This window comes from Pleurodeles waltl, chromosome 4_2 (genome assembly GCF_031143425.1).
Source record: "Pleurodeles waltl isolate 20211129_DDA chromosome 4_2, aPleWal1.hap1.20221129, whole genome shotgun sequence".
NCBI classification, from domain to species: Eukaryota; Metazoa; Chordata; class Amphibia; order Caudata; family Salamandridae; genus Pleurodeles; species Pleurodeles waltl.
The window spans coordinates 316,595,108-316,883,465 of NC_090443.1; the positions used below are offsets into that span (position 1 = coordinate 316,595,108).

The window sequence follows — 288,358 nt, forward strand, 5'->3', positions numbered from 1 at the left end:
CCCTTGCCCAAGGCCCCCCCCATCCACTAACACACACACACACACACTATCCCTGGTGTCTAAGTGGTTTCTGCCCCCCTTGGGGGCAGGTGGGCCTACAAAAATAGGCCCATCTGCCCCCAGGGGGGGCAGAAATGGCCAACAGGTCAATGCCCCCCTTGGGGGGGCACCCCGTGCCCAAGGGAACGCCCCCCCACAAAAATAAACACATACAAAAAAATCCCTGCCGTTCTAGTGGTTTCTGCCCCCCTTGGGGCAGATCAGCCTAAAAATAATAGGCTGATCTGCCCTCAAGGGGGGCAGAAAGGGCCCTAAAAGACAGGCCCCCCAAAGGGGAGCGACCCTTGCCCAAGGGGGCGCCCCCCCATCCACTACACACACAATCCCTGGTTCCTAAGTGGCTTCTGCCCCCAGATGGACCTAAAAAAAATAGGCCGATTTGCCCCCAAAGGGGGCAGAAAAGGCCAACAGTTCTCTGCCCCCTTGGGGGGGGCGCCCCTTGCCCAAGGGGGCACCCCCCCACATAAATACACATAAAAATAAAAAACCCTGGTGATCTAGTGTTTTCTGCCCCCCTTGGGGGCAGATCTGGCTAAAAAGTAGCCAATCTGCCCTCAAGGGGGGCAGAAATGGCCCTAAAAGACATGCCCCCCAAAGGGGAGCGACCCTTGCCCAAGGGGGCGCCCCCCCATCCACTACACACACAATCCCTGGTGCCTAAGTGGCTTCTGCCCCCCTTGGGGGCAGATGGACCTAAAAAAAATAGGCCGATCTGCCCCCAAGGGGGGCAGAAAAGGCCAACAGTTCTCTGCCCCCTTGGGGGGGGTGCCCCTTGCCCAAGGGGGCACCCCCCCCCCACATAAATGCACATAAAAATACAAAACCCTGGTGATCTAGTGTTTTCTGCCCCCCTTGGGGGCAGATCCGCCTAAAAAGTAGGCCAATCTGCCCCCAATGGGGGGGCAGAAATGGCCGTAACTAATTGCCCCCAAAAGGGGAGCGACCCTTGCCCAAGGGGCCGCTCCCCGCAAACAAGAAACAGGAAAGAAACACAAAAAAACCAAATCCCTGGTGTCTAGTGGGCATTCCTGCTGCCCGATCGCAATGCGATCGGGCAGCAGGAATGCTCAAAGAGACACCGGGGGAAAGGAAAAGCCTTTCCTTTCCCCCGGTGCCTCTTTAGCCCAAACCCCCCACCCACCGGGAAGAGGAACTCACCTCTTCTCTCAACGCCGCACAGGAAGCAAATGGCTTCCTGTGCGGCGATATCCCCATAATTAAGTCATCGCGCGATCGCGCGCTGACGTCATTATGGGGGGGTCGGGGTGGAAGGGGAAGGGCTTCCCCTTCCATCCCTGACTTTGGGGGGTGGGGGGAAGCACACAGAGGGAGCGAGAGCGCTCCCTCTGGGCTGTGTGCCGAGGACGTAGTGGTTACGTCCTCGGCACAGCAGCACTGTGCCGAAGGACGTAACCAGTACGTCCTCGGCACAGAAGGGGTTAAAGATGGAGTGCCACTTTAAAACTGTGTGTAGGAATAGATATAAGGCCCGTTCAAATGCCACATTTTTTTATAAAGTATTTGTTATTGTTTTTTTCATGGATATGATCAGAACACAAACAACAAAACAGGCTAAATGAAAGCAACTGCCAAACTTCCGTAATCACAAGTCAACCAAAGGATATTCAGAGCACCTCTCGAAGCTCAAAATAGTCCCACCAAATGTTCCATATCTTGTGGTGTTTGTGAGAACAACCGCAAGTTAAGTATACTGGCTCTTCCATCTTGAGACATCAGTCCATGGCCTGCTGCAATGCATGCAAGTCTGGGGCAGTGGCCACTGACCCGTTCCAAGCTATATTTCTTTTGTCAACCCTACAAGATAGTTCTCAGAGCGCTTCATATCTAGGTCCCAGGAGGCCTCTCAGGGTGAACAACCCAGTGGCCTGCCCAGAACCTTCGACAGAATGTCTAAGATCTGGGACCAATACTGAACTATAGTGAGGCACAACCACACAACATGATAATAGTCTGCCTGATCAGCTCCACAGAGTTGGCATGCAGGGGTTGTGAGTTTGCCCGCCCTCCTAAGCCTCAGTGGTGTTAGAAAAGTGGTGTTCAGAGCATTTATCTGAATCAGCCGGAGCCCAGAGGATTTGGCAAGGTCTCTTGGAGCCATAAGCACCTCCCTCCATCCCTGCCCTCCATCGCACCCACCCTGGATTTCCAACGGGCAGAGTATGGCAAATAATTCCAGGGAACTAATAACCAATGAGCGATAAATTTGTGCGACCCTCTCCCAGTCCAGGTGAGTCATGAGGCTACATTCCAGGACATGCCCGGGCAAGGCTTGGTGGGTCGAGAGGGCATGGTGGAGTTGCAGGAATCTAAAAAATTGAGAGAGATGCAGTTGAGAGTCAGTCTGCAAGTCTGAAAAAGACTGCATATTCGATCATTCCCATACATCACCCAAACATGAAATTCCAATCAGGTCCCACTTCCCAAAGCACACTCACTTGATGGAGCTGTGTGCTCTCCGGGGAGAGGTCTGAAGAATGATTCTTTCTCCCACACGGTTCAATTAGTGGCAGATTTACTCACCCCAAATAAAACATTTCATCAGGTCGGGGAGGGAACGGGAAACCTGTATAAGTGAGCTATAATTGTGCCCCAGGTCATAAGTGACAACTCCACGTGATGCGCCTAGTCCTCTTGATTCTTGCAGAGTCAATCATTTAGGACCACAAGCTGAGAAGCCCAATAATAGAGCTACAGGTCTGCCGCCAGACCGCCGTCAAAGGTGGACTGTGTATATTTGCCAAATTTGATGCGTGGAACCTAATGGGCCCACAGGAAGGGCCGCACCAAAGTCCAATTGGAGCAGAACCTGGATCTGGGGATGGCATAAGGGAAGTTTTGAAACACATATAGAAAACGTGGGAACACCATAATTTTAAAGAGGGCAATTCTCCCCAAAATATTAACAGATACGGTAGACCATCACTCCTGATCCTTATGCTTACGCAAAACAAGGGGCGTCAGATTCAGAGACTGGCAAGTTCTGTGAGAAGGAAAAAATAGAATGCAAGGTACAGGAGGTATACAACCCTGCCAGTCATGGTTCTGCTGAGCTCCCTTAAGTGGGATCAGCAGGGAATTTGAATGATTAACCAATAATCTGGATGCCTGGCTGTAAAGATCAAGCATGTAGAGCATCCTGGGGCCTGTATCCTCCGAATCTCTCAGAAAGAGCAATACATCGTCGACATTGTTATAGGATCTTCTTCCACCTCCTCTTCTCAGTGAAGTTCCCTCAATTGTGCATTGCAGCGCAGTCATGTAGCTGAAGGTTCGACTGCAAGGGTGAAGAGAAGGAGGGACAGCAGACATCCCTGAATAGTGCTCTGCTGTATTGGAAATGCCAGTGTCAGGGCCCCGTTGACACGGATCCAAGCCGTGGGTCCAGCATGGAGGATGTGCATATAAGAAATAAAGCAAGGGCCAACGCCCATCCTTGTGAGCATGTCCCACAGAAAATCCCACTCAAACGAATCAAAAGCCTTCTCAAAGTCTATGAGGAGAAAGGCATTAGATCCGAGCAGCAAGTATCAGTATGCCACCGGCACCTGTACCCTATGGATACAGTGGTGGGTGCTGCGCTGTGGCATAAACCCACACTGATTTGGGTGAACCAGTGTGTGTGTATAACACAAAGGAGACAATTAGCCAGGACTTTAGCAAAGACTTTAAGCTCAGAAGTGATGAGCGAGATATGGCGGTAGGAGACAAAGTATACGGGGATCCGCCTGCCTTGTGTATGACCACTATGTTTGCCTTGTTCAACTCCGCTGGGAAGAGGCCCTTGGCTATGGCCTCATTGTAAAACGCCAGTAAGTAGCGTAGCAATAACTCTCAAAGGTAATTGGAATGTTCAATGGGGAAGCCATCTAGGCCCAGAGTCTTGCCAGAGTTCATGTTGGAAAGGACCTTGTCAGCTTCAGCAAGAATAATGGGATCCTCTAGGTCTGCGCTGTCCGCTGCCACAAGCATACGCAGTGGCAGGTCCGCAATCAGCAGGGAAGAGCATTTGCGGGGAGATTGTGGATGATATACAGATAGGTTACAATAATATTTAGCAAACTCTGAGGCAATATCAAGGGCATCAGTGGCTAGTCTCTGTTTAGGAACCCGGACACTAGCGACCACTCTGTCTGCTAGGTTGTTATTTGCAAGCCTATACAAAAGCCTGCTTGATTTATCTCCCCAGTCATAGGCCTTGCTTTCAGAGGCCATCCAGCATACTTTTGCTTCATCAAGACAAGGTTACCACAGGGACAGCCTGTCCAACGTCAATTGATGTGGTTTGGCTGCTTCTTCAGCCGAGCGTTTCTCAGCCATCGCTATGAAGGCTTTGAGGTCCTCTACCTGTAACATTTTCTTGCAGTCTCGGGCAGGGAAGTGAGTGCGAGTGGCCCCATGCATAAATGCCTTGCCACTGGTACAAAGAACGCCAGGGGATTCTACTGACACCACATAAATTCCTATATAGGCTTGTGATGCTATTAATTGTGTTTGACCAATGACTTTGTGTTTCACCACTGCGCATATTAGTTGCTCAATGTTCACCAGTAGCACATTATGGGGGTCATTCCAACCTCGGCGGTAAAAGGCGCTTACCGCCGGTCAGAAGACCGCCATAACACCGCCGCGGTCACGGTAAACCGCCACGGTCATTCTGACCCGCAACTGGCAAACCGCCAAAAACCCGACATCCACAAAAGTCCGCCACACCAACGGCCAGCGAAAAACTGGCGATGACCAAACCTCCACCGTCACGCCAACAGAAATACGCCCATGCCATTCCGACCCACGAATCCACGTGGCGGTCTTTCAACCGCGGTATTCCATTGGCGGTACACACCGCCGCGGTCAAAATACACACACCTTTACAAAACACAACCACATTGGACAATTTGAAATACACACACCTGAGACACATACACACAACACTCCCACACACCCAATCTAATATAAAACACACACCCACATCACCCACAAACCCCTACGACCACAAATCAGAGACGAAGCCCAGAGAGAGACAGCACGGAATAGAGAACACCATCACACAGAGGCACACTACACCATCACCCACACAATATCCATGCACAAAACACCACACACCACCACACTCACCACACTCATCAACACATACACCACCCAACACCTCATCCACACCACCCCATGGCACCCCAAAGACACCCCAGGTTTTCAGACGCTGAACTCAGGGTCATGGTGGAGGAAATAGTTTGTGTAGAGCCCCAGCTCTTCGGGACACAGGTGCAGCACACCAGCATTGCCAGGAAGATGGAGCTATGGCAAAGAATAGTGGACAGGGTCAACGCTGTGGGACAGCATCCAGGAAATCGGGACGACATCAGGAAGCGGTGGAACGACCTACGGGGGAAGGTGCGTTCCATGGTATCAAGGCACAACATCGCAGTGCAGAAGACTGGCGGCGGACCCCCACCTCAACCCCCAGAATTTACAGCATGGGAGGAGCAAGTCTTGAACATCCTGCATCCTGAGGGCCTCGCAGGAGTAGCTGGAGGAATGGACTCTGGTAAGTCTCATCTTCACTACTTCATCCCCCCACCCCACCTGCATGCCAACTCATACCCCCACCCCCATCACACCTACTCCTTGCAAATGTCTCACCATCACAACCCACCCATCCCAACACCAAACCCTGCATGCCACCACAAACCATGGACACCCATCACCTAAGCATGCCCACTGCACATACCCATCTCCCCCACAAGCCACCGTCACAACAGCCCCCACAAGGGAATGCCAGCACTGGGGTACACGGGCACCCACCCATTGCACGATATGGCACACACAGAAGCAATAATCATACTCTTAATCCACCACCCCAACAACAACAGGGACCTGGGGGCAGTGGTAATGGGCACACGGTGCAGGGGACGGAGGCACAGGAACACAGGGGAACTGGGAGGGCTGCTGTGCGACAGGGGAGGACAGGCCCTGGGAACCCACTCTCCATGAGGCCCTATCCTCCATCATGGGAGCATACCACCACTCCCAGGAGACGATGGCAATGGTCCTGGCCAGGTTCCAGGAGATCCAGGTACTGCAGGAGGAACAGTTTATGGGGTTCAGGGAAGAACTCAGAAACATTACTTCCGCAATGGGGACCATCGTCGTGGCTCTCAACCAGATTGTCACCACATTGCGGGACCATGTGGCACCACAAAGGGCCCCTGTCACTAGCATGGACCAAGAACAGGCTACCACCTCCGCCGGCGCTAGTGGACAGGAGGCCCCCACACAAGAACAACAGGCCACCAGAACCCCACCCCCTGCAGAAGGAGAACCACCCCGCAAGCGGGACTGAGATCTAGGAAGAAGACAGAGTAGGATGCCAAGACCCCCGCCAGGAAATGATACCCCCTAATGTCATCCCACTGTCCCACATTGTCACCCTGTTCAACCTTAAACTGCCCCTGCTCCACCTTCCACAGGCATATGGACAATGCACCTGTGAGACTGAAAATCTGGACTCTGCCATGGACATTCCTCCACCATCACCCATCACCGATTTTCAACCATGTCCCTAAATTGAGCACTTTAATAAAAACACTTATTGCACAAAAATAATCTGGAGTCTGCCTGTATTTTGAACAAATGTATTAGACATAACCGTACCAAAATGTCTAGTTACATTGTGATAACAACATACCACTGTCACACAGCTGTAGTCCATGGGCAAACAAAGCAGAGGTCACGCAGTGGGGCCCACATCTCTGAAATTGGAAGGGAAAGTCACAACTCAGTTAACATACACTGGGGGGAAACTCAGACAGTAGAGAGGCAGGAGACTGTAAGTAAATGTAAAATGCCGGTGTTGATTCTTACCTGTGTGTTATTGAAAATACTGCTGTATCACTGTGTCCCTGTTGTCAGTGTTGTCCTCGTCGTCTTCCTCCTCTTCACTCTCCACAGGCTCCACAGCTGCCACAACACCACCATCTGGACCATCCTCCTGCAAGAAAGGCACCTGGCGTCGCAAAGCCAGGTTGTGAAGCATACAGCAGGCCACGATGATATGACACACCTTCTTTGGTGAGTACATTAGGGACCCACCTGTCATATGCAGGCACCTAAACCTGGCCTTCAGGAGGCCGAAGGTGCGTTCGATCACCCTCCTAGTCCGCCCATGGGCCTCATTGTAGCGTTCCTCTGCCCTGGTCCTGGGATTCCTCACTGGGGTCAGTAGCCATGACAGGTTGGGGTAACCAGAGTCACCAATTAGCCACACACGGTGTCTCTGTAGTTGTTCCATCACATAAGGGATGCTGCTATTTCGCATGATGTACGCGTCATGCACTGACCCAGGGAACTTGGCATTTACATGGGAGATGTACTGGTCAGCCAAACAGACCACCTGGACATTCATCGAATGATAACTTTTTCTGTTCCTGTACACCTGTTCACTCCTGCTGGGGGGTACCAAAGCCACATGTGTCCCATCAATGGCACCAATGATGTTGGGAATATGTTCAAGGGCATAGAAATCAGCCTTCACTGTAGCCAAATCGCCCACCTCAGGGAAAACAATGTAGCTCCGCATGTATTTCATCAGGGCAGACAACACTCTGGACAACACCTTGGAAAACATAGGCTGAGACATCCCTGATGACATGGCCACTGTTGATTGAAATGACCCACTTGCCAAAAAATGGAGTACTGACAGAACCTGCACTAGAGGGGGAATCCCTGTGGGTTGGCGGATGGGTGACATCAGGTCTGGCTCCAGCTGGGCACACAGTTCCTGTATAGTGGCTCGGTCAAGTCTGTATGTCAATATGACATGTCTTTCTTCCATTGTCGACAGGTCCACCAGCGGTCTGTACACAGGAAGATTCCTCCATCTCCTCGCAGAGTCAATCAACCCACAGGTACGTTCCCACAGCTTGTACAGTACACGATTCTCTATGCAGTGAATGGCTTGTATGAGTGTCGATGCAAGGCCTAGGTATGTGTGACGCAGTAGAAATTAAGCCATGTGGGTCCTTGAAATGGCGGCTGCCTGACCTGTGAAGTGCGACAATGGGATGTGAGGTCAATGCGCTGGTGTGGCACACGGTGGCGGTAGGCGGTCGAAGACTGCGGTGCAAAGCCGCATTGGTTAACATTGAACCCTATGGGTTTCAGGAGCCAATGACGATGTGCGCCGGCGGTCGCAGTACGCACCGCCGCGGGCGTGACCGCCATTTTCTATCTGCTTAATCACTCGAGACCTGATCATCCACAGGAGAGGACCTATACTGCAAGTGCTGCTGTGACCTCGGTCTGGAACAGACAATGGCTGCTGCGACTGGGGAAAGGGCCCCTGCCTTCACTTCAGAAGAATTGGAGAAACTCGTGGATGGGGTCCTCCCCCAGTATGCGCTACTCTACGGTCCTCCAGACCAACAGGTAAGTACACTGGGACCATGCTTTGTGGCCAATGCCTGGGTTGAGTGGGGTGAATGAACGATGGTGGGGAGGGAAGCGAATGAGGCATGCATCAAACGACAGATGAGAGCATGTGCCACATGGCAAGGGTGGGGATGGGGGGCCACTTACATCGAGCATGCAGAAAATGATGAGATTCTATTTTCTCCCCTTGTACATGTCACATAGGTCAGCGCCCATCAGAAAATCGACATTTGGCGTGCCATCGCCAAGGACGTCCGGACCCTGGGGGTCCACAACAGACGGGGCACCCACTGCCGCAAGAGGTGGGAGGACATCCGCCGCGGGAGCAGGAAGACCGCGGAGGCTCTGCTGGGGATGGCCTCCCAACGTAGGAGGGGTGCCACTCGTCAATTGACCCCCCTGATGTCCCGGATCCTGGCGGTGGCCTACCCCGATTTGGATGGGCGCGTGAGGACAACACAGCAGACACAAGGGGGTGAGTACAAGCACATTCTGCTATCTTAGCGCGCAATGGAGGTGTCTGGGTGGGGGAGGAGGGCTGTGGGTATCCCTAGGCCAGGGCTGTAGGCTAGTCCCCTCCGTAAGGCATGGCCCTGTGCCCCCGCCCCCCACCTCTGTAGGGTGCCAAGTACAGCTATTCATGGCCCTGTGTCACCTATGTGTGCAGTTGTCGTCCATAGGCTTGTAGGCCAAGTCCCACTGATTGAGTAGTGTACCCCAAGTGCGCAGCGTAGTGCAGGGGGCTTCTGTGTCTGTCCTCTCCGCCAACTGTGTCGCCAATGCATGCACTCAACATGTCTTTATTTACCACCCCCCCCTTTTTTGTTGGTCTTCCTGTTCATGTGTGTATTAGCATCATCAGGCGGAGGAGAAGTGGCATCGGAGCACGAGGGAGCTGCATCTCACATGGCCCTGGAGGGCCATGCAACCGACTCGGAGTTCACCAGTGAGACGGAGGGCGAGGGGAGCTCCACAACGGGGACACGTGGAGACACCAGCGACACAGACACGTCCTCGGAAGGGAGCTCCCTTGTGGTGGCGGCAACATCCGTGCCCACCGCAACAACAGGTACAGCCGCCACCCAGTGCACCAGCTCTGCCCTCCAAGCAGCCCCTCAGCGTTCGCCCCGTGCCCACTGACACAGGCAGGTGGGCGTCTCCTTCGCCCCAGGCACCTCAGGCCCTGCCCCAGTTACCCCTGCTGCCCTCAGTGCTCCTGAGGACGGTCATTGTTGGGCAGTCTACCCTTTTGAATGCCATCCAGGGTGTAGAAAGGGAGGTGCACCGGAGCAATGCATACCTGGAGGGCATTCATTCGGGTCAGGCTGCCCATCAACGATCGTTCAGTGCTCTGGCCTCAGCACTGACGGCAGCCATTGTCCCTGTCTCCTGCCTCCCTCCTCCAACTTCCTCAACCCAGTCCCACTCCCCTGTTTCTCTGCCTATCCCAGACACACCTACAGACCAGCCTGCACACACCTCAACACCCAAGGGCAGCTCATCCAGACATAAGCACCACACATCACACAAGCATTCACACAAGCAACAGCCACATGCAGACATGCCAACAGCCACTGCCTCCTCTGTGTCCCCCTCCTCCTCGTCTCCCTCCTCCCTCCCTATGACGTCTCCACTCACACTTGCATGCACAACATCATCAGCCACTACGTCCATCACCAGCACACCCACCAGAACACTCCGCACACGTGCAGTCACCACCCCCACTGCCATTTACACGTCCCCTGTGTCCTCTCCCAGTGTGTCTGTCACCCCCTCTTCCAAACCACACAAACGCAGGCAGCCACCCACCCAACAGCCATCCACCTCACGACAGCCTCCAGCACAAGCACCCAAAGACACCAGACTTGACTCTCCTACAACCACATCCTCTTCCTCCACTCCCATACCCACTACACCTACCCTTCCCACTGCTCCTAAAAAGTTTTTCCTGTCCAAAATTAACCTCTTTGCATCACCTGACCCACCCCCTCCATCTCGTAAGAGTCCAATCAGCACCTCAGCCACCACAACCCCTGGACCTACAAGGACCATAGTCCAAGGATATTGGAGTCCACCACCTTCAATGGCAGCTACTTCGGCTAGCAGTAAAGGGACAGCCAGCCCAACCCCTGGGAAAAAATCAAAGAAAGGCAAGGCCCGGCGCGAGAGGCCAGAGACGGCAGCCTCCAAAGGCACTACCCTGGCACCGTCAGGAAGTGGGGTGCCACCTGGCACATCGACAAAGGGAGGCAAGGGCCACAGAGGAGCAGGGAAGGATGGCAAGGGCAGCACGCCCGACAAGTCCGGCAGCAGGCGAGCTGCCCAGGAGGGCCCCACCAGCCCCATTCCAGGTGTGAAGGAGGACACCCACGGGCCCGGGACACCAGCACAGGAGGGCCCCGCAAGTGAGAAGACAGATGTGTACGAAGGGCCCGGCAGCCACATGCCGGGTGGCAAGTGAACTCCATATAATGGCCGGATCTGGTGCCCTGGAGACACATGTCAAGAACCGCTGAACAGGGCCCTTCAAGTCAAGCACCGCTGAACAGGGCCCTTCAAGTCAAGCACCACTGAACAGGGCACCGCCGTCTCAAGAACCGCTGAACAGGGCCCTTCAAGTCAAGAACCGCTGTACAGGGCCCTTCAAGTCAAGCACTGCTGAACAGGGCACCGCCGTCTCAAGCACAGCTGAACAGGGCCCTTCAAGTCAAGGACCGATGAACAGGGCACCGCCGTCTCTGCACCGCTCCGCTGGGCCCTTCATCTCAAGCACTGCTCCGCTGGGCCCTTCATCTCGAGCACCGCTCCGCTGGGCCCTTCATCTCGAGCACCACTCCGCTGGGCCCTTCATCTCAAGCACCGCTCCGCTGGGCCCTTCATCTCAAGCACCGCTCCGCTGGGCACCGCCGTCTCTGCACCGCTCTGCTGGGCCCTTCATCTCAAGCACCGCTCCGCTGGGCCCTTCATCTCAAGCAGCACTCCGCTGGGCCCTTCATCTCGAGCACCGCTCCGCTGGGCCCTTCATCTCAAGCACCGCTCCGCTGGGCCCTTCATCTCGAGCACCGCTCCGCTGGGCCCTTCATCTCAAGCACCGCTGGCCCATTGGCAGAAGGGGCAGGCCCGGATCTGCGTCGGGCAGGGCTGCATGATGCACTCTGGGCACCATGCCTCCTCCAGTACCAGTGGAGTCTGTAATCCAGTTGAGAGACTGTGGCTTTGCACTCCCCAGGATGGTACAGTGGGCAACCCACCCACTGTATAGACTTGAGAGACTGTGGCTTTGCACTCCCCAGGATGGCACAGTGGGCAACCCACCCACTGTAGAGACATGAGAGACTGTGGCTTTGCACTCCCCAGCATGGCACATTGGGCAACCCACCCACTGTAGAGACATGAGAGACTGTGGCTTTGCACTCCCCAGGATGGCACAGTGGGCAACCCACCCACTGTAGAGACATGAGAGACTGTGGCTTTGCACTCCCCAGGATGGCACAGTGGGCAACCCACCCACTGTAGAGACATGAGAGACTGTGGCTTTGCACTCCCCAGGATGGGACAGTGGCCATGGAGGCCCCTCGTGGATCTGGCGTTGTGGACTCATGTGGCTGAGGTGCCCCCCCTTTCCTTCCCCCTGAGGTGCCTGTAGTTTTGCTATCTGATGCCCCTGCAGTGTTCTCTCCAATGGATTTGGGTCTCCTGTGTGGGCTTTGCCCATGTGTTTAGGCCCATTGGCCCACGTACAATGGCTGAAACCCAATTTGGACAGGACAATTTACATATGTATATAAAGTTATAGATGTTCGAAATAATTTTTTACTTAGCCGTACAATATATTTGAATTTCATGATCATTTTATTTTGTCTTTGCATTCTTCCGGGGGGTTTGGGGGTGTCACTCTGAGTTGTTGCTCTGCATTGATGTGTATGTAGTTGTGGGTGAGGGTGAGGGTGGGTGTGTCGCGTATGTGTGTGCCCGTAATTTTTTGCCTCCCCCCTCCCCTGTTTCGTAGGTGCAGTACTCACTGTTGTCTTCTGCGCCGGCGTTCGTGCTCCTGGTAGAGGAGCAGAAAGACAATAGCTGGTAGGATGTGTAGTTCTGGTTCCATGCTGTCCAGATTCCTCGTGGAGTGTGTAGAGGTGAGTGTTTTCCGTTCGTAATGTCTGTTTCCGCCGTGTTTTTATCGGCGGGGCTCCCGCCCCGGGAAAAGGTGGCGGATTGGTGAGTTGTGATAGGGTGGGCGGTACATTGTCTCCCGCCTGTCTGTTGGCGGTGACCGCCGCGCTGTTTGTTTGTCCCGCCGTGGCGGTCGGAGTGTTAAAGTGGCGGTCTCTGTTGGCGGTTTCCGCCAGGGTCAGAATTCCATTTTTTTTACCGCCTGCCTGTTGGCGGTTTGGCCGCCGCTTTAACACCGACCGCCAGGGTTGGAATGACCCCCTATATGTTTTGTTCAGTTTAGCCGCCAATTGGCTTTGACATTGCATTAGCCATTACATTCTGTATTCTGCCTATTGGCTTTGACATACTGTATTCAGTTTAGCTGCCTATTGGCTTTGACATGATATTATACATTACACTCTGTATTCAGCTTAGCTGCCTATTGGCTTTGACATGATATTAGACACTACATTCTGTATTCAGCTTAGCTGCCTATTGGCTTTGACATGATATTAGACATTACATTTTGTATTCAGCTCAGCTGCCTATTGGCTTTGACATGATATTAGACATTACATTTGATATTTAGGTTAGCTGCCTATTGCCTTTAACGTGGAGTTAGACATTGCAGTTGAGAATCCAAGCTGTATTTTTCCAAGCTATATTTTTCCACAAGATGAACCAAGCTGTTTTCTTCACACCAGACTAGACCTGATAAGAGAGAGTACATTTGGTGTTTTCCTTTCTGCTCAGGCTTGGGAAGAGGAGAAGTCTAGGAGATCTGGCCAGTCTCCAAAGGCTTGTGTAGTTTTCCCAAGTCTGAGAGGAGGGGGCACGCTTTTGTAAGGATGACTCGGGGCTTCAGAGATTTAGATTCGAATCTGCTTGACTTCAGGCTGGAACTAGGCGCCAGTTGCCAGTCTCCCGTTTGGGTAGATAATCTCCTTCTCGCAGTTGACCGGAATCATCAACTTGCAGACCCCAGAAAGATGAAGCTGAGTAAGGCCCTGCCGCCTTGCTCAAACGGTGATGCATTTTGATTTATATGCTTTGCTTTGAATATATAATCTGCTGTGTACATTGCAACTGAGAAGTACTGTGATATATTTTGTTTTCATTGCTGCGACTACTTTTACTCATTTGAACGTGTGCTTGAAGTCTATTAATTCGTCTCTCAAGAACTTGTAGGTGGGGAAGAATTAACAACAATAAAGGTCTTCTTTGAACTCAGAAGTGCATTCCGGAGAGGTTCTGTAAGCTCTGATACGAGATAAGTAGGAAGGCAGAACATTTTGGTACCAGAAGTGGGGTCGCATTATAGATTTCTATGTGCGCAATTTAAAAGTGTAATTGTTTTTTGTTGTTTGGAGAATTACAGAAGCACGGCAGACCATGTTTGAAAATGCATGTGTAGTTAAACTGCCTGATGGTGCTGTGAGAAATATGTTTTCTTTTTGTGATAAAGCGTATTTAGAAAATATGCCTTTTGGAAGCAATGATGATCCTTTTGTTTTTGACAGAAGGGTTTGGATACTTTTATCTGCTTACAGAAAAATGCAGGAGAAATGTAGGCAGTTGGAACATGAAAATAAGAATTTACGTGAGCAAATTAGCCAGAACACGTTAATGCAAGATAATGATGAAATGTATAAAAATACTGTTTTAGAAGAATCTGTCTTTTCCCATTCCAGTAATGAGGGGGTTAAGACAGCTGTGAGCCCGTCTGAGCCTCCGTGTGAGCCAGGTTTTTTGACAGTCGAAGTGCATTCCTTAATTGATAACACAGAGGACAGAGCACAGAATGTGATTTACGAGGTACCGTCGCAAAATGCACAAGTAAAACGAAAGATTTTAGAGTTTCTTACTGTTTGCACTATGCAAGAGACACCGAGTTTCATTTGTTTGTTTGATTTTTGGAAACAGAATAGCCCTCATCTGAGTGAAATCCTAACACTTTGGTATATGGTCACTAGAAAAAATTATATGCAGCTGCGCGCTTGTGATTTGGCAAATGAAATAATGCAGACTTTAGGTTTCTGCGCAGTGCAAGAGGGAAACACTGATTTACATGTAAATCAGGAACAGGGGAAGAATGAACAGGTGCCACAGCCCCTTTTCAGGGTGTGGAGAGGGTGCAGGGAGTACCACAGGTAAAAGAGTCACCAGTGAAATTGAGTGCACCATTTGAATTCGTGTCCACTGAGGATAAAAAGCATGTTTGTTTGACTGATGATTCATTGACTGAAATGTTGTCTTCTGGCACAGGAGAAGGAACAGTGTTGTACAATGTGTGTCAGATTTTAAAGCAAGAGCTGCTTGAGATGTGTCATTTTTACACTGATTCTTGGTTTACTTCCAATAGTTTAGCCGTTTGGTTTTCCACATGGCTTGTACCTAACTGGTTCAATTCCCTTGCGGATGTTAAAGAGAAAAATTCAGAGAGAGAAGTGTTCACCCAGAATTCTGACTTAGTGGGGATGGCTAAGTGGGTGCACCAGAAATGTGAACAGCTGGGAGAAAAAGCCACTTACAGGTGGGCAGAGATGAGAGAGATGTACATTCCCCTAGATTTGATAAAAACTGTGCAGCACGCACAAGCGCAATCTGTCCCACAAGCAGTCACAGAGCAGTTGGGGAGAGGAAAGTTACCAGGACAGATATGGCAAATTGATCAGGTTTTAGGGCGAGTGATTGCTGCAGATTACCTAGAAGAAATCAAAATGATGCTGATAACTAGAAAATAATCTGATTTATTCATACAAATTGGAGACAGAATGGCCCAACTTGTCAAAAATGCAGTGAATGGAGGTTTGGTAAAGAATGAGTCTGCCCCAGCCCTTCTGACAGTGCAAGAAAAGGGAAGCTGTGGTGCAGCAGATAAAACCCTCAGTGCTGAGGTGTGGGTTGAAGCCCCAAGTGACCCTCCAGAATCTGCAAAGATTATAACAAAGGGCCCCAAAAACGTCCTGCTGATTATAAAACAGGGAAAAGAGAAAGGGTACATTTCAAATGACAAATGTTATTTGCAAGAAAAGTCATACTTTTTTCTTTTGCAGATCCTACGACGTTTCGCCACTGACCCTGAGTGTGCTGTGTGGTCCCCCTTCGGGTGTGTGTGTGTGGGGTCGCGGAAGAGACCGAACCCCCAACCTGAACCTGACTGAGTAAAGTACAAGCACCATGGATCCATTTTGCGCAAATGGCGCCTTCAGTTCAAGTTCAACTTGTTTGATTGCATTCTTCTACTGGAACTAAGCAACCTTAACAGTTAACTGTCTGTGTTTTTTTTCGTGTGGAACTCTGACTTTCACTTACCTTCCAGCAAACCTTTCAGGTGGACCGTGCCCCTTTACATGAGTAGAACTCATGCTACATCAAATTGCTATTTTAGAGACACTATAATCTCATTCAGAGTATAAAAGTTTCAGTCTTTTCTGTGTAGATGTATCTGATGTGAAAGGTTATGAGATCAATATGTTAATCCACTTCCATTGCTTTACAGTGATTGCTTTGATCATTCAAATCTGATTTGCTGATAATGATTTTTGTGTTGATGTTTTTTTTTTTTTGAAACAAGAGATATGTGAAACAAAAATTCATTGGTCATAGGGTGGAATGTGATGCTATTAATTGTGTTTGACCAATGACTTTGTGTTTCACCACTGCGCATATTAGTTGCTCAATGTTCACCAGTAGCACATTATGGGGGTCATTCCTACCCTGGCGGTCATAGACCGCCAGGGTAGGTGACGGAGGAAGCACCGCCATCAGGCTGGCGGTGCTTCCGGGGGCATTCTGACCGCGGCGGTAAAGCCACGGTCAGAAACGGGAAACCGGCGGTGTCCCGCCGGTTTCCCGCTGCCCCAGGGAATCCTCCATGGCGGCGCTGCTTGCAGCGCTGCCATGGGGATTCCGACCCCCTTACCGCCATCCTGTTCCTGGCGGTTTTCACCATTCGGAGCCGGAATCCTCGTGGAAGGGGGTTTCCCGCTGGGCGGGCGGGCCGCCTTCTGGCGGTCGCCCGCCAGCCCAGCGGGAAACTCAGAATGACCGCCGCGGTCTTTTGACCGCGGTACGGACTTCTGGCGGGGGAACTTTGGCGGGCGGCCTCCGCCGCCCGCCAAAGTTGGAATGACCCCCTATATGTTTTGTTCAGTTTAGCCGCCTATTGGCTTTGACATTGCATTAGCCATTACATTCTGTATTCTGCCTATTGTCTTTGACATGCTGTATTCAGTTTAGCTGCCTATTGGCTTTGACATGATATTATACATTACACTCTGTATTCAGCTTAGCTGCCTATTGGCTTTGACATGATATTAGACACTACGTTCTGTATTCAGCTTAGCTGCCTATTGGCTTTGACATGATATTAGACATTACATTTTGTATTCAGCTCAACTGCCTATTGGCTTTAACATGATATTAGACATTACATTTGATATTTAGGTTAGCTGCCTATTGCCTTTAATGTGGAGTTAGACATTGCAGTTGAGAATCCAAGCTGTATTTTTCCAAGCTATATTTTTCCACAAGATGAACCAAGCTGTTTTCTTCACACCAGACTAGACCTGATAAGAGAGAGTACATTTGGTGTTTTCCTTTCTGCTCAGGCTTGGGAAGAGGAGAAGTCTAGGAGATCTGGCCAGTCTCCAAAGGCTTGTGTAGTTTTCCCAAGTCTGAGAGGAGGGGGCACGCTTTTGTAAGGATGACTCGGGGCTTCAGAGATTTAGATTCGAATCTGCTTGACTTCAGGCTGGAACTAGGCACCAGTTGCCAGTCTCCCGTTTGGGTAGATAATCTCTTTCTCGCAGTTGACCGGAGTCATCAACTTGCAGACCCCAGAAAGATGAAGCTGAGTTAGGCCCTGCCGCCTTGCTCAAACGGTGATGCATTTTGATTTATATGCTTTGCATTGAATATATAGAGGGTCATTCTGACCCTGGCGGCCGGTGGCCGCCAGGGCCACCGACCACGGGAGCACCGCCGACAGGCTGGCGGTGCTCCAATGAGCATTCTGACCGCGGCGGTTCAGCCGCGGTCAGAAGCGGAAAGTCAGCGGTCTCCCGCTGACTTTCCGCTGCTCTTTGGAATCCTCCATGGCTGCGGAGCGCGCTCCGCAGCCATGAGGATTCTGACCCCCCCTACCGCCATCCAGTTCATGGCGGGAAAGCCGCCATGAACAGGATGGCGGTAGGGGGGGTCGCGGGGCCCCTGGGGCCAATGGCATGGGCACGGCAGGGGCCCCCGTAAGAGGGCCCCAAAATGTATTTCACTGTCTGCCTTGCAGACAGTGAAATACGCGACGGGTGCAGTAGCACCCGTCGCACCTTCCCACTCCGCCGGCTCGATTACGAGCCGGCATCCTCGTGGGAAGGTCGTTTTCCCCTGGGCTGGCGGGCGGTTTAACTGGAACCGCCCGCCAGCCCAGGGGAAAACTCGTAATACCCGCCGCGGTCTTTTGACCGCGGCGCGGTAATTTGGAGGGCGGGATCCTGGCGGGCGGCCTCCGCCGCCCGCCAGGGTCATAATGAGGCCCATAATCTGCTGTGTACATTGCAACTGAGAAGTACTGTGATATATTTTGTTTTCATTGCTGCGACTACTTTTACTCATTTGAATGTGTGCTTGAAGTCTATTAATTCGTCTCTCAAGAACTTGTGGGTGGGGAAGAATTAACAACAATAAAGGTCTTCTTTGAACTCAGAAGTGCATTCCAGAGAGGTTCTGTAAGCTCTGATACGAGATAAGTAGGAAGGCAGAACAAGGCTTCAAGCTGCTGTCACAGGAATGCTGCATCATCCCTATCCATGAGCCACCAAGCACTAAGGCACCACATCAGACACTCTCTCTGGGCAACCCCACCCAGGTAAGGCGATAACTGGAGCATCGTCTGATATACCCCTAGGGAGGATCGCCAATCCCGTAGTGAGAAGAGGTTGGTGGCAGGCATAAAGACATAATCGATGCATGACCTAGTCTTGTGCGCTGCAGAAGTGTGGGTATAAGCGCATGTGATAGGGTTCTAGGTGCACCAAACATCATAAAGGCCTAGTTAGAGGTCAAATCTGCAAGGGGGGAAGCGGCTAGCCAAGGAGCCTTCAAAGCTTTCGAGCCATCTATATCAAGGGGCATCATCATGGCAAAGTCTCCGCCCACTATGGTGACACCCCTGGGGAGGCCCGCCAACACATACCTCATTGTGTGTAAGGTGGGGCACACTCAACAAATTGTATGCCTTTCCATTATCTGCCCCCTCCACTCCACTGCCCTGGGGATCTACTACACTAAGTACAACCACCACAGCCATACACTTATGGAGTAGGATTGCCACTCCATGGGACCCCCTAGTGTAGCCAGTGTGGTATGCCTGATCATAGCCATAGTGGGCTGGGAAGGAGCAGCGGGTACCAAGGAGATGCATCTACTGCAGTATGAGAACATCAGGGGACTGGCGTTTTGCAAAGTCCAACACAGGGCTCCACTTAATGCGGTCATTTGGGCCATTGACATTCCACATCATTATTATTATACATATTAATGTAAGAGCTATCTAATGTGAGGTTTTGATACATGGGTCTGGGCAACATCCATTCGGGTAATCATAGAATATGGCAACCTCTGGATCGCAACATGCTGAAAACAGGAACAAACATCTGGCCAATTGGGTCAAACAACTCCAACCCAACCCACCAACAATGCCCCCATGCCACACTTTCACCCCAGAAGCATCTGTTGCCCTAACAATACAACTCCCAATATCTATATAGTGTTAACTTGGATGTTTGATATTATTATCCAGAGGATTTTATTCTTGTCCCTTTTTATCCTTATATTTATCAAAGTGTTTTGTAAATTGTGCTTTTATGTTATTTTGTACTGAAATAAAGCTGAACTTGATGATGATGAAGATGAACTCACAATATCTGAACCCCCCCCCCCCAGAAGTACCCATTGAGACGGATACAGTGCTGCTGGCAAAGTGTTACAGTTAGATCCAAGTGGTAACTTGAAGGGCCAACTCATGTCCATTCTCCTCCACCCCCCCTCTCCCGAGAAGCAGAGGTCAAGACCGCCGAGTCTGTCAGGAGAGATGGACGGTCAGCAGCCCCACCATCGGTGTCCTGGGGAGGGCTGGGGGTGTCGGCTGCGTAGGTTGGAGATCCACCAGCCCCCAGCTGGCGGTCAGGGGAGTCTCCACAGCCGTGACGGTGGGCCCCACCTTCAGTGCTCTCCCCACACAGGTGTTCCACCCAAGGGGGGGGTGGCTGCGCAGAGAAAGACCTGGCGGCATGGACCACATGAAGGTGGGCTGAAAGGAGGAGCATATAATGCAGGTTTAGCACTCGCAGCTTCTGTTTAAATGCTTCAACCATATAATGCAGGTTTAGCACTCGCAGCTTCTGTTTAAATGCTTCAGAGGATTTGCTCTGATGTTGCACCAAACGTTTATAGTCTGGGAGGATTAGTATCCTAGTGGACTGAAAGGTTGTGGGGTTCAGCTTGCACACTTGTCGGAGCACAACATCCCTGTATTTGTAGTTGAGGATTTTTGCAATATTCAGTCGCAGAGGAGCCCTCAGTGGAGGAGCGGTCTCCAAAGATCGTTGGGCGCGTTTCACAATGAAGCAAAAAGCTAAGAGGCCCTCGGGGACCCAGGAACGAATCCATTACTCCAGGGAGCTCCCAGTAGTCACTCCCCTTACCCCTCCACCCCCAAGGAAGCCCACAAATCAGGGGCTATTTTGCCAGACCTAATTCTGTGAGTCTTTGGCTCGGCTCTCCAGTATACGGGACGCCACAGTCCAGTGAACCACTTGTGACAAAGAGTCTTCCAGATCTGAAATACACCGCTTAGTACCAGCTACACTCTCTGTGACATTGCGGAAATCATGGCACAGGTGCACGATATCTACTCTAGCCTAACCAATCCTGATCTCCAAGGTTGACCGGGAGGACTGGATAGACTGAAGGATGTCCGCAGGGTTGTGTTAAGCGGTGAAAGAGGGGGTGCCCAGCCGTGTCCTGTTTCGATGCAGGGGTCTGTGGTGCTGTGCAGAGTAAGGGCCTCCACACCCCATATTGGAGCCAAGGCACACTTCAGTGCAGTCAGAAGCAAAGAATGGGGGTGGGGGCTCACAAACCCTCTTGCATAGGGCCCTGGGCACCACAGTCGAGCAGTCGAGCGTTGCTATGTGTCCAGAAATGGAGGCAGCTGTTCAGTGTATCCAAGGATGACCCCTTGCACTGACCACAGGGGCAGAGAAAGAATCATGTGCACCCTCAGTCCTGCGCAGCTGCCAGACCCCTCTGATCGATGCTGAGAGAGAGAACAGTAGTAGGGCGGTGGCCGCCCTGGACCAAATCTTATGCTTGCTGCCCTGGTGCATCGACCAGATCAGCAGGCCCCAATCGAGTCCACCGGCACCGACTCCAAGGCGAGCAGAGTGCGTGCATGAGGCAGCTGCTGGGCCCACACGCAGCATCAGCAGGGCACCCCTGGGCCACAAGGCTGGGCCCCCTGCCTTGGGGCCTCCATAATAGCCCGACAACCCTTTCTGGAGCAGCAGTCCCCCCCACAGGGGTTGCAAAGTACCTTTCTGGGTCACTGAGTGGGTGGACGATCCCGCACCATGGCTGATGGGTCTGTGCTTCCCCAGGCAACGTAGTCCTAGTTCACATCTAGTCACCACCCGAGTCCCCCACGAGGCAAGCGGTCTCCACAGGGTCCAGGATCTCAGGCAAGGTGATTGACCCCTTCAACTGGGGCAAAAAGCGGTGCAAGGAGCAGGAGTCTCATCTGGAGAGTAGAAGCTGACAGAGGGATGTCAGCCACCTTGGCATCTCAGGCCTCAAATGCCACAAAAAGTGATAAAACAGTGGTACTTTCAGTCAAATGTACCATTTGTTCAATTTGGCTCTTCGGGGACACTTTTAAGACAAAATGATGGAAAATTATTGTAGGAAAATGCCACTGTTGGCATGGTCACCTCTACTTTTTGCCTAAATGTTGATTTGATTCGAAGTGTGCTGGGACCCTGCTAACCAGGCCCAGCACCAGTGTTCCTTCCATAAACTGTACCTTTGTTTCCACAGTTGGCACATCCCTGGCACACAGTTAAGTCCCTTGTAAAAGGTACCCCTGGTACCAAGGGCCCTGTAGTCAGGGGAGGTCCGTAAGGGCTGCAGCATGTTATATGCAATCCTCAGGAACCCCTCACTCAGTACATGCACACTGCGTTACAGCTTGTGTATGCTAGTGGGGAGAAAATACAAAGTCGATATGGCACTCCCCTCAGAGTACCATGCCCACAAACCACTGCCTGTGGCATTGGTAAGTCACCCCTCTAGCAGGCCTTATAGCCCTAAGGCAGGGTGCACTATCCCACAGGTGAGGGCATAGTTGCATGAGCACTATCCCCCTACAGTGTCTAAGTCAATGCTTAGACATTGTAAGTGCAGGGTAGCCATACTGAGTATATGGTCTGGGAGTTTGTCATTACCAACTCCACAGCACCATAATGGCTACACTGAATACTGGGAAGTTTGGTATCAAATCTCTCAGCACAATAAACCCACACTGTAGCCAGTGTGGGATTTAATGAAAAATGAGCCCCACTCCTAGTGCAAGGCTGACCAGTCTGGGCCAGCCTGCCACTTCCAGATGAGTTTCTGATCACATGGGGTGAGTGCGGCAGGTCCGGATGGATAATGAGAAAAACAAGGAGGAGTCACCCCCTCAGCCAGGACCACCCCTAAAGTGACCAGATCTGAAGTGACCCCATCCTTGAGAAATCCTCCATCTTGCTATGGAGGTTTAGGACCAATAGGCATAGAGATGTGCCCTCTCCCCTGAAGGAGTGGGCACAAGAAGGGTGTAGCCACCCTCAGGCACAGTAGCCATTGGCTACTGCCTTCTGACCCTAACACACCCCTAAATTTAGTATTTAGGGGCAACCCTGAACCCAGCTCTTCAGATTTCCTGATGACCTCAAGAAAGAAGAAGGACTGCTGAGCTGAAAACCCAGCAGAGAAGAGAAGGAGACACCAACTGACTCGCCCCAGCTCTACCGGCCTGTCTCCTGCTTGGAAAAGCTGCAAGTAAAGAAGCAACCTTTTTTTATGAAAGTCCAATAATGTATGGATGCGTACAGATCATTTTGACATCCAGGGAGGTGCTCCACTGCGATGTCCATGTGGTGAGAAACAGTCTAGCCCAGGGGACTGCCTGCATCACCGAGGACCAAGAAACTCCCGTGGACAGCAGACCTGCCCAAAGAAAAGACCAAGAAACCAACTTTAGAGGGACTTTCACCTCACTCCAGAAGTGTAAGTCCAACTACTCTGCACCGACGCCCTCTGTCCGTGTCCAGACAAACCAACTACCCAGAGAGGACCCCCAGGCGACTCCAACGATGTGTCCCTCCTGGGCTGACCTCTCTGCACCCCCACGACGACGCCTGCAGATGGAATTCCGAGGACCCCCCCTGACCGCGACTGCCTGGGACAAAGGTATCCGATGCCTGGAAAAGGACTGCATCCGCAGCCCCCGTGAGAAACCGACCACTGGTGCAGCAATGATCAGCAGGCGGCCCTCACTCTTGCCCAGTCAGTGGCTTGCCCGGGAGGCCCCCCTGTGCCCTGCATGCAGCGCCTAAGTGACCCCCGGGTCCCTCCATAGAGTTCTATTGAGGACCCGATGCCCTGTTGGCACATTGCACCCGGCTTCCCCCATGCCACTGAGGGTGTGGTTTTTGTGCCTACTTGGGGCCCCTCCAGTACTCCTCCAAACCCCCCTGGTCTGCCCTCTGACAAAACGGGTACTTACCTGCAAGCAGTCTCCGTAGGCACCCATGTTATTTTGGCTCTTGTTTGACCTCTGCACCTGACTGGCCCTGTGTTGCTAGTGCTGGGTGCTTGGGGTTGTCTTGAACCCCCAATGGTGAGCTACCTATGTCCCTGAGACTGAACCCGCAAGTGTGGTACGTACCTCAGGAACTCTATGTTACTTACCTCCCTCAGGAACTGTTGAAAATTGCAATGTGTCCATTTTTAAAATAGCTTTTTGCCATTTTAATGAAAACTGTGTCCAATATTGATTTGATTCAAGGTCTTAACTATTACTATGCAAAGGCCCTTTCATTTAATGCACTTACCTGCTAAATGAATCTTGTGGTTCTAAAACTAAATGAACAAAAGAATATTTGTCTATATAAAACCTATTGGCCTGGAGTTAAGTCATTGAGTGTGTGTTTTCACTTATTGCTTGTGTGTGTACAACAAATGCTGAACACTACCCTCTGATAAGCCTACCTACTCGACCACACTACCACAAATAGAGCATTAGTATTATCTATTATTGCCTCTGTCAAGCCTCTTGGGGAACCCCTGGACTCTGGGCACACTATAGGCCATATGTACGAACACTTTTTCCCATAGACACAGAGGGGGTTATTCTAACTTTGGAGGAGTGTTAATCCGTCCCAAAAGTGACGGTAAAGTGACGGATATACCACCAGCCGTATTACGAGTTCCATAGGATATAATGGACTCGTAATACGGCTGGTGGTAAATCCGTCACTTTTCCGTCACTTTTGGGACGGATTAACACCTCCTCCAAAGTTAGAATAACCCCCAGAATGGGTAAAAACCTTTGCTACATCTGGCCCTATATTTCATTTTGATATAGTATATACAGAGCGAGCTTCCTACAATTATGCCTCGTAATGAGCATATTTTCTTGGTTTTAATTGTTTTTTGGAATAGAAAAGCATTCTATAAAAAGTGTTCCAATTATCTTGCATGTGCAATTGAGATATTCTACTGTTTATGAATGAGAGAAAAAATCCTGCGACTGAGAAAAGCAAAAAATCCTCCCGCTTCCACAAGGTGAGCCAGAGAGGGTCTGGTTATGCCAAGAGGCGGTGGGTAATTCTCACTTAGGGGCATATTTATACTTGTTTTGCGCCGCATTTAGGTCATTTTTTTAATGCAAATTTGGTGCAAAACTAACTCCATATTTATACTTTGGTGCTAGAACCATTTAGCGCCAAAGTTATAGAGTTAAAGTCATTTTTTGGACGTAGAAACCTACCTTGCATCACTGAGATGCAAGGTAGGCGCTCCAGTGCAATAAATGACTCTATGGCCTTAGCGCCATATTTATCCCCCATGCAAAAATCAGGTACAGGGGAGGAGGGATCAAATGATGGTGCAAAGCTTGCTTTGCATCATTCTTTAATGCCTAGGTCAGGGCAGGTGTTAGGGGACCTGTGGGCATGTTTCCAGGGTCAGAGACCATGGAAAGAGCCCACAGGTGCCCTTCCCTGGCCCTAGTGACACCGCAGGATGAGGGACCCATCCCAGGTAGGTCCCGGTAAGTATATATATATTTTTTTCCCTCTTGGGGGCCCTAATCTGGCGCCCCATGCATGGCACTGGCCCCAATGGCCATGCCCAGGGGACATTTGTCCCTTGGGCATGGCCATTGGGGTGGGGGCATGACTCCTGTCGTTACTAAGACAGGAGCCATGTCCATTGGGATTGTGCACCAGGAAATGGTGTTACTCTGCCTAGAGGCAATTTTTTTGGGCACACAACCTCCGGCTCCCCTCTACGCCTCCCCCACCCGGTTAGCGTCATTTACAATGACGGTAATCCGGCATTACTGCCGGCTAGCGCCATTCCTTAAATATGGTGCCCGGCCGGCGTCCAGGAACAGCTCTAGCCAGCGCTATACTTTCACACGCAAAACTGCAATAAAGCAGTTTTGCGTGTAAAAGCATCAACCAGGGTCTTAGGCTCCTCGCCCGTCTGGCACCCAGCTTTCAGAGAAAGCTCACTTCTCTCTTCTTCAAAACCACCTCTGAAGCGGACTCTTTCCTTGGCCCTGTGCGTCATGTTACGATAGTTTGATGCAAAACGGGCTCTCCTTAACAAAGTCTACAAAACACACTATTCATAGGTCATAAAGATCTTTTGCCAATTTCTTACTGCCACATGAAAGACAACTTACAAAGAGATGGGGCCTTGCTGTTCTGATAGGAAATGGGTGAGTCTGTCTCATTCTCGTTGAAACCCGGAGTGCTGATCTTATAACACAAAGTCTAAGAATGCGTCAGACAGAAAAAAGTTATGTTAGTGCCCAGTAAGGGCTATACTGGCATAGCTGATACAGCTGCCAAGTGCCACGCATCACACATAAAAATAACGCATTTTCGGTAATTTCCCTGCGTTACCGCAATACCTGAGATTGTCACACAAAAGAACCGTGTCTTGAAATGTGATAAACCCGTTACTTCCAGTTTCTCACTTGGCTGGGACACAAAAGCTAAACTCCGAGTACTGTTACCAAAGGCCACAAGGTGGTGCTAGTGTACAGGGGAGGTGTAGGATTCTCAATACTTGGTACTATCCCACTATCATAGAAACTCATTTCCAGACCAAGCAAACTACAGAGATTTGAAGACTTAAACACAAAACCACACACCAACTTAATTAATGTCCAAAAGCAGCTCAGCTCAAATCATTTTTGTCAAAGTGATGTGGGTGCCCAGCCCCAAAACAAAGCTTCTAAATATAAGCCAAAAAACTTGGTCCATGGACACTGCAGTAAGAGAGGGGGAACTGCATAGGGATAGGACAGGAGGAGGTGGGACAAGATGTGGCCTAGGGCCCAGAAATGTCTACTTTAGAACCGTAGAAGAGGCCTCGAATCCCGCCCTCAGCTCAACATTCTGCGACTCTGAGCAAACCATCTCATTTACTCCTGCTAAATAAAGACGTGTACGATTATCATGTAAAGCGCCCCTGTGTCAATTCACACATTAAGTACCTTCATATATGAGAAAATGTCGCATTCCGAAAAATGATCTCTTGACAGGGATGCAATTGCCTTATTTCACTCACAATAAAGTGTCACTCAGACGGCTTGAAATGTCACAAATAAATGCACTACACATATGGGAATGTCACTCATAAACCAAACTGAACACTTGCCACCTATGCTGATAGTGGTTCTCATTGGCTCTCTTAAAGGGGCAGTGCATGTATTCTTTCTTATAGAAATGTGCTGCCTATCAGCTTTATTTTATTCCTACTGTTTTTTTTCTGAACTGTAACGTCACACTATATTAAGCAGCCTTTATTTTATTTATTGAACATAATAATTCAGAGAAACAAAAGAAAAGGTTCTACTCAATATGCATTATAAAAAGAAGAGCTGATCTCTCTTACAGAAGTGTAACAGGGGCGGAGATAGACTTTATGAATCTCAAAGAAGATCCCATGATGAAAGGATTGTTTTACCCTTGAACTTTGGATGTGAGTAAATCCAGTCCAGTGCAGTGGCTTCTCTTCAACGCAATGCCCTGCACCCTGACTTGTGAGAGTTTAGAGTTCAAAGACTGCTGTGTTATCGCAGGATGTGACTTACTAGAAATTAAGTGGCCTAAAGGAATATTGGAAAACGTCACAACAGGCCAGTGCCTGTGAGAGGCAGTCGCTGCTGCAGAAAAGTAAATTTGAGGTCAGTGTTGTGTCTTACTGGGAAGGGGAATCCATTAATAACACTGTCCCTGCTGAGGAAGTCAGGTACAGCTATTACAGTGACACCTACTGGAGAGGCTGAGAGCTACTGAAGTAACACAGCTATTGGGACTGGTCTTAAAACAACACGTGCTAGCTGGGGCTAAAGGTTATGCTGAAGTAATTTAATTGAAACAGCTAACCTAATTCATGTGGGTGTTGCAGGTATTTTTTTTTTAATGTAATGAACTATTTCGACTTTTTTTTAAATAAAACACATTTCATGGGCATGTTATTTTCCGTACAACAAACACCTTTGGTGAGCTTTTCCGGAAAATGTTTTTTTTTTAGAAAAAGTCATCAATTTCCTTCAATTTTAGCAACACGAAGATTGAAGTGTTAAAAGATCAATGTCTTTCGAAGTTATACCTTCTAATGTATAAGATTTTGTGCAGTAGAAAAGTATTAGTTGAATGGTGTTGAAAACAAAACAAATACATGTTTTTTTATTCATCTTGCACAGTGCTTTTATGAAATGATGGATTAAACAAGTGTAAACGTGGGGACTGATTTAAAATGTGGCTAGTGGAAGTAAGTCAATTGGTATGGCGAAGCACTTTACTCCTGCCATACCGAGGGTCCTCCGCCTGCTAAAATTAGACTTGTCGGCCAGACCTGCGGACGCTAAACATTGTCAGGAACTGCCATCACAGTGGTTCCTATTAATGTATAGGTTTGAGCGAAGGCTCCATCAAACATCATGGCCGTCGTTCAAACTTTTGCAATTCTTTACCTTTTCCAAAAACAAACTCTCAAAATGGGAGTTGGTTTTTGGAAAAAAGTCAAACAAATGGCTCCCATACCAAGGGAGTTGTCTTCCTTGGTGTAAGGGTCTGTATATTTATTCTTACTGTCCCTTAGCCAGGTTTTAACTGCTGGTGTAGAGGAGCTAAAAGGAAAAAAAAATGAGAACTTCGTCCACCTAAATCAGGTGGATGGTGATATATGTGAACGTCTGAGAGCCTATACTTCGTCGACGTAGAAAAGGTAGGTAGGCTTTGTCATTGGCAGAGTTCAGTATGGCTGAGGGCACTTTGCCACCAACCTGACAGATTCGCCTCTCCCCCAAACACTAATTCAACCTCTCAGAAATGCTTTGCTCTTGAATCTCAGGAACCTCAATGTTGCTAAAACTGTAGAGAATTTATGATATTTCGAAATAAGAGACTTGGGCAGAAACATTTCAATGGTATAAGTTGTGTACAGCATGAGAGGGTGACATTTTTGTTATTAAAACTAGACTGAAATGATTTTAGTTAACTCGCAATAAGTACCTGAGCTGCCCAGGGGAAACTAGATTGCTTTCTTGAATTTTACAAAGGCATAAATGGCAGGGAAATCGAAATAGAAGATACAGCGAGGGAGCATGTTTCAACAGAGTGCTGCTGAGCTAACCCAACCCAAAGAGAAGGAAAGTCACCGACTGCCCTTACAGTGACACCTGCTGGCCAGGGCTAGAAGAGATACTGAAGTAACACAGCTCCTGAGGATGCTGGGGAAAAGCCAGCACTGCTCTTACAGTGAAAGCTGCTGGTGGGGCTGGGGCAGCTGCCGGATTACCACACTCTCACTGGACCGAGGGACAAGTATTGTTCTTACATAAATCCTGCTGGTCAAGGGTGGAACTCTAACATCAGAAAGCGGTAGCCTGAAAAAGAGATATGTAAATCGCCTGCTTATAAATAATGTTCAATTTGTATATGGTAATTTCCTTAAAGTCAGTAGGAAGGTCGGTGTACTTTGTGTCCGTTTAGCACCCTTCTTCTTGTTTGGGTCAGAGTGCATCACTTTTGTGCATTCACACATCACCGATTGATAATGTCCACATAGTTGACAGGGAAGAGACCTTCACGCCCACGGAAGCGACCATGCCACCAGGAAGGATCTGAGCTGTTCAGCACCTCAATGATATCATCACAGTGGAAGCCCAGTTCGTCGTCCTCCAGTGCTTCAAAGTCGTAGAGAGCACGAACCAGACGCTAGAAAGAAAGTGGGGAGATAAGTCATGTTAGGTTATCTAATGGTGGGAAGTGGAACAGCAGCAACATATCTCATTCTTCTCCTGTAGTGGAAGAGGGAGCTGCAAGTGTAGATGGAATTGTTGCCTGTCTGCACTGGGAACAATCTCCTGATCTGCCTGTGTTGTGGGTGTGAAGTGCAGCCTTCAGCAGCCCGGGGTGGATTAAGAGGGGCGCGGGATTGAATGTAACATTGTTCCTAATAGTGTGGTAGTGAAATGCAGCCATGGGTAATCTCACTCCCCCTCCTGTACTAGGAACGATCTAGCGCCCTGTTTCATGGTGGCAAAGAGAGCAAATACAGCACTAGAGCATTTTACAGCTTTCCCTGTAGAGAGGCCCTGCCAACTGGTGGCATGAACTGGAACTGCAGGCCCGAAGGGATAACATCCACCTTCAGAAGTGGGAGATTTGGGATGGTGCCCACAAGTAGTTGAACTGCAACTATAGAGGATTTCCCTGCTGCCACTGTATGGAGGAAAGAAATCCTAATTTGCACTCTGGTGGTGTATAGAGGGTCACATCCCTTCCTGGAGCTGGAGAAATGTCATGCACTGCCACTGTCCTCGACCAGTGAATAGTTGAACTGCAGCTACAAAGGTGCCCACTCTTTTACCTACAAAGGGAGAGGGATCATGTCCTAAACTCTGGTGGTGAGAAAAGAAACAGCAAGTACAGAGCGGATCACGTCTCCTTTAGCAATAGCAGACGGAGAGTGCGCCCTGTAGGAGTGAAGGTGGTGCTGAGTTGCACTTAATAACACCACACAAGCCTCGGTGAGCCTCATTGCTTCTTCCGCAGCAGCCGAGTCATTGTGACTGGCCCTCTTGTGGTGAGATGTGGAGTTGCAGTCACTAGTTGAATCCCAACTCCTCCTGTAGCAGAAGTGTTGCTACAATCGAGTGGTGAAAATCTGAACTGCGAGTACAGATTACAGCCCCCGCTGCAATGGGAGCAGTGCACCGGTGCTCGCTAGGAAGTGAGTGTGATGAGCAATGCTCTATAAAACGACACAAGCTTTTGAGAGTCTGAAACAGCTGAGTCGCAGTGACTGCCCTCTTGTGGTAAGGACAGGTTACATACATGTGGAGCTAGTTCTGCAGAGGAGGCATCTTCATTGAAGTCATAAGCGTTGAACAATTCACCGCAAGCACCTAGGAATTATTCACCATTTATGACTATTAATTAAGATCCCACGATGTACAGGAAGTCATATTACAGCTTTAGAGGGCCTCACGGTTCCACTGCGGCACCAGAGTTGTGAATCTCTTGTGGTCAGGATTGGAGCTGCAGTACAGGGAGTCTTACAACTAGTCCATCAGTGGCAGGAGAACGAATTACACACAATCGCACTACACACTGCTATGAAGAAGTGGGAGGTAGGCCGACGTCCTGGCAGTACCTGGGGTTGGTTGTGTGCGGGTGAGTCGGTCGGCCTCCGGTACCCAGATGCCATGCTGCTCTCATCCCCGACAGAGAAACAAGGGCTGCCCGATACCTTTAGTTCCGGAATCCCGAGTCGCCTGTCCTGCAGGAGAGGGGAGAGAAGAGTTAAACTGATGAGAAACCCAGAATCGGCGAAGGACCGCAATGGAGAGAAGCATGTCAGACTTGTAATGCACTGGCAGAGCTTTGTTCTTGCCCCGTACTGGTGCCAAGAGTGGGTGCTGTGCATGAGGAATGAAGGGCACTGGCAAAGGTGAAGACAGGGGTGCATTGGCAGAGGTGCTATGGGTGTCAGTACTGGAATAGCAAGAATGCCATGTCTTGATAGCGGTGAACTGGGAAAGTTGTGTGTGGCATCCAGCGTGGCAGGAGTAGCGGTGGATTTTACAGGTCAGGACTGACTGCACTGTCAGAGCCACGTGTGAGCTTCAGCAGTAAATGACAAATGAAAGATGTGCTGCAGTGATGAGGTACGCAGGCAGAAATGTATGCGGGTCCCTGGACCTGAAAAGCAGGGGTTGCAGGGCAGGACTGGGGTGCACAGGCAGGACTGTGTGTATGATCCTGTGCAGAAAAGCTGTAGAAAAAGGATTATAGTAGAATGAAAGAACTGTGTATTAGTCTCCGAATTAGATTGCAGGACATCAATATATGTAGGCCACATTTCTGGAATAAGACCGATATGAACGTCAGAATTCAGATGAAATTGCAGAGCTGTGTGCAGGTCTCAGTGCTGGAGTAACAAGGATGCTGAAGGCAGAACTGAGGCGCAATGTCAAAGATGTGTGTGGATCTCAGTAGTAAAACTGCAAGTGAAATCGAAGGTGTGTGCCAGGTACCGCTTGAGCTTCGACATATCCAATATCCTCCTTGTTCGTTCGTTTCCAAGATGTGCCCGGTGGCATCCTATCCAGGCTGACCACACGCCTATCCTGAAAGACAAGAATACTAGCTCAAAATGCAATCATGTCTAAATTATTCACAATAAAAAAATCTTAAAATGGTGAGGAGAGTTTGGGTTTTGCAGTAAGGGTTACCTGTCTGTAATTCTAGTTCTCCAGCGGGGGTATTTTACCTAAATGTAAATGCTTTGTACGTCAGGGGAGGAACTTCTTACCAAATCCCATCACCAACTAATGTTCATGTTTGTCACCTAGGCATGTCACTTTAAGAAAGTAGTGATGTTGCTGAAGCTGCAAGGGAGGGTGGCCGGCAGCCATTTTAGTTTCCCTCAAACAAAGGCAAATGCAGTTAATACAAGAAGTATTAACTAACAAGTGAACACATCACCACATCTGGGAGGCTATGAAAGATGCCAAGACAAGAGGAGCAGCATTACATCTAGATATCTTTCTTCTGCATGTTCGTTTTTGTAGAATCGCAGCCTTTAAATAGAGTATCAATGAGTAATAACTTGGGGAGGGACAGAAGGGACAACTGGCCCCGCTCGAGTCTTCACAGCAATTTGTTTAGTGAGTGAAATTTTCTTAGATTTTTCATCACAGAAACCAGACTTTGACTTTTTGTAGCATGAACATTCCAGAAACAGATCCACGTGCTTTCCGTGTCCCGTCATTCCTGACAGTCACATTCTTCAGGTGTGCCCAATGTGAGATTTAGCACCACCCTCAGCAATAAGAGGCTTCCTTATTACCACCCCCTTAAATCGAGCCTTTGGCTCCTGTTCAACGACCCGAGAAGATGGATTGCAGTTTGGGCTCAATCTGGAATTTCAAATCCTAAACCCTTGGCAGATTCGGGTTCCTTGGACTCTCCTTATTTTGCCTCTCGTTATTTTATATTCATATGGCCCAGATTGTAGTTGGTATTTAAAGATTTCACCATGCTGAAGTTGGCTGGTGGTCCTCAGCCTCGAGAGGTGCTGTTTCTTACAAGGGGATCTTTTGAGGTTTCTTACCAAGTTCAGATATGACTTTATACACCTAGCACAACAACACAGCGGTGAATCCCAGGGCAAACAGACCCATACCGCACAATACCCTACAATATTGACATGCAAGTAGCATGTATCAAGTGTCAACAAACAGCTTTTCTGCCCCTTCAGTCTTCTCAAAAGGTGCATTTGTAGAAACACTTCAAACTATTGCATGGATGCAAAATGTTGAGAGCCCGAGCAGTTGAGGAAGGGGTCCTGTCTGGTATTTAAGGTGGCTGAACATCTCAAGCAAAAATAACTAATTTGCTTTTTGGGGGACCTCTATGGTGGCAGGGAACACTGTCCCATAAATGTGATGGTTTGAGGTGCAAATAGGCCAGATAGGTAGCCATCTTTAACATTCCTTTGTTTCTGCTTGTCTAACTCCCCTTGCAACTAAGTAGATAAAGAGGAAATACTCCAACCTGGGCACTGCGACCAGACAAGCATGAAGGATATTTTGAAAGATACAAATCAGCACAAGTAAAATATTACTCACCTATATCATTAGTCCTCCGTCAAGAGCATTTTAATTAAATTAATAAACAGTAGAATATCTGTGAACATATGGGCGATCCAGGGATCCCATATGCGCATGGATGCTGAGTGACTCCAGTGAAGGAGAAAAACATGTTACTTGTCCTCATTCCTAGTTCCCCATCATTGGTATGCTCTCTTAAACCACAGACAGCAGACTTTCTCCAAACACAAAACGGGAAATTGGATGCCACATATGTGCAGAGATATTCTAATGTTTTTGGGACAAAAGACAGTAGAATGATAGGTTTATTCAGGTAAATATGAATAGGATCCTTAGGTATAAACTTAGGATCGGTCCATAAAATGACTTTGTTCTTAGTAAAGCGGAGGTTTCTATCACTGTAAATGTATGCATTTCATCTACTCTGCGAGATGATGTAAGCACTGTTTTCTAGAAAATACATTTTAGATGCGATCTGTGGATTGGCTCGAATGGAAGCAGCATTAGCTGACTTAGGATAATATAAAGCTCCCAGGGTACTGGTGGACGCTATATAGGAGAAAATGCTCTGAAAAGCCTCGTCATACATTTTTTTATTATTCTCGTGAGAGAAGAGTGGTTGAATTATCCTCCGTCGTTCAAAATCATGAGATTTCTGCTATATGGACTCGTACTGACAAGAATTTACAGCCACTCTTGGCTAGCCTCAGTGAATATGTAAGTATCTGGTGAGGTGTTGTGGTCAATGGGTGGAATCCTTTGATTCGACACCAAGCACAGAAAAAAATCCATCTGGTGTTACAGATGATGTGGTAGCTGGCACCCTAACTTGTGCCAGGAAGTTTCTACATTCTGGTCCGAGATCTAAATAACCAAACTCTAGGTCGGTCAGGTACCATGGCATTAGGTTTAACTATAGGATGTCGTGGTGCAGAATTTCTCTTTTATGTCTGAAGAGGAGATTTGGGTGCATCTTCAGTGGTTCTGATGGGTGTACAGATATGTTCAGGGGCTCAATGAACCAGTACTGGTGAGGCCAGGCTGGGGCAATGAGAATAAGTACAATCCTTAGAACCCTGGGGATACGGGAAAATGTCAGAAAGGTATATGCAAACATATTGGACCATTCGATTGAAAAGGCATTGCACTGGGACCTGCTGGTGTAACACTGGAAATTTTTGTTGCTCTGGGTGACAAACAAGTTTAGTTTAGGGAGGCCCCTTTTGTGGAAGAGGTAGTCCTCTTTGATCTTGGGAAAGCTCAGTTCATGACATTCCAATAATGTATGGATGCGTGTAGATCATTTTGACATCCCGGGAGGTGCCCCACAGTGATATCCAGGTGGTGAGAAACACTCCAGCCCCAAAGCTGTTAGGACTCCCATGAGAGAGGCTGAGACCTTCTTCCTTCGCACTGTGAGCCATTGACGTTGTACTGTCCATCCCAATGAGGACCTCTTGACCTGCCAGTTTTGGGAGAAACACTTTTTGCCCAAGTCACTGGGTCCAAGGCTCCATGACATTGAAATGGAGCATCTTCTTTATGTCTGAACAGAGGACTCTGGGGTGGACAACTCTTGAGTATGAGCTCCCCAGCCATCCACAGACACATTAGTTGTGAACACCACTCAGTCTAATGGATGATGGAAAGAGAGGCCTGCATTGACATTTGTAGGGGATCTCCATGGTAGCAGTGCCTAATTCAGTCGCCTTATTACTACTACTGTGCTATCCATAAGGCATTTATTTGTTTCCATTAATTGTCCAGTTCTTGTTAGATGGGTCTTATTTGGAACCTGCAAAAGAGTAGAATGCCTGGGCAAGATGACATCAGGCCCAGCAGAGACTTGTACTGCCTGCCTGTGACTGTCTGTCTGGTGGAGAAATCTTTTTCCATGATTTGGAGCTTCAATGCTTTGTCCTATGAGGGGAAAGCGTTTCCTAATTGCATGTCTAGTATAGCTCCTAGGAACTGAAGTTTCAGTCTGGTTCTATGAAGTATTTGTTAATATTTAGTGTCAGCCCCAATCTGTGAAGCAGGCTGATGCATGTGCTCATAGTAGTTTTTGCCTCTTCCTTTGATGGAGCCTTGACAAGGCATTGATACAATTATGGGTACACCTGGTGACCCTGTCATCTGAGGAAAGCAGCAAACAGCGCTAGGCATTTGGTAAATATCGGAGGCGGTGATATGAGCCCAAAGGGAAGGGCCTTTGAATTGATAGTGCTGCCTGCAACTGAAAATCAGAGGAATTTCCAGTGCTTTCGATGTAGAGGGATAGGGATACACACATCTTAAAGATCCAGGGAGGCCAGGTTCCCTCCTTCCTTACTCATCAGGCGGACCTTTTGGATAACACCCATGCGAAAATAATGTTTTTTTTGGAACTTGCTCAGTTCTCTGAGGTCTAGAATCAGCCTCCATTGTCCAGTTCTTTATCAAAAAGAATCTGGAGTAACATCCCTGGTTTCTCTAGCATCTTGGGACCGTCTCTATTGCTTGCTTTCAGAGGAGAATTTTCTGTTGTAGCTCCGTCAAGTGAAGATGATGTTCTTTCTTGGGCAGGCAGACAGGTGGTTTCTGTAAAAATTCCAATGTATGTCCTGAGTGTATAATTTGCTGCACCTATCGGTCCAATGTTATGGACTCCCATGAGGGGATAAAAGGGAAATTCTTCTTCCCAGCTGCTGAGTTTTGGATGGGTGCTGGGCAGCTGCTGGAAGTCAAGCTCTCTTTTGGTTGTTGTTGGAATACGTTTGAAAGGGGCTCCTTTTACATTTGGATGATCTGCCATATCCTCGCCTTGGATCCGGCTAATTGGTCATATTTGGTTTATCAAGGGTGTTACTAGGGCCTGTCTTGACCCGCACACTGACTGAAGGCTCCTCTGAAAACCTGGGATCTGCGTGAGCCACGGAAAGTGGATGGACTGGGAAATTGTTACATTATCCGTATCTATATGAATATTCTCTATGGACTCACCCACAGGATGAGACCATCAAAGGGCATATCAAAGATCTTTGCTTGGATTGCTGGACAGAAAGCTGTAGATCTCACCCAACCCTACTGTCTTAAACACCACTGATACTGCCAGCTGACAGAAGCCTGCATTGGAAACGTTCACTGCTGCATCAATGAATGCTGCATAAGTTAATGCTCCTTCATTGATTACTGCTTTTGCAGCTTACTTCTTGTCCTCAGGAATGAGCTAGTGGTTAGATGACAGGCCACAGCTGTCGATCCTAACAGTCCAATATTGCTAAAGCATTAGCAACTTTGACTGATGTTGCCACCATTGAACTAACTCTCTGGCCAGAACTATCAATTCGGCGACCATCCCAGTCTGAATTTAACTTCTTAGCAGCTCTCTCCATTAGAGCATAAAACAGGATAAGTTGTCCAGATTGGAATCTGTCTAGGGGGGCAATTTATCGCCTTCCTTGTGTAACATATAGTCATTCTATTCTGGATCACTTCCATCATCTCCCTATTGGAGTTCACCTTCTTCCTACGCAGCTGAATACACAGAATCAATCAATCAATCAGGGTTCTTACAGAGCGTGGCTAATCACTTGTTTGGGTCTCAAGGCGCTTGGGGGGGGGGGAGGTTCTGCAGCTCAGTCGAAGCGCCAGATGGCCGGTTCAGTCGAAGAGCCATGTCTTGAGGTCCTTCCTGAATTGAGGCAGAGAAGGAGATTGCCTGAGATGGAGAGAAAGAGAGTTCCAGGTCTTAGCAGTGAGGTAGGAGAAGGATCTTCCTCCGGCTGTGGTCTTGCAGATCCGTGGGATGGTGGACAGGGCCAGGTGAGCAGAATGGAGTTGTCTAATAGGTGTGTGGAAGGTGAGGTGGTAGTTGAGGTTTGCAGGTCCAATGTTGTGGAGGGCCTTGTAGGCCTGTGTGAGGAGCTAGAAGGTGATTCTCTTGTGGATCAGGAGCCAGTGTAGGTCTCTCAGGTGCCCGGAGATGTGGCTGCGGCGAGGGATGTGCAGGGTAATTTTAGCAGCGGTGTTCTAGATTTTTCACATCTTTTGAAGCTTTTGGGTGGTGCCTACGTGGAGTGCATTGCCATAGTCAAGCTTGCTGCTGACTAGCGTCTGGGCAACTTGTTCTTCTGGATTCAATGTGGATCCGCTTGAAGATCTTTCAGAGCAGGTGGAGCGTGTGGAAGCAGGAGGACGAGACGGCGTTGACTTGGTAGTTCATAGAGAGTGAGGAGTAGAGAATAATGCCAAGGTTATGTGCATGGTCGGTCGGTGTGGGTGGGGGCTTGGAGCGCTGCGGGCCACCAGGAGTCATCCCAGGAAGAGGGGGTGGTGCCCAAAACGAGGACTTCTGTCTTGTCGGAGTTGAACTTGAAGGAGTTGTCTTTCATCCAGGCGGCGACTCCTTTCAGCCCGTTGTGGAAGTTGGTCTTCTCAACTGTAGGTTTGTCAGTCAGGAACAGGATGAGCTGAGTGTCATCAGCGTAGGAGACGATGTTGAGTCTGTGGTTTCTGATGACGTCTGCTTGCGGGACCATTTAGATGTTGAAGAGGGTGGGGCTCAGGGAGGAGCCTTGGGGGATGCCGCAGCGGTTCTCTATAGAATCGGATGTGAACGGTGGGAGCCTGACTCTCTGAGTTCGGCCGGTGAAGAAGGAGAGGATCCATTTCAGGGCTTTGCCGCAGATGCCAGCCTTGTGGAGTCTTGCACAGCGAGTGGGGTGGGAGACGGTGTCGAAGGCTGCCGAGATGTCAAGGAGGATGAGGGCTGCAGTTTCACCTTGGTCCAGGAGATTGGGGAATCTGATGAGTCTTCATTCCTCAAGTCTTTATGAGTCAGTGGGACCAGTGGTTGTTTAAGATATAGGTAGTGGAGCTAGGAGCAAAGGTAGAATAGGTGCAGTAGGTACTAAGGTTGGGGCAGCGGTAGGTTGCCCTGTAGATTGCAAAAGAAATAATCTTCAAAAAATGTTCATCATTTGTTGTAATTTTGCCAAAAATATGACAAGCACCTCCATGCCCTTTGGTTGTCTCCTATAACATAGATGCCCATAAGAGAGAGGAGAGTTGTCAACTAAGAAGATCTGGGGGTAACACTCATAGTCCTGATAATTGTCCTCTAGGCTATGTTTTTTTTCTTTAATTGTGGGAGATGAATTTGAGACAGGACATCATAGGAACCGAATAATAGCACTATTTGTTGCAGAGGTTGGAGCTCATCCTTCCTGGAGTGTTTTATAGAGGATACTCCAGTTTTTTTCCTGTGAGGTGGTGGCAGTAAGAAATTTAGATAGTAAGTCCAATTCTGTAAACTCTCTGTTTCCTTTTTTGTGCTGCCTTTGGGGAAGTGCTTGGGGAGCACTTTTCACTGAATCATCCCCAAATGAGAGGGCCTTCCTCTTGGCTGGAGGGTATGTTTTCTTCTTTTCCAAAACATACAGTGCCAACCTCCTTTCCCAGAGCTTCATAGTCCTAGATGGAAAAGTCTGACAAACGTCACAAACAATAATTAATTGCTCATGTGGAGCATCAGTATAGATCTTGTTCTCTGTGTCAGTCATGATAAGTTAGTAAAACAGGGATTATCCAGAACATTTTTATCCTAAAACGACTTACAGTACTCTGGAAGCTGAAGTTAGGGCTGGTTCAGTTCTAGGGTATACCTGAATGGTACCAAGATATAGTCACTGAGAGGTTAGAACAAAGTTCTCCTTGGGGACTCCATCACACACAATGTGCAAAAAAAATCTGAGCTGTGGTGGCCTCTAGGGGATGTAGGAGAGCTAGCACTTCAGTCTCATTGGCTGAAGTTCGAGTTACTTCAAATGATGTGGATGTGCTAATAAACAAATGTTGTTATTGAGGCCTATGGCAATTTTAACACTGTGTGCTGTTATTTAAGATTACCAGGGATTCCCATCCTAATGACGAGGATGATTCAAGCATATAAATATATAATATTTATATAAATGCATAAAAGATCAATTGCAAGAGAAGTGTGATAGTACCGTTTCATGATATGATATGAGGTATGGTAATGTTTATAAAGAAAAAGCCCACTTGTTCCTTGTCAAATCGATGACCTCCATGTGATTACTGTCTAAGGTATGACATCTCCTCTGGAAAGATATCAAAAAGAGGGGCATGTCTACCCCCATGCCTATTGTATCTGCACAATACAGTCCTAGACTTTGCAGATCTGAGTAAATTTGCAGTCATGGTACTGGCCTGCGTCATCAAGTTATCCATATTTCTCCCTTCATGGGCAGGAGGTACAGTACACAGAGAGGCATGGTTGTTGGAGCATCATTGTGATGCCATAAAAATCACTGAGGCAATCTTTTTGTACTCTGTGTGGCAAATATGAATATTCTCTGTGGCAATCTGTTTAATCTCAAAATGAGGAATGACCACATAAATGGAGGCTGGAGTTTGCATGTGGCTCTTTCCTGCTACACATATGTGGTGAAATATAAGCATTATGTTGGTTGACCTAATGGATTGTTCAAAGATGTAAAAATAGGAAGATGGGAGAGCCTAGATTTTATAAGCCTTAATGGCTTTATTTTAGGTGTCCCCAACCTACAATTGTCCCTGCTTCAACATAAATCAGTTGGGAAAATACATTCCCCCTGATTGTTCTCAAAATCTTCCACTTCACATTTTCAAATGCTGGCATGTGTGACGAAGTTCTCTGTGTCTTTAGTGGTTATAGATAGATTGAATCTTTTAGAGGCTCTTTTGACCAGACTATAAAACTTTGCAGTGTCATCTGGTGACAAGACTGATAGGGGAGGGATGTGAGGAAAAGGTTTCATGCCTCCTCCTGAAGCAATGCAGTATCCCATTTAGAGCAATGTAGTGCATCCATTTGCTTCCTGGGGTGCTCTTGGGTGGTACACAGTCCTCATCCTCTACATCATCCTAAGCTTCACTATCCTCTGTGGTGTCAGTCTCCGCCTCCAAAGAGACTGTGATGGGCTATGGAGGCGCATCCTGTGCTAGTGCTGTTTCTGTGGTGGTGCTGATGTTGAAGGAGACCACGGCAATGGATAAGGTTATTAAGGATCTGGGAAAGAGGTTCTGAAGTCTTACATCATAGCTTGCAGGTCCTTTAGGATGTCCAGCAAGAGTTGGGAAGTGTCATCATGTTAAGGGCCAAGGGAATTCTTTTTGTGGATTGTAAGAGATAAGAAGTTGATTTAACTTCATAAACTGTTTAGTTCGGTCAAGATAGAATCTGAGACACCTTCTGAAGTCTAGTGGATGTAAAGCTCTTTCTGTCACATCTGCGTTCATCTGTAGCAGCATGAGTGATACCTTGAGCACTTTAGAAGGTATGTAAGCCTGTACTGTGGTGGCCAGGTGACAGTTACGAGGATCAACATGCAGGGTTCCCTTTTCATCTTGGCGATTATTTTTGGCAGCAGAGAAATTCGTAAGAAGGGTAGGCAAACATCTTGCACCATTTGATCAAAGGGCATTCCTCCATGAGTTTGGTTGTGGATGCCTGCTTGCATTGAGTGGTAATGTTTGTTATCTATCATGACAAAGAGGCACATCCTTGGTTTCCACCAGGTACTGAATACTTTTATCAGAATAATGCCCTTTAACTCCTACTCTAGTCATTCTGCAGCTCTCTGCAAAGATGGGTTGCTTGTTCGTTCTTTTCCCCCGGGAGATGTTCTGCTGTTACTGCGATTCAGTAGTAAGTTGCCCAACAGCATAAGCTCTGAGATTCCAATGGCAGAATCTGATAGTGTGGTCATACCTGTTTGATTATAACTTCTCTGAGTTCTGGATACAAGGGAGAAAAGACCTGAGCGCTCTGCTGACAACTCCTGGCTTGTGCACACTTATGTGCTGATTTATTTCCTGTTGCGACCAGAAGCAGGTGGCCAACAGCTCCTGCAGGTTTGTTCCCCAACCATTCATCGAGGTGTCTGAGGTGGCCATGAACTGAGAGTGAAGGTGAAGAAATGTGAGGCTTTACTTGTATTCTCTGGCATTGTACCAACAAGGAAACGTTTGTTTCATTTTTAGTATTATGATTACCTTGTCTTTGAAAGATCCTGATGCCTGAGCTCTCTGTTTGTCCAATTCTACCTGGATTGGCCTCATGGGTAGTGGGCAGAATGAGACACTATGCTTATTGGCATCACGCCTAGTAGTCGCTTCAGGAGTAATACTTTCACTTTGGATTGTTTTAGTAGTTATCTTGCTGTGAGAGCTAATTCTCTTTCTGTTGATGGATATGCCTTTGCCTTCTTAGTGTCTGTTATGGCTCCTAAGCAGGGAAACTTTCAAGAAGGTATTCAAGAAGATGTGCTGCTACTGAGCTTGAGAGCTAATAATTTGAAAAGCTGATACAGGCTGCTATTGAGTTGTTTGTAGAGGTCATTTCATCCCTGTTATTGAAGAATCTTGGATGACCTCATCGGTGGTCACACCCACATTGTCTGCCCATTCTACGTGCGCTGTAGACTGGTCACAGTGATCTGTATCTCCTCTGTCACTTTCTGCCTCATCCTTCTTTATATTAAAGAACATTGCCAAAGGTTTACCCATGACTCTGCTGAGCGATTTACCATTGGCAAAATTAGTATGGTGCAGGTAACCTGTTTCCTTGGAATCTGTGATACTTTACTGGGTCCTAAATGGGGTGATCATCGTTGAACAGGTCAGCAATAGAAATGCAGCCATTGATGTAAGAGCAGTTAATGAAAGGATCTGAACTGAGGATGTAGCCACACATTGGATGATCCACTGGGTAAGCACTGATGATGCCAAAGCAAAGAAGACAAGCATAGGGGCAGATCTGCGGATATTTGGTCAACGATGATGCCGGTTACTGATCAGGAAGAAAATGTCTTAACAGTCGTAAAAGAAAAGAATGTTTTCCTGGCTCAACAATCTAAAAACATTTCTCCTCAGCTAAAAGTCTTCTAGAGGGTTTGGTGACCCCTGTACCAGGTTAAAGTAAAAGGACATGTAGGTTGATAAAAGACTTCAGAATCTGTGGTACTGCTACAGTGGCCTCCAGGGGGAGTGAAGTTCAGAGCACATTCACATCACTAGGTAAAGTCTTTGTCAATGTGCTACTAAACATAAACAAAACACTGTTCCATAGCTTTTTGAGCATGTTCACAGCTGTTGTCAAGGACCAGAGGACTTCCAACATAAGAACAGGGAATGATTCAAGCATGTTAATCTATGAAAGATTCAATGCTGGAAAAGGAAATAAGTTACTTACATGTAGCTGTACTTCATGTAACTGTACTTCTCCAGGACTGCCATCTTTCATAGATTCACATGCTTGAATCATTCCCTGTCATCGAAGTGGGAGTTCTACAGTACCATAATAAAGCAGTACATGACATCACAATAGGAAATCATGGCAATGAAAAATTCACTTTAATATCTTATCCATGTCTTTAAAAAATAAAGGAACTCCAGCCAATCAAGTGACAGCACCCTCTAGAATACTCCCTGCAGAGGCTGGTTACCTCAGATTTTCAAGCACTAGTGGGAATGTAACCCGGTAACAATAAGAGGAACCTCTACGGGAAGAAAGGTGGGTCACGTGTGAATCTATGAAAGATGCTAATACTGGAGAACTATAGTTACATGTAAGACTTGAATCAGAATAGCAAGCAATTACTGCATTTATATCTATAAATATATATATGCAATAAAGATTAGAAAACTCTGGGTAGTTCCAAAGTTTAGGTGGAGAGCAGCTCTAGTAAGGAGCACCCTGCAACACCAGCGACACTGTGTTCTCTATTGTTTTTTGCATAATTTGACACTGTGTCTAACCTATGCTTTAAGACTTTGCAGTATAAATTGCAAAATACTTTATCACTATCTAGCTCGGCGTGGATAGCACTGTGCTGATCCTATGCTTAAAAACTTTGCTAGATAAACATACATTTGAGGTGAGCAAATCTAGAGTGTCACCGGTGTTGCAGGGTGCTCCTTACTAGAGCTGCTCTCCACCTAAACTTGGGAACTACCCAGAGTTCTCTATTCTTTTTTGCATAATTTATATGTCACTCTAACCCTTAAAGGGATTTGTTTTCACTTATACTGGGTGCTCCCTTGTGTCTGGACAAAGCTAAATCTCTCTGATGAGCTCTAATGAGAGCGAAACATGTGTCAGGGGTTGCTTTTACTCATTCCAGGTTGGCTTTGAAGGTATTTTACCAGTCCAAAACTATAATACTGTGCCTGGAGTGGTAAATGCTTTTTGTCATTTTACAGCTTGGCATGGTAGACACTGTTTCAAGCCTATGCTTAAAGACTGCTGTATAAATGGCAAAAGACTTTGTCACTATCTAGCTTGGTGTGGATAGCACCGTGTTGATCCTATGCCTAAACACTTTGCTAGATAAACAGATATTTGAGGTGAGCAAATCTAAAGTGTTGCAGGGTGCTCCTTACTACAGCTGCTCGCCACCTAAACTTGAGAACTACCCATAGTTTTCTATTCTTTTTTGCATAATATATGTGTCACTCTAACCCTGAAAGGGATTTGTTTTGACTTATACTGGGTGCTCCCTTGTGTCTGGACAAAGCTAAACCTCTCTGATGATCGGATGAGAGCAAAACACGTGTCAGGGGTTGCTTTTACTCATTCCAGGTTGGCTTGGACAGTATTTTACCAGTCCAAAGCTACAATACTGTGCCTGGAGTGGTAAATGGCTTCTGTCATTTTACAGCTCAGCAAGGTTGACACTGTATCAAACCTATGCTTAAAGACTTTGCTGTATAAATGGCAAAAGACTTTGTCACTATCTAGCTCGGCGTGGATAGCACTGTGCTGATCCTATGCTTAAAAACTTTGCTAGATAAACAGACATTTGAGGTGAGCAAATCTAGAGTGTTTCTGGTGTTGCAGGGTGCTCCTTACTGGAGCTGCTCTCCACCTAAACTTGGAAACTTCCCTGAGTTCTCTATTTTTTTTTGCATAATTTATGTGTCACTCTAACCCTGAAAGGGATTTGTTTTGATATTTATTTATATATATATATATATATATATATATATATATATATATATATATATATATATATATTACCTAATGGTGGTCACCACTAGGTAGTTGTAGTAAGGACCTAGTTTCTATAGAAATAGTGTTTTCTGTTTTGCTAATAACTTTGATGCCGTTTGATTAATCTTCACAAAAAGTTTCACTAAAATATGATGCTTACTTCAGCTGCTGTCTGGAAAGTTTTGGGATGATCTGTCAAGTGGGGGCTGAGAAAAATGGAAGAGGGGGGGCTCCCAAAAAACAGTTTTGCCCATTCATTTTTCCCAAAGGGATTTTGAACAGCGATACCACCCAAACTACTGGACAGAATTACACCAAATTTGGCAGAAAAGTAGTGCTTGATCTAGAAAGAGCCCTTTTTCTTATTTGGTGTAAATCTGTTCAATAGTTGTTGAGAAATTAAAGAAAATCCAGATTTGTATATATATGGACGCAAAGGCTTTGCAAACTCTCCCCACTTCGTACCGAGATTTGTTTCAACAAGGAAGTGTTGGCAGCCGTCTTGGGACTTGCCTTGAGGTGAGTCTCAGAAAAAACAGAATAAAAAAAACAACAGGGGCCAGGGTAGGGAAACCCTGAACCCTTAGCTCTGTTTCTGGGGACCGCAATTTGCAGCAGATCTGGCAAAAATAATTTAAAAAAAATTAGTGCGGGCTCCTGCACTTGTTTTTTAGTAAGCCCCAGGCGGGCCAGGTCCTGGGGGCATTGCCATTTTAATGCAGGGGGGCTACCGGGTCCCCCTGCAGCCATAAGGACCACAACCTCTTTGGGGCTTTCACCTAATATGATGCAGGGGGGCCACGCAGCCTCCACAGCAGCCCCCGGGACCACCACCTCTTCAGGGCTATCACCTAATACGACGCGGAGGCTACAAGTGTAAAGGGGGGCCATTTCAGACCACCACCTCCCTAGGACAATAGTTGTTGGAGGGGTGCTGCGCAGCCTTGTGGAGCCAATGATGGCCCGGGGGACTGCCACCTCCAAGGGTCGGCTCCTGCTATGTCCCGGGGTGCCCACCCCGGAACATAGCTGTTTGCTTTTGCTTGGTGGGAGCTGACATCCCCCACCAAGCAAAAGCAAAGAAAGTCCGCTTTCTAACAGTGGGAGCTGTCAAACTCCCACTGCAGGAAACCAGAGTTTTCATCTGTTTCCCTGCACACATATTTAAAGCAGCTCCTTGCTTGTGGGACAAATGCCAGCTGTAACTCGTGCCCTAAGGTAACTATAACTCGCACCCTCTCCATACACTGCTAATTACCCCACAAATTACGGCACTCATGACTTCTTTGATAACATCATTAATAACATCAATGTAATATTTGCAGTCAAACTTTAGACGAAAAAACTGCACGGTGGGGGCACGAGTTATAGTTATCTTAGGGCACAAGTTACAGTTACTTGAGATAACTCTAACTGTAACAGGTGAATTTCTATGGTTTGGCACGCTTAAAATGTGAGCCTTTCTATAATGTCCATGTAACCTTTGTTTTTTAAAGTGATTCATCGAGCAATGCTTACCTTTGTAACTGGGGCACACTTACGGTTATTCCCATAAGTTACCAGCAGTTGTTCTGTCTTCCTGAAGAGTGCAGATAACAGTTTAGACATCTTTTGACATCCAACATATGCAAAGATCTTTCCACTGTTGACTGAGGGTTTGTAAAGAGAATCCTTAGGCCCATATTTATACTTTTTTAGTGCCGCATTTGCGCCGCCTTTTGACGCAAAAGCGGCGCAAACTTACAAAATACAATTGTATTTTGTACGTTTGCGCTGCTTTTACGTCAAAAAACGACGCAAATGCGGCGCTAAAAAAGTATAAATATGGGCCTTAGTATCACAGACTCATTCAAAAGAAAATCCGAAAGGACTTTGGGGATACATTTCAGACTAGTTCTGAGCATCACATGGTTTTCTGTAAAACGTAAAAAAGCCTCTTGAATGGTAAAGGCTTGTTTCTCACTAACCCCTCTGGCTGATGTTAAAGGTAGCAGTAATGCTACTTTCCATGACAGAAATTTGAGGTCCACTTTTTTATTGGCTCAAATGGACTTTTCATTAATTGTGCCAGCTGCCACACAGGAGGAGGAGACTGTACTGGTGGAAACACCCTGAATAGTCCTTAAAATAATTGCTTAATGAGCCTGTTAGACCAAAGTGATAGAGAGTTTGAAGAGCGTCTATATCTTGACATTGCAGCAAGGTGTACTTAAATAGACGCATAGACCAATCCTGATGTTGCCAGAGACAAGAGATAAGGCAATATTTGTTCAGGAGAAGCCGGAATAGGGTGAATGTGAGACTACTGGCACCATAGACAGAAACGTTTTCACTTTATTCTACACATTTTTGTAGTAGTGTCCATTCTAGCTTTAGCTATAATGTCCCTGGAGTCTTGAGAGATATTTAGGTCTGTGAACTCATGGAATTCAGGAGCAATGCGGATAAGTGTAGAGAAGTCGGGTCTGGATGAAGGACCTGGCCTTGGCTCATCGTCAAGAGTGTCTTGAATGGTTTCAGCTGAATTTGGTTGGTTTCTCAGAGCAGGAGCAGCTCTTTGAATCAATGCTGTCTGGGCCATTTCTGAGCTGTCAGCATTATACAACACTGCTCTGGCTTCATCTTGTTGAGAAGCCTGGGTATGAGAGGTATGGGGGAAAAAGTGTTTGCAAAGATCCCTGACCACTCAATCAAAAAGGCATTCATCCACAATACTGGATGGGGATGCCAGCGGGCATAAAACTGGCCTTTCCAGTTCTTTTTAGTGGCAAAGAGACCTAGAGCTGGTGTGCCCCACAGGGAGCAGATCTAGTTCAGGGTCAGCTGATCAAGTTCCCATTCGTGGTAGCTGGTTCTTGTTCTGGTTAGCATGTGCACTCAGAGGTTGCTTTTACCAGGAACATGCTACCCTCAAAGGGTTGTACTGTGTTGTATGGTCTAGTTCCAGATCTGCTGAGCTTCCATAGAAAGGGCTAGCAATCTTGTGCCCCCGTACTTGTTTAGACAGTGCATACTGGTGGTATTGTCAGTGCAAATTAACACTGACAAACCTGCTATCCTTGGCAGGAAGGCTTAAATACTTAAATGAATCGGTTTGAGCAATAGCTGATTGATGTGCATGCTCTTCTAGTCTGGACTCCACTTTCCACTTATTTGGAGGTCTTGAAGATTGCCTCCCAGCCCTCTAAGGCGGCATCTGTGGTAATCACATAGGGGGTCATTATGACCTTGGGGGTAGGTGGTAATGTGGCGGTAGTACCGCAAACAGGCTGGCGGTACATACTGCCACATTATGAAATTGGCGGGTTTGCTGCAGCCAATTTACCATTCCTACCGCCATGGCGGTAGCAGCCGCTGGGCCGGTGATAACAATCTCCAGCCCGGCAGCCGCCATGGTACCGCCGGCGGCATTTTGAGCCTGCCTACCGCCATGGTTTTTGTGGTGTTAGCAACGGCACAAAAACCATGGCGGTAGGCCCTACCAGTGATAGGAAATTCCTTCCCTGTCACTGGTAGGAGGCTCACCCACTCCCCCAAACACTCCCCAGATGATCCCCACTACCCTCCATCCACGCTCCCCCCCTTCCAATTCCTCCCCCATACACGCAGACACGTACCATGCATGCACCCACCCACTCACACTGGCATACACGCATTCATACACACATACATCCATTCATGCTCGCACACATCCGTACACACATTCACACTGACATGCAAATACGCATTCACATTTCCATTCTTACACCCATTCACACACATGCATACACCCATGCAAACAACACTACACACAGACGCATTCATGCACACACTCACACATTCATGCACACTACCCCACACACACACACACACAACATCCCCCTCCCCTGTCAGAAGCCCAACTTACCTGCATCCAGGTGGTCTTCCGGCAGGGAACGGGACGAGGTGCTGCTACCGCCAGCAGCGCCTGCCAGCAGAACACTGCCAGGCCGTATCATGTGTCATGACACGGCTGGCGGCGGTCTACTGGCGTGGCGGTGCTGGTGGTAGCAGCGCCACCTTACCACCATCCGTCAGTATGGCCACGGCCGGATTTCCGCCTTTCTTGTGGCGGAAGTCCGGCTGTGGTCATAATCTGGTGAACGGATGGTAGCCGCAGTGATGGTCTTTTGGCGGCCGTCACCGCAGCGGTAGGCGGTTTATACTGCCAATGGGGGTCATTCTGACTTTGACGGGCGGCAGAGGCCGCCCGCCAAAGTCCCGCCGGCAGAATACCGCTGCGCGGTCAAAAGACCGCCGCGGGAATTCTGAGTTTCCCGCTGGGCTGGCGGACGACCGCCAGAAGGCCGCCCGCCAGCCCAGCGGGAAACCCCCTTCCATGAGGATGCCGGCTCCGAATGGAGCCGGCGGAGTGGAAGGGGTGCGACGGGTGCAGTTGCACCCGTCGCGATTTTCAGTGTCTGCTTGGCAGACACTGAAAATCTTGGTGGGGCCCTGTTAGGGGGCCCCTGCAGTGCCCATGCTATTGGCATGGGCACTGCAGGGGCCCCCAGGGGCCCCACGACACCCGTTACCGCCAGCCAGGTTCTGGCAGTCAAAACCGCCAGAACCAGGCTGGCGGTAAGGGGGTCGGAATCCCCATGGGGGCGCTGCTTGCAGCGCCGCCATGTAGGATTCCCTTGGGCAGCGGGAAACCGGCGGGACACCGCCGGTTTCCCGTTTCTGACCGCGGCTGTACCGCCGCGGTCAGAATGCCCATGGGAGCACCGCCAGCCTGTTGGCGGTGCTCTCGCGGTCGTTGGCCCTGGCGGTCCATGACCGCCAGGGTCAGAATGACCCCCAATGTCTTAATGTGGGCCATAATCGGGTATCTGAGGCAAGAATGTTAAGCCTTTGGAGAGATTGTTAGCTCTTGTCCACCAGGTTTCAGCTTCTTTCATGCTTGGTGTGATCTCTACCAAATGATCATTCTGTCCAGGCCTATTGCTTGCCTAGTACCTCCTGTAAAGGTCTCATTTCAGACAGGAGAACGGGAGTAGAGATATGGCAGATGACATCATGCCTTGTAGCGATCTGAACAGATGTACTGAAATAGACTTCCTTCTCAACGATTTGAGGGCTAACTGCTGGAGCTTTTGCTGTCTGTACCAAGATAAGAATGTTTTGTCTTGGGTGGTATCCAAAGCAGCTCCCAGGAATATTATTCTGTTTGATGGCAGAATCAATGATTTCTGTTGACTGACAGATCTAAATTGTTGAAGAATGTTAGGCAAGCTTCCATGGCTCCTGGTGCTTGACAGGCCGTTGGTACTTTTATCAGACAATTGTTGAGGTATGGGAATAACTGATAGCCCTTCCATAGGGAAGCTTCCACAGGAGCAATTTTTATAAAGATGCAGGGAACTTATCTGAGGCAGAATGGGATGACTTTGAATTGATAGTGAGTGCCGGCTACAGTGAATCTTAAAAATTTGTGATGTTTGGGATGAATGGGGATTTGAATATATGCCTTCTGTAAAGCCAGTGTTGTCATGTAGTCTCTGTGGTTGAGAAGATGCAAAATATCTGGAAGGGTTACCATGCGAGAGGATTGGTTCCGTAGACTTTTGTTCAACTTTCGAAGATCCAGAATGGATTGCCATTCACCTGATTTCTTTTTTATGAGAAAAAACTGGAGAAGAAACCCATTTCCTTTTGAGAGCAGGGAACTTTTTCTATTGCTTCTTTGCTAAACATGGTGAGGGCTTCCTTCCAGAGTAAGTGAAGATGAGGCGGGTGCACTCCCTTTGGTGGAATAATCAGCAGTCTTTTGATGAATTCTACAGTATGCTGATAAGTGACGAGGCATAATACCCATCTGTTGGATGTTATCTGCCGCCACTGATGGAAGAAGTTGGAGATTTTTTGCACCAACAACTTCAGACGTATAGGGCGTAACTGGCATTTCCAGGAGATCATTGCTTTCTGTTAGTTTCTCTTCCTTGGGGGGTTTGCTACTGTCTAGGCATTTGCTTACTATAACCTGCCGCAGGTGGTGGTAGAAAGGACTGCTGCTGGTAGGATAGCCTTTGTTGCTGCTGGAAGGGTTGAAATTGTTGAAACTGCTGGTAACCTGCTCTGTAGGATGCAAAACCCCTTGCTTTTGCTCCTCGAAAGGCCACTTTGCAAAATTGTACGGTGCCCAGCGATCTTGAAGTGTGAGAATCTGCCTTAATGGCCTATAAGGTGTCATCCATGTGTTTCCAAAATAGGGCTTCACCAACATAAGCCATGTCTAGAATCTTACTCTGTACCTCAGGCCGAAAAGACATTGCTTTCAATCATCTCTGCTGCCTTAAGATGCCGCAGCATCTGCTAGCTGCCAAAACCGAATTGATGCAATGTATACCGCACAGTAAATGATCTCAGAAGATGCTCTTTCTCCCTCTTGTAATATTGTCTTTATCTCTGTTCTTTTGTCTTCGGACACGAGTTCTATGACAACACTAATGTCAGACCACATTTGCCAGTCGTACTGGTCCAATATGGCCAAGGAGTTGGCAGCATGTACTGTGATTTCTGACATTTGGAAAATCTTTTGCCAATATTATCTAGGCATCTGCCCTCTCTGGTGGAGTTGAGAGAGGTGTGGAAGGATTTTTCGGCCTGCGCTGAGCTGCCTGGGGTATTACCGAATCCAGCTTTGGGTGCCGTGTTAGTCAGGCAGGCGAATTCTCTGGTGCCTTATATTTTTTGTCTATTCACGGTAAGACACCCATGACCGTTGCTGGATTATTCATTATTTTTGTGCCCTCCTCCCAGATGTAATCCACTATGCGGTTTGCTCGCACAGATCTCTTGGCAGGCTCTTTGAAATCATAAAGAAACAGTTCGTTTAACTGTCACTGGCAGTTTAAATCTTTTCATGTCGTGGAAACCCACAATGCTGTCCGGAGGAGCGTCCACTGGTTGTTGCGCAAGTGGAGATTGAGTGGGAATTGAGTAATCACCCCATTCATTGGAAGTGAATTGAATGTCTGCTATCTCTCCCTCTTCTCTGCATCGTCGGATGAGGAAAGGTCATCCCTAGGAGATGCAACAATGTTGCCATGCGGGGTGTCAGGCTGGAGGAATAGGCCTAGGCATTCTAAGAAACAGAAATGGGGCCGAGCACTAGGCTGTTTTGGGGATGGAGATTTAGTGGGCTCTGGAAACCTCTGATACTAATCTTGCAGCATCCCTTGTAAGTCTTGAAACAGGGTCAAAGGATTCTGTACCATACTTTCTTGGGAAGTAGAGTGGCCATAATGCTGGACATGTTGCCCCTGGTGCTTAGGCCTCTCAGCGTAACTCGTCTGCTGAGATCCATAGTATTCCTCGTAGTTCTGTTCCTCATCCTCATCCTGAAACTTGACATGGAGCTCAGAAGGGCAAGGAGGCTGTTCCAAATGGGCTATGATCATCTTCCACATCAAGAAGGTGACATGTAAGGCAGGGAGGAACCCTACTAGGCGAAGTGTGTTCAGAAAGCAGAATTTGTACTTTTTACACTTGTCAATGGTGTCATCAACAAGGTCATGATTGCAGTATCATGGACGTTTTATTTTTACATCTTCAACATTGACAAAGCCATCAATGTTATTGTTGTCCACTGCTGTCCTGGTGCCGCCGCCGAAGTCTTCAGTGACGATACTTTCACCAACGGGATTGGCTCGAGGATGTAATGAATAGCGTTGTTGATGTAGTCATCATCAATGCGGATGTCGACATCACTGTAGTCACTTTTGTCATCTTCGACGATGGTGTTTTTGATGGCGAGGTCATCGACATCAAGGTTTGTAAAGCAATTTTTGGCTTTGTCGTTGCAGTTCTGAGGGGGACTTCTCTGAGCACACTCCATACTTGGAAGAAGGAGCGGTAGGTTCAGACCCTGCAATTTCTGAGGAGAATTTTCCTCTTTTCTCCTTTTTGGTAACTGTCTCTGACAGACTTGTGAGTCTTTTTTAAGTTTAAGGCCTTTCTAAACTTCTCTGATGTCCCCTGGTCATGCTACCTTTTCCTTTTGTGTAACCTTTTCTGAGAGGTTGAAGAGGTTACTGTCTTCCTCCTCTAAATAAGGGGATCTTTTAGATTTTCATGTTTGTAGCCAAAGAAGAAGCCTCTCTATCTTTCAGGGTCTTAGTTGAAAAGGTGCAACACATTTTGCAGTCCTTTCCCTTAAGTTGAGGGTAGAGGCAGCAGATACAGAACTTGTGGTGGTCTTCAGATTGAAGTTGCTTCTTCCCAAAGGTACCACAGGGTCTGAAAAGCTTTTTCTTTCAAGAGTATGGCATGGTAATAGGTAGTAGGTATGTTCTTTCTACACTGGTTAAAGAAAACTGAGCAGGGCTCAGAGAGACTTCCTTCCCATGACGTACTGTAGAAAATATGGGGGATCCAGACTAAGTAGGGAGGTTTTTAGAGGGTGCTGTCACCTGATTGGCTGGAGTTTTTTTTAAAATGACATGGATAAGTTATTAAAATGAATGTTTCATTGCCATTATATCCTATAGTAATATCATGTACTGCATTATTATGGTACGTGGGACTCCCACTTCAATGACGGGGAATGATTCAAGCATGTGAATCTATGAAAGATCCAATACTGGAGAAACTGTTTTCTATCTACAAAATGTCCCCTTCCATCTGCAAAATGCATGACTTCAGAAACAAAATGTGCCCTTGTCATTTACAAAACAACTCCTCAAGCTTCAAAACATGCACCTCCAAGCTACACAACGTGGAGGTTTGGAGAGGTCTGACATTAGGATGGTATTTCTTAACTACTTGCACAATTTATCTATCAGAAAGCTATTTGCAGAAATAGAGATCTTAGAGTATTTTCTGCATCCCTCTGAAACCCAGTGCTGATAAGGGGGCAAAGGGAACAGCAAAGGTGTCACAGGTGAATACTGGGGCGCAGTGATACAGATATTTATTAGCAACCCTTGATCCATACAGGTGTTGTTGGTGTTTACAATATAGTATTTTTCTGAAGTTACCTGCAGGGGTGCTGGCACATATCGACTAATCTCTGCTTCAGTGTGCCGTCGACTTGGGGTAGGTTGCGGGGGTCTATCGGCCATGGCACTGAAACCCCGGGTTGTAGGCGGCCGGTCGAGGCTCCCCACACGTCTTTCCTGGAAGATGTTACAAATGTTAAATATTTACCAGTTGTGTCAAATAATGCCATTTCATCAATTCGAATATTTTAATATTTACATCTCCCTCTCCAGGGGCTGTGACACTCCCAGCTTTGTGCAGCGGGTACTGCACTTGGTGCTTCCTCCCCCGGGGCTATGTTATTTCCGTAGACTCACCTAGCCCACCACCACGGTGTCACTGTAAGAGTGGGACTTATCTTTCCTGTCAGAGAACAAGTCACTTTATACAGCTCTCCCCTCCTCTCCAAGTAAGGACAGTACTTTACTTTATCTGCCCAGTAGCTGTTTTACCTCAGCAGAATTCAGAGTTTCTTCAAACAAGCTTTGTGCAAAAACGATTACATAGCTTTAAATCCTTCAACGTGCTGTGTTGCTTCAGCATCACTCCAAACCTTGACCATGTAACGCTGCTAAGTGTAACATTTTGTATCACATTTGGTATACACTTTATTATGGTCAATTTGATTGTCTGATCATGCTTCTATCACGTTGACACCTTAATTAGATTTTACCAATGTGCTGTGCATATCAAAAACAGAGAACGTCAGCATCTCACTCAAAGATTATGTTTACATAATTAAACAAGATAAACTACTACAGGGAAAGTAAGTTACACCAAGGCATGAGAGCTTGAACTGCTGGTGTGGAAGACATGCCCATCAAAGGTGAAAATTACTCTATGGATAGAAGACAAAGGAAAAGGGTAAGGACAATAAGGGGTCCTTGGAGGAGCCTGGAGAAAGTATTATAGAAGCAGGAAGGAGCAAAGTGGAAAGATGAAGACTGAGAGATTGACAGGAAGGCAAGCAAAGGACATTACTTGGTGCAAGTGTACCGTCAATGGTGGCACAAATGAACCATTTCAGTCTAAACAAAATCTAAACATGTTTGTAGCTTGCTTTTAAAGGACAATAGAGTCTCAGCACAAATCTGATCAACTGAGAGTGAGTTCTACAGAGACACTACTGAACAAAAGAAATATTACATTTCTGCTTTATGACTTCTATATTTTGTGATTTCCACAAAGGGGCTGTATAAATGTCATATGTGTTTTTCCGACCCAGACAGACTAACAAAGACTGTCTGGCTGTTGTAGTCCAAATGATTTAAATGTGCTGCATGCTAGCCAGAACTTTATTCTGGTTTGCAAGCAGAGCCAATGAAGATCTTTAGTGGCAGAAGAAATATGTTCATATTTTCTTGAGCCAGAAACTGAGGTAAGTAGAGAGTTACGTGTACTCACCAATATGGAGTTCACAAAATTGATCCTCGATTCACAAGTGCTTGTACAACCTGGCAAAAATCACTGGGCTGAAGGAATTGTTTAATCAATTTTCATGACATGAGGCATGTCCCTGGAATTCAAGACAGTGTGGTCAATATGTGCAGACATGAACAAATTGAAGGCCAGCCTCATATGTGGAGATTTGTCATCCTTGGATAATGAAAGTGTGATGCTGCCGGTATGAAGTTCTTTAAGCAACTCTTTGTAAGGATTAGCTTCTTGAGGTCTTCTGATAAATATAAATTCTGTTTTCTCTAGGTTACGCTTTAGGCGATTAGAAGACATCCAGATGTAGATACTTGAAACCATTTTTTCAGTGTAATAATGTCTTGAATAGAGGAGATCCTCAGGTAGACCTCTGTATGATCTACAGATTGGTGAATGACCACACATGCCTCCTATGTTATAATTCATAACAGCTTCATATACATGACTGCATTGCCAATTAAGCCTCTATAGGCGAGATGCACTGACTCATTCACATGCATTATGTGCTTTTTTAACTGGGTATGGAAAAAGGTAATAGCTAGATGGACTAGGCAAGGCTTCATTGCGCCAGAAACGAATGAAAGTTCAAGGAAAATGTAATACATGTTGGGGAGTGAGTGTTATGGTGTAGAACCACCTGTCTACTGTTTGTTCCAAGCAATAATGCAGAGTATGTGTGTGCCTGTTCTTGCAGATTGCTGCATGGCAAATGTCATCTAATAATACACCAGCGAACAAAGCTGTTGATGTAGACACACTTCTCATTGAGTTCTTCCTTGCAAAGGGTGACCAGCTTTATTGTGACAGTATACAGTTGCAGCAGACCCCCAGAGAGCTGTACTTTGTTTTGAGATAGATTGCCCTCTTCTATGATCATCTTAAGCTATAAGCAGTTGGCCAGATTTTCTGAATTTGTTTGTCCTGTCTAGATAAAATATCAGACATTGTCTAACATCCATTGAATGAAGCGCCCTTTCTGCCAAAATGCTGGTATCTTTAAGGAAGTTGTAAGCGTTATAGGCTAATTTAAACTGAAATCAAATGGTACTACAGGTATAAAGTGTTAATTAGTTCTTAAAATGATTCTTTTGTCACAGAAGTGCAGGTAAGGTTCTCCCCTTGTAAAGGCTTGACTTTCACCTACTTATCTAACAGATGTTAAAGCCAGTAGAAGCAGGAGAGCAGAGTGCATGTGTGAGTGCAGGGAAAGTGGTGTGCCTGTATGAACTCATGGTGAGAGGAGTGAGTGCAGGATGAGCGGTGTGAGTGCAGGGTGAATGATGTGCTCATTTAAGCATGATTGTAGGGTGAGCTGTGTGACCGCGTGAATTCCAGAAGCCGATTGTGCCCGTGAGAGTGTAGGGTGAGCAGTGTAATGGATGGTTGAGTGGAGTGCCCGTGTTAGAGCAGATTGAGCAGTCTGCCTGTGTAAGAAAAGGGTGAGAGGAGTGAGTGCGGAATGAGTGATTTGAGGACAGAGTGAGTGGTGTGCCCGTGTCTCGACAGACGATTGTGCCTGTGTGAGTGCAGATTGAGCAGTGAGAATGAAGAGTGAGCTGTGTGAGTAGTGCTGAGGGGACTGCCTGTGTTAGTGCAGGGAGAGCAGTATGCCTATGTGAGTGGAGGGAGAAAGTAGTGACTGCAGAGTGAGTGCTGTGAATGCTGGGTGAGCTGTGTCTCTGAATTCCGGCAGATGGTTGTGCCCATGTAAGTGCAGGATGAGCGGTAGAATGAAGGTTGATCTGTGCGAGTTAAGGGTGAGTGGAGTGCCTGTGTGAGTGCAGGATGAACAGTAGGTCTGCATGAGTCCCGAGTGAGCAACATGCCCATTTGAGAGCAGGCTGAGACTGAAGGGTGAGCTATGTGAGTGATGGGTGGGATGTTGGAATGCAGGGTTTTCTATTTCACTTTGAGTAAGTCACTATGTCGTTGCTGGCTGGCATCAATCAGATTTTGATGATGCAGCAAATAAACCATCAGCTAATCCTGCAACAAACTGTCGGTCTCTTGGACATGTCTAAAGTTAAGTTTCTCGAAATAGATTCTCCCACTGCAAAGTGCAAAATCTGCAGTGGAAAGTGCTCTCTACAAAACAAAATTATATATTTGCTAACTAAATAAACAAACGTACAAACTTAAGTTTATATATTTGACAACTAAATAAACAAATGTACAAATTAATGTCAAGTTTCAAAGAGGTATAAAATGCAGCACTGAAAAAAGGTCTCAACAGTACGACGGCGCAACAGTTAAGGTAATTTTATTAATAAAAAATCACACCACAATAACTCCTTCCTAAATAATTCATAATGCACAATGTACTGTGGAGCACTATAGGTGACTAGTCAAAATTAAAGATTTTGGGCCTCATTCTGAGGCCGGCGGGCGGCGGTCGCCGCCCGCCTGGCGGGAACCGCCATATGGCCGCTCCGCGGTCGAGAGACCGCGGAGGCCATTCTGGCTTTCCCGCTGGGCTGGCGGGCGACCGCCAGAAGGCCGCCCGCCAGCCCAGCGGGAAACCCCTTCCCACGAGGAAGCCGGCTCCGAATGGAGCCGGCGGAGTGGGAAGGGTGTGACGGGTGCAGTAGCACCCGTCGCGAATTTCAGTGTCTGCTAAGCAGACACTGAAATTCAAAGTGGGGCCCTCTTACGGGGGCCCCTGCAGTGCCCATGCCATTGGGCCCCAGGGGCCCCACGACACCCCTCACTGCCATCCTGTTCCTGGCGGTCGGAACCGCCAGGAACAGGATGGCGGTGAGGGGGTCGGAATGCCCCATGGCGGCGCAGCAAGCTGCGCCGCCATGGGGGATTCCTCAGGGCAGCGGGACACCGCCGGTTTTCCTGTTCTGACTGCGGCCATACCTCTTGAATTTATTTTTCACTATTGCATGGCCTATCTCTCCCATATAATAAAATTGGCGTTGCCTCATTACATCTCATATGTGTAACTTCCAAATGGACCTAGAAGACCCCTTTGTGTTCGGTGTTGCTGGAATCACAATTTAAAATCCTAACTTATGGTGAAGTCAGATTTTAAGTTGTAATTCTGACAATGCCACTTTTAGAAAGTTGGCGTCTTCTTGCCTTAGCCATTTGGTGCTTACAGCCTGTCTCTGGTCACATGACTGGGTGTAGATGGCACTTGGGCTTTGTGTATTCCTTGTAGACAGCCACACACAATGGGAACTTAGGTGTGACTTAGTGAGTCATTTGGGGCAGGATGGGAGGGAGCAGCTGGACACAACCTCGCTTACACCTGAATAGGCTGTGTCCTGTCCACATTCAAAGGGCATAACAATCCTATATCGTCACTCCAGCCAGCTTTGAGCCAGGGCAGCGGAGGAAGGGAATTCTTTGCACTTCACAGCCACTGTTTAGAATCTTCTCCCACTTTCCAGAACCTGGGTACCGAAAATAAAAACACAGGACCTCAGACACCACCAGTTCAGTACACTTCTGGACTTGTGGATGCTCTGCCAGGAAGGACTGCTGAAAGCCTGCCACTCTGCTGAACTGCCGTTTTGCTGGACTCCTACTTTGCCGTGCAGACCCGTGTCTGCTGCCCTCTTGCTTGGGAGTGAGAAGGACTTGACCTGCATCTCTTCACATCGGAACCAAGAGTGAATCCAAGGGCTAGTTGGCCACTTTGCTTCTACACCTGGACTCTGCCATTTGTGAGTGTGTCCTGTCAAGTGGTACCACCCAAGTCCTGGACCCTTGGAAGTGGACCTTAATATTTCAATTTAGCACAATAGATATTCTTAGGTTACGGCTGCTAAAGCCCACAGTGCGTTTCTCAAGCAGTCTGCTCCCCTACAATAGATGATCTTGTTTGCCACTCAATTTGGTGTGTTACTGAGAAAATAAATTCCTACTCTTACCTCTCGTTTCAGTTTGTGTTGGGAACGCTTATTTTGAATCGAGAAAACAAACCCCCAGGAGTTTATTTTCTCAATAAAAAGGTTTTTCGAGCCAGTGTTTTAAACATAGAGCCCACTTGACACATTTTGTTCTATGAATAGACCAGCTATGGCAGTGGCTTCCTTCACAACATAGAAATCCCTTAATAGGGAGGACAATCCACCATCAGCATCATGGAGGCCATGACCTTCACCATCCTGGTAGGCCGTACACCAGGGCCTACATGACTCTTTTAGTGTTATCTCACATTGTGGTAACAGCCAGTGTGGCCTGACCCCTTCTTAATATGTGGTGGGTTCACAAATATGATGTTCAAATCTTGTGACAGAAGAAATTGCCTACACGTTACTCCAGTTGTTCAGAGTTAGCATCTTTCAATGTCACATACTTGAATCATACCTCTTCACTAGGCTAAGAAAATCGGGTATTTTCATTTTTGCAATAAACAGTATTAACATACCAACGAACAAAACAATGGTGGTGGCTTAGCGCATTAACTCATTTGAAACGGCCCAACCTTCAACCAATTAGGTGAATATGCTGAGTATTGCACTTCCTGTAGAAGACCAACGACCCACAGATTTCCATTGTGTTTCAGGTGTGAGGGGGTCCCTGGAAATATCTTTGTATTTTTCTGTCTGTACTTGGAATTTCTTTAGGAGTTAACTATTTTGACTCCTCCAGATTAAAGATCAGGCTCAGATTCAGCAACACCATGGTGATTTGTTCTGAGGTTTTTGCTCTGGCCCACTAGAGAGATTTGTCTCTGAATTCCAGAGATGAACAGATGAAAAAAGGGGAAAAAACATTTTCTAGCCTGTGGAACCTGTGGCTAACGAAAAATATTCGTTGACTACCGGCACAAACAATGCTTACAGTGCATACACCCTTAATACAAAGCAGCACATCATGGCATTTGTAAAACTTTTGCTTCAAAAACCTAATATGTTAGGGAAAGGTAAAGTGATTTTGTTTCTCAAGGAGAAATTCTTTTTATCCTTATCTAAGGTGGATGCCCTCTCATCAGGCGATGATTGGGCGCAGTGTCTCACGGAACAATTTCATTAAAAAAACTGCAGAAAAGAAAGCATCTGGGCTTTCCTGAATTGGACTTTTCGAAAAAAGTGCCTACCAAAATGCAAGTCAGAAAAAACTACATCCAAGTCTCCACATGACGGCAAGCCATGGGAAAAAACCTTTAGAGTATTCTTCGCATTAAATGGCGCAGACATCTTGCTCGTCTGACTTCCAGCCATCTTTGCTACGAAAACTGTTTTCAAAGACTGGCCTCCCCATCAGCTTGCAAGAAGCAGAGGCCATCAAGCGAGTCTGTCATTTGTTTTGATAACAACACATACGTCAGCTGAGCCAGCTGCATTGCCTGGACCTGAGGCCGCGGTTCCTCCTCTAGGCACCGTCCGCTCAGCACCCTCCCCAACGTCAGTCACACAAGTGTCGAATCTTGCAGCGCCCGTTATTGCACACACCGTACTGGCTATTTCACCACCGTTCACATTGGCCCCAGTCATCATGTCATCAAACACATCAATGACTGCTCGGTCACAGCAGCGCACCCTGTCTGTATCCCGTCTGCCTTCTCATCAGCAGTGTACGCCGGCAGCACCTTGTTGGCTTTCCTGTCAGTTGTGGGACAGCAGTAACTTTCATCATGGGCTATGTTGACAGCACCATCAACAACTACAGAAAAAACATTTCAGCAGAGACAGAGTGGGAATAGCTGATGCATAAGAAAACTTCAGTGAGACTACAGTCCTTCCCATCTGAATGTGGAGTATAAATTGGACTATGATCCAGGTGAAGAAGAGGATGTGCCACCAAATGATTACCACCCTCAACTGAGGGGTCAGCCAATGGAAGTGGGAGATCCTAGGCACTACACAAATTATTGCCCAGAGGGATACCACCACCCATGTTAGGAATCTCCTACAAACCGTTACGACTAGGATTACCAAAGGGGCTATCCATTAGTCTACGATGCTAGACTGTACCAAGGCATATAGGATCATAGAAAAGGCCATGATACATGTCTCTGTAGAATTCTTACCGTCTGTGCAAAACATTGCAGACAACTGTCATTCAAGATCAAAATCAGGGTAGCATAAACTACAATTGGTGCTTCCTTGGAAGTCGCTGACCCTACCTCTGCAATCACGATAACCTCTGCAACCTCCACTACCACCAGCATCACACCCAATCCCACATCACTTCATGCCCAAGGAAGGAGAGGTCCACAGCAATGAGGAACAAAAAGAGGCAAAAACATGCTGCCTCTGGCAGATATATCCCTCAATAACATGGAGCACTTCACTGCGTCCTTCAAATAGCAGCTAATCTCTATAACTTACTGATGACTTCTGTGGAGAAACAGTGCTTTCTGTATGAATTTGAGAAGTATCCAAGGCAATCAGGAAAGCCAATTCTTATTTTTAAATACATTTGGGAGGGACTGAAGCTAACAAAAGCATCTGATATGGTCCAGGTTATGGACATCTGCCTAGAAAACCAAAACAGATCTCCGACTTGTTGCTGCCATGCTTCAAGGTCCACCTCAAGGTTGATTCTGTTATCAATGTAGTAGCTCAAAGAAGACCAAGGACCCCGTTAGCCCTACCTTGGCTACTCCGGACAGAGACTGCAGGTGTTTAACAACAAGGAGAGAAGGGGGAGTTCTATAGTGGCTACATCTATAAAGATGGCCAATGCTTGGGCTATTGTAGGCTGCTATGACTGCCAAATGACGAATGAGGTCTCACACATGATCAACCCTATACCTGACAAAATGAGCACAGAAGCTAAGGAAATTGTAATGGACAGAGTCAATGTTCAATAGCAGTCATAGATGCAGTGGTAGAAGTTTCCAATGTTGGATTCCATCAAGTAGACGAGCAGCGGTCCTGCAGAGGAAACAGTGGCTAAAGAGGACGTAATTCCAGCCTTCAGTCCAAAGAATGATTCTTAGTTTGACTGTCAATTGCAAAACACTCTTTGGGAAGCAAGTGTACGAGGCCATGCAGAACACTAAGATGTGATCAGACACTACTTGTTCATTGGGAGTATTTCAGTTACAGGGCCCAGGCACTTTTTGAGTCTCCTGGTGGTACTAGTCCTAAAAAGAAGGTTTTTCTCACTACCATGTGGACGCTTTGTAGTACTACTGTCTCCCACAGTTGTTATGACCAGGCTTACTCTGCAAATGAGGTCACCAACAACAAATAGCTTTACATCAGGCCTGTGGGCAAAAAGATGGGAACATAGCAATTTTGCTCCCAAAACACCAATAATAGAACCTTACTTCTTAATGCTGACCACTCCATCTACCTCTTGTTGGGAAGGAGCTCCAATTTTGTCTCTGAATAGAAGATTATTACATTCCAACGTTGGGTGCTCTCAATAGTGGAGTCCATTAAAGCACAAACCTCCCTGCTTCCCACCTTTGCCTGGCGCCCAAGTAGATCCCTAGCAAATGTCCAGGACATGCACCCTGCATACCAATGCAGTGGTAGCAGCCTTGGCTCTAGAAGAATGAGCTCACAAGCCTTCAGGAGGCTGGTTCTTTGCAGTTGTGTAGCAGAGCATAATCCAATGAGAGATGGTCCTATTCTGTACAGCCTTGCCTTTCTTTGCTCAAATGAATCTGATAAAGAGCTGATCATCCACATGGTGTTCGCTGCTACAGTCAATATAGAAAATGAGATCCCTTTTCAGATCCGGTCTATGGAGTCTCCCTCCTCTTTAAAAGGGTGAAGAGGAGCAAAGAATGGCAGGCGAATTATATTTTGATTGACATGTTATTGAGTCACAACCTTCGGAAGGAAGGAGGCTTGAGTTAGCAAGTCCTGCTTGTCTGGGTTGAAAGTGGTGTAAGACGGGTTGACAGACAGTAGCTTTAACTCACTACCCTCACTAATTTTATAGCAACAAGGAAAATTGTCTTGAGAGTAAGGAGCTGAACGGAACTACTGTGTAAAGGCTCAAAGGACGCACACATGAAGAATGTGAAGCCCAAATTTAGATTTCAATGGAGCATAAGAAATAGAGAAGGGAGTAACATATGTTGTAATCCTTTATAAAAGTACTTCACCACAGGTAACTTAAACAATGAGGGCTTATCCAGGAACCGTAAAAAGGCCAAAAGAGTCAACAGGTACCCTTTAGCAGTGACCAAAGCAAAGCCTTGCTGGGCTAGGGGCAATACACAAAGCAAAACTTCGTACAGCTTGGCATGAAGTTGGCCAATCTGTTTAGTAGTGCACCAGGTCATATACCTATCACAACAGCAGATGTATACAGATTTTGCTGAGGGATTCCTGGCTACCAAGATGACATCGACAACTTCAGGAGCAAGGTCAAAGGCACTCAACAGTCATTGCTCAATCTTCAAACATGGAGGCGTAGCGTACAGGTTCAGGTGCAGAACTCTTCCTGAAGGGGCAGCCTGATCTGAGGATAGATGCCCAGGAGTATTGGATACCATACTCTCTGTGCCCAAACTACAGACACTAGGATGACTTGGACTCAGTTGTTCTTGATCTTCGTCAGAATTTAGGGCAGGATTAGTTTCAGTAGGAAGCCGTGAAGGAGTCCAAATTCCACTCTAAGCAGAACGTGTCTCAGAGCTAGAGCCGCTGTGAAAACTCCAATGCACAGAAATGTTGAGATCACTCATTCTCAGAGGCAGCAAACAGATTGAGCCAAAGTTCTCTTATTCACAGAAAAAAACTTGAACCACCTCTGGCTGCATTTGTGATCCTTTACACATTAACAGTTGAGTTGGTCAACCCTGGCATACAAATGTCCCCTCAGGTGCTGCACCACCAGGAGAGGTGCAGGGGCTTGTGGCAGACGGTAGTCACCCCCAACCCGTCCTGCCTGTTGCAGTACCACATTGTGGTGATGTTATCTGTGAACACCTAAACCAGCCTTCCTTGGTTGAACTGCACAAATGCTTTCAATGCCAGCCAGATATCCCTCAACTCCAACATGATGATGTGGAGCCAAGCTTCTGCCAGAGACCAGAGGCATTTGATCTCCACCACTCTGAAACAGCCACCGATTCAGAAGCAAAGCATCAGTCACCACTGTCAACTCTGGTTGGGGTAGGGAGAGATGTCTGCCACTGACCAATTGGAGTCCTGGAACCACCACTGCGGATCTTTTGCAGTCTCCTCCAAAATCTGGACTTTGTTGGAGGGTCCCCTAGTGCATTTGCCACTGGGACTTAAGATCTCACTGCAGAGTCCACATATGCCAGAAGGATGCAGGAGGCCATCATTGTCAGCGGCTTCAGAGTTGCCCTAACTGATATCCAGGACAGAAGGGATCACAGCATGGGCTCTCTGCTCTGGAGGATAGACGTGAAACGGCACTGTGTCCATAAAGGCTCTGAGGAAGGGGAGCAACTATGAAGGAGTCAGTTGTGACCTTGGGTATGTTGATGGTGAACCCCAATGATGTGAGGTGGGTTAGCTGTAGTTGGGAGGTAGCTGAAAACTGCCTGGGGCGAGACGGCCTTAAACAGTTGGTCATCGAGGAAGGGGAAGATTGGAACTCCCAACATCGAAAGGTGTTCTGCAAGCACCGCCATCACTTTTATGAACACCCGAAGGGTGCTGGTGAGGCCATGGTGAAGCCCAGGTAGGGCCTACAGAATGGGGATATTTCAATAAGCATCCAGCAGTAACAACACCACCATCCAGTACTCAGGGTCGAAGCCAGACAAAACCTGGGACACAGCGAGCATCTTTGATTTGTCCTTCCGTAGAAAGGCATTGAGAGGGCAGAGATCAAACATTGGATGATGGCTGGCATCCTTATTCCACACCAGAAAGTAGAGTGAATATCGACTAAAAGCCAGCTTCTGGCGCCTGCACCCTCTCTACAGTTCCTTTGTCCAAAAGAGCCTGCACTTCCTGCCGCAACAAGGACAGGTGGTCCTCCATCAGCTGTTCAGGGGATGAAGGATGATGTGGCAGGGGTTTCGAAGAATGGTAGGGAATTACCCCAATAAACAATTGACAGAACCTACTGGACCAAAGTTATTGCCTGCCACCCTGGCAGAAAATGTTGGATCCAGCTCTGACAGGATGGCTGTGTATTGACAAGGGCTCGCTAAAGAGGTTTGCTGCAACTGGAGAGGCGGAAGACTGGGCTGCAAATCTGCCCCTGTTGCCCACATGGTCAGTGGGTGCCCCGGCCGTAGCCACACAAAAAACTGTGGAGAGTGGCCACTTACTGCAGTTGCTGACAATATTGAAAGCCTCTACTGTGCCACAGAGTGGGTGAAACTGATGTAGCATCTGTTGTGGGGGAGCAGAAAGGCCAGTGAGTGTGCCATGGCCCTGCTATCTTTGAAGCACTCCAGGGTCAAATCTGCTAAGTTCCCGAAAAGATGGGAACAGTCACATTGGCATGTCAATAAGACTCACCTGAATGCCCCTGGAACAACCAGTGGAACACAGCTAGGACTACAACAGAGCTTATGGCTCCCCCAAGACAATCAGCTGTGTCCAACCCACAGCAAATTAAGAAAATGGCTGCATCATGGTTATCCTGCATAGCCTGTGAAAGGATAGCATAGGCTTTCTCTAGGACCATGGGTAGAACTTGGGCCATTGAGTCCAATTAAGCATGAGAGTAGTGGCCTTATAAGACAGCCAGCATTTACAGAACTAGGAGCTAAGCTTGTGGAAGAAGTCTCTGTTTGTTTCGACTCCTTGTCAGCAGGAGTACTGGGGAATTAATTTGGTTGGACTTTTGCAGCTGAGGCCTGTACCACTAGGCTCTCATATTAGTGGTGAACTGTGGAAATCCGGATCACTCAGAGCACACTGATGGTGCCTTGCAACAGCCAATTGACAGGGGTCCTGAGCAGGATTTGGCTCATGCCCCCTACAGCGCATCTGTAAGGGCCCCATTAAAGGGAAGAAGGGACTTAGAGCTTGTGTGGCCCAGAATGAAGCACCTCTGTTTAAACATTGATCTTTACTTCCTGGGTAGGAAGCTTAAGATCTAAGACTTCTGTCACCCTCCTCATGACCATGGAGAAGGAAGCACTTTCCTTCGTGGCAGGGCCTGGAGGCAAATCCAGTCCCGTGTCTGGGGAGGTATCCAGACCACTTGCATCTGAAGGTTCTCATACCTGGTGTCCTCCTCAACCGTTTGGGCAAGTTCATCTCCAACATATAGGGCCTCATTATGACCCTGGTGGCCGGCGGTGTTCCGCCAGCTATTATGACCGTGGCGCAATAGCCACGCCCATACCGTCGGCCCCTCCACTATACCGCCATTCTTCCGCCTGGTGGTTATAATCCCCAGGGCAGTGGTGCAAGCACCGCTGCCCTGGGAATTATGAGTCCCCGACCGCCAGCCTGGCCACAGCGGTAAACACTGCCATGGAAAGGCTGGCAGTAAGGGGGACTTGGGGTGCCCCGGGGGGCCCCTGCACTGCCCATGCACTTGGCATGGGCAGTGCAGGGGCCCCAGGCATAGCCCCGTCACTCATTTCACTGCCCGAAATCCACAATGGGTGCTACTGCACCCGCTGCACATCAGCATTGCCGCCGGCTCTATTACGAGCTGGCAGCAATGTTGATGTGACTTTTCCACTGGGCCAGCGGAAAAGCCGTAATCAGGAGCCAGAAATACCGCCATCACTGGCGGTATTCTGGCTCCTGCAGCGTTGGTGGTCTTTTGAAAAGACCGCCGAGGTTGTAATGAGGGCCATAGTCTCCATTGTCTGAGTCTGTGACGTACAATATGTGTAGGATCTGAACTCTGCTAGAGGACAAAGGCACCATAACAAAGTCAGAAGGTTGACTAAACAGCTGCAGCACAGTCAAGTCCATGAGCTGCCTTGGTCAAGGTCAGGGAAGAGCTGTCTCAGTGTTGGACAGCACTATAGGTAGGTCTTTGTCATTGGAGTAAATGGAGTCTGCATCGGCGGGTTGTGTTCCAGTGTTGGTCATGTCGCAGGAGAAGGACCAGTTACTGAGGTTGGTCCAGGTCCTGAAATGGCCCAGAGGACATAGCTGGCGGCGATGGCAAACGAGTTGGTGGTATCGAAGTTGGGAGGCCTTGCAGCTAGAGTAAGCTGGTAATGTGCCAAAGAGCCACAGCATGGCTTTGCAGACCTCCTCAATCAGCCGATGCATTGCTGACAGCCCTTGGAATTCCGGTTGTCATGGAACAAAGGTCATAATCAACCCCAAAGTGGACCGGCTTCAGGAGCCAGACCTTGAGGCACAATGATGTCCTTGTGCCTTTTCAGGAGATTAAGAATGACGGGATGAAATAGAGTTCTGTTTGGACTTCTTACAGAGTTTTTTTTAACAGAGAGTTTAGATTGTGAAGGCAGTCTGTTGAGGGACCTTGACCGGTCACAACATGAAATAGCGCGCTGTTTCATGAGGAAGAGTTTTGCTTCTAAATCTCAGATGGCCTTTGAGTGCATCAAGGTGCAGTCATTGCAGGCCTTGGAGTTGTGGTCCGGCCTCCGGCACACAAAATGCTGGCCAGTCACAGACATCTGTTTGCAACATTACCCACATGGTTTGAACCCTGTAGATTTTCGAGGTGGCATAGTCCCTTGCACACTGACAATGTTTTTGAAAGCCAAAATAACGGCCTCAAAAGAGACAAGGAGTAACTTTGGACCCACGTTTGTTGGCACACAAAGAAAGGAACTAATGTCAGTGGGCATGGGTGGCACCTATAAAGGCCCATGCACGTTATATCTGGTTTGAAATGATGTTGACACTGAGCTGCTGGCGCCACCTACCAGGAACCAGTCTGATGACGGGGCAATATTCAAAAGGCCTCTATCAGAAAATTGGCTTTTGAAAGAAATAGCAGCACAGGAAGCAAACACTTCCAAGGAAGACTTCCTCTACCACCTTCATTGGCTGTGCCTTACCTTAAACACAGAAAATCCAACACTTCTTTCTTCCATAAAATCTGTTCTAGAAACCCTTCATAGGACTGCATTGTCAAGCAACTGATGATGGTCATAGACCTTTGCTACTGCGCCCTTCATTGGCCAAATTCAAGTCAAAGTGTTCCTCCACTATTTAGAAATATGATGAAAATGTAAATGCTATTGTATGTGGTGCACAAGAAGTGCCTTGCACCCTCTCGTATTGCAACCTCACCAAATTCTACCATATCTGCTGTACCTCATCAAAGGAGTCAGATATTCATCAATTAGGGGTCAATGGACATACTTCTCTTAGTACATGAGATCTTCCAATCAGTCTTTGTTCTCACAAAGGATTGTCACAAAGTTAATGAAAAGTCTTTTTGGGACATGTTTACTAGTACGTTGACTTCTCTTGCAACAGAAGATGAATATAGTGGTTAGCCAGCTCAACGGCAGTGCTGCTTGAGCCGATTCATAAGTTAGACTTCTAATAACATTTATGGAAGATGACTCTCCTCCTGGTAGGGATGCTTCAGTGCCCTCTTTACAAGCCAGGAATAATAGGAGGAGGTATTTACCACAACTGGTAAATACCATTACCTCGGGATGAGGCATTTAGCACGCCTGGCAAATACGTACTAGTCACAGTTTTCAACTTAAAAATGAGACATAACATGTGGAATTGGTATTTAACACACCAAATTCAACATGTCTTACCTTAATACAGGTCTTTTACCCATATTCGTTTTGGCAGAGCTTACATGCTGGAATGTATTAGGTGAAAACAGCAAGGGTGTGATAATTATCAGACAACTTTTAATTCCAATCCCTGTGTGTCTGCAGAAGGTTAGGAATTTACCCCTTAACTTGTAATGACGGCAAAAGTGTTTACAATTAAAGAACCATTTCTGCGTTTCATCAAGGGCAAAATCATATGTAGTAATCCAACATTTTTTGTCTGAGGTACACTTACACGTTCATCTCAATGAACATGTAGTACTGCTATTGTCCTTTCCCAAGTGCATCTTTCTACAAGGAAAATCATTACACTTTCCTGTTGTCCTTTGATTCCCCCAGTATTAGAATGTAAGACTCTGGGATTTCAGGTCAGCTCTTTTTCAGTTCCCTCATCAAACAGAGCAAAGTAAGGTAGATATCTGCCTGCATCACCTTTCCCCTAAGGGAGTCAAGCCCTCTAGATAGGAAAGTGACCGCACCTCCACAAGAAACAAATCAAATGCAGCACAGTTCGATCCTGGGGTCCTGTGGTGCCCCTACACAAAATCTGTCATGCTGAAACTGAAAAAATACATACACGTTTACCAGTCAATACTACCTGAATCTCAGTGCAGAAGGAGATTCTACAGTATGAAAGCAGTACTGTATAAACTGCTTCCAGCGTTTACGCTTCACTGAAAATGCAATGATTACAGGATTAGGCAGTCAGATTACGTCTGAACCTCCAGACGTTTAAGCACATAAAACCAGCATTGAAGCACTTCACTGGCTGCCAGTACAAGAGAATAAAGCTGAAACTAATCTGTACTGTACTTTAAGCTTATTGGACGAAAAGCCTAGGGTGCACGCATATGGTTACCACTCATTTCACCTCAGTCGGGATTCTACGATCTACTAGATCGTACTGGATTACCATTAAATTCTCCAAGGGCCTAAAACACAGAGCCAGCTCTGTAGCAGAGTAAGCCAAATGTGCTGAAAGCACCCCTGATTGCAGGACCCAATTAGCTGTTTTTGAGGAACCATTTAAAAATGGCGTTCTTCAGTGTGCCTTTTAAGTATACCACGGAAGTTGTGCTGAAGAGAGAGGGATATTGATTAGGGATCCTAACCCTTGCCCTTACACGATGGAAGGCAAATCCACATGCTCATACCTCACTTGAGTTTATTCTGCTTAAGGTACAATTCCAGAAAAACAAGGACTGAGTTCCACTATACATCATGCATGAGACCAAAACACCTCCCCAACAGGCCATGGTTACAACTCAACTTTTTCAACCAGACAGAGCTATACTGTACTTTACTGTACTGCTACAAATCTTTGAACATACTTCCACTGTAACTAGATCCACTAACATCACTGACTAGATCTCTCACTACCTACCAGAGGTAGATATGCATTCTACTCTCCTTCTAACCATAGCTTAGTATTTTATTAGGTTACTTGTCTGGCATTCTGAATACATAGAAACTAGTAAATCTGGCTATTTCCTACTTTCATCACAGAAGACCCTCTGACATCTTAACTTTAGTCGTCCGTGCACTTTCAGAGTGTAAAAACGTGTGTTTGTTGTTGCCACTTACCTGTCAATGAGAACAAAGAACTTAGGGGGTCATTCTGACCCTGGCGGCCGGTGACCGCCAGGGTCACCGACCACGGGAGCACCGCCAACAGGCTGGCGGTGCTCCCAAGGGCATTCTGACCGCGGCGGTTCAGCCGCGGTCAGAAAGGGTAAACCGGCGGTCTCCCGCCGGTTTACCGCTGCCCCATTGAATCCTCCATCAGACACCCCCTACCGCCATCCTGTTCATGGCGGGAAACCCGCCATGAACAGGATGGCGGTAGGGGGTGCCGCGGGGCCCCTGGGGGCCCCTGCAGTGCCCATGCCAATGGCATGGGCACTGCAGGGGCCCCCGTAAGAGGGCCCCACAAAGTATTTCAGTGTCTGCTTTGCAGACACTGAAATACGCAAAGGGTGCAACTGCACCCGTCGCACCCCTGCAACTACACCGGCTCAATTCTGAGCCGGCGTCCTCGTTGCAGGGGCATTTCCGCTGGGCCGGCGGGCGCTCTTGTGGAGAGCGCCCGCCGGCCCAGCGGAAATGTTTGAATGGCCGCCGCGGTCTTTTGACCGCGGTGCGGTCATTTGTCGGCGGGACCTTGGCGGACGGCCTCCGCCGTCCGCCAAGGTCTGAATCAGGCCCTTAATGTATCATAAGAAGAAACTAAATTGCGATAAGAAGACAACCACAGTCAATTGATGAATGATCCTTTATTTTCTTACTGTTCATAATACTAAAAAGTGAATACACTGTTAATTTTAGGCTGTCAGTATTCCTTATATGTATGTGTTAGAAACTGGTTTGTTGGTTGACTGGGGACAGACAAACCCTAATTTTACATGTGCTCACCCTTTGGTAGCTTGGCATAGAGCAGTCAGGCATAATGTAGAGGCAATATATAAAGTATTTGTGAAACCCTCCACACAGTAAACAGTGAAAACACCACAGAAAAAGATTCCACACCAGGCTAGAAAAATAGAACCTAGTTTAGGAAATAAAACAAGATCAAAACAAGAAAAATCCAATAAGTAGAACTTGAGTTATGAATTTTTAAAGATTAAACTGAAAAATGGCACTTAGAAGCAAGATGCGCCAACCGGTGATATCTGGTCATGCTATACTGGGACAAAGTCAAAAGTTTAGGCCGACTGCAATGGAGCACGGGCCGGCTACAGTAACCTAGTTGGGCCTGCTGAACCAAAGTACCTTAACTTCTAGTTGTGGAATAATGCGTCGATTCTGAGCCACACAGTAGAGGTGTTGCATTGATTTTCTGCATGCAACAGTATCAATGCGTCAGTTCTGAGATGTAGTGGAGTTAGGGTGCAAGTTCAAGCTGCATTGACATTGAGGATCCAGATGTTGGGGCTTGCGGTTTGAATGCTGGTATCAAGGATGTGTTGTACAGTCTAGGTGATGCATTGGTTCTGATGAGCCCAGAGGCTGCAAAGCAGAGATTGGTCATCATCGTCGAGGCTGCCGTCGACCGGGATGCGAGTACCTTGTGCCGGGAAAACCATTTCAGTGGCGGTTCCAAAGGTGATGTGTCAGTTCTGTTGCATGCAAAAAGCGGCAATGTATTGATTCTGCTCTCGCAGAAGAGGATGTATGGGTTCTGCTGAAGCAAACACTGTAGGTCCACTTCATTGGTTCAAGGCCTTCTGTGGCACCACTTGGCTGGGTATAATCACAGATGACAGAGTCCAAGTGCAGGAACAGGGTGGTTGGAAGTCTTCTATGTCCCTGAGACTTTAGATCAGGAAGCCAGCCAGCAAACCCTTGGAATCACTCTAGTTTCAAGTGATGCAGGTCGAGTCCTTCTCACTCAGGCAAGGGAACAGCAAGGCCACACAGGGAGGTTTTGGTCCTGGCAAAAGGGGTTATCCTACCAGGTTAACAGGGCAGTGTAAAACTGCACACACGGGCTCTGTAATGGCAGGCTTGAGAGACGGTTAAAGGGCTACTTAAGTGGGAGGCACAATCAGTGCTGCAGGCCCACAAGTAACATTTAATTTGCAGGCCGTGGGCACATGTGGTGCACTTTACTAGGGACGTACAAGTAAATTAAGCATGCTAATTAGGTATAAGCCAACCTTACCATGTTTAGGGGGGAGAGCACAAGCACTTTAGCACTGGTTGGTAGTGGTAAAGTGCACAGAGTCCTAGTACCAGTAAAATCAAGGTAAAAAAAGTGGAGGGAGTAGGAAAAAAGACCACTCTAAGGCTGTCATGTCTAACAGTACCTGTATTTCAGTTTGGGTCAGGGGTCCTCCACATGGTCTATAGAAAGCATGCACAAGTTAAAAAATGTAATCATACAGAAATAGGCATTATGATAGGCTATCACCACTTTGGGGCCCACTTCTTACCCATTACAACTGTAAAGTAGTGTGCACTTTATCCCTCACTCATCTTCTCTTTACTGCACACTTAGGTGGTGCTGGCTAAGTCAGGATAAAAGCGCCACCATGGTCAGTCAAGCACAACGCCAAAACACTGCCCACAAAGGTCCCAATGCAATTCAAAGCTGTTTCAAACAAGCACTCCCACACCGTGGAACGTGCTACTTGTCTGCCACTGTGCTTTGGTGTCCCAGCAGGGATGCGCAGCACTATGTATATAACATTATAATGCAATAGAATACATTAAACCACCGAGTCATCTCACTGGCTTTCGACACCTTCCTCAAAACGGGACTAAACCGCAGCACATGCTATACCTGGCTAAAGGGGGACGGGATTTTTTTGCGTGTGTGTGTATGTGTGTGGTGAAGTGCTGCTGAATATCCTATATCTTTTCTCTCTGTGAGTAGGGTTGATAAGTGGAACTGCTTATGTGGCATACACCTGCACTGCTGAACAGTACCTGTTCTATCTATAAGGGACGTTTGAACAACATTTGCCACTATTGTTCCTGGAGTTGTTATAAACAATGTTTTAATCAGTTAGGTTACATAAGTAAAAAGAGTGTTTCATAAAATCTGAATATTCTCTTAAAACTGGAAGAAGAGAGCGAAAGAAGGAACAATCTCATGAACGTCCACTGAAGATTTCCATGAACAGGAAAAATACAGAGTACTCATTTTAACTTTGTTCTGCCCTGGATGTGACAGCTGCATAGAAGTGCTACTCCTGTGCTTTGACATCAGTTTTTTTCTTGACTCCGCTCCCTCAGACACACAGCCCAACAACATCAGGGGAGCCAGTGTGCAGATCTGAAAACTGGGAGCATTTTAGATGGAAAAAGAAACCATTCTGCCGTGCTGGAAGGAGGAGGAGCTGTGAGGAATCTGACGTTAGATAGAGGTTTCACCGGTGGGGGCATGGCCAAGATGAGGGCCAGGGCGGATGCCTAAATCGGAGCTCCGCACTCGGCTCAACAAATATCCCTCTGTATCCATCCGATCCAGCTCCCCTGTGATATCATTTAATGCCCTAACTATTCCTCAGCCACCCTAAACCCCTCCTAACTCCCCCATAGCTGATCTTGAAAAACAAGGCACTGTACAACAGAACGCCATGCCACCGCAACTGGAGACGGGCCGGCGAGCAGAAGCGCAGAATCGACCGGAAGGGTCATGCAGAAAAAACTGTGCCGCCTGCCCTCTACGCAGCGGGAGAAGAACCACTGGGCGCAACAAGCCAGCTGGCGCCCAAGAGCGGATCTGGCAGCTGCTGACATGCGAGGTAAGAGAAGGCAGGCCGGGGGGCCCAAATGGAGTACGGTGTGCCACCCATGGAAAAGGCCTAGAAGTGCGTCCTCCACAGAACTCGTCATAACTACGGGGGTAAGCATGGAAATTCCAGCCCCCCTCCACATAATCGCACGCGCAGCAAGAAGCCATAAATCACTACCACAGACTTGATTAGAGCCCTGAGTTACCATGCACTGCGCGGGGCTCTGGTTCCTCTCGCACTGGCTGCTTTGGTGCTCCAGGCCCCCCCCACCACTGCCATCGCTGAGACTGCATTGGAATCAATAGCAACGTGAATTGTCGGTCAACTTCCACTGGTTAGTGAACAATAATCTACCTATTCAACATGTGCACTGCCTGGGCCTTGTAGCCACATGGTTCTTTGTCACTAATCTAGTCGAGGGACTGCCCTGGACACGTACCATCCTTGCTGCATGGAGACCACACCACTAATAACCCGCCTTCTCAGTTATCGTGATCGCAACCTAGTGCTTCAACGCTTTCGAACAGGCCATGGAACTTCGAGGATGCATCCATCACATCTTATCCTGACTTCACAGCAGAGGTCCAGACAAAGCGGAATTCACATGTGGTGGTCAGACAATGCCTTTGTGACCACAACATCAAGTGTGCCCTATTAATCTCAGCTAAACTCCGGGTGGAAGATGGCGCGAAGATTCATGTTTTTGCAACACCAGAAGCTGTCTGGACATGGCTCCATGCCAAAGGCCTAGCCCAACTGCAACGTGAGAAGGACACAACAGGGGAATGTCTGACCCCTCTGTCTCAGGTGCAAACGCCACACCAGATCTAGCGCAAGACCCAGTAAGGCCCAAGTAGCTTAGGAGCAAGCCAAACTTCTGGTCGAAACAACACCACACACGGCAAAGTCCTTCACAGCGCTTGAAGTAGACCGCATATCGGACATAGACTCAGATGCAGAGAAATCCAGCATTTTAATCATTGACTCCTCCAAAGGCGCTTTAATCACACCTTGCATGGCCGACAATCTTTAGGTCTGCTCACAGTCACCTGCATCACATGTAATTGCCTAATACAATTGGACTTACTCAAGACCATCGATCTGTAGTAGCAATGCTTATTACCACGGCTGTACCAACCGGTAAACAAACCAGAGCACAGGAAGAAGCTAGTGACTGAAGAGATAAATGCCCCATTACGTATGCACTGATTTCGACCCCAATGGAGGCAGTGCATGGATGCTTGCACTCCCTGTTCCTACAGCATGAGCAGACATCACACCAGCATAAGGAATCTCAAATCCTTGCAAGGAACTGGATGTGGGAAAGACACATAACCCGTGAGCCGAATTCACATTCCGTGAAACTCTAACTGCCCCACCACAAACACTTCAGAATGGACAAGTTTAACCCTGATAGTGGGTATAGCCACTATATCCACTACTTCCTAATTTCTGGAACGAGACATATCACCCTACATATTGACACGTTGTCAATTAAGATTGTTTTTCTTTTATTCAATGTTTGTTGTTGCATCTGGGAAGGGGCCTGAAGGTGGGGACCAAGGAGGATACAAGATGCAATATCTCACATTAAATCACATGCATGTGTCGCGTGGGCTCTCATTATCCTAAATGAGACTACTGGATTTCTAGGCAGCAGGATCGATAACGGTGTGGGGGATTGAGTCTGACCCACGTGTAAGGAACTCTGTCACCCTAAATCCGGTTTTTGCTCCGGCTAACTAGCAGTGCCTCATTTCTCCCACGGGGAAGAGATGATTGGGCAGCCGAGCGCATGACATCTTTGGAACTTCTCAGGGAAGTCGTGGTCACTCAGATCCAAACCAACTCTCTCTTTTACAATATGATCTCATATACAAATGACAAAGACAGTATAAGTTTTATATAATGTTTTAATAAAACAACTGTATTTTAGATAATAAGGCGTGAGCCGCAATAACCAGAACAATACAACACAGTAGGATTGAAATAGTCACCAGGAGAGTAAAACATAAGAACAAAGCTATCATAGTGCCTAACAGTTTCTACTCTCCCTCTGCTTGTTCTATTTAGAGCACAGCATGTTAAGCTTCTAGCTTGCCTTTCCGAATCACTGGGGAGACATCAGCCCTCATACCTGAGCAAAAGGCCTGTGATCTGGTTCAGCATCTGCAACGAGGCAGTCAGCATCTAGTTGTGGTTCCCTGGTCGTAATCTCCCTCTTGCGTGTATTGGGACAAGGAAGTGATTTTATAACTAACATGTCAGCGTGATCACAAAATGTCCCTACGCAGGAATGCCAAGTCTAAACTCCTACCACGTCTATCGGCAATGTACCAGACTGTATCCTTGACTGAAGCACAGAGTGAATGTGTTATGGAGAACTCCAGTGCTGAAGTAGGCAAAACAGTGTGATATGAATAAAAAACAAAACCGTAGAACTGGCTATTTGAAAAATAACAGTACAAAGCCTAATAAAAAGCATTTAGAGCAAAGTGCACAGAGGCTCTAAGCTGCCAGCAAATCAATAAAATACATCCAGGGCAAAGTGCACAAAGGCCTAAAGCCTGAAGCTAACAACGCGCAAAGGATACGTAAAACTAACCACACTACACATGAACATGCCATGGGAGATGGCACTGGAAATGGGGCTCTCTACACTGCCTAGTATTAAATCACAATACAATATGTGTGCCAAGACTACCTCACCCATGACACACTACAACATCCTAACGTGGAATGTAAGGGGTGTGGCAACACCCATTAAGCATCACTGAGTGCATGGCTACCTCAAGCGACACCACGCACACACAGCCTTCCTACAAGAAACCCATCTCGCAGAACAAGAACTTCATAAACTTAGGTCTAGTTGGAGAGGTCACGTATATGGCACCAGGACATCGACATATGCCCGGGGGGTACTGATATGGGTGGCACCAGGAGTTCCATACACAATGAAAGGCCTTCGTATTGACGACGGAGGGTGATACATGGTCATAGAGGGCCTAGATGGCTCACCACTAACACTAGTGGGAGTATATGCAGCCTATGTGAGACACAGGGACTTCTTAAATACGCTCAAAGCTGATTATTTCATGACCCAACTGCTGATTGTGTTTGGGGAGGTGACTTCAATTGCTCGCCTGACATTGCTGTGGACAGATCCCATCCACCATTACCAGGGTCGCTTAGTCAAAAAACTTCCCAGGGGTTTGTCTCCTGGAGGGCAAATAGAGGCCTCCTTGATTTATGGCGCATCGGACATCCACTACCACAAGAATACTCCTTTTACTCTCCAATACATGATCTACACACCAGGATAGATTTGATCATGGGATCGATGAGACTGCCACAGAGAGTATCAGGATAGGAATACCTAGCCCGCACCCTATCCGATCACTGCCCACTTCGGGTGGTCCTTCAATGGGGAAGGCCACACCCGTGTGTACCAACATGGCACCTACAAATTGATGCACTTTCCAACCCTTGCTATCATCAGAATCTAGCTGCGTACATATCCCAATATTTTGAAAATAATAAAAACACTACCCCCCTCTGTACCACAGAGTGAAATGTCCATTAGGCAGTGGTACAAGGGCATTGCATATCAGTGACATAGGGAGCTCGGCACACTCTATGTTGAGAACTAGCTACACTGGAGGTTGAGCTCCGTACAATAGAAAAAGAGGTTGCAACTAGGACGGCCAACTCTGAGATCCTCTGGGCACTCCAAACAAAACACAAAGACGCAGGCACTAGGCTTTGCAGACATGATTATAGGCACCACTTGACTCAGCAATACGCTGAAGGCGATTATTCAGATCGACTCCTAGCGTGGCTGGTCCATTACAACCCACACCGTACCCCAATTGGGTTGATCAGACTGGATACAGGTGAGGTGATCAACACACAAGTAGCTATGAATACAACATTCAAAGACTACTACCAGACACTGTACCCAGCAAACCCAGACCCCACACCTGAACAGTTATCCGCTTTCATGGGTACCCTCCCCTTGTCTCAACTTAACCCTATGCAGAGAATTGAAAAAGAGGAGCCTATCCACTTGAAGTGATTTGCACGGCATTAGGACAAATGGCCCACAGCAAAACTCCAGGCATTGATGGCCTTCCAGCACAATACTACTCTACATATACAGCGTATCTTACCCAACCTTTACTGGAGATGTTCAATGAAGCAAGAGAATGTGGCCAACTCCACGATTCCCAGCGTGAGGCGCTTATAGTCTAAACCCGGTCGAGACCCCCTTGATGTGTACTCATACAGACCATCATCATTACTGAACTGAGATTGCAAGGTGCTAGGTAAGATACTGACGAATAGATTCCTCCCTTTGGTTACCCAGCTGATACATGAAGATCAGTCAGGTTTCATTCCTGGTCGCAGCACATTCCTAAACATCAGGCCCATCCTAAGGCTCCTTCATGACAATCCCCACAAAGATCACGGCAAGGTGTCAGTCTCTCTTGATATCGAAAAAGCTTTTGATACCCTTAGCTGGACATTTCTCACAGAAACGCTGACCCACATGGGTTTCGGAACTGGATACACACCCTGTATTCTAACCCAGTGGCTAGAGTGAAGACAGGGCACATATTCTCGGGACATTTCCCCAAACACAGGGGTATAAGACAGGGGTGTCCACTCTGACTATTGTTATTAATTATCGTGATGGAACCATTAGCTTCTCGCCTACGTCTGCACGCATGGCAATGGGGGATCCCAGAGTTACAAATGCATCATATCGTATCTCTCTTTGCCAATGATGCGCTAATATATCTACGTGACTACACAGTCTCTATCCCAGAGGTAATGACCCTACTGGACTCCTTTGGCGAGATTTCAGGGCTGAGGGTGAATTGGTCGAAATCCTGCCTCTTTCCCTTGACTCAAACCCCAACACATGAACAACCTACCCTTCCTAATTTCCATCTGCAATGGTGCCACACCCCATCTAAGTATTTTGGAATACAAATATATCTTTCCATGACAGACCTCAAGGAGGGCAACCTGGACCGAGTGGTTCACTCTATCCGGGGCTTGCTCCCTTTTTGGGGCTCTCTGCCGCTTTCCCCTATGGGACGTGTAGCAATAGCCAAAATGTTGATACTTCCCAGATTGTTATACTTTTTTGCGGCAATGCCAAATGTTCTCCCCTGGACCTTTTTTAGTACTTCACACAGCCTACTGGCAGACTTACTCTGGGGGAAGGACAGACGCCACATTGCCTTGGCTGTGACGCAGTGCACACAGGAGAGGGGTGGGTTGGGCATGCTTAACCTAGAGTTATACTATGCTGCTGCCCAACTGCAATAGCCCTTTCACTGGTTAAAGGACTCCCTGCATGCAGACAAAACAACTTTATAAAATTGTCTAGGCTTGACTCCAGCACTCACTTGGCTAATAGACTATACATGCCCCCGATCAAAGGAAACCAATTCAATGGACACAGCCCTTATCTGGAGGTGTAGATTTGTACATGGTAAATCTCCCAAATCGCCCTACTCTCCACTAATTCCTATAACACATACTGGGCACCCGACCCCCGATCAAACACCATGACATGACTCCATGGACAGCGGGCGAACCTGATAACAATGGGAAGCCTCTTTAATGAAGGACCGCTACTGACTTTCGACGAAATCAAGACATCCAGCGACATAAACACAGGTCAGTTCTTAACATACTGCTCAAGACGTCAATTAATACACAATACCTGGCATAATGGTGATACTGAACTGCCCCCAACAAATATACTCACCTTGTTGCTATCAGACGTGGAACCTAGGAAAGGGATTTCCATGGTATATGACGTCCTGAATGCTAATACCTGCACCTGACTGGCGACTGCACTCACCCGCTGGAATGCAGTGCTTCTCACCACCTTGTCTCAAAAATCCTGGTTGAAAGCCCTCCACAGCATCATAGGGATATCCCGTAACCCTAGGTTTCGCTTCACCCAATTCATTTATCTGCACCAAGCCTACCTCTCACCCTACCGCATAAAACACATTTTCCCAAGACTACACCAGAGTGCCCACACTGTGGATCACCTGAAGCAAGTTTTTACCACATGGTATGGGAATGCCACCCTTCCTGCCCACCTGGCAACAGGTAACTGAAATAACAGCAGAACTAGCAGATGTCAGGTTGTGCGCTGAAAGAGCTTGGGGTTTACTCGGGTGATAAGCCGAAGTTACAGTGGGCAGAAACACAGTCTTCATAGTCAGGTGAAGTAGTCGACAGCTGCGCTCTGGTTTGAATGAACGCACATGAGGAAAGTAAGGACCAAATTAAGGTACCACTGTGGCATCACAAAAGGGTTGGGAGGAAACCTCGTCTTAACAGGTGATTTTAACAAAAACAGTTGGCCCAATAAACATATTAAGGCAAAATAGCAGACAAATAACCTTTAACTGGGTCAACTGAAAGTCCTTGCTTGGCAAGAGTTAAAACAAAAGACATCGTACAGTTTAGCCTTTTACAGGTCAGTATTGGGGGTGTCACACTAGGCTAAAAACTCATCCCAACAACCCTGCATAGACTTTGTAGAGGGACACCCAGCAGGTAGGATGACATACACAACTTCGGGAGGAAGATCAAATTCAGACAACTGCCGCCAATCAGTCTCCATACATGGAGGTGCAGACTGTGCAGGTTGGGGTTCAAGACTCTGCCCTGCTGCTGCAACAGGAGATCCTCAAGAAGCTATAGTCTGATTGGAGGACAGATGCTCATGCCCAGAAGTTCTGGGTACCATACTCTCCATGCTCTGTCCAGAGCAACTAGTATGACTTGAGCCCAGTCGTTCCTAAGTTTCTTCAGAACTTGGGGCAGGAAACGCAGTGTGGGAAAGGCACACAGGATTCCCATGCTCCATTCTACCCAGAACACATCTCTGGCAGACAGCCTTCATGAAAGCTCCAGTACCAAACATTTGACACTGAGTTCTCAGCGAAGGCAAAACGATCTTGCCAGGTCTCTTCCCACTGGGTTTAACTGCCATTCATAATCTGCCAGGTGTCGCATGCTGAGTTTGCCCACCGTGATGATTAAAGATCTCGGCCAGGTGGTTCACGACCAAGGAAATGCCTTGAGGCTCTAGTCACCTCCAGAGGAAAGTGCCTCCTACACATGACTCAGGAATCCTCTCCTTGTTGCAGTACCACATGGTGGCGCTACTGTTTGTGAGAACTTGAAACAGCCTTCCTTTGATAGACAGTGGGAAGGCTTTCCGAGCTAGATGAATAGCCTGCAACTCCTACAGGCTGATGTGGAGATGACTCTCTGCTTGACGCTAGAGTTCTCTGTTCTACACCTCTCTCGGATGACCTCCTCATCCCATCAATGACACGTCCATCATCACCATCAGCTCTGGGTGGGGCAGGGTGACGGATCTGCCGATGGTCTAATTGTGCACAAGCAGCCACTACTGCAGATCTTTTGTAGCCTCCTGTGAAACCTGGATGGAATCCAACCAGTTTCCATGGTGCAGGGCTCACTGAGATGTCGGATTCCAGTGAAGAGTACAACTATGCTACCTGGCATAGTCAACATAGTCCAATGAAGGAGGCCAAAACGTCCAGAAGCCTCAAAGCCACTCTCACAGAGACCCAGGATGATGCTGACACATCAGAATCATAGCCCGATTGTTCTGGACTCGTTGTTATGGAAGGAAGGGCCAAAACTGCGCCATAAATCTTTCTTTATTATTTTTCTCAAATATATGTTTGACAATAGGCACATGCAGGTGCTGCAGCAATACTGTGACAATGTATGCATATTTACAATTGACATTACATAATGTTGACATTCAAAGGTGCTGCATGCTAAGTCAGGACAAACAACTATAAATATAGAGATGGATTGTCACAGTGTGTTAAATAAGTAGGTGGGGATGAGATAACAATGGCTCACCGCAAAAACTAGCAATAGTTAAACTACTCACATTGGGACAACACCATTATACTCTGTAAAGTTACCCAATGAGTCAGGGAGCAGTTGAAATCTTGGCAACCTCCTACACATTGTGCATGCAATTAACAACCTGCCCGATACCCACAGTGGTCTCCTCACATGCAACAGAGGCACCCTAGTCATCTCCCCTGCCCCTAGCATCCAAACACCCCTTCCGCCAGTGAGCCTCAAATGAGAAGACGAAGAAATATATGGTACGACTTTCGTTTCACCACGGTCGTTCATCTTCCTTCGCTTTCTATTTTGACCAATATGTATCCCATATTATATCCGCTGGTCCTCTGGAACCTTGTTTAGAAAGTAGAGTTAGTGTCTCTGCCTGGATCAGTACCCATTTATATAGATCTTTGAGCCTGCATTTGATGTTTGGGCAGCTGGGGACTTCCAGGACATCCTGATTTGGTGTTTGAACAGTACCAGTGCTAAATCCACAATACGAAGTGCATATTTTTCTTTTTTTCCCATGGGAATTAAGCACAGTAACGAAAGCTTTGGGTCTTGCAGAAGAGTATGGTATGCCAGCTTGATATCACCTCCGTTACCGTCCCACATGTCCATTATAGCACCAGGTGAGACCATACCATGTGTAAAAAGTCAACATTGGTCTGCCTGTGACGCGGCAGTTTGACAATGCTCTCTAGAACACATGATTTATTCACCTCAGTTTTGATAAGACTGGTGGAGGTAATAGTAATAGCATAGTCCACTGTTTGTCAGGTATCGCATGTCCTAGACACTGCTCCCACTTATTTCTCACACTCAGGTGATGAGGCTGATGCTGTGTATGTAATAACTGTTTAGACAACAAGGGCTGCCCTGCCGAATTTGTTGGGGTTAACAAATACTATTATTAACAACAGTAGTTCCAGGAATAAAGAAGGCAAAATTATTCAATAACAAATGGTGCCACAACACACAGTGATAGAAAAAGATTAATTATTCAATAATAACTTTTACACATTAAATAATGGCTCCACATATTACACTAACATACTTTACTCAAACAATATACAGTGTAAAACAGAAAAAGAAAATGATGGGACAAAAAAGATAAAACACAAAGACTACAATAAGTTACAAAAAAACAACAACAATCCATGCTTGTGTCCATTCGTTCGGTCAAGTGTCAACAGCCGTAAAGACGTAAAGATCCTGCATTTCTTGGAATATGTGTAGTCCTACTCCATGCAGGTGCTCCACAGTACGTACCCTAGTGTTCACCCACAGCTGTCAATCGTGCACAGTTGCAATTCTCTTGATCCTGTGCAGTTCCCAGAATGGCAGTCCCGGGGCATATGGGAACACTATTCCGCAGACTTGAACATAGTTCTGCCAGTAGGCTTCAGCTGTTTCCCCAGATCTGTCCAGCTCTAGGGAAGATTGACTGGGTTCTAACAGCCACTCACCTATCGAGATTTCACTCAGAGCAGGAAGTAAAGTTCCCCCTCTCCTGACTTAACTCGCCAACTAGCCATTGCATTTTCCATTGTACATGGGCCGCCGCATAATATAGTTTATAATTAGGGGTGCCTAAACCACCTACAACCAATCCCTGTTGTGTTTTGCTAAGTGCCATATGTTTCCGACCACTGCCTCATATCAAATCTGATAAAAAGCTGCACAGTTTTGCAAAAAAAGTTTGCTTAGGTACCACTGGCAAGGCTGCAAATAGATACAGAAAATGGGGGAGCATCAGCATTTTGGCTACTGCCACTTGACCTATGGATGACAGAAGTAGACTAATCCAAAAGGGGTCAGACTGGCTAGATGCCACAAGCATCCATCGCAGACTCTCTTATTAGACACTTTAAGAAGGGCGAACAAGCAGGACTAGGTCCATTTTACTTTAAGACCAGACATTTCCACAATAGCATCCAGCGTCTTCACTAAGGATGGTAAGACCACACCTCTGTTGTGAATATACACAAGGTCATTGTCTGCGTACAGCCACTCTACATGGCAATTGTCCCAAATAGGGATTTCTGCACTCCACCCCCCCATCATTTTCAGCATACAGGCCAATGGCTCCATGGCGAGAGCAAAGATAATGAGAGATGGGGACAACCCTGCCTCCTACCTCTATGTATGGAAAAGCGGTCCAAATGTACCTTTTTCGTCTTTACCCTGAGCACAGGGTCAGTGTCTAATAGTCTTATCCAGCTAAGTATTTCTGTACCTAGACCTATTCTTTCCAAGACTGTAATGAGGAAGGCCCACCGCAGTTTGTCAAAGTCAAGTGAAATGGCTAGATATATGTCTTCAATGGATGCGACTTCCTCCATTAAGAAAAAGACAACGGATACTGAGGAACGTATTCCTGCCACATATGAACCTGTTCTGATCCGGATGAATCAATTTCATCACCATGGGCAGCAGGCAATTAGCCAGCGTCTTGCCCATTATCTTGAAATCCAAGTTTCGTAATGAGGGTGGGTGTTACAGTCGCATATCTAAGGGATCTTTCCCCAGGTTTGGGAGCACAACTGTGAGAGGCTCTATATGTGACACTGAAAGCACCCCCTTAGGTTCAGCCGCCTGATACATGGCCAATAATTTCTGTGCTCTGTTGGTGGTACAGAATTCAAGGAGTAGACCATCTATCCCTTGTGTCTTATTGCGTGCCATCTGAGACATGGCTGCATGTTTTTCCTTGAGTTGCGTGGGTTGCTCAAGCTTGTAAAAAAAAATTAAACTGTAAACTTCGCACTTGTATAGTGCACTACTCACCCGTTAGGGTCTCAAGGCACTGCACGCATACCGTTGTGGAACCCCTCCTGGCTTTTCCCTGTGAGGCACCCACTCCTGGGCACCCCCAGGGTGAAGCCAGACATCCAAGCGCTGTCAGAGCCGTTGTGGAGATTAAGCAAGCTATTGCCCAGAGTTACAGACTGGGACCCATTAATTAGATTAGACACAGAGGCAAGAATTATATGGTCCAAGGGAATTGAGCCCAAGACCCACCAAGGTGGGAATTGAACCCTGGTCCCGGGGCAGATCTCTGCATCAGAGTCTGTCACTCTAACCATTGTGCCACACTTCTCAAAGCTTGTGGAACTGTAGTGGGCCACCTGGAGCAGAGGAATCGCCTGAACCCACTCATGCAGTTAGTTAGGGTCATAACTTTGTTGTGCAGTGTACAGGGCCCGATAAAAGTCCACAAACGTTCAATTGATTTCCGCCTGGGTATATTGTACCTCCCTGTCTCCTATGTGTGTGGCCCCATATAATCTGTTTTACGCACCTTCGGTATCCTGTACGAGGATTCTGATGACTGCCCTCTCATGCATGACTGGGTGTCTAGGTCTGCCCTGCACCTCTTTACAAGAGATAATCACATCTGACTTCCTGGGCATCAAGTTGGAGCCCCTCAGTTGTTCTGATTCTGAGTCACTAGAGCTCCAGACATCCAAACCCTTATCCATTTTGTGGTCCTAAGCCTGCACCCTAAATGGATCTTGCTGTGCTGCAGGGCATCTACAACTTTTGTTCTCTCTTTGTTCATATGTGCATCTGTGGGGCGAACCCTGGACCTACTACCCCCACCTCCTCCTCATGCGTCTTATCTTCCAGCCTGCATCAGGTGCTTTACCCTTCAGTGGAAATGTTGACTGCAACCAGGAGCATGCTTCCTCTCGGGACTGAAAGAAGTGTGTTTTTCTGGCCTCCACCACCCTGACTTTCACGAGCAACTAAAGGGCATATTTCATACTCATCTAGCACAGTTGTTGTTTGACTGCCATATAGGAACTACATTTCTGCTGTACCACTATGGTGTAATCCGGGTGGGCACGGATAGTGCTTCCATCATAGAGCCAGAGGTCCGTAGTTCTGGAGAGATGAATGATGGAATCCCTCTCCCTGTAGTTTAGTAGTGGAACAACCACAAGGAGGTCCATCACCGCCAGTGGGGGGGGGGGAGGCTTGGCAAGCAGTGAGCCCTCTCAATGGAGAAACATTTTGGAACCTTACCAGCTATGACAGTGGTCGACAACCATTCCTCCAAGAACAGCTCCATGTTCTGGCTTTCTGCGTGCTCTGGGAGTCCAACAAAATGAATGTTATTGCGCCGGGAAGGAATCCTCCGTCCTGAGATCTTTCACTTCTGATTGTAGGGTGTGTAACTGGGACCGTACCTGTTGTAACTTGGGACATATTGAAGTCAGTACCAACTCATTATCATCAACACACTCAGCCTTCCTATGATCTGCTCTAAGGAAAGTCACCTCAAACATCAGTCTTGGACTCCATGGCTCTCTTTGTGTCAAGTATTGCTTGTGTCAAGTATTTGCTCATAGCAAACATTCCAGTGTGTTTTTCATTCAAGTTGATTCCATTTGCCACCAAGAATCAGATGCAGCCAATGTCTTAGACAGTGCCCCCATTATGTCCTTGGATAGGGAGACTTATTAAGCTTTGCTTTCCCCATCGTCCATACCAGTGATTAGCCCAACAGGTCCCAGTGACTACAAAATGTAAAACAACAGACCCTCAACAGTACACAGAAGAAATCAAAGGTATCAAGCAGGCAGCCCTGTCCGCATTTACCAGACCGGTCCTAATCAGGGGACTTCTCACAGCCTCAGGTCCCCAAGAAGGGCCAGTGTAGCACTCCAGTGTGTTCTCAGGGACACCACCAGCAGCACCAACTTCAGGTGTAAAGGGTGTATTTCATCCCTGAAAAATGCACGCTCTCAGTTCAGTTGCTGCATACGTCAGTGGAAAAAGGCTCACTGTGAAAGGGAGTCATTTGCAAAGTTGGTACTGTCACATATTAGCAGGTGGGAGCGCAAGGACGGGCTCAGTCAAGTCACTAAGAGGCCTCTGGTGAGTGAGCGCCCCAAAATACACAACCAGGTTAGGGGAACGACATGGCCCATGTTCACCACTCAGGGCCTTGCAAGGGTCTCACAGCAAGGGACCCACAATTACATCGAGAAGATTCACTGCACCATTCGCATCCCACAGCTATGGCAACAGCAATCATCTGACATCTGGAGCGGGCATACTCAAATGCCCTTTCAGGAGCAGCCACTGAATTCTTTGTTCATAGGAGTCAGGCCCACTTCAACACCACCAGGGCCGCACATCTCAGGATGTGTCTCCCATCCGGCCTAGGGTGCGGCTGCTTGGGTCCAGGCCCATGCCGTGCCGGTGCCACAGGTCTCGTCCAGATGCATGGTCCATACAACCAGTTGCCCGCACTCCTTCCAGGCATGGCAGTCATCTGCAGATCCGATGACCTGCAGGCTCTTCCATGCCGCTCGCTTCGGTCTGCTGCTGTGGCGCTTGGTATGCCGCTGCCACCAGCTCTCCCCTGTCTTTAGGTAGAAATTGGGGGGGAGGGGGGGGCAGTTAAAAGAGTAGTGGCACCTAGGCTAGAGGACAGGATACATGCCAGGTAAATTCAGAGCCTCAAGCAGAGCTTAAAAAGTGCATCCAGCACAGCCTCCATCTTGGCCACACCCCTCATGACTTTGACAAGTTGATAGTGAACCCCAACAATGTGAAGAGGTTCACCATCATCTGAAGGTGGTCTATAACTAACCATGGGGAGTACAGCTTCAACAAGTTATTGTCAAGGTGGAGGGAAACTGGAATCCCCAAGTTCTGAAAGTGTGCTGAGACCACTGTCATCACTTTTGTAAACAACCAAGGGGCAATGGTGAGGCCAAAGGGGGGAACAGCAAATTAAAAATGCTCCTGGCCAATCATGAACCACAAGTATGATCTATGAGGCTGCTTCCTGCTTCCCAGTGTGGTCCTGTGCCACTAAGGGCAAACTAAAGCAGCTTTGAGGCTGATGCCATAGATGGGTGGAAGACTGGGAAGTACACTGCCCCTGGTGACCTGTTCATTGTCTGCTTGATCCCTGACCCCGAAAAGACTGGGGTGGCTGATGCTAGGGCAGTGGGCCTTAGCGTTGCAGTATGCTATCCCTCTGGAGTCCCCTTGAAAGTGGCAAAACTGTTGAGGATACTTTGTCGCAGGGGTAGAAAGAGTTAAGGATTGTGCCATGGCCTAGCATTATTTAAAGAGTTTGAACTGCCAAATAGGCAGGTACCATCAAATGGCATGTTCATCAGAGAGACTTGTACATCACCAGAGAAGCCCGTGGTTCTCATCCAAGCATGCAGCCGAAGCACCACGTTAGTGCCAACTGCTCTGCCCAAGTAATCGGTAGTGTCCTGCTCAGATGGATAATATATTTTGCAGCATCCTCACCATTTTGGATGGTTTGAGCCATGTTGGCCAAAAATTCCTAGGGGACTGCTAGCAAGATCTTAATAATCTTGTCCCATAAAGTGTGGCAATGTTTCCCTAGAAAACAGCTGGCACTGACTGACCAGAGGGCAGCCCTGCCATGGAAAATGTATGTTTCCGGAATGCTTCAATTTGTTTTGACGCTGTCTGGGGGAATCGTAGGGAATGAATTGGGGGTTCATCCTACTGGTGGAAGCCTGAAGCACCAAACCTTCTGCTGTAAGGTGCTGTGTTAGGATGTCAGGGTCAACTGGCAACCTGCCTGTTCGATAGTGAACAGGAAAAAGGCTTAGACCAGGTGCTCATGCAGGTGTCAGTCAGAGCTCATTTTAATGGAAGTAGGGGTTGGGAGAAGTTTGTCCTGGTTGCAAAACTACGGTCAGTATGTTTGTTTTGACTTACATAGTTGGCAGTTGTAAATCCAATACCTCTGCTGAACATCTAATTTCTGTGGTACCATGGCAAAGGAAGCACTCTCTCATAGTAATGACCCGGTGTAGAACACAACCCAGTTTTCAGGGAAGTGTTCAAACCAATGGCCTCCTGCAAGTCCATGTATAAATTGCCATCATACTATAGGGGAAAATAATACCCTCATCTCCATTGGCTGGTTGACTCTGATCAGAGTCTAAACCGAAAAGTCAGTGAAGCTCTGCAGCTCTAAAGCAAAGGCATAGTCAGATTGAACTGGGACCAGGTGCATTAGTATGACATCAGGACAAGCTTGGTTAGGGTTGAATTGAGTTTGGTTTAGGATCGGAAAGGATAACATGGTGGAGGGTCATCCTCCAGCACCAGCAACACTGGGATAGTGTAGATTTTGGTGCCAGATTGGAAGTCAGCTGCAGCAATGGGGTGGAACCCAAGATGTGTTCAGGAGGCGCAGATAGCGACACTGGGAGACTCACCAGTGGTAACCCGACTGGTGTGCCAAATGGAGCCAGTAAAGTGCCAAAGATGTGCAACATGGCTTCTTTAAAAGCCTAAACCTGAGGAAACATTGCCTATAAACCTGAAAACTCAGAGAGCATCAGGACGAGCTGTGGAATCAGCTCCTCTGTAGGGTACTAGGAACATGACTGAGAGGCCCCCATGTAACCTTGCAACTTCTCAGGCTGAGATTGGTGAGACTGGGATGAATCCCGCTAAGCCATCTTGTGTTTTTATTTCAACTTACTGGAAGACTTGTTGTGGGACCAGCCCTGAGAGTGGCAACAAGTGCAGGACACTGACTTCGAGTGGGACTGCTGTGACTTATTTTGGCTTCGGCTACATATTGCTTTGCTCCACATTACAGAACTACCTTCAGATTAATAACGGCACACTCCTCACAGGACATGGAGTCGTACCCAGAACCCACATGGACAAAAACTGTTTTTTGAGCAAAAAACTTGTCAAGTGATGAGAATAAACTTGGGAGTGAGCTCCGGATCTGCATACGATGGTGTAGAAAGAAAGGACCTGATGTTGATAAGCAGTGGTGGTGCTTATATACTGCTCCATCGCCACACAGAGCCTCACAGAGCCACTTACCAGCATGAGGGAGCAATGCTGTCTCAATCTTCCGAATTTAGTTTGCCACTGGGTGACATTCTAAAGGTGAGGAATCTGCGATTAGAAGTATCCTTCAGAAGTACTGTTATTCCATTTTTTTTTAAATAGTTGCAAATTGTGCACCAAAGTTTTGCAAATGGAGTCAGACTTGTGCCCTAATTGCTACTTTTACAAAACAACACATCACAGGGGATCAAAGAATGACCTCCGTAGTTAATATGTATTAGGCAGTTCACAATGTGTGGCCCACTGTGATTGGCTGCACTCACAGGGATGATGCCCTGCAAAGGACACAGACCAGCATCCTTGTGATTGCATTTCAAAACGTAAAACCTTTTTTTTCCAAAGAAACCTGTATTGCTCAAGGAACTGTAACGCTGCAAAAAAGGTTTTCGGTTTTGGAAAACTGCCTGTCACCCCAAATCAGTTACCACCTCCCTTGAGGAGTCTGTCAATAGCACCTGGATACCCTAGAGGGTGATAAGCCACGCTCTATAAATCCTGTTTGATTTGATTTGTTAATGGTCAAATGATACATTTGATACAGCCTCAAAATTTGGAAGGAGTCCCTTTCACATCCCTTCCAAACTGCAATTTGGTATGGTCGCAGAATCCATTGTATGAGTTGGGTAAACTTTTCTGACTTGCAAAATGGGTTTGTACATAACAAATGGCCCTTTTGTAGTTACAACCCCTGTGATTTTGTGGATATCAGGGTTTGCAACTGCAAACATGCTTAGTACACGTCGTCCATAGCTACAGAGGATGAAGAAAGGGCATTGACTCTTCCTTAAAAGCCCAAATGAGAAAAGTACAATGGGCTTATGAAACAAAGTATCATGCAAATATTCAGCACTATCACATTTACTGGTGGCGACTCAATGTTACATACAATCCCGGATGCAGTTTTGTTGCCTCGCACGCATAATTCATTAATTCTTGAGTGGGAATGAAACATGGGTGCGTGTCCCCTGAGTCATTACCCCTTTTTGTCATGTAGGTACGTTTTCCTTCAAATATCTCATTCCTTTTAGTCAACCCTGTTGCCACATGGGAGGGAAGGTTTAGTAAATGGTCTAGCTTAGAGAAACACATTTCACCCTGGGGCAACGGTAGCTTGCCAATGGTCAAAACCCTATACACAATAGATGAAAGTGTTATACTGATACATGGTGAAGGAAACAGAAGAGAATATGATGGAACTGGAAATGTGGAGACAATGAATAAAAAAAGTGACATAGAGAAATGCAGGGCCTAAAGAAAAAGGCTAAATATTCAGTGACTGTTCAATGGTCAAAAACATAAATGGATATACCTAACACAGTTTGTGACAACTAACATTACGGAGAGAAAAAAAATCCTTCTGAAAAGGTAAGACATCTTTCTAATCATCTTCACGATACATCTAAATAGCTTTGTCCAGAGAGCACCCTGGATATGACTTCTACTCTTGTACTGGACAAGATTCCTTCTGAATCTTCAGTATAGTGTAGTATTCTAATTCCTCATGATCAGGTGTGATCGCTCCCTCCCACTACAACTTTAGTTGAAGGGAAAGGCATCAACGGGGCTGCATCCACTTTGCAACGTCTGCTTCTAAAAACAATGACAATCTTTTGACTTTTGCTCATGGAAGCTGCAAACCAATGGTGATAGGTAGGAGGCATACCTGCTCGTCCCGGCTTCCGTCCCTCAGAAAGATCTGCTTTTGTCGTGAGATAGAGACGGTTTTGTAGTTTTCCACGAGGGCATTGACGGACTGGAACTTCTCCGACCACAGGTAGTAGTTGCCTCTAGTGTCACGCATGACCTTAAAGTGCTGGACGTCATCTTCATGCCTGATAACATTAAGGGGCAACCATCAAACACTGATTATATGTGCTGAATAAGATTCACTAAGCATGAAAAGACCCAAGAATATGACCACCATGAGTACATGGGCTACTTCTCTGTGCCATGGGACAGACCCCATTTACCTTAAGCTCTTATTCTATAATTCCAAGGCTAAGATTCGGATCTTTGGCTATTACTGTCTGACTGTAGGTAGCCACTATAATGGTTCACAATTCAGAACTTATACAACCATTAATCTGCACTCCTCTCAAACCTCAAGTCCATCCTTGGCCAATAAATTGCAGGACATCACGATGTAATCATACCCAAAGATTGACAACACTGGATGTTTCTTAGAAGTCTATTAATCCGTTTAATATTTCAAGTATTTTTTAAATGAGAGGCAATTATTCCTTGATTCAAACATTGCCTCCTCCCACCTGCAACATTCCCAACTCCAGAAAGACTCTTCACCGGGATGTCTGCTTCAGATAACCCGATGCGGTGGAGGCGTGAGAACATATCTCTTGAGATACCCACTCAGTGAAGAGATATGAGCTCCATAAACTGTGCACCAAGGGAACTGGCCAGAGGAATCCACCCGGTAATCGTGTGCCCTGTCTGAAACACTGGAGATGCCTTCCCCAGCCATGAGCTTTTTTCACTGCCGCAAGTGTCCTTAACCAAAGGCTCCTGCCAAGCAGATCCGAAGCTTGGCACCAACAAAGCTGTGGAACCTTCCTTGGCTGAGGCTTCCAACTAACTCCAGCTTGGTGGTCTTTACAAGAATTTAAAAGTGCAAATGTAACTTTTATCACCAGTTCATGCTCTATACCCATGTACCCCTGGCATGCCCACTGATCCCTAAAAAGCTGCTATGTGCACTTTGAATATTTCTGCACACTTTTTGAACTTTGTAATTATTAACTGGCCTTGATTGATATTTTAATGTAACAAACTTCCTACTGACTTTAATAGAAAGTGCCTACGTTTATTTTTTATCATCCTTTTACTCTTTAGAGCTCCATGTCGATTAGAGCTCAGTGTTTCTTTTCAGTAAACTCATTACTGGTAGTTCCATAGCCAGGCAGCAGGGGTCAGCATTGCACCACATAACCTACAATCTCAGTCGAGAAGTATTCAGAGCACAAGCAATCGGCAAGGATTAAAATAACGGTTTTATGAGCCACCAGTTCATTTACTGACCAGCACAAGGGTAGTACCACCTGCTGTGCTGCTGTCCCACATTTCTCTTGAATGTTAGAGGAGTTTTTGTAGTTCCCATATTTCTCTTTCATGTTAGAGGAGTTTTAAAAACGTATGGACGCCTCTGAGACTGAAGCTTTGCGCCCCTATAAAAAAAACTACCTATCAGATATACTTGAGCGTCGGTTCTAGTCACCTAGGCCCATATTTATACTTTTTGACGCTAAACTGCGCTAACGCAGTTTAGCGTCAAAAAGTTTTGCGCCGTCTAACGCCATTCTGAAGCGCCATGCGGGCGCCGTATTTATGGAATGGCGTTAGACGGCGCAATCAGACCGGCGCTGCCTGGTTTGCGTGGGAAAAAACCACGTAGACCAGACAGCGCCGGCGTAGGGGGAAAATGGCGTATGGGCGTCTTAAAATGGGGCAAGTCAGGTTACGTCGAAAAAATCGTCTTAACCCGACTTGCGCCATTTATTTTCGACGCCCATCCCCCATCAACATGACTCCTATCATTGTAAAGATAGGAGTCATGCCCCCTTGCCCAATGGCCATGCCCAGGGGACTTCTGTCCCCTGGGCATGGTCATTGGGCATAGTGGCATGTAGGGGGGCACAAATCAGGCCCCCCTATGCCAAAAAAAATTATAAAAAAAAAAAAAATAATACTTACCTGAACTTACCTGAATGTCCCTGGGGTGGGTCCCTCCAGCCTTGGGTGTCCTCCTGGGGTGGGCAAGGGTGGCAGGGGGGGTCCCTGGGGGCAGGGGAGGGCACTGTGGGCTCATTTTGAGCCCACTTGTCCCTTAACGCCATGCCTGACCCAGGCGTTAAAAAGCGGCGCAAATGCGCCGTTTTTAGCCACGCCCACTCCCGGGCGTCTCTTTTGCCCGGGAGTATAAATACCACGTAAAGGCCTGGGAGTCATTTTTTAGACGGGAACGCCTCCCTTGCATATCATTAACGCAAGGAAGGGGTTCACGCTAAAAAATGACGCACATTCCGGGAACTTTGGCGCTATTCGCCTCTAACGCCATAGTATAAATATGGCGTTAGTTTGCGTTAGTTTAGCGTCGAATTTGCGTCGAAAAAAACGACGCAAATTCGGCGCAAACGGAGTATAAATACGGCCCCTAGAGCTCTGTCTTTTTCCTCATTTTAATACCATGACAGGACCTGTATACCTCTGTGACCGAGAACAGTCTGCTCTTCCCACCTTTCATATATTAGAAATGTACAAATATGTATTTTTAATGGGTTTTGGGTCAGTCCCTTGCTCATGATTAGATGGCTTTTTTGTCAACCACAGTTGTCTGCTCCTGATTTGGTGACTTTCCTCCCTGTTTTTCTGTTTGTCCCACACAGGAGCATTTTGATTTCATGGTGTTCTGTCTGTCTTCCACAGAATACTTGAGGAACTTGGGCCCATATTTATACTTTTTTAGCGCCGCATTTGCACCACTTTTTGACGCAAAAACGGCTCAAACGTACAAAATACAGTTGTATTTTGCAAGTTTGCACCGCTTTTGCGTAAAGAAATGACGCAAATGCGGCACTAAAAAAGTATAAATATGGGCCTTGATTTATTTGTTTAGGCACTCCATAGAAGTGCATGTGTTTCCCTGCTCTCAGTTCCTTTTTAGGCCCAGTGTGCAAGCGCTTTGACCTGTTGTAAGTATTGTGGGCTTTTAACCACACCCACCTCACGCCCATCACTTTCACTCGTCTGTGGGCTTGGCTTTCAAAAATCATCTGATGTCATTGGTAAATGATTTACGTTTGTCTCATATACTTCAGCATGGGTGAACTATTTATTTTGTCTTGCCCTTCGTGCTGCATGACAGCCATGGCCCTCACAGCGCTGATAGGCACAACACCACAAACTTGATCAGCGGTATTGGAGAGCTGGTCACATTGTTCAGTTACTTAATCAGAGTCATTTCTGGTGGTTTTCCCCTTAAAACACATGAAATTGGTAAATGTGTTACATAAAACAGAAATCCACAAAGCAAAATCTGCTCTCTCTGCACATCGGAAGAGCTGGTACTACAATAGTCCCTGCACTTGGGAGAACTCAACCCATAATGCTTTGCAAGCATTCTTTTTCACAACATTTTTGATCATTAGTCCACCTGTGGTGGTCCCAGGACAATGGGACCACCACCAAAACGTTCAGCACAACATTCTCTTTCTGTCTAAGTTATATTTGGGCCCCCACACTAGGTTATTGGGGACCCCAAATTAATAACCCCTCCCACCAGTCATTTTTTTTTTTTGGTTGTTTGTTTTGTTTTTGTTTTCCATCTGGAAATAGCTTCTGTTTTAAGGCCCTTGTTTGTAATATCAATGCTATAGGTCTGCTACTCCTGAAAGTATGTAATGCACTATGTTCTCTAGAAGCTACATACATGGTTATTCTGCATTGTTTGTTGCCACTTATTTGTGTGGTTATCTCCTCCAGAGTCTAGCTATATAGTTAGATGACCATGTTTCTCACAAATGCTATTTTGTGGTGGCCTCTAGGGGCTGTTCTAAGCATTACAGTAAGATCAATATATTAAAATATTTGTGGCACTGAAACTTGCCCCATAATGCTTTGCAGGGCATTACTTTTACAAAACATTTTTGCAAATAACTCAGCCTATGGTGGTCCTAGGACTATGGGACCACCTTCAAAACACTGGCCACAATGCTCTCTTTCTATCTACATCACCTCTGGGTCCCCACCCTATATGAGGGAGGAACTCCAAAATAATAACCCCCTACCACTAGTCAATGTGAGGGGAGTTTATTTAAGTTTTCTTATGGCTGGAACTTTTGTTTTAGATCTAAGAAATATTTTGGTTTAAAGACTCTGTTTATCATTGCAGTAGATCTGCTATCTCTACAGTCTTTCTCTGGGTTATATTGCATTATTTTCTCTTGTTTTTTTATGTGGCTATGCTTTTTAGGAGCTACCAATATTGCTTTGTGACCCGGAAATAAATGGGCTGGTGTCATATAGATGGCTCTCCCAAAGTCACACCAAGTATGTAGACATATAGGTGGTCATTTTGATATTGGTGGTAAAAAACATCTACCGCTGTGGTGATGGCTGCCAAGATACCGCCACCATGGCTACCATCTGTCTGCTATATTATAAGCACTGCCTGACTTCCGCCACAAGAAGGGTGGAAATCCGGCAGTGCTCATGGTGGCGGACGGTGGTAAGGTGGCGCTGCTACCACCAGCACTGCCACGCCAGTAGAACACCGCCAGCCATATCATGACCTGTGATACGGTCTGGCGGTGTTCTCCTGGCGGGGCACTGCTGGCGGTAGCAGTGCCCCTTCCCATTCTCTGCAGAAGACCTTCTCGACAAAGGTAAGTCGGGCTTCCGACAGGGGCGGGGGTGTTCTGTGTGTGTGTGCATGAATGTCTGAGTGAGTGTGTGAATGCGTCTGTGTGTGTTGTGTAGTTTGACTGGTTGTATGTGTGTGAGTGAATGCGTGTAAGAATGGTGAAGGGATTGAGTGTCTGCATGTCAGTGTGATTCTGTGTAAGAATGTGTGCGAGCATGTCTGGAAGTACGCGTGTATGAATGCCTGTTTGCAAGTGTAAGTGATTGGGTGTATGCGTGGTGCGTGTCTGCGGGTGTGTGCATGTATAGGGGGAGTGAGAGGATCGGAGGGGGTAGAGGTGTGTGTTTGGATCGGGGTGGGGGTGTATTTGAATGTCGGGGGTGGCAGGGTTAGTGTGTGTCTAGGGAGGTGGGGACTTTGGATGGAGGGGGGTGAGGGGCATCTGGTGTGTGTTGCGGGGTGGGGGAGCCGCCTACCAGTGACAGGGAAGGAATTCCCTGTCACCGGTAGGGCCTACCGCCATGGTTTTCGTGGCGTTGCTATCGCCACGAAAACCATGGTGGGAGGCAGGCCCATAATGCTGCTGGCAGTACTTTGCCGGCCGCTGGGCTGGAGATTGATATCACTGGCCCGGCAGCTGATACTGCCATTGCGTTCTACGTGGAGAAGTGGCAGGTTGGTTGCAGCCAACCCGCCATTCTCATAATGTGGCAGTATGTACCGCCAGCCTGTTGGCAGTATTACCGCCACATTAACACTCACCGCCGGGATCATAATGACCCCCAAACTGTACAATAACTTTATAAAAGTCCAAGGCACACACAATTCCATCAAAGTCTATGTCAATCTTTGCTGTGTTCTCCAATTTTATCTTGCTTTATTTCATGCTGCTTCATTTCATGCTTGTAGAGTTCTTTTCCGATCAATAAAATAAAGTTCCTCACAATTTCAGCCACCTTTTCAGCCAACAAGTGTTTCGTCAAGTGAGAATAATTTTTAAGACTTCATCAGGGCTATAATGCATGTCCTCAAAACCACCAATCACAATTCATTGGAGACCACAAGTGTAACCTTGAATTTCCTAAATAACTTAGGCCCATATTTATACTTTTTTAGCGCCGCATTTGCGCCGCTTTTTGACTCAAAAGCGGCGCAAACTTACAAAATACAATGGTATTTTGTAAGTCTGCGCCTCTTTTGCGTCAAAAAGCGGTGCAAATGCGGCGCTAAAAAAGTATAAATACGGGCCTTAATGTACATGTGTATTCTCCCGTGGTCTCCATTTGAGCATGTGCACTAATCTATCATCTGGCTTCATGACCATGTTTCTTATAAATAATATATTTGTTATGGTGTTTCTAGGGGCTGTTTTAAGCCTTACAGTCTAATGCCAAAAGTTTATTTCTGATAAAGGTTTAAATCATAATTGTATATGTTTTAATAAACTCTTCCTATTACAATTATGCTCATAATTCAGACCAACTTAACGTCCTTATTACACTATGACTGTTTGAACACTCTTGATATGTTTGGGTGACCCTTCTAGTTTATTTTTCCTCTTTGGCTGTCTTGTGTCTTTTCTTTTTGGGGGGAATTGTGTTAGCCAGCCAGCAACTCTGATGGTGGGGTGGTGAAAATGGTATTCTATTGGAATTAGCATTGCAGATTTAAATTAGGATGCTAAACGGCAACATATTCATTTTTGCTGCAAATAGAGGAAGAAGGTAAATGGAAGTGCTTTAGTTATATACAGGGCCACTGGAATTATATGGCAGGAAAAGTCAACAACATGAGGCAAGGTTGGCCAAATTATGTGGCAAGAAAAGTCCAGTCATGAATTTCCAATGCCAATAGCTCTAACTCAAGCACATGCGAGACCTATTGCATTGCAAATGCTTGTTCTCTGTAGGAATAGCTCGGCCATTTACACGCGAGACCTTTTCGCTTTACTAATGCTTGTTAATGAGTGGGATAAAAGGAGAGAAGAGAAACAGCGAGGCGGAAGAGAGAGGTGAGACAGAGGGGGTTCGAGAGAGAGAGTAGCTTTAGACAAGAATGTGGAGAGATGGTAGCTAAAGATGATGTATATGCAATGGAAAGAAAGAGTGGGACGAGATGGGAAAGAGTAAAGGGAAAAGTTGTGGGTTAGAGACAGGAGTGAAAGAAAGACGTGGAAGAGAGTGTCATGAAGAGTAAAGTGTAGGGGGCATATTTAAGAACTCATAGCACTACTGGAGCATCACTTTTCATGTCGCTCCAGTGGCGCAAAGCTGCTCCATATTTACAAGGAGGTGTAACGCCACTTTTTTGTGGTGTTACGCCTCTCTGTAAACATGGGCCCCTCTGACACAGTTTTCTATGTCAGAGGGGCGTGCAATGGGTGTTGCGATGGGCATTCCACTGCAACACCCATTGCTTTTGATGTTGCCTCAGATTTACATGTTGTCGTAAACCTGAGGCAGTGCCAAAAATTAACAGGGGTGGCGTTAGCATGGCAAAACGAGGAGGAATGCATTTATTATTCCTTGTTTTTTGCATTCTGCAGCACACATAGAAGAAGCAAAATGCCAAGGACGATTGTTTATGTCCAGGAAGGGACGCCTTCCTGCACGTAAGCAATCATTCAAAATGACATTTGTGGTGCATTTTGCAGCACACATAGAAGTGCCAAATCACCATTATAGATTATGTGCAGGAAGGGACACCTTCCTGGACATAAAAAATCTATTCCCTCAATGCAGATAGCCTTGCACTATGGTGCAAGGATGCCTGCGTTAGCACTAGACAGCTTAATTCAGCGCCAGTGCAGGGGGAAACATAGGGGTGCCCTGTATTCCTCTAAATACGGCGCACCTCTGCATTTCTAAAGGGGTGCAGCACAGCACTACTATTTTTGGTGTAGCGCTGCAGAACAGATATCAAGTAGTGAAAGAGGCAGGGAGGTGTGTAGGAGGGGAAGGAGAAAGTTGGCAAGACAGAGGCACCAAGATAACTTGATGAGGTAACAGACCAAGTAGAACCGTAGGTAAAGGATGCAGGAAATGGCTGCCAGTCTCCTCAGCGATGGGCAAAGACACTACCAACCGGGCAGAGCAAAATACACTTCAGATCTTGGGTATAACTGAAGAGTAAGAATTCAGAAGTGAAGAACGCAACAGTACATCTGGTTCGAGGCTGGTTCGAGGGTGGCAAAGACATTCCTATCATTGCATTGCTGATGGCATCCTCAGGATCCCACTGTGTGGCACTAGCCTTGCTTTCAACAATAAGGGCCTCGCTCCCTCTTCCTCGTAATTCAATGTACCACAGAAAGAGGAAAAACAGAAACAGTGCCAGGGCGGTGAAGTAGTATGAACACAAAACAGAACATTGCTGCAGTTTAATATGCCTAGGAGCTCTGCAACCTTCTTTGGCCGCCTAAGTGTATTATAAAACATTAAATTAGAAACAAAATAAATAAAGTATACAGTTCTCCTTTGGTTCACTGCATCACAATGCATGGTCATGCAATGTTCACGTTCACAAATGACAGAATTACCTCCCTCTTTTTGTGTCCATGATTACCTTAATAAAATATATTTCCCTGTCTGATAGAGCACCCACTGGCATAAATGCCTGTGGCATTAGCATCTGGGTGTTAAGCAGCATTCAAGAAGGTGCAAAGGGTCACTAGTGGACCTGCAACCATAATACCATTACCAGAGCATCTTTTTAAAAATATCGCCATGTTGGATTTAATGGAAAACCAGAAATTAGGACAATGTTTCATAAACAACATTTAAGGCCTGATTTATACTTTTTTAGCGCTGCATTTGCGGCATTTTTTGACGCAAAAGCAGCGCAAACTTACAAAATATAATTGAGGGGCATATTTACACTCCGTTTGCGCCGAATTTGCGTCGTTTTTTTCGACGCAAATTCGACGCAAAACTAACTCCATATTTATACTTTGGCGTTAGACGCGTCTAGCGCCAAAGTTCATGGAGTTAGCGTCATTTTTTTGCGTGAACACCTTCCTTGCGTTAATGAGATGCAAGGTAGGCGTTCCCGTCTTAAAAAATGACTCGGGGCAAAAAACCCCGCATTTGCGCCTCTTTTTAACGCCTGGGTCAGGGCAGGCGTTAAGGGACCTGTGGGCTCAGAATGAGCCCAGAGGTGCCCTCCCAAGCCCCCAGGGACACCCCCTGCCACCCTTGCCCACCCCAGGAGGACACCCAAGGATGGAGGGACCCACCCCAGGGAAGAAAAGGTAAGTTGTGGTAAGTATTTTTTTTTTTTTTTTTTTGTGGCATAGGGGGGCCTGATTTGTGCCCCCCTACATGCCATTATGCCCAATGACCATGCCCAGGGGACAGAAGTCCCCTGGGCATGGCCATTGGGCAAGGGGGCATGACTCCTGTCTTGCTAAGACAGGAGTCATGTTAATGGCGTCTGGGCGCCCAAAAAAAATGGCGCAATTCGGGTTAAGATGATTTTTTTGCCTCAGCCTGACTTGCCCCATTTTTGGACGCCCAAACGCCATTTTTCCCTACGCCGGCGCTGCCTGGTGTAAGTGGTTTTTTTTCACGCACACCAGGCAGCGCCGGTCGGCTAACGCCGGCTAACGCCATTCAATAAATACGGCGCCCGCATGGCGCTTCAGAATGGCGTTAGCCGGCGCTAATTTTTTTGGCGCAAAACTGCGTTAGCGCAGTTTTGCGTCAAAAAGTATAAATATGGCCCTGAATTTTGTATGTATGACGCAAATGCAGCGCTAAGAAAGTATAAATCAGGCCCTTAGTACACAATAATTGTCAGAAGATATTTCTTTATGAGATATTCTAGCATACCTGGTGCTACCAAGCCTTGTGTAAATTGAAGTGTGCAGGAAAGGACTCACCTGACAGAGATGGAGAAGTCTCCGGGTGAGCTCTGGCTGTCACGGATGATAAAAAACCCCAGCCCCTTCCTCATGAGGATGTCCTCTGCTTCGTGTCGGGAGAGACCCTTGTGATACCACCTTGGGAGGAAAACCGAGATTGGACATAGATTTCAGCAGTTCATAAAATTAAAATGTCAAATTTCTCATAGGGAGCTCAGCAATTGCGGTCGCCATGATGAGCATGCAAGTGCAAACCAGCCCCTGAGGAAAATCAAGGGTTACAGCAAAGTAGCTTAGGAACTTACAGCTCGGTGCAAATGCTATAATATCTTGTCCACGCTGTAAAAACTGCTGCCATGTCCGTTTTTGGGAGCTACATTTTGGCTATTCCAAAACTCTATCACATATTACCGCACATATACTCGTGGTCAGAGCTTATCAACGGTGTCTCAAAAGCCCGGGGCAATTAATCTAATTAAATCACAGATTCAAATATGTCTATCTATCTGCTGTGTTGATACGCCCCTGCTACAGTTTTCTGCACAAAAAGGATAAGTTTGTTTCAATAAACAATATTTATGGCAGAAGTTCCAATGCACTTCATTTAGTTGCGGTTATGTTGTAGAATGAATTCGCAGAACCTCTAAGGCTGGGAGAGAAACAGAGTCTCATTTAAAGTTTGGCGGACAGCCCAGCATCTGGGAGGGTATGGAGGCCGTTAGGGAATGCCGTCCGCCATAATTAGAGATACCCGCTGGCTTGTGCTTTCAAAGGAGGCTTCGCCATGGCGGCTCCTCTGAAAGCACTGAAAATCTGCTGCCCTGCCCCCATGTTTCATGCAACAACTCACTGAACTTTTTTTTTTTACTGAAACAAACTCCCAAAGAGGGAGATTATTTTGGTAAAACAAAAAACCTAGGCCCTTATTTATACTTTTTTGTGCCGCATTTGTGTAATTATTTTTACACAAAAGCGGTGCACACTTACAAAATACAATGGGCCATATTTATACTTTTTGACGCAAAACTGCGCTAATGCAGTTTTGCGCCCAAAAAATTAGCGCCGGCTAACGCCATTCTGAAGCGCCATGCGGGCGCCGTATTTATTGAATGGCGTTAGCCGGCGTTAGCCGACCGGCGCTGCCTGGTGTGCGTGAAAAAAAACCACGTACACCAGGCCCACAGGTGCCCTTCCCTGGCCCCAGGGACACCCCCGCCCACACCAGAGGGACACCTCAGGATGGGGGATCCATCCCAGGTAAGTCCCGGTAAGTATTTTTTATGTTTTTACCTGCTTGGGGGCCCTGAATTGGGGTCTCCTGCATGGCCCTGGCCGCAATGGCCATGCCCAGGGGACATTTTTCCCCTGGGCAAGGCCATTGGGGTGGTGGGCATGACTCCTGTCTTTACTAAGACAGGAGCCATGTCCATAGGGGTTTGCGCCAGGAAATGGCGTTACTCTGCTTAGAGGCATTTTTTTGCCTCTAAACAGTGTAGCTCCATAATCTGGTGCACAACCTCCGGTTTCCCCTACGCCTCCCCCACCTGGTTAGCGTCATCTACAATGACGCTAACCGGGCATTACCGCCGGCTAGCGCCATTTCACAGATATGGCGCCCGCCCGGTGTCCAGGAATGGTGCTAGCCGGCGGTATACATTTACACGCAAAACTGCGCTAACGCAGTTTTGCGTGCCAAAGTATAAATATGGGCCAACATTTTGTAAGTCTGTGCCGCTTTTGCATAAAAAAATGATGCAAATGGGGCGCAAAAAAAGTATAAATAAGGGCCCTGATGATCTCTGGCACTCTGGAAGTTTACTCCAAGGATGTGTGTGTGGGAGGGGAGGGGTGTCATTGTTTTATTTTTAGGGTCGAGCGCACAAGCCCTCCGTCCCTTTTGTATTCTCTCTTTGAGCTTTTAACCACACCCATGTCACGCCTGTCACGTTCATTGGTTCGTGGGCTTGCCTTTTAAAATTTGATTTATTTCATTAGTGAAAGGCATACATACCTCATGCCTTTTCCAGGGTTTAGCCCTCCTCGAGCGCACTGACCAACTACTGAAAACATACGAGGCTCCATGTTTTCAGCATAGTTTCCAGACTACTTTATCTTTTTACTTTTCACGCAGCGCGATCACGCTGGGTTTTACATAGCGCGATCGCACTTGCTTTTTTCGTTTGAAATTTCAGTGCGGTCGCGCTGTGTTTTACATAGCGTGATCGCGCTAGTTTTTTTTCTTTTAATTTGTATGGCAAGAAAAGTCCAGTTAGGAGTTTACAACGCTAATAGCTCTAAGTCGAGAAAATTTGAGACCAGCTGCATTGCAAATGCTTGTTTATGTTTGGGAACTTCAGGCTTTTCCTGACGGTCCCAAACAGAAATAAAAGTACATTGGGCCGTCAGCTGTGAGTAGGACGGACCATCAGATATACTTACTCTGACAGCCTCAAGTCCATCTGGTCATTGGAGTAAGGTTTCCTCCAGCAGAACCAGCTGGGATACTGCTGCCAGAAACATGATGGCCCGCCCGACTGTGAATAGAGTGGGCTGATCATCAGCTTGGCAGGCTGGGTACTGTGTCACGCGCATGCATGTATCCTGTCCGTTAAACTCTACATTTAGGTCCCCAGTCCTTAATTAAGAAGGTATAAGGAAATCATTCTTTGGACTCTGAGTGAGGACTTCTAGTAGATATATTCAAAGATGAAGGAAAGCCATATTTATCTCTGCCTAAGAAAATGATGACTTCAGCATGTTTGTGAAGTAGCAATGCTTGAAAGACTGATAGCTACTTTGGTTTGTGAATATTCCCCTCCTCAGAGAGCCCTTCATATTGACTGCATCCGTATCAAAAGATATATTTTAAATAGTTTCTCAGAAAAAGTCACGTTGTCACTCTTAGAGCTTCCAATATTCTGAAGATGACTTCAATTGCCAGTTTCACCACTGTTTAGGAGTAAAAAAAAGAGCCAGGTCCTGACGAAATTGACACTACCTCTGTTGCTAATTTAACTGACAGGCAAAACTGTCCTTGAATGATCCAAACTCCGTGCTCACCTATTTATAACACCTTGAACTAGACAGCATATCTCTAATGACAAACCACTCCGCCATGCATAAAATGTAAAAACAACAAAAAAGAAATCATAGGTGCAGAGGCTCAAAGTTTTTCTTAGGAGCACACAGCTGTTGCTTAAGAATGCCAAAGATGCTGAATATCACGGCAAGGTCTTGATTCACCTCATGCCACTTTCGTTCATCACCTTATACTCAGTGTTCCTTTAACGCTTTCAGTTTTTTTTTATCTCTACCACCTGCAACCACTGGCACAGGATAAGCCCTTCTAGACCCTCCGTTAAGGCCAGGCAGAGACCAGCCGGTCTCCAGTGACAAAGAACCCTGATAGCCCCCCTTGCTATTGGAGGGGATACAACTATCCCTTGTGACCAGGAACACTGTGCCCCCCCCCCCCCTTGATTAAGAAGCCCATGAATATGTGAGCCATTTCGGAGTGAACAGCACAGTTATTTTCTTCATTAGGAATATTTCTACCACCCTAGGAGGAAAGTCAGTAGGAAACTGGATGTACTCACGTAGGCATGTGTATATCGATGTATGTCTTAGGGGCACTGCCGTAACTTCCCCGTAGCTCGACTTGACACCAGTCCTCTTCAGTGCTTAAGATCTGCAAGGAAACAGTAGAAAGAAACATGAGATAAAGCAAAAAGAATAATAAAATAGCTAGCAGGGCTTCAATTTTCTTTCAGTTCTCCTGAATAGGCAAAGTATACCATGTTTTACAGTGGTGGACACTGAGAATACTTTATCTACAGAGTGGTGGTGAGTCACTGGAATGCAGTCACAAAATGGAAGACTGTGAGACCAGTAAGATCAGGAATCTAGCAAATTCGCTGAAGATAACCCTCACTGAGGTCTCTCAGATTAGGTGGATCTGCAACAAGCTAACTGCAGTGGAGGCCGAGCTCCATGGATCTGGAATACAGTCACCATTTTAGGAACCTGTGGCTTTCAGGTTGAAGCAACAGAGCTACTCCTACTGGTCCCTGCTACCAGTCTGCCTGCAAAGTTTTGAATCATATGGGTACAAAGATTTGATGTTCTGGTAGTCTGAGCTGTAATAAGGTAGTGAAGTCAAGCTGGAAGTCAAGATGGGACTCAATATGGTAAAAGGAGTATTCCATGGAGGTGGAAGGAGGGAAGGGAAAGTGTCTAAAGCACGCCACGGATCTGATCTTGGAATTTCCAATTTGTTGCTTGAGCATTAAGCAGTGGTTGACTCACAGGCTTCTGATTTCAGCAGAAGGATTACTTGGATTGATCTTGTTTGAATGAGGGTGTTGGATGGTGGGGTGTTTCAGAAGCACTGAGCGCTGAAAACACAACTTCAGTATTGACTGGAGCTAATAGGTGCCAGGAAGCTCTTCATCAACCAAGAATCATTGTGGGCAAGCAGGGAGCCAGCAGAATTATCTCTAATGTTGTGTAGTTGTTATGTAACCAGTTTCATGGCTTTAATGGAAGGCTGGCACAAATGTAACTTCCACCCCCTCTCCAAAGAGAAGTGGATATTTATGAAATCTGTATGAGTTAGGCCCTAAAACCTTTGTCACCACTGAATAAGGTCACCTTCTAAATCTTACAAACAAGTAGCTAATAACTTCGAGGTAATCACCTATGGAAATCTCAGCCATATTGACTTGGCGTGCTTCCACCCTACCTAGTGTTTGTGTGATGCGGTTTGGTAGGGTAACCCACTAATCCATTAAATCTCATGAACTAGGGGCGCATGAAGAACAACCTATTCACAGAAGGAATATAGTATAAACAAACATACTTTTGCAGTAATGCCATACAGGTGAACTCTGGTTAACACTATATACAAGGGAATAAATTCACTTCAGGGACCCTCGGAATAATATGCATGAGGAAAATTATGAGCTTCAGTAATGAGCAATACAAGCAAAACAGACAACGGATTTTAACAAATGAGTGAATGTAACATCTTGGTCTCTATGGTGAAAACATGAAATCACTGGAATGCAGGTAACTCCTACATCAACAGTCTATGGTTAGGAAAATCTCATTTTCTTGGTCTTTATGTGCATACATTATACAGCCTTTGGACTTGAAGAACAAGTTACTTTCCTTTGGTAACACTCTTTCTGGTGGATACTCCAACCTCATATTCCTCACCTTTAGAATATGCCCCTAGGTGCCGGACACGATCTGAAGAGTTTTCCCGCAGTTCTTCTGCATGCACTGATAGGTGGTGTTGTGAGTCTCCAAACTGACTATATATTGCCCGAGACTAGACAGAGTGGAGCCAGATAGAGGCACCGCCCCTGCATGCTGATGATGTTGTTTCCTTGTTTTATCCGTTCAACTGCCCTCAGACGCAGAGTGTAAAACTACTGTTAGCGACAGTGCTAATCTCTAACCTAGGGCCTGATTACAATTTTGGAGGAGGTGTTAATCCGTCCCAAATGTGACGGATATACCACCAGCCGTATTACGAGTTCCATAGGATATAATAGACTCGTAACACGGCTGGTGGTATATCCGTCACTTTACTGTCACTTTTGGGACGGATTAACACCTCCTCCAAAGTTGTAATCAGGCCCTTAATATCTTTTTAAATGTTGAATAAAGGCCTCTCCTCAAAATTGGGCATCCACCAGAAAGAGTGTTTCCGAAGATATGTGACTTGTTCTTCTGATGGATACTTCTCAGTGCAGGTAGATTCCTCAACTTTAGGACACTAAAGCAGTATCTGCCAAACGTGGATGGTTTCTAGAGTGGAATCACATCAAAAAAACATCCTGCAGAACTGACCGAATAAAGTATCCTTCATGAATATAGCATTGACACCCACATTGCAGCCTTGGCTCTGATGAAATGGGATCTCAGGGCTCTGTTTCTAAGCTGGTGTGTAGCAAAATGTGATTTAGATCTTGATCCTCTTATGGATAGAATTCCCCTTCTTTGCTTCACACAATTCCACAAAGAGTTGTTTGCCCACTCCCAGAAACTCCAGGATATTGCAGGATGGACTAGCAAACTATGTGGCTTTTTGTGGCATTACTTTAGAATCCATCCCCCAATATTATAAGCAGGAGGAGTCTATTTGTCTGGAAAAGATTGGCACAAGTATTTGGTTCAGTTAACCAAATGTGGTAAAGGAAGGATTCTGTTTGCACTAGTCTGCAAGTGGCACAGAAAGGTATCTACTTGTAGTACCCATTTGTAATGGATTGTACAGCTCTAGTAGTTTTGTTTTTGCCCTCTGTAATATTATCGCCACTCATTTTAGGTCATGTGTATCCGCACCTGAGCTGTTTCTTGTAAGACCTTTTAATTTTCTAACACTGGGCTTAGAGAGCCCCCGATTGCTTAAAATTGGTTGGCTTCATTATCACTCATATGATTGCTTCTTATTAGTCCGCTGGTGTGGGTTTGCTTCCTCTTCATGTGTTTGTACCTCTCCTGGAGCACTAATGCATGACTTGTGCCCTTTCTATGCACATTGTTTTAAGCACAACATTTTCCTTTGTGTTTACACACTCTACAGTAGAGCTGTGTCTCACAGCACCAATACAACTGGTCATCAGGGTCCTCTCTCAGTTAAAATGGTGATTCTTGGGGCCATATTTATACTTTTTGATGCAAAACTGCGCTAACGCAGTTTTGCGTAAAAAAAAAAGCGCCGGCTAACGCCATTTCGATGCGCCGTGCGGGCGTCAAATTTATACTTTGACGCACGGCGGCGCAACTAACAGGTGGGAGTCATTATTTCGTGACGCACACAGCGGCGTCAAGTCGTAAAGGAAACCAACGTTAACGCGACGCAAATGACTGTGGGTCGATTTACGACAGCGCAACCCGGAAAGCGCTGTTTATTTTGACGCAATAGCGTCAAATTTACCCACGAAAACCGGCCTTTCAGCAGAGGAGAGCCAAAATGGATCCCAGATGCCACAACAGACCCCAGGAAGATGACAGCAGACCAGGAACCAGCCAGGATGATCCATACAGGAACCAGGACATTTTCAGAAAAAAAAGAAAGTGTCGCTTCAGTGCAGAGGAGCAGGAAATCCTGGTTAAAGAGGTGACGGAACACCAGCACCAATTGTTCATCACCTCTAAATTGCCTATCAGTAGGAGAGAGGCCATATGGAAACAAATTGTGGACAAGATCAACAGTGTGGCTGAAGAACGCAGAACAGTCACCGAGTGTAAGAAACGCTGGCATGACTGCAAACGTAGGACAAAAGAAAAAATGGCCAGGAACAGGAAGGCAGCACTGCAGACTGGAGGGGGGAGTCCAGCACACCAGGAGGCCCTGGACCACATGGAGGAGATGGTCGCAGCCGTCATCCCTGAGGAGATTGTCACAGGGATTCAAGGACAGGACAGAGCAGACTACCACGACACAACGCACATGCAGGGTAAGTCGCATGAGGAATCATAATACAATAATGATAACTGCAACCGGGGGGGGGGAATACCTACTACACAATGCATGTAACTCAGCATATATATGAAGTGGCATGGGTAAAGGGGCACAGCAGGGGGGCATGGCCAGCAAAGACTGAAGCTGGGGCATGACAAAATACAGCACCAACAACAGTCCCATGGGGCCATCCTGTAATTACAACAATGGAGCCAAGGGAAGGCAGCGACAGGTGGGAAGGCCACTACGTTAAACTTAGATCCAGGCACTCGTCAGTCAAAATGTATCCTACATAAACTAGGTCCCCATCTGTAATCCAGTAGCCAAAACAACAACTGCAATGTAACTGCGACAACAGTTGTCAATAACACCTCTGATCTCTGTGCAGCTATAGTAGCAAATGGCAGGAACCTCCCCATGGAACATACATACCTAAATTAGGGGGTGAGGATGACATCTACAACTATTTATAGAAATAAGACAAAGGCACCAGTACACTCAAATGCCAATGTCCATACTTGACACATACATCAGCCAAATTAAATAGCAATAGGAGCCACACAGCACTAAGGACACACACATGCTACATACGTCAGGGTCCCTCACGTGCCTGGATAACAAGGCAACATCACTAATGTCATACTGCTCAGACAACAACATTGAGGAGGGGACACATGCAACTGGTCACTGAAACACACCTGCACAGTCTGAGAACCAAATAGGACCTTGATACGATAAACAGGGCAATCCAATTAAACACACATTACCCAACATCATCTCGAAACATCAACAATGTTCACATCCATACCACATCCTAACATTGCCATGCATAGGATATGCCACATAACATGTACATTTAGGTCAATGTGAATAAAAGTTGTTTGGGGCAGGTCCTGAGAGGCAAGTGTGCTGCCAGGGCATTCACAACACCCACAGCCAGTCAAAGTGTAGTGTGGTAAGTTTTACGTATACTTTGCGCATTAGCTTCAGGCTTTATGCCTTTGTGCACCTTGCCCTGAATGTACTTTTACTCATTTGCTAACAGCTTAGAGCCTCTGTGCACTTTGCACTAAATGCTATTTATTAGGCTTCGTATCAGTAATTTTGTAAATAGCCAGTTCTACGGTGTTGTTTTTTAGTCATATCACACTGTTTTGCCTACTTCAGCACTGCAGTTCTCCAGAACATATTCACTCTGTGCTCCAGTCAAGGATACAGTCTGGTACATTGCCGATAGACGTGGTAGGAGTTCAGATTTGACGTTCCTGCGTAGGGACACTTTGTCATCACGATGACATGTTAGTTATAAAATCACTTCCTTGTCCCAATACACGCAAGAGGGAGTTTCCGAACAGAGAACCACAACTAGACGCTGCCTGCCTTGCTGCAGATGCTGAACCAGATCACAGGCCATTGCTCAGATATGAGGGCTGATGTCTCCCCAGTGATTCAGACAGGCAAGCTCGAAGCTTAACATGCTGTGCTCTAAATAGAACAAGCAGAGGGAGAGTAGAAACAGTTAGGCACCATGATAGCTTTGTTCAAATGTTTTACACTCCTGGTGACTATTTCAATTCTACCATGTTGTATTGTTTGGGTTATTGTGGCTCACACCTAATTATCTAATTATCTAATAGTCAGTTGTTTTATGAAAACATCATATAAAACCAATATGGTCTTTGTCATTTGTATATGAGATCATACTGGAAAAGAGAGAATTGTTTTGGATCTGAGTGACCACGACTTCCCGGAGAAGTTCCAAAGATGTCATGCGCTCGGCTGTCTAATCATTTGTTTGCCGTGGGAGACATGAGGCACTGCTAGTTAGCCAGAGCAAAAAGAAAGAATTAGGGTGACAGAGTTATTTACAAGTGGGTCAGACTCAGTCCCCCACACCATTAGCTATCCTGCTGCCTAGAAATCCAGTAATCTCATGTAGGATAATGAGAGCCCATGCAACAAAATGTCTCTCCATAAGAATAGATATACACGGAGGGACGAGTAGGACAAAAAGATGGCTATTCCCAAATTTGGACAAAGCAACACCTAGAGGCAATTAGGCAGACAAGTCTGATAACTCAATATCATACATGTGACACACAGGTGGGCCATAGGCCTATAACAATGCCCATATGAAGGACAGCAGATACCAATACCAAACCAGAGCACAAAGTTAAGTCATCCAAAGGCTTGCATCTTATGGCAAAATTGTCACAACACAGACACACTAATTGTACCCTGTTTCATTGCAGAGGAACATGGATCTCCTGCCGATATGCCTGTCCCTGATTTCCCTGATGACATGGATGACGAGCCCATAAATATTTCCCAGGAGACCATCCAAAAGGTCCTTGAAAGCCTCCAGACCCCACCTTCAGTCATAAGGAGGAGCACAGAAGAAGCAGCCATCACAGAAGAACCACCCACCACCCCAATTGTGAGACCTGCCAGCTCCAACACAGCTGAGGACTCTGACGACACTGGCACCAGCTTTGAAAGAACTGTAGTTGGTGTCCAGCGGGAGCTGGTCAAGGAGGTGCGGGTGGGGATGCAAAACATGGCAGCCAGCCTTGAGGGGGTGCGTTCGTGCATGACGTCATTTGCAGATCAGGCAGCTGCTACGGAAGCCCGAACATCTCTCTTGCAGGAACTTGCCAAAACACTGAAGGAAATCAGCACAGCTGTCATCCAGTTGACACAACACGTACAACTGCAATCCAGTCAACGTGTGCACGAATGCAACATTGAACCCCTCAGGGCCGACCTGGCTGCCTACCATCATGATGTGGCTGCCATTCTCAAAAACCAGCAGGCCCTCCTTGCTGCAGTACTGCCCTTAATAACTCCACAGGGAGCAGCCCCCGGGATGTCTGCCTAACACTGAGGTGTGTGTTGCCCCTTCACAACCAACAACAACAAGGACAAACCAGGCAACACACACATCAGAAGAAGAAGACATGGAACAGATCACATTCTCACGGAAGAGTACCCGGAAGCACTAGTCCCTGCACCATGGCCTACTTTGACCAAGGTCCTACGTTTTGACAAATGCCAGTCTCACTACAACTACACTCAATGACTGTTCTGCAATCCACTGTATGACTTGTCAGCATTGCCAGTGAATGTCTCTCTCCTACTATTTGCCAATTCCTGTCCCTCTGCACTGTCTGTGACATCACCCCAGCATGTCAGGAGCATCATCCACACCCCTTCTGTAGGATCACTATGTAAGAATGCACCAGAACGGACCCAGCAATCATGGACAATGGACATTTTGCACTACAGCACCTATAAATAAATAGCACTTGCACACCTAATATGTCTCTGTGTTATTTCACACTTCAACTGTGCAGTACATAACTCCAAAGTGCCTGTGTGGCAACCATGTAGCTTGTCAATACAACTATCCTGACATCATGTAGTCTGATACATCTGTGCAGTGGCCAGGATTGCATCATAGCCTTACCATACTGAGGAGAATAACTGATGAAGGGACTAACCACACACAATCATGCTGTGTTGGACAGAATGATGCACCATCTATAGCAATTCTTGTCAACTAATGGTGGCTGAGATATGTAGGCACCATGCAATACTAAAACATGAAATTATGCTGCAAAATGTAAGCAAACATAAACAAATAACACTGCATCAATCACCCTTTCTGAGTATACTTCCATGAAGGAAAGTCATGCAGAATTAGCACACACATGATGTAGGTCAGCAATGAAGGCAACAAGACAAGAGTGTTAACAACACCTCATCTACAACGATCTCCCTGAACATCACACTGCAGTCCGACCTATGAAATTACCCACAATAACAAGTCTGGAAGCACACTTTGTGAAGTAGAATACATACTCACCAACACAAAACCTTGGTGATCAATGCAAACTACCAATGGTGGGTCTCCCAAATGGTGGATACTTACCAAGTTATCACACGGGTAGCTGGCATGTTAAACCTCCATTTTCTGTGTATGGCTAACATAGGACACTAATGTCATACAAAAACATTCACCTACACTGATGTCAAGGCCATGATAAAGTAGCATCTAACTCATCATGTAAAGGGTTAACTATATATTTATTACTATTTATTCACACAAGAGGCAACTAAGGGAAAAGTAATACCTACACTAATCTAACCTGACTACTACTAACCCACAACTGTCCCTAACTAACCTAAGCTAAACTTACTCTACACATATAACGAAACGATCTAAACATCAACCCCCCACCCACCATTATGAGACAGGACACATGCAGGACAACACTTACTAACCTACACACATACTATACTATCCTAAACAATCATATATTTTTTTGTATTTTTTTTTTTTTTTTTTTTTTTTGGTTTTTGTATTTTTTTTTTTTAAACAAACAGGAATCCCAACATTGACCCCCACCCACCCACCCACCCACCAAAAAAATAAAGATAGAAAGAATAAGGACCCCCCACCCTCTTCCCTAACACTAACTAAGCTAATTACCTATACTAACCTAATACTAATCCCCCAAACCCAACTATCAGTACAAAATAGGAAAAAGTCAAACAAGGCAAATGTCCTAGAGGGTTGCCCTCCGTAGGGTCCGCCTGATGGAGCGAACCCTTTTTTTTATATACGCCACATCCTGGCTCAGCTTGTCCACCTTATTAAACACCTTGTCCAATTTACGGCTCAATGCCAGGAATGCGGCTGGGTCCACAGGAGGGGCTGATGCTGTCTGTGTGCCGGCCGAGGTGGATCTTGTGCCAGCAGTTGAATGCCCACTGGACTGTCCTGGTTTTTGAACATCGCTGGGTCCAGGTCTGGATGAGGAGCCAGGGTCAACTGTGCCTGACGTTGCTGGGGCCACTTGGGGAGACCTGGTGGATGTGGTGTTGTTGGCTGTTGTGGGCAATGTAGGCCCACCCTGTGGTGAGGCCCACCATGCCCCGGAGGCCCGATCTGATTGATATTTTCGGGCCATCCTCCGGTACCCCGACTGCACCTGCAGGATGTGCCTGTATCGCATGGCACGCCTCTCAAATTGGTGTCTATCTGCGGCACTCATGTTTGCAGCTGTGAAGAGAAATGGCAAATATTTACCTTTGGAATTGCATTGGGTGGAATAGCACAATGGGTTATTTGTACATTACTTGTAATGTATTTGTTGCAGCAATTGTCACAACATAGTTCACTTAAAGTCTCAGAGGAAGTACATGTGAAGTCTGCATACAAAAGGGCATCTCACACCTAGCATATCCATGTCTCTACATGATGGATGACATCAGCCTAAACTACTCATCCAAATAATGCCTAATGCATCTGACATTATGGCTGAACCTCTTCCGCATACTGACTTCACTACATATGTCACTCTATGTGCTAACTATCACAACCCTCACTCAATGCCATTTGTAATTTGTTGTTTGCTAATATTGAACCCATGGGCCATAACCGAATGTGTACACTAGGGGCCAGATGTAGGAAGACGGAAAATTGCGACTTGCAATTTGCTATGCAGAACGGTGTCTCCGACACCGTCTGCGAGTCGCTATGGGGTCGCAAAGACTCACCTCATTAATATCAATGAGGTGGGTCCCAATTTGCGCCCCCTTAGCGACTATGGGCACTCACGGGGATGGAGGCCTGCAGGGAACAGCAGACCTCCATGTCCGTGACTGCTTTTAAATAAAGCAGTTTTTTTTTCCCCAAGTGTAGCCCGTTTTCCTTAAAGGAAAACGAGCTGCACTTAGAAAAAAAAAAAAAAACCTTTAGTTTCGGATTTTTTCAGGGCAGGTAGTGGTCCCTTGGACCACTGCCTGCTCTGCAAAAATATTTTTGGGTCCACTCACAAAGGGGAAGGGGTCCTATGGGGACCCCTTCCAGTTTGCGAGTGGGTTACCATCCACTTCAAGTGGATGGTAACTGCGACTCCCTTTGCGACCACGAACTCGGTCGCAAATGGAATTGCATACCACTGCGAGTCGCAATTAGGAAGGGAACACCCCTTCCTATTTGCGAGTCGGAAATGCATTTTGCGAGTCGGTTCCGACTCACAAAATGCATTTCTGCATAGCAAACAGACGTTTGCGACTTGCAAAGGGCGATTTTTGGCATTTGCAACTTGAAAACTGTTTGCTACATCTTGCCCTAGGTTCTAAACAAAGCTGCAAAAGGTCACAAGTACGTGTAACATACTGGTTGCTACAGTCCTAGGTACCCTATTCCCAATCACATGGCAGTCTTTGAGGGTGGGGTGGGAAGAACAACCAACAATCCCAGGTTCAATGCACACCCAGGAGTGTATAGAAAGGTCAACAAGTATGTGCCTTCACACACAACACCAATGAAGGGCTATCAACACGTTGGAGTCAGCCAAACATTGTCATATCCAAGGTCCACACATGTCAAAATGCTCTGACTCAGGCCAACATCACATACTATCATTGAGGCATGTTTTACAACACACACAGAGGAGCAAGAACACCCATGATCATGAGTCGACTGAACACCTAGGCCATTGCACTCTAGTCACACACACTTCTAGTTCAACTAGTGGAAGTACATGCCCCCGAAAGATCCAACCGACAGTGTACACAGTGCATCCTCAACTAGGAAGCTGCACATTTCATACAAGCCATTTGCCAAAGCTATCTGGGAGAATGTCAGTCTGATATGCAGACTCAGTTCAAGCCAAGTCCCAGAGCAACTCTTACATTAACCAGTGTATTCCACATGACTCATCCCATTCCCCATAGCGGCCCAACTGGAATGACCTACAGCCCCTAAATCTGAGAGATGGCTAAGTATTGGTCTACAGAAACAGAAGTGATATTTGAAATCCCACTAAAGCAACAATGCCAATGAACGGCCAGCGCATCAAATCATGAATTCTGTTGAACACACAGTAGTCCATCATGCATCACTCGTAAACAATAAATATAGCACTCAGGCCACACTCACTGTAGGTATCGGGGTCCTCAAAATGTGCCACCTCTCCCACGGTGTACGGTGCTGGTCCACCTGTAAAGCCTGAAAGGAAGAATATACTCAGACTCGGTGCACTGACAAATAATTGCAGTTACTATGACACTGTGTGAATATGACATGGTAATGATACACTTTCCCACATGCTCATACTGCATGGATGAATTTTTATTCAACATTAACATTGGATGAGTCTCCTGCTACAGTTACACACCCTACTACACACATGCAGTGGCCAGGACAGTCAGGTGTTGTCAAAGATACCCCTCCATTAGTATGCCCCAACAATAATGGCTTGCATACATCTCATCATGTGCATCCCAGAGAGACATCCAAAAGCTGGTTACTTGAGGACTGCATGACCCCTCACAATCAAACAGGCTAGGTGGACATTTTCAACACACAGCAACCAGACACACATGTGACATATGTGTGGACAACATAGCTAACTTCATGTGACGTGAAGGCACCACACATTTATAGCATCATCATGGGTTTACAATTTTCTGTCTAGCTATGGCGTCAACATATGTAGGTATGTTGTTTCTACATGACTTTCTCAATATGACCTGTAGAGTTCAAATAGAGGCATTAACGTGTCGCTTGTCTGACACAAAGGCAACACTACATCACATACAGCTACAGGCATCCGGTATGTGTTGAAAACATGAGCCATCTGACTGCTAGCATTGGTCTTCCTACACATTGTGCAACAAATACACATTAGGGCCCATATTTATATTTTTTTTGCGCCGCATTTGCGTCACTTTTTGACGCAGAAACGGCGCAAACTTGCAAAATACAATTGTATTTCGTAAGTTAGCGCCGTTTTTGCGTCAAAAAGCGGCGCAAATTCGGTGCTAAAAAAGTATAAATATGGGCCTAGGTTTCCCTAGCATTACACACAGTCAGCTACTTATCTAGCAGATTGGGTAACAATCATCACATGTCCCCACACAGATTTCTTTTATTCACATGTAATTGATTTGTACTCACCAACATGGCCACCAATCCTGATTCCCAGGTGGTCCAGCAGGTCCTGCTCCCTGGATATGAAATCAGCCCAGCGGTGCTTTAGTTGATGCTCATTCCTCATGCTCCCGTACACCCGGACCAGGTGATGGCGCACCTTCCCCCACCGGACTTTACGTGCCTCCGTGTGATACCCCTGTATCACACGGCCCCCAGCCTCCAGCATGAGTGGGAGGAAATGGCAAACGAGCCAAATGAATCCCCCCAATTCCTCCTCACCCATCCTGGCAAGCCGAGGCCTACCTGACATATTAACTAATTTAAAGGAGAAAAATGAGATAAACAAGTAAAAGTGGGAAATGGGGAAAGGTAGAGTAGTGAAGGAAAAAGAAAACTTAAGAAAAATAGCCCAACTAACCCCAAAGTTAAACTACCCAGAACAGACTCCCACAGACAATACAAACAAAAACAGGATTGGACAAAAGTACACTAAACAGACTAAGACAATATTAGACAACAAGACTAGGATCACAAAAAGACAAAATACAAGGTACACAGGACACAAAAGCAGTTAAACACAGGACTACACTTTTCACACAACCACACAGTCTAGATAAATCTGAGACTGCAAAGTGAAAGTGAAAGTTAACTCCCAGTACAGATTTTGTAAACAGGATATCCTATTACATCACTTCCTGCATAAAATGGCCGCCGTTTTTAATTTCCCGTTATGCGTCATATTTTCACGCATACACATTGTGCGTCATATTTTTTGACGCATAACATTGCACATAATGCAGAGTCAAAATTAATTTCTTCATTGTTCCCTTACATTATTGTGAGGCTGAGTTTACAGTTCTAGTGTAGAATTAATAAATTAATAAGGTACATGACATGTCCACCATATTGTCCATGTTGCGTCAAATTTCCACGCATACAGCATGGGCGTCATAATTTTTTCACGTACAGGAGTGCACAGAATGCAGAGTCAAAAAATATGATATGAAAATTAATAAATTAATAAGGTACATGAAATGTCCACCATATTGTCCATGTTGCTTCACATTTCCACGCATACAGCATGGGCGTCATAATTTTTCCACGTACAGGAGTGCACAGGATGCAGAGTCACTTACAGTTTTTATGGGGCTAACCATGTCCTATTATGATTTTGTGTATCTGATTGTGTTTGACTTTTGACATGTAGGCCACACATGCGCCTTATGCATGTGTTCAGTTCACAAGTACATGATTCTTGTATATTTGGGGGGCGGTAGAGGTGGACTTAGGCCCCCAGCACCCTAGGGTTTGCCCATCCAGATTTGCTAATTTATCCATGGCTTTCATTTATTCTGTTATGCAAAACCTGCAGCAGCAGGCTAATGTAAGGCCATTGGGTATGAATCACTGTTAGCCATTCATTCATCTCATGTGCCCATTTGACGTTTGCACTATTGATGATTTGGAGCAATCTGACATACCATTTTGCAATGACTATGTTTGCAAAATCTCAGCGTTCCTCATGTGCTGATGACAAATAGATTGTTGATGTATGTGGCCCTTTATGCATTACCTGGTTTAGTGGCATGTTACATTCTTTCCTGCTAGGTTCGAACTGGGACACTACTGTGATGGGCAGCTTGCAAATATTTGGTTGATTGGATGACATATGTTTATATGTGTGTGCGAATGTGGATCCACTATCACCTGTCTGGGTGTATGTTGTCACTGTAACTTCAAGGTCTCCTCATGAGTTAGTGGCAGCTAATGTTGTTCCAATTGGGTATTGTTTATATCAAAAACTTGAGAGAAGCCATTGAGGACATGGTCACGTACACATGGATGGTCCCACCCTGTCACTGAACACGTGTAATGAGACTTTCAAATGATCTACATTTTTGGGCTGAGTGAGAGACTGTCTCAGGTGTCTGGATCAGGCATGTGTAATTGCCACATTTGTACTCCTGTTGGCCTCTGTGGATGGTAATGTATCATGTAACATCCTACCCTCTGTGCATACATTTGTGATGTTTTTTTTTTGTGTCATGATTGTTATATCATTATTGCTCAATGAGACGACATTCTTCTTCAGCAATTTCGAACTAAAGGTGGGCAGAAATGAATAGGCCAAAGCATGATGTGGTGTTTGTTATCTGTGTTTATTTACAATTGTGCAATAAGTGTTGATATAAGAAATTATGAAAAAAAATTATTTACAAGCTGTTGGCGCCTACGCACTCCTGCTGCCGTGTTTGGTTGTTCCCCCTCCTGTTGCAGGCCAGCATCCTCCTCTTCGTCATCTTCAGGCATGTCTGGGTTTGGTTCAAGGAGGGGAATGTTCCTTTTTACACAAATGTTGTGCAATATGGCACAAGTGAGTATGATCTTACAGACCATCTCTGGGGAATAGAGTTGGCTACCGCCAGTGATGTCAAGGCAGCGGAATCTTGAGTTTAGGATCCCAAAGGTCCGCTCAACAATGCTGCGTGTCCTCTTATGGGCGTCGTTGTATGCCCGCTCTGCAGCAGTAGTGGGGTTCCCAAATGGTGTCATTAACCAAGGATGCCATACCCCTGATCAGCTGAAATAGAAACACAGAATGGGATCAATTAGATGTAGAAAGCACTCTTGTACAGACCTTTGATTGCAGTAGTTGTCTTGTGTTGTCTGTGACTCTTTTGTGTACTAATGTGACAACCTATACTTGTAGGGTAAACGTTTTGCATTGAGTTTTTTCCTTGGCTGAGCAAGTGTTTGTTAGCTAGCCGTTTGTCAGCAGTCTGTATTTTTATTTTCATAACAGTGTGCCCTCCCTTGCATTGTGACTTGTGATACAGGTGTCCGTGTGTCTTCACTGGGGGTGAGATGATAGTTCCATGCAGAGTTAACACATGAAAGTGTAGTTAAGACGTTCATATGAAAGTACCCTGGACATCCCATACCATAAGACTTATGCAATGTATTAATGTACAGGTTATTGTGACACTTCCAATTTGCAAGGTGACATTTAGGCAACCACACTCATTAATGTCTTCACATTAAGCTGTGGAGTACATTCCAATGTGCGACAGGTTCAATGGTGACTTCAGAAACATGGCTAGTGATGTCAGGACCTCAGTGTGTTCCTGGCTAGGTGTTGCTATTGTGGTGTATGTGTTGTGTGTCCTAAAGGGTTGCTGTGCAGTGTGTATATAAGTTGGATTTTTGTACTTACCAACAAGTAGTCCATTTCCATACCGTCCATCCTGGAAGTGTTGGTTGATGGTAGAGTGACGGAAGATGAATGCGTCATGTACACTCCCAGGATATTTAGCCACAATGTTGCTGATCAATCCTTGGTGATCAACTATGGCCTGCACATTGATTGAATGTGTGTGCTTCCTGTTGCGGTAGAGGTGTTCTGTTGCAGCAGGTGGCACAAGGCGTACGTGTGTGCAGTCGATTGCACCAAGGACGTGTGGGAAGCCACTGATGGCGTAGAACCCCTGTTTTGTTTCCTGCTGCTTCTGCAGTGTGTTAGGGAAGCAGATGTGGAGGGGTGTCAGGCAAATGATGGCATCCAGTACTTTTGGCAGGAATGCAGAGAATGATGATTGTGATATTCCACCAACCAGGGCACCAGTTGTCTGAAACGAGCCACTTGCCAGCAGGTGAAGTACGGCAAGCAGCTTTGTTTCTGTTGGTATGGTGTGGGTTGTCACCAAAGTGGGGCCAAAGTGGGGGCCAACTGCTGTTCAATATTTCTCAGCAGCTGCTGAATGGCCTGCCAGTTCAACCGGTACCTCTGGATGATGTCGTGTTCCCTGAGGCCATGCAGGGTTGTTCTTGGGCGGAATATCCTCTCCTGCCTTCTGCGCTGCCTTTGGGGTCCCTGCTGTTGTTGTTGTAGCTGCTGTTGTTGCTGCAGGGCTCTGCGTCGACGTACACGCTGAATAAAAATCACCTCCATGTCTCCCTGTTGCTGCTCTGCTGCTCTGTTGTTTGTTCTGTGTGTTCTGATTAAATACAGGTGTGTTTGCCCCATTTTAACGCCTGCCCTGACCCAGGCGTTAAATTTTGACGCAAATCGGGCTTTGCGTCATTTTTTTGCTCCGCCTCCCGGCCGAGAGTCATTTTTGCCCGGAAGCATAAATACGGCGCACGGCTGTGTGCGTCGTTTTTTGGACGGGAACGCCTACCCTGCATATCATTAACGCAGGGCGGGTTGCCGCATCCAGAAAATGGCACACATTGCGGATTTTTCCCTTGCGCGGGCTCGGGCGTCAGGGTTTAAATATGGGGCAACGTTTGCGCTGATTGTGCGTCAAAATTTTTGACGCACATTCGGCGCAAACGGAGTATAAATATGCCCCTTGGTATTTGGGGAGAGGTAGTCATGAAATGGTATGCAAAAAAATCGTAGACCTGATTTCACGGTTGTCAGGGGAAATATGCTTTGAGGGTGGGGCTTGCAAACATCTCCTCTTGACTTTGATTAATGGAAAATGGACATGGACGTGCCCTATGATGGAAAAATAGTCAAAGGTGCCTGAAAAAATGAGAACGGATCTGACAGTCATGGAATGCCACATGGGATGGGCACTGAATCCGTAGCCACTAAGGAACAAGATGTGTTTGTGAATGAAAGGGGCTGCTCGGGGATGAGATCATTTGTGTATTGCTGTTGGTGCATCAAAATGGCAGGCAATTGGTTTCCTGCAATGAGTGGACATGGTATGTGTATTATTTTGGTGTCTGACTTGCTTAATAAAAAAGATCATGCAAAAAAACACTGTACGGGAGTGCATGTTTTCTACCTTGTTTATTTCTTCCTGTTGTGTTCCTCCCACCTGCTACCCTCTGCTGTCCGTTTGCTTGCCTCAGCACCTCCCTCCCACCTTCTTGTTGTCAGTAGTCACCCAGCTACCCTCCCTCCACAGCTGGCTACATCATAGTGCTCCCCATCATCCTCCATTGTCCATGTTGACCCCCTACCTGCCCTTTATGATGCCTCCCACTCCGGGGTAAAATAAAAACCTTTAAACCTTTTCTAGGATGGCTTCACAGTACCAGTCTGCTGTATGCCACTAAATCTTAGTGAGTGCATCACTTTGTCAGCAGAGAATTTAAAAAAAGCATCTCTGAGGACCAGATGTATAATCACTTTGCAACCGTGCAATCACTACGAGTGACGCAAACTTGTACGAATTAGCGTAATTTTTTTTTACTCTAATTCGGTGCAAAACTAACTCCATATTTATACTTTGGCGCTAGACCCGCCCAGCGCCAAATTTATGGAGTTAAAGTAATTTTTGGGAAGTGGAAACCTACCTTGTCTTAATGAGATGCAAGGTAGGTGTTCCCATGCAAAAAATGACTCCATGGCCTTAACGCCATATGTACACTCCTGTGCAAAAATGGTGCACGGGAGGGAGGAGGGGTCAAAAAATTATGCAAAGCTTGCTTTGCCCCATTTTTTAACGCCTGGGTCAGGGCAGGCTTTAGGAAACACCATGAAATAAGCCCACATGTGCCCTCCCCAGACCCCAGGGACATCCCCCCCCCACACCAGAGGGACTGCGCAGGATGGGGGACCTCATCCCAGGTAAGTACAAGTAAGTGTTGCATTTTATTTTTTAAAAGGGGGCCCTGAAATGGGCCCCCCTACATGGCACTGTGTGCAACGGCCATGCCCAGGGGACCCTGGCCCCTGTGCTGGCCATTGGGGTGGTGGGCATGCCTCCTGTCTTTTCTAAAACAGGAGTCATGTGGTATGGATGGTTTTGCGTCAGAAAATGACTCTAGTCAGGTTTGAGTGATTTTTTTAATCTAACCTGCTTAACATTTTTTTTTGGTGCAAAAGCCCCTTCTTCCATAGCACTAGCCCCACCGAACTAACAGCATTTTTTTTTTTTTACAGTAGCCCACCCTCTGCACAGGCTTGCACCAGTCCATAAATATGGTGCCTGGCTGGTGTACAGAAACGGTGCAAGCCGGTGCTAAACGTTTTGGTACAAAACTGCATTCAAAGCTTTTAAACTGCAAAATACTTCCCAATGTAAAACAAAAGTGAATGCCCTGAATGGTGGGAGGGGTTTTTATTTCGGGGTCCCTACTAACCTAGTGTGGGGACCCAGAAATGATGTAGACAGAAAGATCATGCCGCCATGAAAGGGGTGGTCCTATTGTCCTAGGACCACCACAGGCTGAGTTATGAACAAAAATGATTTGTAAAAGTCATGTCCTGCAAAGCATTATGGGGTGAGTTTTTGTGCCACAAATATTATAGTATGCTGATGGCAATGCTCAGAACAGCTCCTCAAGGACACTGCAACACAAAAAGTATATGGAAAAATACATGGTCATCTAACCATACAGTCAGCCCTTAGAAAGCATAACCACTTAAAAAAAAATGGGAGAATATAATAGAATAGAACCATATATGTAGCCCCAAAAACACATAGTACATTGCACCTTTTCAAGACTAGCAAGTCTATTACAATCACAACCCATAAAACGTAACTTCTCGAACCTATAAAACAAAAGATCCAGCCAGAAGAGAACTTAAAAAGATAATTCATGGTGGTAGGGGTTATTATTTTGGAGTCCCCACTAACATAGTGTGGGGCCCCAGAGATGATGTAGACAGAAAGAACATATTGTGATCAATGTTTTGTAAGTGGTCCCATTGTCCTTGGACCACCACAGGCTATGAGTTATGAGCAAAAATGTTTTGTAAATGTAATGCCATGCAAAGCATTATGGGGCAAGTTTCTATGCCACAAATACTTTGGTATGTTGATATGACTGTAACACTTAGAACAGCACCTAGGGAACACCACAATTAAAATAGAATTTATAAGAAACAAGGCTCTATAATTGTACAGTTAGCCCCTTGAGAGCATAACCACACCAAAAGAAAATAGCACAAAGTAATGCACTGTAACTATATGTTTAGCCCCTAGAGGGCATAGTGCATTACACAGTTTCAGAGGTAGCAGACCTATAGCACGGATATTACAAACAAGGCCCTTAAATCATAAGCTATTCTCAATTATAAAACAAAGGTTCCAGCCATGCAAGCTTAATAAAAAGGCACTGCCTGGTGGGAGGGGTTATTATTTTGGGGTTCCCACTAACATAGTGTAGGGACCCAGAAATGACCTCCACAGAAAGACTGTGTCGTGCTGAACGTTTTGGTGATGGTCCCATTGTCCTTCGACCACCACAGGCTGAGTTATGAGCACAAATGTTTTGTAAACGTAATGCCCTGCAAAGCATTATGGTGCAAGTTTCCAGAGTGTAGTGAATATTGTAGTATCATTTCCCCCACTGTGCTGGAAGAGCGGCTTTCACTTTGAGGATTTCTGTTTTACATAAGGCTGTTACCAATTTCAAGTGTTTTAGGAGAGAGCCACAAGAAATAACTCTGATTAGGTAACTATGAACAATGTGACCAGTGCTCCAGTACTGCCCATCAACTTCACAAAGTTGTTCCTGTTCATGCTGTGAACTTCATGGCACGAAGAGGAGAGACAAAAGGAAAAAATAGTTTATCCATGCTGAAGTATATCAGCAATCGTGCAATAATCCATGTAACAGGGGCAGGCTGCAAAGTGTGACAAAAAACAATCTCAAGGAGGGACAAACGTAAAGCATTTACCAATAACATCAAGTGATTTTTGAAAGGCAAGCCTAGGAACGAATGAAAGTGATGGGTGTCAGATGGGCATAGTTAAAAGCCCACAATACTTACAGCAGGTAAAAGTGCTTGCAACCTTGACCTAAAAAGCATAAAAAGGACAAAAATAATTTCAAAAAAGATAATCTCGGACTGCAAGCTACTAACTAAGATAGACAAAAACTAGGTAGAAAAGGAAAACGTCAAAGATTTATAAGTCTCAAAGGGCATCTCAAGGGGTAAAGATATCTCTCCAAGGGCCTCAACATTCAGGGTCTCTTAACTAGCAAAGCATTTGGGTCAGGAATCTAAGAAGCATCTCCCCAAAATCCAACTGGGCACTGCCATATCAAAAGACATAAAGCATTCTGATTCGCCAAAGGTATCAGTCCATGTCACATTGAACGGGCATCACCCAATAATAATCGATCACATGACTCCCAAGTTGAAGCATACTCTTCCTTTCCCATATTTTCCACGAGAACATCTTCCATCTGTGTGACTTCATGCAAGTTTGAAACAATTGTATATAATGTCAGTCCATGTTCCACACTGTACTAATTACAAGGGCACTACGCTAGAATCTCTCAATGTCTGAAAAATAGGGTCTATTACCAACTTCTACTCTTCCCGTGAGAAAACAGTCAGAAAGAAAGCTTGCGTTATGAAAATAAATCAGCTTTTCCTACACAGTCATGAAATACAAGCTTCAACAGGCCTCACTAATGCTAACACAAGAGGATTATAACAATACATTTTAATTAATATGTTTTAATAAAACACATGTGATATGCAAACTTATGAATTCAGCATTATTAATACTTCAATAATATATGTAATACATTTCATTTTAAACGAAAAGCTTTGTTAGCGCATTTCATTAGATGTGGTAGGGAAGTACATTTCTCTAATTTTTGCATGCATTTTTTAATTCACTAATCATTAGAAATTCAATATTGTTTCTATATGCACTGTTAGTCTAGAGTCTAAACTACATTATAACATCAGTTTTATCCCTCTAACTTGTAATTGAATCCAAATACCACTTAAGTCGAACTCTGAAATACAAGCAAAGGCATACTTAAATTGCATGTGAGTGCTGCTTCTATGTTTAACTGTTAATACTTAGATTTGCTTAAAACATAAGCTGTCACATTTTGATGACTTTTGTAACATGGGGGCTCTACTAAAGTTTTAGACTTCATCAGACTTACATCAGACCCCCTTTGATGACAACTATGCCATCATAAAATACTCCCACTCTAATTTTCGATGGGATAGCCCAAAATATCAGAGGTTTATTTCAGGTAAGATCTTCTGAAATCCTCTAACTGCCTGACATTACTGTAATACAGGCTTCTCCTAGTCTCCATTTCTATCTCCTCTTTTCCCTGTCTACTCTTAGCTCTTTTCTCCTTCAGTATCTTGTATAACTTGTAAAACACAACTACAGCTAGGGCAGACAAGACCACAATCAAAAAGTGGTCTTAAACTGGTTCCCACAAAACCTCCTCCCAGATTTCCAAGCCATCTACCAATGGCTGTAAAACCATTACCTGTAACATCCCATGCACCTGCTGCTGTCAGCCCTTTCAGGTCATGTTAGCAATGTACTTTCTTATCTCCTTATTATTGTCAGGCATATAAATGCAGCATTGTTGCGCATGCAATATTTTGTAAACTTCGCCTTCTTTTGCGGGTTGGTTTTCCAAGATGATTTTGCAAAACCATTGATCTCATAGCTATCATCTCACTGTCTATTAACAATATGGCACCTGCAGTGTCTGTAGATAACTTATCTTCTATTGTTGACAGCTTTCTAATCATGAGGTCATTCAAGATCACACCTACGGATTTAATTATGTCACCAAAATGTATCCTACAATCTCTGAAGCACCTGCTCCTCTTTTGACACTGGAGTTTGATTTCTCTCTCCAAACTGGGTCATTAAAATGTTCCACATGATAAATCTTTGGGCAAGCTACTCTCAGGTCACATGTACCATACCAGCCTTTCTGCAGCTTGTAATAGGCATTTTTTCCACATATGAAATAAACACCTAGTATGGCGGGGTTTTGACCATTCAGCATAAAATTCCAAGCACTTTTAAACAAAAATACATGTCTACATTCACTAGTACCTACAAAATGTGTGTCAGGCTTTGATCTAAGTCTATATATACTTAGCTTCCCTACATGATGCCAATCAATAGCCAGGAATCCTTGATTTCCAGCCACTGAATGTGTTGCATCGTTTACCCAATTTTGTAAAACCACTCCTTTTTCTATTTTGGCTTTCATTGCTGTTCTTCTCTCCTCAATGTGTCCAATGAATTCCTTTTTTACTGAGCTAAGTATGCAGGTCAAATTATTATTGTGTGCATGTACTGTTCCAAATGTCAAGGTAGGTTCAAAGAAACCTCCCAAGTAATCAATGTTCTTTGCTTTTGCAATGCTACTCAAGTGTTTCATGACATGTACAATTGAAAACACAAAATCATTATTTGAATAGAAGTATTAATAATACTCCTGCTGATAAAACAATGTCAATATAAGACTACAGGAAATTCCATAATTTAGGGACAAACTGTGATATGTTATCCCTTCACTTGCCGAGGAAGGCAGCTGTGTACACACATAAAAGTAACTAACTTCCATTGTCTTGACATATTTATACAAGAGATTATAATATACGTTTGCTGATAGGTCACCTTTAGAACCATCAGTGTGTAAATACTTCTCATCAGTGTGAAATGGATGTTTATCTTCAAGGGAATTTGCTAATTTCAGTACAAGTGTGGGTGCAATCTGATTTGAATTATTTGCTATGGGAAAATTCAAACCTATAAGCAATAATATAATTATAATAATAACAGTCACTACTGCTAACCCTATGCATGTGTACTTACAGCTACTACTTCTATTGCGAGTTGACTCCATGAGTTCTCTAATTCCAGACCAAAAACCTAAATTCAAAAATCAAAAATGCGAAGCAGCTTTTTATTATCACTGTCTCTTCTCAGTCCTTTTTATTTGTGAGCAAAGTGAAATAAAAAATAGTCTATTTAAAAAGATGCAATCACTCACAAAGTTTCTCAAGATTTTGCCTCTACTTGCAAATGTCCAAAAGCTTTTATTAAAAGTTCAAATGTCTCTAATAAAGGCACAGTTCACAATCACTAATAATCACTTCCAAAACGTAATGTCTCTCTCAATCAATTGGCAAAGAGATTTCAAAGTTCAGCTCCAGTGCAATTGCAATCTCAAGAATGTGGAACTGGATTCAAATTGTTAGTACAAAAGGTAGCAAACTCCTGTTCCCAGTCATTAGCAAAGGAATATGTCCATTCAGGTGCTGAGTACTTTCGGCTTGGCACTCTTTTTCTTTTTGACTTTCTGTTTATTGACTCTCAGCATCACTGTCACTTTGACTCGACTCTTCAGTTTCTTCAGCAATAGTCAAAGGTACTTGTACAGGAGGTACAATATTCTCTAAAGATCAATTGGCATTAGGTACAACTCTTTTATTTAGCACAACTAATCCTTTGTCAGCATCTAAGTTTGAACGAGTCAACTGATTCTGCCTCACCCCTTCTGTACCATCCATTGTTGTCGACTTGCTCAGAACCCCATCAGACCGAGTCGGTATTGTAGAATCTACTTGTTCAGCCCCCATAGCTTGGCTGACCTGATCCCTCACACTCACTGTAACTGACCCTTCAGGAACAGGGGCTATTTCATCAGGGGGACCTAAAACTTTGTAAATGTGGTCCGCATGTACCCAGTTCAGGAGACCAGCACACTTCACAGCTGTAGTTGTCACGAGGACCACCTGGTGAGTGCCTTTCCAATGTGGTTTCAAGCATGTATTTCTTACATGCCTTTTTATCATAACCCAGTCGCTGGGACATAGGACATGACACAGTTCTTGCTGTGGCTGTACAGTGGCCTCTCTAATCTGATGAGACAAAGAAAGCACCATGTCAGCCAGTCTTTATAATAATCCAGCACTAAGTCAAACGTAATGTTCACAAGCACAATTGCAGGAGTGAGAAGCCTGTCTTCCTGCAGCCGTGCTGCGCATACTCATCAAAACAAAAGGCAATGTATATAGCCATTTCGGTGTTATTGATGCACATACTTTCGCAAATCTGGATTTCAAAATTCAATTAATCTGTTCTACCATTCCTGAGGCTTTTGGTCTATAGCTGCAGTGCAGTTTTTGATGAACATGTAATGCAGCACACAACATTTTAGGGACCTCACTGTTGAAAGTAGTTCATTGGTCTTATTTTAGAGAAGTTAGGAATCCAACTCACGGTATCAACTCTGTAAGCAACAGTGTCGCTACTGTAAGGCTATTGTTCCTCCTAGTAGGGTAAGCTTCCACCCAGTGGGAGAAAATGCATACAATAACTAAGACATATCTCAGTCAATTGCACACTGGCAGCTCGGTAAAATCTAGCTGCATTCTATTGAAAAGTACTCCTGACCTACCTAGGTGACTAAGTGTAACAAGTGTGCTTTTTCTTACATTCATTTTTTGACAGGTGACACATCTGTGACGTGGTTTCAGCAATCACCCTGAACCTAGAACTAAATCATGTTTGCTTGAATGTTCTCATCATTGCGCCTTGCCACTCGGGACAGTAAATTATTTGGTAACACTGCTCTTCCATCACTTGACACCTAAACATCATCTTCATTTCCTGGGACACATCCTACTCCAATCCAACATTGCTGTTCTTCGTCTGTCACTTCTTCCTGCAATCTTTTCACTTCCTCTCATATGTCAACAGCAGTCAATAGGAAATTTTGGAGGAGGTACAACGAAGAGCGCAGTGTCTAGCGACTTCGTCAACATAAGTATTGCCTAAGGTTACATAATCATTTGATTTTCTCTGTGCCATACATTTCACAACAGAACTTTTTGCTGGCTCAACTGTAATGCATTCAACAGATGATACATTGTGTCACTGTTTCAGATAGGGGAACCAGAAGAGGTCATAAAACCTCTCTGGGACCATTACTGTTCGAAAAAATGAACAACACCAAAACCACATTGACTGTCAGTAAAAATTGTCACTTTAAGCTGTTCAGAAACACAGCATGCTCTAGTAAGAGCAACCAATTCGGCTACTTGGGCTGAAAAGACTCCTTGAAGCCAGGAGGCTTCTATTACACAGTGCATAATGCATAACCTACTCTCAGGATACCATCTTTATCTCTTAAACAGAAGCCATCAACGAACACGACATAGGCCCTCATTACGACCCTGGGAGCCGGTAATAAAGTGGCAGTAATATGGCCAACAGGCTGGCGGTATGTACTGCCAAATTATGACCATTGTGGAAAGATCTCCGAAAGAAAGCCAATGTACCACACCGAACACCAGGGCGGAAACAACACCCACCATAGTGGGAGCCGCCTACAGCCAGGCGGAAGTCAATGGTCCGCCCACCATAGTATGACCAGACATTCCGCCACCTTTTCTGGGGCGGTAGCAACAACATCAAAAGCCTGGCGGAAACTGAGCTCAGAAGTGAAAGGACTCACTTTTGGAGACACAGGGAAGAACCACGCCTCCATGGAACCAGAACTGCATGTGTTCCCGATGTTATTCTACGTTCTGCTTCACCACGAACACCAACGCCGGCGAAGACGACAACGGCGAGTTCAACCGCCTAGCACACAAGGAAGGGGGGAGGAAAACGACAGTGACACACACACGCACCATACACACCCCAGATACACACACCACACACACACAACCAGATGCATTAAAAAACAATTTGACCCCCTAGCTCGGCTGAATAATGCAAGGACCAAACTATTTCGCAAAAGTGTTTGTAATAGGATCAACACAGTAGAAATAATATATTAGGCAATATAATAGATATGTGCATATATACAGAAAAAGTGGCATAGCCCAGGCCTCAATTTTCGTAGGCCATATGGCCACAGGCCAAAGTCCAAGGCCACACATGTCACCTGCTTCAACACGGAGAGAAAACTGCAGGGGCATCAGTTTGTAAATAGGCAGGCACCTCAAGGGAGTGGGGGGCACCTCAGCCGGGAGATGTAACAAGACCACTGGTTCTGGAGGTGGCAATGTGCTCTGTGCTTCATCCTGGGGAGTGATGGGCCACAGTCTCTACGATGGGTGTCATACCCACTGGTTCTGGAGGGGGCAATGTGCCCTGTGCTTCATCCTGGGGAGTGATGGGCCACAGTCTCTCAGGTGGGTGTCATACCCACTAGTTCTGGAGGGGACAACGTGCTCTGTGCTTAATCCTGGGGAGTGATGGGCCACAGTCTCTCAGGTGGGTGTCATACCCACTGGTTCTGGAGGGTGCAACGTGCCCTGTGCTTCACCCTGGGGAGTGATAGGCCACAGTCTCTAAGGTGGATGTCATACCCACTGGTTCTGGAGGGGGCAATGTGCCCTGTGCTTCATCCTGGGGAGTGATGGGCCACAGTCTCTACGATGGGTGTCATACCTACTGGTTCTGGAGGGGGAACGTGCCCTGTGCTTCATCCTGGGGAGTGATGGGCCACAGTCTCTCAGGTGGGTGTCATACCCACTGGTTCTGGAGTGGACAGGCCACACAGCAGCCCATGGACGCAGGATTACATACCGTCTGCCTGGCAGTGACGGCTGCACTGTGGTGGTGGTGCTGGTGGGTGGAAGCTCCTGCCCATCCCCTGCAACCGAGTACGGCTGCACAGTGGTGGTGCTGGTGGTTGGGGAGGCTCCTGCCCATCCCCTACAACTTCAGATGGCTGCACAGTGGTGGTGCTGCTGGTGGGGGGAGGCTCTGCCTATCCCATGCAACCCCGGGCAGCTGCACAGTGGTGGTGCTGCTGGTGGGGGGAGGCTCCTGCCCATCCCCTGTAACCTTGGACGGCTGCACAGTGGTGGTGCTGCTGGTGGGGGGAGGCTCCTGCCCATCCCCTGCAAACTCGGCCGGCTGCACAACCATGGTTGTTGGTGGTGGCTCCGTCACAGTTCCTGGTCCAGCCTCCTTGCCCTTCCTGCCTGCTGGTGCAGGCTCCTTGAACTTCCTGCCTGCTGGTGCAGGCTCCTTGCCCTTCCTGCCTGCTGGGGCAGGCTCCTTGATCTTCCTGCCTGCTGGTGCAGGCTCCTTGATCTTCCTGCCTGCTGGGACAGAGTCCTTGGCCTTTTGTGTGGCAAGTGCAGGCTCCTTGCCCTTCTTGATGGCTGGGGCTGTCTCCCTCCCCTTGAGGATGGCTGGTGCATGCTCCTTCCCCTTTATTACATGTGGCCTGGATCCCTTTCCACCACTAGGGGGTGCGGTTTGGACTGGGCCCATGGACTGTGTGGCTGAGGTGCTTGGCTGGATTTGTGATACCCGGCCCATACGTGCAGGATGGGGGGAGGGTAGGGAAGAGGTCAATGGTGGATAGGAACAGTTATTTAGGGACATTTGGGTGGGAAGAGGGAGAAGGAATGGGAGTGGAGGATGAGGGAGCGGCTGTTGGAGGTGTCTGTCTGCTGCTTTTCGGTGCAGGTGCAAGGGCTGTATGCTGTTGTGAGGTGGACGTCTGTTGGGTGTCTGAGTGCCTGCATTTGTGTACCTTAGGAGGGGGGGCAGACACAGTGGGAGAGGACAGAGGGGACGTGTGCATGGATGTTGTGGAGGTGTCTGACAGTGAGGTGTGTGTTCTGCTTGGTGTGGTGATGATGCTGGTAGTGGATGATGATGTAGTGCATGCAGGTGTGTGTGTGTGGACGTGGCTGGGAGGGAGGTGGTGGAGGGGGAGGAGGGGAAGACAGTGGAAATAGTGGATGTTGGTGTGTCTGCAACTGGATGGTGTTTGTGTGAATGCCTGTGGGATGAAGTGTGGTGCTTGTGTTTGCCTGTGACAGTCTTGGGTGTTATCTTGTGTGCATGCTCGTCTGTATGTGTGCTCTGGATAGGTTGGGGTTGAGGGGAGTGGGCCTGGGCAGTGGAAGTTGGAGGGGGGACGGTAGAAACAGGGACAATGGCTGCCATCAGAGAGGAGACCAGATCCTGAATCGATCTATGTTGGGCCGCCAATCCAGTGTGAATGCCCTCCAGGAATGCATTTGATTCTTGCATCTGGGCTGCCAGCCCCTGGATGGCATTCACAATGGTTGGCTGCCCTGCAGAGATGGATCTCAGGAGGTAAATAGCCTCCTAACTCAGGGCAGCAGGGCTAACTGGGGCAGGGCCTGAGGTGCCTGGGGCAAAGGAGATGCCCACCCTCCTGGGTGAGCGGTCATGAGCATCTCGATGAGGGGCTGCAGGGAGGGCGGTGTTGGTACGGGGGTGGCGAATGTACCTGTAGCTGGGGTGGTCACAGAAGTGTCCACCACCACCAGGGAGCTTCCATCGGAGGAGGTATCTGTGTCAGAACTGTCCCCTCCAGTCTCCGCCGTGGTGCTCCCCTCGCCCTCCGTCCCACTGGTGCCGTCAGTGGACTCTGCCTCTTGGGTCCTGTGGGATGCAGCTTGCTCCGTCGCCGGTGCCACTGTTCCTCCGAAAGATGATGCTAAAGCACACAAGGACAGGATGACAAAACAAGAAACGGGGGAGAGAGACAAAGGATACACTGGATCAATGGCTGCACCAACACCACTGTTGGCGAACACAGCACCCTCACACACAGGGAACAGGTCTACGCAATATGCATTGCACTACCAGAGAAATAGCATGCCTCCAAGGCATGGGAAGGGCACACATTGCCAAATGCAGCACACCTGGGACCCATGCAGCCCTGACCAGGAGTGGATGCCTACGAGCTAGGTAGCCAAATTTGCCCTTCTGCCCCCAGCCATCAGGGGACGTAAGCTGCAATGTCAGGCCTGGCCTAGGGGCACCCACTGACACACATCCCCCACCCAGATACCACCCTACCAAGTGTAAGTTGTAATGATGGGCACTGTACTCACCTCCTTGTGGCTGCTGTTTTGCCCTCAAGCGCCCATCCAGCTCTGGATAGGCCACCGCCAGTATGCGGGCCATCAGGTGGGTCAGGGTTCGTCGGGCACCCCTTCCTCGTTGGGAGGCCATTCCTAGCTGGGCCTCTGCCGTCTTCCATGCCCAGCGTCTCAGGTCCTCCCACCGTTTGCCACAGTGGGTGCTCCACCTGCCGTTGACTCCCAGGGTTCGCACCTCCTTGGTGATGGCATGCCATATACCCTTCTTTTGATGGGCTCTGACCTGCAGAGGCAATACAGACAGGAAAATAGAATCAGACAAACAGTCCTGCCTGTTACACATATTGCCACCGTTTACACACACATGGCCCAGCACACAACCTGTATGCTGCCAAGAGGACCTCCACCCACCCCCGTTACATGAGGCCATCACACACAAAACTCCATGCATTCATGCCACATGTATTTTGCTCACAGTGTACTCACCTGTTGGTCTGGAAGCCCATACAGCGGTCCGTACTGGGGTAGGACCCCATTCACCAGTCTCTCCAACTCCTCTGAAGTGAAGGCTGGGGCCCTTTCCCCGGTCACACGGGCCAAGGTAGGTTCCAGACACAGGTCACAGCACCACATGCAGTGTAGGTCCTCTCCGATGGAAGTTCAGGTAACAATTGAGGAATCAGATAGAAAATGGCGGTCACGTCTGCGGCGGTGTATAACGTCACCACCTGCGTAGATCACCATTGGTCACTGTAACCCATAGGGCCCAATGTTAGCCAATGAGGAGTTGCACGGCGGTTCCCGACCGCCTCCCACAATGGCACACAACGTCAGTGGAATTACCTCACTTCCACATGTCCCTCCACACAGGACAGGCGGATGCCATTTAAGGGGGGGCAGGCCCTGGAATAATGCTGCATCACAGGAGATATCAGCACATACTGGACAAATCACAATGACCCATTATATGTTTACAGGATGCAAAGTTCTGTTCTGGTTTCATTGTTCTGTTTGTAACCAGCGCCTCACTCTTGTGCCCCTTAGATACCTACCGCTGCGGATGAATAGGAGATGGAGACATACCCCCCGTGTACAGACCCCTGGTGGACTTGGCTACACTGGAGGACAGGCACATAAGAGTCACCTATAGACTGGACAGGGACACAATCACTGAGCTGTGTGCTCAATTGGAGCCTGACCTGATATCTGCTATCTGTCACCCCACTGGGATCCCCCTCTTGTGCAAGTGCTATCTGTACTCAATTTCCTGGCAACTGGTTCTTTCCAAATTACAGTGGGCGTGGCAGCAGGAATGTCACAGCCAATGTTCTCAATAGTGCTGACAAGACTGTTGTCTGCCCTGATAAAACACATGTGCAGCTACATTGTTTTCCCCCAGGTTGAGGATTTGGCCACTGTGAAGGCTGAGTTTTATGCAATGGGATATATCCCCAACATAATTGGGGCGACTGGTGGAACACTCATTGCATTTGTGCCCCCGCCAGAATGAACAGGTGTTCAGGAATCATAAGAGTTTCCACTCTATGAATGTTCAGATGGTGTGCTTGGCAGACCAGTGCATCTCCCACGTCAATGCTAAGTATCCTGGGTAGGTGCATGATGCCTTTGTCCTATGGAATAGCAGCATCCCAAATGTGCTGTATCCTCCTCAACACCCCCTCCATCCACAAGCACGCAGTAGAGCTACAGAATCTACTCAACTCAGCCTCGCCAGACATCGTCTTCCTGACCGAGACCTGGATGAACCCCTCCTCAGCACCTGACATCGCCATAGCCATCCCAGACGGCTACAAGATCACCCGCAGGGACCGCTCCAACAAACCAGGAGGAGGCATCGCCATCATCCACAAGAACACCCACCGGATCACGACCAACACTGAAGACACCCTCAGCACTACCAAACACCTGCACTTCCAAATCCACACTGACCCAAAGACCACCCTCTGAGGGACCCTCGTCTACAGGCCCCCCGGCCCACAACAGCAGTTCAGCAACTCCATTACCGACATCATCACCACACATGCTCTCGCATCCACTGACTACATACTCCACGGAGACTTGAACTTCCACCTCGAGAACAACAACAACACCGCAACCTTGATCGACAACCTCTCCAACCTCGGCCTCAAACAGCTCGTCACAACACCAACCCACTCCGCAGGACACACACTCGACCCTGTTTTCACTGACAGCAATCAAGTTTCTTTCAGCCACACCACCGAACTCCACTAGACAGACCACTGCTGCATCCACTTCTCCTTCAAGAAACCCACAACACACCACCACCCACAACGGATCCCCCACCGCAGTTGGAACAAGGTCACTGAAGACCAACTTATCGCAACCCTCTCCAAGAACACACCCATCAACATCACCAACACTGATGCAGCTGCCCGCAACTTCAGGCAATGGGTCAACCCTGTGCCAAGACTCTGCCCCAACCAAGAATCCCTCCAACAGACGCACTGACAGAAAGGCCTTCTGGTTTACCGCTGACCTCAACGAATCTAAGCAAAGCTGGCGAAGACTCAAAAGAAAGTGGTTCCAAGATCAGACTCTGGACAACCTCAAAGCCTTCAAAAACGCCATATGCAGACACCACCAACTCATATGAGCCGCCAAGAGAATCGCCTTCAAAGACCGAATCAACAACAACGCACACAGCCACAAGCAGCTCTTCAACATCGTGAAGGAACTCTCCAACCCCAGCTCCAACGATATCCTGCCATCCCAAGACCTCTGCGACTGCCTAGCCTCCTACTTTCACCACAAGATTGCAGACATCCATGACAACTTCAGCACCCAGACCCCGCTGGCAACCACCAACACCACAGATTCACCTCCTACCAACCTCCTGCTCTCATGGACCCCCATAAACGACAACGACACCATCAAAATCATGAACACCATCCACTCTGGTCTCCATCTGACTCCTGCCCTCACCACATCCTCAACAAATGAAGTTCCATGATCGCACCCCAAAGAAAGATCATCAACAGCTCCTTCGAGTCAGCCACCTTCTCGGAGAGCCTGAAACACGCCGAGATCAAAGTCCTCCTCAAAAAACCCAAGGCAGACCCAAAGGACATTAAGAACTTCCGGCCTATCTCCCTGCTCTCCTTTCAGGCAAAAGTAATTGAGAAGGCTGTCAACAGACAACTAACCCACTTCCTCGAGGAGAACCGCACCCTGGACCCTCCCCTAACTGGATTCTGCAGCAACCACAGCACAGAAACCGCCCTCATCGCTGCCACTGACAACATCAGAACCATACTGGACAGTGGCAAAACCACAGCCCTCATCCTCCTGGCCCTCTCGGCTGCGTTCAACACCGTGTGCCACCACACCGTATGCTCATGCCTCAGCAATGCTGGAATGCGCGACAGAGCCCTGGACTGGGTCACCTCCTTTCTCACCAGCAGAACCCAGAGAGTCTGCCTCCCCCCATTCTGCTCTGGGGCCACCAAAATCATCTGCGGCGTACCCCAGGGTTCGTCGCTCAGCCCGACCCTCTTCAACGTCTACATGGCCAGCTCGCTAACATCGCCCAATCCCACAACCTCAACATCATCTCATACGCCGAGGACACCCAGCTGATCCTCTCCCTCACCAAGAACTCCGCCAAGACGTACCTCCACGAAGGAATGAAGGCCATCGCCGAATGGATGAAGAGCAGCTGCCTAAAACTCAATTCTGACAAGATGGCAGTCCTCATCTTCGGGTCTAACCCCTCCACATGGGATGACTCCTGGTGGCCTGCCACTCTCGGAACCACTTTAACTCCCACCGACCATGTACGTAACCTTGGATTCATCTTGGACCCCTCACTGTCCAGGACCCAGCAAGTCAACGCCATCTCCTCCTCCTGCTTCAACACCCTCTGCATGCTCCAAAAGATCTACAAATGGATACCCACCGAAACCACAAGAACAGTCACCCAAGCCCTCGTAAGCAGCAAGCTGGACTACGGCAATGCCCTCTATGCAGGAACCACAGCCAAACTCCAGAAGAGGCTGCAACGCATCCAGAACGCCTCCGCACGCCTCATCTTGGACAACCTCTGCCACTGCCACATCACAGACCACCTGAAAAACCTGCACTGGCTCCCAGTCAACAAAAGAATCACCTTCAAACTCCTCACCCACGCTCACAAAGCACTGCACAACACCAGACCAGAATACCTCAACAGATGACTCTCCTTTTACACCCCAACCCGGCATCTCCGCTACACCGACCTCTCCCTCGCAACATCCCACGCATCCGCAGAACTACAACCGGTGGTTGATCATTCTTGCACCTCTCCACCAAAACGTGGAACACTCTTCACACCCACCTGCGTCAGACCAAAGACCTCCTTACCTTCAGGAAACTTCTCAAGACCTGGCTGTTCGAGCAGTAGCAGCACCTCCTACCCCCCCTTCTCGCCCTTCTCTCCTTAGCGCCTTGAGACCCTCACAGGTGAGTAGTACTGATTGATTGATTGATGGGCCAACTACAGAGGCACAGGGTGTGGAAAATATGTGAGCCCTGGTTCCCACCCAGTAAATGTTGGTGTGTGCCTATAGTGTGGGCAATATAGGATAGTGTGTGGCTAAATGTTGTCCCTTAATTTTGCAGGTGAGTCTGGTTACCCAAACCTATCATGGCTGCTGACCCCTGTGAGGAATGCCAGGACAAGGGCAAAAGAACGGTATAATGAGGCACATGGGTGAACCAGAAGGACCATTGAAAGGACCTTTGGCCTGCTGAAGGCCAGGTATCAGTGCCTCCATCTAAAAAGTGGATCCATGTGCTACTCACCAAAGAAGGTCTGCCAGATAGTGGTGGCATGCTGCATGTTGCATAACCCGGCCCTCAGACACCATGTCCCATTCCTGCAAGAGGAGGAGGCTGGAGATGCCCGTGTGGCAGCAGTAGACCATGTGGACAGTAAGGATGAGGAGGCAGAGGATGAGGATGAGGACACTAGAACAAATGTTATCCAACAATACTTCCAATAACACACAGGTAGGACAGTGTTACTTCCAATTTCTATGACTTTTGTTTTAATTTGCGTGCCAATGCATGCTGATATTTTCAACTTCTATGCCGACTTACTGTTCCCTCCGGCAATTCATTTTGCAGATGTTGGTGACTTGATATATACTCCTGGTGTGATCACTACAGCCAGCTTCAGGTCATTAATCTATGCTCATTCTCTGTACAGCTGATTTGCAATGTTTCTACCTGTTAGAATGAATACATATTTGATATACATGACATCCTCCAAAATTGTTTTTTTTCAAAGGGTGTTTATTGAAGTGCTAATATATGGAAAGGCAAGTTCAATGGGATGAGGTGATGATGGAGGAAAGTCCAGGGTATTGTTCCAGTCTATTTGTAGCACAGGTGCATTGTCCATGGGGACATAGGAAGGGGAGCAATGGCAGTTCAAGGTGGAGAGGGTGACAGAGTGGGACACAACGGTGACAATCAGGTGAGTCTCATTTCCTGGCGGGGGTCCTGGCAAGTATCTCTGGTTTCTGTCTGGATCGCAGGGAACGTTTGCGGGTGGTTCACCTTCTGCAGGGGGAAGGGTGCTGGTGGCCTGTTGGTCCTGTGGCAGGGCCCCCTGGCCACTAGCGGCAGAGGATGTGGAAGGCTGTTCAGATGTCTGGCTAGTGGCAGGGGCCTGCTGGTGTGAGACTGCCTCCCTCATAATGTTGGCCATGTCTGCCCGCACCCCAGCACTGGAGATCAGGGTGGTGTTGATGGCCTGCAAGTCCTCCCTGATCCCCTGGTACTGTCCTTCCTGCAGCTGCCTGTTCTCTTGCACATTGTCCAGGATCTGGCCCATCGTGTTCTGGGAATGTTAATAGGCTCCCAGAATCTCTGCGAAAGCCTCCTGGAGAGTCGGTCCCTGGGCCAGTCCTCCCAGTTTCCCTGTTGGCCTGTGCCTCTGTCCCCTGAACCTTGTGCCCACTTCCACTGACCCCAGGTCCCTGTTTGTCTTGGGGGGGAGATGTGCCCTGGGGTCCCTGTAGAGGTGGACACACTGCTGATTGACGTATCCTGGGGACAGAGGTATGGGTACACTTGGTGGGTGCTGTGGTGGTGTTTCCTGATGGGGAGGCTCTGTGGTGGTGTGTGACTGGGCCTGGGTAACCAGCTGTCCAGTGGTCCCTGATGGGCCAGGTAGGTCATCCAGATCCTGAAGACCAGAGTTACTGTCATCACTGTGGGCCTCTTCAGTTGGGGGACTGGAGAGTGCTGGCACCTCCTCTCCGCTGACATTGGCTGGGGTACCTGTGGGGATGTAAATGATGTGCTATGGTTTCTGTGTCTGACAGATTGTACATCCGTGGCTTCCCCTCTTTGGATTTGCCCTGGCACCTTTCACTTGTGTATGTTAGTGTATGGTGGGATTATTAGTTCTCTATGGTGTGCATGCTTTAGTGATGAGTGTCCATGCAGGGCTGTGAAGGGTCTCCCATGCTTTGGTATGGCATGCAGGGCTTGGCATTTGGATGAGTGAGATGTGATGGTGGGGTGTGTAGGAAGTAGTGGAGTAATGGGAGTGAGGGTGAGGATATGTGATGGCATGCAGATAGGGGGGATGATAGTAGTAGAGAGTTGACTTACCAGAGTCCAGTTCTCTTGCGTCTCCGGCCAGGCCCTCAGGATGCAGTATGCCAAGATTTGCTCCTCCCATGTTTTGAGATGTGGGGGAGGACCGCCAGTCCTCTGTACTGTGAGCTGGTGTCTTGCTGCAATGGAACGTACCTTCCCCCGTAGATTGTTCCACCTCTTCCTGATGTCATCCCTAGTTCTTGGATGCTGTCCCACGGCATTGACCCTGTCCACGATTCTCCACCATAGCTCCATCTTCCTAGCTAGTGCTATCTACTGCACCTGTGCTCCAAATAGCTGTGGCTCTACCCTGACAATTTCCTCCACCATGACCCTTAGCGCCTCCTCTGTGAAATGGGGGTGTCTTTGGGGTGCCATGGGTGTTCTGTGAGGTGTGTTGGTGAGGGTGTGTTGGGTGATGTGTCGGGTGTGTGATGTGTAGTGCATGAGTGATGTATAGGTGTGAATAGTGTGTGGCTCTAGTTGTGTCAGTGGTCTTGGTGTCAATCTCCTGCCAGTAATTGCTGTTTGTAAAGGGTTGTGGGTAATGTGGGGGCGGGTTTTATAGTGGTGTGGGTGTGGTGTGTGTATGGGTGTCAGGTATGTGCTGTTTGAATTGTCCAATGTGGAGTTGTTTTGTCTGTGGTTGTCCATTCTGAGCGCGGCGGTATGTACCGCTAATGGTTTACCACCGTTGAATGTCCACTGTGGTGATTCGTGGGTCATAATGTGGTGGGCATCATTCTGTTGGCGTATTGGTGTGGGTTTTGATATAGCCAGTTTATCACTGACCTTTGGTGTGGCGGATTTGTGTATGTGGCTGAATACTGACGGATTGGTGTGTGTGTGTCATAATATGGTGAACGGATATCCGCCATGGCGGCAGTAAGTTGGCAGCTGTCACCATGGCGGTAAGTGGGATTTACTGCCAATGTCATAATGAGGGCCATAGTAATTTTCACCTAAAAGGACATCTTGAATATCAGGTCTTGGTTTGGTGCACAATTCAGTTACATCGAGACAGTCATGCTCAACCTCATCTTTGCAGTTGCTTTCATTTTCAACAAGAATAGGCATCAGGGTTGCAGAATTAAGCACAGTGCAACGTTTGATGTACACACTGGGCGAAGCAAGTGGAGTCTGCTCATAATGGGTCAAACGAGCACTTGTTAAGTACTGTGTCTTGGTACGGGTTAACAAAATTTCTACTGAATGGGGAATAAAAATGTTTAGCGGGTGTCCCACAACAATGTCTTTGCACTGTGCTAAGCTGACGCTAAGCACAGCGACTGTCTTTAAACAACCAGGCAGCGCTAATGCTACAGGATCAAGTGTAGCAGAAAAATAAGCCACAGGCTTCTTTGCATTTCCATGCAACTGTGTCAAAACTGAGAAAGCACATCCATCTCTTTCGCATTCCCAGAGCAGGGGCTATGCATAAGCTTTCTCGCAGCTCAGTGAAGGCACATATACAATTGTTATCCAGTGGTATCGGATCAGTCACATCTTTGTGTGAAAAGTTCAGAATCCACTGATGACAGTAGCCAACTATTCCCTGAAACATTCAGATTTCTTTCTGTGTAGCAAGAGGTTTCATTTTCATGATTGGTGAGATTCTTTTTTGTGACACTTTTCTCACACCCTTCTCGATGTGGCGACCCTAATACAGGATTATTTTCTTGCAGTACTGTAATTTTGCAGGGGAACTTTATGGCTGTTCACTCCTAAATGATTAAAATGGGCTATTGTATCTCTTCTGCATGCTTTTCAGGTGTTTGGTGCAACCAAAAGGTTGTCAATATTCTGCACAAAGAATGAATGATAGGGCACTTTAAGGGACTCCAAATTCTTTTCAATGTCTAATTGAAAATGGATGGTGACTCTGAATAACCCTAAGGAGTTTGGCACCACGCCAAAACATGACTGCCATATTCAAATGCAAAAATAAATTAGCTCTTGAAAGGGAAAGGAAAAGAATGCCTGGCAAAGATTAATGACTGTAAACCATTCTGCCTCACAGAGAATTAGAAACAAAATCACAGCACGATTCAGTACCACGGGACAACATGGAATGACCATCCACTTTACTTTTCTCAAATTCTTGACAATGCGGTGCTTTCCATTGGTCTTCCACAATCCTAAAAAGGGAAAGTTACATGGAGTTCCCATGATATCTTTTAAGATACCCTCCTCACTTAAACAATTTATCAAAAGGGTAATTCCAGCAATTGTCTCTGGGACATATTATATGGGGGTGTTGTTGGATACACTGCGTTTTGTTTCACTGTTATTTTAATAGGCTCAACTCCTGTAATGAGGGTCACTGTTCCTTTTCAATCTTGGGGCAAATCATTACATGTCAACATTGGGTACAATGTGACACTCAGATACTGCTCTACAATTTTACAGGGCACATCATCCTCATTTGTCTGAATCGCTATTCCTCTAGGTGTGCAGCTAATGGAAGAATTCAGCTTACACAACAGATCGTATCCTAACAAACTTACAGGACTTGAATCACAGACAACAAATTGGTGCTCATCTTCAAATGAACCTATTACAGGTTTTGGCAATTGCTTATGTGCAGCTCCTACCACCTGGATTCTTGTTCCTGAAAAGGGCAAAATTGGTACTTCAGCTGTTCTAACAGCGAAACGTGTTGCTCCAGTGTCAACTGAGAATGACACATCATGGCCCATAACATTTACGTTTACATAGGGACCACGTTGATCTACTTCTAAGGATGCACCTAACATACAATCCTCATAATCAGAACTATCACTGTGAAATGTTTTGGTGAGTTCCTCATCACTCAGGTCAAGTAAGGGAAATTGTGATGTTCTCCAATTTTCTTTTGCCTTCGCCATTTGGTTCATGTTTTGCTGAGGAATCACTTGCTGCTGTGTCATTGGGACTTGTGGTACCTGCATCTGCTGTCCTGTGGACACATTAACATTCTGAACTCAGGGTTTTTGAACTCTTTGGATTTGCACCTGATTATTACCTTGAGTCTAAGCAACACCAGCATTCTGCACATGAACATTCACATTATTATATGGACATTCCCATCGCCAGTGACTAAAACCTCCTCAGGCATGACACAGATTAGTTTTCTCCAAAGCCTAGTCATCAAGAACACCTCCACTGATCTGTCTGAACACCACCTCCTCCACCTCTATACTGGACAACATTTGTTACCTGCACTTGTACTCCTTGCATTGCACTAGTGTTCACCATCATCTGTGGATTTTGATTTGCTTTCTGTGCAGCTTTCAATTGCAAAATCATGCCTTTTTATTTTAACTTTTTCTGTTTCAATTCTATTTCATTACTACAGAATTTTAGATAGCGCAGAATCTCATCAATCGGTTTATTTTGCCAACAAATCAGGTGCTGCTTAATCATTTCACATATACCTGGTATAAATTCCTGTACAAATCTGAAAAATGACCCATATCTTTAGCTTCTATAGTCTCAGTACCACTGTGATGCTTGAAAGCGTTCAATAGCCTTCATAGTAAGCATGAATCGACTCTTTCATTTCCTGAGCTGTTCTCTCAATTTTCGGCCAATCAATATCTTTTGTGGACACTTTATTTTTCAGAAACTCAGTCACCTTGTAATACTTTTTCATTACCTCCTTATATGGTGCACCTATTACTTGATCTCTCTGAGGTCCACTCTCAGGCCAATCGACATGCACTTTACAGACAGTCCACAAATCAGTCGGAACCACAATGTCAAACAACATATTCAAATCTTCCCACAGGCATTTTGAAAGTTTCACAAATCTCTCTGTCTGCTTGTATCATTTCAAAGGCTTTTCTCTCAATCTTGGGTAATCAATTGTGAATGACAACATATCACTCTTACTCCAAGGCACATGAACATAACCTCCACCCTGTATCTATCTTATTGGCATCATTTTCACATTGTCCCAGCTTGATTTGCTCCTGCCAGAGGCACATTTCACTTTGCTTTCTTCTGATCTCTTTTCTTCACCCATCTGTCTTCCCACTTATCTAGTGCTCCCCATGTCTGTATGTATTTGATCAATTCCTTAATGTGTAATATCATTCCAGGAGATCTAATGTTTACTATATCCTTTGAACGGAACTCTAATCTGTAACTGTAACTTCTCTTCGGGGTTTAGATTTTTCTAAATCCACATCATATTTCTTGGCCACTTCAGCTAATCTCTCATCAGCCTGTCCTGCCGGATTAATAACATCCCTACACATGAACCATAATTCGTCTTCTTTGCAAGTTCCTAATTGAGCTATGTCTAGCTTTCCCAAAATCATTTAATTTCATTCTAATTCCAATCTGGGCACATTTTCTGATCTGTCTCTCTCTGGTGTCTCGTCTGTTCTGGCATTGCAATTTGTCAATCCTGTTGCACCCTGTGGACTCAAACTATTTAACCAATCTGTCAAATACTGTGCTGTGAAACCTTGCAAACTGATGTTCTCTTGGGTATGTCTTATGGGGTACTGTAATGTACATTTGGAATCTGGTCTCGTCTGAGCATGAGATGAGATGGGGTTCCCTGTGGAAACTTTGCATCTGGAAGAAAACCTGCTTGATTTAACATCAGGTTAGGTTCTGCAATTCGTATAGGGGTCAAAGGTGGAACAAGAGAAGCTGTTCTCTCCATCTCTGAATTGTTTGAATACACTGATCTCTGCATACCAATTGGCAATATTCCAGCAGATGTAACTGGTGTTTTAGGAACCATTGTTGCTTTTATTGAATGGGCATTACTTCCATAATTGTCTGAAGCATACAAGGGAACAACTGGACCTACTGTCGCAGGAACTGTTAATGCATCGGGACCCATAAAATCTGTTTGATTCTGAGGAATTGTCATTCCTGCACTATGTCCTGTTAAGACAGCTTTGAAACGTTGTCCTGTTTGACTCGGGATAACATTTGACTGAACTGAACTAAACATAGGAACTGACTGATGCGGGGCACAATTTTGAAAAGGCTGATGCACATAAGGTGGTTGCATAATTTGGGATACTGGGATCTGTCATGATTTGATTTGCAACTGGATTTTGCATGGGCTGAACTGTGTTAACTGTCAGAACTGGGGGATAACCCACGGGCACTTGTGTCACTGAATTTACAGGTGTACCTGTGCAATGTGAGCAGTTGGCACATTCAGAACTACATTCTGTACTGCTTCACTTCTCATTCCTACCTCAACCGAATGATAAGGTGATGGACGATTCATTAATAGCTGATTTACAAATTCATCCTCCGAATCACTGTCATACGCTAGTGTCTTTTTACTCTGAGCTTCTGCTGTCTGTCCTGCTGTTTCCGCTTTCTGTCATGTCTTTGGTTGTGCACTCTCATCACATTCCTCTGAAATAGCTGGAAACATTATGACTCCATCTAATATGTCTGCTCTCCACATCTTCTACTCTGCATTCCATTTAGCTTCTGAAAATGTTCTAATGGCTTTCTGCATTCTGTTCTCGTATTTTGTTGACATTCTTTCACGTGTAACAAGTTTTCAAATACTAAGGGATTCAAATTGTGCAGGTCTTGGAGGCGGATTAATTTCATACATTATTCGCCTCAAGTTGTCTAAAATTCTTAAATGATAAATTCTGTATCGGAGAAAAGCTCTTTCTTTTGGCACTCTCTTCTCTTTTCACTTTTCCACCTGGTCTCCTTTACAGTCACCTATGTTATGGGCAGAATGTATTTTTGTCTTTTTCTTGCAGAGCTGCGGACAGCGCCATAAATAATCATCATTTCTAATGTCAATACCCCCTCCCCACCTTATGCTGCTAAAGAGGGGTGGCTCAAATCACCACTGAAATGATACATCTCATAATAATGATTTGTAGGTGAAAAGTTCAGGACTAGAAATAGACTTCATGATGACATGGAGCGAGGTGGTCACCATAATCTCCAAGTGAGCTCCGCCAGTGAATCTAGAGCGGAATCGTGTGTGAATTCGATCAACCCTTGTACATTGTAGGGCAACCCAACTAAGAAAGTACATTGGGCAGTAATTATTAACATCATTAGCTATTTTCTATTAGTATAACCTTAAACCACTGAGCTTTACATATATCGAATGTAACCAATAAAAGGAAACTAGACACTAAAATTAGTAAATTACCTGTTTTCCAAAGAAAGAGCTGCCTTTAGTAAGCAAAAACCATCATTTTCTAACACTGGTGCACACTTACAAAATATTCCTTTCCCTTTTTGGTAAAAAATATTTTAAAAAATAAGGAGATATATAAAAATCTGGTAGGCCTCACTTGAAAATATATCTATTTGAATCTTTAGGGGACAGATGGGCCAGGCAATAAGGTGACAGGGACTAATGGTTTAATTCAAATTAAACTTGATCCTTTAAGGGGGAGTGGTTCATTTATAAAATAATAATTGACTGCTCCCGTGGTGGCACCTCAGACTGGAGCTGGGTTGCATCTGCGATTGGACAAAAGCAGCCACCCTCTTTGTAGTATGCTCACAACCTCCCAATCGCTACCTCCACACTGCAGCGAGGAACACCATGCAGCTCATCCCTCCCTCCCATTCCATAACAAAAAAGAGGTGTCAGAGACATAGGTTTTTTTCCACCAATACATAGCTGTTTAATCTATTAAACTTCAACCAAGGAATAGAAGGCAGTTGCATACATCAGCGATATGGAAAGCACGAAAATGCATCACACAGATTGTACAACAAGTGGCACTTGAAAATATAAAAATATTTAAGGTCAAAAGGCATTCCGCCATGTCTCAGCATTGGTACACAGTTAAATATTAAGGATCAACTACCCCAGTTGCATGTTCCTACAAACAGTCGCATTGCGGACAGCAAAGCACCTTCCATTTACTTCCTCCACGGTTTGGGTACCTTGTGCCAACAATTTCTATTCTCTACCAAGAATCAGAGACAAATAATACCAACATTCACTTGTATAAGTTTCCTCATTCACCAGTTGAGGGATGAAAAATTACATACAAATGAATACCAACACACACAACACCAGGGAATCGCACAATACACCATTGCTTCCAGGGCACCTGTGCCCTCACCAACCTCCAAGTGAAGTCCCCATCAATAATCAATCCCAGGCAACCCAGAGTAGGGCTAAATGATCCAGGCCCACCAGAAGGTCAGTCGCCCCTTCAGCCTTCTCTATGTCCAGATACTCATTACCCCTTCATGAGGCAAATTAGCCAAATTTGGCGGGTATCCTCCTTCTTTTCTGTGAAACTTTCTGCCGCTTGTTCCGGGTGATGTTTAGCAAAGCAGCTCCCAGCCACCTCAGAAGTGTGTCAGGATCCTCAATCCATCGAGTTGCATGGCTGAAGAACAAAGAGGCGGCTTCCAGATCCTGTGGTGTTTTTTAGCCCCCACTGTTGCATCTCCCAATAATGTCATGCCTCACACCTGCAGGGGGCTGTGGATGGAGTGCCTAGTCTTACACCACGCAAGAACTTGGGCGCAACTATGAAGGCCCCCACCGTTCCGGCCCATGGAGTGACTGAAGGCTAAATGCAGGGGTCGCAAAATCATAGTAGAGGCAGTTTCACCCAAGAAGGTGTCAGAACGTAATGCTATTATCATGGAACATACCAGTCTGTACCCAATCTGCATGGACCCTGAATGCTTGGACTTCTCACTAAATATAATTTGCCTACGGGAAACCATGGCCGAAGATAAGATCAATTTGCACTGATTTAAAGGTTTTTGTCTGCTGGAAACCAGTGAAAACCACGAAAGGGAAGGACATCTGGAGGCAAGGCCTTCGTTGTATTAAACCATTCTGTAGAGCAGTGGTTCCCAACCTTTTGGTTTCTGTGGACGCCCACTTTAACATTAATGGAACCCAGGGACCCCCACAGAATCATCATGGGAATCTGGGGACCCCCGCCTGAGTCATTACTGGAAGCTGGGGCCTAATTTGTCAATATTTGTTAAAAATTTAAATTTTCTAGGCTCTCGCGGACCCCCTGAGAAGGCTTCGCAGACCCCCAGGGGTCCCCGGACTACAGGTTGGGAACCACTGCTGTAGAGGCATATTTCCTTTTTACTATCCCTCCCACCTTTTACTCCAGATTGGTTGTTAAGTGGTGCTCTCATTGGACCGCCAGGGTGGAGGGACACGGAAGCACCGCCAACAGGCTGACGGTGCTTCCAGGGCCATTCTGACCGCGGCGGTAAAGCCGCGGTCATAAAAGGGGATCCAGCGGTTTCCCGCCGGTTTTCCCCTGGCCCAGGGAATCCTCCATGGCGGCGCTGCTTGCACCGCCAGAAACAGGATGGCGGGAACGGGTGTCGTGGGGCCTCCGCCGCCCGCCAAAGTCAGAATGACCCCCAAAGTCTTCATTGTTGTAAATGTTTACTTTTACCCAGTCATGATTTTTTTTAAAATCCTTGACAAATGAACTAAATCTTATTTTACGGCAGTTGTACGTGCATTGGGCCGATGCCGCACAGAATGATGATAATCTGGATGACCAGTTACGCTTGCTTTTGGGGTGTTCTTTTTCCGAATGGGATGTTAGGGATGCAGCTGCTGTCGGTACTGCACTCATGAAACCCTAGTGCCTGGAATGGTCATTGCTTTTTGGACTGTCCAGTTCACTTTACTCGCACAACCTTTTAAAGGTAATTCATTAAATTGTTCCACAAATAGATTTATTCACCTACTGTAGACATTTGTGGTCACTGAGTGATCATTCACCTTTGTCATTTACCACGAGCCTTCAACTAAAAACAGCTCAAGTGAATACTATGTGAGGCTCATCAGCACAGGTCGCTCAATAAAAAAGATTAAAATGCCCCCACAGCCCCCCATCTGCAGGGACAATAACTTAGATAAATAGGGCCCAACATTTGTTTTTTAGATGCTGTGACTGGGAGACAAATTGCCAAGAGTCTATTACAGTTATCAAGCCTTTCATCTGCAAGGAAAAATGTGAAAAAATCTAATAGACATATTAACTCCAGTTGGCACAGAGGCACATTAAGATCGAGACGTCATATAATGAATGGAAGACTAAGTCACCTAATGAGGCAGACGTCAGCAGACGGTACTCTGGCTCAGGTTGCATTCTTTAAAGAACAAAGTAGTCCATACAAATAAAAGGGAATACTAAGACAAAGAACGAGCAATACTACTTAACATCGGCAAGTCCAGAGAATGCAGGGGATTTTGGAAATTTATAGACATACCTGATGCAGTTAATCAAAAATACAGTGTAACCTTGTTCAGATAGAGCTCTGACAAATTCATATGGATAAGATGATCACAGTTATACCGCCACAACTGTGCTATAATGGAATGTGGTCTTCTCACATAAAATAGCAGCTAAAATAAGAACAGACAGCAGAGCCAATGGAGGCAGTGGCCCTGACAGCTTGCCAACCGCCCTGTTTATGTTAGGTACAGAATTCTGGTCCCACTACTTGGAAGGGATCGGCTGAGTGCCGTTTGTTTAAGAAAGGTGATTCCTCTATCACAAGTAGTTATCGGATGATCACTGGAAGCAGAGGCTAAAAGGTAAAGCTCCTTGGCTTTTAAGTGACTTGAAGATGAGTCAAAGGATAACTGCTTCATCCCACAGCCTTAGGTGTGGTTTCACCCCTGATGTGGCACTTTGGACAATGCAGGAGCAACCATGATGTTGGTTGACAAAAATATGAATGTTAGCTATATGCTGCGATCTGCTTCCATTGTAGATTTCAAGGTGGCTTTCAGGGGGTCATTCCAACCCTGGCGGTCGGTGTTAAACCTGCGGCCAAACCGCAAACAGGCTGGCGGGGTAAAAAATTGAATTTCGACCCTGGCGGAAACCGCCAACAGAGACCGCCACATTACCACACCGCCCGCCACGGCGGCACAAACAAACAGCGCGGCGGTCACCGCCAACAGACAGGCGGGAGACAATGTACCGCCCACTGTATCACAAGCTACCAATCCGCCATCTTTTCCGGGGCGGTAGCCCCGCCGATAAAAACACGGCCGAAACAGCCATTTCGAAGGGAAAACGCCCACCTCCATATACCCCACGAGGAATCAGGACAGCATGGAACCCGAACTCCACATACTCCCAGCGATAGTGTTCCTACTCCTTTACCAGGAGCACGAACGCCGGCGCAGAAGACAACGGTGAGTACAGCACCTACGACACAGGGGAGGGGGGAGAAGAACATATTACGGGTACACACATACGCGACACACCCACCCTCACCCTCACCCACTACAACACACACATCAATGCATAGCAACACATCAGAGTGACACCCCCTAAACCCCCCGGAAGAATGCAAATACAAAAGGAAATGATTCTAAACATTGGAATATATTGTATAACTGGCTTAAAAATATATCTACACATCAAAAAATCTTATATACATAAATGTACAAGTCCGAGCATTGTAGCATGCATTGTCCGTGGACCACTGGGCCCAAATCACATGGGCAAAGCCCACACAAGATACCTGACTCCAACGGAGAGAACACTGCAGGGGCATCAGATAGCAAAACTACAGGCACCTCAGGGGGAAGGGAAGGGGGGGCACCTCAGCTAGATGAGTGAACAACGCCAGATCCACGAGGGGCCTCCATGGCCACTGTTCAATCCTGGGGAGTGCAAAGCCACAGTCTCACAAGTCTCTGCAGTGGGTGGTTTGCCCACTGGACCATCCTGGGGAGTGCAAAGCCACAGTCTCACAAGTCTCTGCAGTGGGTGGTTTGTCCACTTGACTATCCTGGGGAGTGCAAAGCCACAGTCTCACAAGTCTCTGCAGTGGGTGGTTTGCCCACTGGACCATCCTGGGGAGTGCAAAGCCACAGTCTCACAAGTCTCTGCAGTGGGTGGTTTGCCCACTGGACCATCCTGGGGAGTGCAAAGCCACAGTCTCACAAGTGGATAACAGTCTCCACTGGTTCTGGAGGGGGCTTTGTGCCCAGAGTGCTTCGTGCAGCCCTGCCCAACACAGATGCGGGCCAGCCCCTGCCGCTCATGGGGCAGCGGTGCTTGAGACGGCGGTGCCCTGTTCAGCGGTGCTTGAGATGAAGGGCCCTGTTCAGCGGTGCTTGAGATGAAGGGCCCAGTTCAGCGGTGCTTGAGACGGCGGTGCCCTGTTCAGCGGTGCTTGAGATGAAGGGCCCAGTTCAGCGGTGCTTGAGACGAAGGGCCCAGTTCAGCGGTGCTTGAGACGGCGGTGCCCAGTTCAGCTGTGCTTGAGACGGCGGTGCCCTGTTCAGCGGTGCTTGAGACGGTGGTGCCCTGTTCAGCGGTGCTTGAGATGAAGGGCCCAGTTCAGCAGTGCTTGAGACGGCGGTGCCCAGTTCAGCGGTGCTTGAGACGGCGGTGCCCTGTTCAGCGGTGCTTGAGACGGCGGTGCCCTGTTCAGCGGTGCTTGAGATGAAGGGCCCAGTTCAGCGGTGCTTGAGACGGCGATGCCCTGTTCAGCGGTGCTTGAGATGAAGGGCCCAGTTCAGCGGTGCTTGGGACGGCGGTGCCCTGTTCAGCGGTGCTTGAGATGAAGGGCCCAGTTCAGCGGTGCTTGAGAAGGCGGTGCCCAGTTCAGCGGTGCTTGGGACGGCGGTGCCCTGTTCAGCGGTGCTTGAGACGGCGGTGCCCTGTTCAGCGGTGCTTGAGATGAAGGGCCCAGTTCAGCGGTGCTTGAGACGGCGGTGCCCAGTTCAGCGGTGCTTGAGACGGCAGTGCCCTGTTCAGCGGTGCTTGAGACGGCGGTGCCCTGTTCAGCGGTGCTTGAGACGGCGGTGCCCTGTTCAGCGGTGCTTGAGATGAAGGGCCCTGTTCAGCGGTGCTTGAGATGAAGGGCCCAGTTCAGCGGTTCTTGAGACGGAGGTGCCCAGTTCAGCGGTGCTTGAGACGGCGGTGCCCAGTGCAGCGGATCTGGCCATGGCGTGGAGGTCATTTGCCACCTGTCCTGTGGCTGGCGGAGCCTTCCTGCCCATCTGTCCTGTGGCTGGCGGGGCCCTCCTGGGCTGCAGAGCCGGGCCTGTTGGTGGCCTCCTGCCCACCTGGGATGGGGCTGGCGGGGCCCTCCTGCCCACCTGGGATGGGGCTGGCGGGCCCTCCTGGCCAGCTGGGCTGATGGTGGTGTTGTCGGGCGTGCTGCCCTTCCCAGCCTTCCCTGATCGCCTGTGTCCCTTCCCCACCTTGGGGGGTGTGCCAGCTGTCTCCACACTTCCTGCCGGAGCCATGCTAGGGCTTTTTGTCCCTGCTGTTTTCACCCTCTTTCGCCGGCCACTGCCTATCTTTGGACGTTTCTCCGGGGGTGGGCTGCCCGTGCCTTGGCTCCGTACTGAACCTGCTGCCCTGGAGGGTGGGGGACTCCACAGTCCATGGCAGACTGTCATGACAGGGCCCGGTTTTGTCGTGGCTGAGGTGCTGACTATAGTCCTATGACATGGACGGGGTGGGGGAGTTGGTGAAAAGAGGTTGAGTTTGGACAGGAAAAGCTTCTTAGGAGCAGTGGGACGGGTAGGTGTAGTGGGTATGGGAGTGGAGGAAGAGGTTGTGGTTGTAGGAGTATGAAGTCTGGTGTCTTTGGGTGCAGGTGCTTGGGCTGGAGGCTGTCGTGAGGTGGATGGCTGTTGGGCGGGTGGCTGCCTGCGTTTGTGTATCTTGGAAGAGGGGGTCACAGACACACTGGGAGAGGACACAGGGGACGTGTAAATGGTAGTGGGGGTGGTGACTGCACGTGTGCGGGGGGTTCTGGTGTGTGTGCTGGTGATGGACGTAGTGGCTGAAGATGTTGTGCATGCAGGTGTGAGTGGAGACGTGACAGGGAGGGAGGAGGGAGACGAGGAGGAGGGGGACACAGTGGAGGCAGTGGGTGTTGGTATGTCTGTATGTGGATGTTGCTTGTGTGAATGCCTGTGTGATGTGTGGTGCTTATGTCTGCCTGAGCTTCCCTTGGGTGTTGAGGTGTGTGCAGGCTGGTCTGATGGTGTGTCAGGGATAGGCAGAGGTACAGGTGATAGGGTCTGGGTGGAGGAAGTTGGTGGGGGGAGGCTAGAGACAGGGACAATGGCTGCCATCAGTGCTGAGGCCAGAGTGTTGAACGATCGCTGTAGGGCAGCCTGACCAGAATGAATGCCCTCCAGGTATGCATTACTCTGGTGCACCTCTCTTTCTACACCCTGGATGGCATTCAAAATGGTAGACTGCCCAACAGTGAGCGTCCTCAGGAGGTCAATGACCTCCTCACTGAGGGCAGCAGGGGTGACTGGGGCAGGGCCTGAGGTGCCTGGGGCGAAGGAGATGCCCACCTTCCTGGGTGAGCGGGCACAGGGAAAACGCTGAGGGGCTGCTGGGACGGCGGTGCTGGTGCGGTGGGTGGCGGCTGTACCTGTTGTTGCGGGGGGCACAGATGTTGCCGCCACCACAAGGGAGCTCCCTTCAGAGGACGAGTCCGTGTCGCTGATGTCTGCCCGAGTCCCCGCTATGGAGCTCCCCTCGCCCTCCGTCCCACTGGTGAATTCGGAGTCCGTTGCATGGCCCTCCATGGCCATGTGGGATGCAGCTCCCTCGTGCTCCGATGCCACTTCTCCTCCGCCTGATGATGCTAATGCACACATGAACAGGAAGACCACAAAAAAGGGGGAGAGGGGAGGGGAAATAAAGACATGTTGAGTGCATGCATTGGCGACACCGTTGGCGGACAGGACAGACACAGAAGCCCCCTGCACTACGCCGCGCACTTGGGGTCGACTACTCAATCCGCGGAACATGGCCTGCAAGCCTATGGACGACATCTGCACACATAGATGACACAGGGCCTTGATTAGCTGTACTTGGCACCCTACAGAGGTGGGGGGCGGGGGCACAGGGCCATGCCTTACGGAGGGGCCTAGCCTACAGAAATCGCCCTGGCCTAGGGATACCCACAGCCCTCCTCCCCCACCCAGACACCTCCACTGCGCGCAAAGTCAACAGAATGAGAGTGTACTCACCCCCTTGTGTCTGCTGTGATGTCCTCACGCGCCCATCCAAATCGGGGTAGGCCACCGCCAGGATCCGGGACATCAGGGGGGTCAAAGTCCGAGTGGCACCCCTCCCACGTTGGGAGGCCATCCCCAGCTGAGCCTCCGCCGTCTTCCTGCTCCAGCGTCGGATGTCCTCCCATCTCTTCCGGCAGTGGGTGCCCCGTCTGTGGTGGACCCCCAGGGTCCGGACGTCCTTGGCGATGGCATGCCAAATATCGATCTTCTGGTGGGCGCTGACCTATGTGAAATGTACAGGGGGGGAAAAATAGTCATCACCATCTGCATGCTCAATGTGAGTGGCCCCCCATCCCTACCCTTGCCATGTGGCACATGCTCTCACCGTCGTTTGATGCATGCCTCAATCGCTCCCCTCCCCACCATCATTCATCCACCCCACTCAACACAGGCATTGCCCACAAAGCATGGTCCCAGTGTACTTACCTGTTGGTCTGGAGGACCGTAGAGTAGCGCATACTGGGGGAGGACCCCATCCACAAGTTTCTCCAATTCCTGAGCAGTGAAGGCAGGGGCCCTTTCCACAGTCACATGAGCCATTGTCTCTTCCAGACCGAGGTCACAGCAGCACTTGCAGTGTAGGTCCTCTCCTGTCGAAGATCAGGTATTGAGTGATTAAGCTGATAGAAAATGGCTGTCATGCCCGCGGCGGTGCGTACCGCAGCGGTGCGTACCGCGACCGCCGGCACACATCTTCATTGGCTCCTGAGACCCTTAGGGTTCAATGTTAACCAATGGTGCTTAGCGCTGCGGTCTTCGACCGCCTACCGCCACGGTGTGCCACGCCAGCGCATTTACCTCACATCCCATTGTCGCACTTCACAGGTCAGGCAGCCGCCATTTCAGGGGCCCACATGGCTTTCTTTCTACTGCGTCACACATACCTAGGCCTTGCATCAACACTCATACAAGCCATTCAATGCATTGGGAATCGTGTTATGTGCAAGCTGTGGTTACGTACCTGTGGGTTGATTGACTCTGTGCTCGCTGTTGTCCTTCATAGGCACCGTCCACTGGGACATGCGAGGAGATGGAGGAATCTTCCCGTGTACAGACTGCTGGTGGACCTGTCGACAATGGAGGAAAGACATGCCATACTGACATAAAGGCTTGACCGAGCCACTATCCATGAACTGTGTGCCCAGCTGGAGCCAGACCTGATGTCACCAATCCGCCAACCCACAGGGATCCCCCCTCTAGTGCAGGTGCTGTCAGTGCTCCATTTCTTAGCAAGTGGGTCATTTCAAACAACAGTGGCCATATCATCAGGGATGTCTCAACCTATGTTTTCCAAGGTGTTGTCCAGAGTGTTGTCTGCCCTGCTGAAACACATGCGCAGCTACATCGTTTTCCCTGAGGTGGGGGATTTGCCTACAGTGAAAGGTGACTTCTATGCCCTTGGACATATCCCCAACATCATAGGTGCCATTGATGGGACACATGTGGCTTTGGTACCCCCCAGCAGGAGTGAACAGGTGTACAGAAACAGGAAGAGTTATCATTCGATGAATGTACAGATGGTGTGTTTGGCAGACTAGTAGATCTCCTATGTGAATGCCAAGTTCCCTGGCTCAGTGCATGACGCGTACATCATGCGGAATAGCAGCATCCCTTACGTGATGGGTCAACTCCAGAGGCACCGCGTGTGGCTAATTGGTGACTCTGGTTACCCCAACCTGTCATGGCTACGGACCCCAGTGAGGAATCCCAGGACAAGGGCAGAGGAACGGTACAATGAGGCCCATGGGCGAACTAGGAGGGTGATCGAGCGGACCTTCGGCCTCCTGAAGGCCAGGTTCCGGTGCCTCCATATGACAGGTGGTTCTCTCTACTACTCACCAAAGAAGGTGTGCCAGATCATCGTGGCCTGCTGTATGCTTCACAGAATGGCTTTGCGACGCCAGGTGCCTTTTCTGCAGGAGGATGGTCCAGATGGTGGTATTGTAGCAGCTGTGGAGCCTGTGGAGAGTGAAGACGAGGAAGCCGAAGAGGACGACATAGACAACAGGAACACAGTAATACAGCAGTATTTTCAGTGACACACAGGTAAGAATCCACACTGGCATATTACATATACTTAACCACTACTACGTCTCTACTGTCTGTCCTTTTCCCCCAGTGTATGGTAACTGAGTTGTGATTTTCCCTTCCGATTTCAGAGATGTGGGCCCCACTGCGTGACATCTGCTTTGTTTCCCCATGGACTACAGCTGTGTGACAGTGGTATGTTGGCATTACAATGTAAATATGCATTTTGGCACAGTAATCTCTAATACATTTGTACTAAATCACTGCCAGACTCCAGAATGTTTTGTGCAATAACTGTGTTTATTTCTGTGCTCTATATTGGTGGGTGGTTGCAAATCGGTGAGGGGTGATGGTGGAGGATTGTCCATGGCAGAGTCCAGACTAGTATTATCACAGGTGCATTGTCCAAATGGCTGTGGGAAGTGGAGCAGGGGCAGTTTAAGGATGGACAGGGTGACAATGTGGGTCAGTGGGATGACAATCAGGGAGGTATCCTTTGCTGGTGGGGGTCTTGGCATCTTACTCTGTCTTCTTCCTGGATCTCAGGGCCCGCTTGCGGGGTGGTTCTCCTTCTGCAGGGGCTGGGGTGCTGGTGGCCTGTTGGTCCTGTGGCGGGGCTTCCTGTCCACTAGCGCCGGCAGAGGTGGTAGGCAGTTCTTGGTCCATGCTAGTGTCAGGGGCCCTTTGTGGTGCCACAGTGTCCCGCAATGTGGTGACTACCTGATTCAGAGCCCCTACAATGGTGCCCAGGGCGGTACTGATGGTTCGTAGTTCCTCCCTGAACCCCAAATGCTGTTCCTCCTGCAGGAGCTGGATCTCCTGAAACCTAGCCAGGACCGTCGCCATCGTCTCCTGGGAATGATGGTAGGGTCCCATGATGGAGGAGAGGGCCTCCTGGAGAGTGGGTTCCCTGGGCCTGTCCCCCCCCTGTTGCACAGCAGCCCTCCCAGTTCCCCTGTTTCCCTGGGCCTCTGTCCCCTGGACCGTGTGCCCACTACCACTGCCCCCAGGTCCCTGTTGTTGTTGGGGTGGTGGGTTAACCTGGGTGCCCTGTAGTGGTGGACACACCGCTGCTTGACGTGTCCTGGGGACAGAGGGATGGGCCCGCTGGGTGGGTACTGTGCTGGTGTTCCCAGAGGGGGGAAGGTCTGCTGTGGCCTGTGGCTGTCTGAGGGGAACCGACTGTCCCGAGGTCCCCGATGGGCCGGGCTGGTCATCTAGATCCAGGTCGACAGAGGTGCTGTCATGACTGTGGGCCTCTTTTGGGGGTGGAGTGGACATTTGTGGACCCTCCTGCACGGTGACGTGGCGTTCGGGTCCTGCAGGGGTATAAATGGATGGTTATCGCATCTGTGTGTGCCATAGCGTGCAATGGGTGGGTGCCCGTGTACCCCAGTGCTGGCATTCCTGTGTGGGGGCTTTTGTGACGGTGGTTTGGGGGGGGAATGGGTATGTGCAGTGGGCATGCTTTGGTGATGGGTGTCCATGCTTTGTGGTCGCATGCAGGGCTTGGGGTTGGGATGGGTGGGTTGTGATGGTGAGACATTTGCAAGGAGTAGGTGTGATGGGGGTGAGGGTGAGGGTGGGGGTATGAGTTGGCATGCTGGTGGGGTGGGGGGGATGAAGTAGTGAAGATGAGACTTACCAGAGTCCATTCCTCCAGATACTCCTGCGAGACCCTCAGGATGCAGGATCGCCAAGACCTGCTCCTCCCATGTTGTAAATTCTGGGGGAGGAGGTGGGGGTCCGCCGCCAGTCCGCTGCACCGCGATGTTGTGCCTGGATACCATTGAACGCACCTTCCCCCGTAGGTCGTTCCACCACTTCCTGATGTCGTCCCTATTTCTTGGGTGCTGTCCCACTGCATTTACCCTGTCGACTATTCTGCTCCATAACTCCATCTTCCTGTCAATGGTGGTGTGCTGCACCTGTGTCCCGAAGAGCTGTGGCTCTACCCGTACAATTTCCTCCACCATGACCCTGAGTTCATCCTCAGAAAACCTGGGGTGTCTTTGCGGTGCCATGGGGTGGTGTGGGTGATGTGTGGGGTGGATTGTGTGGTGCTAAGTGTGGTGATGTGTATTGGTGTGTTGTGTGAAGTGCGTGGTAATATTGCTGGGTGAAAGTAAAATGCGCGTCTGGGTGCTCGGATCTCTATTTCTCTGTGCGTGGGCCCGATTCTGGAGGAGTGGGGGTTTGAGGGTGATGTGGGTGTGTGTTTTATATTGTCTTGGGTGTGTGGGAGTGGTGTTTGTATGTGTATCAGGTGTGTGTATTTTGATTTGTCCAATGTGGTTGTATTTTGTAAGTGTGTGTGTATTTTGAGCGCGGCGGTGTGTACCGCCAATAGTATACCGCGGTTGAAAGACCGCCGCGTGGATTCGTGTGTCGTGATAGTGTGGGCGTATTTCTGTTGGCGTGACGGTGGAGGTTTGGTCATCGCCAGTTTCTCGCTGGCCTTTGGTGTGGCGGACTTTTGTGGATGTCTGTATTTTGGCGGTTTGCCTGTTGTGGGTCAGAATGACCGTGGCGGTTTACCGCGGACGCGGCGGTATGTTGCCAATCTTCTGACAGCGGTAAGCTGATTTTACCGCCAAGGTTGGAATGACCCCCTCAGTGGCATTTGCAGAAGACCTCCTTAGAGCAAATTAAATACATGCCACCCACTTTATTGAAGGCCACTACTTTGTTAAATGAGAATGCCTGGGTTCAGGGTACATTGGGCACAGGTGGCTCCATTTCACCAAAGATCGACAATAACTGTGTCTGAAGCAGGGGCGTGAGCCTCGCACCCTGATATTCCCTGTATTCATCCTGTATCTTGGGTCATACTTACAATCCAGCCGCTGATTTTCTCCCAAATTACACAATAAATGTAATCCTTTCTTACAGCATGGCAATGACACTGTGCTTTTCGACCTCAGAACGGCAGGGTTGCAAAGCGCATTTACTGCATTTACTGCACTTGAAGGACTTAACAAAGAAAACAAACTGCAAGTTAACTTCAGTGAAACTAAGGTTAATGACTTAGGTAAAAAGATAGCGAAAAGATATCCATGGCACCTAGGCAAAAACCTCATGATAGTATCGTCCTATAACTGTCTCTGCATGTGGGTAGATTAAACCCAGAGCCGCTAGGTTGAATTTTGCACTATGCTCATTGTATACTCAATTACCTAGTCACTCTGCTCAAAGCATAGTTCAAGATATCCAGACAAACTTCTCAGCGCTGTCACCTATGCACCTGAGGTGTCCCCAGGCAGGTTCCTGAACTGGTGAGATCTTGCTCAGTGCTCTTTGCGTCGGTCAATGTCTGTGTTGCCGAGCTCCTCGAGGCAATGCCAGATCAAAATGTAATTGGCCTAATTAAACAACCCTTGGCAGCAATGGCAAATTAAGATAAATCCTGTCTTAGGTCCACAGCTGCTCCATATGGTTCTGATCAAGCGCAAATTTGGATCAGCAGCAAACACCGTTTATATCAAAAGAGCTTATGACCTTGTAGCTATTATCTAAATCGATTTTTTTTTACTATACAGGAGTATTAGAGGCTCGGTCTGATAAAAAAAAATGTTTTAAAATGTAAACGCATAATTATTCATGACTTTAGTCAGTTGTCACATAGTCTGGATGTTTTCCAATTTTGTAGTCTCAAGCTGGGCTTCAAACTATTGAAATTTACTTCAACTTTAAGTCAAAGAAATTTTAATTAAATTCCATAGCAAAAAACATGCACTACATGCTCCTGCAATTAAGATGTATGCTGTCACAGTGCTTAATTTGTAAATAAAAACGTGCTAAAGCTCTCCTCTGAAACACGCAGCTGCTACAATTAAATGTGCGAGCACGGAATACTGAGGTAGCGTAATCCTGAAGCCATCTCGGGCCTCTTTAGTCCATTTAAAGCCACTCCCTGCCCCTTCAGCTCACTCGTGCAGCTATCTGCTTTTCCCAATTCTGACTCTTTTTTCGTTTTTCTCTTCCTCCTTATTTCCCATCTGTATCTTTTGCTCGCAGTAAATGCTTGAGGCAGAAAAATAAGTGCCAGCCCTCAAAAATAAGTGCCAGTGCTCCGCACCGAAAACAACAAGCACAAATTAAGCACTGTGCTATCACCATTCTAGTCAATAGGTATGGCAGGCAGCCTTATAGAAGAATGTCAGGTAACTCACCTTTGATGCAGCTTGAAGTAAGAGTCCCCTCACCACGCTTAATATTAAAACCTCACTTTTGTATGGCAAGTAAATACTATCAATTCATTTCAGATGTTTGCTTGAACAATCCGGATCCTCAACTCATGGTGAGAGAAGGTATTTATTTTGAATATGTAATTTAGTGACTGAGGGTGAATGTACTACGAACATATTTGTAATACTGACTGTATGGTTAAGAAGTTCAAATTGTGCGGATTTAACCGTTTTATCTTCAATATTCAGTTGTATTCATTTTAATTAGTACTCAAACATTTTATTCATGTTTTTAAATACAATTAAATTGCTATATTTATCCCTCAATGTCTGTGCACCTAAGAAACATTCAAGTTTCTAGCTTTTGAAAATGTTAGGCCAATGACAGTGCAGAACCTCCTGAATTAGCTGTACTTTTAATGGTTTGATGACATCGTACTGTAAACTCTGTGTCTATTTATTCTCTAAAGATATTATACATATTCAGTGAGTTTATTAAAATTAATATTGATACTCTTTTGGCAAATTAAGAATGATTCATTTGTGACTGGTTTACTGGCGAGTATCAAGGTGCACTCTTTAACTGATGATTACATAAACAGGCATGATGGACGTTTTTGCAGGACCCCGGTTAATTTCATCCTGTGTGCACATACCACAAGTACTTGTTTCTATGTCTAAAAAAAAATCTCTTGGGAGAGAGGAAATGAGACAGCTCCAGCATCTGCCACTATATGTTACTGTTGCCATTTTAGCAGTCTTACCATCAGGGCCATTTACATTATGTGGCAGAAGAGGGTCGAATTGTGTGGCAGAGTTGACTAAATTATGTGGCAAGAAAAAGTAAATTATGTGGTGTAAAGCAGCACATTTTGTAACAGTATTATTTCATTACTCAGTCATTTTCACCCATGTTAACACTGTCTTGGGAAAGTTTTCACGTCACTACTACCACTTATTGTCAAGATGAGTCCAGCCACATTTAGGTTCAGCCAAAAGTCTTTAATAACAAATAGCATCCACCAGTGGCGGCCAGCAGTTTTAGGAGGGAGGGGGCAGGCGGAAAGCACACTCACACTCATCCTTTCACACACACACACACACACGCACATCCATTAACAACACTCATCAACAAAAAGATCACACACACACACACTTACCTTCAGCCTCGGAGGTCCCAGGAGGGTTGGGACTGCTGCCTTCCCTCACTGGCTGACCTTAGGTCAGCCAATGAAGGAAGGCAGCAGTCCCAACTTCGTCACAGAGTGGGATGGGGTCAGTGAGACTGCTGACCCCACCCCACTCTGTGACGAGGTGTCACTGATTGATACTCGCCCTGGGCGCTTCAGGGCTTAAACCTGAAGCACCCAGGTCGAAGTCAATGGATGAAGCTTCCCTCGTCACCCGGGGGAGGGCCTTGAGGCACCTTTGCTGAGCCGAGGAGGTCACGCCCACAGGAGCTGTGACCTCTTCAGCCCAGCGAAGTTCAGCTCAGACAGCCAGGAGTTTGCGCAAATTGCGCATGTCTGCTCCTGGCTGCCTGACCTGAACATGAAGAGTGTCTGTCAGGCTGACCTTTGTTCAGCCTGACCGGCACTCTTCATCAGGGGCAAAAGGTGGGGGGCGTGGCCGCGCCTGTCATCCACCAAGGTACATCACAGGCTCCTTCCTCACTGTTCCTTCACCAACCACCTTCTAGAGAATTTCCTCGTCCTCTCCATTCTAATCTCTGATCTCATCAGTCAGAGATCTTAAACTGCAACACATCTTCCCCCTTACAATGACCAACAAATCAACTTTAATTTAACTTCTATTACAAATGAGATTTTAAGAACAGGATAAAAGAAAAGAAAAAAAAACATAAGTAGATAAACTGAATAATAACAAAAGATAACATACATTATATGTAAATGGAATTAATACAATTCTAAAGATTATTAGAACAATTAGTAGTGAATGCACTATTATACATCATGCTATAAAATTAAACTCCTCAATGTACAAAATCTTTCAAATGTCTAGGAAATATCTTCTTTCTTATGCTTTTCCTAATCTCCCCACTACTAACAGACTCACAATAATTTTACTCTTTGCACATGTTTTCAATATTCAACTCTCCATTTACACATTTGGCTAAGCGTGACATAATCCATACATCACCTCCTTCTACGACCACACCATTTCTTTTGACTTGTACAATTTTTCTCGGTCGCATAAATTTGGATTCACCTTTTTGTGTCCACATAGGTTTCTTTATATATACCAAATCACCCACGTGCCAAACCCTTTGGTGTGCACTATTTCTGTCATCAAATACCCTTTTGTACTTGGCTTGGTTTGCAATTACTTTATAACTGATGGGCTCCAAATTTTTCGATGACTACTCACACTTTCCTGTGGGCCACAACCATAATGGAGTTAATTTAGAACCTGCCATTCTACCTCTTAAGACTGTAAATGGAGACATACCAGTCACAGCATTTGGAGCATTACTATGAGCCCACAATTTTTCTCTGAGAACAGTTTTCAAAGGTAGTCTATTATCAAGAGCTGTTTGCACACTAGCGCTCACTAATTGGTTCATCTTTTCAACCAGACCATTTGCTTGAGGAGAATATAGTGCAGTACAAAAATGGGAAATGGCTAACCTGTTAAGAAAGTTCTTCATCTCTAATGAAGTGAATTGTACCTCATTGTCAGTGATTATCACCTTAGGGATACCCTCATACGCAAAAACATCAGTTAAAAACTCTATAACAACCTTGGTGGTGATTGAACTTACACAACTGACAGTGACCCACTTAGTGGTATAATCAAGTATAATCAACCAAAACAATGACCAATCTTTCATTAAAAGGTAAGGCTTCAAACAGTCCAATCAAATCCAGCCCCAATTGGTGCCAAGGCCCATTTGGGATAGAAACAGGAGATAAAGGAGCAGTTCTCACTCTTTTGGACTTATCATTACTTGCACATTGTATGACATTTTGTACAAGTACTTCCACCTGTCTATCTAAACCAGGCCACCAGTAACATTCTCTGACACTTGCATTAGTCAATTTTCTACCTAAATGTCCCTCATGAGCCAAGTTGATTAACTTTTCATATAATCCTACTGGTGGAACTAGTCTATCACACCTATACAAATTGCCCTCAACAATACTTAACATATCCTTGACATTCCAAAATGCACTAGTACCTTCTGAGCAACCGAAGACCACTCAAAACTCATACCCTTTCTTAGCATAACCCTTAAGGGTTGCTCCACACTTGCAACATTCTTAATGAATTTTGAATAGTATTCAGCCAGACCTAAAAATGATCGCACTTGATCCTTGTCTGAAGGAGTAGGCATAGATGTAATTGACTTGGCCAATGGTAGTTTAGGTTTAATACCATCACCAGAGATAGTGTTACGTATGAAACTGTTCCAACCTGTTTGGCCTGAGACACCATCATCAGAGTATCATTAATATTGGGTAGTGGTTGATGATCCACCCAAATACATTAGTTGAGACCCCTAAAATCCACACACATTCTTATTTTTGATCCAATATCTTTAGAAACTAAAACAATAGGAGCTAACCATTCTGAGGCCTCAATTTCTTCAACAACTCCCAAACTCAATAACCTATTAAGTTCATCTTGCAGTCGGTTTAACATCAAATATGGTACCTTTCTTACTTTATGCACTACTGGTTTAGCAATAGATTTCAGAATAATCTTATGTTTAAAATCTACCAGTAACCCAAGTTTATCACTGAACACTTCAGGAAATTCATTACAATATCAGTATCATTCCCTACATGTGATACAGAGAGGACTTGATCAGATGAGTTCGGATTGAGAACTAGACCTAAATCCCTTTGATGCCTCCAGCCCAACAGATTGTCTCCTCATCTAGCTACATAAACCTTTCCTACGGTTTCTTGCCCTTTAAACTTTATTGTCATGAGAGAGTAACCAAATAAGTCAATCTTCTGTCCACCATAACCTATGGGGTCAATGTCAGGCAGAGATAATTCGATTTTGTCACTTCCAAAAATTGTCTCCCAGTTCTTATCACCAGTCAAGGTAAAAGGAGATCCTGAATCTGCAAGAACAGGAACAATTTTCCCATTAACCTCAATGTCACATTTCGGCATAACCAGTTTGGTACCATCATCTCCTGTGATATGTTGGTTACCAAGGCAATTCACGTTCAATATCATCTGTTGACTCATCGGTGTTTCATCCACCATGTTTATTTTATGACTTTTACAAACCTTCGCTAAATGCCATTTCTTGCCACAGTTCCTGCAGTTAATATTTCTGGCAAAACACTTTGGGTTGTTTGCTAGTTGCCCAGGACTACCACATTTGTAACATTTGATTTTGGAGTCTTTAGGCAGATCATTACTGTAGGTAGGTAGGTAGCCTCTTTCTATCCTTGTTACCCCCACTTTTGGCCTGTTTGTGAGTATATGTCAGGGATTTTTTACTGTTTCACTGGGATCCTGCTAGCCAGGGCCCAGTGCTCATAGTGAAAACCCTATGTTGTCAGTGTGTTTGATATGTGTCACTGGGATCCTGCAAGCCAGGACCCCAGTGCTCATAAGTTTGTGGCCTATATGTGTTCCCTGTGTGGTGCCTAACTGTATCACTGAGGCTCTGCTAACCAGAACCTCAGTGTTTATGCTATCTCTGCTTTTAAAATTGTCATTGCAGGCTAGTGACTAATGTTACCAATTCTCAATGGCACACTGGAACACCATTATAATTCATTATATATGGTACCAATGTACCCAGGGTATTGGGGTTCGAGGAGATCTCCATGGGCTGCAGCATTTCTTTTGCCACCCATAGGGAGCTCAGACAATTCTTACACAGGACTGCCACTGCAGCCTGAGTGAAATAAGCTTCACGTTATTTCACAGCCATTTTACACAGCACTTAAGTAACTTATAAGTCACCTATATGTCTAACCCTCACTTGGTGAAGGTTAGGCGCAAAGTTACTTAGGGCCAGATGTAGCAAAGTCCGATTTTGCGAATCGGAAATTGCGAGTCGGTGCGACTCGCAATTTCCGATTCGCAAAATCGGATGCAGTACGGTGTCTCAGACACCAACTGCGAGTCGCTATGGGGTCGCAAAGACCCACCTCATTAATATTAATGATGTGGGTCGCATTTTGCGACCCCATAGCGAGTCCCTGCACTCACAGGGATGGTGGCCTGCTGAAGTCAGCAGTCCTCCATGTTTGTGACTGCTTTTTAAATAAAGCAGTTTTTTATTTTTATTTTGCAGCCCTTTTTCCTTAAAGGAAAACGAGTTGCAAAATAAAAAAAATAACAAAACCTTTTGGTTTCGGTTTTTCAGGGTAGGCAGTGGCCCATTGGACCACTGCCTGCTCTGAAAAACCCTTTTTTGTCAACATTCACAAAGGGGAAGGGGTCCCATGGGGACCCCTTCCCTTTTGCGAATGGGTTACCACCAGTGTGACACTGGTGGTAACTGCGAATTGCTTTGCGACCACATTCGCGGTCACAAAGCAATTTAGCATAGCGATGCGAGTCGCAAATAGGAAGGGAACAACCATTCCTATGTGCGAGTCGCATTCACAATTTGCGAGTCGGTACCGACTCACAAATTGTGAATGTGCATTGCAAAAGGCATTTTGCGTGGCGCAAACTGCGATTTTTGCAGTTTGCACCATGCAAAATGCTTTCTACATCTGGCCCTTAGTGTGTGGGCACCCTGGCACTAGCCAAGGTGCCAACACATTGTTCAGGGCAAATTCCCCGGACTTTGTGAGTGCGGGGACACCATTACACGCGTGCACTACATATAGGTCAATACCTATATGTAGCGTCACCATGGTAACTCCAAACATGGTCATGTAACATGCCTAGGATCATGGAATCGTCACACCAATACCATTATGTCTCTAGCACAGAACCCGGGTACTGCCAAACTGCCTTTCCGGGGTCTCCACTGCAGCTACTGCTGCTGCCAACCCATCAGACAGGTTTCTGCCCCCCTGGGGCCTGGGCAGCCTGGTCCCAGGAAGGCAGAACAAAGGATTTCCTCTGAGAGAGGGTGTAACACCCTCTCCCTTTGGAAATAGGTGTGAAGGGCTGGGGAGGAGTAGCCTCTGGAAATGCTTTGATGGGCGCAGATGGTGCCCTCTCTGCATAAGCCAGTCTACACTGGTTCAGGGATCCCCCAGCCCTGCTCTGACGTGAAACTGGACAAAGGAAAGGGGAGTGACCTCTCCCCTGACCAGCACCTCCCAGGGGAGGTGCCCAGAGCTCCTCCAGTGTGTCCCAGACCTCTGCCATCTTGGATGCAGAGGTGTTGGGGCACAATGGACAGCTCTGAGTGGCCAGTGCCAGCAGGTGATGTCAGAGACCCCTCCTGATAGGTGCTTACCTTTCTCAGTAGCCAATCCTCCTCTGAGGGCTATTTAGGGTCTCTCCTCTGGGCTATTCCTCAGATAACGAATGCAAGAGCTCACCAGAGTTCCTCTGCACTTCCCTCTTCGACTTCTGCCAGGGATCGACTGCAAAACCGCAACAAAGTAGCAAGATGACTACCAGCAACATTGTAGCGCCTCATCCTGCCGGCTTTCTCAACTGTTTCCTGGTGGTGCATGCTCGGAGGGCTTTCTGCCTTCACCCTGCACTGGAAGCCAAGAAGAAATCTCCTGTGGGTCGACAGAATCTTCCCCCTGCTAACGCAGGCCCCAAACTTCTGCATCACCGGTCCTCTGGGTCCCCTCTCTTCCTGACGAGCGTGGTCCCTGGAACACATGAGCTGGGTTCAAGTGCCCCCCACAGTCCAGTGGCCCTTCTGTCCAAATTTGGTGGAGTTAAGTCCTTGCCTCCCCACGCCAGACAGAAATCCTTTGCACTGCGTGATCTGCAGCTGCTCCGGCTTCTGTGCACTTTTCCAAGGATTCCTTTGTTCAAAAGCCTAGCCTGGGTCCCCAGCACTCCGACCTGCATTGCCCAACTCGCTGAGTTGGACTCCGACATCGTGAGACCAGCCTTTGGGACTCTGAGTCGACCGCTGTCCTCTGGTCTTCTAAGTGCCTGTTCTGGTACTTCTGCGGGTGCTGCCTGCTTTTGTGGGGGCTCTCTGATTTGCTAAGCGCCCCCTCGGTCTCCTCCTCCAAGGGGCGACATCCTGGTCCTTCCTGGGCCCCAGCAGCACCCAAAATCCTCATCCATGACTCTTGCAGCTAGCAAGGCTTGTTTGCTGTATTTCTGCGTGGAAACACTCCTGCATCCTCCAGCATGCCGTGGGACATCTTCTGACCAAAGGAGAAGTTCCTGGCACCTTCCATTGTTGCAGAATCTTTGGCTTCTTCCACCCGGAGGCAGCATTTTTGCACCTTCATCTGGGGTTTAGTGGGCTCCTGCCCCCCCGGACACTTGCGTGACTCTTGGACTTGGTCCCCTTCCTTTACAGGTCCTCAGGTCCAGGAATCCGTCTTCAGTTCTTTGGTAGCGGTTGTGGTTCTTGCAGAATCCCCTATCTCGACTATACTGTCTTTCTGGGGTAGTAGGGTAACTTTACTCCTACTTTTCAGGGTCTTGGGGTGGGGTATTTTGGACACCCTTACTGTTTTCTCATAGTCCCAGCGACCCTCTACAACCTACCATAGGCCTGGGGTCCATTCGTGGTTCGCATTCCCCTTTTTGAGTATATGGTTTGTGTTGCCCCTAGGCCTATTTCTACCTATTGCATCCTATGGTGATTCTACATTGTTTGCATTACTTTTCTTACTGTTACTTACCTGATTTTTGGTTTGTGTACATATACTTTATGTATATTACTTACCTCCTAAGTGAGGGTATCCTCTGAGATGCTTTTGGCATATTGTCACTAAAATAAAGTACCTTTCTTTTTAGTAACTCTGAGTATTGTGTTTTCTTGTGATATAGTGCTGTGTGATATAATTGGTATAGTAGGATCTTTGCATGTCTCCTAGTTCAGCCTAAGCTGCTCAGCTATAGCTACCTCTATCAGCCTAAGCTGCTAGAAACACCTCTATTCTACTAATAAGGGATAACTGGACCTGGCACAAGGTATAAGTACCACAAGGTATCCACTATAAGCCAGCCCAGTCTCCTACAATTACCCACTCTTATTCGCCCTGATATTTTTTGTACAATGCTTTCTTGAGCTAAATCTCTAGCCACCGTGGCACTGGACATAGATTCTGCCGATGGTGTAGAAAGGGCATGGCAATTAGAAACAGTGTCCTTCATCTCCTTGGCCCAAAAAGTAGCATGCTCCATACTTTCCACAATGGTAATAGCTTCATGTAAAGAAGGATTTTTTGCTAACAACTTTTCTTGCACCCTCGGATTGTTAGTACACCGCACAAGTTGATCCCTGATGAGAGAGTCAGTCAAATCAGCAAATTCACAAGTTTATGCTAAGGTTTTGAGAGATGCAATATAATTTCCAACCCTTTCATCTTTAGCTTGTGTTCTCATGAAGAATTTGTGCCTTTCCATGACTATGTTTATTAGAGTTCCGAAATGTTTTTAAGCATCATGACCGACATTTCATAAACATCTCTGGGGTCACTATCAGCAGTGCCAATGGTAATTAAGTTTAGACTGTCATAAAGTTCCTTCCTTCAATGCCCAAATTATGTAAAAGAATTCCTTGTTTTCTCGCAGGTGAAAATTTTTCCCCACCAATTCCAATCAAATAAGATTCAAACAGATTGATCAATTTTTTCCAAGGTAATACAGGTTCACCTCGCTTAGATGAAAATTGTGGTGGTTGGGATAAATTGAGAGGAGCCACTTGTGACATATTGCAATTATCAATAATGCAATACACAAAAATAATCAGTTAAATTAATACATTCCACCACTAATTAATTTTAAAAGTAGGCAAATTGACTCAATAAATACATTAAGGTAGAGTAACCACTAAAAGTCATGAAATGACAACTTCCTGATCACCTCCAGTGTTCCTTAGCTTGTATAACATGAAGTGGGGTTAGCGTTCCAGCCTCCAGCAATAATTAAACTAGGAAATAGCCATTCTTCAGTTCGTGTAGCAGGAAGTAAGGGCAGCGTTCTAGCTTCCTGTGGTAATCCCTTTAATTAATCAGGAAGTGACTACGCGAGCCAACGTGTGGGCGGATCCGTATAATTCAATACACAGACATTGGAACTGAAGCTCCCACACTCACGCTGAAACTCCACCACTCGCACCGAGAGGAATTGGTTATGGCGCTCGAGACAGCACTGGAGCTCCAACACTCGCATCGACCTCGACGCCCGAGACATCGAGCAAGGTAATTATCACACGTAGCCAATTTTTAAAATGATGCGCTTCCCCAGATGCACATGCTCGTTCATAAATGTAAGAATATTGCATATTCTGCCCCAAACTGCACTTTGCGCTTATCAGCCACAGAATTTCACCAAAGCCGGCGATCAACTGCATGCTGAGGTTCACCAGGCTGGTGGAAGCTTCAGTAACTCGTCACCACTTGTCAAGATGAGTCCAGCCACATTTAGGTTCAGCCAAAAGTCTTTAATAACAAATAGCATCCACCAAGATACATCACAGACTCCTTCCTCACTGCTCCGTCTCCAACCACCCTCGAGAGAATTTCCTTGTCTTCTCCATTCTAATCTCTGACATCATCAGTAAGAGATCTTAAACCACAACAACTACCACCACTTAAACCCTCAAATACCGCCATAAGCTACTGAAAGGTCATCAGTCAAACACTGGGAAGGGCCCTTCACTGCACAGCAACACCCGTCTCTGCAGTTTTAGTAACTTTTGATCCTCATGAGCCAGAAACAAATTGATTTTATGTTAAAATTGGCAAATTATGCAAAAGGCGATGGATTGTGTTGTAAATGTGGCAAATCCATAATATTGAAAAACATGATGCAGGCCGCAGAACCACATAATTCATGCTTTTTAAGGAGCACCTTGTCTGGTTTCTAAACAACAACATAGTCATTAAGGCGTTTCATCATAGACAACATAGACAAAGAAAAAGTGATACACATTTTGTTTTTGAAAACATTGTTTTTAAAAACATTTTGAAGTTGTCTTAACTGTTTGATATTATGAACAAAAACCTTCTAAACATTATTAACCACTTCTGTGCCTTGGACGAGATGATCTCGTCCAAGGCTACAGTTCCCCTGTGCCTTGGACGAGATCATCTCGTCCTAGGCACAGGGGAACTTGGGGGCGCGCTAGCGCGCCCCCCGTGCACCCCCCTCCCCCCCCCCCAAGTCGGGATGGAAGGGGAAGACCTTCCCCTTCCACCCCCGACCCCCCCCCCACCCCCCCCTGTGACGTCAGCGCGCGAGCGCGCGCTGATTTGTCACAGGGGCCTTTTGCATTTCTTTTTCAATCACTTGGGAGGCCCGAAGGGGCTTCAAAGGGAAGGAAAGGTATTTCCTTCCCTTTGAAGTCCCTCCGAGGGTTTCAAAAGCCGGATTGCTTGCAATCCGGCTTTTGAAACCCCACTAGACACCAGGGATTTTTTTTTTTTTTTATTGAAACACACAAAAGGGAGCAACCCCTTGGGCAAGGGTCGCTCCCAGGGGGGGCATTTTTTTGAGAAGGCCTTTTCTGCCCCCCCTGGGGGCAGAAACCTCTAGGCACCAGGGACCTTTTTTTTTTTTTTTTTTTTTTTATGTTTCATTTCTTTTTTTTTTGGTGGGGAGCGACCCCTTAGGCAAGGGTCGCTCCCCTTGGGGGAAAATTATATTTTGGCCATTTCTGCCCCCCTTGGGGGCAAATTGGCCTATTTTGATGAGGCCAATCTGCCCCCAAGAGGGGTAGAAACCACTAGACAGCAGGGAATTTTTTCTTTGCGTGAATTTCACGCAAAGGGAGCGACCCCTTAGGCAAGGGTCGCTCCGTGGGGGGGAGGGCAATTTATTTTAGGCCATTTCTGCCCCCCCTGGGGGCAGATTGGCCTATTATTAGGCCGATCTGCCCCCAGGGGGGCAGAAACCTCTAGGCGCCAGGGCAAATTTTTTTGTTGTGTTTTTTTTTTTTGTTGTTTCTTTTTTTAGAGATGGGGAGCGACCCATCAGGCAAGGGTCGCTCCCCTGGGGGGCAAATTGTATTTAGACCATTTCTGCCCCCCTGGGGGCAGATTGGCCGATTTTAGGTCAATCTGCCCCCAAGGGGGCAGAAACCACTAGGCACCTGGGATTTGTTTTGTGGCGCCAATGTCACGCAGGGGGAGCGACCCCGTAGGCAAGGGTCGCTCCCAGGTGGGGTGGGGGTTGGGGGGGGCAAATTTATTTTAGGCCATTTCTGCCCCCCCGGGGGCAGATCGGCCTAATATTAGGCTGATCTGCCCCCGGGGGGGGGGGGGGCAGAAACCTCTAGACGCCAGGGCAATTTTTTTTTTGTTTGTTTGTTTGTTTTTTTAGAGATGGGGAGCGACCCATCAGGCAAGGGTCGCTCCCCTTGGGGGGCAAATTGTATTTAGGCCATTTCTGCCCCCCTGGGGGCAGATTGGCCGATTTTAGGTCAATCTGCCCCCAAGGGGGCAGAAACCACTAGGCACCGGGGATTTGTTTTTTGGCGCCAATGTCACGCAGGGGGAGCGACCCCGTAGGCAAGGGTCGCTCCCAGGGGGGGTGGGGGCCGGGGGGGGACAAATTTATTTTAGGCCATTTCTGCCCCCCTGGGGGCAGATCGGCCTATTACTAGGCCGAACTGCCCCCAGGGGGGGGCAGAACCCTCAGGGCAAATTTTTTTGTTGTGTTTTTTTTTTTTTTTCGAGATGGGGAGCGACCCATCAGGCAAGGGTCGCTCCCCAGGGGGGCAAATTGTATTGAGGCCATTTCTGCCCCCCTTGGGTGCAGATTGGCAGATTTTAGGTCAATCTGCCCCCAAGGGGACAGAAACCACTAGGCACCGGGGATTTGTTTTTTGGCGCCAATGTCACGCAGGGGGAGCGACCCCATAGGCAAGGGTCGCTCCCGGGGGGGGAATTTATTTTAGGCCATTTCTGCCCCCCTGGGGGACAGATCGGCCTATTATTAGGCCGAACTGCCCCAAGATCGGGGGCAGAACCCTCTAGGCGCCAGGGCAATTTTTTTTTTGTGTTTTTTTTTTTTGTTGTTTCTTTTTTTAGAGATGGGGAGCGACCCATCAGGCAAGGGTCGCTCCCCTGGGGGGGCAAATTGTATTTAGACCATTTCTGCCCACCTGGGGGCAGATTGGCCAATTTTAGGTCAATCTGCCCCCAAGGGGGCAGAAACCACTAGGCACCGGGGATTTGTTTTTTGGCGCCAATGTCACGCAGGGGGAGCGACCCCGTAGGCAAGGGTCGCTCCCGGGGGGAGGGGTGGGGGTTGGGGGGCAAATTTATTTTAGGCCATTTCTGCCCCCCCTGGGGGCAGATCGGCCTATTGTTAGGCCGATCTGCCCCCGGGGGGGGGCAGAAACCTCTAGGCGCCAGGGGAATTTTTTTTTTTTTTTTTCTTTTTTTTCTTTGTTTGTTTTTTTAGAGATGGGGAGCGACCCATCAGGCAAGGGTCGCTCCCCTGGGGGGCAAATTGTATTTAGGCCATTTCCGCCCCCTTGGGGGCAGATTGGCTGATTTTAGGTCAATCTGCCCCCAAGGGGGCAGAAACCGCTAGGCACCGGGGATTTGTTTTTTGGCGCCAATGTCACGCAGGGTGAGCGACCCCGTAGGCAAGGGTCACTCCCGGGGGGGGGGGGGGGGGGTGGGGGTAAATTTATTTTAGGCCATTTCTGCCCCCCTGGGGGACAGATCGGCCTATTATTAGGCCGAACTGCCCCAAGGGGGGGGCAGAACCCTCTAGGCGCCAGGGCAATTTTTTTTTTTGTGGTTTTTTTTGTTGTTGTTTCTTTTTTTAGAGATGGGGAGCGACCCATCAGGCAAGGGTGGCTCCCCTGGGGGGGCAAATTGTATTTAGACCATTTCTGCCCCCCTGGGGGCAGATTGGCCAATTTTAGGTCAATCTGCCCCCAAGGGGGCAGAAACCACTAGGCACCGGGGATTTGTTTTTTGGCGCCAATGTCACGCAGGGGGAGCGACCCCGTAGGCAAGGGTCGCTCCCGGGGGGAGGGGTGGGAGTTGGGGGGCAAATTTATTTTAGGCCATTTCTGCCCCCCCCCTGGGGCCGGCTGAGCTACAGGCCAAACACCACAGGTAGGCACCTTGCAAAAAACACCTCTGTTTTCAGTGAAAAAATATGTTGTGTCCACGTTGTGTTTTGGGCCATTTCCTTTTGTGGGCGCTAGGCCTACCCACAGAAGTGAGGTACCATTTTTATCGAGAGACTTAGGGGAACGCTGGCTGGAAGGAAATTTGTGGCTCCTCTCAGATTCCAGAACTTTCTGTCACCGAAATGAGAGGAAAAAGTGTTTTTTGGGCCAAATTTTGATGTTTGCAAAGGATTCTGGGTAACATAACCTGGTCAGAGCCCCGCAAGTCAACCCATCTTGGATTCCCCTGGGTTTCTAGTTTTCAAAAATGCACTGGTTTGCTAGGTTTCCTCAGGTGCCGGCTGAGCTACAGGCCAAAATACACAGGTAGGCACTGCTTTTTATAAAAAAATGTGATGTGTCCACGTTGTGTTTTGGGCCCTTTCCTTTCGTGGGCGCTAGTCCTACCCACACAAGTGAGGTATCATTTTTATCGGGAGACTTGGGGAAACGCTGGGTGGAAGGAAATTTGTGGCTCCTCTCAGATTCCAGAACTTTCTGCCACAGAAATGTGAGGGACATGTGTTTTTTTAGCCAAATTTTGAGGTTTGCAAAGGATTCTGGGTAACAGAACCTGGTCCGAGCCCCGCAAGTGAGCCCTCCTTGGATTCCCCTAGGTCTCTAGTTTTCAGAAATGCACAGGTTTGGTAGGTTTCCCTAGGTGCCGGCTGAGCTAGAAGCCAAAATCTACAGGTAGGCACTTCGCAAAAAACACCTCTGTTTTTTCCCAAAATTTAGGATGTGTCCACGTTGCGCTTTGGGGTGTTTCATGTCGCCGGCGCTAGGCCTACCCACGCAAGTGAGGTATCATTTTTATCGGGAGACTTGGGGGAACGCTGGGTGGAAGGAAATTCGTAGCTCCTCTCAGATTCCAGAACTTTCTGCCACAGAAATGTGAGGGACATGTGTTTTTTTAGCCAAATTTTGAGGTTTGCAAAGGATTCTGGGTAACAGAACCTGGTCCGAGCCCCGCAAGACACCCCTCCTGGGATTCCCCTAGGTCTCTAGTTTTCAGAAATGCACAGGTTTGGTAGGTTTCCCTAGGTGCCGGCTGAGCTAGAGGCCAAAATCTACAGGTAGGCACTTCGCAAAAAACACCTCTGTTTTTTCCCAAAATTTAAGATGTGTCCACGTTGCGCTTTGGGCTGTTTCCTGTCGCCGGCGCTAGGCCTACCCACGCAAGTGAGGTATCATTTTTATCGTGAGACTTGGGGGAACGCTGGGTGGAAGGAAATTTGTAGCTCCTCTCAGATTCCAGAACTTTCTGCCACAGAAATGTGAGGGACAAGTGTTTTTTTAGCCAAATTTTGAGGTTTGCAAAGGATTCTGGGTAACAGAACCTGGTCCGAGCCCCACAAGTCACCCCTCCTTGGATTCCCCTAGGTCTCTAGTTTTCAGAAATGCACAGGTTTGGTAGGTTTCCCTAGGTGCCGGCTGAGCTAGAGGCCAAAATCTACAGGTAGGCACTTCGCAAAAAACACCTCTGTTTTTTCCCAAAATTTAGGATGTGTCCACGTTGCGCTTTGGGGTGTTTCCTGTCGCCGGCGCTAGGCCTACCCACACAAGTGAGGTATCATTTTTATCGGGACACTTGGGGGAACGCTGGGTGGAAGGAAATTTGTAGCTCCTCTCAGATTCCAGAACTTTCTGCCACAGAAATGTGAGGGACATGTGTTTTTTTAGCCAAATTGTGAGGTTTGCAAAGGATTCTGGGAAACAGAACCTGGTCCGAGCCCCGCAAGTCACCCCTCCTTGGATTCCCCTAGGTCTCTAGTTTTCAGAAATGCACAGGTTTGGTAGGTTTCCCTAGGTGCCGGCTAAGCTAGAGGCCAAAATCTACAGGTAGGCACTTCGCAAAAAACACCTCTGTTTTTTCCCAAAATTTAGGATGTGTCCACGTTGCGCTTTGGGGTGTTTCCTGTCGCCGGCGCTAGGCCTACCCACGCAAGTGAGGTATCATTTTTATCGGGAGACTTGGGGGAACGCTGGGCGGAAGGAAATTTGTAGCTCCTCTCAGATTCCAGAACTTTCTGCCACAGAAATGTGAGGGACATGTGTTTTTTTAGCCAAATTTTGAGGTTTGCAAAGGATTCTGGGTAACAGAACCTGGTCCGAGCCCCGCAAGTCACCCCTCCTTGGATTCCCCTAGGTCTCTAGTTTTCAGAAATGCACAGGTTTGGTAGGTTTCCCTAGGTGCCGGCTGAGCTAGAGGCCAAAATCTACAGGTAGGCACTTCGCAAAAAACACCTCTGTTTTTTCCCAAAATTTAGGATGTGTCCACGTTGCGCTTTGGGGTGTTTCCTGTCGCCGGCGCTAGGCCTACCCACGCAAGTGAGGTATCATTTTTATCGGGAGACTTGGGGGAACGCTGGGTGGAAGGAAATTTGTAGCTCCTCTCAGATTCCAGAACTTTCTGCCACAGAAATGTGAGGGACATGTGTTTTTTTAGCCAAATTTTGAGGTTTGCAAAGGATTCTGGGTAACAGAACCTGGTCCGAGCCCCGCAAGTCACCCCTCCTTGGATTCCCCTAGGTCTCTAGTTTTCAGAAATGCACAGGTTTGGTAGGTTTCCCTAGGTGCCGGCTGAGCTAGAGGCCAAAATCTACAGGTAGGCACTTCGCAAAAAACACCTCTGTTTTTTCCCAAAATTTAGGATGTGTCCACGTTGCGCTTTGGGGTGTTTCCTGTCGCCGGCGCTAGGCCTACCCACACAAGTGAGGTATCATTTTTATCGGGAGACTTGGGGGAACGCTGGGTGGAAGGAAATTTGTAGCTCCTCTCAGATTCCAGAACTTTCTGCCACAGAAATGTGAGGGACATGTGTTTTTTTAGCCAAATTTTGAGGTTTGCAAAGGATTCTGGGTAACAGAACCTGGTCCGAGCCCCGCAAGTCACCCCTCCTTGGATTCCCCTAGGTCTCTAGTTTTCAGAAATGCACAGGTTTGGTAGGTTTCCCTAGGTGCCGGCTGAGCTAGAGGCCAAAATCTACAGGTAGGCACTTCGCAAAAAACACCTCTGTTTTTTCCCAAAATTTAGGATGTGTCCACGTTGCGCTTTGGGGTGTTTCCTGTCGCCGGCGCTAGGCCTACCCACGCAAGTGAGGTATCATTTTTATCGGGAGACTTGGGGGAACGCTGGGCGGAAGGAAATTTGTAGCTCCTCTCAGATTCCAGAACTTTCTGCCACAGAAATGTGAGGGACATGTGTTTTTTTAGCCAAATTTTGAGGTTTGCAAAGGATTCTGGGTAACAGAACCTGGTCCGAGCCCCGCAAGTCACCCCTCCTTGGATTCCCCTAGGTCTCTAGTTTTCAGAAATGCACAGGTTTGGTAGGTTTCCCTAGGTGCCGGCTGAGCTAGAGGCCAAAATCTACAGGTAGGCACTTCGCAAAAAACACCTCTGTTTTTTCCCAAAATTTAGGATGTGTCCACGTTGCGCTTTGGGGTGTTTCCTGTCGCCGGCGCTAGGCCTACCCACGCAAGTGAGGTATCATTTTTATCGGGAGACTTGGGGGAACGCTGGGTGGAAGGAAATTTGTAGCTCCTCTCAGATTCCAGAACTTTCTGCCACAGAAATGTGAGGGACATGTGTTTTTTTAGCCAAATTTTGAGGTTTGCAAAGGATTCTGGGTAACAGAACCTGGTCCGAGCCCCGCAAGTCACCCCTCCTTGGATTCCCCTAGGTCTCTAGTTTTCAGAAATGCACAGGTTTGGTAGGTTTCCCTAGGTGCCGGCTGAGCTAGAGGCCAAAATCTACAGGTAGGCACTTCGCAAAAAACACCTCTGTTTTTTCCCAAAATGTAGGATGTGTCCACGTTGCGCTTTGGGGTGTTTCCTGTCGCCGGCGCTAGGCCTACCCACGCAAGTGAGGTATCATTTTTATCGGGAGACTTGGGGGAACGCTGGGTGGAAGGAAATTTGTAGCTCCTCTCAGATTCCAGAACTTTCTGCCACAGAAATGTGAGGGACATGTGTTTTTTTAGCCAAATTTTGAGGTTTGCAAAGGATTCTGGGTAACAGAACCTGGTCCGAGCCCCGCAAGTCACCCCTCCTTGGATTCCCCTAGGTCTCTAGTTTTCAGAAATGCACAGGTTTGGTAGGTTTCCCTAGGTGCCGGCTGAGCTAGAGGCCAAAATCTACAGGTAGGCACTTCGCAAAAAACACCTCTGTTTTTTCCCAAAATTTAGGATGTGTCCACGTTGCGCTTTGGGGTGTTTCCTGTCGCCGGCGCTAGGCCTACCCACGCAAGTGAGGTATCATTTTTTTCGGGAGACTTGGGGGAACGCTGGGTGGAAGGAAATTTGTAGCTCCTCTCAGATTCCAGAACTTTCTGCCACAGAAATGTGAGGGACATGTGTTTTTTTAGCCAAATTTTGAGGTTTGCAAAGGATTCTGGGTAACAGAACCTGGTCCGAGCCCCACAAGTCACCCCTCCTTGGATTCCCCTAGGTCTCTAGTTTTCAGAAATGCACAGGTTTGGAAGGTTTCCCTAGGTGCCGGCTGAGCTAGAGGCCAAAATCTACAGGTAGGCACTTCGCAAAAAAACACCTCCGTTTTCTCCCAAAATTTTGGATGTGTCCACGTTGCGCTTTGGGGCTATCCTGTCGCGGGCGCTAGGCCTACCCACACAAGTGAGGTATCATTTTTATCGGGAGACTTGGGGGAACATAGATTAGCAAAACAAGTGCTATTGCCCCTTGTCTTTCTCTAAATTTTTCCTTCCAAATATAGGAGAGTGTGTAAAAAAGACATCTATTTGAGAAATGCCCTGTAATTCACATGCTAGTTTGGTCACCCCGGAATTCAGATATGTGCAAATAACCACTGCTCCTCAACACCTTATCTTGTGCCCTTTTTGGAAATACAAAGGTTTTCTTGATAGCAATTTTTTACTCTGTATATTTCAGCAAATGAATTGCTTTATACCCGGTATAGAATGAAAACGCACGTCAGGGTGCAGCTCATTTATTGGCTCTGGGTTCCTTGGGTTCTTGATGAACCTACAAGCCCTATGTATCTCCGCAACCAGAGGAGTCCAGCAGAGGTAACGGTATATTGCTTTCGATAATCTGACATTGCAGGGAAAAGTTACAGAGTAAAACGTAGAGAAACATTTATGTTTTTTTCACCTCAATTTCAATATTTTTCTTTTTCAGTTGTTATTTTCTGTAGGAAACCCTTGTAGGATCTACACAAATGACCCCTTGCTGAATTCAGAATTCTGTCTACTTTTCAGAAATGTTTAGGTTTCTGGGATCCAGCATTGGTTTCATGCCAATTTCTGGGGTATGTCCCAGTAAAATGCCAAAATTGTGTTGAAAAATTGGGTTTTCTGATTCAAGTCTGCCTGTTCCTGAGTTTAGCACCGCAAACCCTTTGTTGATGCCATTTTCAGGGGAAAAACCACAAGCCTTTTTCTGCAGCCACCTTTTCCAATTTTTTTGAAAAAAACGAAATTTTCACTGTATTTTGGCCAATTTCTTGGCCTCCTTCAAGGAAACCCACAAAGTCTGGGTACCTCTAGAATCCCTAGGATGTTGGAAAAAAAGGACGCAAATTTGGCTTGGTTAGCTTATGTGGACAAAAAGTTATGAGGGCCTAAGCGCGAACTGACCCAAATAGGCAAAAAAAGGCCTGGCACAGGAGGGGGAAAAGGCCTGGCAGCGAAGGGGTTAATTATATAATTAACTACCAGGAATGGCCTCTTCCTGCCAGTATTCACTCCTTTATGACTTAACTTTCACAAATCTTCCTGCCCCAAATTAAAGCAGTTTTACCTTCAAGATGTCACCCTTCTTGAAACTCAGCTCATCCTCGCCATTTGCGATGAAGTCACGCTTTGCCACAGCCTCCATTTTGTTTTGTGTAGAGTCGAAGCTGGTCTAGGCTGGGCAGAGGAGGCTTGACTGCCAACCCAAGCTCCTAAATGAACACATAAGAATAGGTATATTGTAAGTGCATATACTTAGCTCGAGATTAAATACAGTGCGACCTGTTAAAGCTTCCAACGAAACAGCAGCAATGGATGATGTGTGCTCTTAAAAAAGAAGTGCCTCGCCCCAATATCCATACTTTCTTTTAAATGTATTGACTTTTTAAAGAAAACATGGCTGTGCGCATGTAATTCTTCACACTGTCGTTATGACTTCACCTGTAAGGGTTGGGATACATGTCCAGCGCCTCACTGACGCTAACAATCAAATCCTTCTAGGTGACAAAATGGAATTATATCAGGTGGAGCGATAAACTGGCAGAGCACGGCGCAGGATGAGTGGAATAACGATTTGGTAAATACGTTATGCGCCAAGAGCGCATAGCTAGACTGTCAGAGTGAAGTCTGAGCAACCCCCCACTTGAAATCTGAGGAACCAAAATCATGAGAATGCTACTGCTTCACTTCTGGTACAGTGTGACTTCAATCTGTATTTAATCATACTTCTCTTCTCTTTGCTTGGCAACCTTACAGTACTATGTGTTTCGCCACCATCATCAATTCTTTCACCTCGATCAATCACTTTGTTTTTTGTTGGTTCCTTTTTAGGTTGCAGCCTACCAGAGAGCAGAGCTGTCTGGTTTGCTAAAGACTTTCGGGGGACATTCAGAAAGTTGACCTAGGAATGCATTATGCCCGTTGCTTGCCATTAGCTCTGTGGTTTGTAACTCACATTTTCTTGTTTTCCATTTGCTGGCTTTATTTTTTTTAGGCTGGCCAGCTTGAGTTTGGTCCTTCCATTGCCAAAACCTTATTCACAGAATCATTTTGAGTTCTACTTTTCTGTAAACAGGGCTGTAAATCCTGTTCTTATCTCGTTACATTTGCTGTGCATTCAAAGACCTAGGTCAAATGCCAGGTGCTGTCTTCAACCCCTACAGTGGTCACCGCGAGGCACGATTGCATCACTATCTGTTTTCTCCACCGGAGAGGAAGCGGCCTTGCGCTGCTTCCTGCTTCGGTGGGGAAAACAGCCCTAAGCGGCCTTCCTGAAGTTCGGAAAGGCCTTTTTTGAAAGGGGAGATTCTCCCCTTTCAAACGAGGCCTTCCCGAACGGGTTTCCTGGCCCTCGATCGCAGATCCCCACTAGACACCAGGGATTTCACGTGGGGGGATAGGCCCCCTCTGCAAATGGGCCGCCCCCAGGGCATTTTTTCTTTTTAAAAAGGTAGGTTTACCCCTGGGGTCACACCCCCCAGAGGTTTACATTTTTTTAAAAAAGGGAATTACAAAACCATCAAGAAATTGACAGGAGGTCGCCCATAAGCAGGGCGACCCCAGTGGGGGCAATACATTTTTTTAATAGCCCCTGAGAAACCATACACCTATCAAAAAAATATATAGATCTATATATAGACATATCTATCTATACATAGATATGTATCTATATAGATGTATATATATATATATAGTGATCACTTTTGTCAACGCATGTGTGATTTCCCTGGGGGCTACGATCGGCCCCCAGGAAAACCACACCCACATATAAAAGTGGTCTCTCTCTTTCTCTCTCTCTCTCTCTCTCTCTCTCTGTATATATATATATATATATATATATATATATATATATATATATTCACCACCAGTTCTTTTGCATTTGCAGCTTGCGTCTTCAAAACAATGCACATACTTCAACTGACGCGTTTCAACTGTAGCTTTTAGGCAGCAATAAAAAAGTCAACCAAGTCTTGTGATTATGTTTCTGCTACAAAAGGATCTGACTAGTGGCAGTTTTGATGCCATAAAGTAGCGCAGAAGGTTTATATGCCTACTGCAAAGATCAAATCTGTATTATATGTGAATAGCTGAGTACATTAGTAAAGTCAGCCATTACCTGAACTATAATACAAATGAAATGTATGTGCTGAGGGCTATGGAGAGATGAATGGCACTTTTGCTTTGTGGTAGTGAGGGAATCCGAGGAGGAGGTCATGGGAGCACCAATAATGATTGTTGGACTGGGCGCTAGAGTAGCTAAAGACTGTGAAGATTGGTATGTGACAAGGTGAAGTAATAGTGTGTCTTTTTTTAAGTGTCTTGAAAGAACGTGCTGATTGAGAGAAGAAGCAAAGGTAAGGTGACCTCTACTGTTGCACATATCGCACACACACTCACCAGCAATTTTGTGACTGTCTACGAAGGCTAGTGTTTTATAGCAACAATTTAGCCAGTAGCAGAGATGGCATCTCGTTGGATGACTGCTGCTCAAGCCCTCACTCGGGTTATAGAGGACAGCTCAAACGTAGGTTCAGAGACTGAGACAGCAGATACTGAGACAGCATCTGAGGGATAGGACAAAGACGTAAACTCTGGGAGTGATTTCTCAGTTGGAGGAGTCCATTCGATAACTCCTCTTCCATTGATTATGAGGGGGGTGATGAGGACAGTCCTGCTGTCCCTTCGCAAGCGCAGTCTGTGCAGCGGGACAATAGCGGGTTAGCCCAAACCAGACAGCAGGTGTATGCAGCGGCAAGCACTGAGCGAGTGCTCTCTTGGGAGCTCCCCAATTTCGTTCAGCCCCAAATTCCACTGCCCACATTTATTGTGGAGACATCAAAATTATCTATCACAAAACAACCGGGATTTGTAAGGCAGGCACCTGCATTTTTGGTCCTGGGCTCGGCGGCCTTATAGGGAAACCTACCAAACCCAGACATTTCTGGAAACTAGACACCCGGGGTGTCCATAGAGGTGTGACTTATTTGGATTCCCCAAAGTTTTCTTACTCAGAATACCCTGCAAAGGTGAAATGTTGAATAAAAACTCACTTTTTTCTTGTATTTCTGTCACACAAACTACAGGAATATGCTGGGATTCACAAAATTCCTACCACCCAGTGTTTCCCCACCTGCCATGATAAAAACGCTACCCCCCTTGAGGTCCTGTACCTAGTGCCTGTGTCAAGAATGGATCACCCCAGGGTCAACAGTTGCCCTCATGTAAGGACCAACATTGACCGTTGTGTGATCTATTCCTGTCGCGGGCACTAGGCGTACCCATACAAGTGAAGTACCATTTTTATTGGGATACTTGGGGAAATGCTGGGTGGAAGGAAATTTGTAGCTCCTCTCAGATTACAGAATTTTCTATCATTGAAATGTGAGGAAAAAGTGTTTTTTCTTGTCAAATATTGAAGTTTGCAAAGGATTCTGGGTAACAGAACCTGGTGAGAGCGCCACATGTTACCCTATCCTGGGTTCCCCTAGGTGTCTAGTTTTAAAATATGGACAGGTTTGGTAGGTTTTCCTAGGTACTGGCTGAGCTAGAGACCAAAATCCACAGCTAGGCACTTTCCAAAAAACACGTCAGTTTTCAATGTAAAAATTTGATATGTCCATGTTGCATTTTGGGGCATTTTCTGTCGCGGGCACTAGGCCTACCCACACAAGTGAGGTACCATTTTTATCGGGAGACTTGAGGGAACGCTGGGTGGAAGGAAGTTTGTGGCTCCTCTCAGATTCCAGAACTTTCCATCACCGAAATGTGAGGAAAAGGTGTTTTTTTGCCAGATTTTGTGGTTTGAAAAGGATACTGGGTAACAGAACCTGGCGATAGCCCCACAAATCACTTCATTCTGAATTCCCCTATATGTCTAGTTTTTTTAAATGTATAGGTTTGCTATATTTCCCTAGGTGCCGGCTGAGCTAGAGGCCAAAGACCACAGCTAGGCACTTTGCAAAAAAAAGATTTGTTTTCTTTGGGAAAACGTGATGTGTCCATGTTGTGTTTTGGGGCATTTCCTGTCATGGGCACTAGGCCTACCCACACAATTGAGGTACCGTTTTTATTGGGAGCCTTGGGGGAATGATGGGTGGAAGGAAGTTTGTGGCTCCTCAAAGATTCCAGAACTTTGCAGCACCGAAATCTGAGGGAAAAGTGTTTTTTTTTGCCAAATCTCAAGGTTTTCAAAGGATTATGGGTAACAGAACCTAGTGAGAGCCCCACAAGTCACCCCATTCTGAATTCCCCTAGGTGTCTAGTTTCCAAAGATATGTAGGTTTGCTAGGTTTCCCTAGGTGCCGGCTGAGATAGAGGCCAAAATTCACAACTAGGCACTTTGCAAAAAACATGTCAGTTTTCTTCAGAAAAATGTGATGTGTCCACGTTGTGTTTTGGGGCATTTCCTGTCGCGGGCACTAGGCTTACCCACACAGGTGAGGTATGATTTTTATCGGGAGACTTTGGGGAACGCTGGGTGGAGGAAGTTTACGGCTCCTCTCAGGTTCCAGAACTTTGCAGCACCGAAATCTGAGGGAAAAGTGTTTTTTTGCCAAATTTTGAGGTTTACAAAGGATTCTGGGCATCAGAACCTGGTAAGAGCCCCACAAGTCACCCCATCCTGGATTCCCCCAGGGGTGTAGTTTTAAAAAATGTACATATTTGGTAGGTTTCCCTAGGTGTCGGCTGAGCTAGAGGCCAAAATCCATAGTTAGCCACTTTCCAAAAAACAAGTCAGTTTTCAATGTAAAAATGTAATGTGTCCATGTTGCGTTTCCTGGTGCGGGCATTAGGTATACCCACGCAGGTGAGGTGCTATTTTTATCGGAAGACTTAGGGGAACACAGAATAGCAGTGTTATTGGCCCTTGTCTTTCTCCACATTTTTTCCTTCCAAATGTAAGACAGTGGGTAAAAAAGACATCTATTTGAGAAATGACCTGTAATTCACATGCTAATATGGGCACCCCAGAATTCAGAGATGCGCAAAAAACCACTGCTTCTCAACACCTTATATTTTGACCATTTTGGAAATACAAAGGTTTCCTTGATACCTATTTTTTGCTCTCTTTATATTTCACCAAATAAATTGATGTACACCCGGTATACAATGAAAACTCATTGCAAGGTGCAGCTCCTTTATTGGCTCCGGGTACCTACGGTTCCTGATGAACCTACAAGCCCTATATATATTCCCGCAACCATAAGAGTCCAGCAGACGTAACGGTATATTACTTTTGAAAATATGACATCGCAAGAAAAAGTTACAGAGTAAAATGTGGAGAAAAATGGCTGGTTTTTTTCACCTCAATTTCAAGATTTTTTTATTTCAGCTGTTATTTTTTGAGGGAAAACCTTGTAGGGTCTACACAAATGAACCCTTGCTGATTTCAGAATTTTGCCTACTTTACAAAAGTGCTTAGCTGTCCTTTATACAGCATTGGTTTCACACCCATTTCTGTCATTAACTGGAAGGAGGCTGAAAGCACAAAAAATAGTAAAAATGGGGTATGTCCCAGTAAAATGCCACAATTGTGTTGAAAAATTTGTTTTTCTGATACAAGTCTGCCTGTTCCTGAAAGCTGGGAAGATGGTGATTTTCGCACCACAAGCCCTTTGTTGATGCCTTTTTCAGGGAAAACTGCATGCTTTCTTCAGCCCTTTTTTCCAATTTTTCTGAAAAAAACAAAACGTTTGCTGTATTTTGGCTAATTTCCTGGTCTCCTCCAGGGGAACCCACAAACTCTGGATACCTTTAGAATCCCCAGGATGTTGGAAAAAAATGACGCATATTTGGCGTGGATAGCTTATGTGGACAAAAAGTTATGAAAGCCTAAGCGTGAACTACCCCAAATAGCCAAAAAAGGGCTCAGATGATGCAAGGGGTGTGGGGGGGGAGGGGATGCCCAGTAGTTAAGGAGTGAAAGGGCACTTGTTTACTTTCTTTCTCTAATTTCAAAGTGAGTGGATTTATGTGACAATCTTGCCGGATACTGGGGGTACGAAAGAGTTTTTTATAGCACCCAACAACATTTAAATGAACTGTGTAAGTATTTCAGATATAACAGACTTATGAACGCACAATGAAGCTAATTCTTTGTTATTTCTGAAGCGTGTCAGAAACATATACTTTAAAATTATCAAAACAAATTTTTAAACTAGGTGATGCTATTTCCACACATTTCAGTCTGGGAACTGCATTAGTAAAACTCTATGCCTCTGCAAATGTAATGGTCATTTTAATTGAAAAGGTGGTGTCTGTAACGGTAGTGTGCTACCACACTATGAATACTCTACGCCACTCCACTGTACACCACTCCACACCACTGTACTCTACTCTGCATCACTCCACTGCATCACTCCATTTTATGCCCCTCCACTCTATGCCACTGCACTCTACACCACTTCACGCTAGACCCCTATACTATGTACCACTCTTCCCTCTGCCAATGCATGTGTCGCCATTGCACCCTACAGCACTCAAGTCTAGGCCACACCAATCTACTCTACACAATTCCACTCTACGTTGTACTCTGTGACATTCTATGACACTCTGCAACAGTGCACTCTACTCCAATACACTCTACGCCAATGCACTTTACTCTGTAACACTCAACTCAATGCTCCTGCACTCTACACCAATCCACTGTATGCCACTCTAATCTACTCTGCACACTGCACTCTACTTTATTTATGCCACTACACTTTGGGGGGTCATTATGACTCTGGCGGTCTATAGTCCGGCGGGGTCACAGTGGAGGTAGGACCGCAATGGTTGTGGTAGTCCGACCGCCACATTAGGACTGTGGCAGAGCCACCACAGTCCAACCGCTGACACCGTCAGGCTGCCGCCAGCCTGCAGCCCAGCAGTCCCGGCGGTTGTAAGCCGCCAGGGCAGCTCAGCAAGCAGCGCTTCCCTGGGGATAACAAGTCCCCATCCGCTAGCCTGTCCATGGCGGTAAAGACTACCATGGAAAGGCCAGCGGAAAGGGGGTCTTGGAGGGCCCTTAGGGGCCCCTGCACTGCCCATGCACTTGGCATGGGCAGAGCAGGGATCCCATGCACAGCCCCATTGCGCATTCCACTGCCCGAATTACGGGCAGTGGAATGTGCGACAGCTGCTGATGCATTCTCTGCATCGCCACATTGCAGCCAGCTCTATTAGGAGCCGGCTGCAATGTTAAGGCCCTGTTCCCCGCCGGACCGGTGGTGCGAAAACACTGTTTCTGCCCGCCGGCCAAGTGGGGTAACCATAATAGGGCTGGCGGGGATCAGGCCGCACAGGCGGCCTGATGGCGGTATGCAGTTGGCAGACAGCCTCCGCCGCCCACTAATGTCATAATTAGGGCCTTTATTCCATTCTACTCAACTGCACTCTATGCTGCACCACTCTACTGTACGCCACTTTACTCCACTCTTAAACAATCTACTCTGCACCACTGTACTCTGTCACTCTGCTCCACTCTATGCTACTGTACTCTATGCCACTCTACTCTTAACCACTGCATTCTTCATCAATGCACTCTTCACAACTGTACCCTGTCACTGCCCTCTAAGCCACTGCACTCTACTCTGCAGCACTGTACTCAATGCCACTGCTCATATACATCACTCTATTTCACTCTTCTCCACTGCACTCTGATGCTCTACTCTGCAACACTACACTTTCCACCACTGAACTCTATGCCATTCTACTCTGCACTACGCCACTCTATGCTACTCCAGTCTAGGCCACTGCATTGTATGGCACTATACTCTACTCTGTACTATTCTATGCTGTTGTACTCTGCACCACTCTACACCACTGCATTCTATGCCACTCGACTCTACTCTGCACTCTACATCACTGCATTCTATGCCACTCAACTCTACTCCATGCCACTGCCCTATGCATCACTCACTTCTACGCCACTCCACTCTGTACCACACTATGCCACTGTACGGCATTTTACTCTGCAAAACTGTACTTTGCACCACTGCACTCTGCGCCATTCTGATCTCCGCCACTCCACTCTGTGGCACTCCATGGCGCTGCATTGTACTCCGTTGAATTCAATGCCACTGCACTATAAGCGACTATACTCTGCAACACTCTAGGCCAGTGCACTCTACACCAGTCCTCTCCACTCCACTTTATACTACTCTAGCTACCATAGACGACATACTCTTATAGACTCACTTATAAACTGTGGCATTTCTGTTGGGAGTGCAGTATTTCACAAATGGTCAGTTGTGTTATTTCACAATAGTATTCAGTTACAGTTGGGGTCCTTGGGAATTCTGCCTTCATCCCTCAATAATCAACATTTACATGCAGTCTCTACCCTAACTTTTGCTGGGCCATAGACTATAATTACACTCCTACCTAGAATGCATGCAGGTGATACTGACAGTCATATGCAGTCGTAATGCAAAATTACAGGGCTTCCCTTCAGAATGTGATGAGGGGCTCCTGAGCCTCCCATATCTCACAGATATGCATTTACCAGTGGCTGAATGGGACAGCCTTTAAGGGTTGGGGACTCCTCTGTGCCCCAGGGTATGGAGGGGCCTGTGCCCAGGAGTCCACACTTTCTGAAGTTTAGCACCCTAATTCTCCCTGAGTGGTAAAGGAATAAACCCCAGGAGAGCTGTTTTCATTACTTATGGTGCTGGGGCTTCTTCCCAGAGGTTTTGTGGTGCATGGGTCTGTGCCTTCATGTCCTGTGCTTGTTTGGTAATCTTGGTCAATGTAGAATAAAAACTTTGATATTGTATTATTCAACTCTGATATGTTTAATGAACTCTGTATTTTAAACGTAATAATCAGTGCATTTTTTAATGCTAATAAAGAGCACGTGTTTCATGGTAGCATCTTAAAGTACTCAGTGTTAGAATGGCATAATGTCTAAAGGATCAATAGTCTGCATTTGATGATTATGGTGACACCCCATCAAAGCCAATAGACGTGGTTTTCATTATGGAACCCCTGTGTTGTTTTAACCTCATTGGTGTGGTATAGAGGTTTCAGTGGCTGTGGCTTGCTGGTGCGCTGATCGTTGGAGATTCCTACACCTCAATGGATTGCTACATGTGTGAACTTCTTGTTGTACATCCCCAGCAGGTTGTGATGCCTCACACATCTTCGTAAGCCTCCTGAGAACATGTGTTCTCAGCATCATAGCTGATACAAAGTCGCCTCCAGCCTGAATGATTGCTTCCCAGGGCTGGGGCCAGCTTCTTGAGTCCCTGGAAATGCAGATTGCTCATTAAAATGCTTTTCATAAGATGTCGTTTCTAGCCATAGAACTATACCATTACTGCAGATACGTTTAATTTGCAGTTATGTTTACCCTACTTATTGCTAATAAATGTCAGTCCTCATGCATGTTGATTAAAATGAATATCTCTTTATATCTCCTTCATTGTAAAGAACTCTGTTGTCGACAATGACACGGTCTGTGATTGTTAACACCTAAAAATAAATAAATAAAAGATTTGGAAGGTGCAGATTCCAGTTTTGTGATTACTGGCAGAACAATGCAATGCCCCATAGGAGATGTAATATATGAACAAATAGTTAGAGTGTCTGTAAAGTTCAAAACACCAGATTCTGGTTCAAGGCCTCCCAACCACAATCCATGTTTTTTGCTGCACTTGGCACCTTGGCATTGTAAGTGCAACAGGTATTGTCTTATGTTCGTTATGCCACAGAACTTAAGTTGTACTTTACTGACAATGGTTTCTTTTTTTTCCTTCTGGATATGGTCTTGTTTTGCAGTTAAGGATGAACTGATCCCACGAGGGGAGGGGGGGCATATTGATTTGCATAAGGTGGCCTTCTGACTAGAGTGGCATGGAGGGGGAGGGGGTGAAGAACGATGGAATGGAACATGTCCTTGAGTAATTGTCAGTGTTGGGACAGAAAGCCCTCTGCATTTTGATGGACATGGTTAGAAATGTGGTTTCTGGTTGGCTAGGGTATATGCCTCAGCCAGGCAGAACCCACCACTCTTGTCAGGATGAGTAAGTTACGCACCAAAGATAACCCTTGCTCACCCCCTTTGTAGCTTGGCACGAGCGGTCAGGCTGATGCCAGACGTCATGTGTAAAGCGTTTGCGCAACACACAACAGTGACACAACAACCATACACCTCAAGAATAGACTCTGCAACAAGTTTTATCAAAATAAACTGTATTGCATGGAAATCATTAGACCAAAAATGACAGAAATCAGTAATACTCTGATAAGCAAGCAGTTGTCATATCATTATCATCTTAAATGCAAACTAGGGTTGGACAGCTCCATATTGCATAGGTCATCAGTAAACATTACCCTTCCAATGTCTCCTACTCAGATCACGAAATGCACTTGTTATTCCCCACAAGGCAACCAAGTCGTGATCAGGCATCCTTTCCTGAAAATGCGGTAGAACACTGAGGGCAAACGAACACAGTGATGACATGTAGTCCAAGTGGCAACTTCCCCCACAGCCCACTACACTGAGACCATCATGAGTCTGCACTACTGTAAACAAAAACAAGTGAACGGTGGATCACTCAAAAACACTAGGCACCATCACAGCCCCATAGATCCGATGCATCAGCACCTCTATTCTGCGGGAGGCGGTAACTGGAATACCTCCCTTCACACAGGAGCTCTTGCGCTCCTTTCACATGACATGCGGTAAATGAGCCTCAGCAGAACGGGGTCTCCGTCAAGGTTTCCATCACGTGAGCATGACATATAAGAACAATCATTTGCAATCCAATGGGTCTCGCGTTTGCTCCAGTTAGAACTATTAGCGTTGTAAATTACTAACTGGACTTTTCTTGCCACATAAATTGAAAAGTAAAAGTAAAATAGTTGACAGAAGCAAGCCGATTCAAAGCGCCACCTCAGGCATGAGTGCCAGAGTTATTTGCTCCCTGCATGAAAGTCTAGAAAGGATCGCAGCTGGGATGAAAGGCAGACCAAAACCGGAGGAAGGGCCATCACACGATGTAACAGGAGAAAGCGTGACGTAGTGTGATGACCAACAGTTCACTTAGTTAAATCACCTGGGGAGGGAACTCAGCACACAAAAGAGGGACATTTCACAATTTTACCAATACAAATGAGGCACAACAAATAATGAATAGCAAGAGTGGGCTTGGTTAAAAGTCCACAGAGAGATTACAACAGGCTACAGCGCTTGCGCGCTCAACCCTAAGAAGAAGAAGGCCCCCAATGGTATGTGTCAGTAGATGTAGGGAGGAGGACACAGACCTCCCACGTCGGTAGGGAAACCTCAATTAGTTCCCTGCTTGCAGAGTGGGCCAAGGCAGCAGCCTGCGCCCGTGCGGTGCAGATGCTGGCACTCAGCTCCAGTAGGCAGGGAATACCCACAACAGAACACAAACTCAGTCGCCTGGCTCCACCGGCGGTCTGGCAAGCTGATGTCACTGGGTGGTGTGCTTGGATCCCTGCAGCGCCTCCCGGACTGCTACCCCTCCTCTGCGTGGCGGCCCGGCCTGGGGAAACCTTCCAGCCGCAGGCCGGTTTCTCCTTTCACCCCAAGCCTGGCTTGAGGAGATTACTGCACCAAAATAGGTGCCTGCTTGACCCGAGACATGTTTGAAAGGCTACTTCGGTGGGTGGCTGCAGGCCAACTAGTAGCATTTAATTTACAGGCCCTGGGTATATCTGATACCACTTTACATGGGACTTATAGGTAAATGAAATAAGCCAAACATGGGTAAACCAATTATACCAAGTTGTAGAGGAGAAAGCGCATGCACTTTAGCACTGATTAGCAGTGGTAAAGTGCCCAGAGTCCTAACGCCATTAAAAAGAGGGTCAAAAAAATAGGAGGAGAAAAGCAAAAAGCTGAGGGATAGCCCAGCAGAAAGGGCCATTTCCAACAGACATGTACCCCTGACCTGAGTGCCTAACAGTGCTGTTGTCTGGATCCCTAATGCTGATTTTTGTTGCCGTAAGCAAGCACGGATCATGTGTGCATGCCATGACATATGCCTGTTTCAAAGATTGTGGTCCTGTTGGACCGGGAAGAGTCCCCAAAGTGCTACCCTCACAGTGGTGGAAGATTACTGCCTTCACCAGGAGTTAAGCAGCACAAGTGCAGTGGTGGCAGCATACCGTATAGTGATCAGTCGGGAGTGAACAAGTCCTTTTTAACCTGTGTCACAGGAGTGAGGCTTACCGGCTCACAAACTTTTCACTGTTCAGCTGCTGAGTACTGAATTTTCCCTTGGCCTACATCAGTTAGATGTGAAGTGCTGTGTAATGTTTAAGTGGTGACTCTGAGCTGGATGTATGTGTGACTGGGTAGGATACAATACAGGGACAGAGCAGTGTTGTGCAGTACATGCATGGTGAGTGCATGTACTGGGTGTATGTGAGGAGCATAAAACATGACAGATATTGTGCTACGCAGTGCGTGCATGGTGAAGTGCATGTACTTGGTGTATCTGTACCTGGAAGGAGTACAGTGCATGAAGGGTGTGTTGTGTAGTGTGCCCATGGTGAATATGTGTGCTGGATGTATTGTATTCATAAACAAGGACAGCTGAAAAGACAGGGCAGTCTGGGACTAACGGTAATTAACAAATCTCAGGTTGGTCCGGGAGAAGAACAGAATATTGGGCTATGTACAGTTAATCTCTCACTTCTAAAGAATATGACATGTTAGCCTTAACATTAGTGCAACGGTTTGCTGAGATAGAGTTGCTAGTTAAGAGTTCTACAATGTCTAAGGAAGACAGGAGAGGAGAGGGGTTAACCGCTTCTATGCCAGATCTAGCAAGGCAATCATATCCTATAGTAGGAGATAATCATTATAGTGGGATGGACAGCAGTGTGGTCTCATTGTCTGATCCTTACAAGCTTCTAAATGGTTTTGGTAATAAAGTGGTCCCCTCGATTTCTAATAACTTAAGGAGGGATAATTCGACTCTTCAGCCTGTAGTCTCAGCCCCTGGGCAAGTTACCTTGAATTGAAGACCCATTGCTCCACCTAAGGCTGATTTTGCTCCCAGAAGCAACTCCCTATACAATCATAATAACCAATAAGCCGCCCTTACGAAAAGAAGTGACGGAAACTAAACTACCATGCAACTGGTAAACAAGGTGGCACACTGCTGTAATAGATAGTTGGACAAAGGTCTAAACTGTTCAAACATAGTAAGATGGTAAGGAGGGTTGAGTGGATTGGGGAAGGCCCCAAGGTCTATGATGGCGGCTGAGCGGTTGTTAGTAGCAGGTATGCTGCCAAAGAGGTCGCTGTCAGATTGCACTTCCAATTCATCAATATTAGTGAGACCACTGGGTTTCTCTTACCCCCATCCCCTAAGGTGTCTCAGACTCCCTTCAACATAGGACAGTTGAGGCAGGGTGGGGGTCCAGGCTTTCTTTTTCGGTACATAATCTTCTAACTTCAAACTCATTTGAGCCCCTTAGTTCTTTGGAGGATACTGAAAAACTTCTTCCCTGATATAGTTAGAACCCCAGAAGAGGTTGCCACTAAAAAGAATCCAACCACGGCTGTAACTAATATAGAATGTGAAATGTGGAATATAGCAAGACTTGGTAGAATAGAAGGACTCCATTGGCAGATATAATATTATCTGTCTCAAGGAAACCTGGGCAGTGACTGGTACCTTCATTGTTGAAGGTTTTAGGTCTTACTTTTACAGGCATAGGTGGCGTACTTACGTTGATTTCCTTGAAGCTTATCTGCAGTGTGTCTCATTTAGAGACTGACCCTTGCAACTTATTAGTGGTTCTTTTAAGTTTTTCAAGTCATAGTAAATTGCTATTGTTCAAATTTTATAACTGTCCTTTGGGGCTTGTTAGTAATAATCATTTGTGTTCCCTAAGAGTTTTTTTAGAGGACTTTAGAGATGCAAACGGTTGTTACATTCCCTTTGTCCTCCTGAGGGATTGTAAGTTACGTCTGGTTGAATCTGATTGCCTGATGGAGCTATAGAGGGGACAGAGATGTAAGATATACCCTACATCTAGACCATTCTTTGCAGGAGGGAACTTCTTAATATTTTTAATGAATTTAATTTACTTTTTACTATGTGTGACAACTTTGCAAATCAGTTTTCACCAATGTGTCCCGCGTTCATCGGCAGGGATGCAGGAAAAATAATTGATTATATATTTATTTCAGCTTCTGTTGCTCTGCTTCACCAGGAATTCAAAATTATTTGGAGTGGGTTTAAGGATCACCATCTGATAGATCTGGTGTTATAACAGGAGGTGGCCAGGACAGAAGTATAACACTTGGTCTACATGATGGGAAGTCATTATCTCCAGCTGATCTAGTGTGACGGAATAGGTGGGTAAATATTATCCCAAGAGACTTTTTAAGTCATCTTATTGCTTCCTTAAGGGGGGGGTAAATGTATGTCTCTCAGATGTCTCCCTATTGAGATTCTGAATTTCTTCACAAGAATAATTAGGACTATTTTTAACAGTGTAACCATTCTGAGCTCGCACAACTGTACTTACCAATGTAAATAGTTTAACAAGGAGTGTTCATTAAGAGTGGGGCTGGGAGCCCAAGATTAACCTTTTAATGCACATATCACTATGGGTGACATTCAGGTGTGACCTCTAGTTACTCCCATTGTCTGTACTGTGGGACTATCAACTCGGCAGTCTCTCATGGAGTGATAGACAGCTTTTCAAGAGGAAGAGGGAGAGTAGAAGTATGTACCTCAAAAGAAGCAGAATCTCAAAATAAAAGCTCAAGGAACCAGACCCTAAATCACATTTGGTGTCTTAAAATTGACTATAAGAAGGGAAGGTTGAACCTCCAAACATTGTTGTCTGCCAAGTAGACAGGCAAGCTTTGTGGGGAGGGAAGCTCTGCAAGACTTCTGCCTGTGACCAGGACCGGGAGCTGAGGGCTTCTAGTCTCCCTGCTGGGTAAGGGGATATTACCCTGGGGAAACCAAGACTATCTGCCCTGAATCCTGGAGCACCAGTGTCTGCCTTCTTGCCAAGAACAGTCTGCCCTGTGAGGAGGAGGAGAGCACTGGAGGGAGCAAAGTCCAGTAAAGGGCCTGTCAAGTGATCTCCTTGTGTGAGGAACGGCTGCTGCACTGAATGGGTGGTTGTCTGTGCGCATAACTGCCAGCTCGCAGCAAAGGAGACCAAGTCCTGATTCTCAAAGTTGTACCGAGGTTGCTGGACAAGGGAGAGCTATCAAAGCGCAGTTTAGTCAATAAAGAAGGACGCTAGTCTCCACCAAAGGAAATCACTAGTTTCGCTGTGACCAGAGACCAGTAGTTCAGTGGCAAATTGACTTTTGCTGGATCCAACAGGACTTTGAGGGGCTTCAACCCGTGTGGCCAAAGTCACCCCACCAAGACCATGAACCGAGGAGTGGCCCCAGAAAGTCCCCTGTCGACCACACAGCATCCTTAGCATCCTGTATCCCTTGTATCAGGACCACACCATTGATGTCTAGGTGGTTCGTCTACAGAGCCTGGAACTGGATTGAAGACTGCTTTAGTGATATGGTAACTGTTCTACAAATCCTAACTGGCACTCTTGATCTGCTCCCTGCCGGGGACGGTCACCCAAAGCAGGCAGGAGTATCCAACATAATGTCATAAAAGTTATACAAAGTTTCCACCAAACGAAGTAGTTGCTAATGCTTGTTTACACTCTGGGCCATACTTAATAGCCATTAGCGCTGCCATAGTGTTATATTTTTTATGCTAAGGCGGCGTTAAAGTGGCTTTTCTGCTGTGCCATATTTACAAAGTGGCACAATGAATGCATTGCACCTCTTTGTAACCCCTTGCGGCACAGTATGCCTGTGTCAAGCATAATGTATACAAGAGGGGCATTCAAGTGCTAGGAGGTTGGCAAAAATGGCCCAATGAAATTTAAAAGATTTCACCTCACCGTTTTTGGTGTCATTTTTAACGCCTGCTCACAGCAGGTTTTAAAATGATGCTCCTATAGGAAGCTATGGGCCTCCTTGCATTTTGCTGCACTAGCGTCAAATTATTTTATGCTAGTGTAGCAAAGCGTCACAATAGCGTCAAAAATGTTGTGCATCATAAATACGGCACAACCATGGTGTTGTTATGTGCTGGTAATGGACGCAAGAAAACTTGCACATCAAAGCTGATGCGCCTCTTTTTCTTAAATATGGGCCTTTGACTGAAAAGTAGTGTTTTACATTTTACTTAAAAATCTATAACTTTTGAACCCTGCTGTGGATTTTATTGGTTTTGGTAACTAAAAATTCATAAAAATAAGATGTATTTTTATAAGTTGGTGTTGGATTTCTTTTGTGTTGTGTGACTTTCTTATTCTATTGTTTTGATACTTATACATGCTTGGCACTTGTTCCTTTATTTAAGCCTGACTGCTTGAAGCCACAACTACCCAGGGTTGAACTAAGGTTTTAACAAATGAGCCTAACTGGACCCAACATGGTATTGTGAGTGTATTACACTGTGAGGTTGCACAACCACACCATATAATACTTTCCTCACACATCCATCGCCTTGTTGTTTGTTGCAGTTGACGCCCTACATGTGATAAGTATGGCCAGGCACTGGTCATGTGTGCCTTGTGCAAAAGGCCTCAAGCTGCACCCTACTGATGAGGCCCAAATAGGCTGAAACTGGTTGATGTTTGTTGGTGCTCCTTTGTGGAGGGGGCCTCGGCTCACAGTTTGGGATGGACCCTTCCCCTGAAAAGCAGGGTCAATAACGATTTGCATAAAGCAGGCTTTTGTCTCGAGTGGTACAGTGGGTGAAAAGAAATGGACAGAAATGTGGCCCTGAGCAGTTGATAGTGACTGATATTAATTCAAGAATTCCATCTACCATCTTGTTGTTCTTACAGAAGACTCTCACATGAGTCCCGTGTTCACTGAGCCACAGGACACAAGCTGCACCTTATTGATGAGGTGCAAATAGGATAAAACAGGTTTGGGGTTGCTAGAGATTTCCCTTCTGGAGGGGCCTTCATTTTGCAGTTAGGAATGGACTTTTCACATGAGCAGCAGAGTGGGTACTGATCTAAATAAGGCGGACAACTTTCTAGCATGTCATTGAAGGTGAAAAACAGTGGACTGGAAAGGAGCCTCAAGTGATTACCAGTGGTTGAGAATAATTCAAGCATTCCATCCACCACCTTTTTGTATTTGGCACCCTAAGTGCGATGGGTATGCCTAGACATGGGTTCTGTGCTCACTTGTCCATTGGACTCAAGCTGCAAACAACTGACAAGGCCCAAATAAGTTGGAACTGGTACTGGGGTACGTGTGCTCCTTTTTGGAGGGGGCCGGATCTACCTCTAATAGAGTGGGCTGTCAGTTTACAATTTAAGGATTTAATTGCTTTCTGATAGCATAACACAATGTATGAAACTGGTCTTTAGTTTTGTCAAGGTAACATTTCAGAACTCTTCACACAACCAACCTGTGTAGAGATCTCTCTGCTGGAGTAGTAGGGTTCTAAAAGACAATTGGTAAGGTAATACCCTAGTTTACAAGAAAATCTAAAATGACCTTATGTAGAAATTGTGGATGAGTCCTCATGACAACCCTGTTGCTATGAAAACTGTATACGGTTCTTGGGAATATAAAGCTTATGTAATGCTAACCCTGCATTTCATTGTAATAGTTACAAGGAAATCAGCTTTCTAGGAAATTTGTTGTAAGGAAGGTTTCACAAATGGCTTAAATGGTGAGTCCATAGGATATGACAGTACAATGTTCGAAACCCAGGGCGGACACGGTCTCTGTACTTGGGGGAAGACATTTAAAATAACTTCTAGGGAGTCTTAAAGAACTGGAATCTTGTAAAAAGAGGTTTGTGAAGGACATGTTCTACAGGCAGTAATAGATGACAACTGAACTTTAATTGAAGAGAATGGTAAACCAGATCTGGCCAAATGAAGCAAATATGGTAATAATGCTTCTTCCTGGCAGGTGGTCAAATCAAAGCTATTGTCAGAACACCAAATATAGAATCTCTTTCATGTGAAGGAGTAGGAAGCTGGTGGATGTTTAGCTTCTCCCAGCATGTCCTTACAATGCTGTGGAACCTTTCCACATAGATCTAGTTCGGGAGCCAGGCTGCTAATTTAAAGGATCTAGGTTGGGATGTAGTATCTAGCCTCTGACCTTGAGAAGGACCAGTTTGCACAGCAGTTGTGTGTGTGGTTGTTCTGACATGTAAAATAGATCTTTGAACAACCACTGATGGGGCCACTCCAGACCTATTAAAATTAGTGTGCCTCTCAAGTAAGAGAGAGTGATGGTTGCTGCTGGAATTAGGGATATCAGGGGAAAAGTGTACAGAAATCTGCCAGACTAGTTGATTCTTAAGGTATTCCTATTTGACCCTGGTTGTGAGAACCTCGAAGAATGGGCATTTTTTGTTCTCTGCGGTGGCAAAAAATCTGATTGAGGGAAACCCCAGTCACAGAAGCCGTCATGGATGACGGAGTAGTTGAAGACCCACTTGTGGTTTTCATGAATTGATATGGTTGCAGGAGATGGGCTGCAGTGATCCTCAAGCTTCTGGCTATTAACCAATTCTAGACAGTTTGGGCTTTTAGCAAAAAGGCCCTGGACTTCATTCCTCCTTACTTTTTCATTAAGTACATAGTTGTTGTATTGCCTATCTGAACAAGGAGAGGGTTCATCCAAAAGGAGGATAGGAAAGACTTCAGAACCAGGTGTACAGACCTCAGCTCCTGTAGATGCATGTGGTATTTCATTTCTTTTGAGGACCACATTCCCTAAATATGAAGGTGATCTATGTGCGCACCACAACCTGTGAAAGAGACATTAGTCACTAATGTATGGTTGGAACCTCCTGATGAAAAGCCATCTACTGAGGAGGCTTCTTCAGAGGGCACCACTACTTACAAGAATATGTTGCATTGACTGTAAGGGTGATAGTGTCCTCTTAACTGTCCGAGAACTAACTCCACTGGTCTTCCAGTGATTCCTGTGATGGTCTTATATGACGTTGAGTGTTTGTGACCAGAAAAAGTAGGATGCCGTGGTGCCCAGCAGACTAAACCTGCCTTGATGTGGATGGGTGGTTTTAAACAGATTGCAACATTTTAGATGTATAGATGAAAGTCTTTCCTCCAAAGGATATAATTTTGCTTTTATGGTATCCAGAACCATTATAGATAGTGAAGAAACTGCACTGGGGATGACGTTGATTTCTTGTGATTAATGTGCAACCCTAAGTGATTGACAGTAAAGACAGTCACCTGGATATGTTGAAGAACTTGCTGGGATGTTGATGCCTTGATCAGCCAGTCATCTAGATATGGACAGCTGAAAATCTTGCATTTCCTGAGATGAACTGTGACAACAGCCATGCACTTTGAGAATAACCTTGGGGAAGACTTGAGGCCAAACAAAAGGATATTCTACTGGTAGTGATTGCTGCTGACAACGATCATCTGGAAATTGCAGTGTTTCTTGGATATTGGTATATGGAAGTATGCATTTTGAAGATCTATAGCACATAGCTATTGTGTATGATTGGTCTTTGAGTAAATATAATGTAATGCTAGCATCCTGAGCTTCTCCTTCCGTATTAAATTGTTTACCAGTTTAGATTCAGAATGGGTCTTGATTTGTTTTTTAGATCTTTCGGTTTTTAACAAAAAATAACAGGAATAATTCCCATCACTTTCTGGAAAAGGGGTACTACCTCCACACCGTACTTCGGTAGGAGCACATGTACTTCTTGTTGAAGCTTTTCCTGATGTAGCGTGGGCAACTTCTTTGGTGGTACGGCTGGAAGAGGATGGACGAATCCTAGACAGTCGCCAATCTGTACAATATTCTGTACCCAAGCATATTTTGTGATGGAACTTCACTCTTCCAGGTAGTTGGAAATGTTTCCCACCCTGCTGCTACTGGTAATCTTTGGGTCACTGAGAGGTTTGACCCCTTTTCGGGTAGTATCACTGACTGCAAGGTCAGTAGGAGTGCTTCCTTTGTTCCTTCTGTTACTCCAAATCAATAGCTTCCAAGGTCTCTATTTTGCAACTTCATGTGCACCATTTCATCAACTGTATGACTTCCAAATAAAGTTGTGCCAGACAAAGGTAAGTTGAGGATTCTTTATTGAGATTCTGACTTGAGGGCCGATAGTATTCGCCAAGAATGTCTCCTTACGGCCAATCATTGACAGTATCCATCTTCAGCCAACAGAGATGAGCCCCACAGTCACACTTTTAGCTTGATTGGATACCATCATATTCTCATTCAAAATGTCAATGAAGTCTTCTCTATGATCTCTTAGCAGATCGTCAACAAACTGTTGAAGGGAGTCCTATAAATGTCTTGCGTATCTGCCCAGAAGGGCAGTAGCACTTGCTGACTTCTTATTAGTGGCAGTTGTAGCACATACCTTTCATCCCACAGCATCAAGATTTCTCTTTCACTAACTGTTGTAACTATAGATGAGGGAGCAGTTGTATGAACCTTTCTTGCTGCCAGGACCACCACAGAATCAATTATAGGGTATGAACAAAGGAATAGAGAATCGTGATCAGGGGGCTGTACTTCTTTTGTAGCATGGTCGGTTGGAACAGCTTGTGCTGATGCAGGTTATAAGGAATAATTCAGTAGCCGTTTCTAATAGATCTGGAACTATAGGAAAAAACTGCCTTGGAAATGGACGATGGTCAAGAATCTCAAAAATCACCAACATGGTAGCTGTAGAAGTTGGAAGAGGAATGTTCAGTTAATTTAGCTCCCCGAATGAGAAGCTCCTCAAACGTGTTAATATCATTAACTGGGGACACTTTTTTTGGAGGAGAGTTAATAAATGAAGGCAAAATCTCTCAGTGTCAAAAGACGTTGCTGATGTGGAATAGAAATGTATTCTAGATCGATTTTTGTGCATAGAACAAAGTATAGAAGAGGAGGTCTATCTAGAGTGATGATAGTGATATCTTGATCTAAGTGCTCAATCTTGATCTGTGACAGAATCTGGATCCAGGCGGAGGAGATTTGGATTTTCTTGGTTTTACAGGTGGGCTTCATAGAGGGTAGACCCCCAAAGGCACTAACTGAGGAGTTGGAGTTGGAAAAGTAGTAGGAGCTGCAGGTGGTAAAGTCTTTGTGAAACTGCGTGCTGTAGAGGTGATGCTGGGAAGAAGACTGATCAGCAGGTGTAGGAGAATCTGAAGTGACCACCAGGGATGATGGCCTTGATGATGAATATGCTCTTGAGTTTTCAGAGCATGATGTAGCACACAACCTTCTAGTCTGCATCTTTTTAACCCAAAGCTGATTTGCGAATGGAAAAAGAAGAACCTGTGTGTCCACATTGTTGGCTGTCTTTAAAACATGGTGTCTCTTGATGTCAACTGTCTCCTATGTCTCAGCTTCAAGTGTCTTCTTCTCTTGTACATAGACACCGCCCTCGATTGTGAACAAGTTGGAACTGTACCTCCCTTCAACAACAAAGTTGTCAACATTGATCAGGAGTGTTGGAGTTCTTCAGTGTGATGTCTCTTTTTGGATCTTTCGCTCGTGGAATCCTCAGATTGTCCCAACTCCTTAAGATAGAGCCTCTTACTGTCTGTGTAGCTTCTCCTTTGCAGGTGACTCTTCTCCCTGTCCTTCAGGGTATGTCTGGAAAAGGGCTTGCAGTGATGCCATCTATCTGGGATATGACTATCAGGGAGGCAAAATATCCACAGATATGCAGATCTGATTTTGCCTTTTTTCTGCCACAGGCAGTACACTTCAGAAATAAAGATGGTAATTTTTGTGAAATAACTTAAATATTTTCTGGTGCAAAATAACAGAAAAGCACTCCACAAGTCAAAAGAGGTTGGGTGAAGCTGGTCCGAACCAAATCTGAAGAGAGTTTGTGAAAATAAACAAAAAGGCCCTGCTCAGCGCTCCAATATCCTGTCACTGGGTGCTGGAAAAAAGAAATGAGGTAACTGCCACTACCTGGCCATGAGATATACTGCAGGGCTGTAGGCCCTTTAAGAGGCAGTGTCAGTATTCAAGCTCACATAGCTGCAGCCTATATTTCTCAATTTTATATCTCAAAAATATTTAATGTTATATGAACATATTTGGCCTTCCTGAAGTAAGGCAAAAATGGAACACAAAGGGAGGTATATTTGAAAGAAGTGCTCTGGGATCCTGCACATAGGTGGGACTGTGCAGTGCTTACGATTATCAATGGAGATCTTCTGATGGAGTACCAGGAATTGTTTTCTAGAGGCTAGGCTTATGTAAATAAGGGCCTGGCTTAAAACATGTGAAATAAAATTGTGTGCTTCATACAACATGTCCGCGACCAGTTGTTCAGTACTTCTATGTGGGTTTTCTGTTATGCAACCTGACAACACACAACGAGCATACATCTAAAACAAGCCAGACAAATTGGCTTTGGTGATGCTTGTTAACAGTATTAGGTGAATGAATTGCAACATTGATATTGTTGTGAATAATTAGGTTTGAAACAGTTTCAATCCCACAAATATGAGACTGTGAGTTAAACATTACTAAGGGGGTCATTATGAACCCTGGCGGTTCAGCCCACCTTGCCGGCGGCGGGTGAAAAGACCGCCACCGGCATGGCGGGCTGAACCGCCATATAAGGAACACATAAAGGACCGCCATAGGTGGCCCTCCTCCACTGCCAGGCTGCCTCCGACAGGCAGCCTGATGGCGGAGGGAGTCATTAATTGACAGGGCAGCGCTGCTGCCCCTCGGATAATGATCCCTACTGCCATCACCCTTTCCCTGGCGGGTTCCGCCTCCAGGGAAAGGCTGGCAGAAGGGGTTCTCCAGCCCCTGCACTGCCCATGCACTTGGCATGGGCAGTGCAGGGGCCCCTGTGCAGTGCCCCATCACGCAGGTCACTGCCCTATTTACGGGCAGTGATCTGCGTGATGGGTGCAGCTGCACCCACCGCACAGAGGCATTGACGGCGGCTCCATGTGGAGCTGCTGGCAATGTCCTGGCCCAGCAGAATGTACATTATATGGCAGGCGGGGTGCCAGGTGGGCTGGCGGTCAGTTGAATGACCGCCAGCATGAACACGGCGGTTAACACAGCCGTGTTCATAATAAGGGCCAAAGTGTCTCAATCTACTCCTGTTATTCCCTTCACACCACTTTCCTATGTTAGGCAGTTAAACCCTTTTCCTCCTGGCAGTTTTCTGAAATCCTCCACTTCTGTATCTCACGGCCCACCTTCTTCTTTATCACTGTCTTTTAACTCTGCTTCTGCATGTACTTCCATACATCACCTCTGCTGCACCATGCCCTCTCTCTAACACACCAATTCTTTCTTCTCATTTGGAACATACAGATGTAAAGACAGCGTTTTCTATTCCTTTGGCACAGTCAGTATTTAACCAGCTGTGTATGTCTCCTTTACACGCTTTCACATTAAATGGTAATTGCAGTTGCCACATATGTGACTACTGCTTCCTACTGTGCACTCAGCAGAGAAGCCAAGGACTGGATTAGCATGCATTCTAGACATCTTTATAAACCACTGAAAGCCACAGTGAGAAATATGTTCTCCCATCAGTCTCAACTCCACAGCTCTCAGTTGTACCCGTTCATTACAGCCAGCCACAGCATGAGCTCAACGGGTCTCTTAGAGGTGGCTCAGTTGACAGCATGTACTATACAAGAGTCCCATATTGCACGAAAATAATCTACAGAAGCACAACATCTAGAAAAGCAAATTATCTTAGGTAATAGAATAAAATGTGAAAAATAAACATGAACTGTGTTGATGGCAATGATCACTTTAAGGGTTTTTACAGGCATCGTGGCGCAGTAGGTATTTTATCCTGTAAAGTAAAGGACATGAATACAGGGCCCTGTGGAGACCTATTTCAAAGTCAGTTTTTAACTTCTGTTGGGCCTTAGACCTGGCAGAACCTGTGACACAAAAGGCCTTAAAACAATGCGTATTGTCAAGTTAAAAGATATATTATTTTTAAAACTCGGGTACAGCTTTATGAAAACATCACTATTATCACTGACACAGCCATGTCATCCATGAGGTCATGGATCAGAAATGAGACAAAATGATTGTATTTTTATTGTAAGTCTCTCTCTGCATTGCACAAGAATTCTGACAATCACTTCTCACCTCTCTGTCGGACTCTTCTCTCGGCAGTTTATGCGTTCCCACATTCTCCTGTCACTCTCTTCCACCTGTAGGCCTTCCTCTTCCTCCCATAGTGCCTGATTTAGATACTGACAGACAGGTTACTCTGTCACAACGGTGACGGATATTCTGTCTGCCGAAATCTAAATCCCATACCATGTAATGGGAATCATATTTTGGTGGGAAGGATATCTGTGACAGTTGTGACCGAGTAACCTGTCTGTCAATATCTAAACCAGGCCTTCGTTTTCAAGACCTCTCATGACCCAGCTTACTTGATGAGGCCCTGCAAAATATCCATCCAATCCTAAAGTGACCCTCAAACTAACTTGTTAAAGACAATTCACAGTTTTCCTATTGAGATTCCTCTAAAATAGCAATCTGGCCCTAGTGCATTTGCTTAGCAAAGTCAAGGTGACCCTGCATTGCAATGTTAAAGCACACTTACTACATTATTTATTTACTTATTCAGCACAGCTCTATAATGTGTCAGTGAGCTTTACATTCTAACAACATCAGAGACAAGGTTGCTTGCTCGCACATATGAAATACAATACAGCTGTTTTATAGATGCAGAAAAACATATTGTACACAAATTACCAAATATGAATAAGGATGAAATTGTGGTATCATGCATAAATACATGGTTTAATTATTTGGCCAATACAAATCCACAGATGGAAATGTCAAAAATATATAACAAATAAATAAAAACATTAAACATATAACACTGGGAAAATTCCTTTTATGAATTCCAGAGCTTTGTAATTCCTAATATGAATTCAATAGCTTTTATAAACTATTTGAATGAGTAATTTCTAAAATGCACACCAGTGGTGGCTGGTGACATTTGAAAGTTGTAGGGGATATAATTTTTATATAGCGAGTGACACCAGCAAGCTTAATTGATATAAGTGGGGTCAAGAGTGGGTTCTCCTCCTGAGAAAAAATTGAAAAAAGATTGCCCAATGGTGCATTTTGAAGCAAAATAATTTGGTGATAAAGCAAGGCTTAAATGTCAGTGGGAATGTATAGTCTTGAAATATTAACACAAACACATTATAAACTGCCACATATCTTACTGCATCAATATGATAAAAATTTACTGGAATGTGCATTTTGTACAGTGTGACAACTTCAGCCCTTTAACGTGTGTACTTTCTCATTGTCTTGCTCTGCAATGAGCCTCAACTTTGGAGAAAAATGGCCTAACCAGGCCTCTTTCTAGTTTGGTTACCCCAACTTTTGGCCTGTATGTCAGTGTGTTTGACTGTGTCTACTGGGATCCTGCTAACCAGGACCCAGGAAGTTATGCTCTCTCCCCTAAATTTAGTTGTTGGTAACTGTTATCACTGTATTTCACCCACAATTGGCACACTGGTGCCCCATTATAAGTTCCTAGTATATGGTACCTAGGCACCTAGGGAACTGGGGTTCCAGGGGATCCCTATGGGCTGCAGCATATATTTTGCCACCCATAGGGAGCCCATGCAAAGGGTTTTGCAGGACTGCCATTGCAGCCTGAGTGAAAAAGTGCAAGCACCCTTTCACTGCCACTTTTTCACTACACCAGGTCACTTTTAAGTCAACCCATGGCAGGTCTTCCAGTCTAGAGGGCAGGGTGCCTAGTACCTGTGTGTGAGGGCATCCCTGCACTAGCAGAGGTGCCCCCACGAACTCCAGGCCCATTTTCCCAGACTTTGTGAGTGTAGGACGCCATTTTACGTGTGTACTGGACATAGGTCACTACCTATGTCCAACTACATAATGGTAAATCCGAACATAGACATGATTGGTATCAAACATATTGGGGAATCATACCCCAAGGCTTTTGCAAGCATTGATTGTATGATTCCATGCACTCTGGGGGCTTCTTAGAGGACCTCCCCAGTATTGCCATTACAGCCTTCTAAGGGTTTCCAGGCAGCCCAAGCTGCTGCCACCTCTCCTGTTGCATGAAAAGCTTGAGGAAGGCAGAACAAAGGATTTCCTTTGGGAGAGGGGTGTTACACCCTCTGCCTTTGGAAATAGGTGTTACAGGCTTGAGAGGGGGAGCCTCCACAAGCCAATGGAAATGCTTTTAAGGGCACATTTGGTGCCCTTCTTGCGGAAACCAGTCTACACTGGTTCAAGGAGCCCCAGTCCCTGCTCTGGTGCAAAACTGTACTAAGGAAAGGGGAGTGACCACTCCCTTGTCCATCACCACTCCAGGGGTGGTGCTCAGAGCTCCTCCAGAGGGTCCCTAGGTTTTGCCATCTTGGATTCAAGGTTGGCAGGGAACTCTGGGAGCATCTGAGTGACCAGTGCTAGCAGGTGACATCAGAGCTCCCTCCTCAAAGGTGGTCACTCAGCGAGGTGACCAATTCCCAGTTTCAGGGCTATTTAAGGTCTCTCCTTTGGGTGGTTCCTCAGATTCAGATTGCAAGACTCCAGCAGGAATCCTCTGAAATCCTCCACTTCCTTCTGAGTGAAGAAACTGCATCTGGACTTTTCAGGACCCTACAAGCTGCAACAAAGAAGCAAGACGCCTCCTACAACATTGTATCTCCAGCTCCTTTCAGCAACTGCAACATTTCCCCTGTCGTGCATTCTCCTAAAACAGACCGTCTTCAGCCTGCATCAGAAGAAAGAAGGAATCTCCCTTGGAGTGAAGGAGACACTCCCCTGCTTCTACAGGCACTTACTGCAGCGACGACCGGCTGCGAGGATCCCCGCTCCTTGTGAGTTGCTTAGATCCTGCATCATGGGTGGTAGACTAAAGTGGTCCTGACAGTCTTCTCTTCCAACTGTCCAACTTGGGTGAAGGTAAGCCCTTACTGTCCACACATGACAGTACCCTTGTGCACTGCGTCCTTTGCAGCTGCCAAAGCTTGTTGGCATCCTTCCTCCAAGATCTTCAGGTGTCCAGAAACTCCAGCACTCTTTCTTGCAACGCACAGCTTCCTGAGTGGTTCTCCGGCAGCGTGGTAGCCTTTCTCGACGTGCTGCATGGGCCCCTTCTGCTACTCTCCTATTCCCATCCTATGGGACTCTTGTTGGTGCTGCTTGGGCTTCTGTGTGCTCTCTGTGTTGCTGAGGGCCCCCTCAGGCTCTCCCTCCTGGGTAGAGTCCACCTGGTCCTTCCTAGTCCCTGGCAGCTCCACTTTCTGCTAACCGCGAGTTTTGGTGTGTCAAGGCTTGTTGTCCGAATCCGAAGACACAAACCGAAATGCAATCATTCTTCCGGGACATCACCTGCATCCTCCAGGAACCCAACTCCGTCTTCTTGGGTGCAGTGCTGACTTTTCTTCTTCACCGGTGGTTCAACTTTTGCACCTTCATCCTGGTGTGTAGGGGCTCTTGCCCTTCCTGGACTCTGCTGTGCTTCTTGGGCTTGGTCCACTTCTTCCACAGGTCCTCTTGTCAAGGAATCCGCTGTTGGTGTCATGCAGTCTATTTTGGGTTTTGCAATATTCTTCTTTAGTTCTCTGTGTGTGTTCTGGGAAACTTACTGTGATTTACTACTGTTTTCCAGGTTGTTGGGTGGGTTATGGTACTTACCTTTGGGCTTTCCTAGTACTCTATCTCCCCTCTACACACTACACTTACCTAGGTGGGGGGCCGACTTTTGCATTCCACTTTCTTAGTATATGGTTTGTGCTCCCCTTAGGCCCATTTCTCTCTATTGTGATTTTCACTAATTGCACTGTTTTCTGTTTTTATGCCTATTTCTGCACACTAGTGTATATAACTTGTGTATTACTTACCTCCTAAGGGAGTATAGTCTCTATGGTATTTTTGGTATTTGTGTCACCAAAATAAAGTACCTTTATTTTTGTAACACTGAGGGGGTTATTCCAACTTTGGAGGAAGTGGTAATCCGTCCCAAAAGTGACGGTAAAGTGACGGATATACCACCAGCCGTATTACAAGTCCATTATATCCTATGGAACTCGTAATACGGCTGGTGGTAAATCCGTCACATTTGGGACGGATTACCACCGCCTCCAAAGTTGGAATAACCCCCTTAGTGTTTTCTTTCATGTGTGTAAGTACTAAGTGTAACTACGGTAGTATTGCATAAGCTTTGCATGTCTCCTAGATAAGCATTTGCTGCTCATCCACAGCTACCTCTAGAGAGCCTGGCTTCCTAGACACTGACTACACCTCACTAATATGGGATACTTGGACCTGGTATAAGGTGTAAGTACCATAGGTACCCACCACACACCAGGCCAGCCTCCTTTGTCAATGGTTGTTAGATGTTTAAGATAAATGAGTAACAACAATGATCTGTTATAAAGAATTGATATTTGAAGTGTTTCAATTCTGAAATTGTGAGTCTGTGAATTAAATAGTATTAACACCTGTGGGAGGTATTTTGGCCTTCAGCTATGCGCGCTTTATGTTAGATATTCATGCCTTTTGTCCCTGCATATCTCGTTCAGCTGCACATCTTCAACTGCCTCTTGTTTACTCCCTAGCACCCTCTTTTCACTCTTCCCCAAATGCACTTCCTCGCATCTCCCTCACTTCACCACTACCAAACATACACTGCACTCACTCACCTTTAAACAATTTTTTTACTTTTGCTTTTGCCCTGTAGATATTTTGACATCTGTGTACCCACTTCACACATATCTCCACAGAATTTCAACTGCATCTGGAATACATGATGATAGTTCTGAGTGTTCTGCAGAGAGGCCAACCCTCTGAAAGGCACTTTGCTTTAGCTTCAGCCTCAGAGCTCTCAATCAAAGCCCCTATTAAACACCTGGCATGGCTCAAAGTATGCACTATGCAAGAGTAATAAAATACACAGAAAAAAATACAGAAACACGACCTGATAAAATAGCTAATAATTTGGGGAATGCAAGATTAAGTAAAACATGAGAAATAAGAGAGGAACTAAATCGTTGACATACATTGCCTTAACGTTTTTAGCATTCACTGTTCCTAAAGCAATCCATGTTTTGGCATTAATGTTAAGAGCATAATGATAGGGTCAGTTTTATCACCATACAGGAGATAACTGTCTTTACTATAAGCATACATTTCTTGCTTTGCGATTGACTTGAATATTTGGATCAACTTCGCAAGGGAACAAAACACTGCTTGATTTTTGGATCAATTTCACAGGGGAACATATACAGCAGTTTTACTTCTAATGGGACCAGCAACGTGCAGCCAGGGCCTGGGGTGTCACAGTGGGGGAGATGAGTGTGACCTGGGGTTACATCACAATATACATAACACAAGATTAGCATTATAACGCTTACCAATACTGAGGACAAGGCACCAAGTTACACTTGCTTGCATCCACTCCTACACGTGATGAAAGCGAAAGGCAGGGATATATGCCTTTGAATGACGGAACACTGCCCTAATGCAGGGATTGGGACTCTGACACTTGAAACTGTGACGCTGAAAGCATCACTGACCTATAGTTGATACTACGATAGACTACAATGGCAATGAAGGGCTTTAGAATGCCAGGTGTTGTGCATCACATTGCAGAAAGTTGATTTACTGCCTGGCTTCCTTCTCCTGCTTCAGAGTGAGGCATAGCAGGCAGCCTGGGACAAACAGCCCAAACTTAAATATATCAATTTGTTGAGAGATACGATTGTATCTCTAAATAAATCAATCTATTTAATATTTGGGCAGGAATGTATAGGAATTTCAGTGGGGGAGCAGCCCCTGAGCCCTAATGAAGAAACTGCCACTGATGGACATGGTACTTCAAATCCTGCATTTAGACCATTTTAATTCACCGTATCTAGAAATAAGGCGAAGTTCTGACTTCCAGTTGGCTGTAATTCAAGAGCATGCCATTAACAGCAGTAAGCACAGTACAACTTGCAAAACCCCAAGCTGATCAGTGTTGAAATGAAGCAGAGTTTTGAGATCCTAGGGAAGAGAGTGGGGAGAGAGTAGATGGAAAAAAGACAAAACTAGAGGGACATCAAGTAGATGCAGATGAGAACTGAAAAGGGTTTTTCATTTGGCCTCAGAAAAAGAGTGGATTTGTGAGGATCTAGGTGTAGTATATGGTATGGCTGGGAAGCCCTACCGTGCACTACACTCACAAACACTGTCTTGGCTCAAGTCAGGTACGTTTACTTAACCTTAAGCTCAACCCTGGGTAGTTGTGGCTTCCAGCAGTAAGACTTAGCAAAGAAACAATGTGTAAAGCATTTAGCAGCACCAAACAACAGAATAAGAAAGTCACACAACACAAAAGAAACAAGAAACCAATTTATATAAAGTAGATTTGCATACATTTTTAGAGTCCCTAATCATCAAAATCCACCTAAGGGTTCCAGAGGTACAGGTTTTATAGAACAGTTCTCTTTATTGATTTTCATCGAGGTTAACACGTAAACCTTGCATGCAGTACACATTGTGTTGCCAACAACCCATTGGGCCGGCTGTTCGGAACATCCCGTTGTATACAAATTGCTTTACATAGCTATATGCCTACAACCCTGGGACCCGCAGCATGGTTAGCTTATGCCAAGGTACTGACATGAAAGAAAAGAACATTAACAACCCTCAAACTCCCCCCTACCCCAATCCTTCCCTGCAGGTGCTTGAGTTAGCTGTCAGTGCATGCCCAATGATGGCTATCTTCCCAGGTTGGGAATCTCTTTTCCCTGGCCGCTTTGCCCACCCCCCCAATAGTGTGTCTGGGGTCAAGTGCAGAACCATGAGGTAGATAGGGCAAGTTAAGTCCCTAAATTCCTTGATCAGGACCTTTATGAAGTGGGCCCAAAGATCCACATACTTAACAGGGCCCGGGTCACCCGCCAAGGACAATTTCTCCATGCCCAGGACGAACCACAATCTGTGTAACCAGTGTGAATGGTCAGGGATGTGCGCTGTGCCCCAGTGCAATAGTATGACCTGATGTGCAGCATTTAGAGCCAGTTGTGAGATCGTAATGGGTATGTCAACATGTTGGGGAGCCCCAGTATAATGTAAGCAGGGAACGTGAGATAATGGTCTCAAAGACGCTGTTTATATCATCTAAGACTTGTTCCCAAAAGCGCGTGAGCTTTGGGCAGTGCCATAGCAAGTGTAGGAGAGTGCCTGTGTTGCAATATCCCCTCCAGGACTCTGATGAACCGTGGGTTGCCCGCTTCTGGAGTCTCAGTGTTGTAAAGTACCAACAGGAGGCAATCTTGTAGGCAGTCTCCGTTCTGGCTATACTGTGTGCTGTGTGGTGTACCCTGTAGTGTATGTCGGACCCGTCTTTGTCGGAGAGGCGCCTCCCCAATTCTGTCTCCCATCTCAGCTGGTTTTGAACTTGAACGATGTTGCATCTCCCCCCAATAAGTTGTACAAGTTCGAGACCAGGTGCTGGTCATCCGTTTTGAGAATAATCCATTTTTCAAAGGGCCCCAGTGCTCTCCCCCACCTGCTCGAGTTACGCAGCCTGACGTCCAGTGGTGTAGCTGTAGGTACTGGACATAATCCTAATCGAACAGGGAATAGTCAGCCTCAAGCTGGTCAAAAGGGATCAGTCCTTCAATGTTAAATAGCGAGCCCAGGCGTTTACACCCCGCCTTCAGTCACCGTTTCAAGTTTTTGGGGTGTAGAGCCGGGGAAAATTCAGGGTTAGCAATGAGCGCCATCATAGGGGAGGGAAAGGTAATTAGACCAGCCTTTAGGGCTACAACATCCCAGGTACGCATAGTCGAGGCTGTAATTGGAGAGGAGTAGAGGCCTTGCACCCGATGGCGGTGCGGCAACCAGATCTCCCTCCAGATTTGGGAGCTAGCTACCGATTGATCCATAAAGGTCAAGTGCTTCTCCGGCACTGTGTGGTTTCACTCGACCACATAACGGAGTTGGGCTGCCTGATAGTATGTCATAATCTGAGGTACTGTGAGTCCTCCCTGCATCTTGGATCGATAGAGCAGGTGTTTAGGCAGATGCAACTTATTACCATCCCATATAAACTCGCTAAAGGCTACTTGCATCCCCTTTAAAAAAATTGGGGGGGAATATAGGGAGATTCTGGAATACGTAGAGAATGCATGGGAGTACGGTCATCTTGACTGATGCTATCTGTCCGTTCCAGGACAATTGTAGGCAGCTTCATGCAGTAAGATCCAGGCATGTCTGTGTAAGGAGGGTAGCGTTAGCGTTATTCACCGTTACTGTATTGGGGATCGAGGGCGCAAGCTTGATGCCCAGATAGGGTAAGGAGTCCAGTGTCCACTCGTATGGGTACATTGACTGCAAGGCCGCTTCTAGGGTGGGGGAAAACATTAGTTTGACTATTTGTGATTTTTGCATATTAGCTTTAAACCTGGCCATTGCCTGAAAGATGTGGAGATCTTCATTTATGGCGGGAAGGGGTTTTAGGGGCTCTGTAATAGAGAGGATGACATTATCTGCGAATAGGCTAATTCGATGTTGTGTCCCACCAAACGGGATACCCATAATATCAGGTTTGCTCCTTATTTGCTGCGCTAGAGGCTCCATATAGAGCACAAAAAGGTGAAGGTTGCGTCCCTCTCTGGATCAGAAAGGGTTGTGAATGCATCCTCTTAACTTTGACGGACGCTCTTGGGTCTCTATATATACCTTCGACCCATTTGCAGAAGCGAGTCCCGAGATTGAAACGCCTGAGTGTAGCAAAAAGGTATGTCCAGTGTGCCTGGTCAATCGCTTTTTTCGCATTGATGGCCCTTGAAAGTGCTTCCTGTCTTGACCAATGTATTTTATCGATTAAGTGTAGGATTCGTTTAGTGTTATCCCCTGCCTGCTGGGTCGGTATGAATCCCGCTTGGTCAGGGTCAGTTAGTCTAGGCATTAAGGGTTAAGGTGTGCAGCTAAGATGCTTGCGAAAAGTTTAGCATCGATAGTCAGGAGGGAAATTGAATGGTACAACCCACACAAGGCAGTGTCTTTACCAGGCTTAGTTATCACCGAAATAGGGGCCTCTTGCATGGTGTCTGTGATGGAGCCTGTGTCAGCGAAGGAATAAAAGAGCTTGGTTAACAGTGGCACTAGTTCATAGCAAAAAGTTTTATAAAACGTGGCAGTAAACCCATCTGGGCCAGCCCCCTTCAGGGGCTTCAGGTGGGCTATGGTGGAGATCACTTCCTTGTACGGATGGGGTCGTTCAGTGCCCTGCCCTCATTGTCGGGTAGGGGCGTAAGCTCCGTATTCACTAAATAAGTTATTACATCATCACATGGGTTGTCTGCTGCTGTGTACAGAGTTCTATAGACGGCCCGAAAAGCCTCTGCAGCCTGCTTTGTTGTTTCCGTCGTAGTGGAGGGGCCAGGGAGGATCATTTTGATTGCCCCAGCATGGACCCGAGTTCGCAACTGAGGTGCAAGCATACGCCCCTAGTGGAACCCTATTTGTTTGAGGGCAGGCTCCAAGGCTGCCACCTCTTTTTCTAGAGCCTCTCTTTTCACCCTCTGACAATGGTTGTCTGCTGCAGATACTGCAATCAATTGACCCCTCAAAACCAACTTCCGGGCTTCCTAGATTGGGGAGCGGTGTATCCCCTGTGTTCTTTGTTTGTGGGTATGTTTTTATTGCTTTTTTAATAGCATTGACATTGGCCTGGGAGTAAAACAGATTGTCCCACAGTCACCAGGGAGCTCTCACTATTTGGGATGTGGGTACACATACCGACAGGTGCGGTGGAGCATGGTCCGACAGGGATCGTGAGGCTCTAATGGCATCTATTAGTTCTAGGAGGGTGGGGTGGCTAAGAAGTCATCAATCCAAGCATAGGCTTTATATGCGGCTGAATAGAATGTGTTTTTCCGGATCTTAGGGTGGAGGCCATGCCATACATCCTGTAAGCCACAATCAGAAAGCCATTGGAGCCCCGCATTGGATGTTGTTCCTACCGGTCCATATCACTGTCATGATCTATCTAAGTTTGTGTCCATAATTAAGTTAAGGTTGTCCCCTATGAGTACTGCTGCATCTGGCGTCTGTAATATTGATGCTAGAGAAGAGGTTAAGAATGTTTCTTGACGTTCATTGGGTGTGTAAATGTTTACCAGGGTCATCTGGAATTATCCTAGCTCTAGGCGTATGGCTAGTAGGCAGCCCTGTTCTTCCCCCATGGATTTCCCCCTTAAATCTATGCAAGAAGAGGATGGCTATTCTGACTTTTTTGCTGGACCCGAGGACCAAATTTGCTTCGGGAAGTGGCTAGAGCGCATCCTATACACATCTTATGAAAGTAAGTTAGTCTCCCGGAGGAGGCATATATCTGCCCGGAATGCTCCAGGAGGGAGAGAACAGTGAGAGGTTTTGTGAAATTGTTGAGCCCCCTCACATTTAAACTAAGGATTTCCAGGAGCTAGATGCACACAGAGGCCCCTTCAGGCGGCTATGTTCCCCGCTTGAGCCCAGTCTGCCCAACCTTAAACGCCCAGTCGCTGTGCTAGTGAGCAAATTATGACCCAAGGATAGGATATAAACAAACACCCCAATCAAACTCAGTCAACAGAACTAAATAAAACGTTGAAACAAACCATACAGTATGCAAAGTCAATTAGATGTGGCCCCATGGGGCCAGGGGAACCTTTCACCTCTTCCTCGTCTGGACAGAGCTCCAGCTTGGATGCACGGTGCAAGTTCCATATCACTCTCTGATGGTGCACTCCCCGTCCCCACTGCTATCTGCCCTGCCCTCCTACATCCAGTTGCCAAGTGGGGAGGGCCAGTAAGGGCAGCGCCTCATGCTCAGGATCGCCGGTCAGCGTGTCCAAAACTGCCTTCCGCTCCAAGGCCATAACGGCCAGGGCCAGTCTGAGCTAATGGTTTTTTGGCTTTCTGCTTGTGCTGAGGACTCATGGACCCTCGTGGGCGAGGCTTCATTGGGGTAGTCTCCCTCTCAGGCTGCATTATGCTGAGCACCTTACAGGCCTCCCTCAGGGACCGCTGTTGGTAGAGCTTACTCTCATAATGAACAATAATGCAAAAGGTGAGGCCCCTTCAGTAGGAGATCACCACATTCCTCCTTAAGTGTGCAGCAACAGGCCGAAAGTCTCTCCACTTCTGAAGGTTGTTAGCAGTGAGGTTCTGGTACAACAGGGGGGTGTGGTCTTGAAAATAGAGGGGATGCAGCTCCCGGGCTCTGCAGAGAATGTTTTCTTTCAAGAAAAAGTCATGTACGCAAACCAGAAAGTGAGCAAGAGGGCTGGGAGGCTGGCGCTGTGGACCCACTCTATGTAGACGATCGAATGTCATGGCTGGCAGTGCCACATCCGACAGAATAGAACAGAAGAGAGCTCTCACGTAGGCTTCCTAGTCCTCACCCTCCGCAGCCGAGGGGACTCCTCTGATGCAGATGTTATTCACTGTGGAGCGATTCTCCAAGTCTTCAGCATGAGACTGTAGTTTTATTTGTTGATCCTGGAGGCGGATGATTTCTTGTTGCATCCATTCTATCTCTTCATTTTGTTCATCGTCCTTACGCTCCAGCGGTGCAACTCTTTCCCCTAGCTTGTCCAAGTCTTTGCACACTTCCTACAGGTCGGCACAAAGATCCCTCTTGACGGATTGCAGATCATCCCGTATCAAGGTGAATAAGGCCTTCAAGAAGGAGCACATCACCGGCTCCTCTTTTTTATCTGCGCCGAAAGGGGGATCCTCTGGCTCTCTTCCAGTTCTAGAGCCCCGGTAGGCTTGGTCAGCATATCTTGCATGGTCTGGTTTCTCTTGGCCTTAGCCGCCATGCTCTGCACGCTTGTCGTGGAAGTCCTGGTTATTACCAGTGTAAAGTTCCAGACACGGCGCAGGCGACCACAGCCATGCAACAGGACCCTCACTTTACTCATCCAAGGTGGCCCAGGATCGCCTGCGGTTCTCGCGCACCAAATGGCAGGTTTCAGGAGCCACCGGCCCAGGGCCCCCCGGCTGTTCAATTGGCACCACCAGGCCTCACGTGCAGAGATAGCCAGTGTTGAAGCATGCTGACTGCGTGTCCATCAAGGTCTAGGCCCCTGCGGTACTAAGCACACCGCGAAAGGCCACGACGGGGCTCTCGGGGGTCACCAAGTCCGTGGGGGGGGGGCAGATGTGCAGACAGGCTCAACTCCAAGGAGTCCAGGTAGCAAAGCTCCACATATAAAAAAAGGAGACCTCACTGGCCCCGGTGCTCAGAGGTGTCCCCAATCCGGTGGGGGATTAAGCCCTCAGCATCACAGTTGAGGCCGGGGGCCACCACCAGCGAGGCACTCTGAGGCACGAGCCCCAGGCAATCAGAGGGAGCACAGCGGCAGGCCCCCTTTCCACAATCGTCCTCGCTGCAGCCACGCTGTACAGCCTGAGTCTCCAGGGTGGCTTGGCACACTCGGGGGGACCGCCCCCCCAACAGCAGTGACTCCTCAGGGGTAGAAGTGGGGAGGGGGGGCCAAGCAAACACAGGTCCCCAGTCCAACAGGGCCCCAGCAGGGCTGCCCCGGGTTGACCCACAAGGGCTCAGCTGTCCGCTAGGCTCAGCGCCAGCCACAACCGCAACGAGCGCAAGGACCTCTGCTGCGCGGACCGCATCACACGGACCTCAGCAGCAGTGCGCGGCATGTCCCTCGGCACACTAGGTATCTAAGCCGAGGGACATGCCGGTCTGCGTAGGCTATAATCAGAAGGCTTATTAAGGTTCTTGATTCCATATTAAAACACATCTGTTGAGTACTATGGTTTGCCACATAGGAGTTTGGATGTATAACCTCACTGACTCATTTTGAGTTGAAATATAACTCTTCCCCTGTTTTTCGATTGTAAAATAAGGATTTTCATCACTATAGCTATGGAGGCTCTATGACTCATACACTTCGTAATTTGGAGTTGCCCTAAGATAATTACCATTAGAACCCTTATCCATTTTTCGTTATCTTTGAGGAATGTATATGTGTCACATTTTGCTGCCTTGAAGAAGTCTCTCATCAGGGACGAAACATGTGTCAGCTGAACCTTCAACTTGACTGAGAACATTTATACTGATCACAACTTCTACAACTTGATGGATATGAATCATCATTAATTTCAAGGACTATGGGGGTCATTCTGACCCCCACCGGCGGCGGATGCCGCCGGCCTGGCGGGAACCGCCAGAAGACCGTACCGCGGTCAAAAGACCGCGGCGGTCATTCTGAGTTTCCCGCTGGGCTGGCGGGCGACCGCCAGAAGGCCGCCCGCCCAGCGGGAAACCCCCTTCCACGAGGATGCCGGCTCCGAATGGAGCCGGCGGAGTGGAAGGGGTGTGACGGGTGCAGTTGCACCCGTCGCGATTTTCAGTGTCTGCCACGCAGACACTGAAAATCTATGTGGGGCCCTGTTAGGGGGCCCCTGCACTGCCCATGCCAGTGGCATGGGCACTGCAGGGGCCCCACGACACCCGTTCCCGCCAGCCAGGTTCTGGCGGTGAAAACCGCCAGAACCAGGCTGGCGGGAAGGGGGTCGGAATCCCCATGGCGGCGCTGCTTGCAGCGCCGCCGTGGAGGATTCCCTGGGGCAGCGGGAAGCCGGCGGGAAACCGCCGGCTTCCCTTTTCTGACCGCGGCTTTACCGCCGCAGTCAGAATGCCCCCGGAAGCACCGCCAGCCTGTTGGCGGTGCTTCCGCGGTCGTTGGCCCTGGCGGTCCATGACCGCCAGGGTCAGAATGACCCCCTATGTTTCATGTTAAAATAATGCAGGAGAAAGTTTGATCCTGTGTGGAGTGATGAATTGATGTCCTTTGTATATAGTGTATATGTCTATTCAATTGACAGTAAAATATGTACATATACTCTTGACTTTTGATTACTAGTACATCTTTAACTAGAGTGCTCCGCTACTTTATTTTAGAAAGAGGTAACTACTGATTGGCAAGTTGGGCCTAGTCACTCTTTCTCTCCTTCGTTTCCACCTTCTAACCCGTCTGGCTTCAGAAGTATCCACCCCCTCCCCCCCCCTTACCCCTCTCTGTCTAACCGAATGTCAGCTCATTATCTGTCTCTAGCCTAACTCATTACCCTGCCTCTGCCGACTATACTTGCCCTCTCTCCTCAGCATTCTATCTTCTCTCCATCCTTCCCGTTATCGGTCACTAGAAAAAAATCCTTCTGCTCTCCCTCAGCAGACTCTCTCCTTTTCTTTCTGCTCCCTCGACAGTCTCCACTCTCCCTCCTTCCACTCTTTCTCAGCATTCCCTAGTCTCCCTCCTTCCCGTCAGCAGTCTCTACTCGACCTTCTTTCCATCACTCCCTGCAGTCTCCGCACCTGTCTTTACCTCTCACTCCCTCAGCAGTCTCAACTCTCCCTCCTTCGCCTGAGCAGTTTTTCTCTAACACCCCACCCTACTTTACCTCCTTCTCTCTCAGTAGTCTCTACTCTCTCCCTGCCTACGAATGTTGTACACCCTCCACTTTCTCTTTACAGTCCCCCCTTCCCCTCTCTCCGCTCCGCGTCCCATACTCATTCTGCTTGGCCTCTTACCAGGAGTGCCCACTCCCTCACTCTGACCTGTGGCCTCCTCGGCAGCCCCCTGGTTTCACGTCTACTGCCTGCCACGGTTACTGCCGCTAACCCATCCCCATGCTCCCAACCGCCCACCTTCTTTGCCCTAGTCGGCCTCTCGTCAGCAGTTCCACCCTCCCATCCACACCCTCCCTGCTCAACAGCCCTCTTTCCTTCTGGTCGTCCGTATAGCTGAGTGAGCTCCCTGTCGATAGGTCGGCTGCCACTCCCATATCTGCCCCTCTCCGCCTTTCCATGAAGAAGGGCCTGCTCCTCCCGTTGACAAAACAACCCCTGACCCCCTTAGATGCTGCCCCCAAACATCAATAATACTCCTCTGGCCTGCCCCCAATTTCAACATATTCTGGGTGCGTCATGCTTACTCTCGCTCTCCTTTACCCTTGTCCCCTTTCCAGCTCCTTGACACATATTCGCTCTACCCCTATCTCGGCCCCCCTTCACTCAGCGTTTGTTGTCTCCACAAAACATGTACCACTTTTCAATATCACCCCCCCCCCCCCCACCCCCCCTCCTTCCCCTGCCCTCCCTTCTCCTCTCTGCTTGCGTCCCTCAGCACTCTCCCGCCGCCACCCTCTGGACCACTCTCCGCCCCCCTGCAGCAGTGCCCTGCCCCCTTCTCTGTGCCCTGAGCCCCGTTGTCCCTCTTCAGCCTCCTGCCCCAGTCGCCTTTTCTCCTGGAGGGTCGGCTCGTCCGCCCTCACAGATGGACAGCCACGCGCTGCAGCCCCCGTGGCACACTCAGAGTTCGGCCATCAGTGAATATTGCAGCTCTGTCACCGCCCTGAAGTCCGGCTGCAGCAATGGACGGCCGCACTGATGGCTGATGCCGTATATTAACCATTGTCAGGATCGTCTTTCTCCTCACATACCCGAATTTCTAGGAATTAGGCCGTCTCCTCCCACCGGTCTGCCGGCCTTACAAACTGCCCTTCGGACGGTGCAAGCTATATATGACCGTCAGTACTGGAATTAGGAAATATTACTCTCCGGTAACCCATAATTTGACAGTCAAGGCTGCCAGAGGAAAGAGGATGGAGTCACGTGGGGCGGAGCTAGAAAAGCAGTCTGACTGTCAATTTACACATTTCTTTTTAAGATCTGCTACACAGAAATTGGCAACAATGTCAAAAGTGACAGCCAATTTGTTCTATCGCACGTAATTGGTTACAAAGAGTTTACATTTTAAATATCTTAGAGGGTTAAGACACCTGCTGCGGGGATGTTTGCGTGCACAGCAATTTGGAGGCGGCTACAATAGTGGCAAATTAACTCTGGTGGTCAATGCCTTTGTTTTGTCCAATCACAGTTTTCACTCAAAAGCAGCAAAGAGAGGTAATGTGCCTGCTGCAAAGCACATTGTGTAAAATGCAGAACACACATTTGTATTTTATGTAGCTAGGTGAGTGAGCTGCAGATTTAGACTCTGACATTATCTAGTTTCTCCCAGTTCATAAATTGCAGTCCTTCTAATATAGCGCAGTGATCTATTTATTGGCATCAAGAAGCTGCATGCAAACTGAAAGGCATGGGATTAGACCCTTTGTTTTTTTTCTTATCAATCGGTTCTTATTCTAAAATTGCACAGAAGGGCTCCTCTGGGGATTAATAAAGTCGTGTTAGTGCAGACAACCACAATCACTGCATTACCATTTATATCCGGACTTAGGTCCTCATTAATATTTTGGCACTCAGCCTGTCCTCAGCCTGGGCAACAGAGTAAATTGCTCTGTCTCCCTGACAGAGGTGCCGACTGCCAAATTTTGAAATGTATGTCTGCCCAGCAGACGTTTCAAGCATTGACGATAACCGTCTTTAACCCTCATTGTCTTAGGTAGCTTTTCCTGTACATTGATTTACGCACTTGTATGATTTATTGTGCCTCTGTGTGTGATGTAAAACACTCTGGGATGAGGAGAGCTATAAAAGAACTAAATAAAAAATAGGTGCCATCTAAATCACTATTAGTGTAATTACTCATACACACAGTTAAATTGTGCATTCTTGTAATGTATGCACATCTCTCACATGGGAGTTTGAACACAGTCAAAAACCTGACTCCAAGTCATTGTTTGTCTAAAGTACTCATGGAGTGATAAATGGTGTGTCTTTGATTTTCTCCATAGCATTTGTGTCTAGGTATTAGGTACCAGATGGCTCCCAGCCAGGAAGGTACTTGAACAAGAGAAGAGCTGATGACCCTTTTAAATCAGGCCGTTGTATCTGCCTGGCTGGAAGTGAAAATAAAATAATCCCATCACTGCCTGCAGGTTGCTGCACTGAATGGAATGCAGACACCATGAGGGAGCTACTGGATGTATCCTTGTGCAGGCAATTTACATGGGCATACATTCAGCATATTTCCCTCGGTTGGCCAGATCCCAGATCTGGCAGAAGAAATGACTGCAGAACCAGGATCCAGAGCGATTTCCCGATTTTCCAGCACTGATGACCAGCCTCTGTTTTGCCCCAGCTACCCCCTACCTTCGGCATCCTATACTTTTTCTACTTGCCCTCCAGTGTGCTGGTGTGTATGTTCAAGCTTGGGCTTACCCATCGACAACTAAGTGAAATAAAGAAGGAGGGCCCTGTACAGCTTGATTGGTTGAGTACCTTCTACAGGGAAGTCTGTTATCCCACATCCCTTGTCTTCATCCTCAAGGGGACATAACTTTGGCCATCAGCTCACTTAACAATTAGAAAACATCTACTTTGCGGTGATGTTAAATCTTATAATTAGGGAAAATATTTGTTATGGTCTTCTTCATTTTACATCCAATATTGATTTTTTGTGTCTTTATTGCTCCTGTATCCAATTATTTCAGCCAAATTTTTTTTTCTGTATAACCTGTGTGGATACCAAGGGGAGAGGAGAGGTAGCAAGATGTCTTCCTCCATCCAATTTCAATGAATTTTGTTTTTCAATAATACATTTGGTGTTGTTCTTTAGGTGTTTGTTCTTAGATTCAGGTCTCTGAGCAGTTGTTTAAAAAAAAAAAGCCAAGAGGATGCCAGGGTCTGGAAAGGAGGGTAAAAAAAACAATGGACCGGAGTGCAGTCCCTGGTGATTGCCAGTGTCGGTAATTCATTCAATCATTCCATCAATCATCTTGTTGTCTGTTGTAATGGACACTCTAAGTGCAATGGGTCTGCCCAGACATGCATTCTTGTTCCTATTGAAGTCTTAAGTACGGCGGGTATGCCCTAATGGGGTTCCCATGCTCACTGTACAATAAGATCCCAACTCTACCTTGTTGAAGAGGCCCAAATAGGCTGAAACTAATCTAAGGATAATTTTGTTCTCATCTAGGGAGGGATTTGGCTGTCAGTTCATGATGAATGGTTTCCATGAGGAGCAGGGTAAGTACTGATTTACTTAAGACAGATCTCTATCTAGAGTAGCCTCGTGGGTTAACAATTACAGACTGGAAAGCAGCCTGAGCAATCCCCAATGACTGAGATTAATTCATGCATTCTTGTTGCAGTTAAAGCCCTAAGTACGGTGAGTATGCCCTGGCAGGGTTCCCATGCTCACTGTGGTATAGGACTCAATCTAGACCCTCCTGAAAAGACCCAAATAGAACAAAACCAGTGTGGTGGTGCTTCAGTTCCAATCTAGAGGAGAACTCTTCTTGCAGTTCAGAATGGACAGTTCCCATGAGAAGATGGGTCAGCGCTGATTTGCATAAGGCAGGTCTCAGTCTAGAGTGGCATACTGGGTCAAAATCTATGGAATGGAATGTGGCCTAAGTGACTGACAGTGGCTGAGATTAATTCGAGCGTTCATGTTGTTTGTTGTAGTTGATAAAGTAAATGCATCTGTATGCCCAGATGGGGGTCCTGTTCTTAATATGAAATAGAACTCAAGCAGTACCCTGCTGAAGAGGTCCAAACAGGCTAAAGCAGATCTAGGGGTGCTTTCATTTCCCTCCAGAGAGGGACTCGCTCCTCATATGACTGTTCCTATACGAAGCAGGGTCAGTGCTGATTTGCATAAAGCAAGTCTTAGTCTAGAGTGGCATAGTAGGCAAAAGAATATGGACTGCAATGTGGTCAAAGTGATCTCCAGTGACTGAGATTAATTAAATTGTTCCATCGTTCATCTTGTTCTTTGTTGTAGTTTACTGCCTAAGTGTGACGGGTATGCCCAGACAGGTGTCCTGTGATCACTGTGCCATAAAATTCAATCTGCACCCTACTGAAGGGATCCAATAGACTGAAACTGGTTTGGGATTGCTTTTGTTCCCATCTAGAGGGGGCCTCACCTGGCAGTTAGGGATGGACTGCTCCCATGAGAAACAGGGTCAGAGCTGATTGCATAACTCTGGCTTCTGTCAGAACTGTCATAAGGATAATTAACACAAACCTCTGCTAGCTCTCAGCCAGTGATTGGCCTTTGAATATGCGTGAATAAGGTGTAAAATTCCTCCCAAGGCGCTACAAAATAAATCTTTGTGTTTGACAGTTTTACCTGAATGGACAGGGATGACTCTGTTGAGCTCAACAAAAGGGTGGGGTCTGTGAGCATCCTTTTTGACATAACACTGTCTAATCCTGCTTGGGTGTTACACCATGCTTGATAGGTCTTCTAAGTTTCCATATATACCTTGGAGCGCACTCAAAAGGGAGGGAACAGGATGTGAAGACGATTCTCATGTATCCACTGTCTGGTAGGTGAAAAATACTGCTTTTGAATTACCAGATCTCTGTCTCTGGGTTTACTGCAGGTACAGTGGCAGCCACAAACTGGATGTCAGTGTTAGATGTGGGAGGACTTTATGATTACCATAGTTTACTCCCCACAAACTCCACCAGACCTCAGAGGCCAAGTTTAGTCTGGCCGAAGACTTTGGCCACCTTGAAAATGCCAAAAGTGTGTAGGGTTGGCCCTGGGACTTTTTACCCCATTGGTCAGGGTGTGCCTAGGAGTCATCCCCACACACTAGATCATGCTAAGCATAAATGTGGCTCCTCCAGGCACCCACTTCAGAACACTGCTGGACTTGGGAAAGTACAGAACTGGACTGGGCTTGCTGTATGGGATCTGAGAGGAGTCCTGAAGAGCTACATCCTCATGTACCCAGGACAAAGTGACCTCCAAAAGTCAAACAACAGGGATACAACAAACTACAAGATGACTTTCTTGAAACTGCTGAGCTGACCAGTGGCAACTGGACATGGACTAGACCCTGCTGTTGGCCTCTGCCTAACACCCTATCACTCTCAAAGTACCTCCTCTGAGGTCCTGTGGGGCCTTTGAAGTGTACTCCTGTAGTGGACTGGGACTTAAAGGTCTAAAGGCCTGTTTAGTATGTAGGCAGAGAGAACTCTATCACAACAGCAATGGAAATCCCTCCCCACCAATATAGTGGTCTGCCCGATTTAAATGCAGGCGGACCTTAAGTTTGGCTACAGTGGTGACTACTCTGTTATCACTGTAGCCAAACGTCTCTGATGGCCCAACAGAGTAAGAGCCATCAGAGAACTGGCTATATGTTTACCCGCCCAATTATGATGGGTGGACATTTAGCTGTGTTTTTACTATCCGTCACCGCAGAGGACAGTAAAACTGAAATAATGTTATCCTCGCCATGGGAGTTGACTCTCATGGTTAGGGGAGTGTTATCTTCTTTATTTAAAAAAAAAATCCAGTTTCAGTTTCGTCATATTGACAGAGCCCTGCACCAAACAGCAAAATGTATTGACAGGAACCGCCATGACAGCAGTTCCTGTCAATTCTTTACAAACGACCACTTGGTTGGCAGTCATTTATAAATTTTACAGTCAGGACCACTGCCAGGGCAACAGAGGAATTTACTATGCTACCGTGGTTGAACAAAGGCCTGGCAGCCAACATCTAAATCCAGCCCTAAATCAGAAGGTAACATCTTTGATGAAGATGAACCTGGTTGGTGTATTCAACATATGCTCCATTGTGGCCATCCTGAAAATCTGCCTAGGTCCCAGTCTAATACGACTATTGACTATTTTTAGCACTTGTTCTTCTTGGTGCTACTCATACTTAAAACTTTAACAATTCATATCTATGGTTCCCTTTATTGGATTACTGTCATATTGGCATCATTTTGTTCATTACATTTTTTTCTATTGTTTCTAAATTCGTGTAGGATTTTGATTGTTTGGCATTTTGACTTTATTGTTGTTTTGGCACTGCATAAATACTTTACACATTGCTCTAAGTTAGGCCTGTCTGCTATGTGCCATAGTTGCCAGGGGGTTAAGCTCAGGTTAATTTAGTGACTTTAAAAGTTCGCCCTGACAAGTTTGTGATTATTCCTTGAGGTGTGTAGTCATCTACCCCAAATATTAATCCAAATTTCTTACACTTGTCAAATACTGAACTACTGAGCAATTGCTCCAGCACACAGACATTCACCAAGTAAAACTTTTGTTTCCCATACCTTCAATAGGTCTCCTCCCTCTGCCACATTTTCCCAAGATTCCCAAAAGGAGGAGATTTGCTCGCCCTATTTTCTGAATTACCAATCCACTATAATTTACAAAGCTGATGATCATAACAATAGAGATGGGAGGGAATGGACTGTGATAAGGAAGACAGGGACTTAGAGTAAGGAAGATTACTGATAAGTAACTGAGCCATTAACTCCTCGTCCATTTTGGTCCTGAGTTATTGGGCTGATACCCAAGCACAGCGATCAGCTTCAATTCTCAGACCAAATCAAACCTACTTGATTGATATGCTCACATTTATTAAGTGCACAGTGATGCAATATGAAATTCAGCACATCAAAACTTGTTGAAACATTTCCCCCAACAGAAGTCCTTAATGTCTCATGAAAGTATGGGGGGAAGACCAATTGGCTGCACTACACATGTCCAGCACTGAGGGTTGTGTCAATAGCGCCCTGGAGCAGAACGTCACCAAAAACCTCACAGTGTGGGGAGGGGGAGGGGGCAGGGCCTTGGAGGGGGCATGGCCTTGTGCCGAGGAGCACCTAAGAAGCACTTTTGCCCCCACCCAGCCCCTAACCCCTCCTAAAAAAAACTCAAAAGCTTGCTTAGGCTTCTGCTGATGTCCTGGGTGTTTTCACAACCCATTAATGGACATCCACAGTTAAGAGCCCCTGAAAAACAAGCTGAAATCTACTGTTTACAGTGGTTTTCAGCTTATTTTCCCTGCCACTGTGTGATATTGGCTCCTCACTGGCAGATCGTGTGAGGGGAGCCAATATTGTGTGTCATACAGTGGCACCGTGTGAGTTGGCAGGTCTGCCCTAGAGGGTGCTGTACTCATTGCTGACCTTCCTTCCATGTGCCCAGCCAAGGTCTTGACTTGCTTTTCATACGCCATAATGATGGTTTGTTTCAGCCATCTACCTAAGATAGCAGATGATATTGACCTAGTCCTTTATTAGCAGAGTTGGAGGATTTAACTTGTGGATACAGATGACTGTTCTTTTTATCCTGCTTCCTGCTGCTGCTAACACACCAATAGTTACCAAATAGGCTTAATCAGGCCAGGTGAGCAGTAGCCTGTTCCTGTGCTGCGAGGATCCTGGCCTGACAAACCACTAAAGACCTTCAGCTTTTCCTTTCTTCACTTGGGTTTTGAGAAGCAGTTTGAGATAGATAGCCCTATATCTCTTCAGTGGCCTGCCTTGGTTTTGGAGATCTGATCTATTGGGTCATATGAAACCTTATCTTTTACTTAGAGCTGCTTGCCTCTCCGCTACAATTGTTCAGTGTTGGGTTTCTTCGATATTTTTTTGCCAAAGTTCTGTTGTTTCTTTGCCCTTTTCAGATTCATATGTCTCTTTGCTGGGTTCTGGCTCAGACCGCCAGAGCACATTATTTGTTGGCAGGAAGTATTCAGTTTCCTAAGACATTCTCTGACTTCTTCTCTGCTGTTTCCTTAGTGTCTTTGGTTTGTAACTTGACTCACTCCCGCTGGTTCCTTTGTGGCTCATAGGGGTTGAAGGTTCTCCAAGAGGGGAATCATGTGTCCATTTGGCTTGTTTTAATCGAAGAAAGATGCTTGTTTGGTTCTGTTTTTCAGCTTTGGATGGGTCAACAGACTTGATTTTAAGGCCAATGATTCTTTTCAGACTCTATGTTCTCTGCTTGATGGTAGTGAATTATAGTGAGTGCTATCCACAATCATTTGTAACTTTCTGTCATGTTTTCATGGCAATGCTTTTTTTGAGCCTTGTCCTGGAAGGCCAGTAGTTTGACTGCTTTCACTATTCCTGTCCTCTTCTGGTCACATTCCTCTTGGTGTGGGGAAAGGGATGGATGTTGTTCCAGAATATGGGGTATCATTTTTAGTAAGTTTTGCTGTAGTACAGCTGGTTCAGTCCTTGAGCCTTTGGGCAATCCTGAACCTTCCTTTCCTGCTTGGTTCTTTTACTGAATGACTATCCACTCAGATGTGTTATAACAGCAAACCTCCCTGGATTAGGTGCATCTGTCTTGAGTGCTCATCATTCTAGGTTTCTATGTGACTGATCATGCCTATAACATTTTTGTCTTCATGTCTGGCATGGCTTTTTTCTTCCACTCTTTTTCCGGGGATCTTACTTTTACCTTTGCACTTGAACTGTGTCATGGGGTTGCTGTGAAATCTTGGGGCTGTTTGGCTGACTGCAATGGATTGTTTCATAGATGAACTTCAAGGACTTATTTTGTCGTCAGTGTTCTTCTGAATTTGCACACATACGGATCAAAATCTGATCTTGTTTTCATGAGAGATCTCCTGCTTCTCCTATTGCAAGGAAGATTCTTCTCAGCCGTCCTGCTGTGTGGAATCTCTTAAGTGTGTTCTGCAGTCAATAGTTCTATATGTTCCTACTCCTTAGTTGGACTAGAATCTTTGGTGTATTTGGAGATATGCTGTCTCTCTCATGATGCTGCACTGTTAGTTTAGGTCCCAGTTAAGGAGTTCTGAAAGGTTTGGCATTTTTGTGGACAGTTCACATTAAGACAGAGTGTGGCTCACCCCTGTTATATCAGTGAGCACTCTCATTACTGTTGGTTGAGCCTTGTCCAGGATAAACAGAATGCTTGGGATCATGCATTTCAGTTCTGCTTTGTATCAATTCTTAATACACAGAGTGCTCATTCTATGTAGCTCTGTCTATACTAATTTGTTTTTCTGTTTACACTGCCGCTCAATATTGAATCTCACATTTGATGCTCCACTGATCAGAAGTCTACTTGGGCATTTTCCATTTTCTGTCTCTCTAGCAGGTTGCTGTCACAAGATGCCGCTGTTCGACAGAAGAACCCAGCTGTCATCACATTTGATGTCAAAGTGCATAGGCTGGTGGCCATCTATGGATTCCTTCCAGCTCGGATCTCTGCGCTCAAGGTGGGGTGCTGGTACTCTCCTTGTGGGATTGGTGTATTGGTTGCACTTTAGTCGGTGGCATGTGCAGGCTCTTCTTAAATACATTTTGGTTTCTGCTGTCACCTTGCCTTCCTTCACCTCTCTAAGTGGTTCCAGCTCATGTGGGTTTCACCCGGCAAGTCACCTGCTGAACTGGGTATAGTTGATCTTCTTCCTCAACATTCACTTGATGGAGAGCTACCAGGCAGTCTCTTTGCACTGCCCGTGTATTTTTCAGGTCTTCACAGGGCCAGACTGAGAACCCAAAGCAGCCCTGGCACTTTTGTAGGACTGGTCTCAGGGTCAGGGAGTGGGGTGCAACTGCAAGGCACTGCTGCTTTTGTGACTTGGGACAAATACTGCACCCAGTAGCAAAAGCATCAGTGCTTCGCCCTTCAGCAACAAAACTGACACCACCACTGGAAAACCGCCCAACACCCCTCCAGCCTCCCAGGGAAACACCTGAAGCCCGCTACGGCCAGTCTAGCACTGGTTCTTCATGTAATCTGTGCAGGGTGGTTGGCAGTGTTCGTCTTGTTGTACCTGTAGAACATTGTACTCCTTTTGTGCACTTTCAGGCAGAAGAGTATCTTGTATCTACCCTGAGGCTTTAGTAATCAGCTTTCAAGAGGTTTGCAGTTGTTAGGAAGGGGCTGGTAATTTCTGCTCTGCGATTGGTCAGTCACTTGTCTTCTTTCTGGAGCTTATTTTCTGTTTTGGGTCTCTATTCCTATTTATGAGGGCTCTGCCACTTTTCTCCTTTTGAACTATTGAAATTGTTCCTTGAGAGGGCTCTCTCAAGGCTCTATTTCTCACCATTTTCTATTTCTGCTCTGTTGAGGAGCCGGGATTCGCTGCTAGCTGTACTGCCTTTTCTCTGTCTGTTTCTAGGACTGGAGTATTTGCCCTGTTACTCTGTTCTTCCCTTCATTTCTCTCGAGGCATGAGCTGGGTCCGGTCATTGCTCTTCATTATTTCGACTCCTGTCCTGATTGAAGCTCTTTTCTCCCTGGCTGTGTATATGGTGATTGTCTTCGTCCTTTCTGGGACCACAGGTGTAATTTAGGTAGTTCCCCATTTATTAAGGTTGGGTCCGTCCGGAAGAATTTTCAGCCTTCTCTCATTTAATTTGTCAAGTCTAGGAATTCTCCAACCTGTAGACTCCTGTCTTAATTTCTGGGTCGACTGTCATGGGGCTTATCTTCCTCTTAGGTGGACGTGTTTAACCCTTTATCTTCTGAGGCTTTCCCTGACCTAGTACTCTTATTTGATGCTTTGGGCACTTTACACTTAATCCTTCAGAACTGTTTTCCCACAAAAAGAATTCCAAGCAAAATGAGAGCCTCTTTCTTAATCTGTTGTGGATTTTAAAAGTACCAAGGGTTTGTGTATTTTCCAGGAGGGAAAAGAACAAATCTCCAGAATATATCACAATTTAGTTTTTTTAACGGGAAAAATTGCTGCACAACAAAGCATACGTTTTTCCCTAAGAAAAGGTTTGTTGGGCTAAGAAACAAGTAGAGCTGTACAACAGAAAAATCTATTTTTACCACAGTTTTTTAAGTGGTAATTCTACCTACTTACAGTTTGTGGCTGAAACAAGTGTGAAACCCAGGAGTAAGCCTTTAAAGCTATACATTTCTGAAAATTCCAAACTAATGAATGGGTCATTTATATAAATTGCTCTAGGTTTCTCAAAGAAACTAATTATTTAAAAAAATTATGAAAATAAGTAAGAAAAAATAGAACAGGTGACAACATTTTCATCTGTAATTCTTTGCATCAATGGCCAATTTACAAAATTAACATACTGTTATGTCCACCAGGCCTTTCTGGTCACAGGGATGTATAGGGTTTGTTTGCTGTTCAAAAACATGCAATACTCTGAGCCAACAACTGCGTGACAGTATATAATAAGCTTTAATTGCGTACCGACAATGCTTAAATTAATATTGTAAAGCACAATGAATGAAAAAATAGTATGAAGAAAACTAATGTATTTTTTAAATAGGCTGAAAGCACTGAGTTTAGAGATAGTAGTTATTTGTACAACTCATAGCCTGGGGATACCCATATTGTCCTATGATTCAGAGAGCATTTACAAAATGTGTTCTTTCTTGCACACTGACCTATATGTAGAAGCAAAAAATGGAGAGAAAGTCAATTGAAAACAACAAACATTATGCTATTTTGTTCCAATACTCCTCCCAATAAAAATACATGACTTCTGTGGGTGAACCTAGTACCAACACCAGGAAAGGCCTTAAAACGCAACTTGGACCCATCAACGTTTCGCAATGAAAAATGGCCCACTTTGGCAATGTGGGTAGCTTCAGCATTTGGGTCTGGGGTCAGTCGCCACCTAGGTACACCTACCAAACCAAGTTATTTCTCAAAACTAGACACCCAGGACATTCCAGGGTCGTGTGACATGGAGAAATCCCACTATGTTTTCTTACCCAGAATGCCCTGCAAACCTCATACAATCTGTTGGGATCCACAAAATTCCTAACACCTAGCATTCCCACACTTCTTTTGATAAAAAAGGTATCCCACTTATAAGGATTGGTCTAACGCCTGTGACAGGAACTGAAGAAAATAGGACCATAAGAAGTCAATTAGATCTTCATATGGTCCGTTACTGGCTTAAAGACTGTTTTCCCCCTTTACAGTGGGGCATGGCCTGATGCCAGGATGGCTACCCCACGCATCCCTTTTCTTAAAAAACGAATTCCCTAGTTTTTAGTGGGATTTCTGTTCTCCTGGAGGGCCAACTGGGAGTAAACTCCCCAATCTGTCTCCTGTGGTGGGCCGAAAGACTGCTTTTTGCCTTTTGGAATGGGGAAAAGTCCTGATGCCACTGTAGGCCACCCACTTCAAATACGTTGTCCTTGGTGCTCCAGGGTGCCTTTTGGCCATCAGAGGTGAGGGGGTAGATGGTTTGGGATAATGCCCCATAACTGCCCCTCAGAGGCAAAAATACTGTTGAAGTATCCTTGGTGTCTAGTGGGCAGATCCTTTCTTGGTAATCACAGTCTCTCAGCAATCTCCAAACAGGGATCCACCTGGGAGAGGTACAGCTGAAAATGGAACATCATCTTAATTGGTGTTCAGGGGGACAGAGCTAAGCCCTCATGAACTGATCACTCTGAAATCAATGCCCAAAGGCACCGATTGGTATCACGTACTTCAGTGTGGCTTCTGTGTGCTGTGTTTGTCACAATGATGAAAAAAAAGAAAATATTAAAGAGGAGGGGGAGCTTTCATCTGCTGATAGGATAAAGATCTTCAGTTAATGGAGCATGAACTTGGCTCCTTGATTTTTCTATGGCCACAGCCCATTAAGAGATCCTTTAACTTTTTGAGAGAGAGATTGGAAAAATGGCTAACTGCAAAACGGGTGCATGTCAATTTTGTGGTAAAGAAATACATTTAAGCATGTTTTGACTACTAAAGGAAATATCTACGGGGAGACTTATGATGTGGCCTCTCAGCAGTTGACGAAATTGAAAACACAAAAGTAAGACCAACCATGTAGTTTACTGAGATCTGCAGCGGGGTCTCATGGTCAAATGCCAAGGAGAGTGTAATAAGCAAAGTCCCCTCAACTAAAAAAGCTTTAAATGCACTCTCTCCCGCACTGTGCAGAAGCCCAGCCACCACGAGCTGAGGCCTCACAGTGATACACCACGTGGAACCGTCCCACTCTTTGATAGAAGAGGACCAAGCAATAGATTGGTGGAGCTCTGCAGTAGCACCTTGCAGCATCCAAGCTCAGAGACAGAAGGTACGGCTGCTGGGTCAGGCACCCAAAATGGCAGCCAGTGGTTTCTATGTCTTTTTTCCAAGCTAGCAGTTGAAAACATCTGTTGTCCCAGTGTCCTAGAGGTGTCAGGAGTGCCGCAAGCCACTTCTCCTTCTGGTCTCTCACGTTGAAGCAAATGTTTTAAGGGCAACCAGAGGACTAAAAATGGAGCACCCCCCATTCTCTTTAGGGCAGTGAGGCTAGTAATGCAAGTTCTGGGGCCACCAATTGTGCTCTGACGGAAGGGGAGGACTGAGCAGACAGGTCAGGCAAGACAAGAGCAGTCCACAGAGATCTTTGGGTGCCCGGCAATTTACAAGGGATCATAATAACAGCAAGATAACTCTGGTGCTCGATCTTAATGTAATTTCTGGAGAAGTATGTGTTCTGTCAAGTCATAATTTTGATGCATCATGAAGTAGCAATGAGAGTACACTGGAAAGCACAATGTGTAACACGCAGATCATAGATTTATATTTTATTTAGAGCCCTCAGTGGGTTACTGCTTTAGTCATAGAGATTTTTTTTATTACTTGCAGTTCTTGTCCAATGAGGCGTTTAGGCCCAACTGAGGAGTGCCCCAGCCAGTGAAGATGTCCTGGACTACCGCCAACAGAACTCCCCACTGATAATCAGAAAGATAACGCTGGCTCAGGCTTTCGGATCGGACATTCAGAGACCCACTGGGTGACTGGTGGTTAACCAGATCCCTTGGCAGTGCACCCCAGACCACAGTTTCAACACATACAAAGAAAGAAGGTGAGAACCTACTCCCCCTTGCTTGTTGATGTACTACACTGGTATCATGTTGTCTGTCAAGATCTGGACGGACCAACCTTGGGTAGACAGAAGGCAACAGGTTCATGTGAAGGGCTTGTTTCTTTGGAGACCACAGGCCTCTGATCTCCAGGTCCCCTAGACTTGTATTGCTCTTTTTGCCTTGGGGCAAATCTTACACTCAATACAGCAGAACTGAGTTGCTTATGGTACCAAGCCAATGAACAAGGCTATGAGCTAGATATGTTTATTATGAAAACGTAAGATAAAGTCTATAGGCTAGGCATTTACTGTGAAAAACATATAAAGCAAATTTGCATTTATAAGTGGATTGATATTTCTCTGCATTAGAGCCTGCAGATAGGCATTTTATTACATGGCTAATACAGAGAGTGTTTTGGTATTTTGTTACCCCCTCTGACAACTCCTGGGGAAAGAAGATCTGCATTGTAATAATCAATTTTATGCTATCTTTAGAGATAGTATCTTGATTTGCCAAATGTAATTTTGTATACATTTCAAATGCCTTTATGCTTGATGATTACCTTATGGGAAGGATTACACTCAATACAATAAGCCTAGGTAGGTTCTGATGACGAGCCAATTATAAAGGCTAGTGGTGTGATTGGTTTACTCAGCAAAGTTATATCAGGCGCTATAGATCTGATCTGTTTATTTTGAAAAAATATGACAGCAGCGGGTTTAGCTTATTTATTGTGAAAAGCATTTGTTAAAGCCAATTGTTATCACATTGTTATAGGCTTGAGACAAGTATTGTGTTACATGAAATCTCATAGAGTACTGTAGTAGCAAGGGTTTTGGTGTCGCTCACCCCCTCTGACAAACCCTGCACAGTAGAAAATGTTCACAGTGATAATCCTTGTTGGGCCCATCTAAGGGAAATTGTATTTGTTTGCCAACAGTATCTTTGTGCATACTTGTATAACTATGTGCAAAATGGTGGCCAGATTATGTGCACTTCATTAGTCCACTGTTGGTTATGGTGTCAAGTAAATTGTAAAGGCTACAGACCTTAATGGCTTATTAGGAAAAGTCATGTCATATTCCATAGGTGCAATATGTTTATTAGGAAAAGTTATGATAAGGCCAGTAGTCCTAGTTTACATATTGTGAAAAGCATGTGTTAAAGACAACAGGCTTTGAAGGGTGGATTGTTATTGCACCGTGCGAAATTCAATAGGCATGTAACTTGTTACATGGAATCTCAGACTGTTGTAATAGGCATGGTTTTTGATGTTGGTGACACATTCAAACAAGCTGTGTGGATAAAAAATTTGCAATATAACAATTCTTGTTGGGCATTTGAAAACTGTATTATTTAACATATTTGTGATTTTATTACAGTCTACCTGATGGTCGCCTACTAGGAAAGCTTATGCTCAGTTTAGTATTGTACTGTACTGCAGCATTTATTTACCACTTACTACCCCTATGTGGGGTGCTATGTGGGGTGCTCAAGCGCTTGCCTACATGAGTAGCATGCTACACTGTGTAGGGTGTGTGATGGGAAGGATGTTGCTTTTGTTTTGATCCTATGTGGGAAGTGTTCCCATGGTGTGCATGATGACCACCAACGAGCAGTTTTATGGTTTTCAGTACGTTATTAGCTTTGAACAAATCAGTACGTCCCTTTATGGCAGGCTTTCCCAACAAGTAGCTTGTGAGCTACTGGTAGCTCTCCACCTACCTGTGAGTAGCTCTCCTGTGTGTAGCACAGCCTTCTAAATTAAATGCTTTTACTTGATTAAAAATATATGCATACCAGAATTTAGAATATGTATTTGAGATGAAAATGTGTGTATTTTCAGTACTCAATAGCTGATGTTTGGAGAAAAATGGCTCAATTTTTAAAATATATTTACAGACGATATTTGAGTTATAAGTCATGTGGTGTTGGGCAGACTTCTTACTACTATCGTAACCTTGGTACATTGGACATTGCAGCTATTGTTGCTAGGTAATCCATCTGTTAGGGCATTTGAAATTGCTAAAGCCTTTTTTAGGTCGAGCGCACAAGCATTCTGTCCTGTATTAAGTATTGTGGGTTCTTAACCACGCCCACCTCACGCCCATCACTTTAACTCATTCATGGGCTTGCCTTTCGAAAATCTCTTAATGTCATTGGTAATTGCTTAACATTTGTCCTCCCTTGAGGCTGTTTTGTCACGCCTTGCAGACTGCTCCTCTTACGTAAGTTATTGTATAGGTTATAAGAACTATGGGGGTCATTCTGACCCCGGCGGGCGGCGGTTGCCGCCCGCCTGGCGGGAACCACCATTTGGCCGCACCGCGGTCAAAAGACCGCTGGTGCCATTTCAACTTTCCCCCTGGGCCGGCGGGAAAGAGGCCTGCAACACTGAAGCCGGCTCCGAATGGAGCCGGCGGTGTTGCAGGCGTGCGAAGGGTGCAGTTGCACCCGTCGCGCTTTTCACTGTCTGCTGGCCTTCATCTAGGGAAATCTACAAAACCCAGACATTTTTTTAAACTAGACACCCCAAGGAGTCCAGGGAGGTGTGGCTTGCGTGGCTCACCCAACATTTTCTTACCCAGACTCCTCTGTAAACCTAGAAATTTGCATAAAAAAGCATATTTTCCTGACTTTTCTTAGTAGGATCACCGCTCCAGCACAAAATTCCTACTCCCCAGTTTTCCCCTCAGTCTCCCAAGTAAAATGACACCTCACATATGTGGGTCCCCAAAGCAGAGTCCGTCTAAAGATGTATAAAAGAATATGCCCTTATAAACTCTCTGTGCTATCCCCTCTATCTCTACAAGTTTTGGGCCCTATTCTGTTGCAGGCACATGGCCCACCCACACAAGTGAGGTATCATTTTTATCGGGAGACTTGGGGGAACGCTGGGTGGAAGGAAATTTGTGGCTCCTCTCAGATTCCAGAACTTTCTGTCACCGAAATGAGAGGAAAGGGTGTTTTTTTAGCCAGATTTTGAGGTTTGCAAAGGATTCTGGGTAACAGAACCTGGTCAGAGACCCACAAGTCACCCCATCTTGGATTCCCCTAGGTTTCTAGTTTTTAAAAATGCACAGGGTTGGTAGGTTTCCCTAGGTGCCGGCTGAGCTACAGGCCAAAATCTACAGGTAGGCACTGTTTTCTTTCAAAAAATGGGATGTGTCCACGTTGCGCTTTGGGGCATTTCCTGTCGCGGGCGCTAGGCCTAACCACACAAGTGAGGTATCATTTTTATCGGGAGACTTGGTTGGAACGCTGGGTGGAAGGAAATTTGTGGCTCCTCTCAGATTCCAGAACCTTCTGCCACAGAAATATGAGGAACATGTGTTTTTTTAGCCAAATTTTGAGGTTTGCAAAGGATTCTGGGTAACAGAACCTGGTCAGAGCCCCACAAGTCACCCCATCTTGGATTCCCCTAGGTCTCTAGTTTTAAAAAATGCACAGGTTTGGTAGGTTTCCCTAGGTGCCGGCTGAGCTAGAGGCCAAAATCTACAGGTAGGCACTTTGCAAAAAACACCTCTGTTTTCTTTCAAAAAATTGGATGTGTCCACGTTGCGCTTTGGAGCATTTCCTGTCGTGGGCGCTAGGCCTACCCACACAAGTGAGGTATAATTTTTATCGGGAGACTTGGGGGAACGCTGGGTGGAAGGTAATTTGTGGCTCCTCTCAGATTCCAGAACTTTCTGCCACAGAAATGTGAGGAACATGTGTTTTTTTAGCCAAATTTTGAGGTTTGCAAAGGATTCTGGGTAACAGAACCTGGTCAGAGCCCCACAAGTCACCCCATCTTGGATTCCCCTAGGTCTCTAGTTTTCAAAAATGCACAGGTTTGGTAGGTTTCCCTAGGTGCCGGCTGAGCTAGAGGCCAAAATCTACAGGTAGGCACTTTGCAAAAAACACCTCTGTTTTCTTTCAAAAAATTGGATGTGTCCACGTTGCGCTTTGGAGCATTTCCTGTCGTGGGCGCTAGGCCTACCCACACAAGTGAGGTATCATTTTTATCGGGAGACTTGGGGGAACGCTGGGTGGAAGGTAATTTGTGGCTCCTCTCAGATTCCAGAACTTTCTGCCACAGAAATGTGAGGAACATGTGTTTTTTTAGCCAAATTTTGAGGTTTGCAAAGGATTCTGGGTAACAGAACCTGTTCACAGCCCCACACGTCACCCCATTTTGGATTCCCCTAGGTCTCTAGTTTTCAGAAATGCACAGGTTTGGTAGGTTTCCCTAGGTGCCGGCTGAGCTAGAGCCCAAAATCTACAGGAAGGCACTTTGCAAAAAACACCTCTGTTTTCTTTCAAAAAAATGGGATGTGTCCACGTTGCGTTTTGGGGCGTTTCCTGTCGCGGGCGCTAGGCCTACCCACACAAGTGAGGTATCATTTTTATTGGGAGACTTGGGAGAACATAGATTAGCAAAACAAGTGTTATTGCCCCTTGTCTTTCTCTACATTTTTTTCCTTCCAAATATAGGAGAGTGTGTAAAAAAGACATCTATTTGAGAAATGCCCTGTAATTCACATGCTAGTATGGTCACCCCGGAATTCAGAGATGTGCAAATAACCACTGCTCCTCAACACCTTATCTTGTGCCCTTTATGGAAATATAAAGGTTTTCTTGATAGCTATTTTTTACTCTTTATATTTCAGCAAATGAATTGCTGTATACCCGGTAGAGAATGAAAACGCACTGCAGGGTGCAGCTCATTTATTGGCTCTGGGTACCTAGGGTTCTTGATGAACCTACAAGCCCTATATATCCCCGCAACCAGAGGAGTCCAGCAGATGTAACGGTATATTGCTTTCGATAATCTGACATTGCAGGGAAAAGTTACAGAGTAAAACGTAGAGAAAATTTGCTGTTTTTCTCACCTCAATTTCAATATTTTTCTTTTTCAGTTGTTATTTTCTGTAGAAAACCCTTGTAGGATCTACACAAATGACCCCTGGCTGAATTCAAAATGTTGTCTACTTTTCAGAAATGTTTAGGTTTCTGGCATCCAGCATTGGTTTCATGCCCATTTCTGTCACTGACTGGAAGGAGGCTGAAAGCACAAAAAATTGCTAAAATAGGGTATGCCCCAGTAAAATGCCAAAATTGTGTTGAAAAATTGGGTTTTTTGATTCAAGTCTGCCTGTTCCTGAAAGCTGGGAAGCCGTTGAGTTTAGCACCGCAAACCCTTTGTTGATGCCATTTTCAGGGGAAAAACCACAAGCCTTCTTCTGCAGCCACTTTTTCCAATTTTTTTAAAAAAAACGAAATTTTCACTGTATTTTTGCTAATTTCTTGGCCTCCTTCAGGGGAAACCACAAAGTCTGGGTACCTCTAGAATCCCTAGGATGTTGGAAAAAAGGACGCAAATTTGGCTTGGTTAGCTTATGTGGACAAAAAGTTATGAGGGCTTAAGCGCGAACTGCCCCAAATAGGCAAAAAAAGGCCTGGCACAGGAGGGGGAAAAGGCCTGGCAGCGAAGGGGTTAAAATAATCACCCACAATGCTTTGCAGGACATTACTGCTACAAAACATTTTTACTCATAACTCAGTCTGTGGTGGTCCTAGGACATTGGGACCACCACCAACATTTTCACAACAACATTGATTTGTAGTCTACATCATCGTTGGATTCCCACACTAGGTTAGTGAGGAACCTAAAATAATAACCCCTCCCACCATTCAGCATTTGTTTATGCTTTTTCATGGTTGGAGCTTTTGATTTGAAGATGAGAGTTAGTTGTGCTGTAAGGGGTCTTCTTTGTAGTGTCATGGTTTTAGGCCTGTTAGTTCTGAATGTGTATAATATACGGGTGCTCTCACTGCATTACTGTCTGTAATTTTTTGTGTGGTTAGGCCCTCTGTGGGCTAACTATACAGTTATATGACCATGCTTTTTACAAATGCTATTTTCATTGCTTGGTTCTCTAGGGGCTGTTCTAAGCATTACAGTCATATCAACATACTAAAATAATTGTGGCACGGAAACTTGTCCCATAATGCTTTGAAGGGTATTACTTTTACAAAACATTTTTGCTCATAACTCTGTGGTTTTCTTAGGACAATGTGACCACCACCAAAACGTTCACAACAACATGCTCTTTCTATCTACTTCATCTTTGAGCTCACACACTAGGTTACTGGAGACCCCAAAATAATAACCCCTCCCACCATTCAGCATCTGTCCAATGTTTTTCATGGGTGGAGTTTTAGTTTTGTAGTTGAGAGTAGGGTGTGTGATCATTATCTTTTTTTTTTATCTCATTGTTATAGGTCTGTTAGTTCTGAATATGTATAATATACTGTGTCCTTACTGCATTATTTTCTGCCATTCTTTTTGAGCGATTATCTCCTCTAGGGGCTAAGTATACATTTATAAATGCTATTTTTATTGTGGGGTTTTCTAAGGACTGTTCTAAGCATTATAGTCATATCAACATATTAAAATAATCGTGGCACGGAAACTTGTCCCATAATGCTTTGCAGGACATTACTTTTACAAAACATTTTTGATCATAACTTAACTTGTGGTTGTACTAGGACAATGTGACCACCACCAACTAGGTTAGTGTAGAACCCAAAATAATAACCCTTCCCACCATTCACTGTCTTTTAAGCATTCTCATGTCAACAACCTTTTTTTTTTTTACTACTACTACAACTTGGAGCAGTTTCATTTTAAAGGCCTTGTTTGTAATATCATTGCAGTAGGCCTGTTGGTCCTAAACATTTCTCTAGTGGCTAAGTATATGGTTACACTGCATTACTTTTTCTTGTATTTTTTCATGGGGTTATCCCCTATTAAAGCAAACAATATAGTTATATGACCGTGTTTCTTGCAAATGATATTTTTGTTATGGTGTCCTCTAGAGGCTGTTTTGAGCATTATAGTCCAATGCCAGAAGTTAATTTTTGATAAAGGTGTATATGATAATTACATATGTTGTAATAATCTTTCTTTATTACAATTATGACCATAAATCAGGCCTAATTAACATCCTTATTACACTGTGACAGTTTGAACACTCTTGATATGTTTGGGTGACCCTTCTAGTTTATTTCTCTCATTACTCCTCCATGCCTGTCTTGTGTCTTTTTGGGGGAATTGTGCTTGCCAGCCAGCCAGCAACTCTGACAGTTGGGGTGGTGAAAGTGGTATTCTATTGGAATTAGTAGGGAAGATTTAAATTAGGGTGTTAAATGGCAACATTTTCATTTTTTGCTGCAGATAGAAGAATAAGGAAAATGGAAGTGCTTTAGTTATATGCAGGGCCACAGGAATTTTATGGCAGGAAAAGACGAAATTATGAGGCAGGGTTGACCAATCTATGTGGCAAGAAAAGCCTACTTATGAATTTAAAATGCCAATAACTCTAACTCAAGCAAATGCGAGACCTGTTGCATTGTAAATGATTATTATATTGCTGCTGGCAATCCTGCCTGATGCACTGAGGTGATCACTGCTAGTAAATTTGCATATGGTGGCCACTAATGTAATCTTGTATGGTGTGGTTACTAGTACAACACTAATATTAGTATCCCTGGATGATTTTCATTGCATATAAGTAGCTCTTGTTACAGAAAAGGTTGGAGATCCCTGCTGTAGACTGAACCTTCTCCCAGCCTTCCCAACCTTTGAATAGTATGACGTCACAAACCTCGCTCAAGGCCTTCTGGCCAATCAGAGTCCCTAGTAAGTCAAAGAGCTGACATTTTTCCAGCACGACATGCTTTCCAGGGATGTGACAAGCCTGACTCTACTCCAGACCTACTTGCCTTTTCTGAGGCACTCACACAGCATGAGTCTTAGGCCCATATTTTTACTTTTTGACGCAAACCAGCGCCGGCGCTGGTTTGCGTCAAAAATGTTACCGCAGGCTAATGCCATTCCTACGCACCATGCAGGTGCCTTATTTAAGGAATGACGTTAGCCGGCGCTGCGGACTGGTCAGAGTCAAAATAAATTACTCAAACCAGGCATCGCCAGCGTAGGGGAAAATGGGGGTTGTGCATCAAAAAATGGTGCAAGTCAGGTTTGAGGCAAAAATCATGCCTCAAACCGGACTTGCGCCATTTTTTGACGCACAACCCCCATTGAAATGACTCCTGCCTTAGCAAAGACAGGAGTCATGCCCCCTTGCCCAATGGCCATGCCCAGGGAATTCTGTCCCCTGGGCATGGTCATTGGGCACAGTGGCATGTAGGGGGGGGCCAAATTAGTCCCCCCCATGCCACTTTAAAAAAATTAAAAAATACTTACCTCAACTTACCAGGGATGGGTCCCCCCATCCATGGGTGTCCTCCAGGGGTGGGCGAGGGTGGCAGGGGGTGTCCCTGGCGGCAGGGAAGGGCACCTCTGGACTCCTTCCATGGTCAGAGACCATGGATGTGAGCCCACAGGTCCCTTAACGCCTGCTCTGACCCAGGCGTTAAAAAACAGTGCACATCAGGCTGTGGGCCGTTTTTTAAGGCCTGCCCCCTCCTGTGCGTCAAAATGACGCAGGAGTATAAATAAGGCGCAGAGGCCTTAAAGTCATTTTTTTGGGCGGGAACGCCTACTTTGCATGTCATTAACGCAAGGCAGTTTCCTGCATCCAAAAAATGACGCACAGAGCGGAATTTTGATGTCCGCAGGCTCGGACGTCAAAGTTTAAATATGCTGCACGGTTTGCGCAGAATGTGTGTCATAATGTTTGAAGCACATTTGGTGCAAACAGAGTATAAATATGCCCCTTAATGTGGCTAGACTAACCCTCTCCACTCCTTTCTAGCTTTTTAGAGACATGCATGCTAATAGTCTCTCTTTGCCACAGCTCAAATTACGTGCAGGTAGACTTAAGAGGCCTAGAAGATCATTCATTAGCTCCACTTGTCTGTGATATTCTCCTACAAATCTGATACGAGCTTTCCTCGGGCCCAGCCCCACCAGCCCCTCAGAGGCACTTATGTCACATGTAACTGACTCTTCCCCAGCACCACTGATCTGAATATGACTGGCTATCACGCTCTACAATTCTAAATGTGTCTCGGCGGCGAGTTACGGGGGTGGCCTTTGGGGACATACCAGTCCAAGTACTTTACAGCTGGCAGAGAGTAAATTCCTTCATCGGTTAATTATGGTATCTAAGAACATAGCGAATATTTTATGCCATGAGGAGTTGGGAATCCGCTATATTACAGATTTGATAGATACTGCCCCCCTTCTGTTATGGATAAAAGTATGGTCAAATCCGGCGGCTACTTTAACACACAATTGCGTAAAAGATTTTATTTCCTTAACAAATTGTAACAAAATTCCATGGCTAAATTTTGTTCACAATGGTTTTCGAAACTTGGACTTGGAGTTTATGTATTTTAAACCAGAGCTTCTGCCAGCCAATGCGAAAGAAATTGTTAAACTTCGACATAAAGAGCATGTTAAGAACCTTAGATATCAAGTGGCAGAGAAATTGAGCTCTTTTAATTCATATGTACAAATTCCATCATCGGACTTGTTAGAACCTTATTTTGTTTGGTTCCCGAACCCTTCTTTATATTCTTTACTTGTACTTTTTAGATTTAATATGATCCATTTTAGAGTGGCGTTCCCGATAAAATGCGTGTGGGAAAAAACACTACCGCCATGCCCTTGTGATAACTCTTCAAAACAAAGTACTTGCCACTTTATTTTGTTTTATACACTTTACTCAGTTCCTAGGAAAACCTTTCTATTACCTATTTTGCGCAATTTGCACACTTTTTCCTATAAAGAAGGATTGACTGGCATTCAAAGCCTCTCATCCAAACAAATGTGCAGTTCTATTCTTAGTTTTATTAAATCCGCTATCACCATTAGAAACCGATATGAATTGGTAATGTGACTATTTATTAAGAGAAACTAGATACTGTCTTATTGTTATACACGATTTTATAAGTATTTATTATTTTATACCGATTTAGTAAGCTTAGGCGGTAAGCTTAGATTCCATAGATTTGCCTTTGAATTATGTAATAAGTACTTTATTTTATGATTACTTTTATGTATGTATGTGTACTTTTATGGCAACACGCCAAATAAAGTTATTTTGACTGACTGACTGACTGGCTATGCCACAGCCATGATAACTTTTCACCAGGAAGGGTCTATTAAAAAACGGCTCGGCACCAGTCCGAACAACACATGCAAGAAAAGTTCATTCTTAGTATTATTCATCATGGTTTAGCATAGAGTGCGCGCCTGCGTGCGTGTGTGTGTGTGTGTGCGTATATATATATATATGTATATATATATATATCTATACACTCTCTCTCCCTAATCCCAAGTGTCACTACTATTTTTGCTATTTGGGACAATATAAATCATTATACACGTATTTTGGGAAATAAATACTTTATATAGTTTACCTTATTGGATGGAGTGCCTGGCCCAACCCTTGCACGAGTGTAGCATTTTCTCAATACAACTAGTAATAATCATCCTCATCGTAATTATATAGAAGGGTATTAGTGGTTGGAAAACAGTCAGTCGGACCTATCAAAGAAAACTGTAACCTTTCAGTACACTAGCCTGGCACTGTGCTTACTCTGCTCCAGCCCTTCCAGAATTCCCAACATGGGAACGAAGTTTACAGAGGACACTGGCCTTTCGAGAGTCATAACTGACTGTCCAGCTCAAGTGGCATTGCAAAAACACTGACTCCCGTGAGCCCAGGGCTCTACTGCCAGCTTTCAGTTTTTTCAGACGGACAGTGCATGGCAGATCGAACACGTGGCGGGCTCTGCCCCTGTCCTACCGGCTTTTCTAATATGATGACATCTAGTGAGCAGACGGTGACTCACTCTCCATCATCGTGTCACGAGACTAACCGGTATCTAGACGGCTTCGTTCCGACGAGTCTGCCTCACGGCGGACTCCCCCCCCCATCGCAGGTGGCCATTCCCAGACACTAGCTCCAGAACCGGTCTGTGGGAGGATCAGAGGAACCTGGCACACAGTGGCTATTTCTTTTTGCCCCTGCGCTGCCAGATGCATCAGCCTAACAAGTGACATACTCACAATAAACACAAATGGTGTTTCAGGACACCAGCCTAACCTGTCAAACTACCACATCAGCCTCACCGGCCATTTAGAAACACTGCCCTAAATAGTAGTGTCTCTCCTTCGCCATCCTCACCGGCCATCGGGTTCGATAGCCGAGTCCATGGAACGTTTTCAAGGTAACACAGTTATTAAGACTGAACCGAAATCAGATGCATAATAAACATAATTAAAATGTGGCTCGGAGACCGCCCGCCTAGGCCTAAACTGGACTTTCTTCTTTTATAAGCACCGCCTTAGATTGGGGTTATTAGAGGAGCTCGTTATTTTGATGAAGGAAATATTAACTTACCGCGATATCGGCTCTGCTTTCGCCGCCTCGGCTTCTGGAGCTTACAGACTGGATCTGGAATACAACCGAGAATGTGTTGATCCCAAACCTTATAGGCACCGTTTCTTGAGATGCCACAACAGGTGTAAATGGGTGTAAATGCTTCGTTGATACAGAATTTTCCGAAAAATGAGTTGGTCCAGGACCTTACATTCGCCAAATTGACCTACAGCCTTCAGCAGAACAAAGGCTTCACCCCGTCGTCACCCATTAGGGATCCCCGTTAACCTACAATCTTCTCCGTTGCGGGGAAATGCGGCGGCAACACCCAACAATCTCTCGCGCCGTCCAATCCTGAGCAAGTCTGCAAAATAAAGGGGAAACCACACAGGAACTTGCAGAGAGAGCGAGCGAATAGTCCGGAAGAGGAAAAAAATATGACGAACGGGTACATTTGCTTTGTGAGTGAAATATATAAAAGACGGCCTTGTACAAATTCAGGATTTCCACAGACCTGAACTCAGTCGGCCCAATAGGCAGGTGGCCCTACTCACTGAAGGAAGAAATATTCTACAGACTCGGGCACATGTAGTACTAGACTGCTTATCTTCTATTGCACACTCATCACAGTTTCTCATCCCTTCAGGGTTTCTTCTGCCCATGCTCGTCATTGGTGGCAGGTCATGTCACTTGGGGCGTCTATGAGGAGAGATTCAACAGAGGGGACCGGCGTAAGGATGAAACCTTCAATTTGCAGGTCACACTGCAAAGAAAAATGATGACCTAAATCTCTTCAGGTTGTAGAGTCGTACGATGAGTTCCGCCGCGGCCCTTGTATTAATCACCATGTGTGGAAAACTCCAATCTTACAAAACATTTCAACCAAATTACTTTGGCCTGAGGATGGCTGCATACCCTCAAACACCCAAAGAGAGGCTTCGACGACTAAACCTAAAATAAAATATATGAGTCTGCCCACAAGAATACAAGGCACCAAGGAATTGATGAATGCCAAGATATATACAAGTATATGCAAAGACAATGGGTTTCGCCTTTGGCACCTAATGGCTTTGCTAATGCTGTTTGCAGATGCTATGCAGAATTAGTAAAAAGCAAAAACATAAAAAAGATGCAGTGCGTCCAAGTGCGCGGGGGTGGGGTACAATAAAAATAAAGACAGGTGGGGAGGATGCGAAAAGCAGCCCAGAGAGATGTAGCAATACATGGGGTGAAGGGAGACAAAATGAGGGAGATAGCAACATGGTTCATGGAGGTGATAGTTGTCGGCAGGGAAGCAAACAAGGGAGAGAGCTAGAAGACACATGCGCTCTCATGGAGAACTTAGCCAAAAAAAAAAAAATGAGAATGACAGTAAAGTCAACCAATGATAAGGTGTGCAGAACGTAAACGAACTATACATCCTTGGTAAGTCCACAATAGGTCTTTTAAAACAAAACAACTTGCAGTATCTGATAGGCAAGTTTTCTGGGACCCCTTCCTCTGCATTGACTTGAATACTGTGAGGGATTGTAGCCACATTTATAAGCTACTGGTTTTGTCAGCACACCACCTTTGTCAGAATCTACCACCAGTTCTTCAAGCTGATCAGTGTTTCTTCTCATCAAGGGCACAAGGTACATAGTGCTGTACATCTTATCTATGGCACAAGTTCTAAAAATATTAGTGGGAACTACTTAGCAAATGTTGGAAATTGGGTTACCGGTTGAAGGGGTGAAACCCCACTGAGGAAGCAGCCACAATTTCTGTCACGGTGAAGTCACAAGCAAACCCCAAATTAACCTATCCTCAACACTCTGGCAGTCTTGCACAAAAGTAGTCAGGCTTAACTTAAATGCAATGTGTAAAATGCTTATGGAGCACTTCAAACAATAATAAAGTGACAACACAAGAAAAGTCCCACACCAATTTAAAAAAATAGAGTAAAATGTAATACATGATTTGAGACCAAAATTACAAAAATCCAATCAGTGGAACCAGTGATATGCAATTTTAAAGATTCAAGTGAAAATAGTTCCTAAAAGCAGAAAGCTCCATCTGTGATTACCTGGTCGTGCTGGTCTGGGACAAAGTTGCAAGTGAAGGCTGGCCATGATAGAACATGAGCTGGATAGAGGGACCAAGTGAGGCTCGCAGAATAAAGTACATTAAATCCTGGTTGTGGAGTGATGCAAAATCCTGCATTGAGGATGCATCATGCAGTTGTGTTTCAGATAAAACAGTGGGGTTGGAAAGTCAAGTCCTGCATCATTGCTGAAGATGCCATTGATGAGGGACTTGTTTTGCAAAGGCCTGCATCAAGGACGCACCTTGCAACAATGGTTCTGAGGAAGTTGTGGGCTGTGATGCAAGGTCCTGGATGGGGCTTGCAGTGGCGGTTCCGATGTAGTGCGAGGAGATACATCGTGCTGCATTGGTTCTACTCAATGGAACCAAAGCTAGGCTGGGAGAGCACATACAGGTCAACATCCAAGAGTCTAGGACAGGGATGACATCACTTCGGGGAGCAAGACTCACAACAGACAGAGCCAGTTGCTAAAGTCAAGGGGTGGTTGGAGGGTTTTATGTTCCTGGGGCTCTGGTCAGGAGGGCAGCCAACTAGCCCTTGAAGTCACTCTGGCGTTCCTGGAATCAAGATGCAGGTCCAGTCATTTTCACTCAGGCAGCAGAGTAATAGAGTAGCAGTCCTTCCTGCAGTAGAGCAACACAGTAGTCCTTCTGAATCTTCCACAGATCCAGAGGTGTACTGAAAAGTACTGAAGAGTTGGTTCTGAGGGTCCAATATTTATACCCGATGTCCACTTTGAAGTAGATGGTTCTGGAGGTTTCCACCCCCAAAGGGGCTTGGAATTTCATGCCTCCCTGCCCTAGCCATAGAGTGTGAGTGTCAAGTCCTTTATGAGTGTGCTCAGGCAGAGCCTATGTGATGTGCGATTGAGGTGACAGCTTCTCCCCCTCATCTAGAAAGAGATGACCCATCCTGCCAACTCATCCCCCACAATTCAGTCTATCAGCATCTAGGGATTAACTATGACCTTTCTCTTGGTCACCTTCCCAACCCACTCCAGGGCCATAGGATGGAAAAACTCCTGCCCAAGTACCTGAATTACCCTACACACCTGGCCGGTGAACTGCTCTGGGGAAACCAGAATTTCCACTACCATGATCTGGTTAGCCCCGGTGACCCTCAAAGTAGTGTTATGGATCCCATTCACTTCAAATACACAGAAAGAGAGCAAGGGAAGCAAGGCTAACCCACACCGCCTCCCAAAAGAAACTAAGTAATCACAAAAGGTGTGGGGTAGTAGGAACAGGGGGTAAGACTGGGTTAGTCTTTAACCAGTTCCTGGTTGCATTAGGTTGCTTGATAGGGGGTGCTGTGTTGCCCTACAGGAGTAGCAGGGGATTTTCCTTTACGGACTAGGTGGTCTCACACACATAATAGTGTCTTGCTTCATCATATGACCACCTAGCCCCACCTAAGTAAGATGATACTACTCAGGCGGACTCGACCTCTGGTTAAAAGAACCAGAGGGAGTGCTGAAATTGAATTGACTGGATAGTTACAGTGATCCAGAGGGGGTGAATAATAAAATTACCTAACATGTCACCGGTGGCTCTTGTTAGTTTTAATGGTGGTGCATGTTGGTAAGACTAAAACTAAGGGGGAAGGCTCGTTAGAGGATAATGTCTCTTGGAGTCTAAAAGGGGTTGAACATGACCAACATGTTTCTGCCCTCACTAAGTGCTGGTGGGTCAGGGGCATTCGTCAGGGTCGGAGCACCTGTAATAAGTGCGGTGCTCAAAGTGAAAGTGTGTGTCCTACCTGAACAGGTAGTTCACGGTGGGGTAGGCCTATAGTAATTGATAAATAAATCACAATTAATTCAGAGTGACAGAGAGGTGGCAAACCACAGCACACGACACAGCAATCAGTGAGAAAATGAAAAAATGCACTCACACATGCATGCAATTGTGACTTACCCCGGAGCTGGGGGCGTATTGCCTCTGGTCTGGCTAGAACCGGGGGGGGGGGTTGGGGTTTTCCTTGTAGTCACACTCTGAGGAGATTAAGGGTTTAGCAAGAGGGGACAAGGGGAAGAAAGAGAGCTAAGGACGCATAGGGGGTTATTCTAACTTTGGAGGAGGTGTTAATCCGTCCCAAAAGTGACGGAAAAGTGACAGATTTACCACCAGCCGTATTACGAGTCCATTATATCCTATGGAACTCGTAATACAGCTGGTGGTATATCCGTCACTTTACCGTCACTTTTGGGACGGATTAACACTCCTCCAAAGTTAGAATAACCCCCATAGTGTGCTAGCAGAAAGGAGGAAACTGCGCAGGGTGCGCTAGAGTCAGGGGGAAGCCAATAGGGCATGTTAGTGAGGTAAGGAAAGGGCAAGGGGTGAAAAGGTAATGAGAAAGATCTAGGTAAGGAGAGAGAGAGAAGGAATGTCACAGTGAAAAAAAGAAAGAAAAAGAAAAAGAAGAAGGAAGAAAAGGAACAAAGGAAAAAGAAAGAAAGCAGAGGAAATACAGATAGAAGAGGCTACCAGAAGGATGACCGGTAGCAATGAAAGGAAAAGAAAATGAAGATTTCCCGGGCCAAAATAGCCCACACTTACCACGCCAAAGGGAATACCATGGGGGGTACCTACGTGCCGGAGCCAGGCCGCTCTGGTACTGTCTGACCGGCTTGCCAGGTCTTTATGAGGAGCTCAAGCCAATCGATGCGGAGCTGCAGAGGTCAGGGGTGGTGCCCGGTAGTTACACTAAGGTGTGCTGCGCGTCGAAGAACCCAGTGCGTCGGGAAAAGCCGCGCCCCCGCTGTGCGGGGTGCGGAGCCTCAGGGGCCCCGATTGGTCTAAGTAAAGCGCACCGCCCCGCGGGGGCACCCGGATACGGGGCCCCGCGGGGAGCGTCGCGTATGGTGACAGTGAGGAGGAACAGGACGCCCCGCCCGCGGCGCGGCTAGCGCGCACGGGCAACCGTCCTGCAGTGACGTGTCTCGCAATGCGCGGCGCGCCACTGGACCCGTGGGACTCTGGGGAAGTGAGTCCCACGGGGGGAAAAGGGCCTGGTCGTCCAAGGAGGGCGACCAGGAGAAAGAAAAGAGAGAAAAAGAACGGGAAGGGGGAAAGAAAGGGGGGGGAAACAGGGGAAGAGGGGGAACACTAAAGAGGGGGGGAAAACAATAAAAGAGAGGAAGGGAGAGAAAGCGGAGAAGAAGGGAGACTGGCAATGCGGGACTGAGGGCGGGGAACAGCGCTGGGGCTAAAATAGAAAGACGGGGTAAAGGAGAGGACGAAGGGGAAGAGAGCAGAAGGGTAGGGGGGAAGAAAGAAAGAAAGAGAGGAGAAAGTGGAGGGGGGGAAAAAAAGAAGGGGGGGAAAACAAGGAAAGCCTGGGAAGAAAAAGGGAAAGAAAGACAGAGGGAGATGAAATGAATAGAAAAAAAGGAAAGAAAGAGAGGAGAAAGTGGGGGGGGGGGGGAAAGGGGGGGGGGAAAAAAGGAAAGCCTGGGAAGAAGAAGGGAAAGAAAGACCGAGGGAGATGAAATGAATAGAAAAAAGGGGAAATTATTAAAAAAAAGGGGGGGGGGCTTTAAAGCAGGGAAGGGGAGAGGAGGTTATGGACAGAGAAGGCAGGAAGGATAAGACGAGGGGGGGGAAAGGAGGGGGAAAGAAGAGGGAGAAAAATATGGAAAGAAAGGAGGGAGACAAACCCCAGGGGCGGGGAGTGGGGGGAATCCAGATGATGTTTAGAAAATAGAAAAGAAAGAAAAGGAGGGGGGGAAAGAAAACAAGGGGGGGGGAAAGGAAGGGTGAAAGAACGACAATGGCTAGTCTACTAGGGGTGGGGGGAACTGCTCTGGTAGGTCAGGTAAGGTTATGATACACAAGTATGAAAATTAATAGGTCCCGCAATGGGGATAGCAGGGTTCGAGGAATGTCAGTCAAGTTATCTAATACTAGTTATAATCCTAGGTGAGTTGTCATAGAACAGAGGTCTCATTTTTGGTATTTTAAGTCATCAGCATAGAGCTGACCATTGAATATTGTCATTTAGTCCTAGGGTGTCTGTTCGCAGCCTCCAAATCCATCTCTGTTCATACATTAGGAGCTTGTGTTTGGCATTGATTGCTGTGGATTTAAGTTGATCCAGTACCACCCACTGCATATCATCAGGATGGTGATTGTTGGAGATATAGTGCTCTGTGAGTCTTGTGGCATCTCTTTTGCACCGGATGGTGCTTCTATGCTCGCAGATGTGTGTGCCCCCTCTTCGTGTCGTCATCCCAATGTATTTCTTGTCACAAGGGCATGTGATCATATACACCACATTTTTACTGTTGCAGTTCGTTAGTTGCCTAAGCTCCCAGGGTGTTTGTAATCCCAAGTCAAGTGTGACACTTCAACCTGATGGAAGCAATGACTCCCACCCTCAGGGGTCACCAGTTTAACGTCAGCGTCTACCTCCCTGCTAAGGAAGATCATGACATGGCCTATGACCTGACCCTGGGGGCTACTTTCCCATAAGGTCACACTTGCCACTCTTGTAGAGGTCTCACCAGTTGGTAGTTTTTTAGGACAGACAGAGTCATCCTACTTGTGTCAAAGCAGTGGGTTGGAAATGGGGTACCCTGGGCCACCTCCAACCAGAACCTCCCCCTGTTTCTTAGAATGGCCTTGGGAACCCTTTCACCCCAACTTACTCTGGGGCTTGTCTGGGTCACTTTTAACTTTCCCCTCACTCTGCTGGGGGAAACCTGAACCACCTTACTTTTGGTCACTCCCAGGCACCTCCTTGTGGATCCTGGTGCTGAGCCAGTGGTCCATCTTCTTAAGAAGTTCCCTGGGTTCAGTGGCCTTAGTATCAGTCAGGTATTGGCGTAGCTCTGGAAATCAAAGATTGAACATGTACTCTCTTGCCATCAAAGCGTACCACCTCTGGTAAACTTTTAAGTAACTGCCCTTCACTCAGTCATCCGGTGCCTTGCCAAAGGAATCGAAACAATTCATCCAGGACTGATGCAGCAGCTTCTGGCTGTCACTAAACTTTTGCCTGTACTTTTCTGGCGTGAAGTAATACTTCCTGACAAGGATGTCGTTCATGTGGGACTACCTCATCCTGTTCCCCTTGTCTGGGGTCAGTAGGGCGTCCCTCACTTCACTAGGTATGCAAAGGGCTGCGTTGCACAGCAACAGTTCTGAGGAAGCTGCAGTCTACTATAAAGGTCGTGTGTCAGGGATAAATCGCGCAGTAGCGGTTCCAATGCAGCTGCGAGGAGATGTGTAGTGCTGCCTCTGTTCTGCTCACAGAACCACAGCTGGGCTGACAAAGCACCCTTAGACCCATTTCCAAGTATCTAGGACTGGGTTGGTGACACTTTGAGAGGCATTCACAGCAGAGTCCAGGTGCTGGGGTCAAGGTGGTTGGAGACTTTTCTTTCCCTGAGGTTCTTGTCAGGAGGCCTGCCAACTAGCCCTTGGAGTCACTTTGGTGTTCCTGGGATCAAGAGGCAGGTCCAGTCCTTTTCACTCACGTAGCAAGGCAGCGGAGTACAAAGTAGCAAGCCTTCTTGCATCATAGCAGCACAGCAGTCCTTCTGTGTTTTCCCAAGGTCCAGAGGTGTACATAACCGTTGGGTTAAAGGGTCCAAAATGTATACCTGGTGCCCACTTGGAAGTAGGAGAAGGTTCTGGAGGCTTCCACCTTCAGAGGTGCTTGGAATTTCCTGCCTCCCTGCCCTTGCCCAAGATTGTCTGGGGTCACAATGGACTAGTGTCAAACCCTTTGTGAATGTGCTCAGGCAGAGCCTCTGTGATGTGCTAGGGTGGTAGGTAACAGCTCCTCCCCCTCATCAAGACAGAGATAACCCTCCTGCTAACACCTATGCTCCTTTGTCTCACTGCCTGGGAACGATATACAAAGACCAAATGCCAGCTCCATCTAGTCAAGTGACCCAGGAAACGAGCTGCAGACACCAAATGGGTAGGACAGGATAAGGGCAACTTTCTAAAAGTGGTATTTTCCGAACTGTGACTTAAGATCTGTCTTTATCACTAAACAGGGGTTTAAATCACAATTCTTTAGACACCAAACTCAACATCCCTACCTGCTCCCAATTGAAGAGTATTACTCATAAGCTAACCCAATGCTATGCTATGGGAGAGGCAGAGCTTGCAGAACTGAAAAAAAAGAAATTAAGACCAGGACATGTAAAATATAAAAGTACATGCCTAACTTTTTATATACACAACACCTCAGCTGTTTAGGGCCTACTCTAGGAATGACTTATACGTATTAAAAAGGAAGGTTTAGACCTGTCAAAAGCTTTATTATGTCAGGTCAAAGTGGCAGGTTAAAACTGAACACACAGGCTGCCATAGGAGGCCTGAGATATGTTTCCAAGACTACTCTATGACACTCTACTCCACCTATTACAAGTCCACTCTACAACACTCTACACCATGACACACTACTCCTCTCTATGCTACGCTAGTCAACGCCACACCACTCCACTCTACGACACTCCACTCTACTCTACTCCACTCTATGCCACTTTACTCCACTCTATGCCACTGAACTCTATTCTACTCTAAGTCACTCCACTCTACGACACTATGGCCCTCATTACAACCCTGGCGGTCGGTGGTAAAGCAGCGGTAAAACCACCAACAGGCCGGTGGAAAACAAAATTGAATCATGACCATGGCTGAAACCGCCAACATACACAGCCACTTTAACACTCCGACCACCACGGCGGTACAAACAAACAGCATGGCGGTCACCGCCAACAGACAGGCGGAAGACAATGTACCGCCCACACTATTATGACAGGCCAATCCGCCACCTTTTCCGGGGCAGATTCAACATGAACAAAAACACAGCGGAAACAGGACTTGGAAGGGAAAACACTCACCTGTACACACCCCACGAGGAACCCGGACGCCATGGAGCCTGAACTCCAAATACTCCCTGCGATAGACTTCCTCCTCCTCTACCAGGAGCACGACCGACGGCGGCGACTACCATGGTGAGTATTGCACCTACAACACAGGGGAAGGGGAGGGAAAAGAGAGTGACACACACAGGCAACACACAACACCCCCACCCTCACCCACAACAACACACACACCAATACATGCTGAAACATTACATTTACACCCCCAACCCCCCTGGAAGAACGCAATGACAAAAGGAAATGATTTGAACGATTGTAATCATGTAAAATCCATTAGTCAAAACTTTATATACACTATAAACAAATATGTACACCAAGAATTCAAGTCCAGGTACTGCACCTATAGAGTCCGTGGACCACTGGGCCCAAAATGCATGGGCGAGGCACACACTCGATACCTGATCGAAACGGAGAGAACACTGCAGGGGCATCAGATAGAAATAAAACTGGCACCTCAGGGGGAAGGGAAGGGGGGGCACCTCAGCCGGATGAGTGCACGACGCCAGCACCACGAGGGGGCTCCATGCCCATTGATGTATCCTGGGGAGTGCAAAGCCACAGTCTCTCAAGTCTTTCAAGTCTCTCTGGTGGGTGGATTGCCCACTGCTTTATCCTGGAGAGTGCAAAGCCACAGTCTCTCAAGTCTCTGCAGTGGGTGGGTTACCCACTGCTGCATCCTGGGGAGTGCAAAGCCACAGTCTCTCACGTCTCTCTAGTGGGTGGTTTGCTCACTGCTTTATCTTGGGGAGTGCAAAGCCACAGTCTCTCAAGTCTCTCCAGTGGGTGGTTTGCCCACTGCTTTATCCTGGGGAGTGCAAAGCCACAGTCTCTCAAGTCTCCCCAGTGGGTGGGTTGCCCACTGCTTTATCCTGGGGAGTGCAAAGCCACAGTCTCTCAAGTCTCTCCAGTGGGTGGTTTGCCCACTGCTTTATCCTGGGGAGTGCAAAGCCACAGTCTCTCAAGTCTCTCCAGTGGGTGGCTTTCCCACTGCTTCATCCTGGGGAGTGCAAAGCCACGGTCTCTCAGGTTGATGCCTTTTTCCACTGGTTCTGGAGCGGGCTTTGTGCCCAGAGTGCTTCATCCTGCCAAGGGCTGAGGTAGTGGATGTATCTCTCCACTTGTTCTGGAGGGGGCCTTGTGCCCAGAGTGCTTCATCCTTCCAAGGACTGAGGTAGTGGATGTATCTCTCCACTGGTTCTGGAGGGGGCCTTGTGCCCAGAGTGCTTCATCCTGCCAAGGACTGAGGTAGTGGATGTATCTCTCCACTGGTTCTGGAGGGGGCCTTGTGCCCACAGTGCTTCATCCTGCCAAGGATTGAGGTAGTGGATGTGACACTCCACTGACGGTGGGGCAACATCGAAGCTGCCCAGGCCCCTGGTACTGACCACCAGCCTCGTACGAATTACCACTGGGGATGGCAGCCATGTCTGCGGTGGTGCCACTGGCTCAGGATGTCGCGTGGCCGCTGGTGGTGCTTGCAGCGGGGTCAGTAGCGGTGGTGCTTGCGGCGGTCATTTGGGTGGTGGTGCTTGCGGCGGTCATTGGGCCGGCGGTGCTCGTGGCGGCCTCACTGACTGCGGTGCAGGTGGCTGGCTCACTGACTGACATGCTGGTGGCTGGCTCACTGACTGCGGTGCTGGTGGCTGGCTCACTGACTGCTGTGCTGGCGGCAGTGCTGGTGGCGGGCTCACAGACTGCGGTGCTGGCGGCGGTGCTGGTGGCGGGCTCACTGACCGCGGTGCTGCTGAAGGGCACAATGTCTGCAGTGCTGGTGAAGGGCTCAGTATCTGGGGTGCTGGCGGCGCTGTCCGTGGCGGCGGTGCATGTGGCGGTGCTGGTAGCGGTCTTGTCCGCCATGCAGGTTGGCGGCGACGTTGACTTGCCTTTCTTTTTCAGGCCCTTCCCCACCTTGGATGGCGGCGCATCTGTCTTGCCACTCCCAACTATTGTCTTGGCTGAGCCCTTGGTGGCAGGTGTTTTGGCCTTCTCCCTCCGGTATGTGGGCAACTTCTTCTGTTTTGGAGGTGGGGGAATGTCCTTGGACTCGCTCCTTGGGACACTGGCAGCTCTGTTGCTTGGCGCACTCAGGAATCCGGATATTGCTGGCACCACTGTGCCCGGTGATGTGGTGCCTGAGGTGCTGGGTTGGGACCTGGAAAGGCGGGCCCCAGGGGACGGACGGGGGGGAGGTGTAGGGAGGAGGTCAATATTTGAGAGGAAAAGCTTTTTTGACACACTGGGACGGGTAGATGGAGGGGGTTTGGGAGTGGAGGAAGAGGTAGTGGTTGTAGGAGGTGTTCATATGCTGACTTTGGGTGAAGGTGCATGGGCTGGAGGCTGTCGTGAGGTGGATGGCTGTTGGGTGGGTGTGTGTCTGCGTTTGTGTAGTTTGGGAGGAGGGCTCACAGACACACTGGGAGAGGACACAGGGAATGTGTGAATGGTAGTGGGGGTGGTGAGTGCACGTGAGCGGTGTGTGGTGATGGGTGTGCTGGTGATGGAGGTAGTGGCTGAAGATGTAGTGCATGCAGGTGCGAGTGGAGACGTGACAGGGAGGGAGGAGGGAGACGTGGAGAAGGGGGACACAGTGGAGGCAGTGGATCTTGGTATGTGTGCATGGGTATGATGCTTGTGTGAGTGCTTGTGGGATGTGTGGTGCTTATGTTTGCCAGAGCCATCCTTGTGTGTTGAGGTGTGTGCATGCTGGTCTGATAGGCTGAGGTACTGGGGATTGGGTCTGGGTGGAGGAAGTTGGAGGGGGGAGGCTGGACACAGGGACAATGGCTGCCATCAGTGCAGAGGCCAGAGCCTGAAATGCTCGCTGTTGGGCTGTCTGGACAGAATGAATGCCCTCCAGGTATGCATTTGTCTGTTGCAACTGCCTCTCTACACCCTGGATGGCGTTCAGAATGGTAGACTGCCCAACAGTGAGGGATCTCAGGAGGTCAACAGCCTCCTCACTGAGGGTAGCAGGGCTGACTGGGGCAGGGCCTGAGGTTCCTGGGGCGAAGGAGATGCCCTCCCTCCTGGGTGAGCAGCCACGGGACACACACTGAGGGGCTGCTGGGAGGGCGGTGCTGGTAGGAGGGGTTGCGGCTGTACCTGTAGTTGCGGTGGGCACAGAGGGGCCCACCACTGCAAGGGAGCTCCCATCAGAGGAGGAGTCGGTGTCGCTGGTCTCAGCTCCTGTCCCCGCCGTGGAGCTCCCCTCGCCCTCCGTCCCACTGGTGAATTCAGACTCCATTGTCTGGTCCTCCAGGGCCATGTGGGATGCAGCTCCCTCCTGCTCCGGTGGCACAGCTCCTCCGCCTGATGATGCTAATGCACACAAGAACAGGGAGACCACAAAAAGGGGGGTGGAAGAAAGAAGAAAGACATGTTCAGTGCATACAATACCGCCACCGTCGGCGGACACTACAGACACAGCAGCCCTCTGCACTACGCCATGAACTTAGAGTTCCCTAATTAATCACAGGGACATGGGGTACATGACCTATGCCCGATTGCTGCACACATGGAAGTCACAGGAGCCTGACTAGGTGTAGATGGCTTTTACCACTGGTGGGGATGGGGTGCCACTTAACCTGCCTCACAAATGGTCCTTGCCTACAAAGCTCGCCCTAGCCCAGGGGATCCCACTGCCCACCTCCCCCACACAGACAACTCCAATGCGCACAGAGTCAGATGAATGAGAGTGTACTCACCCCCTTTTGGCTGCTGTGATGCCCTCAAGCGCCCATCCAACTCCGGATATGCCACTGCCAGGATCCGGAACATCAGGGGGGTCATGGTGCGACGGGCACCCCTCCCACGTTGGGAGGCCATCCCCAGCTGGGCCTCGGCCGTCTTCTTGCTCCAGTGGCAAAGGTCCTCGAATTTTTTACAGCAGTGGGTGCTCTGTCTGTGGTGGAACCCCAGGGTCTGGACGTCCTTGGCGATGGCACGCCAAATGTCCTTCTTCTGGTAGGCGCTGACCTAGAGGAATAGTACAGGGGAAAATGTAAAACTTTTACCGTCTGGACCGTAACAGTCATTGTCCCGCGTTCCCACCCTTGCCCTGACGCACATACACTCACCGTCCGATCATGCAGGCCTCATCTCCCCACCCCGTATCTTCCATCCACAGCACTCCAAACAGGCATTGCCCATACAGCATGCTCACAGTGTACTCACCTGTTTGTCTGGAGGACCGCAGAGTAGCGTCTACAGGGGGAGTATCCCATCCACTAGTTTATCCAACTCCTCCGATGTGAAGGCAGGGGCCCTTTCCCCAGACACATGAGCCATCGTCGCTTCCAGACTGAGGTCACAGCAGCACTTGCAGTGTAGGTCCTCTCCTGTCGAAGATCAGGTATCAAGTGAGTGAACAGAGAGAAAATGGCGGTCACGTCCACGGCGGTGCGTACCGTCACCACCGGCGTACATCGCCATTGGCTCCTGGAACCCATAGGGCCCAATGTTAACCAATGTAGGATTGCGCTGCGGTCTTCGACCACCTACCGCGACGGTGTACAACACCAGCGCAGTTACCTCATATCACCTTGTCCCACATTACAGGTCGGGCAGCCGCCATTTCAGGGGGCCACATGGCATCAATTTTTAATGCGTCACACATATATAGGCCTTGCATATACACAGAGACAGGCACATAGCGTATTGATAAATGTGTGCAATAAAATTAATTTTTTACTACCTCAGTGTTGGCTGACTCTGTGCTCACTGTTCTCATCCATAGGGCACATCCGCTGGAGCAGGTGAGGAGATGGTGGCATCCTCCGGTGTACAGACCGCTGGTGGACCTGTCGACAATGGAAGAGAGACATGTAATAGTCCTGATTGTGCCACAATCCAGGAACTGTGTGCCCAATTGGAGCCAGACCTGATGTGAGCTATCCGCCATCCCACAGGAATCCCCCCTCTAGTGCAGGTCCTGTCAGTACTCCATTTCCTGGCAAGTGGGTCTTTTCAAACAACAGTGGCCATAGCATCAGGGATGTCCCAGCCTATGTTCTCCAACGTGTTATCCAGAGTGTTATCTGGCCTGCTGAAACACATGCGCAGCTACATCGTGTTCCCTCAGGTGGAGGATTTGCCTACAGTGAAAGGTGACTTCTATGCCCTGGGACATATCCCCAACATCATAGGTGCCATTGATGGGACATATGTGGCCTTGGTCCCCCCCGCAGGAGTGAACAGGTGTACAGAAACCAGAAGAGCTACCATTCAATGAATGTGCAGATGGTGTGTTTGGCCAACCAATACATCTCCCATGTGAACGCCAAGTTTCCTGGCTCAGTGCATGACGCTTACATTCTGAGGAATAGCAGCATCCCTTACATGATGGGTTAAGTCCAGAGGCACCGTGTGTGGCTAATAGGTGAGGACAAGGACCTTATACCCTATGAATAGTTGTCCGGGTCTGGGGTTGTCCCTAAGGGTTAGTGTGTATCTAACAGATTTCCCTCGACATTTGCAGGTGACTCTGGTTACCTCAACCTGTCATGGCTACTGACCCCAGTGAGAAATCCCAGGACAAGGGCAGAGGAACGCTACAATGAGGCACATGGGCGAACTAGGAGAGTGATAGAAAGGACCTTCGGCCTCCTGAAGGCCAGGTTCCGGTGCCTCTATATGACAGGTGGTTCCCTATACTACGCACCAAAGAAGGTGTGCCCGACCATTGTGGCCTGCTGTATGCTGCACAACTTGGCTTTGCGACGACAGGTGCCTTTTCTGCAGGAGGATGGTCCAGAAGGAGGTCTTGTGGCAGCTGTGGAGCCTGTGGACAGTGAAGAAGAGGAGGCAGAGGGAAGAAGAGGACATAGACAACAGAAACAGCGTGATCCAGCAATACTTCTAGTGAGACACAGGTAAGAAGACATCACTGCCTCCTACATCTGATAAAATTGTTAGACCTATCATCTGTCTGTCACTTTCACCCAGTGTATGGACCCTGAATTGTCACTTTGCCTTTCCATTTCACAGATGTGGCTCCCACTGTGTGACCTCTGCTATGTTACCTCATGGACTAGAGCTGTGTGACATAGGTATGTTGACAATAGTATGGACATTGCTATTTTCTTCAGTTATTGCAAATACACATTTGTGAAAGCACAGACTGACTCCAGATTGTTTTGTGATTCAAGGGTGTTTATTTAAGTGCTAAATAGTGGAGGGGGTTATAAAATGGTCAGGGGTGATGGTGGAGGAATGTCCATGGAAGAGTCCAGTTATTAGTCTCACAGGCGCATTGTCCAAAGGGGCATAGGAAGTGGAGCTAGGGCAGTTTCAGGATGGACAGGGTGACAAAGTGGGACAGAAGGATGACACTCAGGGTGGTCTCATTTCTTGGTGGGGGTCTTGGCATTGTTCTCTGTCTTTGTCCTGGATCTCAGGGACCGCTTGCGGGGTGGTTCTCCATCTGCAGGGGGTAGGGTGTGGTGCTGGTGTTGTGGTCCTGTGGCGATGCCTCCTGTCCACTAGCGCCGGCGGAGGTGGTGGGCAGTTCATCGTCCAGGCTAGTGTCAGGGGCCCCTTGTTGTGCCACAGTGTCCCTCCTGGTGTTCACAAGGTCCTTCATTACCCCTACAATGGTGCCCCAGGGTGGTACTGATGGACTTGATTTCCTCCCTGAACCCCAAATACTGTTCCTCCTGCAGCCGCTGGGTCTCCTGAAACTTGGCCAATACCGTTGCCATCGTCTCCTGGGAATGATGGTACGCTCCCATGATGTTGGAGAGGGCCTCATGGAGAGTGGGTTCCCTGAGCCTGTCCTCCCCCTGTCGCACAGCAGACCTCCCAGTTCCCCGGTTTTCCTGTGCCTCTGTCCCCTGAACCGTGTGCCCACTGCCAACCGTGTGCCCACTGCCCCCAGGTCCCTGCTGTTCTTGGGTTTGTGGGTTTGCCTGGGTTCCCTGTAGTGGTGGACACACTGCTGCTTGAGGTGTCCTGGGGACAGAGGTATGGGCCCGCTGGGTGGGTGCTGTGCTGGTGTTTCCTGAGGGTGGAGGCTCTGTGGTGGCCTGCGACTGTGTGAGGGGAACCGACTGTCCCGAGGTCCCAGATGGGCCGGGCTGGTCATCTAGATCCAGTTGGACAGAGCTGCTGTCATCATTGTGGGCCTCTTCTGCGGGGGAGGGGGTGGACATGTCTGTAACCTCCTGTTCGGTGACGTTGGGTAGAGGTCCTGCAGGGGTGTAAAGGCATGATTATTGCATCTGTGTGTGCCATGGTGTGCAATGGGTGGGTGACCCTGTACCCCAGTGCTTACATTCTTGTGTAGGACCTTGTGTGATAACTGTTTTGGGGTCTGTGTGGGTATGTGTAGTGGACATGCTTTGGTGATGGGTGTCCATGCTTTGTTGTTGCATGCAGGGCTTGGTGTTGGGATGTGTGGTTTGTGATAATAGGACATATGTGAGGAGTTGGAGTGATGGGGTTGAGGGTGGGGGTATGTGTTGGCATGCAGGTAGGGTGGGGGATATGGTAGTTAAAGATTTGACTTACCAGAGTCCATTCCTCCAGCTACTCCTGCGAGGCCCTCAGGATGCAGTATAGCCAAGACCTGTTCCTCCTATGTTGTTAGATGTGGGGGAGGAGATAGGGGTCCGCCGCCAGTCCTCTGTACTGCAATGTGGTGTCTTAAGACCACGGAACGCACCTCCCCCCCCTAGGTCGTTCCACCTCTTCCTGATGTCATCCCTAGTTCTTGGATGCTGTCCCACTGCGTTGACCCTGTCCACGATTCTGCGCCATAGCTCCATCTTCCTAGCTTTGGAGGTGTGCTGCACCTGTGATCCGAATAGCTGTGGCTCTACCCGGATGATTTCCTCCACCATGACCCTGAGCTCCTCCTCAGAAAGCCTGGGGTGTCTTTGCGGTTCCATGGGGTGGTGTGGGTGATGTGTGAGGTGGTGTGTTGTAATGTATGAGGGGATGTGTTTGTGTGTGTTGTGTGAGGTGCGTGGATGTTATGTGAGTGATGGTGTTGAGTGCCTGTGGATGCTAGTTTGTTGATGGTGGTATCTCTCTCTGGCCTTCTGTCTCAATTCTGGTCATAAGGGATTGTGGGTGATGTGGGTGTGTGTTTTATATTGTATTGGGTGTGTGGGAGTAGTGTGTGTATGTGTATCAGGTGTGTGTATTTCGAATTGTCCAATGTGGTTGTGTTTTGTAAATGTGTGTGTATTTTGAGCGCGGCGGTGTGTCCCGCCAATGGTTCACTGCGGTTGAAAGACCGCAGCGTGGATTCGTGGGTCGTGATAGTGTGGGCGTATTCCTGTTGGCGTGACGGTGGAGGTTTTGTTATCGCCAGTTTGTCACTGACCTTTGGTGTGGCGGACTTGTGTAGGTGTCTGGATTTTGGCAGATTCCGAGCTGTGGGTCGTAATAGCTGTAGCGTAATTCCGCGGCCGCGGCGGTGTGTTGGCGGTCTTCTGCACGGCGGTAAGCGGGATTTACCACCAATGTTGTAATGAGGGCCTATATGCCACCTAACTCTAGGCCATGACAACCTATGCCACTCCACTCTATTCCAATCTATGGCACTGAACTCCATTGTACGGCCCTTCACTTTATGACACATTACTCCACTCTATATTACGCCACTGTACGCCCCTCTACTCTGTCACTCCACTCTCTGACACTCTACTCCACTCTATACCACTCTACTCTTTGACACTCAACTCTATGGCACTCCACTTCACAATACTTCACTCTTTGCAGCTCTACTCCACTTTACACCAACTCTTCTCTATGCCATGATGCTCTACTCCATTTTATGCCATTTTACTATAGGTCACTCTAGTCAACTCTATTCTACTCCATTCTATGCCACTCCACTCCACGATATTCCAGACACTCTTCTCCGTTCTGTGATAGTCTACTCTACGACACTCCACGCCACTCCATTCTACGATACTCCACTCTAAAACAATCTACTCTATTACACTCAACTCCACCATACGCCACTTTTCACCACTCTACAACCCTCAGTTCCACGATTCTCCATGACACTTTATGACAGACTACTCTATGACACTCCATGACATTCTATGCTACTCCTCAACATTCTATAACACTTTACTTCACTCTGCGCTATGCCACTCCACTTTACAGCAATCCACTTCACCCTATGGCACATCACTATATTCCACTCTGCGACGCTCTATGACAGTCTACTATATGAACCTCCACACAACTCTATGCCACACTACAACACTCTGGGCTACGCCATGACACTCAATGCCACTTTAATCCACTCTACGCCACTCCACTCTATGACATTTTACTTTAGTCTACGCTACCCCACTCCACCCTATGGCCCTCCACTCTACTCTGCGGCATTCCACTCTATGACACTTTACTCCAATCTACAACACTTTCTTCCACTCTATGTTATGCCATTCTGCGTCACTACACTCTACGCCACTCTACTCTATGCCACTCTACTCCACCCTGTGCCACTTCACTCCACTCTACGACACTTCACTTCACTCCACTCCACTTCACTCTATGTATCTCCACTCTATGACATGCCACTCTCCTCCACTCTACACAACTCTATGCCACTCTACTCCACTCTAAGACACTCTGCTTCAATCTATGCCACTCCACTCTACGCCACTCCACTCCATGACCCTCCATTCTACTACCCTCCTTAACACTCTAGAACACTCTTCTCCACACTACCATACTCTAGTCTGGTGCACTTCACTCTACGGCACACCACTCTACTCCAATTTACGGTAATCCACAATCCTCTCCATCTATGCCACTCTATTCCATTGAACGCTACTCAACTTTACCCCACTATACTTTACGCCACTCTACTCTATGCCACTCTATTCCACTCTACTTCACCCTAGGTCACTCCACTCCATGCCACTTCACTCTTTGTTACTCTACATTGCAACACTCTACTCCACACCAGTGACTCAATTCCACTCTGTGCCACTCTACTCTACCATACTCCACAACACTCTATGCCACTCCATTCTATGCCACTCCACTCTATGACACTCTATATGACTCTACTCCACTCAATTCTATGACTCTCTACTCCACTCTATGCCAAGACACTCTATACACTCCCCTATACTCTACTCTATGACACTCTACTCCGTTCCATTCCATTCCACTCCACGACAGTCTACTCCACTCAAAGCCACTCCACTCAAAGCCACTCTACGACACGCTATGTCACTCCACCACACTCAAAGGCACTCCACTTCATGATAGTCTATTTATTTATTTATATTATTTTATTTATTTACAATGAGCAACACACATCCCTCAGGGATATCCCAACGCTAAGGACCTGATTACAACTTTGGCGGAGGGGGTTAATCCGTCCCAAATGTGACGGATATCCCACCCACTGTATTACGAGTCCATTATATCCTATGGAACTCGTAATACGGTGGGCGGGACATCCGTCACATTTGGGACGGATTAACCCCCTCTGCCAAAGCTGTAATCAGGCCCTATATCTGCTACCTTGCAGCCAGTTCACACATACTTTTAAGGGGAAATAACAAGGCCTTTAATCTCTTCCGGAACCTTGGCGTGGTCTGAAATCAGACGAAGATGAGCAGGTAACAAGTTCAGTGTTTGGCTGGCAGATAAGTGAAAGAGTGACCACCCATTCCTGTGCTTTGAATACGTTTACTATTATCCAAAGCCAATTTGGCTGAGCACAGAGCTTGTGCAGGCCTATAAAAGCCACTCAGCTATGGTAAGAGGGCTGGTCTATTGTTGTATAATGCTTTGTGGACATGGCATAATAACTTAAATCTAGCTCTCTTGTGAACTGCCAACCAGTGAAGTGTGTTTAAGCAAAGAAATGCCGAGCTGTTTTGGGCACTGTCACAGATGAGTCGAGATGCTGTGCTTTGGATGGACTGTAAATAAGTGAATAAGGCATCTGCCTTTTTCCATAATCCCGCCTACTCATGATCAATGCTTGGATCCAGTAAAAGTGCTTATGTAAAAGTCTGAGTAGGCCAAAGCATTTGTCACAGGTAGCACTGACCTGATCCTGCATGTAGAGGGAATCCTCCATCAAGAATCCAGGATTCCTTGCTACTCTCCTTGGTTCTGGTGCTGTGCCAGGGGCGTCAGCCACCAGGAACCGTCCCTGATGCTATGAGCACCTCCAAAAAAACTCTACATTTTTCTGCATTGAGCTTCAAACAATGCGGTTGCATCCAAGTAGCTATCTGTGACAGACAACCAATGAGGTTCTCCCAGGTCTCCCTAGTCCCTCCCCTATCGAAATAATAAACTGAGTATTGTCAACATAGGAGCATATCTAAAAGCTCCAGCTCTGGTGATACCAGCCAGAGAGAAGACATCAAAATTAAATAGTGCAGGACTAAGCGAGGAACCTTGCGGAACCTCACCATTGGATAAATGGGGAGTGGACATAAAAGAGGCCATCTGAATTTACTGAGTTCATTTATTCAAGAAAGATCTAAACCATTGTAAGACTCTTGAGTACAGCCCAGTCTCGGGTAATCTCTTTATCAACATACTGTAAGAACCCATGTTGAATACTTTGGACAGATCTAACAGTATCAGATCCACTGCCTTTTGCTGGTCCATTTCTAATCTAATGCTGTCCAGTACTGCCAGCAAAGTGGACTTCATGCTGTTTCTGGCCATAAAACCTATTTGCGACACATCCTATAGATTATTGCTTTCCAAGAAAGATGTAAGCTGAACATTAACTAGCCTTTCTAGTACTTTAGACATGTATGGCAGCAGAGATGCAGGATGATAATTAGACAGAACAGAGATATCAATCCCTGCTTTCTTCACCAGGGGTGGAGTCAAGGCCTGCTTCTATATGGCCGGATATTCTGCATTGGTCAAGGAAAAGTCAAAAATCTGGGTGAGGAAGGGGCTTAATATAGAGGTCTGTCGGAGATAAATAAATTGGGGACATGGATCAAGAGGAAAATCTGATTTTACCTCTAACATGGCCTTTTCCACCTTTTCTAAGGGAAAACTCTCAAAATTACCTAGATGTGCTCCTGCTTTTTCATAAGAACCAAAACGGTCCCTGGAGATCTCTTCTAGAGGGGGGTTGAGCCTCAAAGGTTGAAAACATTTTTTCTAGTTTGTCATTGAAAAATCTAACTATCTCTTTGCAACAGTCAGCCGGGGCATTGATTGTCTGATTTGAATTAGTGGGGTCCGCCAAGTCCTTTACAGTTTTAAAACATTTTTTGGAAGAATCACAATTTTCTTCCAAACTCTTTACAAAATAATCTTTTTTTGCCTTCTTGAGTGCTACATGGTAGAATTTTAATGCAGTTTTATGTGCCAGGTAATCTTCGACACACTTCAAATTACGCCATATATGCTCTAGAACTTTACATTTTCTTTTCTATCCTAAATAACAGCAACATCAATTCTCCGAGGGAGGACAGAAATAGCATTTAAAAGAATTCATGTTAACTTTCCTCTAAGCTCTCTTTGAGGTTGGGGTAGGGTCCAAAGTTTTTTGCATATCTTCTGGTAGCGTGAATGAAAAGTTGATTAAAAAACGATACGCCCAGTGTAACTTTTCGATGTCATGAATCCTAATCATATCAATATTGGAAAATAACAGATCTAAAATATGCCATGCCTTATGGGTCAGGCCCTTTATTCATTGTTTTAAATGAAGAATCTGCATCTCATTCTCCAATCTCTTACACAAAGAGGCTGCTGAGACTTCAAAATGCAAGATAACGTTGACAATTACTTGAGAATAGTCATGTTTTAAAACCAAAGGGGACAGCCAGGCAAATAGATACGATGCCAACTGAGAACTGCATTCAGGTGTTCAGTAGAGAATAGCACTACCTAATAGCACAGAGGAGTTTCGAGAAAACAGTAAGGTAAAATCTTGCTGTCTCCCATCGGGGTACTGTGTTCCGCAATGCAAAGGTAAGAATCCTTACAAATAATTACAATACCTCCCCCTTGCCTGCCTTCTCTGTCGCATTTCAAAATCGTGTAGCCGACTGGCACTCCTGCAGTAACCTCCGGCAGCGTGCAGCTACTAACCCACGTTTCAAAGATGAAAACTTAGAGCCTGATTTAGAGTTTGGCGAAGAGGATTACTCCATCACAAATGTGATGGATATCGAATCCGCCATATTACAATTCCATTATAGCCTATGGAACATGTAATACAATGGATGGGATATCCATCGCTTTTGTGATGGAGTAACCACTCCACCAAACTCTAAATCAGGCCCAAAGTCTGCATTGGCACCACTGTGTCCCCATCTCCATACAGTGCCTGGGAAGGGACCTTGCACTGAAGTATAAACATTTTAAAATTCAAGACTTCAAAATTAATGTTAGTGACAAAATACACACGTTTACCAGGCTCCTCATTCGGCCAGCCTCCCCACTAAAAGCTGATACAGGAGAAAGGGGCCTCGGCATCCCCCAGTTCCCCTAAAGCGCTTTCATCTCTGATTGAGTTATTGTGAACCATTGCTAATAGGGTTTCACATGTGTGTGTGTGTAATCCTGGATTGCTTACTTAAGGTGAAACAGACAGGGGTCCTGATGACTGGCGCTGGTTGGGCGTGGACGGGCGCAGACGAGCTTGCCTTTGGCACACTTGCAGCGTGCCTGTGCAACATTCGTATTTAAATGCATATTGCGGGTCTAACAACTATACCTCTAACCTCTACCTTACAATCACCAAAATAACAGGAGATTACACTTTAAACACTATAAGGCAGGGCTGATGTGGTTAACACACCACGGCCAATACACTGACACGAAGTTAACCCATGCCCACACCGAAAAACATATACCAATAATGCCAGATTAAACAAGATAAAAAATATAGCAGCAATGAAACTTAACCCCAAAATAGTCTTGAATAACAGCAATGAGATTTATAGTGCAAAATGGCACCAAAAGTGACAAGCGATCTTACAGAGGCCATGCAGTGCTTGCGTTTAAATGCATGTCTACAACACTCAGTTCCACTCTACGCTACTTTACTTAGCCTTTATGCTACTCTGTGACACTTTACTCCATTCTTCCCTAAGCTACTCCACTCTACTGTACTTTATTCTACTCTGCTCTACTTTACTGTATTCTAAGCTGAGCAACTCTGTGCCCCTCCACTCTGTCACTCCAGTCTACTCCACTCTTCTCCACTCCACTCCACTCTATTCCATAAAACTCTATGCCCCTCCACTCTACGACACTACACTCTACTCCACTCTACGCCATTCCACGACACTGTACTCCACTCTATGACACTGTACTCCACTGTATTCACATCCTACCTTTGTATTTTTTGCAACTCGTTTTCACCCTTGCTTTTACGCTATTTTACCACATCCTTCTTTCTCTCTTTTCTGCCTTTCTCCTTGATGCTCTTGGTCAAAATCTGAAATTAGTCCCAGTCCCCAAAAAAGAGTGCTGGTACCCACTAACTTCAACCACTTATACATATTAAGCGATACATGCACAACATTCTCTGAGGAACATTTATATTTCATATAAACAGTACCAGCAGAACTCAGGCATCTGTCCATCCCATGGAAGTCACCCCGCTAGCAAAATCAGCAATCTTTTAATGCCAACCCATACATACAGTGCCAACTAGTATGTCACCATTGCTCTGAGTTCTTTACATCAAGAGTCATTACATCGCAGACGTTTCGCCTTCTCTCCCATCTCAGATGCCTCATTCATGTGGATCAAAACAGGTGTGTACCTCCATGTAATACTTCTTTTAACATGCAATCATTATATTAAGGTATCGAGGAGACCTCAAGGACGTGGCCAGAAGCGCATGTCTCACTAATGACCTAGAACAGACACTTAGCATGTTGAATTGGAATTATATATTTTTTATATGTTGATATTTTGGTACATCCAACTGTATATAAATAACACTGATTGATCTTGTAGGAGTCAAGATGTGTCAACCCGTCTGCAGTGGGATTAGTATAGAGTAAGTGCATCCATCTTACCCAGACAAGTCCCAGCCCCATTCTCAGCATGACCTTCTCTAGGTATAACCAGTGCACTGTGTTGAATGCCTTTTCCAGGTCAACTGACATCAATCCTGTCTGCCCCTCACCGAACCATGCAAGAGCATATACCAGTGGCAAAAATTCAGGGAGGTATTGTGCTGCGGTATAAAGTAACACTGGTCCAAGTGGATTAGTGTGTGCATATGCAGGAGTAGCTGTGTTGCCAGGATCTGGCTCAGGACTTTAAAGTACATATTTAGCATGGGTAAAGGTCTGTACTCTGTGACCAGCAATCCTGGTGTCTTTGTCTTGGGGAAAGGGATCACCATTGCTTCCCCGGTGGAGGCCGGCAATTTCTCCCCTTTCTCAGGCCATGGCGTAAATAGCATCCAGCTTCAACATAAGTACTCCAGAAAAAGCAGTATAAAATTCTGCCAGTAGGCCATTTGTACCAAGTGTCTTTCCCCGTGCCATAGTGCAGATGGCACATTTAGTCTCATGGGGTGTTGTTATGTCCCCAACCACCTCTGCCCCAGTCACCTTGTACAGCTGTGAGGGGTGAAAGAAGGCATCAATAGTTTCCTGTGTACTCACACTTTGTCTCTCATAGAGTGTCACATTGTAATCACAGAAGGCAATATTAATCTTTGACTGGGAAAACACCAGGCCTCCATCTAGCAAGCCCTTGGGGTGATCAGGGAACCCCACCTTTCGGGCTGCACCAACCACACCAATAACTGACTACCCTTTCCTCACTCTCATGAGCCCTGGCTTTAAGCTCTATGTACCTATGACAAGGGAGTTTCTCTAGGAGAACACTATTTGTTATCTGGCCTCTGCCTGTCACGGACCCATGTCCTGATCAGTGTCCAGTTGTCGAAAAGACCCTTCCAGTGTGGTCAAGTCCCATTCAAGGTCTCTCCTAATACCCACCAAGGCACCCAAACAGTACCCCTGCACCATCACCTTAAAGGCCTCCCACTTCTACAAGACTGTCCGACGCTGTTCCCTGGTTGCATTAAAAATAGGCCGATATTGCCTCATGGAAGCCCTCCCAAGAAGTACGGTCCTCCAGTACATTAGCTGTAAGTACCACAGTGGAACTGGGCGTCTCCCTTCCTCCAGCTGCAGACACATCAATAGGGGGCGATGGTCAGATATGGAGCATCCAAGGTACTCTGAATGTTCAACAAGGGGGCACAGTCTATTGGTACAAAGAAATCTGTCTAGCTGGACATGTAGGGCATAGAAGGAGGATCCGTAACGACCCTGGCTAGCCTGCGGGCAGGGGCCCCCGGAATGGGCAGAGTGGAGCGATCAAGGTATATTTCTGCCACACAATAAAAACCACCCCCAGAAGGGCATCTCTCACTGAGAAAGTGCTCAAGGGCAGAGACAGGCAGAAAAAAAGCCAGTTAATCTTGATTTGGTTATTAAATAGATCCAAACACCAATTGTTTACCATCTAATCTCCCTTCAATCAAGACATATCTACCCACTCTATCAATGACAATGTTCACCTCCTCAAAGAGGACCCCTGCCCTAATCCAGATCATCGACCCTCTAGCAAATGTGTGGCATATACTTGTCCCCGTCAGCATCTTTGAAGCCGCTGCACCTCAACCTTAATACGGTATGTCTCCTGTCAAAGGCGATCTGGACCCCTCTGAGCTTCAAAAACATGTGGACCCTATTACGTTTGGCCGCTGACCCCATGCCTCTGATATTCCATGTCAGCACTCTAAACCCTTCATGTTATACTGCCATGGTAAATGCCAGCATCCAGTGCATCTGCCCCCTCATCATGGGCTTTCTTCCCGCAGGCAGATAACTCCCAGACATTCAGGTGCATAAGACCCAGAACCCAAAAATCTAACATACAAAACCCAACTCTCCAACCCCAGAGCAGCCCAGCAAAGGCCAGCCGTACAAACATATGCATGGTTATTTATGAATTCAAAATATTGCCGCTATCCACAGGATCGTGCACAAAAGTAAGGGGGGAAGCCAATCTGTAAGGAAATGCCTCCTTGGCATGGTTACCCTCTGACGTTTTGCCTTTTGCTGATGCCAGTTATGATTGTAAGTGTGCTGGGACCCTGCTAACCAGGCCCCAGCACCAGTGTTCTTTCCCTAAACTGTACCTTTGCTTCCACAATTGGCACAGCCCTGGCACTCAGATAAGTCCCTTGTAAATGGTACCCCTGGTACCAAGGGCCCTGGTGCCAGGGAAGCTCTCTAAGGGCTGCAACATGACTTATACCACCCAGGGGACCCCTCACTCAGCACATGCACACTGCCTCACAGCTTGTGTGTGCTGGTGGGGAGAAAATGACTAAGTTAACATGGCACTCCCCTCAGAGTGCCATGACAACCTCACACTGCCTGTGGCATAGGTAAGTCACCCCTAAAGCAGGCCTTACAGCCCTAAATCAGGGTGCACTATACCACAGGTGAGGGCATATGTGCATGAGCACTATGCCTCTACAGTGTCTAAGCAAAACCTTAGACATTGTAAGTGCAGGGTAGCCATAAGAGTATATGGTCTGGGAGTTTGTCAAACACGAACTCCACAGTTCCATAATGGCTACACTGAAATCTGGGAAGTTTGGTATCAAACATCTCAGCACAATAAATGCACACTGATGCCAGTGTGGAATTTATTGTAAAATGCACCAAGAGGGCATCTTATATATGTCCCCTGTATACCAGTCCAACTCCTAGTGGTAGGCTGACCAGTTTCTGCCAGCCTGCCACAACCAGACAAGTTTCTGGCCACATGGGGAGAATACCTTTGTCACTCTGTGGCCAGGAACAAGGGCTGTACTGGGTGGAGGTGCTTCTCACCTCCCCCTGCAGGAACTGTAACACCTGGCGGTGAGCCTCAAAGGCTCACCCCTTTTGTTACAGCGCCACAGGGCATCCCAGCTAGTGGAGATGGCCGCCCCTCAGGCCACTGCCCCTACTTTGGCGGCAAGGCTGGAGGAGATAATTAGAACAACACCCACAGTCAGGACAGCCCCATAAGTGCCTTGAGCTGAGGTGACCCCTGCCTTTAGAATTCCTCCATCTTAGTTTTGGAGGATTCCCCCAATAGGATTAGGGATGTGCCCCCCTCCCCTCTGGGAGGAGGCACACAGAGGGTGAAGCCACCCTCCAGGACAGTAGACATTGGCTACTGCCCCCCAGACCTAAACACCCCCCTAAATTTAGTATTTAGGGGCACCCCAGAAAATCAGATTCCTGCAACCTGAACCAAGAAGGACTGCTGACCTGAAAGCCCTGCAGAGACGACGGAGACAACAGCTGCTTTGGCCCCAGCCCTACCGGCCTGTCTCCTGACTCGAAAACCTGCAACAGCGACGCATCCGACAGGGACCAGCGAACTCTGAAGCCTCAGAGGACTGCCCTGAACCTAAGGACCAAGAACCTCCCGTGAGCAGCAGCTCTGCTCAACAACAGCAACAATATTGCAACTTTTCTGCAACTTCTAAGGACTTCACTCTTCCCGCTGGAAGCGTGAGACTTCTCCCTCTGCACCCGACGCCCCCGGTTTGAGATCCAGAGAACCAACACCACAGGGAGGATTCCCAGGCAACTGCGACTCCGTGAGTAGCAAGACGACCCCCCTGGACCCACACAGCAATGCATGCAGAGAGAATCCAGAGGCTCCCCCTGACTGTGACTGCCTGTAACAAGGGACCCGACGCCTGCACCAACCACTGCACCCGCAGCCCCCAGGACCAGAAGGAACCAAACCTCAGTGCAGGAGTGACCCCCAGGCGACCCTCGGCCTAGCCCAGTTGGTGGCTTGCCCAAGAAGCCCCCCTCTGTCCTGCCTGCGTCACTAGAGTGACCCCCAGGTCCCTCCATTGTTTCCTATACAAAGCCCGATGCCTGCTTTGCACACTGCACCCGACCGCCCCTGTGCCACTGAGGGTGTGTTTTGTGTGCCTACTTGTGTCCCCCCCAGTGCTATACAAAACCCCCCTGGTCTGCCCCCCGAGGACGCGGGTACTTACCTGTTGGCAGACTGGCACCGGAGCACCACTGTTCTCCAAAGGCGCCTATGTGTTTTGGGCACCTCTTTGACCTCTACACCTGACTGGCCCTGAGCTGCTGGTGTAGTAACTTTGGGGTTGCCTTGAACCCCCAACGGTGGGCGCCTATGCCCAGGAACTGAGACTTGTAAGTTTCTTACTTACCTGACAAACTAACCATTACTTACCTCCCCCAGGAACTGTTGATTTTTGTACTGTGTCCACTTTTAAAATAGCTTATTGCCATTTTAACAAAAACTGTATAGGTTATTGCTCTAATGCAAAGTTCCTAACTTACCTGTGTGAAGTACTTTGCATTTTATGTGTTTACTTCAAGTCTTGAACTTGTGGTTCTAAAAATAAATTAAGAAGATATCTTTTTCTGTATAAAAACTATTGGCCTGAAGTTACGTCTTTGAGTGTGTGTTCCTCATTTATTGCCTGTGTGTGTACAACAAATGCTTAACACTACCCTCTGATAAGCCTACTGCCCGACCACACTATCACAAAATAGAGCATTAGAATTATCTAATTTTGACACTATCTTACCTCTAAGGGGAACCCTTGGACTCTGTGCACACTATCTCTTACTTTGAGATAGTATATACAGAGCCAACTTCCTACATTGGTGGCAGCGATGGGATCTAAGACTTTGCATTTGCTGGACTACTTAGCCAATACCTGATAGCATGAAAACATTCCAAAAATTGTCATTGGAAACTGATTTTTGAAATTTGAGATATTTTTCTAAATTTTTTAAAGTCCTGCTAGGACCTTGTGTAAGTCCCTGTTAGTATTTCTTTTAAAGTTTAAACGTTTGTAAATGTTTGGATTTGAGTTCTAGAAGTAGTTTTTAGATCCTTAAAAAGTAATCCCAACTTTTAGAGTGATAATGTCTAGCACAGATGAGATGGTGGTGGAACTCAACCTCACCCCTTACCTGCATCTAGGGATGTCAGAGTAAAGGACTCTGTAAGCTAAAAAAGATAAAAACTGGGTCCAACCCTACTAAAGTAAAGCACCAGGAGCTTTTGGTAGAGTTTGCAAAGGACCACCCCTCTGAGGATAACCCTAAAGAGGAGGAAATTAGGGACCAGGAGGATGATTACCTCAATCTTGTCCTAATTAGGGAGACTAGGGTCCTTCAAACCCTGACTCCACAAGTGATAGTCAGAGAAACAGGTTCTTCAAAAGGGGATATCAGTAACTCTGGAACCATTGAAGGCAGCCTCAATGAAGATGATCTCCTGTTATCCAGGATGGCCAAACGATTGGCTTTGGAGAGACAGCTCCTAGCCATAGAGAGGAAAAGACATGAGAGAATACTAACATCCTAAAAATCTCCAAAGAAATTGTATCAACATATGAAGATGGTGATGACATCACCAAATGGTTCACAGCTTTTGAGAGGGCTTGTGCAACCAGAAAAGTAAACAAATCTCACTGAGGTGCTCTCCTGTGGGAAATGTTCACTGGGAAGTGTAGGGATAGACTCCTCACACTCTCTGGTAAGGATGCAGAATCCTATGACCTCATGAAGGCTACCCTGATTGAGGGCTTTAGATTCTCAACTGAGGAGTACAGTATTAGGTTCAGGGGGGCTCAAAAATCCTCAAGCCAGACCTGGGTTGATTTTTTTGACTTCTCAGTCAAAACACTAGATGGTTGGATAAATGGCAGTGGTGTAAATGATTATCGTGGGCTGTATAACTTGTTTATGAAAGAACATATTTTAAGTAATTGTTTCAATGACAAACTGCATCAGCATATGGTAGACCTAGGTCCAATTTCTCCCCAAGAATTTGGAAAGAAGGCAGACCATTGGGTCAAGATTAGGGTGACCAAGACTTCCACAGGCGGTGACCAAAAGATAGGGGTCACAAAGCCTCCCCAGGGAAAGAGTGTTGAGACATCCAAGGGAAAAAGTAAAGAGTCTTCTACAGGGCCCCAAAAACCTGCTCAGGAGGATGGGCCCAAAGCCTCTTCACAATCCTCATTTGGGTATAAGGGTAAAAACTTTGATCCCAAGAAGGCCTGGTGTTGCATCTGTACCCAGCATGGACACCAAAGTGGAGAAAAGGCCTGTCCCAAGAAAAGTCGCACAACTACTACTCCATTTAGCACTGGAATAGTCTGTCTCCAAGTGGGATCAACAGTTTGCCCAGAGCAAACCAGGGTTCACACTGAAGCTACATTAGTCTCTGAGGGTGGGGTGGACCTAGCCACACTTGCTTCCTGGCCGCCTAACATGCAAAAATACAGGCAGCAGCTTTTTATCAATGGGACTAGAGTAGAAGCCCTGAGGGATACAGGTGCCAGTGCCACTATGGTGATAGACAAACTTGTTTCCCCAGGACAATGCCTGGCTGGACAGACATATCCAGTCACCAATGCTGACAAAGTCCATCCCATGGCAATGGTAACTTTAGAATGGGGAGGGGTCACTGGCCTGAAACAGGTAGTCTTGACTGTTATTCCAGTAGAATGTCTGCTTGGAAATGATCTGGAGTCTTCAGCATGGGCTGAGGTAGAACTCAAAACCCATGCAGCCATGCTGGGTTTCCCTTAACTGGTGTGCGTCAAGACAAGGGCACAGTGCTGGCTTCAGGGTGAAAAAGATGTGTTGGAGTCTGGAATAATGGCCCAACTTTCCAAGAGAAAAGGAAAGATGACTGGGGAACTAGCTTCAACACAGCAAAAGAAGCAGAACCTCTCTTCCTAGGAAGATGTTCTATCCCCTGAGGGAACTGAGTCCATGGAGCTGGGACCTTACCAGGTTGAGCTCTTGGGCCCAGGGGGACCCTCAAGGGAACAGCTGTGTAAGGGGCAATAAACATGTCCCTCTCTTGAAGGCCTAAGACAGCAAGCAGCTGAGGAAGAAAAAGAAAATGACAGTGGAACTCACAGGGTCTATTGGGAAGATGGACTCCTTTACACTGAGGCAAGAGATCCCAAACCTGGTGCCACCAGGAGAGTGGTAGTGCCTCAGGAGTTTAGGGAGTTAATTCTGACCTTAGCCCATGACATTCCCCTTGATGGGCAATTGGGACAAACCAAGACATGGGAGAGGTTAGTCAACCATTTCTATTGGCCCAATATGTCCCAGAAGGTTAAGGAGTTTTGCTCCTCCTGTGTCACCTGTCAAGCCAGTGGTAAGACAGGTGGCCATCCAAAGGCCCCCCTCATTCCACTTCCAGTGGTGGGGGTCCCCTTTGAAAGAGTGGGAGTAGATAATGTGGGTCCACTTGAACCTCCCACAGCCTCAGGGAATCAGTATATCCTAGTAGTAGTGGATCATGCTACTAGGTACCCTGAAGCAATTCCCCTTAGGCCCACTACTGCCCCTGCAGTAGCCAAAGCTCTCATAGGTATTTTTACCAGAGTGGGATTTCCTAAGGAGGTGGTTTCTGACAGAGGTACCAACTTCATGTCAGCTTACCTGAAGCATATGTGGAATGAGTGTGGGGTGACTTACAAATTCACCACACCATACCACCCACAAACCAATGGCCTTTTTGAGAGATTCAACAAGACATTGAAGGGCATGATCATGGGGCTCCCTGAAAAACTCAAAAGGAGATGGGATGTCCTCTTGCCATGCCTGCTTTTTGCCTACAGAGAGGTGCCTCAGAAGAGAATAGGGTTTTCCCCCTTTGAACTTGTTTGGCCATCCTGTTAGGGGACCACTAGCACTTGTAAAAGAAGGCTGGGAGAGACCTCTCCATGAGCCAAACAAGATGTGGTGGACTATGAACTAAGACTACGTTCAAGGATGGCAGAGTACATGGAAAAGGCAATCAAAAACCCTGAGGCCAGCCAACAGCTTCAGAAGATGTGGTATGACCAAAAGACTGCTATGGTTGAATTTCAGCCAGGGCAGAAAGTCTGGGTTCTAGAGCCTGTGGTTCCAAGGGCACTTCAGGACAGATGGAGTGGCCCTTACCCAGTGCTAGAGAAAGAGAGTCAGGTCAACTACCTGGTAGACCTAGGCACTAGCAGGATCCCCAAGAGGGTGATCCATGTGAACCACCTCAAACTCTTTCATGATAGGGCAGATGTAAACATGTTAATGATTACAGATGAGGACCAGGAAGCAGAGAGTGTACCTCTCCCTGATCTCCTCTCCACTGACCCTAAAGATGGCTCAGTAGATGGAGTAATCTATTCAGACACCCTCTCTAGCCAACAGCAGGCTGACTGCAGGCAAGTCCTCCAGTTGAGCTCTTTTCTTTAACCCCTGGTCAGACACACCTGTGTACCCATGATGTGGACACAGGGGATAGTATGCCTGTCAAAAACAACATATTTAGACAGTCTCTACCAAGTTAAGGGAAGCATCAAAGTGGAGGTCCACAAGATGTTGGAGTTGGGAGTGATTGAGCACTCTGACAGTCCCTGGGCTAGCCCAGTGGTCTTGGTCCCCAAACCTCACACAAAAGATGGCAAGAGAGAGATGAGGTTTTGTGTGGACTACAGAGGGCTTAACTCTGTCACCAAGACAGATGCTCACCCCCCCTTCCAAGGGCAGATGATCTCATAGATAAATTAGGTGCTGCCAAATACTTGAGTACCTTTACTTGACAGCAGGGTACTGGCAAATAAAAATGGCACCTGGAGCAAAAGAGAAAACAGCATTCTCTACACCTGATGGGCACTACCAGTTTACCGTGATGCTCTTTGGCTTAAAGAATGCCCCTGCCACCTTCCAAAGGTTGGTGAATCAAGTCCTTGCTGGCTTGGAGTACTTTAGTGTAGCTTATCTTGATGATATTGCTGTCTTTAGCTCCAACTTGCAGGTTCACCTGGTCCACCTGAAGAAGGTTTTGCAGGCCCTGCAAGCAGCAGGCCTCTCTATCAAGGCATCTAACTGTCAAATAGGGCAGGGTACTGTGGTTTACTTGGGACAACTTGTAGGTGGAGGCCAAGTTCAGCCACTCCAACCCAAGATCCAGACTATTCTGGACTGGGTAGCTCCAAAAACCCAGACTCAAGTCAGGGCATTCCGTGGCTTGACTGGGTACTATAGGAGGTTTGTGAAGGATTATGGATCGATAGTGACACCCCTCACAGAACTGACCTCCAAGAGAATGCCCAAGAAAGTGAACTGGACTGTGGACTGTCAAAAGGCCTTTGACACCCTGAAGCAAGCTATGTGTACAGCACACGTTTTGAAAGCTCCAGATTACTCTAAGCAATTCATTGTGCAGACAGATACCCCTGAGCATGGAATAGGAGCAGTCCTGTCCCACAGAAACGATGATGGCCTTGACCAGCCTGTTGCTTTCATTAACAGGAGGTTACGTCCCAGGGAGCAGTGTTAGAGTGCCATTGAGAGGGAGGCCTTTGCTGTGGTCTGGTCCCTAAAGAAGTTGAGACCATACCTTTTGGTACCCACTTCATAGTTCAAACTGACCACAGACCTCTCAGATGGTGAATGCAAATGAAAGGAGAAACCCCTAAACTGTTGAGGTGGTCCATATCCCTACAGGGAATGGACTTTGTAGTGGAACACAGACCTGGGACTGCCCATGCCAATGCTGGTGGCCTTTCCAGGTTTTTCCACTTAGGCAATGAAGATTCTCTTGGGAAAGGTTAGTCTCATCCTCTTTCGTTTGGGGGGGGGGGGGTTGTGCAAGGAAATGCCTCCTTGGCATGGTTACCCCCTGACTTTTTGCCTTTTGCTGAAGCCAGTTATGATTGAAAGTGTGCTGGGACCGTGCTAACCAGGCCCGAGCACCAGTGTTCTTTCCCTAAACTGTACCTTTGCTTCCACAATTGGCACAGCCCTGGCACTCAGATAAGTCCCTTGTAAATGGTACCCCTGGTACCAAGGGCCCTGATGCCAGGGAAGGTCTCTAAGGGCTGAAGCATGACTTATGCCGTCCTGGGGACCCCTCACTCAGCACATGCACACTGCCACACAGCTTGTGTGTGGTGGTGGGGAGAAAATGACTAAGTCGGCGCGCTGGACTTTTGCCGCTCTTGCCGTAGCCACTGGGGGTGAGTCCCGGCAACATTTCTTCTGGGGGCGAAGCCAAGCCCCTTTAAAGAGCGGATCACGCTCCCGCCTCGCGGGATGCGCTGGACTTTTGCCGCTGTTGCCTTAGCCACCGGGGGGTGAGTCCTGGCAACGTTTCTTCTGGGGGCGGAGCCATGTCCCTTTAAAGAGGGTATCGCGCTCCCGCCTCACGGGATGCACGCGGGCGGCGCCCGGGCAAAGCCCAGGCCAAGGGCAGGTCCGTCCTTTGCCCGTCATCGATAGGAAGAGGCTGGGCTGGCCCCCCCCCTTTAATCCTCTTTTAGGGGCACCGGTGACGGGCTAAAATCACGAAATAGCGCCGACTGAAGGAGGAGAAGGAGGAGTTTCTTCTACTTTAGGTATTTGAGACGCTTTCCTAGACACTCCGTGTTCTGTCAATCCATACGTGTACCAGGAGACAGTGAGGGACATAGGACCAAAACTTTTAGGATTTTCTGTGGCAGAAAGCCGTGACTAGTCCTTTCTCGCATGACAGGAGTTGTATAAACTCAGCCTTACTTTAGGCTAGCACTGGGTGTTGGATTCTATAAGGAAAAAAAAAAGGGGAAAAATACAAGATATTCAGTTTTTTAATCTAGGATTCGCTTGCCCTGATGGGGAAACACAAAGGAGATTGTGGAGGGAGGGGTCTCATTCAGGAGCCCCCCTCCCCCCAGGCTGATAACTAGCTATCTCACCTCCGAGATGGGTGTCATTGAGTCGGAGATAGGGAGGGTGGAAGCTACTTTAGAGTCATCCCTAGAGAAAATAGGGAAAGGTGAGATGGAAGAAAGGACTCCCTACGTAAAACCCCCATTAACTAAGACAAGGACAAGGAATCCCTGTGTTACAATGGATAAGGATTCCCAAGTTGACCTAATTACTTCTATGACCTCCGAGAGTCCACCTCCCCAAAAAAGCAGGCAAGTGATCTCTCCCCATGTTACAGTCCCCTCTCCAAATCCAGCCCTGTCCCCTGTAAAATCTTATGCGCTTGGAAAGGACCTAGTAGGATTGGAGAAGAGAAAGGGAAAACTACAATCTAACCCATTAAAGAGAATTATTGGAAAACAGACAAGAGATATTAAGACCTCGGAGCTTTCTAATGATTATCTTAGCCAGATTGAGAACCAACTCAGGTATATAAAAAAGTTATGTTCTCTGGTTCTGGAGAAAGTGGCTGTTCTCGAGGAGAAGGCTGACTTTACATCAATGACAATGAAGCCATCATTACTGAGGGTAGAATCTCAGTTCAACCATATTGACTCTGTGTGCCCACCAGCCCCGGTTATTTTGCCACATCAAAAACATAGGCTTAATCCTGCCCAGAATATAGCTTCAAAGTCCTTGAATCCTTTGGCAATACAAAATACTACAAATATGCAATCTCAATGGGGAACAGACAAGCAGGAGGGTTGTGAGGGCCAGGTGTCTATAAGAACTCAAACATCTTACCCAAGGATTACGCTGGCATGTGCTCTTTATATCTTAATTCCGGAAAATGTGCCTACACTAGGAAACTCGCACAACGAGTCTCATTCATCATTGTTAAATAAAGTGACGCACTGGGTAGGAAAGTATTCGGGGAGGAGGGCAGATTTTTGCAAGGACATTCTAACTGTAAGAAGGGTCCCCTGGGTTGGCTTATCCCCTAAGTCTTCACAAGGGGATTGTATAATCATATATTTTAGGAGCCCCTGGATAGTCAATGCCTTGCATCAGCACTTTTCAACCATAATGCAATCCACAGGGTCTATAAGAGTACAACGTCCATCTAAGTTTGTCCTTCCTTCACCTAGGCCCTATCGATCTGATTTAAATCACTCTGGAAAACAGAATCTTAGCCATCTTGGTGTCTCCAAACCGCTCAATACCACCCTGATGCTGTCTAACAGATTTGAGCCCCTGGTTTCTTTAGAGCAGTTAGACTGACCATTAGCAACTGGGTCTCCTTCACAGGGGACTGTGGAGATAAATATATTGCATCAACCCTCCCTGCAATCTAAGGGAGCCTCTGATATATATGATATGACAGTCTCTGGGATTATTTCTTGGAATGTGGCAGGATTAAAATAAAAAATGGGAAACCTTGATTGGCTAAAATTAGTGACAGAAAATCGTTTTATTTGCTGCCAAGAGACCTGGCTTATAGAGCTTCCATATATTAATGGTTACACCACATATAGGGGGTCATTACAACATTGGCGGTATAAGGTACTTTCCGCCGTGCAGAAGACCGCCAATACACCGCCGCGGCCGCGGTAGACCGCCACAGCTATTATGACACACATCACGGAATCCGCCGAAATTCAGACACCCACACAATACCGCCACACCAAAGGTCAGCGATAAACATGCGAAAACAAATCCTCCACCTCCACGCCAACAGAAACACGCCCATGCTATTACGACCCACGAATCCACGCGGCGGTCTTTCAACTGCGGTATTCCATTGGCGGTACACACCGCCGCGCTCAAAATACACACACATCTCCAAAACACCGCCACATTGGACAATTCAAAATACACACACCTGATACACATACAAAAAACACTCCCACACACCCAACACAATATAAAACACACACCCACATCACCCACAAACCCCTACGACCAAAAAGTTGAGTTGAAGGCGACAGAGAGAGCACAGCAGTAGACAACCCCACCACACAGAGGCACACGAGACCATCACTCACACAACATCCACGCACAAAGCACCACATACCACTACACTCACCACACTCATCAACACATACACCACCCCACACATCACACACACCACCCCATGTCACGCCAAAGACACCCCCGCTTCTCCGAGGAGGAGCTCAGGGTCATGGTGGAGGAAATCATCCGGGTAGAGCCACAGCTATTTGGCTCACAGGTACAGCACACATCAATAGCCAGGAAGATGGAGCTATGGCAAAGAATAGTGGACAGGGTCAACGCTGTGGGACAGCACCCAAGAAATATGGAGGACATCAGGAAGAGGTGGAACGACCTACGGGGGAAGGTGCGTTCAACGGTATCCAGGCACCACATCGCGGTACAGCGGACTGGCGGCGGACCACCACCTCCTCCCCCACAACTAACAACATGGGAGGAGCAAATCTTGTCCATCTTGCATCCTGAGGGCCTCGGAGGAGTCGTTGGAGGAACGGACACTGGTAAGTCAAATCTTAACTATCATAACCCCCACCCTACCTGCATGATATCACACACCCCCACCATCACACCCTCCCCTAACACCCCAAATCCTCACCTATCTACCCATTACACCAACCACCCATCCCAACCCCAAGACCTGCATGACACAACTAAGCATGGACACCCATCACCAAAGCATGCCCACTGCACAGACCCAGAACACCCCCCAACCATCAGCACACAAGCCCCCCCACAGGAATGCCTGCACCGGGGTTCACGCACACCCAACCATTGCATACCATGAAACACACACATGCAATAATCATGTACTTATACCCCCGCAGGAACCCGAAGGAACGTCACCACACCAGAGGGTCCATACAACACCACTCCACCCCAGAAGAGGCCCACAGTGACGATAGCAGCTCTGCCCCACTGGATCTTGATGACCACCCCGGACCATCGTGGGCCTCGGGACAGACGGTTCCCCTTGGCCAGCCACAGCCCAACACCGAGCTTCCACCCTCTGGTAACACCAGCACAGCACCCACCCAGCGGGCCCAAACCTCCCTACCCAGGACAGGTCAATCAGCTGTGTGTCCACCACTACAGGGCACCCAGGGTAACTCACCACCCCAACAACAACAGGGACCTGGGGGCAGTGGTAGTGGGCACACGGTCCAGGGGACGGAGGCACAGGAACATAGGGGAACTGGGAGGGCTGCTGTGCGACACAGGGAGGACAGGCCAAAGGAACCCACTCTCAACGAGGCCCTCTCCTCCATCATGGGAGCATACCACCACTCCCAGGAGACGATGGCCATGGTCCTGGACAAGCTGCAAGAGACCCTGCGTCTGCAGGAGGAACAATATTTGGGGTTCAGGGAGGAACAATATTTGGGGTTCAGGGAGGAGCTCAGGACCATCGGCTCCACCCTGGGCACCATCGTAGGGGTGCTGACGGACATTCAAAAGACCTTGAGGGACACCGTGGCACTCCAAGGGGCCCCTGACACTAGGCAGGACGACGAACTGCCCACCACCTCCACCGGCACTAGTGGACAGGACGTCCGCCACAGGACCACCACACCAGCACCCCACCCCCTGCAGACGGACAACTACCACGCAAGCGGGCCCTGAGATCCAGGAACAGGACAGAGCAAGATGGCAAGACCCCCGCTAGGAAATAAGACCACCCTGATAGTCCTCCCACTGTCCCACTTTGTTACCCTGCCCAAATCGGAACTGGCCCAGCTCCACTTCCAATGCCCAGATGTGCAATGTACCTGTGAGACTAATAGACTGGACTCTGCCATGGACATTCCTCCACCATCACCCATCACCATTTTACAACCCCCCTTCATTTTTGTGCACTTAAATAAACACCCTTGAAACACCAAAACAAATGGAGTCAGTCAATGATTTGTAAATCTGCATAATCAATTACAGTTGCATAATGGGTTACCCATTGGAAGGCTAACATACCTATGTCACACATCACAAGGATGCAAACAGTTGACACATAGGTTACCACATTTGTGGAACTGAAATGGAAGGGGACAACTCAGTTAACAAATAGTGAGTGAAATTGAGGTACAGGATAGAGGTAGATGTGTGAAAGTTAATGTAATGGTAAAATAGAAAATGTTCTCACCTGTGTGTCACTGGAAATATTGCTGTATGACTGACTCCCTGTTGTCGTTTTCGTCTTCCTCAGCTTCATCCTCATCACTGTCCACAGGCTCCACAGGCTCCACAGCTGCTACAACACCGTCATCTGGATCATCCTCCTGCAGAAAAGGCACCTGGCGTCGCAAAGCCAAGTTATGGAGCATGGAGCAGGCGATGATGATGTCGCACACCTTCTTCGGTGAGTAGAATAGGGATCCACCTGTCATATGGAGGCACCTGAACCTGGCCTTAAGAAGGCCGAAGGTGCGCTCTATAACCCTCCTAGTCCGCCCATGGGCCTCATTGTACCGTTCCTCTGCCCTGGTCCTGGGATTCCTCACTGGGGTCAATAGCCAGGAAAGGTTGGGGTAACCAGAGTCCCCCCAATAGCCATACACGGTGCCTCTGGAGTTCATCCATCATATCAGGGATGCTGCTATTGCGCAGGATGTAGGCGTCATGCACTGAGCCAGGGAACATAGCATTTACCTGGGAGATGTACTGGTCTGCCAAACACACCATCTGGACATTCATCGAATGATAACTCTTCCGGTTCCTGTACACCTGTTCACTCCTGCGGGGGGGACCAGAGCTACATGGGTCCCATCAATGGCACCTATGACGTTGGGGATATGTCCAAGGGCATAGAAGTCACCTTTCACTGTAGGAAAATCCTCCACCTCAGGGAAACTGATGTATCTCCTTACGTGTTTCAGCAGGGCAGACAACACTCTGGACAAGACGTTGGAAATAATAGGCTGGGACATCCCTGATGCCATGGCCACTGTTGTTTGAAATTACCCACTTGCAAGGAAATGGAGCACTGACAGCACCTGCACGCCAGGGGGGATTCCAGTCGGATGGCGGATTGGTGAAATCAGCTCTGGCTCCAACTGGGTACACAGTTCCTGGATTGTGGCACGGTCAAACCTGTAGGTCACGATTAAATGTCGCTCCTCCATTGTCAACAGGTCCACCAGCGGTCGGTACACCGGCGGATTCCGCCATCTTCTCATATGTCCCAGCTGACGGTGCCTACGAAGGACAACAGCGAAGAAACAGTCACTATTCTTCCAGGTATGTACCCACAGTCACACACAAGACTACCCCAGACAATAAACCCTTCCTGTATGTGTGTTGAGTGTAGGCCTCAGTATGTGTGACGCAGTTGAAAATTAATCCATGTGGGCACCTGAAATGGCAGCTGCCTGACCTCTAAACTGGGACAATGGGATTGTGGGGTAACAGCGCTGGCGTTGCAAACCGTGCGCCGGCGGTGATGATGCGCCCCGCCGTGGACGTCACCGCCGCGGACGTCACTGCCATTTTCTATCTCTTCAATCACTAGATACCTGACCTTCGACAGGAGAGGACCTACACTGCTAGTGCTGCTGTGACCTCAGTCTGGAAGCGACAATGGCTTCTGCATCTGGGGAAAGGGCCCCTGCCTTCACATCGGAGGAGTTGGAGAAACTTGTGGATGGGGTCCTCCCCCAGTACACGCTACTCTACGGTCCTCCAGACCAACAGGTTAGTACACAGGGAGCACGTTGTAGGGGCTAGGCCTGGGTGGAGAGGGCTGGGTGGAAGAGGGAAGGGGCAGAAGTCATACTACAGTAAAGCATGGGAATAAATGGGCCACATGGTCAGAGTATGGAGGGGCCACACACATTGATGGTGCAATTGGTAATGACTGTTCCTCTTCCCTTGTGCATGTCATGTAGGTCAGCACCCACCAGAAGAGGGACATTTGGCGTGCCATCGCCAAGGACGTCCGGACCCTGGGGGCCCACCAGAAACGGGGCACCCACTGCCGGAAGAGATGGGAGGACATTCGCCGCTGCAGCAAGAAGACGGCGGAGGCTCAGCTGGGGATGGCCTCCCAACGTGGGAGGGGTGCCCGTCATAACATGACCCCCCTGATGTTCCAGATCCTGGCGGTGGCCTACATGGAGTTGGATGGGCGCTTAAGGACATCACAGCAGACACAAGGGGGTGAGTACAACCTCATTCTGTGGACTTTGCGTGCAGTGGAGGTGTCTGGGTGGGGGAGGTGGGCTGTGGGTGTCCGTAGGCCAGGGCGAGTTAGTTAGGCAAAGCCCCTCAGTAATGTAGGGCATGTGGCACTCTACCCCACCTCAGAAAACTAGCAAGTTGAGGTATAGTTGCCCCTGTGGCATCCATGTGCGCAGATTTCCAGCATTGCCATGTAGCCCATATCCATGAAATTGCATGTGCAGAGGGCAGGAGCGCGGCGTTGTGCATGGGGCTGCTGCGTCTGTCTTGTCCGCCAACTGTAGCGGTATGCCATGTACTAAAACTCTCTTTCTTCTGTCTCCCCCCCTTTTCCTGCTCTCGCTGTCCTTTTGTACAACAGCATCAACAGGCGGAGGTACAGTGGTACCGGAGCACGAGGGAGCTGCATCCCACATGGTCATGGAGGGCCACACCACAGACTCTGAATACACCAGTGGGACGGAGGGCGAGGGGAGCTTCACGTCGGCCACCGGATCACCAACCAGCGACACAGACTCGTCTGCTGATGTGAGGTCCCCTGTGGTGGCGGCACCATCTGTGAGCCCCACTTCTACAGGTACAGCCGCCACCCCCCCTACCAGCACCGCCCTCCCAGCAGCCCCTCAGCGTTCGCCCCATGCCCGCTCACCCAGGAGGGTGGGCATCACCTTCGCCTCTAGCACCTCAGGCCCTGCCCCAGTCACCCCTGCTGTCCTCAGTGAGTAGGCCATTGACCTCCTCAGGTCACTTACTGTTGGGCAGTCTACCATTGTGAATGCCATCCAGGGTGTAGAAAGGGAGTTAAACACGGTAATGCATTCCTGGAGGGCATTCATTCTGGTCAGGCTGCCCTTCAGCGAACCCTGCAATCTCTGGCCTCAGCACTGATGGCAGCAATTGTCCCTGGGTCCAGCCTCCCCCCTCCAACTTCCTCCACCCAGACCCAATGCCCTGTTTCCCAGCCCATCCCAAGCACACCTACAGACCAGCATGCAGACAAGTGAACACACACAAGTAGCTCAAGCAAACATAGGCACCACACACACCACAAGCACTCACACAAGCATCACACCCATACAGACACAGCAACATCCACTGTCTCCACTGTGTCCCCCTCCTCCTCTTCTCCCTCCTCCCTCCCAGTCTCGTCTACACACACACCTGCATGCACCACATCTACAGGCACTAGGACTCGCACCAGGACACCCAGCACCACACGCCGCTCACCTGCACTCACCACCTCCACTGCCATTTACACGTCCCCTGTGTCCTCTCCCAGTGTGTCTGTGATGTCCCCTCCCAAAGTACCCAAACGCCGGCAATCACTCACCCAACATCCATCCACCTCACGACAGCCTCCAGTACCTGCACCTGCACCCAAAACAGCTAAAGTGACACCTCCTACAACCACCTCCTCTTCCTCCACTCCCAGACCCCCTCCAGCTACCCATCCCAGTGTTCGTCAGAAACTGTCCCTCTGTCAAATTGACCTTTTTGCCCCCCCCCCTCCAATTCATCAGTCCCGTCGTAGCGCCTCAGCCAAAAAGCCTCCAGGACCAGTGGTGCTTGTTCAAGGTTTTTGGAGTGCACCGTCCACCAGGGCAGGCAGTAGGACCCGGAGCCAAGGCACAGGCAGCCCACCCCCTGTAAAGGCTCCGAAATTGGAGAGTGGACGACTGGACCGTGTCAAGACTCCTGGTGGGACAACAAGTGAATTGGGATCGAAGGCGATGGGTGAGTCAGCTGTAACTCCAAAAAAGGTGGGGAAGGTCCAGAGGAAGTCTGCCTAGCCTGTTGTGAGTGTCACGGCGGAGAAGTGCGCCATCATTTCCGGCGGTCCAGACACAACCGCCAGCACCGTCGTCACTGGTCCAGAGACCACTGCCAGAGTCACAGCCCAGGAGGGCACAAGTATCGTAACTGGTCCAGAGACCACAGCCAGAGTCACAGCCCAGGAGAGCACAAGTATCGTAACTGGTCCAGAGACCACCGCCAGAGTCACAGCCCAGGAGGGCACAAGTATCGTCACTGGTCCAGAGACCACCGCCAGACTCACAGCCCAGGAGGGCACAGGTATCGTCACTGGTCCAGAGAGCACCGCCAGAGTCACAGCCCAGGAGGGCTCAAGTATTGTAACTGGTCCAGAGACCACTGCCAGAGTCACAGCCCAGGAGGGCACAAGTATCGTCACTGGTCCAGAGACCACCACCAGACTCACAGCCTAGGAGGGCACAAGTATCGTAACTGGTCCAGAGACCACCGCCAGAGTCACAGCCCAGGAGGGCACAAGTATCGTCACTGGTCCAGAGACCACCGCCAGAGTCACAACCCAGGAGGGCACAAGTATCGTAACTGGTCCAGAGACCACCGCCAGAGTCACAGTCCAGGAGGGCACAAGTATCGTTACTGGTCCAGAGACCACCGCCAGAGTCACAGCCCAGGAGGGCACAAGTATCGTCACTGGTCCAGAGAGCACCGCTAGAGTCACAGTCCAGGAGGGCTCAAGTATCGTCACTGGTCCAGAGAGCACCGCCGGAGTTACAGCCCAGGTGGGGCCAGGATGCCACAGCCCCGGTGGGCAATGATGGAACGTCATGCCACACACCAATGTCCAGTGTGGAAATCGTCATGCCACACACCAATGTCCAGTGTGGAAATCGTCATGCCACACACCAATGTCCGGATCAGAACCGCCATGTCAAAGCACAGCTGAAGAGGGCAAAGACCGCCATGTCTAAGCACCGCTGAACAGTCCTGAAACGCCATGTCATAGCACCGCTGAAGAGGGCAAAGACCGCCATGTCTAAGCACCGCTGAACAGTCCTGAAACGCCATGTCATAGCACAGCTGAAGAGGGCAAAGACCGCCATGTCAAAGCACCGCTGAAGAGGGGAAAGACCGCCATGTCATAGCACCGCTGAAGAGGGCAAAGACCGCCATGTCATAGCACCGCTGAACAGTCCTGAAACGCCATGTCATAGCACCGCTGAAGAGGGCAAAGACCGCTATGTCATAGCACCGCTGAACAGTCCTGAAACACCATGTCATAGCACCGCTGAAGAGGGCAAAGACCGCCATGTCTAAGCACAGCTGAACAGTCCTGAAACGCCATGTCATAGCACCGCTGAAGAGGGCAAAGACCGCCATGTCAAAGCAGAGCTGAAGAGGGCAAAGACCGTCATGTCATAGCACCGCTGAAGAGGGCAAAGACCGCCATGTCATAGCACCGCTGAACTGTCCTGAAACGCCATGTCATAGCACCGCTGAAGAGGGCAATGCACCGGGTAGGAATGAATGGCCCACCACATCAGGCATCCTTATCCCATGTGCAGCTGGGACAGTGACAGGACACTACCATTCACGGGGAGACTCATCCAGTCTGGGCACCAGTCACCCCCCAGTACCAGTATGGACCTGCATCAACTTGAGAGACTGTGGCTTTGCACTCCCCAGGATGTGACAGTGGGCAACCCACCCACTGTATAGACTTGAGAGACTGTGGCTTTGCACTCCCCAGGATGTGACAGTGGGCAACCCACCCACTGTATGGACTTGAGAGACTGTGGCTTTGCACTCCCCAGGATGTGACAGTGGGCAACCCACCCACTGTATGGACTTGAGAGACTGTGGCTTTGCAATCCCCAGGATTGAACAGTGGGAAACCCACCCAATTGTGAGACTTGAGAGACTGTGGCTTTGCACTCCCCAGGATACATCAATGGGCATGGAGCCCCGTCGTGGATCTGGCTTTGCGTTTATGTGGCTGAGGTGCCTCCCCTTCCCTTCCCCCTGAGGTGCCTGTAGTGTTTCTATCTGATGCCCCGGCAGTGTTCTCTCTGATTTTGGTCAGGTATCCATTGTGGGCCTCGCCCATACATTTTTGGACAGTTTGTGCATGGACATTGTTGTGTACATATCTGCACAACTTCTCGGATTGTATATATGTGAATAAGAGTGATTTTAGTATACATATATCTGTTTATTTTTATATGACATGTATATTGGCACATTACAAAGTTTGACCGAAATTCCCTTTGTCTTTGCATTCTTCCGGGGGAATTGTGGGTTGTTACTGTGATTTTTGTGACTGCATTGGTGTGTATGTTGTAATATGCGAGGGTGGGGGTGTTTGGTGGGTGTCCCCCTAACTTTTGCCTCCCCCCTCCCCGTGTCGTAGGTGCTGTACTCACCGGTATCTTCTGCGCCTACGTCGCTGTTGGTCGTGAAGGAGCAGAAAGACAAGGGCAGGTAGTATATGGAGTTCCGGGTCCATGGAGTCGTCGTTCCTCGTGGGATGTGTAGAAGGTGAGCGTTTTCCCATAGCAAAAGCTGTTTCCGCTGTGTTTTTATCCACGGTGAATCCGCCCCGGAAAAGGTGGCAGATTGGCCTGTTGTGATACTGTGGGCGGTACATTGTCTCCCGCCTGTCTGTTGGCGGTGACCGCCGCGCTGCTTGTCTGTACCGCCGTGGCGGGCGAAGTGTTAAAGTGGCTGTCTTTGTTGGCGGTTTCTGCCAGGGTCATAATTCCCTTTTTTTGTCCGTCTGACTGTTTGCGGTATTACCGCATCTTTAACACCGTCCGCCAGGGTTGTAATGACCCCCATAGTGTCCCCGCAATTAAGACCTCCGTGGGTAGGGGTATGGGAGGTTTGGTCACTTTTGTATCAGTAATGGCAAAGGGGGTGGATGTGTGTCTTATGGGGACATCCCCTTTTTTCTTGGCTTTAATTTTGAAATTATCTGAGCCATTTGATATATTGCTGATTAACTATTATAATAACATCTTTGATCACTCGGACACTAGCGTGGTTGGTAACCTGGAGACAACAATACACAAGGCAATGAATACTAGCAAGAAGGACTTAAGAATAATATGGGTTGGTGATTTTAATGCTTACTTGTGTGAACCAGAGTATTGAGACTGTTGTGGGCTCCTCGATGAATATGTTTGTCCCATCCAGCACTTTAAACATTCTCCTTATGGGAATGCTCTTAATTGTGTGATAATAGCTAACTCTCTGCTTTTTCCTATATCAGCCTCAGAGGGGGTACCGACGTTTATAAGAGGAGATGCCCACACTACAATTGATTTTATTATTTTTTCCAGAGAATTAACCCCCTTTGTCGGGCAGTTTAGGGTGACGCTAACCTGTATTAGTGATCACAACCCTCTAACTATTGAAACAAACCTGGGTTTGAAGAGTGACCTTAGACCAGAGAAACAACATCCAGACATGAAGTTTTCAGCCCGAAAAGTCTTACA

General features: G+C 47.0%; 1 protein-coding gene across 1 annotated transcript; it reads right to left on the minus strand.

The window, feature by feature from the left end:
• Window positions 1-27,400: 27,400 nt before the first annotated feature.
• On the minus strand, window positions 27,401-242,508 carry GRAP2 (GRB2 related adaptor protein 2). The gene is made up of 9 exons (XM_069231286.1): window positions 242,234-242,508; window positions 178,373-178,517; window positions 104,077-104,168; window positions 100,499-100,618; window positions 90,910-91,078; window positions 53,159-53,296; window positions 31,547-31,639; window positions 30,664-30,789; window positions 27,401-29,222 (listed from the first exon to the last, which is right to left on the minus strand). The coding sequence occupies exons 2-9, from the start codon at window positions 178,448-178,450 to the stop codon at window positions 29,049-29,051; spliced, it is 990 nt and encodes a 329-aa protein (XP_069087387.1). The 5' UTR covers window positions 178,451-178,517; window positions 242,234-242,508; the 3' UTR covers window positions 27,401-29,048.
• Window positions 242,509-288,358: the final 45,850 nt, after the last annotated feature.

Excerpts from the sequence above, each read along its gene's own strand:
- GRAP2 (XM_069231286.1), bottom strand. The coding sequence starts at position 178,450 with ATGGAGGCTGTGGCAAAGCGTGACTTCATCGCAAATGGCGAGGATGAG. Across the intron at positions 30,790-31,546 it reads GATATGTCGAAGCTCAAGCG|GACAGGCGACTCGGGATTCC; the intron begins GTACCTGGCACA and ends CCTCTCCTGCAG. Across the intron at positions 29,223-30,663 it reads CCGCACACAACCAACCCCAG|CGTCTGGTTCGTGCTCTCTA; the intron begins GTACTGCCAGGA and ends CTTTCTTTCTAG.